The 277,446-nt window shown below is 34.0% G+C and overlaps 8 protein-coding genes and 4 long non-coding RNA genes across 17 annotated transcripts; 6 read left to right on the top strand and 6 right to left on the bottom strand.

The window, feature by feature from the left end:
• The first annotated feature begins 8,205 nt into the window (after positions 1-8,205).
• On the top strand, positions 8,206-31,525 carry Evi5 (ecotropic viral integration site 5). 3 transcript variants are annotated; one of them, XM_069053285.1, is made up of 11 exons: positions 8,206-8,404; positions 22,184-22,443; positions 22,494-22,720; positions 27,315-27,506; positions 27,625-27,984; positions 28,193-28,351; positions 28,403-28,639; positions 28,688-29,455; positions 29,507-29,608; positions 29,782-29,831; positions 30,334-30,538. In XM_069053285.1, the coding sequence occupies exons 1-11, from the start codon at positions 8,337-8,339 to the stop codon at positions 30,338-30,340; spliced, it is 2,430 nt and encodes an 809-aa protein (XP_068909386.1). In that variant the 5' UTR covers positions 8,206-8,336; the 3' UTR covers positions 30,341-30,538. The 3 variants fall into 3 exon arrangements, with proteins under 3 accessions (XP_068909386.1, XP_068909377.1, XP_068909369.1); XM_069053268.1 differs by lacking the exon at positions 29,782-29,831 and having other exon boundaries at positions 8,218-8,404; positions 30,334-31,525; XM_069053276.1 differs by lacking the exons at positions 27,315-27,506; positions 29,782-29,831 and having other exon boundaries at positions 8,214-8,404; positions 30,334-31,525.
• Positions 31,526-31,595: 70 nt separating this feature from the next.
• Positions 31,596-33,590, top strand: LOC138134841 (ecotropic viral integration site 5 ortholog-like). Its single transcript, XM_069053392.1, has 7 exons — positions 31,596-31,757; positions 31,814-32,050; positions 32,105-32,437; positions 32,491-32,646; positions 32,703-32,972; positions 33,308-33,388; positions 33,446-33,590. The coding sequence occupies exons 1-7, from the start codon at positions 31,716-31,718 to the stop codon at positions 33,527-33,529; spliced, it is 1,203 nt and encodes a 400-aa protein (XP_068909493.1). The 5' UTR covers positions 31,596-31,715; the 3' UTR covers positions 33,530-33,590.
• A 121-nt stretch (positions 33,591-33,711) lies between these two features.
• LOC138134902 (uncharacterized) lies at positions 33,712-35,021 on the bottom strand. The gene is made up of 2 exons (XR_011160839.1): positions 34,625-35,021; positions 33,712-34,031 (listed from the first exon to the last, which is right to left on the bottom strand). It is a non-coding gene; the product is annotated as an uncharacterized lncRNA (long non-coding RNA).
• Positions 35,022-47,749: 12,728 nt separating this feature from the next.
• On the top strand, positions 47,750-54,167 carry LOC138130074 (glutathione S-transferase 1-like). The gene is made up of 3 exons (XM_069046435.1): positions 47,750-49,510; positions 50,242-50,442; positions 50,498-54,167. Exons 1-3 carry the CDS (start codon positions 49,370-49,372, stop codon positions 50,801-50,803), a joined length of 648 nt encoding a protein of 215 aa, XP_068902536.1. The 5' UTR covers positions 47,750-49,369; the 3' UTR covers positions 50,804-54,167.
• Positions 54,168-55,221: 1,054 nt separating this feature from the next.
• On the top strand, positions 55,222-56,426 carry LOC138130083 (uncharacterized). Its single transcript, XR_011159494.1, has 2 exons — positions 55,222-55,560; positions 55,609-56,426. It is a non-coding gene; the product is annotated as an uncharacterized lncRNA (long non-coding RNA).
• Positions 56,427-63,460: 7,034 nt separating this feature from the next.
• On the bottom strand, positions 63,461-64,864 carry LOC138130856 (uncharacterized). The gene has a single exon (XM_069047551.1). It carries the CDS (start codon positions 64,844-64,846, stop codon positions 64,214-64,216), a length of 633 nt encoding a protein of 210 aa, XP_068903652.1. The 5' UTR covers positions 64,847-64,864; the 3' UTR covers positions 63,461-64,213.
• Positions 64,865-73,225: 8,361 nt separating this feature from the next.
• On the top strand, positions 73,226-77,604 carry su(r) (dihydropyrimidine dehydrogenase su(r)). The gene is made up of 14 exons (XM_069042322.1): positions 73,226-73,385; positions 73,478-73,588; positions 73,640-73,810; positions 73,865-74,211; positions 74,602-75,046; positions 75,099-75,309; positions 75,366-75,550; positions 75,607-75,813; positions 75,866-76,030; positions 76,079-76,231; positions 76,287-76,844; positions 76,902-77,138; positions 77,195-77,352; positions 77,408-77,604. The coding sequence occupies exons 1-14, from the start codon at positions 73,350-73,352 to the stop codon at positions 77,490-77,492; spliced, it is 3,069 nt and encodes a 1,022-aa protein (XP_068898423.1). The 5' UTR covers positions 73,226-73,349; the 3' UTR covers positions 77,493-77,604.
• A 5-nt stretch (positions 77,605-77,609) lies between these two features.
• Positions 77,610-79,632, bottom strand: LOC138126550 (uncharacterized). Its single transcript, XM_069042334.1, has 7 exons — positions 79,461-79,632; positions 79,358-79,406; positions 79,121-79,296; positions 78,954-79,071; positions 78,279-78,544; positions 78,030-78,227; positions 77,610-77,979 (listed from the first exon to the last, which is right to left on the bottom strand). The coding sequence occupies exons 1-7, from the start codon at positions 79,524-79,526 to the stop codon at positions 77,647-77,649; spliced, it is 1,206 nt and encodes a 401-aa protein (XP_068898435.1). The 5' UTR covers positions 79,527-79,632; the 3' UTR covers positions 77,610-77,646.
• An 86-nt stretch (positions 79,633-79,718) lies between these two features.
• On the bottom strand, positions 79,719-258,200 carry LOC138138891 (follistatin-related protein 5-like). 4 transcript variants are annotated; one of them, XM_069059371.1, is made up of 21 exons: positions 258,113-258,200; positions 185,673-185,768; positions 108,207-108,279; positions 103,919-104,134; positions 103,032-103,192; positions 101,746-101,889; positions 101,551-101,685; positions 100,724-100,856; positions 100,383-100,667; positions 100,232-100,329; positions 89,076-89,217; positions 88,966-89,019; positions 88,775-88,896; positions 82,002-82,139; positions 81,827-81,937; positions 81,661-81,768; positions 81,453-81,606; positions 81,203-81,403; positions 81,006-81,152; positions 80,710-80,799; positions 79,719-80,655 (listed from the first exon to the last, which is right to left on the bottom strand). In XM_069059371.1, the coding sequence occupies exons 2-21, from the start codon at positions 185,766-185,768 to the stop codon at positions 80,516-80,518; spliced, it is 2,748 nt and encodes a 915-aa protein (XP_068915472.1). In that variant the 5' UTR covers positions 258,113-258,200; the 3' UTR covers positions 79,719-80,515. The 4 variants fall into 4 exon arrangements, with proteins under 4 accessions (XP_068915472.1, XP_068917052.1, XP_068916226.1 ...); XM_069060951.1 differs by lacking the exons at positions 185,673-185,768; positions 258,113-258,200 and adding an exon at positions 110,791-110,906; XM_069060125.1 differs by lacking the exons at positions 185,673-185,768; positions 258,113-258,200 and adding an exon at positions 110,740-110,903.
• On the bottom strand, positions 149,862-150,790 carry LOC138134586 (uncharacterized). Its single transcript, XR_011160777.1, has 2 exons — positions 150,456-150,790; positions 149,862-150,413 (listed from the first exon to the last, which is right to left on the bottom strand). It is a non-coding gene; the product is annotated as an uncharacterized lncRNA (long non-coding RNA).
• Positions 225,060-226,415, top strand: LOC138130709 (prostaglandin reductase 1-like). Its single transcript, XM_069047337.1, has 5 exons — positions 225,060-225,288; positions 225,340-225,442; positions 225,490-225,672; positions 225,718-226,097; positions 226,147-226,415. The coding sequence occupies exons 1-5, from the start codon at positions 225,123-225,125 to the stop codon at positions 226,374-226,376; spliced, it is 1,062 nt and encodes a 353-aa protein (XP_068903438.1). The 5' UTR covers positions 225,060-225,122; the 3' UTR covers positions 226,377-226,415.
• LOC138130720 (uncharacterized) lies at positions 226,559-227,080 on the bottom strand. Its single transcript, XR_011159637.1, has 2 exons — positions 226,869-227,080; positions 226,559-226,819 (listed from the first exon to the last, which is right to left on the bottom strand). It is a non-coding gene; the product is annotated as an uncharacterized lncRNA (long non-coding RNA).
• Positions 258,201-277,446: the final 19,246 nt, after the last annotated feature.

Raw genomic sequence — 277,446 nt, 5'->3', positions numbered from 1 at the left:
AAAATTCTCACTAAATAAAATTACTTGGAATGTTTCAACACGTTAATGACATTTCGATCTTATTTTTTACGTTTCGAATTTTGAATTGTAAATGCATAATCATATTCACACAACAGGCTACTCTTAAATAATAATACAGTGAGCACCAAAAGTTTGGAATAATGTAAATATTTTCTTTTCTGTTGAGTGTTTCTAAAAGAACCGAAAAAGATCAACCTTACTTTTGTAAAAGCAACATTTTTCAATAATTTTTATTTTTTGGCGTTTTTCTGCACAACGACATCATCTGGTTTATTTCATGAACCATGTAGGTATGACCTTTAAACTTATAGTTCCTAGGATAACGATTTTTAAAGATGGTAGCGAAATTTCTGTTTTAGACCGAAATAATCACCAAAGTAATTCTGAAATCAACTAAGACAACATATTAAAATAAAATCCAAAATACAGATTTTTCGCCCACACTAAAGTTATTTTAACATTAAAATTCACCATTTACCATAGAAACATATTGTTGCAACAATCCATTAAAGTCACGTTAAGATAAAGTCGACTTTAAGTTTATTATGAAACTGGCCCTAATTATTTTTTATACATATCAGCCTCGATTCAATAAATTAATAATTGGATAATTATGTCCAATTTATTTTATAAGTAATAACAAAATACAGCTTACATAAAACGATAAAATAGCAATAACATCTTGGTCCAGTTTAGTGATCCTTTATTACTATTGTAGGTGGAGCAACAAATTTAAATTTATAATGGGTATGTTATAAATATTTGATACTTAACAGTTTTCCGAGTATTGCATAAAATTATTATTATTAAATACTTAGAGAGCCATTGTCATGTTTGACCATGTATTTTATTGATATCGAATATAGGAAGGCGACCCACTGGGAAATGAAAGTTGTAATATGATTAGTATCATTCAAAATAAGAAATGGAGCATGTTGATCAGTTTTCGAAATAAAATAACAATTTTGTTGGCGTAAACAATTTTCTCAATATCTTATTTATTCAACTGAGAGTTTGTTTTTTTGATTAAATTAGTAACAAAATTAATGAAAATGTTTTCATTGTTCTTAATTCGGAGATGAATTCTTGTTCACCATGCTGTATAAGGATTCTGTCGTACGTTGAACTTTATTTATTTTTATTTTATGCAGTTTGGCTGTAAGGAGATGTTAATTGTTAAAATATTCTTTTTTTAGATGTGCTTAATTGTCTGAAGAAAAAGTTGATGTCACATGTACTGTACTATCGCATTTAAAAATTACTTTCACATTAATCCGCGACCCAGTTGCACTTAAGTGCGAAGGTTGCATAATCCAATTCCTGTTTGCAAAAGTGTAACGCGATTAAGGAAGATTAGCAATAAATTCCTTTTTCATAACGAGGAAATTTCTCTTAAATCAGTTTTTGTGTACTTAACTTTAATTTAAAACTACATATGTAATTAGTTAATAAAGTATGAATCTGTATTAAATATTAAAGTCTTGTACATTGATTATTATTCTTCAGCCATAAATTTTACCACATTATCATATTTATGTAAAATGATTTTTGTTTGTTTAATTATATTCTCTACCTGAAAATATCTGACATTATGCAAATCTAAAAGTTAAAAGTAATTTCTCATTGTAGTTTTGCAAACATGTTTTCTGTAAATTTTCAAATTAGAATGAAGTTGTGTGTAACGCATAGAACATGTAAAAAAGGCGGTTCGTTATGGTGGACAGAATGCATTACAAATGTAGACAATAACACTCTTATCTTCCCACGGCACACAAATGAGCTATAATTAAAATGAGTCCTAACGGAGAAAGGTTTGAATAAATATTCAGTACCCTAATCTTTAACGGATGCGGTTCGCCCCTTTTTTAAATCAGGAAATATTTGCTCACAAGGTTTGTTTTTTTTTCGATATTGAACCATTTTTTCTGTTTTGTTTTAATTAGACAATTAACTTGTAAATGGGTCACATTTTCTCCAAGTTCAGACACATTTCTAATTGAAAGTCTCATCCACAACTGGTTTTGTTTTATGAAGACAACTTTCGTGGATATGTTGTGTAGCAATTAATTCTGCAAAAAATTAGTTAAAATGTTTTTTGAAAAAATCGACATGATTAATTATGTTGTAAACATGTTGGATTTTACGAATATTTGTAGATAATCACTATCTTCAAGCGATCGTGTATCTCTATAGAAACGGTTAATTTGGCTTTTTTTTTTGTAACCGGACTTGAAACACTTCAAATCCTAGGAGTTGAAATGTCCACAGGCGACTCGACCGAGTCAAATGTAAGGTCATTGAAAGCATTGAAAGCAGCATACATAATAATTGACTGCGGTTGATTTTTGTGAAAGGAAAATTCTATTTTCTCTTTCTGCCGAGAAGAAAAGATTTGATATGTATCCGTCAATTTGAAGCATATTTTCCACAACAGGAAGCTACAGAGAATACGATAATCGTCAAGGTGAAACTTGTTTGGAGGATGAAAAAGTAACAATTAAATGTGATTCGGCTCAAGGACGATGTTGTTGGTTTTTGAACTAGATCAATTTGTATTCCAGAAGTGATCACTTTCGATCGAGTTATAGGTTATTAATAATTTTGAACGGTCGAACCTTTGGGAATAGATTATGGTGCGTTGCAGGTTGTCAGCCTGGGATAAAAACTGGGATAAATGGCAAATCTCCAAAGTAAATGAGGCTTGATCTCTTCCGGACTGGACGTAAAATGGAAAATGAGCGGAATAGGACGTAACCCTTGATAATACATCGACCCACATGAAACGTTTATATGTGGCAAGCGTAACAAGATGGGTACAATATTTATGAAATATGTGAACGGTATGTGGTTAATTGTGGTAAATTACATAATAAATTAGTACATAGCAACATTTCGGGTCTTGGCTTGAAAGCAATCTCGGAAGACGCCCTAGATTGCCTTCAGCGTCTTGTTCATCCAACCACTTCCACTGTTAAATTGCTCCAATTTCATTTTAAGCGTAATAAATATGTTCGTACTCATTAAAATTGATTACCTTTTAACCGATACGAGAATCTATTCGTGGCGAATCTAGATAAAAAATTACCGTTGCTTGATGTAACTTTAATTTAATTAAGTGGAGTGATAAACGGGCAAAAAAACTGTGGGTTATCCTCTTCTAGGTATTTTTATTGTTCCACTGACAATTACGTTTCGACCACACCGACAAGGTTTGTTGGGGTGCCCGGGAGGGAAATTAATTAAAGTCAATTGATTAAATTTGGACATTTAGAAAAGGTGTATTTAACAGTTTAGTATCGCAAGCGTACTTCGTGTGTAGCCGCAATAATAAATCCTATTGTCGAAGCATCGATCTCTTTTTTCCAACATCCTCGACGGGATTTCTTCGACAAAATTTCATCTAACTTAATTCCGTGGTTAGTTAATAGTCAATTACCCTTTTAGGCCATAACCGGGATCGCGCTAATTACGTATTACTGGCAATTAACTCAGTCTTGCTCTGTTAGTCCATTTTAATAGGTTTCTACACCAACACCGTGTCTTTCCGATCGTTTATTTCTGCTGCCCCAATTATTTCGATTCGAGCAGCCCCGTATCATTAGTAATTCAAAGTTCATAAAACTTCTTTCCGGTAAAGTGTAACGCAAATTGGATACTTCAATAAAGGAAGTCGTTTTAATACCCGATCGTAATGTTTCGCATTGAAATTTAATGCATTTCTTCTCGATTCTCTCAAATTGTAAAACATCTAGAATGGCCGAGCACTCCGAAATGAACGTCATGAAAGCGTATTTACACCAACAGCAGGACTTTATTGCCAAAACAACATGGAACATGCGTTGTTTTCCGGATGAGCTTTTGCAAATTTCAAGTGCTGGCTTATTTTGTTGAAGAAAAAAAATCTTGACTTATTTTTCATTCACCTCACACACAAGTGAACGATAGTGCAGCGAACGCTTCATAAAATATTTCAGTCTAGGGGTGTAACGATACGTTTTAATTCACTTAAAAAGAGTTCATCTTAACGATAACACGTAGAAAATTGCAATACAAAATTCAGCCAACTCAACCGGTGGAGTAAAGCATTTGAAAAGTCGCTTGTTAGTTAAGTGCAGCTTAATTAAACTCTGTCTTTTACGGCACAGCAAAAGTTACGGAGTTTCTCCATTATTACGAGTGTCTCCAGTAATTATTTTTAATTAATAGTTCCTAGTTGCTGCATTAATGGCATATCACGTTTTGGTTAAAATTAGTGTTAAGCGAATAGTACGATATTCTGCCGTGTAGTAAATTAAAATGGGTTGTTTATTATTATTTTAATTAAATTAGAACAAAAAGTCGTCACCTGCTTCGTTTGCTAAAATTGTGTATTGTTAATTAAATTTTTCGTCGACTGTGAACTGTAAACAATAACAATATGTTCTCTGACACTGCGAAATAATTTCCAGTGTCCTCTTTCATGAGGAATGGTCACAGAAGGCAAATTTTTCCAAAAAACCGGACGATTAAAACAGCGTACTTCCTTCCACAACGATTAAATTGTGTAATGAGTTCATAGACATTTTATGTGCAATAAAACGTGAAAATTTTATACTGGGAGGTTCTTTGTTTGATGACGATGGGCGTTTTTATCAAAATGTTTAGATAATAAAACGAAAAGTTTGGTACATAATAAACTTGAAACTTCTCTTATAAAGTGCAACTTCTTTCATTAGGCACAAGTTCCGTGCCCGAAAACATTAATTTACATCTCGTTATGATATAAAACATCGGTTCAAAGCGAGGAGCGTCCTAACTACCGTCTAAAATTAGATATTTTCAGGAGAATAAGGTGGCGGCGTGTCTAATCGATTTTCAGTTTACTGCTAATATTACTCGGCGAAAAAAAAAATTCGATCAAAACTTTTTCAATTTTAATAAAATTCAACACCGAAGCGAGCGACTGTGATACACAAGAAAATGTAAGTTTATGAAAATAATGCCCTGATAAATAATGCTGCCGTAATTGAATAACAAACAGACCGGTTGGAACCGAGGCGATAACGTCAATAAAACATTATCTAAATGTGAAGGGTAGGCCGTTTGATTTTATTACGGCCATTGTCTCTTTCTGATTTTTTGCCTCTTGAACTATGGAACGTCGTTGATGGTAAAAGCAAAATTCGAGTCCGACGTACATTTCGGTTTGACATTTCATACGGAAGTCGGAGAACCCAGAGATGAAAATTATTTTGTTATGGTGTGTCATTTTGCGGCCAAGTTAGATAATTCTTTATCGTAGGATGATTTTATTTCCTTAAATTCCACCGTAATTGCCTCGAATCGCTGGAATAATTTCAGGAAAGTTGAGAAGTTGCTTGCGGAAGCATTAGAGGAAAGCGCGTATTGTTGGTTTCATTGTGTTGGGGCCCTTTATTTGTCGGATCCTATCAGGTTTCGCTCGGAATTCTCCGGGGAAGCTGACCGTCTCGTAAGTTTCGCGGCCTTAGAAAACGTTTCGCCAAAATTTATAAACAAGGCGGAATACGGTACGCAGAGGAGCACTGAATGTCAACCTTGAAAAATATGGTTTTCCGACACGTTTCTTTATGTATTTTTAAACATCAGCCGGAAAAAACGAAATAGCTTGTTATGCTTTATTTCGCTTCCCGTGGGGTGAACATTTATTTATATAAAGCTTTGTTATGAGAAATTATGATCCGTGTCAAAAACGGTTTTTGTGCGTTAAGTAAGATTTGCGAGGCCTTGTAAAATGCGCGAACAAGAGATTTTTTTTAAAGTCAGAGTGCAACATTATGTGTTGTATCATAGAAGGGGCTTATACATATAACCTACATCACGGTATATGTATTTAGTGAAGAAAGTAGCTACTTTAAATTTGAGATGAGGGCAATATTAAGCTTATTTTATTTTATGCGCTTAAATGCACATTATTTGTAAATGACACTAAACAACTTGTGTTTGGGTTAGCAGTTTTTACTAGAGCACTAATCACTGACGAAGGCGCTAAACTTGGTTATGTTTTTCCGTAAAGTTTATCGAAAATCAGATTTAAATAAATTATTGTATTTTGTGACAAACTATAATAATTAATCGTGGTAGACACATTAAGCTGCTGCAACAAATATTAAATTACGGTTATTATTTTTTGTTTTTATCTATTTCACCTTGCTAAAATGAAGCAAAATACGTAAAAAACCATTCGTAAAATGCGATTCTACAATTTATTGGGATAATTACACATTTTTATTCGTGTGCGTCGATTTTGATTATTTTGGAGAAGCTTTAAGCTTATCGTGAACGATGTTTGCAGGGAGGAGCAAATCCCTTGATTCATCATCGCAATGGTTTAATCTCATTGCGAGATCGCATCTGTTCGTTTAGCCCCTTTTTAGTAGGAACCTTTATAATTAGAGGGAATGAAGGTTATGCAACTAATAAAACACGTCTGGATCAACACTGGGCCCATTAATCGATTAATGGACGCGATTAGGAAAATCTGTGGGAGTAATACCCCGAATGAATAATTATGCAATTAGTTGGTCGATTTTTTTTATTCACGTGATCATCCAAAATGGGTTATTCGGAGGTTTCCAATGGATACGACGGATAACGTAATTTACATATTAAGTCCCACTAAACCTACCAATTCACCAATAAAGGATAGGGAAGGACGGCACTATAACAAAACGGGAAGTGGGTTAACGGCGTCGATTGCGAAAAAGTACATTATGAATCGAGCAATTGTTAATAAATAATGTAAACGATGCCGTCCGGCAGAAAGGACAGAATGGAACCTTTTTATGGTATTAATTTGCAATGATTCGCTCAGAAATTTAGAATGCTCTATTGATCGGGTCCTTTCGGAAACTGCCCGGAGTTTCCGATTCCGACCGAACGTTCCAGGATGAATGTAGATCCTTCGCAGTACACTTCCGCGAACGGTGGGATCCTCTGCCACTGTTTTGGCGGACTCGTGCCGACGAGTGGCGGTTTGTGTTTCACGAAGGGTATTTTTAAATCAAACGGAATCCACGCCAAAAAGGGCGCTCGAAGGGCCCTAATCAGTCGCTATTTTTTAAACAAATTAATGATTTACTTTTTTTGTTTGTTATTTAATGTCGCTGTATTTAGGTCTTTGTTGTTTTAAAATTTTATTTGTATAGTCATTGATGTAATTCGCACAGATTGGAAGTCGGTCAACGCCCCTCGAATTGCACATGGGAGATAATTCGGTTCCGGTGTAGCGAAATTTATTATAAATCGTGACGAACGAAAATGATGTTGCCGAGGCAGACGTACTGGGAATCCATTCCTAACTAGTTTATCGATGTTGTAACTGAATATTCTGCAAATTTCGATCATCTGTGATAACGAGCTCGTTTGTGCCGCTTGTTATCGCCGATAGCGACAAATCTGTTTGCTCTCTGCCAATGCCCGATCAGCATATCATTTCACAAAAATTGATCTCTCCTGCTAGTAACGCACCGTTCCGTTATTTATATTTAAGTCTGAGACAACGATCTTTTGGCACCGGTCGCTATAAACCGAACCATGTACGAAATCAATGTCTGCGGAATAGCGAAGTCTTCGATAGTTCAATCGGTTTATGAGATTAAATCGCATCCCGTCATTCCCTAGTGTTAGTTGTTATGTAGTCTGGCAAAGACCACGAGAGTTCGTAGAGTCTATTATCTGGTCCTTACGAAGGCCACACAATCTAGATTTATATCTCTTTCACAATTGATATAAATTTGTCTGTGGTGGCTCTTCTAAAACTTTGCCTAATTACCTACGTCTACACAAATTATTACGTTCTGGAAAACAACTTTTCAAGTCTTTGGTTTATTTAATGTAATTTCTCACCAAAAGATTCAATTTGTCAGAGGGGAAATAAATGACATTACGTAAATCTTTCTTTGTTGTGTAGCACTTAATGCGTCCTTTTGCGTTTAAATTGCAATCGGCTTACCGTTAGAACCGGCGCATCCACCATTTTTCAATTGTACCCTTCAACAATAGGATTCAATTGGTTTCAACGTTCTTGTTAAGAGTTTCCAAGTAAAGTAGAAATTACTTCTAATGGGTAATCAGATTAGACAGTTTTTTGATAGCATCTTTGGACTGACTACTTTTTGAACAAGAGCTTAATCGCAAAAAGTTTTGGTAAATAATCGGTGAAAAAGAATGAATCAATATTATCCCTGAATAAGCGCCAAATAAAGGCTCGGACGCGCATTCTCGTGTTTTTTACGGATCTAATTTAGAAAAGCAACGAATGAAAAGCATCGAAAATGGTTTGAGTAAACTGTTTCATGCACAGCATGGTTCTTCAAAAACTGGTATCTTCGAGGTACTGGTATACTAGGCGTCCCCGAAAGCGGTAAGTATACCTTCGGTAAAAATTATGTTGATATAGTCCATTAAGCGGATAAAAATTAATCATATTTGTTCTAAAGTTAAGGTTGTTGTAACACTTTAATAACTGGAATGATCAGAACCAGGGCGGGCTTTGAATTTTCGATTATGATATATTTTCAGTGGAAATATATCAGTTTGTCGGGTGGTGTAAGCAGTTGGGTTTAATGATGTCGCTTTTCATAATCCGCTCATTAATAGCCGTTCCTCTGAGCCTTAATTTAGGGTTAATGTGGAAACATAAGCCCGGCGTGAAAATTGGAATTAAACCGATTCGGGTTTCGGATTCGTTCGACCGTAGCGACTCCAAGAAGTTATAACCGCCCGAATGTTTAATTAAATTGTAGAAATTTGAGTTGTTGTAAATTTTCCACGGTAAAAGTCGGTTGGTTAATGTTGAGGGTAATGGACAAGGAACGGCTACTTACGGCTTTTATACCTACCTGCGTCATCCGTAGTCGAGTTTTACTACTGAAATCCTAGGAAGTAAACGACATGCTCTTTGCTAGGCTTTGTTGCTGTGAGGAGAAATGACCAAGAGAGAACGAAAGCAAAAAGGCACAAAACGATGAATAAGTAAAGCTTAGATGCGTGCAAAAGAACGCATATTTACTTATTTAGTGAAGCACACTGAAAATGCAAGCGCATGTGTACCGGTTTTAATTTTAGAAATCGAAATAAATATTTAGCGGTGTAATGTAAATTTGTAGCTAAAAGTCCTTAAGATTGTCGTATAAATTAAATCGTTCTAAACAGATGACAAACACTTTAGATGAGACTTATTTTAACGACCATCCAAAAGAAAAGTTGGCAGAATTTTGAAACAAAATATAAAATGAAATTGAAGTAATTCGCCAACACCAAACTCAATTCTAACTGCCATTATTTTCGGTCTCAAGATACCAACCCGCATCAAGACAAAAAATATATTATCCCAGTACCCAACTTAAGCCAAAACGCTTTTATTTTATTTTTAAAATCAGATACGAAGGGATTTGCTGTTAGAGACGTTTGCACAAATTGTATGTAGGTACTTTGTTCCATTAAAGTTTGTAACGGTACATTAAATACAACAACTATTAAGGCACAAAGATGCCAGCATAAATTTATTACTTGGTGGAATGCATCGTATGTCTTAAGATGTGGAAAATACGGTGCTTGTAAGGTTGAGTTATTAGGAATAGTCGCTTGGAATTTTGATACGAACTTTTCCAACATTTCTTATTGATGAATAATTGTACATATTTATTAAAGTAATCAACGATTGGAGGTAATACGCCGTAGGGTATTGCAAGCATGCTAGTTATAGTTTCATAAGTGTGTAATTATATTCATGTTGACCTTACAAAAGGTTACGTTGCCTTTGCAATTGTTTTATTATAAATTTGTTAGTTAATTCAGAAATTCCAAATGTAAAGTAAAATTAGGATGTATTACTATTAACAAAAAGTAGTTAAAAATTATTAGCACTTCTACATTTTAAATTCATCAAGTTCAATTTCACTTAATTTCATCCCGAACAAGACGCTTCTGGAAGCTTTCATAAATCGAAACATGAATAGCCGCAAAAACGCTTAAACACGGAGTCACAAAACCTTACTGTGAATTAAATAGCCCAAAAACACTTTAAATACACAGAACCGCAAAAACGTGTAAGAATTATTTATGAATGAAAACCAAAAACTTTTTGTACCTTTTTTTGCGTTGGACTCGATAACTTTTTAATCTTACTATCCTTCCTAACGTGATATCAGTGGCGTACTCAACTTATGCGGAGGTGTAGCGCAAAACTGAATGCACGTGATCATAAACGGTCTGAAGATCCTGAGGTTTTAATATTCTGATGTATATCGATTTCACCTATAATGAACCCTTTGGATTTTTTTGTAAAATGTGTCCAAATTAGACAATTTTGCCTTTTTGTACTACATAAATTCGAACGTGAGAAAAATAGCTTACGTTACATGGTTGTTAAGTGCTGAAAACAGGATCTCGGAAGGTGAAAAACTCGACTGCGTCTTGAAACCTTTCCTCGATTCTGTTATGTTGCGCTTACCAACTTAGTGTAATGCAGAGTGCTGTGGAAGTTCACGTAAAAAATTGAACTACCGCTGGAACTCGTCAAAATAAGCAACATCTTTATTTATAATTTTTACCGAAAATTCTTCTCAAATTTAAAATTAGAATCCTAAAACCCATACCCGCCTATGTGTTTACACGTCATTCATAATGAAGCACGAAAAAGTTAGGTAGTCGAGTAGAGAATTCGATTAAAAAACAATATAAAATGTCAACACCTAAAAAAAATATGTGCATCAACATCGTTTGCGTTAAGGTGGGTTAGTAATAAATTTATTGACTTGATCTGATAAAAAAAGCTGTAATAAATGCTAAAAATGTCCTCCTTCATTGTCGATGCAGGCGTGTACGTACAGCTCCTGTTAAAAAAGTTGGTTGGATTATCATTGGATTTTCACGAATAGTGACTGCCACTTGCATGAGTGGCAGTTCTTCGATGGTGTTAACCGAAGATGTCCGGATGTCTGTGTGATATGTCCCCACAAGACAAATGACACAAGAGTTAAATCCGCTGATCAAATTAGTCACGAAATGGGTTCGCAGCAACCCCCAACTTTCAAAATCAGACTGTATTAAACTCTTCTTAGTTAACTATGTTGATGTAATTTTTAGAAGAAACTTCACCTCGTTCTCTAAATTCCAAGGAATACAGCTTAACGAATCAATTTGAATTACTAATTGGGTAATTGCTGTACAGTTTAAACAACGTTTTCTAGAGATGTCAGCGTTTGTTGTCTTACTCTTTCTTGTCCTTATTGATATTCCCGTGAAAATTGCTTAAACCTGGTTGCCGTATAACGACCACCTTAATGCAACCCGAAGAAGATTTTTACCATCTCTGTTAAGGTAAATCACTTTTTTAACATGAATATGTACTCCAGTTCTTTGTCATGCTTTGATGTAAACATCTCAAGGTGGTGCTAATGGAAAGGTTTTTCACTATTAAATTTTCATCATCCTTTTTACTTTCTCAAGATGTTCTGGAGCTCGTCAACCTTTGCCATCATTTTTTTTGTGTATTTCGTTGTATAGGGTACCTTAAATTAAAAGAAAATGAAAAGTACCTACTAACATTACCTGACATTTTAAAGTCTCAGCTCAGTCAGGTTTAGAAGAAGTAGTTTGTAAATTGATGAAGCTCGAATCGTTTATAAAATATTCTATTCATGAATTTGAATAGAGTGTAAAGATACCGTGATTTATTCGGAAGCAGACAATAGATAATTTGTCAACGATATCGGTCTTGCCATGGCCTTATATCGACCAGACGACCCTATAGCCGTTATATTCTCACCTCTACTGACCTAAACATGAACAAGTGTTCAGGTGTTATATAAACAAAGGGTTGGTCGTTGAAGGTTGATAAACGCTCCTAATAATGTAAAAGCTGATAGTAATCAGCCTCGCCCTTCAACAGCCCCGATACAAATTGAAAGCAACAAACGTTGTGCCTGGTCCATTTCACTGATTTATCTGACACGGCAACAGCGAATTAGCAGTCTTAACTGGATTTAAAGAAAAAAAAAGGAATACGGCTGACAGAAAGAGGGATAAGAGTTTTTTCTCTTCAATAATTCTGGATGGAATTGAGGTTGCTTCGATTTTCGGTAAACAATGTCGGATGTGGATGAAAGTTTTATCCGTTCAGCTGAGAACAAAGGACAAGATTAAATTGGAATAGTGTCTAATTTATGTTTTAAGGATTGTTCTGGTCGTAGAGGGAGGGTCACAAGGCCACAGGGTCATTCCCGACGTCAAGCAGTCTGCCAATACGATCAATAGATTTTCTTAACCGGAAATGCTCCTGTTGCAATTCTCGTAGCCATCTATCATTCATGTCGAGAGTTTTTCCTGATATTTTCACGTCTAAGAAAGTTTCCGTTCCCCAAGAAATGCAAGCAAAGAGAGTGGAATCGAATATCTTTACATGTTGGTTTTGTGTTCTCTGTGTTTGTTTTTCATAAATCGGATATACGTAGTTTGTTTAAGACAGATTGAACATCATTATTATGTAATTATCAAATGTCAGAATTATTTCGTTATTTGATATTTAACTCAGTCTATTACTTAATATATAAAGTGTCTCTAAAAGAACGTATATTAAGAGTCCTGTGGAATTCGAATATATTTGACTCGATATTTGATTTTTGCCGCTCAATAGCATATGGTGGTACCAGATAGAAAAACAGAGGAAGGTTATGTAAGTCCATTAATGACAGGTTTTTAATAGACTGTTGTAAGATGAAAAGTAATTAGAATATAGAAAACCGGAAGAAAATCACAAGTAAAACAACTAAGACGTCGAATTCACAACTGACGCTAAGATTTAATAATTTAATATTTGACTATTGACATCTAATTTGACAGTTTCAACGGCTCGACATATACATTATACATTATACATACATTATAAATGATTGTCCCATCGCAGTTGGCGTTGAAAACCCACACAAATTTGGGATGTGCCGCTAGCTTCGCAACGTTAGACAAACTATACAATGTGTAACAGAAATAAGTACATTAATTTTAACTGGTAATAGAACTCGTCAAAAGGAACAACTTTTCTATCTACCATTTTGCCCAAAAACGATGTTTAATTCCAAAAAAAAAAATGGGAGAGATTTTTCACTAAAATAACCCTACGCCACTAAATACTGCAATGGCTAATTGAGATCAGTGCTAATATGAAAAAAACGTCCATTTTCATCCAGAAAACGTGTTTTAACGCAGAAATCGAAATTCAAAGAAATCTACCCGAATAGCAAAAAATCCACTTCGTAAGAATCTGGTTGTTTCACGTTTTTAGGTAGCTTAGTTTTGGAGATATGAACGGTTTTAGGAAAATCTTTCCTATTTTTTTAAGCCACTACGCAACGTTTTTCGCCAAAATGGCAGAGAGAAAAGTTGTTCCTTTTGATGAGTTCTATTACCAGTTAAAATTAATGTACTTATTTCAGAAACACCCTGTATAGTAGACAAATTTACACTACCGCCAGCAGCGCTACCTATCGGCGATGCTAGTCTCACTTATGTTATAGAGCTTGCGGCACATTCAACTACGTCACCAACGCCTACTGCGATTTATAATACGTTCTTTTTCACTTTGTATTTAACACTAATTCCATTTTCGAATTTCGGCTTTCTGAATCTCAAAATGATGTATACCGAAAGTCATATGATAGCTCTTGTTATATCTAGGTCATATTTTTGGCCTATAGACAAGCAATGACGACGATTGCCATTGTAGAACTTTTGCCAAATCAATGTTGCCAACTTCTAGGCAATCACTGCATATTAGAAACAAGAAACTCTACACCGAGGATAAAGCGCTATTAATTTTTCATATAATGTATTTTAGATTAACGATTTTATTTCAAATAAAACAAAACTTTACACTTCAAAACCAGCTCTTTATTCTTCGGCTGCGTGTTACAGAGTGTATCAAAAAGTCTAAAACTATAACATTTTATGCAAGAGCTCGATAATTAGATATGACATTTACGACCCAGCTGGGGCTCGATGCTTAATCCCCCAGCTGCTTGCTCTTGACCCTATCGGGGTTAAAACAAAAATCCCACGCCTTAACTTAAGTCCATAAAATGTTCGACAATAAATTATATCAAAACTAATAATTAACCACAGTAAATAAATTCTAAACATTAACAAAAAGGGTCCTTTTTGCCTCGGCTGATGCCGCCATCCGACGATATTGGTGGAAATGCTCACATGTATGTATTTTCAAAATCTCGGGAAGGTTTTTTTTTGTCACATATATTCCAGAATAATTTTAAACTTATCAAAAAGATCTTAAGACTATTTTTTAACCTTTTTTTTCGAAGGGTGTAGCATGGTTGTTATTATTTCACATATTTAAGCCAAATATTAGTGCACTTACACATACTAAAACGAAACTGGAATCAAAAAATAAATATAAGTAGACAATATATTTCTAGGATCGAAGGTTATTTTGGTCTGAATGTGTATTTATTCGTGTCACTAATAATTAAATGCTAAAAAGTAAACGTAATGTTAAAAAAAACATTTGTATGGATGCATTATATCTAATATTTTTTTACAATTAGTTATTCATACTAAATGTTCGAAACATTTGGGGCGCATAAAGGGCGGGGCTTTCGGGCTTTACTCTTAGCATAGAGTTTCTGTTAATGTCTGATGTGGCCATCTTGTAATACCCCATGAATATTTAGTAATTTAACTGTACCTGTGTAAACCATTGGGGAAATGTTTCCAGAATTAGGTCGACAAGTTTACGGCCTCTATTTGTTTATGACCACTCTGATGACAGGTACTGAAATTGGATCAGTTTTTCACCAGTTAACTTCTTTTTGAAAACCTACACGATAGGTGCATAAAAAATTGGCAATCCATAAAACTCACCGAAGGGAAGAATTTTATGTGTTTTGTTTGCGTACATCGACCCAATAAATTGACTTTAACTCTAAAATAACACCGATTTATAGTCTTGTCTGTATATCTTGACATAAAAATAAACATTGATTTACGTAATTAACTTTATAAATTACTTTTTCGAAAGGTTTTGATTATTTTTTTACAAACACTAGAATGGTGTCTGGAATTTCATCGGTTTACATGCAACTGTAAAACACACCCGGTATGTTCATTTCAACTAGAGCCACTTCGAAGAGGCAAACAGAGGAAGCTGAAGAGGAAAAAAGACTCCAGTGCAAATTAAACACGAGCGAAATCGTTATTAACGTTTGCTGTACGTGATTTTAGGAAATTTTTGTGCTAGTCGGTACAAAGGAAAATTAAAAGTCAAATTTTATTAAAAAGTCTAGACCGTTTCATTAGTGTCATTAATTGATTAATAAAAAAACTAAAGGTATATTTTTATACATACAGGGACGATAAAAAGTATGGATACAGCTAAATATTTTTAGAACTGTTTAGCAGAGCTCGTTGAAATTTGGCACACAGTTATTTGAAGATACCAGGCTAACTTGATTTGTTTTAAATGGCTCGGGGGGTCAATTTAAATATTTTTGAAGAGTTTTTTTTTGTGAATTCAGTGATGTAACAGTTCTTTGCCGTCTGTACTTTGACCAAAAAATAAATAAAAGTCAATAATAAATGTAAAAATTAAACATTTAAATGAAACAAAATACATTTTAATATCTATTAAAAAAAAAATAAAAAGTTTAAACGCGAAATACATACATAATTTTACGCTAAAAAGATTTTCAAGATGGCGACGATGTGGACATGTGTTACATAACTGAATTCACACAAAAAATACTCTTTTCAAAAATATTAAGTTTGACCCCGTGCCATTTAAAAAAAATCAAATAAACGATGTTAGAAAATTGAAAATAATCTCAGATGATAAAATTTAAATACTTCTAACTGTGTGCCAAATCAGCGATCTCTGCTAAACCGTTCTGAAAATATTTAGCTGTATCCATATTTTTTAGCAACCCTGTATAATATTATTTCTCATATGTGCCAATATTTATGTTTTTTAAGTAAGTATGCTTAAATATAAATTTTAATCTTTATACTTGAATGCTCCCTTAAGCTGATTTAATATGTTTATAAATTTTACATTTATTAACAATTGTTTTTTGATAAGCCTTTAGTTTGATAATAGATTGTAGTTATTTTAATCGTTTCTAGTACATATTGCTATTTACGATTATGCATTATGGTACATTTACAGAACATGGAATTTTAATGTGGTTTTTGTCATTGTTAACGCGCGCCACCCATGTTCAAATAAAATTGTTTTGTATGAGTGACTTTGTGGAATTAAAGTAGATGCTTTGCTTGTTATCGTCAATTTCATTAATTTTGTGGGAAAAATTACTCATTCTTAAAACACTATTATGCTCTTCATAAATAAAATTATTTATGACTTAACATTTTTTAAATGGGCCGGGTTCTATATACCTATAAATTTTTGTGTTATACGACGATTTAGTAGAGAAGCAAATAATCACTCTGTCTTAAAGACCTTGACTGCTGTTGACGAGAAGATCGTTTTCTGGGATTGCGTGCCCTGAGAACATGATTTACCATAGTAGAAAGACTCAAAGGCAATTTACAACGGTTCAATATGTTCAAATAAGTATTGAAATTATCGAAAACTTTTTGCATCACATACCTAATTTATGTATAAACCAGGATCAGTTTTGTTCCTTTGTTGATTGACTGCCAATATCTTTTCTTTTGAAATGGAAATCTTGCAGTAAAACAAAGTAAGAGTGCATTGATTAAAATTGAAAATTATTTAACCAGCAATAAATTACAGTAGCCGCTCGATTGTGTGAACACCTCTATTATGTGAACAGCCGTATAACGAAATTACATATTCAAGAGTGAGACAAGCTGATAATGATAAATAATTGTGGGTTATGTTTTGGTGTTAACTGTCGTAAATGGATATAACTTTTCAATGTTTGCAGATGCCAATTAAGTTTCTATATCTTTCATTCTAAACAAATATCCTATAAATCGGCGTAAAAGACACAAAAACAACTCAAAAACAGGGGTTGTTTTGTACGTCAGGTGCAAAAATAGGAAACTCAGTCTCTTGATTCTATCTACAGGGTATCTATAAATGGTTGTCGGGTCAAGCTAGCTTTGGAAAAAATATTATAGTGCCACCTTTTTTAAAACAGATGCTCAATTTTAATTCGTAATTAATTAACTGTCACTTCTAACTTTGGTGTTTTGTTCGCAAGTTTCAGTCCAGTTTTCTTCGTTCCAATAATTCGTTTTATTGCAGTTGATCAGTTAATAAACACCAAAAATCTGTATTTTTCAATACAAATTGTTAGGTTTTGATGTTTTGTGTTTTATTTTAGCTTTATTTGGTTGATGACGGTTTATCCTATTGAACAGAACATCTTCATTGTTTCTTACTTTCGAAGTGGAAGGTTTGTTAATGATGAATGGACCTATTCATTATCTGTTGGTAAAAATGAATTACAGGCAAAATATCCGGAAAATACTCGTATTCACGATGTTAACTCACATTAGACGAATTGTGAACAGGTTTTTAACAACCAGAACAAGGGTAAATCATCAGGATGGCCACCAGTATCTGATGAAATTGTCGAGGATTCGAGAGAAAGGGTGGAAGAGACTCCACAAATATCTGGTGCACAATCTGGGTTGTATGTTGGTAAAAAAATTAAAGATTTTATTGAAAAACCTGCAGGGCAATTTCTCATGAAAAACGCCGTTATTTATGTTGGAAGAAAAGATGGAGTCAGTACCATATTCGGCAGTCCAATCTATGTCGTACTTATCACTAGCATAAAACAAGAAATGCGAAAGCAGATAAAAAGGCAGTATTGTATAGTGGCAGACAGGGACAAGGTGTTCTCAACATTTATCTGTTAGGATTTGGTCTCAAACCAATTATTGAATATAGGTATACGGTGTGGCAGTGATTGGAGGATTACTGTTCCCCTGTTGATGGTGTTGATATTAAATACCTATATTAACGTTACCCGAAAACACAGTTGAAACTTGTCTCAGCTTAAAAACCAACAACAACTAGTATGTCTTTTGATACTTCTTGCTATCTTTTATAATGTTTATTTTTCGATGTCCTATTTTTCATGGTACGAAAATTGAAATATTCAAATTTTCATCTCGAATCTGGAGTACGTACTAAAATTCAAGGTACTCAAGGATTCCCGTGTAATATTCCCCAGCTCTAATAATAAAATGTATTTTTTTTTAACTACACAACATGAACTGCCTCGTAAAATACAGTCGAATGCAAAAAAAAGTAGACAAGAAGTTTTCGGCTGCTTGGTCCAGTCTTCCAGTTTTTCCATTTTGTTTGGCAGCTGACTACGACTGTATTCTTGATTGCCTAGCCGAATGCAAAAATAGTGAGGAGAAGTTGTCGGTATTAGAAAAGCCACATTTATAAAATAAAATAATAAATTTTTGTCTACTTTTTTTGCATACGACTGTACCTTGAGAACTTTTGATAAATCATGTCCTAAAACTTAACACTTATTTTTTTACGATTTTGATTCCCCTTGCCATGTAAAATTATAAGGATGAACTGCACCCCCAATTTCGGGTTGAAGATACCTATATAAACGAAAATAACGGTATTACATGTCTCCCTTGCAAATGTATTTGACTTGTCGGGCAGTTTTTCACAGATTGGCCCTGTTTCGTTTTTGGGGACCCAACTGTACCGTAACATTTCGACTTCCTTGGTTCCTCCTGATGAAACTTTCCTCCCTTATTTGGTGTATTGTTGGTTGCCGCATTCCCTCGGATGATATTTTTGCGGAAAAATACGAAACAAAAATAATGAGGAAAGAAATGTTTATGGATCCTGTGTTATGTTTATCATTTGGTTTAATTAGGTTCTACGAGAGGCCGTACCTTTCGGAGGATTTCAAAATGGAATTAAAACGATTGAGCACACTTCACGTAATTTTATTTAACAAATAGACGTGCATGGTGGTGTTTGGTCCCAACAAACGATGTAAATATTTGACTTTTGGCCCGCGAATTTAAAGATGACTAAATGAGTTAGCTGGGCATATACGTACAGAAGTTTATGGCGCGAACAGCATTAAAAGAGTTTGACTACGAACTATGTGATCCAGTTTAGATTTGCATTGTCTCCCCAATTAAATTGAACCCACCTGGTCTACTCCGGTGGTTGAAAATAAAAGGGAAAAGGTTCTAACAAGCCCAAAGGGTACCTCTCTTCACGTGTCAGCTGGCATAGTTTGGTCACTGTCCCACTTATGGGTGACACGGCTACTTTTGTGCTCTTACGCCGGACCACAGCTAATTGCGTGCGATGGACACTGGCGGTAGCTTCCCCAACTCGAGACCCCAAGGCACGAGTGATGAATCACAATGTTTTATAATAATTTTAACATAGCTCGCCTTGGCGAGAACGCGTTTCCCTAATCGATAAATGCAAGAACATCACATACTTCGCGATAAAGAGTTTAATTCAAGATTCTAAAGGGTCACGTGGTCACCAAATGCTCAAAGAAAATAATAAATCTTTACTGTAGCATGATAAAGGACTAATGCTATGTGAATAATTAAGCCGCGACTACAATGCAAGTACAAGAATTAGAAAAATAATTTACCTTGTAATTTCAAAGCACCGTGATCACAAAAATGGTTGTTGGAGGTACTCAACGTACACTTCCGGCTATTTTGGAGGTCAAATTTCAAACCCCGAGTGAATCAAAAAAGCCCTGTTTCCCGTTCCGCGTTTGGTTTTATCATTTTTCCAACACCCCACTTTCGCAACCCCTACTTGACCACAATGGCAATCAGCTCGGTTCTATTTTACTTGTTACTTTAGCCAATCGCGACATTTTTCGATATTTCTAGAACTTTCGATTTAACCGGTTCCGTATATGCTATTGTATGTAATAAGAATTAAGTCGAATATCAAAGATTTGAATTGTACGTAACTGGGGGTATGAGTAATGTAATTACAACATCTTTAAGTGGTACTCTAGATCTATATAAATGATATAATCATCTGCAATATTCACAATCAAATTTGAATCATTGAGTAAACTAGCAGATAATAAATTTTATCTTTTAGTTGCAACATTTGATTTTATCAATTACTGAACTTAACGTGGATGCTACTCTAAACATGTTTTATTTAGTACATACAATAAAAAAATAAGTTTAAAAATGTTAATTACTTAGGTATAAATTCTTGTAATATAACATTTCATTATTAAAGGCTATAAGTTTGACAAAATAAAGCTACAAAAAAGTAAATACATACTAGCCTGTAGAAATTATTTTCACTTGAATTTATAGCATATTACATATTTGTAATGTATTTTAACCATATGTCATGTATAGGCGTTAAAAGCAAATGCTAAGCGGGATCTCTGAAATGAACAGTTATATAAAAGAACATTAGACTCACATATTTTACAACTGTCTTTGCATAGTAATGAGCATTACGGCGATAACAAGAAAAAGTATGTTAGAATATTGTAAGTTAGTATAACAGTTGCATATACTTTATCTGCTATAGGAGGTCGATATCAAATTTTATAACTTTTTTTAATTGCCGCCTCAGGAAATTAGCTATTGTTCTGAGATATTAAACCGGCGCCCATGTTGAAACAATTGTTAATTCTGCCACTCGCAAACTTGAAATTATTAATGGTTATTGTATTGGAAACATGTTTCTTGAAGTTTAAACTTGAATTAATCCCAACACCATTCCGTTGATTTCTCATATTGGGAATGATGTCTAAATTATGCAAATTAATGGGACTGGAAATGTGTTCGATAAGACGTGAAACAATTACATTCAAGATGTACAACTTGTCAGATAGACAAATAACAATACTACACTGTGATGGTTGAAGTTGTTTCACAACAAATCATATTTTTGGTGGTTGGGTTTTGATGAACGTTCAAACTTTTCAAATAACTCGGTTGTGTAACTCTACTTTGTAATGATAATGTAATTACGATTTGTTTAGATGGTATTGGCAAGTTATTGTTGAGCTTTGTTGGAAATTTATGACGTACCGATAAAAACTTGTAATATTTTCTTTGATAAATACCACAGCCTGGTATGTTTCCGTGGAAGGAATTCTAAAAAGCAATGTGTTTTATCAACGTAGAATAGACGAAGTGGATAATTTTTAATTCCGATAAACCCTCGCCAACAACAAAACCGTGAAATCGGGCGTACGGTTTTTTTTTATCCTTTTCAAATGTTCTGCATCTGCTTGTGACATAACGAGGCGATTATGTCTTCTCAGCATCCGTGCATAGGTTGAGTCGTTATCGCAGGTTCTTTTCAGGTTGTTTTTACATTGTTGGCATTTATTGCCGTCTTGAATGTTTTCGCCAGGACATTCGCCAAACACTTCAAATGTCTTCTGATCTAATTCTGCGTATGTAAATTTTGCGTGTACCAAAAATGTGACATCTAAATGGCCGCCATAAACCCGCCGCCATCAACTTTATTGATACAGTAAACGTAAACGTTCGCCCCAGGGTGGAATATAAAAAATGCGGAAATAGAAAAATTCGGATGTGTAACGAAATGAAATTACTCGTCACTCGTTGAGAGCGACGTTCGGCTTTATGAGTACCGCAGAATATGAAAACTGCAACGGACGAAAGTGGTACCTACGTATTTCTATTATTTTTGTTGTCTGTTTACGAAAATTAGTCTACAATGTAAGGACCAGTCAGATTGATGACATGTTTCCTTTTTCAGGACTCTTTGATGTAATTCTGACATTTACATACTTATAGTTGGCTATTTGTGGACTTTATTTTGATAAAATGTTAAACAAATGGCCAAAAAAAAGTTTTGCAGGCAACGTTAGTGTGGCCACATTCAAAACAATTTTGTGATTTATAGCTTTTATACAACGTGAAGACGACTAAAACTGACTCTAGTTTATCTTGGTGAAATATGAGATATTCATTTTATTTTATCCATGCCTGAAAATGTTATACGGTTTCTTTTATGATTATTTTTCATCACATCAGTTGGCACGTTTGTTTGAAATTTAACTTGATGTTGGTGCTTCGGTGAGCGAAAATAACCAGGGTTTAAGAGAGCCGTTATTCAGATTAGAATCCAATTAGATTGATAGGCTATTTAAAAATATCCTCTCCGTTTCAGTAGTGGTGGATCGTTGAGCTGTCTCGTGGTCGAATCCGATGGGGGCTGTTACTCGGCGATGCCTCCGACAGCCATGAGGCTCGAGAGCCCTCCCTGCAACAACAATAATAACGCATCTGGTGCTGAACTTGAACTTCTTGCCAAGCTGGAGGAAGCCAACCGTCTCTACGAGTCCGACGCCAAATCCCTCAATTCTCTGAGCGGGGCGTCGGGCCACTCCCGGAAAAGCTCTGATACTTCGCAGATATCACTCACCTCCGGTAAGCCCGAGATTTTGTGTGCGAACGTGTGAGATGAACTCGATGTTCAGGTACGAGTTCCACGCAAGACCGACCTGAGGACTGTGGCGAGGAAGATCTTTGGACCACATGGGGCAGAATCGTCAACGATTGGGAAAACAATTGGAAGAAGCAGAATGCTCAAATCAAGGAATTGGTGCGGAAAGGGATTCCGTTACACTTCAGGGCTATTGTGTGGCAATTGCTGTGCAGTGCTGCCGAAGCCCCTGAAAAGAAATCGTATGCCGAATATATAAAGGTAGGTGTACCATTGAAAATTTTGGAACAATAAGTTGCGGTTAAATATTCAGGTGTGGCTGGCACTTAGCATTAACATTTAAAATGTTTTAACTTGTACATTTTCCAGTTCAAATGCAGGGTGTCCCAGAATGAACCAGCATAATTTTAACCACGAGCTACTGGCTTCATGTAGAAATCGAAAAAAATGTACACCAATGCGGTTTCCTTGTTTTAAAGCATATGTCTTAGTAGGTTACTTCACATTGGCGTACATTTTATAAAATATGATATACAAGGGTGTATTTTTTAAATGTGCCGAAATTTTATCTACAAGGTTGTTGGACAACGTTACCTCAAAAATTAATTGGCATTTAATTTTTTGACAGAATTATTTAAATGTTTTTTCCGATTTCTACAAATTATACTGGTTCATTCTGGGATATTCTGTATGTAACAAATATGTATTATTTTGATAAATTAACTATTTTTGGTAGTAATATCTTAAGTGCACGTCAAGTTGTCGATAATTGTAGCAGTTTGACATGCAGGAGGGATATTTTTGTAGACTATTTCCTGTAAAAAATTAAAACTCACAGAAATAGTATATCGTTCAACGGGCGTGTAATGTAATGTGTAATAAATAATGTATAATGCCTACGGCACGTGCCGTATTCAGATGCATAGTAGAGACTACGCATACATACAGTTGCGGCCACGGAACAGTTTACATTATTTTCCTATTGTAATTTTCTAAAAAATAATTGGCGTAGTGTTATCAATGAACCGAAGGTTGCAAAACGTTATTATAGTATTGCCGTTATAACTTTTTATCTGCTCCGCCCACTAAAATTGACCAATCAGAATCAAAGCCAGATTCAATCTGTACAACTTTTCATCACATTTGCCACGTAAAAAAGTTAAGGTTAGAATTTTGCTGTCAAGTCCACAATTATTGTTTTAGGTTCTAAAAAATAAAATGTCATTAAGACAATTCGAATGTCAGAAATTTTTACTGTGTAAATCAGATCGTCTTAACAACCTATGTATTTGATTGGTAACTAAGAAAATGAAATGGGCGGGGCAGATAAAATGTTACGTTGTCCTTAGTATAACAAGAGGTGTCCTACACCAAATATTAATTTGCAAAAAGTAATTCTTGAACCTATTTGTTAAATGGGTAAATAAAAACGCCTGCTCGTTAAACGTTAAACTGTTCTGTGGCCGCAACTGTACATATAAATACTATACCTACTATTTCTACGATGTGCAAATTTTCACTTATAATATCCCTAGTGCATTGATTATTTCCGGAAATTTTTTCGAATGCAGTTCTAAAACGTATTAATTAACCCGAGTGGAACACGAGGGCTAATTACGTTTTGGAAATGCATGAGAATAAAATTTCCGGATATTAATCAATGCACGAGGGCATATTCGGTAAGAAAATCGCAACGACACGGACATTATGCTTCTTCAATTATAAATTTTTAAATCGTACGACACTCATTAAAGACCAATAGAAAAATTAGTTCACGAGCCATAACCAAGACAACAACAAAATAAATGATTTTGATTGGCTGAAAAAATTTCCACTTATTAATCACAGTTAGGTTGGTCTACCTACAAAAAATTTCCAAGAATTTTTTTTGTTGCCATGGTTATGGCTCGTGAACTAATTTTTCTATTGGCCATTAATGAGTGTCGTACGATTTTCACTACAAAAATTTATTCATTCGTGGTTTTTATTATAAAAAAAAGTATAGACTCGCGAATGATGGCATTTCAAAATAATTATGATAGATCATGGTAACACGATAGTCTGTTCGATGTCATTATTTTATTTTCGCACCGGTTGCCATGACAGACTATAGCAACCAAACACAGAAGGTAATTTACTAACGAGTGATCAAATAAATGTGTCGTCAAGCAAGCCTTGGCTCTCTTTTCCAAACGTAGGTCGTTTTTTTTTATTTGACAAATCCGTCAGATCATTTGATGATGATTTTGATCATACCTTCATTTGTTGTGATAAATGACAAATTAAAGTTTCCGGTTCATTGTACCAAGATATCAAAAATTATCTTGGTCAAAGGTGGTCATGGATTGAAAAACGTTTGTCCCAACTTATTTCGTTTGACGATTTCTTCGTTATGAACGATTGGCCTTTCAGCCTTGTTTATGAGCCACAAAGCCAATTTCGCAAAACACACCAACACAATTTGTAAGGCATGCGCAAATATCCTTCGGCATTACTGCAAAGTGTGGGAAGTGCTCTCGAAAATTGATTTTGACTTTCAAAAAATGATTGACACAAAGTTTCGACAATTATTTGAAAATCCATGAGCACCTTTGACCAAGATAATTTTTGATATCCCGGTATATTATTTCTCCAATTGTTTTTGATGAAATCCGAATGATGGTCATTCACTTCCACTTTCTCGTTCTACACTTCTTCTTTCACGAAATATTTGACAGTGGATGAAGCTACGCCATACGTTAACGGAAACAAAAGCAAGCCAGCACCAGGCCACATTTTTTTTAACATATTATTATTACATTTTATGTTTGTTTAAGTGACATATTTCACGTTAGTCGTAGAAAATAGTAGATTATATCATTAAGAGTAGAGTCTTTTTGTGCTAAGCTCAGAGATTGAAGACCGAGACGTACCTTCTACTACTTTATCTTCAAGGATTAAAAAAAAATCGGCCATGAACTCATTTATTTTCTTTTGCTGCAGTTACAGTAAAATGACAATTTTCAAATTTTAAGGCACCAGTAATTAATTCCTAGTTCTCTTGTTACAACATTATTAGTTGGTACTTGGAGGTTCATTAATATTAGTAAAGTCTGCTAAAGTCTAAAATTTAGATACTGTTTAACGTTGAACAACCATGTTGCTTTTTTTGATTTTGACATCTGTCTTCCATGCACATGGGCGACTCGCGTTACACCACAGTGGCATCGGTTGAATATTGGGTAATAATTTCGTTATTTCGCTTTTTTAGAGGCTTTTTTTAATAGGGGTAATTATTAATAAATAAGTCGTGACAAATGCTTCAAATGACCTTAACATTTGACTTGGTCGAGCCGCCTGCGTACATTTCAACTCCTTGGATTTGAAGTGTTTCAAGTCCGCTTACAAAAAAGCCACTTCAACCGTTTCTATATAAATTTCATTTATGAATACGAAAATGTATTGTTTATAAACATTTTCTGCAATAATGTTTTTCATCTTTCTCTTTGGAAAAATTTAGTCCAATCAGTTCACCGCCAAATTTGAATTTCAGCCAGCTACAAACACGTACATTGAATATTGATGGACTGTACAATGTTCGATAATTGCATTAATGCATGAATATTCGCTGTCATTTGCTTGTCGTTGGCTGAAATTTAAATTTTGTAGCAATCTGATTGGATTCCATTTTTTGAAGAAAATAGCCACAAATACATTTTCAGAGGAGTAGAAAATTACCTGGGGGAGAATCATGGCTACCAGTATGATTACTTTATTCATTTAAAACTATTGGGTCGTATCACGACACCGTTATTAAAGTTGCCGTTAACTAAAGTCGTGATTAAAGCAAATAAAACGATATAGATTTATGCAATTATAACCTGCCAGAAAGAGATGAATTCGTCACCATGATGATTACAGTCATGATTAAATTTAATAAGGGTGTCGTGATACCGCCCAATGCGTTTTACACCACTTTTTTTTTGTAAATTAATGTTTGGTTTTTCCCCCGTGTGGCAAATTAAAATATATCAGTCTCACACACTGTACTGCAGGCCATATAAAATTATCCATGAGAAAAGCAATTTTTACGTAGGTCCAGATCCAGACCAGTGTATATTATTTCAGTGTTTACCCACAGAAAAAATAAATAAAATAGTTTAGTTTGTTTACGAAATCTGGAGTTAAAGAAATGCTTTAGTTGTTAGCACAAACCCCATCAAAATATGTTCAGCTGTTTTATTAGTTATAAGCGCCCAAGGGTTGCATACATGGATATAAAGTTTACCTTTCATAATGTCATGATGATTAAGATAAGATGTAATATTAAATCCATTGAATCATCTTATCAAAAGTTCTTAATGCTTTAGAAACATAAAATATTTATTTTCTGTTTGATATGTCGTAAAATTGATAAATTCTAATATGAACATTTGTTCATTTAAGGTTTTTTTCATTTATTTTTGAAATGGTCTAGATAGGAAATATGAAACTGAATTATTAATAAAGATCAAAGTTGTCAATTTATTTTAATCAAATATAACAGAAGTAGATTCCGGAAATATAAAAGTTTATTATTAATTTTGTTTTAAATTATTAATTGAAAAAACTAGAATGTTTTGTCAGAAACAATTGGTACTAAATTTTAAAAACTCATTGATTAAAAACGTAGCTTTTAAGATAAGACAGAATTAATGATATAATGCGCAATAGTTACACAATTAATTATTTGTATGTTCTTCAATTTTATTGCGTTTTTAAAATTAAGATAAACAAATGTACGAGTATTTAGGTAGTTAACTGAAATTTAATCTATTAAAGTAGTTTGCTATAATTGCATGTAGAAAAATCTTTCAATAAAACGAACTGATTTCAGACCAAATCTCCATGTGAAAAGGTCATACGTCGAGACATAGCCCGAACGTATCCGGAACACGACTTTTTCAAAGAGAAAGATGGTCTTGGTCAGGAATCTCTTTTCAACGTTATCAAAGCTTATTCTTTGCACGATCGAGAAGTCGGTTATTGCCAAGGATCAGGTTTTATTGTAGGACTGTTACTTATGCAAGTGAGTTTTTAGAACATTTTTAAAGCGTAATAAAACTGGAATTTTATGTGTTTTTTGACTTTAATAAAAGATTATAAAGTAACGATGGCACATTCATAAAATTTTTAATACCGTTTAGATGCCCGAAGAGGAAGCTTTCGCAGTTCTCGTCAAGATTATGCAAGACTACCGTATGCGTGATATGTTCAAACCGAGCATGGCGGAACTAGGCCTCTGCATGTACCAACTCGAAAATCTAGTCGCCGAATATTTGCCGGAACTCAACCAACACTTTCAGTCTCAGAATTTCCACACTTCGATGTACGCTTCCAGCTGGTTTCTGACGTTATTTACCACAGCTTTGTCTTTACCTCTGGCCTGCAGGATCATGGATGTCTTTCTTTCTGAAGGGATGGAAATTATTTTTAAAGTGGCTCTTGCCATGTTGACTTTGGGCAAAGATGAACTTATGTCTCTCGACATGGAAGGAATGTTAAAGGTAAACATTAAAAGAATATTTGGCAATACGTTTTCAGCCTAATTTTGTGATGTTTGTTTGTTTTTCATATCAGCTTATCTGATACACACTTGACGAACAAAATGATCAGTAATTTTTAACGTGACAATGGCGGTTGCTAAATATTTGGATACCGTTAAAGATGTAAGTTAGCAATAATTAATTGAGTTTATTTGTGATTTGGTTTCAGTTTTTTCAAAAAGAACTGCCGACGAGGGCGGAAGCTGATCCCGAAGGTCTCATGCAATCAGCTTACAGTATGAAATATAATTCGAAAAGGATGAAGAAGTTGGAGAAAGAATACAATGTGATAAAAACGAAAGAACAAGAAGAAATGGCGGAACTTAAAGTAAATGTTGTCATTAATTTCTGCCTCGTTTTCAATAAAGTAACGTTGTAGCGGTTAAGAACAGAAAATAAACAGTTGAGGCATCGATGCGAAATGTTGGAAGAAGAAAGCAAAGCGTTGGCCGACCGTTTGGTGCGAGGACAAGTGAGTCGAGCTGAAGAAGAGGAAACTACTTTTGTGGTACAAAGAGAACTGGATGTGTTGCGGCACACTCATTTGGAAACAACACACCAGCTTGCTTTAGCGAACGAAAAAATTAGGTCTTTGTCATTGATGATGGAAGAAACTGTAAGTTTTTCCTTGATATTTAATTAACATTCTAAAAATTTGTTTTAGCACACGTCAAGGCAGTCTTCCATTGACGAAATTTCTCTGAAGCAAGAACAATTGCAACAAAGAGAAGAAATGATCGAGTGTCTTCAAGAAGAGCTGGTGAAGGTGAGGTTGAGAGAAGCCGAGAACGACGCTCTCATTCGCGACTTAAGGGCGAGAATCCATGAATTAGAAGAAGATAAGAAGACTTTGCGCGAGATCACTCCCGATAACAGTGTTGCACATCTTCAGGAAGAGCTGATCGCCGTAAAATTGCGCGAAGCTGAGGCTAATCTCTCTTTGAAAGATCTTCGACAAAGAGTTTCAGAACTTAGCAATCAGTGGCAGAGGCACCTCCAGGAGCACAAACAAGAACCAACCTCATCGGGAGAGCTCCACAGTACTCCAAAAAAATTATTGTTTTGGGAAAATCGAAATAACGAAACGCAGAAATTAGAAGACGAGCTTATGACCACTAGGATAAGAGAAATGGAGACTCTGACCGAGGTCAAAGAGTTGAGACTTAAAGTGATGGAGCTGGAAACTCAGGTACAAGTGAGTACGAACCAGTTGAGACGGCAGGACGAAGAAATCAAGAAACAGAGAGACGAACTGGAAAAAGCCGAATTGAGGGATCGCGACGCCGCGGCTCGACTGCTCGAAGAACACAGACGCTACTCCGACTTGGAGAGCAAAATGCAAGACGAGTTGATGAAGGCTCGCATCAGTGATGCCGAAAAGACTCAAGCCATCGCCGAGCTTACGCAAAAAATTAGTCAACTAGAACTGAAGGTACTTCGCGTCTGTTATTGAGTCTAAGTGAAAAACGGTGTATTTTTTTAGAGCCAGGAAATTGCCACGGAAGGAGAGCTTAGAATTCAGTCGGTTGACGACAGCGACCGAGTTAGAGAATTGCAGGACAAAGTAGCTGATCTTCAGGCTGAGGTAACCGAAAGTAATTTTATTGATACAAACTGGGTGGTTTTATCACGTTTTACACAAAAGTTTCAAAAAAGCACTCGCTTTTGCTTCATACTGACGTGTCTTCCTGTACATAACATTGCTTAACCTTGAGACTAATATGAGATAGAGTGATTGTGCTAATGATATTTATTTAGTTTCCCACGCCTATCACCAGTCCGGATACTGAGCCTTGGAAATGGCTCGAGTAAGTGAATACTGATGTAGCTTTGGAGTAGTTTCTACATTTTCGAGTTGTTGCATGGTTGGTTGTAGCTGAGATGTTGTAATCTGCAAGATGTTGTCATATTATCCTAGCAAAAATACATCTTTGATGAAATAAGCGTAAATAAACTAAAATCACCAATTCCGATCTGTTGAGCTTTGCCCTTTGGAGATGAAACTCTAGACGACACGAAGACGTATTTTTGCTTATAAATGGTTCTAACATAATTGTATTGTTGTTAAATATTTCATACTCTGTGTGATTATTGGACACTTCACTTCTGTATTGCTTTAAACATTGAATACTTTTGGTAGCAAACTTTGAACAGCATACTTTTTAAGATGCGACATTCATTTACACATTTCGTTATGATTTCATGTAATTTGATGGTCTGCTACATGGTTTTCGAGTTATAATTTGTATTCCCCAGAAAACAAAACAACTTGATAGCCCGTCACTTTCTAGTGTTTGTTTTTAATGGCAGGTCATGAGATTGGAATCCTTCAAGAGACGGATAATCGCCGGGGGTGGTCGTTTGCCGTCGGAGAGGTCGTCATCCATCGACAGCACCGATGACGATACCAAGATCAGATTGGACGATCCTTCCCTCAGATTGAACATAGTCGAGTCTCCTACCTCCAAATCCGAGCTTAATTTTAGTGAATTATGTCACAACCCCAGTTTAAAAAGCGACGGCAAAACTGAACTTGATCCCAACATGAACACGCACACTACTTTAGATGCTCACGACGAAATGTGTGCTTCAAAGGTCTGACAACACGACTGAATTATTAGGAACTAGTTCAATGTAGGATAAGATTTTGTAGTACTTTTTGCCTATATACTTTTGAAAGGTCCTCAACATAACTGGATTTTGTAATTAACGTCTTCGAGTCCTCGCGATGGACGAGGAAACCGAATATATGGTGCATTTACATTGTGTAGATTTATAATTTATTATTTTCTTTTAAGGATAATATATTTTATTGTAATTCTTGGTTCATGTACTTAATCGATTTTATAGTGTGCAATTTTGTGTATTTTATGCATAACCTGTAGTAGGACTTTTTCTTGGAATATGTAACTAGAGATTAACTTATGAATTAGTGAGAAAATTAGAAGATGTTAGATTAGATTTTCTAATATTCTATCTGTGTTAAACTAGTAGTATTAAACTGAAATGGCTGTTCATAATAATTATATTTTGCTGCGCAAAACTCGTTGAAACAGTATTTTTTGAGTGCATAATTTGCAGACTGGTTTAAGCGAAAAAAACTGCTACCGACAGCGCCTCTTTCCCATTCATTACCTATTTATAGGTGCTATAATATAATTGGTTGCAATAATTTGTGTAATTTTAGCTAAAACATTCCACCGTTAAACATCGAAGTGTTTTATTTTTAGATATAAATTTAAAAAAATGATAAATACTCTAGAAAGGCATACTGCACATTTTTATTGGTGTGGATTAATTGTTTTTATTTTTGTAATATGTATATTTTCGATTTATGTTTGTTAAAAATTTTAACTTATTTTCAATAATGTATACTACAGCAATAAATAATTGATGTTGCAATATGTATAATTGTGGTTCTTTTGATATGTCTAAAGATTATTCTCTTTTTAGGTATTGTTTTTGCTTCTTTGTATTCTTTAAATATATTTGTATCAACAGATGTTTCAATGTTCATTTACGACCTGAATGAAATTACATCATCGCCGATATTGATGATTCATATCATAAATTTGCGTCATAATGCTTGGAGATATACACCTGTTGACCTGTTTCAAATACCTGATAAGAATTATTACGATAATAATTGTGTTATTGTTGCAACTCGTTTTTGAAACGATGTGTTCACAGAAATGTTCCTAAACAAAGTGCACGATCAAAAGGTAGAGTTAATGGTAAGCACATTTCCGAATTTTACTTTCAAACCATAAACACGTTAACCTACTTTCAGCGTGCCGTGTTTCGCAATATGTACCTGAAGGAAAAATGTGACTACTTGGACGGCGAGTGCAAAATGCTCGCGGAGCATATTATCTCGTGTCAGGTAACCAGAGCCGAAAAAGATGAAATAAACACAACTTTACGAAAGGATTTGAACACAATACGACAATTGAACGAACAAAAACTTCATGAACTGGCCTCGACCAACGAGCAAATCATGTCAGTGTCTCAAGTGTTAGAAAATTCGGTAGGTACCTGCGGGATGTGAGGGGTCGAACCAATTGATTGTGTATATTTATAGAACTCGGCCGTTTCGTGCTCGTTAAATGAAAATATGTCGATCGACGAGGAGCTGCAAGTGAAAAACGAAATGATAAAATGTTTACAAGACGAGTTGATCCACGTTCGCTTAGAGGCGGCGGAAAAGTGGGCCTTAATTCGAGAACTACGACAGATAAGAGACGAACTGGAAAAGGACAAAGAAATGTTGACCAAAACAAAGCCTGAAACTATTTCACGTCTACAGGAGAAACTGATTGGGGGGAAATTGTTAGAGAGTCAGTATACTTCCGAATTTGCTAATATTAAAAAACAATTGCAAGCGATGAAAGCAGAACTTCACACACGTAACCAGGTGAGGAGTTTGAGAATTATATTTTAGCTTTGTTGATGCATTTATTTTCACAGAATCAGAATAGTACAAACAAGTCACGAAAGGCAGAGGGAAGTGTTAAGTTATCTAAGATGGGAGTATTATGGTTGGGTAAGAATAAAAATCAAGATAATGAAATTGTAGAAGAAATTAAAAAATTAGAGAAGGAAAAGTTTTACCTAGAGAATAGGGTTTGTTACATTTTGCTTGATAATATTAGATGTGTTATTATTATTGTGAATTTTAGATGCCTGAATTAGAAAATAAGATTGATATATTAAATAAGCATATCAAGTTTAAAGAAGAAGAAAGATGTAAATTACAAGAAAAATTAGATAATGCAAGACTGAAACAACAAAGTATTGAAAATATAACAATAGAAAGAAGGAGACAATACGATCACCTTCAAAGCAGTGCATCCGAAAAAGTTGTTGGAATACGTAATAGTTGTAATAATAAGAAACAAAATATAGACGAACTATCAAGTAAATTCCAACAGATTGCTAATCGACGTCAGGTGAGTAAATTAGCAACATGCTTAACGTAGTCAAGTCATGTCTTATACCGTAAGGATTTTATTTCTCTGAACATGCGTTTCCATGTTGCTTGGATATGTTGTAATTACTTGTAATGCATTGACATGATTTTTTTTAAACTGAACATAGGGTTAATATAGTGTTGATGTTCAGCGAAATAAAATCCGCACTGTGTGTGTCGTCAAAGAAAATTATATTCAATGAAAGATAGGTAACGTCAATATAAAATAGGCACTTAGTTTAGTTTTGTTATCAAATTACATTTGATCTTGATCCGATAAAATTTATTAACATATATTTTTAATTTTTTTTACAGAGCTATACGAGCGCCTGTACAATAAAAGAACTAAACACCATACTCTCTCTGGAGGAAAACATTTCGATTTTAGAACAAAGAGTAAGTATAATGGCACTAAGTTTTTAATAATTAATTAAATAATTTTATATTTTTCAGATTAATCAACTAAATCATGAAACTACCAAACTGCAAGAGACTTGCAATGGAAGTGACGAAAACATATTTTGTAACGACGTTTAATTTAATTTTGATGCTTATCCCGAGTAAATTACTGTAAATAAAGTAAATGATAAATGAAAAACTGTTTATCAATGAATTTATTGACAAATAGTGAAATTTGGTTGGTGCTGCTTTTTGCATTTAAGAATTAGACGACTGTGCAATAAAATTTGTTTCTAATAGAATAGATTAAATGTAAGATATAATTCGTATCGGCATCTTTATTTTATGTGGTTAAGAAGTGGTCCAGAGATTCTGAATTTTGCAGAGAATCTTGTCAACATGACATCACATCACATGAGTGATTTTAACTGTTACATGGACAAAGCATAACAGAAGGGTGGGTAATTGTTTACTTTTCCTACTTCTGGAATTTTCGCGTTTTTTCTGGCTAGACAGCCTTAGGGCGTCCTCCTAGATAGTTTCCCACCATTGAAACCTTGTGCAAATGCCCTTTTTTCTCTCTTGTTGTGTTTCAAGGTCGCGTCAATGTCTTAGTATAACTAAAGGGCAAGGAAAATTTCTGGAGTGAAAATAAAATATAAATAGTATGTTACAAATTATATTTTGATCGCACAGTTTTAACTGACATTCACATTCAGCATAACAGACCAGACATTATTATTTTAAATAAACAACAAAAGCAAGCATATCTTTTAGATATAGCTGTTCCAAATTCACACAATATAACACAGACATATAATACAAAAATTAATAAATATTTAGAACTCTCCGTTGCTATGAGAAATCTTTGGTGTTTGGAAAAAATTTCGATTTTACCATTTATAATTTCAGCAACAGGAATAGTACCGCAATCTCTTTTTAAAAATTTAAAAATTTTGGACTTAGAGAACACATTGGTGGTTGAAATTCAAAAAGGTATATTATTATACTCATGTCACATCGTGAGGAAATTCCTTAACATTGACACAGAACATAAAACACAAAAAAGTCAAAATGTGGAGGCGAGACGCCGGTAATTATGTTGATAAGCACTGCACTATTACTTGATAGTATTATCCGTAATAGTGTATGTAATCCGGCAAAATTGCCGTGCCGCCGGGTGGAGGTGGGATACGAAAATGTTAACTAGGTATTTGAATTTGCTTGAATTACCTTCACAAATTTTGTGAAGCCCAGGTTGCCAACTCAAATCTAACTCTCAAACACTCCCCTAGGAACCACGATCGAGCCTACTTTCTCTTATACAGTGCCTTTTTTTAACGCTGGCAATAGGGATTTACATGACAAAAACTTTGGATCGTGTTAATATGCTTTATAGCAGGAATTTTTAAGTGAAATTTGGCAGAATATTAGATTATTTAGTATTTTATAAATCAATTTAAGTTTATTTTATACTACAGAATAAAATAATTACGGAATTAATTTAAAGAAAAATACTTTTAATTTATTACATTATTTCTTGCCCAGAAAGTTTTGTAATCGTTAGACAGTTACAAAATGTTCGACAATTTTTTTATGATCGTCTCGGTTAGTGTCTTGCAGACAGTTTGAACAATTTATGAAATGAAAATTCAAAAATAATTAAAATAGTTTCATATTGTTGAATTACCCAGTTTTATTTATTTTGATGCAATTATGATTTCCTATGTTTTATGTTTATGAAATAAAACTGCACATTTTTTAATTCAATCATTTCTTTATTGAAAAGGTGTCCATTGAAAATTATTACTGTCTGACGTTTGTTGAGTTTACATTACGTCAGCCTACTTGGCAAGCTACGTGGTAAATTTAATAAACCTATTTTTGCTCTAATTCCGTGATTGTTTTGTTTTGTACGATGGGCCGAACTGAAATTGATTTATAAAATACTAATCTTAGGGCCAGTTTACAGAAGCGAAATTAACTTAATCGCAATCAAATGCGAGATTAACTGAACACGTGACCAGATTGAACCAATCGAAGTTTCGGATTCATGGGTTAATCACGCATTAAAATTTAATTCGAATTAAATAATTAATTCTCTTTCTACAAACTGGTCGTAAATCTAATATCCTACCAAATTTCACTTAAAAATTCCTACTAAAAAGCTCATTAACAGACCTTAAACTTTTTAGCATGTAAATCCCTATGGCCAGCGTTAAAAAAACGGCATTGTATACCACCCTAGGCTAAACGTGTTAGAGATATTTTCATATTTGATGGCGGAAACAAAAGACTGAGAAATGTCACAAATTTGTATTGTCAGTGTCAAATTTCTCAAAGACGTTTGTGATTTCGACAGAAATGCAGCAAATTGGCAATAAGAATAGTATGTATTTTACAGTAGAAGTCCGTTAGGATAGCCTTTACTGCCGAGTCAGAGATTTTGTGAGACGAGCTCGCAGAACGAGTCGAATAATACTGGCGAGGCTGTAAAGGCCCTAACGGACGTGTATTGTACAATAGTTTTTGGTAATATCTCTACGATTCGTTCACAATTATCTTTTTGAAATACATTTTTTTCAACGCCATCGAAAAAACCGAATGATTAATAAGTGTGCGGAGGACGTCGTCATGTCAACCGTTGTTTGTGAAAAAAAATTGTTTCAATGTTGTTTGTCAGATTTGTTCAACGCTTAACTTTCCGTTGAAAATAAATGAATGAAATCAATAAAAAATCGCAATCAAGATATGCCCGATGTCCGGAAGTGCCTGCAAAATCGTGCTTGTGTTAGCCTTAAAATTGTGAAGCATCATCTTCGATCTTGTCTACATTTGCTGCTGTTTGTCAGATTTGTTCAACACTTAACTTTCCGTTGAAAATAAACGACTGAAATCAATAAAAAATCGCGATCAAGATATTCCCGATGTCCGGAGAGCAAGTGAGGTCATCGTTAAAAAATCAAAAAGTTATTAATCGTCGAACTAGAGACATAATTTGTAATACGTTTGAAGCACTGACAAAAATTGGTTTCCTTAGAATTTATTTTCTCAATCTATTTAACTAGCGAAAATTTAAATTTACCTAGACATTCCTGTTTACGGCGTTTATGAGAAATTTGACACTGACAATACAATTTTGTGACATTTCTCGGTCTTTTGTTTCCGCCACAAAATATGAAAATACCTTTATTAACTATAAACTCTGTCCACTCATAGATTGCTTGATATAAATGTTACTAAAAATGTTCACTCTACGCTACAACAAATAGATCCGTCGTGAAATTTAAAAAAATGGAAAGAGCAGGTTTACACGTGATGTTTTATTATTATTCTGCATGTTTGCACTTAGGAAAGATGAAAGAAAACTTCAGTACAGTAGGAGTAATATACCTATTAGGTTTTATTAATACAGGGTATTTCACGAGTAATAATGTGCCCGACGGAATAAAAAATGCAACCCACAATACATTTTCGAATTTCCGAAAAAGCTGGCTAATGAAATTAAAAGACCCAGCTTTTTTCGGAAATGGCTAAACAAAAGCAAGAGATTATTTAATATGTACTCCTATTTCATGCATGAACAAAAATTACCTCTGTATCATTTTCGATGTTTGTAATTAGATTCTTGAGGCACGAACTCACTTCACAAATTTTAAAAAATCTACAAAAAATCGCAACGGAACAGATCAAAACAGCAACAAGATCAAAACTAATAACTTTTAAAACCAGAGAATCGTGAAACAAAGCTCTAAAGATGAAAAATCGCAAATCTAAATGCTTAAACTACTTTGACAGAACTGACAATTTCAAATTTGAAATGTCATAGTATAATTTATTTTTCGCGTAGGTTTCATAACAACCAATGAGAATCAGTGGCGCGAATGCTTCAAGATGTTACCAACACAATCTATGATACTTTCTTAAATAATATTTTTAATGTTATGGTTTGGGGATTTTGTTATCTAAGGATATTTAAAAAATGCATTCTATCAGTGGACGTAGTCTACCTACACTATAAACTTTCTGATTTCCCAAAATCGTATGAATATGAAAATTTGTAGCCGACTATAATGGACTGCTCCAAGTTCAAATAAAATATTTTCAGATTGGCGATACTTCCGGAAATACCGGAAATCGACTCCATCTTGTTTTTTTTTAATAGAAAGGCCCCATTTTGATTTTAAATTTCGATTATACGTTAAATTTTGAGTTTAGAACGTCCTTTGTCAATACTTATCTGTCACCATTTTTGACCTATGCCATCTTTTTCGCAAAAACCGTGGTTGCAGGGTTTCATTATAGTATATTAAAAGACGAGTTTCATAAGACCAGTCTTGAAGCACGAATTCAAGATTAAAAAACGAGTGGCTTAGCCACGAGTTATTTTAAAGAATGAGTGCTTCAAGGTCTTATGAAACGAGTTTTTTATACTATTTTTTGTAATTTGCCCTTTTTAAGCCGTTTTTAAACAAAAATGTTTACTTTCTTCGATTTAGGGATTTTCGTGGCGGTTGGTAATGTCTTAATTTTAAAAGTGAAAATTTGATCAAGTCTTCAAAGTCGCCTTTTGTTTTATCCAAATTCTGTCACAAAACACGAATATGAAAGATAATCTTTCATGTACGCCCGCTGAAATACGTGAAATTCCCAAAAATACGGTCGCGAATTTGTTGCTTGATAAATCCTGATAAATAATTCTTTGCACATTTTGTAATTTAAACTGACACGCATGACGAATCAAGTTTTGCCAACCTAAAAATTTTCGTAAAATGTTCCGTGAAATAATGGCTATAAGGACATCCCAGATGATGACGTAGCGTTCGTTAATATGTCTATTAGAGAATCAAAATGGAGGCAAATTACAAAAAAAAATTTATAACTCCTGAACCATTGGAAATATGTCACTATTTTTTTTTCTATCGTTTGGTTTTTGCAACATTGTCACTATTTTTTTTTCTATCGTTTGGTTTTTGCAACATCAAGAAATCCATGGTTAGCAACGGACCTTTCTTTTTTTTTAATTTGTTATTCTAAAAAAATCTTGCCTGTCAGAAAACAGAGACGCTAACCTGTGCCGTATCTGAAGTGGTTATTTTGGACAAACTTTACCATTAGATTGGGATTTCCAAAGTACCATAGTCTTCAAGGGTCAAGGTATACCGTCTGTTTAGAATTACCGCGCCTTGTACCCTGCAGCTCCATTTGGAGGATCTTACGGATATAGGCATTAGAGGTATGTGTCTCTCGCATAAAATCACCGCGCCCTCACGATACTCTTTTAGGCATTGACCATCATCAGCAGTCTTGGGCACAATAGAGCGAATATTCTGGTTTTCCAGTCGATAACTACCCGTTAGGTATTTTCTCTGCCAAGAGGTATATGCGGATGATATTAGATATCGCCTCTTTACAGCAGATTTTTTTATTTTGTAGAATATCCCAACAACCTCAGCCCAACAACCTCAGCCCAACAACCAAGGGCGTAGCAAAGGGGGGGGGCAGGTGGGCCCGGCCCACCCCAGAATCCTTCTGGCCCACCCCAGAATAAAAGTAAAACACATTAAAAACAAGATACATCTGCAATATCTATCTATCATTTGTCTGTGGTTTAAAATCTGGCCCACCCCAGCAAAAAATCATTGCTACGCCCTTGCCAACAACCTCAGCCCAACAACCTCAGCCCAACAACCTCAGCCCCAACAACCTCAGTCCAACAAATTCCAACTATCTCAACAAGCCTAACAACCTCAGTCCAACAAATCCCGACTATCTCGACAATTCCAACAAATTCCAACAATCTCAATAATCTCGATCATCTTGCCGACTTACGAATCTCGCCACGACTTGCAGCAATCGCTATAACCGAGGAGCTAAGTTCACCTGCACTAGGAGGAACGGCAAGCAAATGATCAAACAATTCCCATAATTTCAACTTTGTCACTACCCTTTTTCCAACCGCTCCTTCAGAGCAACCTTACCGTAGCCTTTCATATTTTACTGACTAATCATTTCATTATACATACTAATAATTCTGTAAGAGCCTTGATAGCTATCAACCTCCGCGTTTAATCTATAATCATTAATTGTGCATATCAGTAATTTAACGCTTAGTAACAACTAATTCACTAATAAATCCAAGTTCGAGGACCCCCCTCTCCAACTACGTTGTTTATATTTTAACTTTATAGTAATTTAACATCATCTGGCCTAGTTTGAGTCCCTACCTGCGGAGGTACCTCATCGAACCCAGCTCTACCGCGGGTGGCGCCCTAACCACCACCAAACGAGCTAGCCAAATTATGCCCTTTTGGCCAGATTGTACCGTGGCAAATAAATAATTGTTTTTTTTTGTTGAATTCTTAAAGGCTTGGCCGATCTTTTGCGCAGCTATTGACATTTTTGTTATGTTTCTTACACCTACTGCAATTTTTCAAAATTGATCATTAAAAAATGTTGAAAACTTATTTTTTTCACTACTAGTCTTAGAAGGCGTCATTATTGAGTCTCGAATCGACCCCAGAAGTAGAATTTCTCTCCCTAGGTTAATAATTTTTTATTATTAAGCAGTAGTCAATAATGAACAGCCGTCACCTAGCAACGAAAGATTTTCTTTGATTTTATTGGTTAACGTAGACAGACGATTTTCAATTTTCATAGCAACCGTTGAAAAATGAGAACTCGGATCGTCGCATCGGACAAACAAATTTAATGAATAATTATTATTAGAAAGGGTTTTAACGTATCTAGTAGTGAAAAAAATAATATATACACCACGCTAGAGAAGACAATTTTAAGCCTCGCTTCTTTATTCCCCTCGGCTTAAAAAATGTCTTCTCTACCTTGGTGTATAATTACTATTTTTTTTAAATGGCAACTATCATTTCTGACACTAGATATAAATGTAAAATTTAATTTCAAGGCCACTTTTAGCTATGCCTATTTCCAGCCGTTTTGGCGTAATTTCAATTTTTTGAATAAAATATTCTTTTTTTTTATCAAGCAATTGTTTTATTTGAATTTTTATTTAAAAATCGCATCTCAATAAATAGTAGATAATATCTATTCACTTTGATTGTGACCACAACGAAAAACATAGTAGGCGCTGTTTAGCTGTGTGCTGCATACGTTTTACACTAAATATTTGTGTGGTGTGAACATGATATGAAAATGTCAGAATTGTCAAAACTTGACCTGACCAATATTAATAACGGAAATCAATATTTGAAGTAGGAGAAACTAAAAACGTCTGTCTGATTTTGTGATCACGTCTGTTGAAAAGTGGGGTTATATCCAGGTACAGATTATTTAACGTAAAAACTTCGAAATAACCTCATGCAATTCTCGATATTAATGAAGAACGAAGGAAATGGTCATTTGGCAGTAAGATAAGGGCGAAAAATGCCTGGGGATTACCTACTAAAAAAAAAAAAAAAACTTAATTAGCATTGATTAATACAAATATTTTCAGATAAAAACTAATCAGGCAGAAAGTTCAAAAAAATGATTTACAGGGGATGAAAAGGCAGAAGGTATCAAACTACAACACTTACTAGCCAAAATGTACAACAAAAAAGCACAAATAGAGTTAACTTTATTGGTGATGTTAGTCTTTGTGAGTTGTTTTCCCGTTGGCTTCAATAAATGTCTCGAAACAAGTCAATATTAACCGTTTAGTTCCTACTTTGAGAAGACGACGTGGCATTTTCTATTTGAATTCTAAAATTTTGTACCAAAACTCAATTTTATAGATATGCGCACAGTGTACAGTGGCGAGCACGGAATTTCGCACACATTGGACATTTCACTGACTTAATTTTATTAAAATGAGATACTGGCGGCAGTTTCGTGACAGTTTAGGTGAAACATCAGTCATGATCACATATATCATGCGTATGCCACCTCATTATTGATTATAATGACAATAAAGCTTAGACTAGATAGTTTTTTTTTAATGACGTACAAATTGGCGTGCGAAATTCCGTGCTCCCCACTGTACGTCGAAAAACGTTTGCGCAAGTCGTTCTCCGTTCTGTCTTCTGTGAGCGTGACGTTTCTGTCAAAATGGCGCCTCCGAGAGTTGCCAACTGCGACTGGATTTAGTGTTATCTAAAATTCCCTATCAACAACCTAGCAACTGAAAAGTTACTAGGGAGTGGTCACAATCAAAATGAATAGATTATACGTAACAACATAATAATAAAAAATAAGGGCGTGTAGGTACGTGGTGACCGGTAAAATCCAAATTTTTATGTGGAACGCAGGGAATGGTGATTTGGGCATCATTCCAGGCAAATTAAACGGCGCAAGTTGCATAACTAGTGTACTGCAGAACTTGACAGAACGGAAAATTATTTGAAGAAAAAAAAGAGTGTAATCAATTCAAATAGTTATTTAAACATTAAGCGAGATAACTAATATTTACCTGTCTGTGTTTGCGCCCGAGCGATAGCGATAGCGAGGGGTTAATTTGTCTATGGCGAGGACTAGCAATAGAGTTCGAGACTGACTGGTTAATATTTACGTCCCGAATTGTTTACTAACTTTTTTCCACTCTCAAAGTTAGTATGCCTGCCTGCCTGCTAAGGTTTTCATCACACAAAACGTGAATATTAAAGGCGTCGTGTCAAAAGTTTGTAAAATGAATTTGAACAAAAGTGAAAGAGAAATGGAAGTTGCTGAGGATGCAAACGTTGCATGTTCCTTCCTCCTGCCGAAGAAATCGAAGGAACGTTACCTGATGGCATATAAGTGTTTTGTTTGGTTTAATTTTTGTCAGTTACTTCCCCTAGGGAAGTAAGTGGTTACTTACATCCCGTCGTTAATAGTAACCAACACTAACACTAGGTCAAAAAAGTTGTACCTACATCGATCAAATCAATGTCATATAACAACGTACAGTCGGTGGACAAATAAAACTGGGACACTAAAAATTTAATCTATGTAAATCAGACCATTGAATTGTCAATAAATTTGTCAGTGTCTATATAATATGTCACACCAAAGTTAACCTATTTGTGATAAAGCCTGACAAGACCTTGAACACCAGCTTCAAAGGGCCTGGGATGGGATACCTCAACCGGACATTGATAACCTAATAAAAATTAAAAAGCATGCCACGACGTGTTAATGTCTGCATTAGAGCCAGAGGCGATATAAGTCATTATTAAATTTCATCATTTGTTTTTAGGTTTTCCTTATTTAAACCTTCATCAATTCATCTTTCGTGTACGAGATTCCTTCTACTAAAATTTCAGCTTTGTAAATTTCCGTCTTGCTGGTGGTGCAATAATTCTGAAAGTGAGTATATTTTTATGTTCAATAAGCAGTATTAGGTGTTGCTAGGAAGCGTACACGCAACAAAGCTTGTACTATTGGGAGCATGGAATTTCGGGCAGCAATTTAAATGTCATTAAAAAAAACCCAATGTAGTCTAAGCTCTATTGTCATAACAACATTCAAAATTTTTGTGACAGAAATTCAGTCACGCACAATAAAAATTGTAGTGACCCAGTTTAAAAGTTAAAATTTAATTCCCGGTACCGCCGCAATAGCGCGCCAAATGTGAAGGTACCAAAGCCAGTCGATTAATAAAGTACCGACACGATTTGACGTTTACATAAAAGACAACCGTAACGATATTTTCGCTGCAAGAGGCGCTGATATCGCTATTTTGACTGGCTTTGGTGAACATTTGTTCACCAAAGTCCATGGATTTATTAGTAATAATTAGTAATTTATTACTAATAAATCCATGCCAAAGCCAGTCAAAATAGCGATATCAGCGCCTCTTATAGCGAAAAAATCGTTACGGTTGCCTTTTATCTAAACGTCAAATCGTGTCGGTACTTTATTAATCGACTGGCTTTGGAAGGTACTAGCGGCTAGACTAGGAACTAAGGGATGGGGTTGGCAATCCTGGGGAGTTGGCAACTCGGAGAGCGGAAATATAGCGGGAGTGAAGCGGGCTCTCGCGCGGGTGGTCGAAGGGGTAGGTCACTCGAAGAGGGATATGGAAGGAGCACTCTTCAAAAAAGTGGTTACGACCGCGTTTTTCTGTAGACCTAACAAAAAGGTCTCCAGATGAGCCGAGAGAAACCGAAGTTAACGCAGATATTTCATCTTTCCACTGGCGTCCCTTTAACTTTTTTTCTGGGGACAATTTTTGTAGGAATTGTAGGAAGACGACGGTAAATATTTAGTTCAAAATAAAAACAGATCAAAGTTATACAACTGAAAAAATACAAAGACAAGTCACCAACCGGTTCACGTGTAAAAAACCAAATCCCAGTAAAATGACGGAACACCTACTGGCGGTCATTTTAAAAGGCGTCATAAAAGGTCTCCGCACAGGTCTCGCGACGTGCCGCTTTCTTTACTTGCCAGCATAGGCAGTGCTCCATCCATATCCCTCTACGAGGTCACTTTTGTTTAGTTTTTCGAAACGAATACGCCGTACGAAGAGCGATCCATATTCCAAAAATTTGTAAGTTAAGTCTAAATCAATTGCACTACCGTCCCGAGTAGACATTTTGTGTCCCCATGAGGAATCCGACGTTTTAATCCACCTGGGTAATTTATTCGACGTTCGTTGTCTTTTTGTTTTTTGGTGGTAAGGGGATGTTGTAGATTTCATTTTGTTGCATGCTATTTCTTTGAAAAACGCCCATTTGTTAATTTTAAGCGTTATCCCTAAGTTTCTCCCGGGAGGTTCATTTTTCGGACAAACTGTTACTTTCGAAAATTAGGAGCCGTCGTCCGAACCGCGTGCGTTCATTTTGTTTTTTTTTTCTTTCACCAACATTTTCTAACGGCACTCGACCCGCCATTTTTTTGTTTAACATTGCCAGCGATTATTGTATTCGTTATTTATGTTGCTGTATTCATATTGTTGTTTGTTCTTTGTAATGACCTCAGCTAGTTAATTTTCTTTACTTTGTTATACATACTTGCCCCCCGTTAATTTTGGATTTATTTCATTTGTTCGCCGAAAACCAACGTTATCACAGGCATTTTTCAATAAATAGTTATTTATGTATTAAGGGCGTAAAGTAGCCGTTTTTGGCCCGCGGAGTGAGATTAGAGCCCGAGGCGAAGCCAAGGGCTCTAACACGATAAGGGCCAAAAATGCCCTTTACGCCTGTCATACATACAAAATTTTTTGCACGAGACACTCCTAATACATTCCTAAATGAAAAAAGAAAATGCATTTGGGACGATACAATAGCACCCGGGCTCCGTCTTGGAGGGTCCTGTATATCCATAGTAATAAAACAATGGTTCTGTTATTTATAAATTTAAATGAAAACCACAATTAAAACGTGAAATTTTCAGTTTATTTGCGTAAATAACGCAGCTTAATTATGTTACAAGGAGAAGAAAATGATAGCTGCTGTACACCATCCGATGTGGCAAAAGCTGCAAATTCAGCAGCCTTGAACTTATTGCCTTTAATGTCAACGAAAATTTATAAAAAGGCATATGGCCCCAGGGCTGAAAACCGGCCCTAGGGCTGAAAAGTGCTATTTTACGCACCCTAACGGCGTCTTAAAATTCAATTTCACGCCCACTCGTGCAAAAAGGTATTTTGCGTCCCTCACATGTGTGTTTTATTTGAGGCACTCTTCCAACTGGAACCCTCACCGTTTGCATTCCGAACCTTTTCCGCCAAAAGAAAAACACAACGTAGGGCTCCTCCGCTTCGATGACGATCACGACCACATTTGTTACCGTTTTGCGCAGGTTCGAATATTTGGCGAAAAAAGTAATGATTCAGATCATTACAAAATGATTGACAAATTGACATCCATGTCAAAAATTCCAATGTGGGGTTAGAAATATATAAAACCTGTTTTACAGCTAATGTCACTTGAATGACAACGACTGACGAAATTCCGTGGCCGTGATTGTACTTACTACGGTGTGATCAAGAATTACTGAGTCTGTTGGTAACAGTGAATTTTGGTAAATTTGAAATTTACCATCAAAGGTTCATTTTTGTAATAACATAAACATAACCGGCATAACCAAAAATGTTTTTAATCTCGTCTCAAATTAAATAATTCAGTCAGTGCGAATTATGACTTATGAGACAAAAAACACCAGTATATACTTTTCAATTGTTTCATTGCCAACAGACCCAGTCATTGTTGAACACGCTGTATGTAGTGAGTGGAAAAAATACATTAGTTTTATTTTACAATATTTATTTCATCACTCGTTGAAACATAATCGTTTTGCTGTAGTAAACAATGGAAACCAGGTTTTATCGATGTCAAACTGACAAACATTTCTTGCCCACTTATTATACTGGGTGCCCCAAAATTCGCGGAACAACGTAATAGTACGTTGTTAAGTAGTCATTAAGAGATCAAGTAAAAATGTTTAAAAAAATCAATCTTCTTTTTTGTAGAAGATGTGGACCTATTCGTTACACTAAATGTGGCAACATTAATAGTTATTTATTTAACGAGTTCGTGTGTAATTTTGTTTTTTTTTGGCATGAGTGAACCAGTTTAAAACTCGAGTGAAACGAGAGTTTTAAAGGTCCACGAGTGCCGGAAAAAGTCCAAATTACACAAGAACGAGGTGAATACAACGTTTTTTTGTTCGATGAGCCCCTTAAGGGCTCCAAATCGCTAAAAATCTTTAAAATTAGCTTGACGTTTCGTTTTGACAAGTTGTCAAATTTATCAAAATCTGTTCACACAGGAGAAAATTCTCAAATTCTGACAGTGTCGAACAAAAAAAACATTTTTTAGTATACTGTGCTGGTAGTAGGTGTCTACTGCCTTGACGACGAGTCCGGTAGACACATGTTTATGGTCTAGTCCGTTTTACTTTCTACGGCGGCCGGTAGCAAATGTCAAATAATTTGTCAGATTAAATGTACAATTACTTATATCATTGAACATAAACAAATGTCATTCATGTCAAACGGCGGGAAATTCAAACTTTACACTGTTCTAAACGGTTTACTTTTTCCAACATCTACTCAGCCCAGGATTTCATTTGAACGCGCGATACTATTAAAATATTCACTGCAACCACTAGTGGAATAGTTATATTGGGTGATTCAAAATGATTGTGTTTAAATATGGCAACTATGTACGAAAATTTATGTGGCAACTGTGTGGGTGGGGTAGAATTGATATTTGTATGACATTTCATATGCGTGCATTTGATTTTTTTTATACAGGGTTATTATAAATGATTGTAGTCGAAGCAGGCCATGCCGGGCCATGCCCATGTTATGATATTTTTGCCGCTTTCATGTGAACTGTCAATTTTTGTCGCTGTCACTGTCACTTTTTAGGTGAAAAGTGCGGTGATGAGAGTTTTGTTTTATTTTTTTTAATTAACAAATGAAACAATATTAAGTTGTTTTGCGCTCAATTTAACTCCTGTGTGTGAACGGTGTGTACTCACTTACTCACATCATTTTGATGTTTTTTATATGGAGCAGCAACCATAAATTTTACATTTAGTTTTTACGTCTACTTGGACTACAATCATTTATAATAAGCCTGTACATTGTATCATTGCACATTGACTTGACAATTTTCAAAATTCCGCGACTATGAACTATAAAAGAAATGTCAACTCTATCCTACCCATACAGTTGCCACATAAATTTTCGTACATAGTTCCCAATCATTTTGAATCACCCAATATTTTCACTAGTGAAATATCCGCTGGAATTTGCTGTTGCTAGGGTACGAAAGTAAATATCTGCTATTTTATTGGTTAATATTTGAAAAATGACAGGTGATTTGAATAGTCAAAATAAAATTAAAAAACTAGCATACCTACTGGCAATGTATCTTTTTTTATCATAAACTTGAATAATCAAAATTTTTTTTTGTAATATCTAGTTGTTTAAGGTGGCTTTCCGGACTGTTTGTCACCATGTAAACAACCTCATAACGGCCGGAGTCCGTTAAGGGTGTCCGTTATGAGCGGGAGCGGCCGTTATGAATGACTAAATAACTATAGCAACGTAGATCTAAACTTTATTTTTCAACTTTTTTACAATTGGTACAATAATTAATGTTTAATGTTATGGGACACACCTTGAATTAATCGAAATCCGTATGCCACCAGCAGATGTAGACGAGATCGAAAATGATGCTTCAGACTTTTAACACCACAACACAAGAGCGATTTTGCAGGCAATAACGATACCTCACTTCCTGACATCGGGCATATCTTGATTGCGATTTTTTATTGATTTCATTCATTTATTTTCAACGTTGAACAAATCTGACAAACAACGTTGAAACAATTTTTTTTCACAAACAACAGTTGACATGACGACGTCCTCCGCACACTTATTAATTAATCATTCGGTTTTTTCGATGGCGTCGAAAAAAATGTATTTCAAAAAGATAATTGTGAACGAATCGTAGAGATATTACAAAAACTATTGTACAATACACGTCCGTTAGGGCCTTTACAGCCTCGCCAGTATTATTCGACTCGCTCTGCGAGCTCGTCTCACGAAATCTCTGGCTTGGCAGTAAAGGCTATCCTAACGGACTTCTACTGTAAAATACTAAAACAGAGGTCTCTTATACCAAAGAAATATTTAATATGTACTTAAAAGAATAAGCATGTTAGCAAATACAGGGTCTTTATTAGTATATAAATGATTGTCTCATCGCAGTAGGCGTTGGTGACGTAGTAAGACTAGTATTGCCGATAGGTGGCGATACTGGCGGTAGTGGAAATCTGTCTATATAGTAGTTTGTCTAACGTTACCAGGCTGGCGGCACATCCAAAATTTATGTGGATTTTCAACACCAACTACGATGGGAGAATAATTTATAATGACCCTGTATTATTAACAAAGTAGCTTAATCTAGGTAGTAATTTGACAATAACTGGTTTAAAATATTAAGGGGGTCATTCATGAAACTCAGATAATTTGCAAATCATTAACGAAACGGCAAATATTAGGGTGTCCAGAAAGTTCTGAGCGTTTTTTAGAAAAATAGATAAAAATAAATAAATATCTATTACTTAAAAAATTAAACAACAATTAAACTAAATATTCGCCGTTATTGTCAATGACTTCCAACCATCTTTGTCCCAAAAGCTCAATTCCACGACGATAGAAGATGGACTCTTTCGTCCCGAACGATTCTTATCTTTAAGACCTTCTTCCCCATTCAGAAATTTCGCAGACCATCGCCGACAAGTAGACTCCTTTACCGTCCCCGCACCTTCAATTCTGCATATATTTCTTGTGGCTGCTGCCGCTGAATGTCCACATTTAAACTCATATAACATTAAATTACGATTTCGTTCTTTTTTCATGTAAACAATCAATTACCAAAATGTAACCAATTGAAAATTATTTAACTGAGAAACGTCAAATTGTTTAGGGACAAGTGTACTTCATATTTTAAAAAACTAACAAAAATTACCAATTAATTTTACATTTATTTTATATCGTGAAACAGAATAACACAAAAACGCTCAAAACTTTCTGGACGCCCTAATACAATGCTTCAACAATATCAGTTGTCATGGTTTTGGATTTGCAATGTCTTATCGAGCCTTACCGGGTTTCGTGAATGATCCCCTTGCGGCCGTATTCACGAACGCCAGTTAACGTTAACTGTAGGTTAAAATTTTTCGTTACTTTAGTTACCTATTGTTATAACAATGTTTTCGTATATTTTAACCTACAGTTAACTTTAACTGGCGTTGGTGAATACGGGCCTAAGTAAGGAAAAGCTGAAATTGTTATCATTATGTATCTATATTAGTGAAGTACACCAAAAGGCTTTTATTATGGATTGTACCATATGACGGACATTTTAGAATTACAGGATTTGAAAAGGTATTTTTACATTAAAATGCACTTTCGGATAATCTTATCATTGTTGCTATATTACCAAAACGTAAAATTATTTATTAGTCAGTAACGTAAGTCTTGCAAGTTCGGTTTTTAAAAGCGTAGCCGCTATTAAAATGAGTTTAATTTTATACATGGCTAATTACAACCCTTCCAGTAGAGCTGTTCTAATAACTGCCGACTTGTTAAAAATTGATTTGGTGCTACGAAAAATTGATACGTTGAAAAAAGAAAATTATTCGGACGAATATTCTAAAGTAAGTTAGCAACCACATAAACAAGTACAAAGTAAAATGTAATCCAAATACTTGCTTTTATGACAGTTTTAAATTTTTATTAAGTACACCAGTGGAACGGCCCGTGCTTACGCACGGAGCAATAAAATATTTTATTATTATTATCTGAGTATCGACATCTCTTCACTCCTTCTTGTCTGTGACAAACGGCTTCTTTCTCTATGTATCTCTCTTTCGCTTTCACTTTGCTGATAATTTAATTTTCTACCCTCATTTTCGATATCTTTTTCTTCTTGGCTTCCTTGTTCTCGCTTACATCTTTGTCGTTCTCTATTTGCTGCTCTTTGTCGCTCAAGTTCGTCTAAATTATCCATTATTGTAATATTTTTTCTTATACAATTAATTTTGATGTTTTTTTATGTGGAGCGGGAACCATAAATTTTTTTGTTCGACATCTTAGAATTTGAGAAATTTCTCCTGTGTGAGCGGGTTTTGATAAATGTCACAATTTGTCAAAACGAAACGTCAAGCTAATTTTAAAGATTTTAAGCGATTTGGAGCCTTTAAGGGACTCGTTTCACTCGCGTTTTAAACTGGCCCACTCATGCCAAAAAAAGCCCAATTTGCACACGAACTCGTTAAATAAACTACTGTTACATTCAGTTTTCACGCCTACTTCGACTACAATCATTTAGAATAACCCTGTAGTATTAAAGATTAAAGACTAGTCATTTTTTCTTTCTTTTTTTTAGATCAACCCTTACAATTCGATTCCCACACTTGTTGACGGGAAATTGGTAATATGTGATAGTCACTCTATTAACATATATTTAATAAAAAAATATGGCAAAAATGATATGTTATATCCTCAAGATGTCGTCCAGTGCACTGTAATAAACGAAAGATTATTTTTTGAAAGCACATTTCTTTGTCCATATTTAAAAAAATTACTGGTAAGTGGTGAATTTAGTAAACTGTAGTACTGCTTCTCTAAATTTAAAATTTTAGAAAGGAAAAGTGTACAAACGAACCGATCTCAATTTCCGAGGTGTGGTAGAGGAAATTACACGAGCTTATTCTTATCTGGAAAATTTTCTTGAAAAGTACAAGTGGATGGCAGGTGGTTCTATTACTTTAGCTGATGTGACTTTGTTACCTGTTGTTGATTCACTTGATGTTATTGTCCCGATAGACGATGATAAATTTCCAAGACTCAAGGTTTGGATTAAGCGAGCTCAAGCTTTACCAGAGTTTAAAATGGACGACGAAGGGTTGCAAACGTTTAAATCCTTAGTTCTGACATTGTATAGTTAATTTTAGGTTTAGTTTTGCTTCACAATTAGTATGACAAAATGTTGTAGCGATGTTATGTAATATAAACCTACATTATACAGGGTGATTCTGAAATAAGTTTGGAAAAAAACCGGTAATTGGTGATGATGAGAAGAAGTCATAGACAACAAATTTTTGTTGTAAAAGTTTTTTCGTTTTCGAGATAGAAATTTGGTCAAAATTGCTAGTACGCTACTGAGTTAAAGGTGATTAGAGCTTGTGCCAACTGTGATCGATGACCATAACAAAAGCTGCGCGAAGGCGGAGCCCAATTTTGATAAGTGAAACGTAAAAACATGGGTCGTTTGGTTAGAATTTTCAGGTCTTTTGCAAAAGACTGTATGTAAACGTGGAATAGCAACAATGTAACGGAAATCAAAAAACAGGGTAGCAAACACAGAAAGAGCAGAAGTTAATCACCAAGATCGGACAACAACACAATGACAAAATGGTACCGATATTTTTAATTCGACTAGTACAGCCTCTTCGGTACGCATTTTGGTTTCTGCGTCATCGATCATGAGAGTTGGCACGAGCTCTACTTGATTATCCTGGATCCTGGTATATTCCGTTTCTGAGTTCGATGCCGGTAAGTCGTCAAACCGGGTTGTCATAAATCAATAATAATAATCACCGCTTAACACACGCACATGCAAATTTCTTTTTTCGGCCTCCGTCTAGAAAAACTGATTTTCCATTCGTCTAAATCGTCTGGAAAATACAGGGTCATCATAAATGATTGTCCCATCGCAGTTGGCGTTGAAAACCCACACAAATTTGGAATGTGCCGCTAGCTTTGCAACGTTAGACAAACTAGTAGACAAATTTCCACTACCGCCAACAGCGCTACCTATGGGCGATGCTAGTCTCACTCATCACTCATGTTATAAAGCTTGCGGCTCATTCAACTACGTCACCAACGCCTACTGCGATAAGATGAGACATGAGATTTATCATGACCCCGTCGTATTTCCTTGCCTAGGCAGGAATTTTTGATGAAAGATTTTAGGTTGGCAGCACAAAATGTCAATGTCATGTGGAATTTTTGTACAATTTTTCAAGTGTGAAATATTGATGTCAGGCAAATGTGTATCCTTTATCGCAAGCTGTACATTGTGTATAGCAGTAGATGCCGAGGGGAGTATCAAGCGATGGGTTAGGAACAACAGAAAGGACGACAACGGTTTTGAATATTTGAGTAATTGGTTGACTTTTGTCGTGACAGTCGTTTCTTGGATCCTTTATGTTGCCAATGGAAGAAAAATAAATTCCCTATCCGGTTGCTTTAAATAAATTGTCGACTGAAAAAGTTTTGTGTATTACACGGCTAAAATAGTTATTTATTTAACGAGTTCGTGTGTAATTTTGGCTTTTTTTGGCATGAGTGGACCAGTTTAAAACTCGAGTGAAACGAGAGTTTTAAAGGTCCACGAGTGCCAAAAAAGCCCAAATTACACAAGAACGAGTTGAATACAACGTTTTTTTGTTCGACGAGCCCCTTAAAGGCTCCAAATCGCTAAAAATCTTTAAAATTAGCTTGACGTTTCGTTTTGACAAGTTGTCAAATTTATCAAAATCCGTTCACACAGGCGAAAATTCTCAAATTCTGACAGTGTCGAACAAAAAAATGTTTTGCAAGTGCTCGCACTTGTGGCGTTTTGGCTGACGCCTCCGCTTCACAAACCGTGCTTACACTTGCAAAACGGCATTTTATAGCCTTGTGATACAAATAACTATTGTCTGGAAGATGCTTGCGCTCGGCTTACGTTAACAAATTGGCGATCCTCGTTCTGAAAGCTGTGTGCAGGCATAAGAGTGAGAAAACATGATGTTTGAAAGATGCCAGGTATAGTATTATAAGGGATAGTATGTACATATGTACGTACTTTAGTGCATGAAATCCAAAAAGTTGAATTGTAACATTTTAATACCAGTAGAATGGCCTAGGCTGCTTATAATTAATTATTCATGAAATGTTTTGCACACACTAGGATCTGTCAGCCTTTCGGTCGTTTTATGGTTTAGCGGCACCGGGCTCAGAAACAGAGTAGGTATAGTTTAGCAACAATTATAATCAATGATAAAAGGTGCCCGTCAGGCACAAACTTTAATATTTACCTATGACATTACTCCTTTCGATATTTCCATAGAAACATTCATAAAGCAGTGTGCTTGCACCTACGACTTTATTGTGAAGTTAATGTAACAATGGTTGCTAATGAAGTGGACAAATTAGGACAAATTTTTCCTTTTCATAGGCGTTGAAAATACAAGGATATTATGGGCTAATTTCCATCCTTTTGATTTCACCTCCAAAAGTCCTTTATGCAGAATTATTTAGTGTCAAGGATACTCCACATTTTTTTCCAAACTTATTTCAGAATCACCTGTAAAACTATATGATTTTGTCAATTTAATCACAGTTAAAAGTTTTTGTATTTATACTTAAGTATACGTATTGTATTTTGTATTTATACATAATGGAATCTAGTAAATTCATTTTTGTAATGAGTAACTAGCTGGAACTTTTTTTTTGTTAGATTTTTTTATAAAAAATAAATAAAAATTGTTGTTACACAGTCTAGGACTGGTTTACAAATCTATGAGGGGCATGATGACCAACTCAATAGACCGGGACCAATGGCTTAACGTGACTTCCGAATCACGATTATTGTCGCTGCCATAATGAATGAATTTCCAAAACGGAGTAGAGTATCTATCAAGAAGCAAGCAGACGAAGCAGCAACATTTTAAAGGCTTTCAACAAAATATGTAAAAGAAATCACTCATGGAGATATGGAAACGTAATGAAAAAGTACAAAATTGTAGAAGACGCGTGGAGGGAGAAAAGACTGGAGATGGCATTTCCTATGCTTCCCATGTTAAAAATCCGAACCCTCTAAAAGCACGTGCAACAACCTTTTATGCCCCAGTCCACAATGCGCTAGAATGCTAGATAAAGAAGCACAATGCGCCTGGAAGGAAGGCGAAGGAAGCCATTGGCCTAGCGTTTATATTCAGAAACCTTTTATGACTCTGTAGTTTTCGCGGGCCGGTACACTTATTTGAATTAGTGCCATCTCCAATCTTTTCTCCCTCCACGAGAAGACGTGACCCATAACCTAAGTTTTTAGAAGCCCAAATTCGCGGTAAAAAGGTGTGTTCAGGTTCACAAGGAAAAGGTTACTAAATTTAGTAACTCTAGTTGGTCATTACAAAAACGAATTTACTATAGGTGTTTCATACATTGTATCGAATGCATTTATTCTGAAAAGTTCAATTAATAATTGCATTGTTATTACATTCATTTACTTGTGTGTAACTAATAATATATTTATTTATTGTTTGTTGTCTAAAAGATTTTTTAACCGTTCACCACCCTGCGGCACGGCAATTTTATAAATTATTATAAAATTATTGTTACTTGTACAACAACTTGAATACAACATCACAATATAATTGATTAATGATTATACAGGGCCTTTCACAACTCGCACCCCAGGGAAAATGAGGAAACGCGAGAAAGTATTAGGATGTGTAATTTTAAAGAAAATAAAATCTAGCTTGAAAGGTAAAAGACAACTTACAGTTAACCAATCAGAGGCCCGCGCTCTCCTGGTGTGTGTGCCATATTTTTACATTACTAGGTTTAAATAAAAACTAAATAAAAATCAAATTTGACAAGTCAATGCGTAATTTGCACATACCTACTCGTAATCACCAGGATCTGCCATTTCTATTGAAACACCAGCTATTGATTTTTCCTAAAATTTAGCAACGTGTAACAGGTTCTGTTGATTGTCATATAAATCAATTATCATCTAACTACATATTTAGCAATTATTTATCTCGTCGACTCATCGTGCATTCTAAATACAGGGTGTTTTCGAAGTTGAGGCATTCCTTGTAACACGAGGTACTATATATTATTCTTAAGAATTTTAGCCTAAATATTCTCAGTAAAATATTTTTATTAACGGACATAATTCATTATATATTTTTGTAGTTTTCTAAAATTTTGAATCAGGTCCTCTCTATTTCTCCGCTGTACTAGATTAATAAACTGATATGTGGTCCAGCAATGTGTCTTTCCGGAAATCACTCTGCGTACTTTCTGAACATTAGCAACATCTCTGTCAGCTCCTTATTTTCGTAATGATAAGCCGACTAATTAGATGACAACTCTGACAGTATTTTTTAATAACGTCCTTTTTCAGATATGAGGCCGAAATTTGAAGCACGAGGCGGTAACTGAGTGTTTCAAACAGGCCGAATACCTGAAAAGTGACAGCGCACGAATATTGCATAACGTTTTTCGTGTTTTACGACGAGCATTTCTCTGATTTTTACATGTTATTGTCTCTCATGTCAGTTTTCACATTTGGTATGACTCAGTTTATTTACAAGCTCCGAAGAAGATAGCAGCATGGCTATTGAAACGTCAGCTACCCAGCAATCCAGACGACCGCGGCACAACTCGGAAAACAATAACCCTATTGACAACGGCCGTGAAAACCTGCATTCGATTAAAGTTCAACTTTATGGAGCACATATTCAATGTTGAAGCTCACGCTGAACATACGGGATGGCATTGGTGTTACGAAGTTTCTGAAATTGGTACCTTTTTTGAAAAAAAGTCAGTTGGTCATCAGGCGAAAAAGTGTAAGGTCAGGTCAGGTCAAGAGCAGATCAATTTATTTTTAGAAAAAGCTAGTGATGAAAATTATTTATTGTGGAAGGTAAATATTGTTCTGTTATGATAAGCTGTATAATCTGCCCTTTTTTAGGTCATTTTGATCATGGGAATATCAGGAGGCATGCGAAGAGAAGAACTAACCAAAATGTCTATCGATGACATAAAGGATGAACATTCTGTATTAATAGTGGCCGTTCCTGACACAAAAACTGGCATAAAACGAACTTTTACTGTCATCAATTCAGAATTTGTAAGATTATACCGCAAATATGCAGCTCTTGTTCCATGTACTCATCCAGAGTTAAAAAAATATTATAAATTGTGTAGTGTCGCATTTGAAACCTGAAAAATCGAAACAGCAATATAAAAAATGTTACAGTGACTTTGAGACTGATGTAACAAGAAGAATGTGAAAACCGTGTCGGATAATGTTGCATTGGCTTACCTATTTACTAGAATTTATTTATTGTGGCAGGTAAATGTTAAATTCTGTTATGATAAGTTGTATCATCTGCTCCCTTTTAGGTTATTTTAATCGTGGAAATATCAGATGCCGTGCGAAGAGACAAATAAACCAAAATGTCTGTTGATGCCATTCAGGATATGTTACTAGTTACTAGATATTTCCCTTTTTGACCGGTGAAAAATTAACCTATGTTACACGTGTCTGTTCTAGATCCATAATGGGGATCTTTTTTACCGATTCATCATTCATGAGGCGACCACTCCATTTTTAATTGGCGGGAATTTCAAACCGGATGAAAATTCTGTACTAATAGCGGCCGTTCCTGACACAAAAACTGGCATAAATCAAACTTTAACTGTACCCAATCCAGATTTTGTAAGATCACACCGCAAATATAGAGATAGATATGTTGTAATTGTGATAATAAATAAATATTAAAATGACTTTTACTTTTACGGCCGTCGTCAAGGCAACGGCTGCGAAATTCAATTTCGCGGCCTGCTCTACGCACGCGAAGTGCTCATTTCGCGTACGGTTGCACATAAATATATTTTTGTAAGTACTACTTACTAAAAGATGGTATGACATTATGAATATACAGGGTGTTTGGTGTTTAAGGTAACAAACTTTTCTGCGACGCACAGCTAGGTTAAATGAACTTTTCTTTGTGACATTTTTTTCAATTTGATTTTTTATTATGCTGTAGTAAACTGACTAAACTGTTTGAGAGCCACTGTTCGCATCTGTCATTATTAACACCAAGCTAATACAGATTTGTAAAGGAAAATGCCTTAGTTGCCGCCTGCCGCCTTTATAATTTAGAAATCCGGTGGATCTCAGACAGTAGTTCTTCAAATTGAAAAAATGCTTACTAGAAAATTATAACACATAAAGGGTATTTTTTAAAATTTGGCGTCGAAGTTGGCGTTGGAGTCGATTGAGAACACCACACCACTCGTGTAAAACCGTAAGATTTAAACAGCTGATCCCGTGATCTGTTATCCGTATAGTGCATTTACAATCGACTCTTTAACACCAACTTCGACGCCAAATTAAAAAAAAAATCGTTACTAAAAAATGTTACTAGAATAAAAGTTTTATTTTGTCTATTTCTTTACACAGGAGAAGTTTGTTACCTTATACCCCAAACCCCTGTATTTTTTATTCTTATTTTTATTAAATCGTTGATTCCAAAATATCTAATTTTCTAGTGAACTGATTTTGCTAATAGTTAATATTATGTTATGAGGAGCAAAAACATATAATTATGTACTCTTTTTTCTTCAAACGTTCATAACAAATTATTTAAGAAATGTTAAGAAACCATGTAGGAGATTGGGAAGACATAAATTATTAATATAGCTCGTTTTGCAAAGCGTTGCTATGACTATGAGTACTATGACTACTATTATAAACAACGCTGTGAACAAAATCCGAAACAATTATGCGTCTGTCAACCCGTTTTAATTTGGATAGATTTTGTAAGTACGTTTTGTAATAATGTACAAGTTTCTTGATTAAAGTGATTAATAGTAATTATACACTAAGGTAGAGAAGACATTTTTTTAAGCCGAGGTACCTAGTTTATAAAGAAGCGAGGCTTAAAATTGTCTTCTCTACCGTGGTGTATATATTATTTTTTTCACTACTAGATACGTTAAAACCCTTTCTAATAATAATTATTAATTAAATTATTTTGTTCGATGCGACGATCCGAGTTCTCATTTTTCAACGGTTGCTATGAAAATTGAAAATCGTCTGTCTACGTTAATCAATGAAATCAAAGAAAATCTTTCGTTGCTAGGTGACGGATGTATTAACAGTTAATACATATGCTGGTTCCATTGTTGACCTATTCTTTTGGTGTCCAAAACTAATTTAAAGAATACATATAAACATTCAAACTAGAGTTCTCTTTACAAAATTGTGTAAACATCACCCCAAATCTGCTATTGAAAGATTTAATTTACCACGCGAAAATGGTGGTAGGGGTTTTTCAAATCTAGAAATTCTACAACACAATCACATTGCTTCACTAAAAAATTATTTTCTCAATAGAGCTCGTGATAACACTTTTTTTAATGCTTTGGTTTCAGCGGATAAAGGTTACACACCTTTAAATTTAAGTGATAATATAATTTCAGATATTGTTGAGCCAAATATACCTGACACTATAGCAAATATAAAACAGAAGTCTCTACATGGGAGATATTTTAAAGAACTGAGGGTTTTATATTTGCAATACAAGATCGTGTTATCAATACAAGAAATTATAAAAAACACATATGCGGTTTACAATCGATCATCGATAAATGTAGGATTTGCGGAACTGAAGGGGAAACCATTGAACACATCATTTCTTCTTGCACCGTTTTGGCTCAAAGCGAATATAAGAAACGTCATGATATATTCGCTAAAATTATACACATGAATTTAGCATTTAAATTCAATTTATTAAAGGATACACAACCACATTACATTTATAAACCAGAAAGTTGTTTGGAAAATGACAATTACAAATCATATTTTGATCGCACAGTTTTAACTGACATTCACATTCAGCATAACAGATCAGACATTATTATTTTAAATAAACAACAAAAGCAAGCATATCTTTTAGATATAGCTGTTCCAAATTCCCATAATATAACACTGACATATAACACAAAAATTAATAAATATTTAGAGCTCTCCGTTGCTATGAGAAATCTTTGGAGTTTAGAAAAAAATTCTATTTTACCGCTTATAATTTCAGCAACGGGAATAGTACCGCAATCTCTTTTTAAAAATTTAAAAATTCTGGATTTAGGGAACACATTGGTAGTTGAAATTCAAAATAGTTATTTGTATCACTAGGCCAGAAACTGCACGTTTGCGAGCATGTGTACGGTTTGCAGTACGAGTCGACAGACGAGTATTGTAAGTACGAATGCTCGCAAAACAGTTTATGGACGTATGATACACAAAATTTTTCATGCCGACTTAAAGCACTTGTTTTAATAATTGGCATTAGGGACTTTTTTTGTGTTGGCAACACTTACTTTAAACATTTATTAAATTTAATTAATTTGTTTTGTTTTTGACATTTTCCTGAAACATTTGTTGTAATAAATACACCAGCCCATATTCAAGAAGTGGCTCGAAACGTAATTTTAATTAATTAATTTTAGTTAAATATTGCTTCTTTGTAGTTTGTACGTTGTTATAAATAGAAAAACATTTTTAACGAGCCATCCACGGAACAAACATTGATGTTTGATAGAATTCTGATAACAAATACCAACCGAAACCGATGACAACTCAAAATCCCTACGTTTTGCCGGACTAGGCCGGCAACGCATGTGTTTCTGGATGATTTCGAGATCTACAAACTACCGAATTCCGGCCGGAGGCACGAAAAGGTGTATTATTGTACTCATGTCATATCGTGAGGAAATTCCTTAACATTGACACAGAACATAATACACAACAAAGTCAAAATGCGGAGGCGAGACGCCGGTAATTATGTTGATAAGCAGTGCACTATTACTTGATAGTAATATCCGTAATAGTGTATGTACTCCGGCAAAATTGCCGTGCCGCCGGGTGGCGGAGGGATAGTTTACTAGTAGGAGAGAAATTCTACTTCTGGGTTCAGTTCGAGAGTCAATAATGACGCCTTCTAAGTCTAGTAGTGAAAAAACCTTATTTATTCACTTCAGCTTTCAATATCTCATATTCAGATATGAATTTGTTACAATTTGAGGTAGGAATTTCGAATGATTTAGCTAGTTTACTTCACAGCCGCTCATCAGCGCAGATAATAACTTCACGGACGCTCGTCAGCGGAGATAATAACTTTACGGACGCTGGTCAGCTCGTTAGATGTCATGATAATGAAGTGACACTTTAGCATTATCAATGCAGCAGTATAATGTCATAATTTGCGGACGTTTGAAGAAAATAGTAGGTATATTATATCTTTAAGAGTAGAAGTGATTCTTTTTGTGCCAAGCCCAGAGATTGAAGACCAAAACGCAGTTGAGGTCGACAACTGGACGAAGCACAAAAAGAGGTTCTACTCTGAACTATTCAGGATGGTCCCGATATAACCTGCCAAAAAAATTCTGGGTCATTAAAAGGATCTAACAAGTCCAAAAAACCCCTTTTCATTAGGTCCAAAATAATGGGAATAAATTAACCCCTATCCACACCCATTCGACGCTGCTGACCACAAAAATACCTACCTACTCAGGAATTAATTGTTGGTGTAAGGATGACAGTATTTAAGCTACATAGTACCTGAATCGTTTATGACAATTCTCAAATCTGACAAACTAAATCAAATTAATGACATTTATTGAAAACGCTGTACACTGTGTGCATTAATTTACCAGTTTATTTAGGTACAAAAGCTGATTTTGTAGACTGAGATGAATGAGTAATAAATAAAGTGGTGTTCCTCAATGTGTAAATAAATGTAGAGGTAGTGTGTGCAGAATTGTGGAAGAACTGTGTAATAAGAGTATGGTCTTAATTGTGGTTAAATAGCCAAAATAATGTATTGAATAAATTTATTTACACTTTACATATTCGTACTTTCAACTCTAACTGAAAATATCTACTAACTAATGAAAGGTAAACTAGACTAGAAAAATTCTTTTATTGTAAATGTTCTGTGTACCTTCCGTTGGCATTTATGCACATTTGAGTACGCCGGTACCAATTTTCATAAACAGAATTCAGCATTTCTGGGTTTTTACGAATCTGGTTCGCGGCGTCTGTTACGCGTTTCTGGAGTTGGCCTTTTGTATTTATTTCAACTTCCTAACCAAATATTTCGTGTGGCCCCAAAAATTAAAATCCAGAGGGGTTAAATGGAGGATCGGGGACGCCATCGTATTGGAATCAGTCAGAACCAAGCTCACATAAATGCAGATGTAGCTCCACAAAAGTACAACGGGAAGGAAGGACTCCTTCAGGAAAACGCTCGCCGTATGGTCGCCTTGCCGGTCTTGAATTACCACGTGTTTCGCCATAGAGTAAATGCAAATCGGCGTATTCTTGTATTGTGAATTTCATAACTTTTTGAAGGATTCGCAAATTTAAAATTAAACTTGACAAATGTCATAGGTGTTACAGGTACCGTTGCTAAAGAAATTACAGCCAAGTAACCAGAATTACCTTTTTAAAACCGATTAACTCATTAGCGTACAGGAAATTTTAACCAAATTTTCAATTATTTTTATCTCGAAAACGAAAAGACTTTTATTAGAAACATTTTTTGTGTATGAGTTGTACTCATTGTCACCCATTACTGAATTTCTTCTGGCAGGTTATATCGGGACCAGCCTGTATACTATTTTATCTTCAAGCGGGTCACAACAAAAACACTTATTTATTTTTCTTTTCCTGCAGTTACAAACTTCAAATTTTAAGGCACTAGTAATGTCTATTTCTCTTGTTATTGGTACTTGAAGTTTTGATAATATTAGTAAAGTCTACAGTTTTATTCATTCTGTACGATGTACTTTCTGCAAATTTCCACGTAAAACTTTCTCAAAATGGTGAATGATTCCGATTTGTAATTTTCAGTATCCTGAACTTTTACGTCGATAGCAGAGCCCAAATCGTCGATATCTCTCATTGTCAAATTGATGATTTCATTGCACTGAAAGGGGTCACACTTAGGCCCGGTTTATTCACTTTATTTGAACGGTAATTACCATGGAATACTTATACTACGTGTAATTCTTGTTACTTGTTACATTCGTACATAGTAGTAGTACTCTCGGTACTGACTTAATGTTTCGTACTATTACAATTATTACATGACTACTTATCTTACTGAATGAGATGAGAGTGTCGAGTCACAAGAGTCTCGCAACTTCCGCAACCCCCTTGAGAAGGTGGATAGCGGTACCGTCCGACAATTCCCGAGCGGTACCGACTAACGGGACCGAACACATTGAGTTGCCGCGATCGCGCGATCTGCATCAATTTTTGAGCCGTCGTTTTAACAGTACACACTTGGTACTTCAGATGTTCGCTAAATACAACAAACGTTATCAAAACGTAAATAGCAAACGATTACAACTTACAACTGTTTACATTGAATTGAAGGGCAATCTTGCGCTATTTTTGACATTTGTTTGACGTCTGATCTGACATCCATCATCCATCGGCAGTTGGACACGCCCAGCGCCCACAAGTCTCACAAAGGACGTCTTTAATCACAGTGAATCGATTAAATATTGGATAATAATTTTTAATTTCGTTATTTCGCTTTTTTACAGGGGATTATTTCCTTCATGTGTTTAGCAACCAATTGCGTGACAAATATTGACCAATCAAAACGAGAAAACAAAAAATAACCCCATAAAATTTCTCTAAAATACACATGTGCAATAATCTGATAAAAAATGTCGGTACTTAATTTTTTTTTTTTTTTTGTTAAATTATTTTGAATAAAAAGGATTGGAAATAATGCGTTTGGTTTCATTCTATTCAGAAAATAATCAGCCGTATACCTACCCCTGGTGCGAAATTTTAATATCGGCAATTTTTTTGCTAATGAACTCAAACATCCATAAATTATTCGGTCAGAAGACCAATTATTATCAAATAAAAGCCCTCGAATTAGTTTCGTGCTCCTCTCGGGACACTTCTACTCCTAGGACTTGAAGTACTTCTACTCCGCTCAGAAAAAAAAAGAAACTTTAACCGTCTCTATGGAGATACGCAAAGGCGCGATTTTCAACCGCTTGAAGATAATAGATATTTTTGTATTAAGGGCGTGAAGGAGGTGATTTTGGCCCGCGGCGGAATTATACGCACGAGGCCCGAAGTGCCGAGGGATTATAAGACGCCAAAGGGTCAAAATCGCTGTTCACGCCCGAAATGCAAACACTATTTTTTGTGAAATCATTTAAATCTACCTTAAAGCTTTGAAAAAATAAATTACATGATTCGTTCTCAAAAATCAAGAGTTATGATGTTGGTTGCCAATGTGATGCAACAAATAAAATAGCTATCACAATTAATTGTTGTTCTTTTAGGTCTTAGGGTGCAAAAGGCATTATTTACGCCCGCAAATTACTGTATAAATGACTTCATTTTGATACGATACGAGAGCATAAACATCGAGTAATGCCCGTGGTGCGTGGTGTATACAACGTTTTATGTTTCACTGCATTTGAATTTGTGAACATTTAAAAAAATTATAAATTGTGAACTTGATTTTGCTAAATTTCCTAGTTGTTCCTACAAAGTACTAAAGTAGTAAGTAAAACTACGTAACGACTGGACTATAGTACACATGTGTATGTATAAAGTGTTGTACATGTTTAACTGCATGTAACACAACACACAATGTAGGTATTGAAGTAAACATGATTATTATAAACTTCAAGGACCAAAGATTATTATTAATACAATTACTACTTTATACTACCTACTTTGAATCATGGTCTTTTGGAGCTCAAAAACAACTAAAACACCAAATTCAACATGCTTTATTTTTCGAAAAAAACGTTTTAAACACGAATTCAACTGATAACTACATTAGTGTATAAGTACTTTTTTATTATACCTGAATCATAATCCCTGTTTTTGACACTAAAATGCGTGCGACAAAGGGCTTTAAAACACTAAAGCTTTAAGGTTGCTTAGGTAACAACAAATTCACCTACATTTTTAACAATGATAAATAGACATTCATACACAATTTAACGCTACGCGTCGTGCTCTTAAAGTCGTCACGCGTGCTTTAAAGGCTTCCTTATAAACCTGTATCATAATATACTATTATTATGTCTGGAATATTCCTAATTGAGATTTTTTGTTTATTAAAAATACGGGGTCATTATAAATGTTTGTAACAACTAGTGGGCGTAGTGGTGCACCTAAAGCATAGCGCACAGCCACCTAGGATGGTACAATAATTTATAATGACCCCGTATATTTTTTCTCCCAATCATATCAAAATTGTATTTAGTTGTATTGATGCTTTTTATTTGATTACTAGAATAGACTGATATTAAAAATCAACAATGAATCAACAATAAATGCTAACATTGCTCAATTTTAAAAACATCATTTTTTAAAGTACATAGTTAAAAATGGAGAGGAAAAAATTAGACCATTTTTTGCAATAAACATTAGGTATATATTATCTTTGTAACTACATCTATAATAATATGTAAACCAAGCTTGAGTAATATATAGGTCTTAAAAATATTCCATAAATGAATCACCAATATTTTTCTAGTGACTTCACCAGATCCTTTGGATTGGTGCTAGGCCCATACCTCTCCACAGGTTGGCCATTTTTATCAATGATGAATTTTGTAAAATTCCACTTGATGAAGTCTCCCAATGTACCCCCTTTCTTGTGCTTCAGATACTTCCATAGAGGATGTGCATCATTGCCATTGACACTCACCTTTCCAAAAACATCAAATTTAACATTCTTACTTGCCACAAATTGGCAAATTTCTTCATTGCTGCCTGGTTCTTCATTAGCAAATTGGTTACATGGAAATGCTAGAATCCTCAAACCTTTGGTTTCTGCATATTCATTGTAGAGATCCACAAGCTCAGCATAGTTATTCTTGGTGTAACCACACTGAGAAGCAACATTTACAACAATACACACGTGATCTTTGTACTTTTCTAAAGATATCACATTTCCTTGTATATCTTTTGCACTGAATTCGTAAATTGATTTCGCGTCTTGGTATTTTTCTGGATTTGACATTGTGACAACTGGAGCGACTGCAGAAAACACTCTCAAAACTCTCTTTGCAATATTAAACAACTGAATACTGAAAGCCGGGTCACAACCTGTAAGCCGGGTGTCAACAAAACAACTGTTTTCGTACATCCATCATACTTGCGCTTGCGCTGCGCATTCATCCTACCTATTTCTAATATCAGGGCGCAAACGCATACGACAAATGGCAAATTAGAACGTAGAATAATTAGTCATTGGTCAATAACTACAGAGGTGTAAATTGTGTTGCATAAGCAGAAAGCCATTCTTTTCACAAAATTACAAACATTGAAAAAACACAAAGTTAGACTATAATTTTTGAAGAGAATCCACTTGATATCTTTTCATTTTGGTCCTGGGATCTTTTCTTTTATGAACTTCCACAAAGGATGGACATCTTTACCATTAACTTTAATCTATTCAAACAGTAAAATAACATTCCTTGATTCAGCAAATTTACATGTTTTCTCAGAATCACCAGGTTCTTAATCACCAAACTGATTGCATGAAAATGCCAAAATCCGAACGCCTTTAGGCACTTTATTGACGGAAATCAAATAGTGTCTCCAACGTTAAAAAAAATTATGGCCCCCCATTATGCCAAAACAACGTGAACGAAGTTTATTCACTTATTCACATAATTTTGATTATTTTCATCTGGAGCGGCGACCATAAATTTTACATTCAGTTTTTTCACCAACTTGGACTAGTTACAATCATTTATATTTATAATGAACCTGTAAATTTAATATCAACATCATCAACAGGGGAAAACTCATACCGCCATACAATGATGTTGTAACGATATAGAGTGGAACACTTTAAGAACAACATGTTGAGTCATCAATTGAGGTTGGAAAATATGCACTTCAGAGAGGTTATGTTGTGGGGGCTCCCTATTGTCGTATTGTCTCTATCTGAAGTCAAAAAGACAAAAAGCTACGCCGTAAATTACTGCAATACGATCGAATTTTGGTAAATATAAAATTGATCAATGACATCGAAGAACAAATATTGTTTCCAGGATGAAGATTATATTTATTACTAACTAGAACTAGCTCAAACATTGTGCAAAAGGGTTATAGATGAGGAGCTCCATTCGTATTCTTTATAAAAACTAGAGTAAACTTCGAAATGTCTGCCTTCAGCTTCCAAACATAATGTTACGCTTCATGTTTTCAAATGACCTTTGCAAAGTCGGGATCTGTACGATCTGCATTATGACTGCTGCGCTGTAACATCTCGGGAGACTTTGCTAACCTAAATTTGTTGGCAGTGACACGGACAGTGACAACTCTATCTAATCTGTCAGATCCTCAGACCTACAAAGCCGACAAGCAAACTGGTAATTTTTTGAAACCTGGCAACCACCTTTATTTTTAGAAATACCTGGTGCTGAACCTTTCGGGATTGGTGGATTTAAAAACCTATTAACTCTGTTATGCCTCTGTTGGCCCTATATAAAGTGTATGGAATAAATAACCTAACAAATACATACAGGGTGTCTCAAAATTCGCGAATTCCGAATTCAGAGCGTTGTAGGGATCACTTCAGTAGTCGAAATATGGAAATTAAAAAAAATCGGGACTCCCCCACAAAGATACATTGGTCTGAAGGTGCACTCTTTGAACTGTGTTTTCTTCAAATACAGGCTGAAAAGTTCAGTGTTTATTGTTATTTATAGTGTAGATGATTGTGGCAAATAATAACGTAATACAATTTTTTTGAAAAATAGCTTTATTTTGGAGTAAAAAAATCTTAAATTTTTGTAATTTTTCTTAAAAATGGAACAGCAACGTAGCTAGAATAGTATTTTGTCACTGTGGATATGAAGGCTACTATGTATTGAACAAAATCAAAGTGCTTATATCTTCTTCAGGAAGAGCGAATTTTTTTTTTTAAGTATTTTTCAAGCTCCACTGGGTCCTTCCCTACCACGCTCTGAATTCGGAATTCGCCAATTTTGAAACACCCTGTATAATGAAAAGTAGATAAAATTTAATTTGTTTAGAAAATAGTGTTTGTGGAATATTACAAAACTTCTGCCTCTCCTGTTATAATAGCAACTTGAGATAAAGCGCACCTTGAAATTTTATTTATCATTTAAGATTTTTGTTTTGTCAAGATCACCATAAATCATAAGATAAGATAAATTTTACTTAAATTAACTCTTCTTTGAAAAAATGATTTACGTTATGCACAACGATTTTCTGATTTTGTAGGTGGTATTTGCTCAGTGAAAATATGAATTGAATAACAGTTAGGGTTACTGACAATTATTCCTAAACCTGGACTTAATTGCTGAAGTGGTCAATTTATTAGATAAATTAAATGTAAAAATTAAACTATTGTTTAAATATGGTTAAAACGAACACTACCAAAAATTCAATAAGTACCAAATGAAAAAATATAATTAGTTAATGTTTTTTTTTTTAAATAAGCGACTTTTATGCTGAAAGAGGAAATAGTCCTGTACTACATACTTTTATCTTCGTTCAATATACAATATAATCAACAAAAAACGAGATAAGGGATGTCTATGGAAAACAATACTTCTGAAAACGTGTGGCATAGCTTCAGTCATAACAGTAGCGGTGATTAATGAATGTTTTACCAAAACTCCAATCTCCAATAAACAGGGGTGTGAATGGTAAACCAAATCATCGTTTTCTTCTTTTTCATTTCGAAAATACGATTATTTTATTAATATTGTCTATTGTCTAGTGAGAACTAATTTTAAATCAAATTTACGTTAAAAAAAAACAAAATTTCAAACTTGACAAGCAACAGTTTATTAAGTTAGGTAGGTATATCGGGTATATCGAACGTTTTCAGAAATTTTGTTTTCCATAGCCGGTCCTTTAGTCGTTTAGTATATGTAGTTTTAATTGAACGTTGGTACGATCGAGATCGATCTACGGATCAATATCTGTTCTCAAAAGTTCAACTATGTACCTGTGACCTGTTATGACTGTCACTGAATAGTTGTAGATTTTTAACATCTGATTTTGATGAAACAAACAACAACAAACAAGTTATTTATTGTGTTAATATTAAAAGACATATAATTTAAACTTGTCAGATACCTAGCATATAACAAGAGGAAAAGTAATCTTAATACTAATCACATACATAGGTACAAAAGATGTTATGTATATGGCTTGACTACATCGCGTAAGCAACCCGAAAATTTGTTTGAATATCAAAATGAAAGGCAGACACTTCAATTTTATTTATACGTGCTTTTTTGTAACGCTGGCCATAGGAATTTACATGCTAAAAAGTTTAGGATCTGTTAATAAGCTTTTTAGAAGACATTTTTAAGTGAAATTTGGCAGGATATTAGATTAGTATTTTATAAATCAATTTCAGTTTGGCCTATCGTACAAAACAAAATAATCACGGAATTAGAGCAAGTAGGCTGACATAATAATGTAAAGTCAACAAACGTCAAACAGTAATAATTTTCAATGGACACCTTTTCAAATAAAGAAATAATTGAATGGGATAGACTTTGAAAAATGTGCAGTTTTATTTCATAAACATAAAACATAGGAAATCATAATTGCATCAAAATAAACAAAATTCTACTTCAACAGTTTTAAACTACTTAAATTATTTTTTAATTTTCATTTCATAAATTGTCCAAACTGTCTTCCATAGGCTGCAAGACACCAACCAAGACGATCATAAAAATTTCGTCGAACATTTTGTAACTGTCTAACGGTTATAAAACCTTCTCAGCAAGAAATAATGTAATAAATTTAATGTATTTTTTTAAATTAGTTCCGTAATTATTTTTATTTTTTAGTAACACGATATTGTTTCTTTTCGTCATAGATACACATTATGAAAAACAACTCATAACTCCCTTGGGATATTTCAAATTTTTTCGCCCTCCACATTGTTTACACCGAACTCATGAGAACAAAACTATAGCAACCATATGTTCACGCAATCTTCCTTGCAAAATATTTTTAAGAAAGTTTCAACTTTTAAGTACAGACACTAAAAAATAAAATATTGTATGCACCACGGGAGATATTCATGTTTTTCCCCTCGGTTGACTTATAAACCTCGGGCCCAAAGTTCTCGGTGTATAACCACGTCAACCTCAGGGAAAAATCATGTTCATATCTCCCTTTTAATGCATAAATATCTATTTCGTGTTCGTTTTCTGGGGAAAGTGGTATACAGGGTCTATCAGAACTGGCGGACCAAAATAATACGGTGAATTCATCATCTTCTGGGAATAATGGGGAAAATGTTCTAAAAAATCTATCTTAAATAGTGATTAGGCAAGAAGCAATTTAAACTGACCAATCCTGTTGTTGATGTTAAGTTACCTATAAATTAGTTTTCCTGCTTTATTTGTAACTATGGACGCATTTCAAAAATGATGCATATGCATTGTTTTGTATCCGCATTGTTTGTGCAATGACGGACGTTTTTAGGTTATAGTATTTTTCAGGTTATAGTATTTCTGCTAGGATATTCCCTATTGGGAAAACGAACTGCGTACTCCTGAGCAGCAACTGAAGAAGTAAACATTAAGCGTTTTTAATGACTTTTGCATTTATTATGACATAATATTCAATTATTATGTCTTTGCAACAATCAAATTTGTTTCGATAGTTACTAATATAATTTTTTAAGGTAATTTTATATCTATACGCGATTGGTCAATTAACAACGTTCTTATTTTAAAATACAATAAGGTGGATTTTTTAAAATATTTTTCCTATTATTCCCAGAAGATGATGATTTCGCCGTATTATTTTGGTCCGCCAGTTTTGATAGACCCTGTATAACTAAATATATAAACTTTTCCGGTTATACATATATACAGCGTGTTTTCGAAGTTGAGGGGTTCCTTGTAACACGAGATACTATACATTATTCTTAAGAATTTTAGCTTAAATCTTTTTAGTAAAATGTTTGTATTAAGGGAGATAATTGATTGATTATTTTTATCGTTTTCTAAAATTTTGAGTCCGGTCCTGTCTATTTCTCCGCTGTCCTAGATTAATAACTGACATGGCCCAGGATGGTGTCTTTCTGGAAATCCCTCTGCGTACTCTCTGAACGCCGCAGCTGCATTCTGATAACGTGATAACATTGCCCATGCATTAGCAACATATCTGTGAGCTCATTATTTTCGTAATGATAAAGCCATTCCGACTAATTACTCTGACAGTATTTTTGATTAACGTCCATGCTCATTTGATTTTTTTTTTGTCAATTCTAATTTCTAACAAATCAGCGCAAATTTGAGCAGGACCGGTTTCAAAAATTTCAAAAAAAAATAACTTATTGTATCTTCATTGCCGTACACATTTTACTAAGGTGACTTTGGCTAAAACTCTTCAGAACAACGCATACTATCACAGGTTAAAAGGAACACCTCAACTTCGAAAACACCCTGTATATATATCTATCTTGACATCTGTCAAAGATAACTTCAAAATTTACAATAAATTAATGGTTTTTTTTCGTTGACCGCTTGTTAATTTCAATATTAATGAATTATTTTGTCTAAAATATAGTGTATTAATGGACCTCATTAATACACCATTTTTCATTAATCAAAGATTTTTGCGATTTTGACGTTTTGGTGAATTAGTTTTATGCGACACGATAAAATCGTTCACAGATCAGCGAAAATCGTTCACAGCACGACACGCCAAGCTAAAATCAAGGAAGTCGAGTTTTTTAGCGGAGCGAGCGAAAAACGATCAACTGTGCGTCATTTTTAAATTTTCATTGTACGTTGTGTTGTGACCTGACTGACCTCAGTGCAGAGCTGCAGGAATAACTGTATACAGGGTGTTTCCGAAGTTGAGGCGTTCCTTTTAACATGTGATAGTATGCGTTGTTCTAAAGAGTTTTAGCTAAAATCACCTTAGTAAAATGTGTACGGCAATGAAGATACAATAAGTTAATCTTTTTGAATTTTTTAAAACCGGTCCTGCATGGACGTTAATCAAAAATACTGTCAGAGTTGTCACCTAATTAGTCGGAATGGTCTTATCATTACCAAAATAGTGAACTCACAGATATGTTGCTAATGTATATGGGCAATGTTATCACGTTATCAGAATGCAGTTGCGGCGTCCAGAGAGTACGCACAGCGATTTCCAGAAAAACACCATCCTGGGCCACCTCAGTTATTAATCTTTAATCTAGTACAGCGGAGAAATAGACAGGACCGAACTCAAAATTTTAGAAAACAATAAAATAGCTATTTTCCTACAATCGATGTAGGAAGTAGGTCTTTGCGCTTGCATTTGACAACGCAAAGTTGACGTTTTCCGAGGACTGTCACTTTGTCGCTCACGCGCGAAAAAATGTACAAAACGCTCGCCATTCGAATTTTTTGTTAAAATCAGATGTCCAGTGATTATTGTGACTAGGTATTACATTGATTTGGTCCAAATAAAATAATATGTAGTAGTCATAGTTCCGATTATAGGAAAAATCTTGTGTGTGTTGCGAGCGCAAATGTACATTGTCGATTTCGAGAAAATCTCTCAATCGACAATGTATCACTTTGCGCTCTTAGTACACAAATAGCAGCGATATCTTTACGAATTTGGCTCGCCAGGTATCAGATATGACGGATAATCCGCTCGTGTATGGGGCGCTGTTAGTGGACATTTAAAAAGATTTAGTTCGTCCGAGCCGGATCTGTCGAGTCAAATCTCTACGTCTCTGGTCTGTCAGATCAGAATGTAAGTAGCTACATTAACACTTTGCCAAATAATTTTACAACACTTATGATGTTGTGACTAATCTGAAATTAGCCAACAGCCAAAGGTTTAACGTAACGTTGAAACTGCCATTTGTAAAAGAAACAATGAGCTATATTGCTGTCGTCTCCATATTTCCAAAATTCAATGAAAACTGAAACATTTTCTGATTGACTCCACAAATATTTTCACGACGCTTTGCTTTAAGCTAGCGACACATCTGACAGATAATGCACGACCAATGTTCTGTCGCGTATCGTCCTTTTGTCGTTCCAAATTGACCGTTACGTGAGGTATCATCGGCATGGTCTGGCTGGTTATATCAAAATGTTAGCACGGACGTAATACATATAAAGGATAATTGATCGCATGTGGCGCTAGCCTTAGGTCCTTGGCCAGAGCAACCCTGACTGCAGGAAGAATTTTTGCGAACTGTAGGCATTACTTCGCATATACACACACACAGCAACACAGCTCTTGTTTTCTATATGTTGTTCACGTTGAGTTGACAATTTCAAGGTCAAATAATTTTATTTTTTGGCTCTGTAATTATGTTTTGTAAATAGTGACAATAGTGACATGCAGGTAAACACCGTTCACGTTGGATTAAGCATTGCTAAATCGCACTATGTTGGTTAGCTGCAATGTCACTATTTACAAAACATAATTACAGATCCAAAAAATTAAATAATTTGACCTTGAAATGTTCAACTCAGCGTGAACAGGGTTTAGAACAGCTTAATTGACATATTGTTTATTTCTGAGTACAACTATCTTACATAACTCTAATTTTTAATATTTGCCAGATCGTTTATTAAATTTTAAAATTAAAAATATGTGGAAGCGTTTGCAGAATGAAGAATAATAATATTTTATTTAAGTTTGTTTATTTTATTGCGAAGGATTTCAACTCTCACTCTCTCAGTTTATTTTAATGGTCAACTAATTAATTTTTAAATGTCAGTGGGAAAATGGTTTTATTTATTTTTAAATCTCAGCAATAATAAAAAAATCAATGGAACTTTAGAGCATTTTTAGTAATAGTACCAGTGTGTATATAAAGCGAAAAGAGTTGATGCGAATTTAATTGGTCTCATACAAGTTTTTATTTTGTGTAACGTTGATAAAGGCTGCAATTTGTGAAGACTTCCTGACACTCCTGACAGTCCTGACACTTATTAGTTTTGGATTAATATTTAAATTACTTACCATTAAAGTTAATTAATTATTCTCTAGTTTTAAAGGCCGACTTCCGAAAATCAATTTTTATAAAGATAATTACGTTAACAATTTATTGATTTGCAGTTTCGTTTTTTATATATTTCCTGGTTCATTAATATTAATAGCCCAGATACAAATACAAAGTATAGTACATAAATCGTGATGATGATAATAATGAAAACAATAAAAGCAATTTATTCAAAATAGCAAACACATGATAAAAAACACAAGAGATTAAAATTTACTTATCTTTCAAAACCCAAACCAACTTATGTGTTATTATTTAATTTTTAATTATTAATTCAAAGCATGTTTGTTTCACTAAAAATAATCTTCCATAACGTCCTCACACGCACAGGCAATTATATGTAGTTAATTTTGCGTCAATTTTTTTTTTTGTAAACAGAAATTAATATTGATATCAACATTTTTATTCTTGATATAAAACGTATTAAATCAGTTAAATCACATTTGTGATGTGAGTTTTCTCCCACCTATTTCCAAACATCACGTGGCCGAAGATAAGTAATTGTACTTAGCCCCACGTTATGTTTTGATGTTTTGTGTACATTCAGTACTATCCCAGTAATACGATTGTTATTATTGGTTAGCTTTGCTGTGGTCGATAACCAGTGAGTTTCACCATGGCAAAAACTAGCGTTGATTTACCCGATATCGAAGTAAGTTTTTAACCTATTTTTGTGCATTCAAATGACATCAACTTGTAAATAATGAAATCAATTTATTTGTTGAAAATAATTTATTTCCACAGAACATACTCGCTTTGAATCCACGCGTTCGATCCCAGTCCACTTTATTACCGTCTGTTGCAACTAAAATAAATAAGAGACACTGGAAAAGAAATGCGGACAGAAAATGTCAAGTAGGTTTACAAATAAAATAGTAGATTCAGAATATTAGCAAATTGTTACAGACATGCCCAGACCTTGAAAATGATTTCGCTGACATTAAACCGACGACATTAAGCGAAAGAGGTGCATTAAGAGAAGCTGCGAGATGTCTAAAGTGTGCCGACGCTCCTTGTCAAAAGTCTTGCCCAACACAAATTGATATCAAGTCGTTTATCACCAGTATTGCCAACAAAGCAAGTGATATAAATACTGCCAAGATTATTTGTTGCCAATGCACATTTTTTTAGAATTATTATGGAGCTGCGAAAGCGATATTTTCTGACAATCCGTTGGGAATTACCTGCGGGATGGTATGCCCTACTAGCGACCTCTGTGTCGGAGGTTGCAATTTACACGCTTCCGAAGAAGGAGCTATTAATATTGGTGGATTACAACAATTCGCCACAGAGGTTTTTAGCAAAATGGGCGTTAAACAAATTAGGAACCCAAAAACACCGACACCGAAAAACTCTTCTCAAAAAATTGTTTTGATAGGTGCAGGACCGGCATCTCTGTCTTGCGCAACATTTTTGGGAAGATTGGGTTACACCAATATCACAATCTATGAAAAACAAGATTTCCTAGGAGGGCTAAGGTAAGTCCGATATCGTTTATCTGTTTTTCTTGAAATGTTCAAGAGGTTTACTTAAATGAGTTGAACTACATGATAAAAATTTTGACATTCTCACCAAAACTTGCTGATGATAATAAATATCTGCAAGTTATATAATAGATATTTATTATTTTTTACTTACATAATGAGGATTAGAGGTAAAACATTGCTTCATACATCTAACGTAAAAAAGTAATCCACTTACGAGTACATTAACCTTGACGTATTTTTTCAATTAAATATACTCGTATGTATGTATATAGGTATTTTAAAAAGAATAACAAGAGTAGGTATCTTAATTTTCTTAGTTTAAGGAACCTTGCCTTATGTTAATTTGACTAGTTTCAACATCTAAAAAAAATAATATTTTAGCTCTTCTGAAATTCCACAGTATCGATTGCCGATATCTGTTGTCGATTTTGAAATCCAGTTGGTAAAAGACTTGGGTGTTAAAATTGAAACTGGTCGAGCTCTGTCACAAAAGGACTTGACCCTGGGAAAAATTTTACAAGATACAAAGGCGGTTTTCATTGGAATCGGTCTTCCTCAACCTAAGCTGAATCCAGTTTTCAAAGGACTAAATTCCGATATGGGATTCTACACCTCTAAAGATTTTCTGCCGAAAGTAGCAAAAGCCAGCAAGCCTGGCATGTGTGCCTGCAAATCCAGTTTACCTAGCTTGAAAGGGACAGTCATCGTTTTGGGAGCAGGTGATACCGCTTTTGACTGTGCTACGTCCGCTCTAAGATGCGGTGCTAGAAAAGTGTTTGTCGTCTTCAGGAGAGGATTTACTAACATCAGAGCTGTTCCAGAAGAGGTGAACATACTTTTACAAAATTGTTAATAGTTAGCTAGTCTAAATCTTCTAGGTTAATGCCGCTGTGGAAGAAAAATGTGAATTAGTCGGATTTTTGTCTCCTCATAAAGTAAATATCAAAGATGGAAAAATTGTTTCGGTTACGTTCACTAGAAACGAACAGATTGAAGACGGCACATGGAAAGAAGATCCTGAACAACTGACTACCATCAAAACAGATTTTCTTATTTCTGCTTTTGGTTCAGGATTAGAAGATCCGGATGGTTAGTAAAGACCATTTATGTCGCGAAACATACATATTTTATAAGGAACATTTTAGTAATTGAAGCATTAAAACCTCTTAAATTTAACAAACAGAACCTGCCATGTGTTGATCTTAATTCAATGCAAACCTCTCATCCTTCCGTTTGGATTGGAGGTGACGTAGCAGGTGTGGCAGAAACTACTGTTGAAGCCGTCAATGATGGAAAAACTGCTGCCTGGTACATGCACTGTTCTCTTGAGGTGTTTACACACAAAAATTATGGAAATGATTTAAATTGTTTAAATTTTAATTGCAGGGTTTACCGAACATAACAGAACCAAAATTGCCTTTATTCTACACGGAAATAGACAATGTTGATCTTTCAGTAGAAATGTGTGGCCTCAAGTTCGAAAATCCTTTTGGACTGGCATCTGCACCACCTGCAACAAGTACTGCTATGGTAAGAAGAGGCTTCGAACAAGGATGGTCGTTTGTAGTCACCAAAACATTTTCATTGGACAAGGTTAGTGATGCATTTATAAACTGATTTTCAATATATTACTCTCAGTTAACAGGATTTAGTTACCAACGTTTCACCCAGAATTATAAGAGGTACAACTTCTGGTCACAATTATGGTCCTCAACAAGGCGCCTTCCTAAACATTGAATTAATTTCTGAGAAGTGCGCTGCTTATTGGCTGAAGGGTATACAAGAATTGAAAGCTGACTTTCCAACTAAGGTAACAGTTTTGATTTAGTGGTCACATAAAATTGAAAAATTTGTTTAGGTTGTCATCGCTAGCATAATGTGCTCCTACAACGAAGAAGACTGGAAGCAGTTGTCAAAAATGGCTGAAGATGCAGGAGCTGATGCTCTGGAATTAAATTTGAGTTGTCCACACGGTATGGGTGAATCTGGAATGGGTTTGGCCTGTGGTCAGGTAAATAACAGTACCAGTAGTTAATATGTAGATTCTAAAGTTGAAATAATTTCAGAAACCAGAATTGGTAAAAGGCATTTCAGAATGGGTGAGGGCCACCGTGAAAATCCCATTTTTCATTAAACTAACCCCAAACATAACTGATATCGTGGACATTGCCAAAGCTGCACATGAAGGAGGAGCAGACGGAGTCGCAGCTATTAATACCGTTTCAGGATTGATGGGCCTAAGTTCTAACGGCACTCCGTGGCCAGCCGTAGGCCTAGATAAACGCACCACTTATGGGGGTGTTAGTGGAAACGCTACGAGACCCATGGGACTGAGAGCAGTTTCGTCAGTCGCTAACGCTTTACCCGGTTTTGCAATTATGGGTATCGGTGGTATTGATTCTGCGGATGTAACGTTCCAATATTTACAAGCTGGCGCATCTGTAGTCCAAGTATGTAGCGCCATACAGAATCAAGATTTTACCCTAATTGAAGATTATTGCACCGGACTGAAAGCACTCTTGTATCTAGAGGGTCGTTTGCCTAGATGGGACGGACAAAGTCCTCCCACTTTTAAACATCAAAAAGGTAAACCCATTGCGAGCTTGCACGATCAAAACAATAAGGTAAAAAGTGGTAGAATTATTTGTGCGGTTGGAATTTGTAATAATTTGTAATGACAGGCCCTGCCACACTTTGGCCCGTTCCTTAAAGAAAGAGAAAGGCAAATGCGGCTCTTGAATCATGATGAGATTATTTTACACCACAATGGACGAGAAAATGGTTATCCAACGGCGGAAAATGGAAACACTCAAAACTGTATACCTAAGATTGCGGACATAATAGGCAGAGCTTTGCCGAAAATTGGAGCTTACAAGAAGTTGGACAATACGAAACAAGTAGTTGCGTTAATTGATGATGTAAGTTCTGTTCCGTTTTCTAAGGATTATTTTATTATGCACATTTTCATTTTTAGGACATGTGCATCAATTGTGGTAAATGTTATATGACCTGCAATGACTCTGGATACCAAGCGATCAGTTTCGATCCACAGACTCACATTCCCAATGTAAATGACGATTGTACAGGTTGTACTTTGTGTCTTTCCGTTTGTCCTATTATCGATTGCATTACGTAAGTAGAACACACGAGGATATTATTCTCGTAACTTTTTCCACTTTATTTTTAGCATGGTACCAAAAACGATACCTCATGTTATCAAAAGGGGACAACCAGTGAAACTTGTTCATGCTCTTGACACTGCGGCATGTTAATGAGAAACTTTAGATGTAGATTAAGGGGACAAGTAGTGCATTCATATTTTAATATTGTGTGTAAATGTAGAACTGAGAGTTTTTAAAAACTAATAAAGCTGCTCACACAATACGTCATTGCTTTTTAGACAAATTGAATATCGTTTTATTGAATTTATTCACAGTGACAAAGGTTTATTGTACTTCGACTGGTTTTGTATCTCGATTTTGATTCAGACTTGTCGTCCACGCTTCCGCTGACGTCAGTATCGTCAGCCGTACTGACAGCGTCAATATTTGAAAATGAAACTCGGATAGTCCTTGAGGACCTATCGAGCTCAGGATTGTTGGCCAAACATGCTTCATCCCCGCAATAACTGTACGGACAATTATCATCTCCACAATTGTCATCTATGGTACTTTTGCTCCTTGACCTGATGAAATGGCAACACCAATTTAAAAGACACACAGCTAGCAGCATTTTAGCAGCAACGGCGATAGCCAAAATCTGAAATGTTTACTGACAAAGTGTCCAATTTCGGAACCCAACAAACTCACAACTAAAACTAATATGGTCATTATTAACTTCTCCCTATTGGCTCGTTCCCAAGTGTTGAGCTCTACGTTGCACATGTGGTAGAGATTTAGCGTAGGATGGTAAACTCCCTCGGAGCACGTTGAAGAAGTCCAACCTTCATCGCAGAAACATTCGCCTGTTCTATTACTAAGAGTGCCGTGATGACATTGATAATTCACCTGCGTTTGATAGGTCATAAAAATAGTTTACGTGTTAGAGGCGATTGGTACCAAATTTGACACCGCGTGGCACTTTTCGATGTAACCATCTTCTATCATTTCTAAGTCAGATTTACATACGGGTTCGTGTATTTTTCTGCAAATGTTGCTTTTAGGGATGTAGACGGTGTTTGGGGGACATTCTGGAACCATCTGACAGATCTTCCGTTCTCTGTTGAAATAACTTCTTTTAGAAGAATATTTAATAACACAGTCAACAGGAGCACAGTCTTCTGCTACATCTTGATCGCACGAAGAACACCTCACTGACGATTCATCTTGAAAAAATAATTTTATAAATGTGTCGACTGTTTCAGTAAGTTATTTGTTTTTAAAGTGCAAATAGAGGTGTTGGATTTTCTCATGGGCTATGAGCCATATCTGCGCAAACGACGACTATCGATCTCAAGTAGGCGCTACAAACGAACAGGAAAACATTGTATTCGTTACGTTAGTGTCGTCTTTATCTCGTCTCTTTGCATGTAAAGTAGTCGACGTTTTCAGTTTTCATTTACAGATTTTTCCCTAGTTAATCGCTCTGCCTTCGTGCAGATATTTCCAAGGTCACAGTCCATGAGAGAATCCCACATCTCAACAGAGATGTAAGAAGTAAGCAGTTGCTGCATACAAGAGATAGATGTTGGTTATGTACTTCAAGAAGCTTTTGCAGATCTACGTAATTTATACCTTCTGCTATAAAAACCTTGTTCGATTCAAAATATATTTCTTTCCTAATTTCTTGGGTGGACTGATCTGTTTGGAAATGCACTGAGACTAGACATTTTCCCACTCTATTTCGTAAATACTAAAAATTTTGTCGGTTATAAAAAGAAATTCGTCTTTAGATGCAGTACCAAATTTGGATAAATCAGTGTGAGATTTTTCATACATTTTCTGTTTACGAAGCCCATATCACCCCCGACTAAATACATATGATCGGCTCCTTCGGCGTAAGGATCTCCTTCAATACATTCTATATTATTTACGGCCACATGAATTTCAAAATCGAAAGTGTTCTCTACGGTTAAATCTACAAAGAACGAAAATAACGATTTAAAAAAATAAAGTAAATAGTGTAAAGTGATTCTTACAAAAGATCATTGCTATGTCGTCACTTTTGATTTCGTATAAACCGGCGTTCTACGAATGATTGGAGGTAATGGACGAAGAAAGTGGCAAAAATTAAACACCTACCTGTACGATGATTGTGCTAAATGATAATTTCATATTTAATAAAAGGTAAAATAAAAATATAAACATGTAATGTAAGAGCACATGACACTGTCATTATTTTAGTGAAATGTTTTAAAACAGACCCTGCTTTGTTTTTGTATTTTGAAATCTACGTCAGTTTGGCACATGTTATAAAAGTGACTTTTATTTAAGTACCACTAGATTCGGCAGGTTAGTTTTTTAAGGGGTCGGCATTTGGTAGAATTTTAAAAAGAAATATACTTCAATGTTGTCAGTTTATTTCTGTATAAACAATATTGCACCATAATACCTATATTACAATAAGCCCAATTGTGATACAATAAACAACATTTTTAGAAGCTTATATAAAGGCGAGATATAGAGAGAGCAAGCCAGCAAAAACAAATAAAGGATACGTACTACATGAAAACTACCGAAATGTTAAGCTACAGAATGGTCGGAACAAACAATTCTGGTCGACTGCAGAAAGAAAGATCGAAGGTATAATACCATAATTGAACCACGAAACTCCCGCCAAATGTGTTCGCTTTTCTACATTTGCTGCATTAACATCTCTCAAAACTAGTTTAAAAAATATTATTATGTGCGTAATCTACCAGTAGAAAACTGAATGCATTTGGGGGCCGTGCCACTACAAAGCGTCCACAAGAAGTGTAGTTTTATGGACGATTTGTGCCTCAAATTCATGTTTTATAAAACTCCAAGTTATCACAAGACTACATTTACTAAAACAACGTTATTATTAAAATATTCAGTTCCAAAATCAGAGTCACCAAAAATTGGACAGATGCAGTGATCTCGATATTGATAATCGTAGACGTGGCTACAACGAGGTCTGACAAACTTCTTAAATACATTTTCTTATTAACAATTATTTCCTAATCGTCTTCGTGTCAAAATCATGGATGCGCGGCAAAAAAAATCAACAGGGAGAATGAGTTGGTGATGGTTTTGACACTCAGTTTTTTGATATTAGTATAAAAAGTATAATTTTTAAGTAATACGAAACGAGTTGATATTTGTTTGGCGGACCACTAATGGAATTTAAGGGTGGTCCAGACGACGGCGCTTGGGTGGTTCACTGCACCTATTTCACAATTTACTGTTCGCGACCGACCATTTATCACGAATAACGCCTCACTAGCAGGCGTCACCATATATTGCCCAAACAAACCTGTAAATAGAGGATTAACCGAAATTTATCGAGAAAATTTTTTCCCGCCCTCACCTGAACCGCTAATAGGTCTGTTAGGGTTGTTCCATTTGGTCAATTTCATGGAAACTGCCTTCCCGACTCCCGTTATTATTTCCACTTTCCCTAAAATTTGAATAAAACTAAAATTTCACCTAACTGATGTGGCCAATTTATTCGGAGCTTTACACTGAAAAAATAGCTACTGAAAAAGAAAATGCAAATGAAATTTTCAAATTATTGATTTTAATATTTTCCTTCTAGATTAAATCAATTCTATTTTTTCATGTGCGCTTCTCGATAAATGAGCCGTCATGTCTTGTCAAGCAAACCTGTCAGCAGATTGAGGAACAATATATCTTCTTTGTCTTGGGCACTTGCGTAAATATCATAACTGTGAGTGGTTTGACTAGGATAGAACGTGACATCCGATATATTGAGGGTCGTCTTCACATCAAAAGAAAACACCAGTCCATTTTCTGAAAGTACAAAATTCAGCAATATTTTATCTAAAAATAATAGGACCCACCTGTTATCTCTTGAACGATGAGGGTGGCTCCGTTGTTTGTCCGATCCAACGTAACGAGTTTTCTGGAATCTGGAGATATGTACGGGATTCCAGGCAAATTTGGTTTGGTTCCAATAACCGTATCCGTCAGATAATCCAGAATCAATTGACCCGTGGGTCTGTTAGTGACAGGCTCGAGGCATTGCATTATTACGAGACCGTCTGCAAAAATAAATTGCTAAATCTGAAGTGAGATACACAATTCGCTTACATAGTGCTGAAAATTGTACTTGAGTGGGAACGCAGTTGTAAGGAGTCAAGTCCACCGACCTCGTGTACCTCAAATTAACGAGGTCGAGCTTGTAAAGACCTCTTTGATTGGTGTGAGTTGCGTAACCATATTTGAAACTGTAATGTGAAAGCTCCTGAAATGTGCGTAAAGGTTTATTGTGAAACTTTATTTTGGTGGAATAAAGTACTTGGTCCGGCGACGGTATGAAAAGACCTTTTACTAAATCAAAGTGTCCATCGATTGGTTCGGGATGTACTGTGTGATGTTTTCTCTTTTGGCCGGCGTCTCTGATGACCTGGAAAAAGCCGAAATGAACTTATCTCACATTGAGAATTCCGCACAAAACACTAAACCTGGATCGTTTTAATGCCCGTGTTATTAGTAGACCTCCAGTTGAGTATCCACACTTGGTCTAAATGAGGAACGTGGAAAAGCTCAACGGGATATTTATCAGTACTAACAACCTAAATCGAGAGAAATAAATATCAATAAAATATTAGGAGCTGTAAAAAGAGAAAAATTACTTACGTCTACTACCACCATCTGGACTTTGGAAATGATTATTATTCTATCGCGTTCGGGCTGAGTGGCGTACACGTATCTGTTGGCAACATTTATGGCACGTCCCCAAGAACATTTTACACCCTTATCACCACACACGTATTCCTACAATGCAAATTATTTTTGTGATAGAAAATATTATTGACTCTTTCCTTCGAAACATTTAATCCAATCAGATTGCTGCCAGATGTGAATTTTCGGCCAACGACAAGCAATAAGTGACAGCGGCACAGCGGTTATTAGTGCACTAGTGCATTAATATTCATTTTAATGGGCTTAAAATGCAAATTTGACAGCGATCTGATCGGACATTTTTTTTTTAAAGAAACAGATGAAAAATATTACAGATATTTGCATAAATAGCCTGTAATAACATCATAAGAGTTTTGAGTTTATTGACTCATTTACGATAACTTGGATAACAACGAAAAGAGTGTCCATTGTTGTCAAATTTGTAAGACTTGAGTTGCTGTGCAACAAGTTTAAGTAAATTAATCGTTAATAATTTAAAGCACGACTGGCATTTGACTAGATTATTTTATATGTATAAACATACGATGGTAGGAAGGAAACTAAATGAATGTAGGTATTTAATTAAATATATTATATTATACGAGTACGTGTTGCTACAGTTGTTAGAACGCAATTGTCACGTTATTAAAAATGCGTTTGCTTGATAATGAGCCCGGAGCAATTGAAAATGCAACCCACAATACATTTCCAAAGTTAACGTGACTATTTTAAATATCGTATTGTTTTAAACTGAAATTATGAATCCATGATGGCTTTGCTTCCATTAATTTAATTTGTCATAACTCATAAGTCATAACTGACATTTACGAAAAAGTTAAAATGCGACGATTAAAATGTATTTGATGAGAAAACAGACATGATTCTGATTTATGGCGAATGTAATAAAAATGCCCCTGCCGTTCCGCGTTTATGCAGACAATAAACATTTTCCAAAAAACTTTTCGTTTTTTCACAATTTCATTTAACCAAGCGAATGACGTTTGTGTCAAAATTTATGAAACTGCACAGCTAACAATGTTTTATGTTTTTTAAATCAAAAAACAAATATCCACGTTAACTTTGGAAATGTATTGTGAGTTGCATTTTTAATTTCGTCGGACTCATTATCACTCGTGAAATACCTTGTATATCAAGTGGAATAATTCTCGTCGATGATATCAACGAGTGAGATTGAGCTGCAGATTTAGCGAGCCTGCAGAACGAGTTGAATTTGTTGCTCCGGTTTCACGAGTTATATCATCGATTTATTAGTCATATAAACAGCGATTAAATTAATTTATAATCGCGTTATCCGAATCCGAAATCGTATGTCGTTACTTGAACTCCACGTTCCAATCAACACAGCTGGAAACACAGGTTAGATCTCGCCATATCAATCGCAAAAGACATACGGATTCAAATCCATGGATGACTCGATTACAAATTAATTTGATCGCTCGATATTTAATGAAAGAATATAACGAATGTATAAATGAAAAACATTTAAATCCGTAAACAGACCCGCTGGGTTTGCTTTTTAATAAGAGTATTTTTTGGTAGCGACTAACTGATTGCTTCTTTTTAACAGCAACATCGTCCCAACGATTAGTGCACCTTTTCAGCTTATCATCGCGCAATTTGAAGAAACATTTATAGCTGTCAAATTTGATAAATAATACCGTTACGTTGCAAATGGACCAAAATAAGGTGTAAGGTAAGATTCTTCTTTTTCAATTTATCGTTGCGATATGCTCTTGCTCTACTACCCTATTTCAGCCAATTAAAATCGTAAAAATTGGATCACGTGACACATGAATTATATTCTCGCTGTAAATTTAGAGGTTACTCAAATGACCAATATTTATTGGCTATTTATGTTATAAGTACTATGGCGGACAAAAATTTTTGAACGACTTGTTATTCCTTTGACATATAAATGTAAAACTGGCTTTATGGTCAACTAACCTCATTTTTTATTTTTGCCTTTCTTGTCATGTCACCAGTGACAGATTAGTCAATTATAGATTAACACAAAAAATTTGGTGTGCCTATGTTGGCTCACGAATGGTGAACGTGGATGAATCTTAATCGTTTCGTCTTTGCCGTCGAAATTGCGAAAGTCGCCGCAGCCCCTAGGCTATCGAGTGGTGTAGAATGTAGATACGTACCTATCTAGTTCTTAGAGGTTTAGCATCAACACAAAATCAGGAATGTCTTCATCATAGATGAAATTCAAAGTAGAGATCAATTCACAATACTAACAAATTATAACATTTATTTATTAAACTTAAAATTAAAAGTTTAAAATAAAAAAAACTTTTTCTACTAGAGTTTGGAAAACTTCAACATTGTAATACTAATTTGAGTTAGGAAAAGTGAAAAATTTCCTACTATGGGCGGAAATAATATTTCAACACTAAAAGTTCAATATTGGTCGTCTCCTGGGATACGTAACGTAAAAACTGGTATTTAATTGAGACAAAAGCTTAAACGCCTTCACAATTTTTCATTAATAAATTGTTTCTCTATGGTAACGAAAGCAGAACAATTTTGATTTCGCTTTTTAATTTAGAAATAATTAATAGTATATTAAAAATATCCAAATTTTATGTATTTTCCAAACTCCAGTAGAAAAAATCATGTGTGCAATTCGTAGGAAAAGTGTTTTTTCCGTACTCGACGCGTTTTTAATCTCGACTTCGTCTCGATTAAAAATCCCGCATCTCGTAAGGAAAAAAATCACTTTTCCTAACTTATTGCACAGGCACAGATTTCGGTGATAGTTCGGGGGTGCCTCGTTCTGTTCCACGGAAGACACCCGCCTTCTTCCAGAACCTGGACGCCGAACAACCGTCCCAGTGTGTTGCCACTTCCGCATAATGGCATGGATAGTGCTCTTCGATAACCCTAAATTCGTCGAAATTTGCCCATACGACATACCCCGGTTACTATTTTGGTTTTAGTAAATTCAGATACGGCTGGCATTGTAGGTATCACTAAATTATTATTATAAACTTGATAGACGTTTACTTCAAAGCGTCAATTTTTCGATTTAATTTATAAACGTCATAATAACAGTAAAGGGCAGCTTACAATGACATTTTTTGATATGCCAAAATTTGTTCGTTCAAAATTTTTTGTCCGCCACAGTACCTACATAATATACAGGGTGTTTTCGAAGTTGAGGTGTTCCTTTTAACCTGTGATAGTATGCGTTGTTCTAAAGAGTTTTAGCCAAAGTCACCTTAGTAAAATGTGTACGGCAATGAAGATACAATAAATTAATTTTTTTGAAATTTCTGAAACCGGTTTATTTTTATTGACAGTGAAGGAAATTTTACTTGTTCATTTTCGGGTTGCACACAAAATGTTGTGTACACCTTGGCTACGAAATTCTTTGACGACCTCGAGATTGTCTTGTCTCGGTTCGTCAAAGTAGGATTTCGCAGCCTTGCTATACAAATAACTATTTTAGGCACCCTTAATAAAAACGGTAAATTTACGTACTCACAAGCGGACGAAAAGTAACTCTTTTTCGGACGATGACCGTGGCGCCATCTGGTGGTCTGTTTAGTAAGTTAGCAACGAACCCGACAAAACCGATAATTGTTCTGTCACCATAAATTATGTAAATAAGTAATTGTATTGCAAATGGTAAATGTCTAGTTTTAATGGCAAGCTGATAACAAATATGTACAAAAAAAATATATACAGGGTGTTTTCGAAGTTGAGGTGTTCCTTTTAACATGTGCTAGTATGCGTTGTTCTAAAGAGTTTTAGCCAAAATCACCTTAGTAAAATGTGTACGACAATGAAGATACAATAAGTTAATTTTTTTGAAAGTTTTGAAACCGGTCCTGCTCAAATTTGCGCTGATTTCTTAGAAATTAGAATTGACAAAAAAAAATCAAATGAGCATGGACGTTAATCAAAAATACTGTCAGAGTTGTCATCTAATTAGTCGGAATGGCTTTATCATTACGAAAATAATGACCTCACAGATATGTTGCTAATGCATGGGCAATGTTATCACGTTATCAGAATGCAGCTGCGGCGTCCAGAGAGTACGCAGAGCGATTTCCAGAAAGACACCATCCTGGGCCACGTAAGTTATTATTAATCTAGGACAGCGGAGAAATAGACATGGCCGGACTCAAAATTTTAGAAAACAATAAAAATATACAATCAATTATCTCCCTTAATACAAACATTTTACTAAGAAGATTTAGGCTAAAATTCTTAAGAATAATGTATAGTATCTCGTGTTACAAGGAACCCCTCAACTTCGAAAACACCCTGTATGTAGGTCTTTATGGACGAGCCCTATAGTTTATGACCGAGCGAACTTGCGAGCGATGCTATTAAATAAGACAAGTCCATAAACCATAATTACGTAAGAATTACATACAAAGCTTTATGTACGACTTCTGTTTATAAAAATATCGTCACGAACAATTACAATTAACAATTACTGTGGTAACTACTGGAGATTGGTCATCGGCCGATTTTCTACTTTCTTGTACTAGTGCATAATATGCCGTTTTATGTCCGCAAAGTGATCTGATGACATAAACTTGTCATGTGATGAGACAAAAAATTTTGGCCGTCACTTTCTTGACATCCAAGTAAGGTGTAAATAAACCTTTAGGAATCGTAACCCCACTTTCGATTCCTATCATTTTGACAATCAATTTAAAGTTTGAAGCTCAGATATTCCAAAAATCCGACATGAATAAACAAAATTAGAGCAATGGTACATAGATAACTTGAGGTAAACGTTCTGTGTAGTAGAAATGACAAAATAATTTTGAGTTTTGAAATTTACCACCCAAAAAATAATGTTCATAATCAAAACGGTAATCATGATGACAATAAAGTACGGATTACAAATTTTTTTTTTTTTAATTGACAGACAATGATGGCCAATGACGGCATAGTACTATGGCGGACAATAAATTTAGGCCGGCCTGTCATTGGCTTGACAATCTTGACATTAAAATGTGAAGCTGGCATTATGTTCAACTAACCTCATTTTCGATTTTTGTCATTCTTGTCATCGTGACAGCGATAATCAAAATTAAAATTGGGAAAAGAAGCGTGCACCAGAGAGAAGTGCTACTACAAATCAGTTATGCTAGTGCGTCGTGATCTGTAAGTTACGAAAACGGCGAAGGAAACGCTAAACAGCTGGAAAACCTTCAGTTTGACAAACTGACGCATCAGTCATAATGACAATAAATGGTCGCTTGCATTGACTTTTTTGAAATGTCAGAAATTTGCCGGCCTAAATTTATTGTCCGCCATAGTACATAAAATACCTAATTTACGGAAATATTATTACTGATTAAATGTATTAATTTATTTCGATTAATATTCAGAATTATTTCTAGGATAAAGGTTTTGTGTTAATCCTTAAAGTGTGCGGAATCGATTGTTCGAACGTACACAGTAAACAATTGTAGTTTATAGTTTGATAGTTTCTTTGTAGCTGTATTGATAAAAATCAAAATTGATGAGACTTCTGTTGAACAATTTATATGAGGACGTTCACGGAATCACTTGAGGTTAGAAGAAGTTATCATAAGTTCAAGTTAACCTAAAGGGGAACGATCACAGCAAAATAGGGCGAGATAGCAGATGCTTAGATCCAGGCCGCGGAAGAAAAACAATGGCTATTGTAGACCCGGATCGTTTCATTAATACTTACAGTGTTCTAATTTTCTCGTGAAGTTTTTGGAAGCAAAAACCCGTTATTAAGATAGAACCTTAACATGATGATATGAAACCCAATTTTCTAATCTTTCTCATATGGAACATGCGGAACTGACCGCTACCAAAGAGAAATCTTGTAATTTCCAACTTGTTTAATGTAACAAAATTTCACGAACGTTAATTTATTTTCCCTCTTCCGAACTTTATACGTGTTATTGATTTTAGACGTTTTAGGTAGATTTAAATTTTCTCCGAGTATTTGAAGTTTGTTGAAAGGTAGGTGTTAAAAACTTTCAAATTTGAATTGTTCATCATAACTAACTTTACTAAAATTTCACGTTTATAAAATTTAGATTTAATTCCTTTTTGTAACCACATGTAATATTATAAATATTACAAGTAAATGTAAACAAGTCCTAACTTAATGAAAGTTACAACATAAGATATTATTTTTTACAAAATTTAAAATTAACTTAAGTAAGTCATTTGAAATGTAAAAGTTGTTTTAAAACCAGAAACAATTCGCTAAAGAGATTTTTGCATCATGGCGTGGCTTCGGAATCTACATTTCGAAGCGTTTGACTGAATCTTCAGCAAACTTCGTCGACAATCAGATTTGAAATTTTCAGGCACGTTGTAACGTTCGAGTAATAATTCTGATAAAAACCTTATTTATGTATTTTTATTCTGACTTAAATTACGTCCACTACGTAAATTTTCAGAGATCACAGGTTTCGCCGAAACCCCCTTACTGAATAAATTAGGAGTATTTGAAATTTCACGGGCAAAATTCGATATTCCGTATTCGAACGCAGCGTTGCAAATGCTGTTTCGGGATTTTTATCTCTCCGCTGGTTCGTCGCGATTGTTATTCATTGTTCCACTAAATCTGTTTCTTTAATTTAAGCAGTCGTAAAGATCCGCTTGTTGAATTCGCTTTTACTTAGAAAATCAGTCGGAATAGGACTGAAAGGAGGTGGCGGGATGTTAAATAAAGTTCTACACTGAAAAATTACCTGAGTACCGGGAATGATGTCGGTAGATTGAATCCTGTGGTAAAGTCGGCAAGTCGATGGCTCATACACTGACACCCCCCAATCGTGAAATGCGAAAAAGCGACGCTCTTCGTTAGGCGAAGCTGAAATCAAATTTTCATCATTTACATACTTATTTATTACATTTGCTGAATCATTTTCGCTCTACTTACTGGGAGTCGGCTGTTCTTGCACGACTAAAGAACTTATGTCTCTGGTTAATCCACCTTCGAAAAAAAATTATCCTCAGGACGTGGAATATAAATGAGGCTGGCTTTATTACCTATACTAGTTGCTTGGCACATGTAAGCTCCCGTATCAGCGAAGGCGATGTTCCTTATTTTCAAGGCAGTCCCATTACCAACTACTTGGTATTTTCTTGGATTTTCCAGCCTCAGGGTCTCATCGTTTTTCAGCCACTCTACCTGAAATTAATTTCCGTAAACTATAAAACTTTACGCGAACATCTAACCGAGGGGATCACTTAGGGCGGGATACCAAGTTCTATTTTTATTAAATCAGAAGCTCGCTAAATCCCGTAACTTCACATAAAAGAATATTATAATTTCAGATTACCGAAAACTAAAAGGCCACATTATTTTGGCATTAATTAAATTTTTAGATACCTACTTTGGCACATATTTGGTTATTTTCTAAAAACAAAATAAAAATAAACAAGTGAGAACCGGTGAGAACTTATTTTCTTTGATTTTTTACCGTTATTTTTTTAAATTTGAATTATTAGACAAAAAGTTATGATTTCCCTGAAGAATTTGTAATTTTAATTAGAAAAGTATTTACCAAAAAATAAATGTTTGTTAAAGAAAGGTTAATTATGTTATGCGTGAAACCTAGTTGTAAGATGTTTTTTGATTTAAAGGGAATTTTTAATATTAGGGAACGAGGTCAAAAACTGATTGAATTTTTGCTTAAACGATGAGTTCTGGGACAGAGAGAATATACTCGTAGTTCGGTTATTGATAAGTTTTGATTCAGCATATTCATGTTCCATACATCAAACGAGAAATAAATTGATGGTTCACTCCGGCGGGACCACGTCTGTTTGAAATAACTACCAAATGAAAAGATATTTTCGTTTTTGTTTATGGTTTTGCGGTTTGCCATACATTAATAATTTTTAATAGTTATTTACGATAATTATTCGAGTATTGTAACGTGTTATAAATTATTACGATACCAGATGACCTACAATTTCGTTAGACAGTTCATCAAGTGTCATAATATGAAGTGACGGTGCGATTATCGTCCAAAGTTTTCTCTATTATCAATTATTATCATAAATATATAATTAGTAAATGAGAAAAAATAATAAAGTAGTAGACTGGAGATATTTTTTATTTCTCCTATGCTTTTGTCACCACTGCGAAAATATAGATGTTACAGACGACACAGACTAAGAAAGTATTTCCTCGGACATCGAGATTACGTCATAATGTCATAAAGTTTGAAATTATGTATTGAGATAGTAGATAAAAAGTGATACATTGTTTTTAACCTAATTTATTCTCGTTTGTTTTCAATCGATGATTAACATTTTGATTAGCTAATCATTACTTCTTGATTAATTTCAAATTAATCATGGATAGCGTTTTTCAAACCAAAATTCAATTATGATTAGCTAATTAAAAATTAACTGATAGTTTGTTACGTTGGTATTAACTTTTCTGTCAAATTTGACAACTTGGTGGTTTGTGATTTGTAACAATTTCAAATTTAGGTAATTGTTTACTTTAGCTACTCGTGGACACCCTTAGGGAGTCCTCCTACATCGTTTCCCACCACTCAAACCTTGTGCAAATGCCCTTGTTTTTCTTTCTTGTTGTGTTTCAAGGTCGCATCAATGATCATTGATCAATGTCTAAAGGGCAAGGAAAATTCATTTGCACAAGGTTTGAGTCTGGGAAACGATGTAGGAGAACGCCCTGCGGCTGTCTAGCCAGAAAAAACGCGAAAATTCCACAAATACCTAGGTAAAGTAAACAATGACCCAAATTTGTAATTTTGATTCATCCTAATTTCCGCATTTTCTCCACCTACTGATTGTATTTCTACAGTCTATGCCCCTATAATACAATTAGGAAATCTTGCTATGTTAAAGAGAAATAAGTGAGAACAGAGTCAATTGCTTTTATTGTGCCCTAACAGTTGGGTATCAATCTCTGACCATTTTACCAAGGATAATTACATCCATAAAGCAATTGACTCTGTTCTCGCTTATTTCTAGAAGTACTATAAAAAACTTTTGTTTACATTCGTTAATTTCATTTCGGTTTGGGGGGATTTTAATATAATTTGGACGCAACGCCGCTAGAGCTCTACGTGTGTACACCACAAGTCTCCAACCACGCTCCTATTGCATAAAATCGCAGACTAAAAAGCAACTGATTTTGAGGCGATAGACAGTCATTTCTGAAATTAAAAATTTGCTGGTATTTTAACCCCTGAATTTGATGCAGACTACTCCACAACACTCATCGGTTAGTTTGATAGGAAATAGCTTCTTTTATTTCTTCTAACAATCTTTCTACTGTTCGCGGAGACAAACGAAAGCGACTAAAAAAATCTTTTTGGTCCCATTCTTCGAAGTGATTGGGCCTAAAGCGTATAGTTTTTGGCCTTCGTGGCTCTTCATCACTACTATAAGCATTAACGTCATAAATATCATCATTATTCTTTGCTCATGGTTTTACTATTTTAATAATAAGTTAATCAAGAATTAACATGAACTTTTTTGTTAATCATAGGTTGAAAAACGGTAACATTGTGTTAATTACAAATTAAACCTTAATCAAAAATTAATCATCGATTGAAAAACCGGCCCTTAGGGCCAATTTATAGAAAGAGAATTAAATATTTAATTCGAATTAAATTTTAATGCGCGATTAACCCATGAATCCGAAACTTCGATTGGTTCAATCTGATCACGTGTTCAGTTAATCTCGCATTTTATTACGATTAACTTAATTCCGCTTCTATAAACTGGCCCTTAATTTAATGTCCAAAATTATTTTAATCACGGTCTTGCTAATAATATTAAATTTTAGTTAATTACAATTATTTTTAGAAATTACAGCCTATTAGATTAGTACACAAAAAATTAACAAGTTCTATTCTACAAGACCTGATTGTTTTTAAGAAAGTAAAATTAGGAAAGGGGTAATCAGCAAAAGAGCGGGTAATTGTTTACTTTACCTACTTGTGTAATTTTCGCGTTTTTTCTGACTAGACAGCCTTAGGGCGTCCTCCTACATCGTTTCCCACCACTTAAACCTTGTGCAAATGAATTTTCCTTGCCCTTTAGTTATGCTTACTAGACATTGATGCGACCTTGAAACACAACAGGAGAGAAAAACAAGGGCATTTGCACAAGGTTTTAGTGGTAGGAAACGATGTAGGAGGACGCCCTAAGGGTGTCTGGCCAGAAAAAACGGGAAAATTCCACAAGTAGCTAAAGTAAACAATTACCAAAGAGCGTGAGAAGAGAAGAAATGGAAGTGTGGATGTCCTCAGACGACATTTTAAATTCCAATATCGTCCGTTCATTTAAATGTATCCTCAAAGTTGGCGATGAAGACTCGATTGTGAACGCACTATATGGATAATGGATTACGAATCAGCTGTTTAAATCTTATGCTTTTACACGAGTGGTGCGTTCTCAATCGACTCTCCAGTGCCAATTTTGTGGATAAATTTAAATGGACGCACGATATTAGTAGAAATGAAAAAATATACAGGATTATTCATGTAAGATGACGAGCCTGAACAGGTAAAAATGCAACCCAAAATACGATTTATAAAGCTATCCCGATCCCCATTACCCCATCATAATGCACATAAAACATAGATAGCTTTAAACGTCAGCCTAATGAATGTCAAGTTCTGACAGAAAAATTCCTCTCTATTAAATACCTACCTATTAAAATCACAAAAGTAATGGGTAAGTAGGATAATGTCGGTTCTGTCATCGTTCGAAAACATTTTCAAATACTAAATATGAACGAAAAATGCCATTGCCATTGACAGATATACTTTTTAAACTAATAGAATACCTTCTTGGATTCTTGAGTTAATTTTTAAATACCAAAATACAATGTATGATCTGTAAAAATAAATGTAGTTTGGGTTGCATTTTTACCTGGTCAGTCTCGTCATCTGACGTGAATAACTCTGTATATTAAAAGAGATATAACTGAATCTCAACTTTAGATCACATTCCACGGAATGGAAGTCCACAAATAGCATTAATTACAGAAATGGTTAACGCTGTTTGAGAAGCGGAAATGACGAAAACAGAATATTATGCAAAGTGAAATGTAGGTTGCGAAAATATCTGTGGCGGTCGTGAAAAAGTAGGTAAGTCGAAAATGTTAATTTTTCAGGGCAACGATTCAAAATTCCACATCATTCCTAAAATCCTGTAATTAAATAGAAACTTCTTTCTACCTGTACTTGCTTTCAATATAAGTAAATTTTAAACTGTGAAAATCTGAATTATTTAACTCCATGATTTATTATTAAGGTGTAAACATCGTTAACTCATTTTTGAAATTATTTGACTTACCAACTTTTTCAGGACCGCCACAGATATATAGGTTACGCTTGCTCAACGATAATTTGAAACTTGGAGTTAATTTAGTGGTCAACTCCTCACGTCTTAAGAGAAAATGGAAGCTCAAATGTCCCCAACGGTGGACCATGGACATCAAGTAAAATTACGAGTATTTACAGATGAAAAATTTTCCTGTAAAAGCGAAAATACGTATCAAAGGTCGAGTGTGCTCTTCATCCTGCACCAATCGAGATTGTTGGAGTGTATTTTGAAGATGACATGACAGAACTTTATTGTTCCAAAAAGTAAGTGAAAACGTCGGCACTTGTATCAGAATTGTATCTTGTAAAAGTAAAACCGAAAATTGGCCATAAATGTTCTACATTCGATTGAAGACTGGTTTTTAGGACCTGGTTTCCTGACCTTACCTGACCTGACCTGCATTCTTTGGAACTACAAGGTGATCAACAAGAAAACAAATTAAGTTAAGAGTGGTGCCTCATCTTTTGTTTGATCGAAACGTCTTTCTTAGCTTGATCGTATACCTACATACGTATACTTGCTATACACAGTCGTTTTATTGGTCCCCTACCTTTCGAAACATCTATTATTAATTCACTTATTGTTAATAAATTAATGCTTTATCTTCAATGGTAAAACTCATTTTACTACTTATTCTGGGACAACTGTTGCTTACAATTACAGGAAATGTCCGTAAACTGCCTAAATCGAAAACTTTTTTCAAGGTTGTTTGGAAATTGACGATTGTTTGACATTTCAACGAAAAATAAAAAATCTGCTTATAGTCTATTTTGTACCCTTTTGCGATGACGTCATTATCTAGTAACTTTACGTATGTTTGAGCTAGGACCAGAAACAAATTTGAATAGATCATAAATAACTATAAATGTGTCAAATTTGTTGACAATTGCTTCGAAAGGTTATGTTTGTAATCAATGTAATAAGTAAAAGAAATTAAAAATTGTCAATTTGACAGGAGCATAAAATAACCTCAAAGTGACCATCAATAAATAAACGTGCCTTTTTTTTGTTTTTTTCTGTTTCTGTCGTTTCAATAAAGAGAAAGCGAGGAAGGAAATCGTGACGTCACCTCAAAAGGGTAAAAATTGGACTATACCAGTGGTGTCGCGTTTGACAATAAAGCTGATAAATTAAAAATTGCCCATTATTACCAATGTAAAATGTTACTCTTGTTTATTTTGAAAATTTATCCATTATCAGATAATAATAATAAAATGCACAATTATAATTATAATGTCTAAAATTTATGAGGTATGATTTATTATAAAGTACCGTTTGAGATCACAAATTGTCTACGCCCATACATTGAACGCTTATTTGTATAGAATTCCACTACGACATTACCGATAATAATTTGCAACGCCTGCTCTGATTTGTTTTCTTTTTGATCACTTTGTATAAACTGTGGTCAGTTCTGGAGCAGGTCGTTCATGGTATGTACCTCATATAAAAATATTGAGCATATCAGGCGAGATTTATTAAAATGTGTAGGGTCGATATCTCTTGATGTGCGTGTCTCGATAGATAAGTGGAAACGGCGTCTACAAGCTTGTATCAAAGTTAAAAGCTGACACTTCGAATGATGTGAAATTGTGACTGAAGTTAAAAGGTACGTTACGTTATCAAAAATAGCTATTTAAACCACAACATCGAGAAAGATTTTTAATATGACTACTTTATTCCGAAAATATTAAGTCCTCACATTCCAAATCGTTGATCCTGTTTTTTCTGACAGGAAAAGGATTTAATATCGAGGCAAAAATGATTCAAAAAATATGTAAACGTTTATATCGGGTGTGTCAAAAAGAATGGAGAGGGGTTTTAGTAGCGTAGCATAGCATAACGTAGACTTCGATTGTGTACCAAAAACTGTTCTGCAGCTTTCAGTTAAAGAAAATACTCTCAGAAAGTGAAAATGAAAATGGCAGCAGCGCAATAGGTAACTAAAAACTACCGTATGTACCTAGTTGTCATGGTTACATTTTTTTTTCTCAGTTGTTGGTCAAAACGCCTAGGTATTAACATTCACACTGGGATGCCTTCCGTTAGGAAAACGCAGGGTGCATGTTTGTGCAGCTAAATGCCGCGTTGTTTTCTGCGGCACCAAGAGCACATTCATTACAATAATCATCTGCGGTAAAACTCATTTTGAAAACAATTTGGAAACTGTCACAATTTAATTGACATTTATTTTATAAAGGTGTTTTTTTTTTCGTTGCTATGATATGTTAGCAATGTTGTAAATTTCATCATATTTAACACTGACGAAGAAATGGATTTCAAACGTATTCGCAAAAGGAATTTTTGGATATCTGTTAAGGGCACCTTTGAAAGTTGACACATACAATAATTATGTAAATACCCACATCAATAACAGGATCATTTAGTTTTATAGGTAGTTTCTAAAAGCTCTTTCGCGTTAACGAAAAAAAAATTCTTCAGGTTCCATGATTACCCTAAATTGTGTACCTTCATTTTGACACACCCCATATAAACACTTGAATTAGAAATTTTTAGCGAGCTGGGTCGGTTGTCAGGTCAGTTGTTATTAGCTATCGGGTGTTCATTTAAATTTCCGGCAAAATAGGCGTTGAAGATTCGATTGTGATCGCACTACGGATTACGGATCACGGATCAGCTGTTTAAATCTGGGTGTTGGTCAGTAGCGCGCCGCGGTCAGTTTACCCTTTGCTAGAAGTTTGACGGCCTCAAAAGGTACAGGACACTTGCGCGCAAATGAGAGATATTAAAATACAGCTATACCGTTAAACAGGTAGGACTACTTATTGCCCTTTGCACTGCACATGTTTCTTTTCATTTTGCTATTCTTAGTAAAATCTGTAGGTAAAGTCGGGTTGTTTTGTAGAATTCTGAAATTTGAGAAAATCTTCAGGGGGTGGATAAATACAATAAATAAAATTCGAGCCTATTCAAATTAAACGGGGGATTTATCAAGGAGATTCTTTAAGTCCTTTATGGTTTTGTCTAGCCATTAATCCTTTGACAAATCTATTAAATAGCACTGGATATGGTTTCAATATTAGACTTAATAATACCACACTATCCAAATTAAATCACCTTCTCTATATGGATGACATAAAACTTTATGCATCAAAAAAGAATCACATTTTATCTTTACTAACAATAACTGAAAATTTCTCAAATGATATTGGGATGAGTTTTGGTATTGATAAGTGTAAAATGCAATCAATATGTCGCGGTCATTACGAACATTTAGAATATATAACTCAAGAAGGAGAAATCATTAAAAATTTAAATAAAGGAGAATTTTATAAATATTTAGGTATTAATCAATCAAATCATATTCAACATTCAATTATAAAAGAAAATTTAGAAAAGCAATTTTATTTAAGAATTAAATCTATTTTAAAATCAAAATTAAATGGTAATAATTTAATTAAAGCAGTTAATACATATGCTGTTCCATTACTGACCTATTCTTTCGGTGTTATAAAATGGTCCAAAACTAATTTACAGAACATAAACATTAAAACTAGAGTTCTTTTTACCAAATTTAGTAAACACCATCCTAAATCTGCTATTGAAAGATTTAATTTACCACGCGAAAACGGTGGTAGGGGTTTTTCAAATCTAGAAATACTGCTAAAAAATCAAATTGCTTCACTAAAAAATTATTTCCTCAATAGAGCTCGTGATAACACCTTTTTCAATGCTTTGGTTTCAGCCGATAAAGGCTACACACCTTTAAATTTAAGTGATAATATAATTTCAGACATTGTTAAGCCAAATATACCTGACACAATAGCAAATATAAAACAGAAGTCTTTACATGGGAGATACTTTAAAGAACTGGAACAACCAGAAGTTAATATTCAGGCATCTCATGCATGGCTTAAGAAATCAAATATTCATCCTGAGACTGAGGGTTTTATATTTGCAATACAAGATCGTGTTATAAATACAAGAAATTATAAAAAACACATATGCGGTTTACAATCGATAATTGATAAATGTAGGATTTGCGGAACTGAAGGGGAAACAATTGAACACATTATTTCTTCTTGCACCGTTTTGGCTCAAAGCGAATATAAAAAACGACACGATATATTCGCTAAAATTATACACATGAATTTAGCTGTTAAATTCAATTTATTAAAGAATACACAACCACATTATAGTTATACACCAGAAAGTTGTTTGGAAAATGACAGTTACAAGTTATATTTTGATAGAACAATTTTAACTGACATTCATATTAAGCATAACAGACCAGACATTATTATTTTAAATAAACAACAAAAGCAGGCATATCTTTTAGATATAGCTGTTCCAAATTCACATAATAAAACACAGACATATAACACAAAAATTAATAAATATTTAGAGCTGTCCGTTGCTATGAGAAATCTTTGGTGTTTAGAAAAAATTTCGATTTTACCACTTGTAATTTCAGCAACGGGAATAGTACCGCAATCTCTTTTTAAAAATTTAAAAATTCTGGATTTAGATAACACATTGGTAGTTGAAATTCAAAAAGGTATATTATTATACTCATGTCACATCGTGAGGAAGTTCCTTAACATTGACACAGAACATAATACACAACAAAGTCAAAATGCGGAGGCAAGACGCCGGTAATTATGTTGATAAGCACTGCACTATTACTTGATAGTAATATCCGTAATAGTGTATGTACTCCGGCAAAATTGCCGTGCCGCCGGGTGGAGGTGGGATAGTTGAAATTCGAAATATGTATAGAAAGCGTTACAAATATGTAACCAATTTAATTAAGTTCTACATGTAAGAATAATGCTATCTACCGATTTGATTTTGTAAAAAGTGTTTGTTACCAATATAGCAAGAAATAATATAAATATTTCCCCTAACATTCAGTGTTTTATATAAATCTGTTACCTAGGTGGGATTCGCAGGTAAACTGACCGCCGCGCGCTACTGACCAAAAGCCTATTACTACTTGGCGCGCAACTGTCCTGTAGGATTAAGCCCACCCGTAGATTTTTCTGACCGCGGCGCGCAAGTGACCCATGCCCTTTAAATCTTACGTCTTTACACGAATGGTGCATTCATAATCAACTCTTCAACGCCAACTTTGACCGGAAATTTAAATGAACACCCGATCTTTAGAAACAAACAATAACAAACATCACAAATTTCCTCATACAAAATGTTTTTGAAATACACGTACACAAAAAAATTTGGCAATAATTAGTGACGATGGGTAGAAGGCATTTAAAAAAAATAAAAGTCTTCGTTTTAGAGATGAAAATATTTAAAAAATTGGTGGAAATTTCAAGTAGGTACGCTACTGAATTCAAGGTGATTGATAATGTAGTTCTGGTTGCTTAGCAACGATAATAAAAGGTGAATTTTATTTTTTCACCTGTCACGCATTGTCGCTCAAGTCTGAATTTTCTAAATTAAAATGGAATCTTACACAAATTATCGACATAAGGAACTAGGAACCTTTTACTTGGACACTTTTTTCCTTTTCCTCTTAAAATTTTAATTTTGACACCTGCATATGTTATTTATTGCAAAAAACGATATAAAATTAAAAAATTAATGTAGAAGCTGCAGAAATTGCATGTTTAGATCTCTTGCATACTAAGTCAAGAAAAAGTTATTCACGAAACGTTTAGTAAGTCCTCAAGACAAGAAGATGTTAGATATTTGAAAGGTGACGCTGACGTACATGCTGGCACAGTCAGAAAGACTGAAAGCATCAGCCACATCATAATGCCATTACTCTGTGTTAAAGCCGACCATCAACGTCAAAGAAAATGTAGATATAATATTTCTAAATTTCCAAAACTAATGGGTTATTTGAAAAGAAAAAAATTATAATATCGTCCCTAATAGTCTAAAACTCTTAACAGAAAAGATATTAGGCATACAATTTTTCACAGAAGTGATATCACTGATGATGGAAAATTCGTTACGGTAAAAATACCAGAAACCATAAACGACGCTGAATGTGTTTTTATAATTGAAAGAAGAAGTTATCAAGGATATGTAGACGTTTGGAAAATATTTTGAATCGAAAAATAACCAACATTTCTCGTTTCTGTTGAAGATACGGTTCGAAAAAATGTTGTAATCAGCCAGTTGACAATCGTGCACTTGTGGAATCCCAAAGATTCGATCAAGAACTGGAGTCTTTGAATTTATCAGAATTTGATTTATACACAGGCTGTTTCACCGCTTGTTAGCTAATTACTTTAGCACTTACGAGACATGGGGGCTGCAAGTCCTCGTCGATTGCAGAAAGTTACGTAGATGAATCTATCAGCAATAAACTAGAAAGTGGTAAGAAGATATTGTACAATAAAAATATAGGTTCAAATAACAGTGCTGCAATGTTGGCAACTGAACAAAAAGAAGTAAACGAAAATCACTCGCACTCTAATAAAAAAAGAATTCCATCAATACAAGTGGGAAGTGTGTTGTTCTCACTTCGTAAAGAAGAAACTAAGAAAACGAAATTTTGATCATAAAAAATTATCTTTTTCAATTGTAATTTTACCTTCAATGTTGCTAAAAACTGAAAGGTACCAATAGCTTTCAGTTGCTACAGATTCAAGGTTCATTTACGTTGTTGGTAACGGAAAAAGTTATTTACTAAGAGTTAATTTACTGCAACAATAACGAGTGTCGTAGAAGTTAATGAGTGTACAGCCTTGGTTTCTACAATTGTTTGTTTTGTGTTGCTTTTAATGGATTTTCTAACTCACTGATTCTATAATTTGTCTTTATTATTATCATTAAGTGTAATTTTTTGCATTATAAAGTAAAATTACGAATTAAAACGTAATTAGTAATATTACCTTTGGAAACGGTTCTCCGGCCACATGGCACAGCATCGTCGCATCTTCTCCGGGTCTTTTGGACTGAATCCTGGGTGTGACGTGCACTTCTGGCACAGCTATAAATTTCGGTCTATTAAACAATTCTAAAGACCAATTATTGTGCACTTACTATGAACAGTGAGGATGTGCGTCTGAACAACGTCTTTGTTCCTTTGAGCATGGCAGGTGTAATTTCCGGCGTGCTGGAGCTGTATCCTGGTTAAGTAGAGGCTGCCATCGCTGAACACACGTATTTCTTCTTCATTTAAAGTGGACAGATCCAGCTGATTGCGTCTCCAAACGATCGGCGGCACCGGCGAACCAGTAACGTCACACTTGATTTCCACGTTATCGCCCACCCTGGCACTGACGCGGTTGGTTTCCAGGGCCTTATCCAGGGATACGACCGATACACCTGTGTGACAAGGTGTCATTTTTTCCCGCTTCCCGAGACCAGTCAGTTTTACTTACTGTACAATTTGCTAAAAGCCACGTAGAATTCGTTTATGCTCAATTTGCCGTCGTGGTCTGTGTCGTCGTATTGGATCATGTTCGAAAGAGAACAGCCGGGGCTCAAGCTATCCAGACGCTCTTGGGCGGCGATCTGCAGCGAATCCTCGAAATGTTACAAGAAGTAGTTGAAATTTTTGAAAGGCAATAAATAGGAAAGCACTTGTAAAGTAAAACAGACAAATAACCTTCGTTTTCAGTTTTAGATCAAAAAATAAATAAAAGACTATTTGAATACGATTCTTGTACTAACTAACTGTAAAAGATTAGTTGCACATATTTTAGTGAACAAATTATGTTCTCCTTAAACTGTTATAGAATGTAAATTGACATTTTGCAAAAATCGTTCACTCAAGAAACGAAATTGTAGTGTTTACCAAATCTGAAGACAATTTGTGGTTCTAAAAGCAAAACGCTTGAAAATAATTTGGCCTCGTCCTTCTATTATTGCCTGTTCCTTGCAACTCTGACAAGTTTACGGTGGTGATGAACGATCCTTTATTTTCGTGTGTCTTTGATGTGGAATGTACCGCAGGTTTCCCAACAAGCTAATATAATTTTTGAATCTGTTAAGCCTCTAATTGAAATTTGTAATTTTCATGCTGTAACTCGCTTAATATATTCATACATTACATTGTGCGATGACGCCTTGAGAACTGCCGTATCTTAGGTGAGAATTTAATTAAAATTAGGCTAGAAGCGCGAATTAATCTCGAATGGATTTGCTCCCAACAAAATATATTACAAGATAATGATATTATCGTCGGAACTATTGTGCTATGCTGTACCTCGTTTAATTCGGTCGCCTCCAGGTTACCATTGTTGTTGCTGTCATAATGGGAAAACATAATGGAAACCAAGTAATCTTTGTTATGATTGCTCTGTGACGTCAGTCTGGCATGGTTGTACAGCAATAAATTATCCTAAAAACAATTTAGCTGTTGGTGAAAAAAGCCAGTATATTGTTTGACGGCAGGGCTTACTTTCATTATTTCGTACTCCTGCATGGAACAATCTTCTTTGTCGTAGAGCACCCCATCTTCCTTCTCTCTGCCGTAGTCGATTTCATTTTCCATGTAGCTCGAGTCTTCCGTCTTTGACGCGGAAGAAACAGATTCGGGAGTTGACTGAAAAGACGTTCGACATTCATCCTCGCTAACGGATCGTTATTGTCGTCGGTTTAAGTAAGAATGGATTTTTTTTTTAACTATCAATAAAGGGGAGTGTTTCTCAACCTATAGTCTGTTATTTAAAGTTTGGGGAAGGTCGCGTATAAGAAGGTATTTTTGAAAAGGTCGACTATTTTTAACGTTTTTAAAAATGAATTTACAGTGCTTTTTAAAGTCGCCAAACTTATAATATCCTCCACACAAATTGCTTTATCACCCACTAGCTTGTGATCTGAATATTTATGAGCGGTAGCGACTGCACCCACGCAATATTCCTCCTAAAATATTTTAAGCACTACATTAAACTGCTCCAGCGGTTTATATTAATGTTGGTGAATTTCTATTAATTATAACATCCCTTGTACTCGTAAAGTATTCCATCTCAATTTTTCCTCGATTTAAAAATTTAATTTAAAAATTCTGAGGTTTGAAAATTTAAAAACACAATCAATATAGGTAGAACGTTATAAAATATTTGTTTTTTAAAATTAGAATTCCGTTACAGCGCAAGAATTGAACATGTTTTTGTAAACATGGTAAGTAATTTACTTTCGTAGCTAGCAACCACACGCAAGATAGGTTTCACTTTCGAATACAAGTGTGTTGCTAGGACAGTAGATGAAACTTTCTAGATACGTAGTAGGAAAAATAAAATTATTGAAAGCAAAGCCAGCATGAATTCATAATTTCATTTTTAAACAATACGATATTTAAAATAACCACGTTCACTTTGGAAATGTATTGTGGGTTGCATTTTCAATTTCGCCGGGCTCATTATCACTCGTGATAATTATGATGGGTGAAAAAAAAGTCCTTATTTTTTGCTTGTTGACTTGATTTCATACAAATTTTCCATAAATGTACATTTTACAAGCAACAGTCTTAGATCCGTGAGGAAAAATTAAATTTTTAATTCCCTTTAGTTAGGATTTAAATTAAAATTAACCATATGAACGTTTCTAGCAACTTTTCTACTTACTTGAATTATTAAGGAAGTATAAACAGACCAGGTAAAAACTGTAGTAAAATTTAGAAATAAATCATAACCAGAAATATGAAAACCTTTAAAACCTTCAAAACCGAATTGGCGTTCAACTTACACCGAGGATGCTATCTTTGGTCGGTGTGACTTGCACGGCCTCCGGAATGCTTTGTGTATAAGTTCCCGTTGTGGCGTCGTGGGTTTCCTGTTCCGGGACTGCTGTGGCGAACTGATTGAAATATAAGTTTGTGTGCTGCACCGATGGAGCCCAACCCTTTCCTGTAAATTGTCCTATGTAGAGCATCGTAAGCGCCAGTTATCTACCACCCTTTAATCTACATGCATTATTATAAATTACTTTAACGAACGAAGGCTGGCGGCGGTTTCTAGGGCGATTAAATCATTTCGTGTTAACAGTGTTGTGTTAAGCTATAAACACGGCGTACTTCTAATGTGTTTTAGTTAACAATTAACAAAAAACTGAATAACGAGAATGTAGATGAACGTGCTAATTGGAAAGCTACAATCTGAGATTGCATTTTGTTTGTTTTGTTTCCATTTGAATATGTGTAATAAATACAGGGTTATTCACGAGAGGGGTATTTCTGAGTATCTTTTTGCCGCAACCCATTATACACATTGCAACAATATCTTGATTTCAGGAAGAAGGTTTATATTTACCTACAGCAGCAGCAAATCGTAGGAGACCTAACTGCTGCCATTAAAAATGCATGGAAACAATACCACATGATTTAGTGGACTCACTTTATAATTCAGAAGTAGGTACCTACAATTTTCTCAGCAATCGATAAGGGTGGATTCGTTTCGTCAAAAATTAAATATCTCAACCAGTGTTAGACGTAAAAAAACTCTAAAATATTCTTTCGTGTAACTTTTAATTTCACTCGCATTCCTTCGTTATTTTGTATGTTGTTGTTTTGATTGTTTTTTGTGCAGTGACAGAATAAACGTGATACAAAAAACTCCGTTTAGTTGATGAATTACCGTGTTTGATGCAGTGCACCCCTCTTTCCACAGTTATATCAGTGGCGGTCATGCAGGAAGCTCTGTGTAATTCACAGTGGTTGGGATAAACGTGGCCATCTGAACCACAGACCAACCTCCGATGTACGGCGCATTGCCGTTGACAGACGCACGTGGCTTCCCCATTTTCCACGACGCATTCCCGACCCTTCATACAATAATGCACCAGGCAGGGATCTGGAACAATATAATTATAACACTACCATCATGATTTATGTTGACACTATTCAAGCTGTAAAATTGATCACCGAGACAATAAAACCCGCTTATGACTTCTAAATCACTATTCTTGTCTATTTAACTGAGTAGTTTGAGTCATATCCCTTAAATAGATAGAGCCGAGTAACTGGAGTAGTCACGCAAGCTTTGATCAAATGGAAAAGAAGGGATTTTCTATTAATCCGGGGATCGTAAAGCGAGTATCGGTTCAAATCTCTCAAGATTTAAGTAGAAATATATAGAATATTATTATGGCTACGTGCTAAGTTATGAGTTGACTTGGCTCTTTACATTTTATTGAAACCGTTTCATCCATAAAATTTGCTGTTCTATAAGCGTAACACACAAGATTTATAAAAGAATTTTTCTCTTACAAGACAAATCTCTTGACAATTTTTTTTTGCATTATTTAACCAAGTATGTAAATGTGTTTTGAAAATGTATAATTTTTTAACGAAGCAGTATTCGTTTGTAACGAAAGTTAATTTATAGATAAAAAGTCTTGCACAAAACTATGGCAGTCTTGAGCACTGTAAAAAGAAGAAGATTGAATATAATGAATTCAACTGAATTCATTCTTAGCGACTCTGGGACAGACACTGAAGAATCAGTTCTGTTCAGCGTCGATTTAACATTGAAACTCATTTTTAAAAAATGAAAAAGCGTTGTTTTATGTTTTATGTATAACAACAAAACACCATTTACTCAAAAATATCAACCCTCTACGGTTCTTTTTATACTTATTTTCATTATATCATTGATTAGGTACCGTACGATCGAAAATAAAAAAAAATCGAGATGGCCATGATTAATACACTTCAGTTGGCAGCACGTAAAAATTTAGTTCATGTTCAATGTTCAATGTTCAATGTTATCAGATGTCATTAATTACAATAGTAACTGTCATCCCGGACTTTCAAGACACTTATCAACAACTTGCCTTGATACCTTGATACCTTCCATACCTGAAAAACAACGTCTTCAAAAACAGGCCTGGCACAATTCCCGAATTAGTGCAAGTAATTACTGATAACTGCAATTTAATTGATGTCCCCGGTCCCGACTTTGCGAAGGTCGTTTGAAAACATGAAGCGAAGAGAGTGGCATTATGTTTGGAAGCTGAAGGCAGATATTTCGAACATTTAGCTACTCTAGTTCGTAAATACGATTGGAGCTCCAAATGATTATTTTACAACCGACAGGTCACACATAATGCACACCTTTATGAAAATCAAGATTTCAACGTTCTCAAAATCACTAACCTAACGTTTAAGACAGACACTGATAATTGAAATTTTAATGAATTGCCAACTGAAATTCTTGGTCACAGCCAACTCTAATTTTTTTTTTTCGATCTCACGGTGTTAACTCAACAAGAATTGGTTGATCGCATGTGTTGGTAAAATAATTAATATAGTCCATTTTTTAATTATAGTCCGATGTATCAATTAAAAAGCAGAGCAACTGTCATATTGCTATCTCTTTTCAACATAATGTAAACAAACTATTGAATTCTTGTACGTATTGTATTAAGCGTGTCCCACTATGCATCTCGCTTTAGCATGTGCGATTAGAGCAAGACGCGAATTGTACGTTTATTCCACTAGCGACGTCAAATTTTTAGGTTACGTTTTAACCACGTTATTTGTGATAATTTTGTTTAATTTTGCTTGAAATGTCCTCCGTCTTTTGCCAACGAAAAGCATGTGGACAGATCCTTTTACCGAATTTGGAAACTTGCAAGACTGGAAGTTAACAGGTAAGGGGGTGAACTAATTCCTAGAGAGTTGTTTTGTGTTCATGGCGTTGCCGAAACAAAATCTAGGAAGAAAGAAAGACAGTCTAAACGTGGTTGTTTAGTGTTGTTTTCAACAATTTTTAATATATCTGACCTATTAGTTGATCAAAAGCGTTCTGAAGGGAGCGGTTTTTTGAAAAATAAAATTAAAACGGAGGAATGAATTTGCAGAAACACCAAGAAAGCACGAAAGAACACAATATCTGTCTCATGTTGCCTAAATAAATTTTCAAATATTGGTAGAACCATGCACTGCTGTCAAATGTCGAAAGCAGACGCAGGTCATGTCGACTTCTTGATTCGGACTAAGCTCATCGGACTATAATAAAAAAATGGACTATAGCAACGGCGTTTTTTAGACTATGGGCCGGTTGCACCAACGTGAGTTAAAGTTAACTACAGATTAAAATATACGAAAACATTGTTATAACAATAGGTAACTAAAGTAACGAATCATTTTAACCCACGGTTAACTTTAACTGGCGTTGGTGCAACCGGCCCTAAGATTTACATAACCTAACTTGGAATTTTGAATTACCGTGCTTTTTTTTGGACTGGATGTAATCGCGGCTCGGTCAAATATTGGTAACGATTACTCATTCATCTAGGAACCGTTCTTAAATCAAAACCATTTTTGATCTTCGTTCATGACCAATATCGTAACAATAACATTTATGGTAGGATTATTCAATTTAAACCAATGTTTTTAAATACATATGTAATTTTAAATTACATATTTTTCACATCCATTCTTTATCATATATTTTTTGAAACATACAGTATATGTTGCTGTATATTATTGATGAAAACGAATATTCTTTACTTAGATGTTTAAATTTTATAAATAGAGTAATATAATGAAATGATGTTGGTTATCATTTTTAAATTTAACTAATTTATCGTCACTGGCGGGGTATAAGTACCTACATTTTTTTTACTCGAGCAATCTACTAAACCAGAAGATTTTATTTAAAATTAGGTACTGTGTGTCAGATGTGTGTTTTAAATGGCTTGGAGTGAAAACCATTGCAATATCGAAAGTGATGTCATAAATGGGTAGGCGGCTTGAAATACGTATCTAGTAAAATACAAAAATTTTAGGCCTAATTCGGATTTTTCTTTTGTATTTTTCAGATGATCTACCTTCATTACAACACATTTCTTGTAGGGGTTAATTTACATTTCCATTCTGCATATTGCACTTTGGGGATCAAATTTCAAGTTCAAGAACGAGTAGTAGTTACCAAAGACCAAGACAAGCTTGTAAGTTGGATAATTTAGTTACCTGAGCCATAGTTTAGAATGAAACTTCTAAATGTTCATGGCTTGACTTACTTCATTAAGGAAGTGTAATAATCTCCGGTAATAGCAGTGTTAAGTATTAATCAGAACAATTTTCGCAGAATTTGGAAAAATCCTGAGCTTGATCTCCACTTAGGATTACAGTATCACTTTAGCTTTCTTGGGACGTAGTGAACCGGATGACGCCATAGGTGTGACAATTTCCCCGCGGGTAACTGAATACAATAACATTTTCTCGGCTTTTGCAAAGAGACAAAAGTTTGATGCGACATTTCCTTCATACTAAAAGCAACTTCGGCACTCAATTTGCATTGAACTATTCATGCGAAGATGTTCGTGTAGAATCTGCAATTCTTTGGTCTTCAACTGTCAGTGTTCCAATACAGTCACAGTACGCCCACAGTAGATTTTTTTTGGTAGAATTTGTATTCTTAAACGGAGTTGTTTTTGTGTGTTCCTGCATTGAAGATATGAAAGCAGGCAGTCGATTATAACATTTCCAAAATTTCTTCTATTGATCTCTTTTTACTGTATCTGTATTTATTAATAGATATTAACAATTTTTTAAATAGTATTTGTTATTAGCTTGCCAACAAAACTAGAAATTTACTATTTGCAATACGATTACTTATTTACATAATTTATGGTGACAGGATAATTATCGGTTTTGTCGGTTTCGTTGCTAACGTACTAAACAGACCAACAGATATGGCGCCACAGTCAGCGTCCGAAAAAGAGTTACTTTTCGTCCACTTGTGAGTACGTAAAATTGCCGTTTTCATTAAACGTGCCTAAAAAAATAATTGTGATTGATAATGTGTACAGAATCTTTGCATAGTACTTAATAATCAAGTTTTAAGCAACCAAAATTAAAATTTGAAACTTCTTAATTTAATCCCACAGATAAGCGTAATTAAATAAACAACTTACTTGTTTCCAGTAATGTGATATGTGTTGTTTGCGGGCTGTCAGATGTAACCGAGTCTCTGTGATGTCTTGATCTCTGCAAGAATAAAGAAAAAACCATAGTAATGTGTGACTACGAAAGATATCATAAAACAAAATTAATGACATAGTGACAGCCCAAAAACAAGAAATCTTGAGTGGTTGAAATGATTTAAAAGAGGGCTTTTAACGGGACAAGGATATATGATGTATGATAACTCTTTTAAGAACTAAAAATACCACTTTTATCGGGAAAGCAGATTCGTGTTGTTTACGTGACAAGGTATTTTTAAATTACTTTTACAATTTAAGTTTGATTAGGTACCGCGAATTTCATATCTTCTACAATAAAACTAACGAAACACTTTGAAATTCAATACAATTTTTGTGTAAGAGTCGGAGCAGCAGAAACGCAATTTCCTGTTCCTTTCCTTTTGCCGTACGATACCTATTTGGAGCCGAAAATATTTTTGACGAATGCAGTAATTTCGTTTTAATCTGCAAAGAATTAGAGATTTTATCCTTTTTACGAGTAATTTACGGCGCAATTTATTCCAAGTCCCTTTTAAAAATATCCTTTCAACGTTAAAGACAATGTTAATTAAGTTAGAAACTGCAGCCCGCTGGTCGGTTCTTATTCCAGCCGACATGGTTTCATCAATTTTACGGTTATTAGTGTTCACTTTCAATTCATAATGTTCCAAACTTTTTCACTTACACACGCTTTATTGAAAAGTAGAAGTTTCCAATCTTCGATCGAGCGCGATTAAAAAGAAAATACACTGCAATTCAGTCAAGTAACAGTCTGAATTACCAATAACGTGGATGGAATTCAGATTTACGGCAAGTTCGGAATATTGCGGTTATATTTCATGCGTAAAATTAAATTTTAATCAACAGCACTCAATCCGGCCAAATGAGATATTGCATCATAAATTACTTCTTGTATGCTGCTGGAACGGATTGTTCTAGTTTCTGTCCCACATTGGAAAATCATTGGGTAACTGCTCGTTCCGTGATGGATTGATCGGAAAGATCGAGCCAAGTTTCCGCTGTATGAAAAATGGCGTTTTGAACTTGCACAGCGCCGTTCTAGATGAAATTAGCAAGTCATAGAAGGAATTGATTACGAGTTGACGAGCGAATTTGGTTGAATGCCAATCTAGAACAGAACTCAAACTGTTAATCTAGACGAGGTGTAACTGCAGTGCCATCAGAGCTGGCAGGTAAACACATACAGTGCCACAACACCTCTGGGAATCTGAATCTAACATTGCAAACTTCGTCAGTTAATAGATTCTGAAATTAGAGCACAAATGAAGTGGTGAATGGAAGCATTCACGTGCCGAGGGTGGTGAGCGCCTCCCACCTGATTAAACTTAATAAAAGTCTGTGTTATTATTAACACAGAATTGAACTCTCATTAATAATTTATTAATTAAAACCGTCAGTGGAGTTTACAAGATGGATTATTAAATTCAGTATTCATTATTTGCGTTATCGAATTAATTTTATGGCTTACTTTCAACAAAAACTTGTTAATTTAAAATGATCCACGCAATTTGCTTTTGATTTCTCAAGTACAATTAAAATTTGCTGCTAATTGCTTTCAGTTCGGTTAGTCACGCAAATATTAGAGGTTTTTTTTTAAATTATTATTAATTGATATTTTCTTCAAATACATAACCTTACATTGATCATTTTAGTTATACATCCTTGACATTTTGCAAAGCAGAAATACATTATTAAATAAACACACTAATTGTTATAGATGTTCAATATCCACCCTTTATTTCAAAATATGGGATTCTGCGTTTTAAAGGACTAAAAACATAGGTACATAGGTATAACTTATTTAAAAATGATCGTAAAATTTCTGTCTGCTGCCGTATTTCGTGATGTTAAAGTGGCGAGTGTTTAGAACCATTCCCAGAACTGTAAACGTTATGGCAGATCAGCTTGGAGGAGCTTTTAAACTGCAGTAAGGATAAAGATGTAAATCCTTGTATATGGCACGTTTCTAGTGTGTCACCATTTTTTTTTCTATCGTTTGGTTTTTGCAACATCAAGAAATCCATGGTTAGCAACGGACCTTTCTTTTTTTAATTTGTGATTCTAAAAAAATCTTGCCTGTCAGAAAACAGAGACGCTAACCTGTGCCGTATCTGAAGTGGTTATTTTGGGCAAACTTTACCATTAGATTGGGATTTCCAAAGTACCATAGTCTTCAAGGGTCAAGGTATACCGTCTGTTTAGAATTACCGCGCCTTGTACCCTGCAGCTCCATTTGGAGGATCTTACGGATATAGGCATTAGAGGCATTGACCATCACCAGCAGTCTTGGGCACAATAGAGCGAATATTCTGGTTTCCCAGTCGATAACTACCCGTTGGATATTATCTCTGCCAAGAGAATATCCCAACAACCTCAGTCCAACAAATCCCGACTATCCCGACTATCTCGACAATTCCAACAAATTTCAACAATCTCAATAATCTCGATCATCTTGTCGACTTACGAATCTCGCCACGACCTGCAGCAATCGCTATAACCGAGGAGTTAAGTTCACCTGCACTAGGAGGAACGGCAAGCAAATGATCAAACAGTTCCCATAATTTCAACTTTGTCACTACCCTTTTTCCAACCGCTCCTTCAGAGCAACCTTACTAGCCTTTCATATTTTACTGACTAATCATTTCGTTATACATACTAATAATTCTGTAAGAGCCTTGATAGCTATCAACCTCCGCCTTTAATCTATAATCATTAATTGTGCATATCAGTAATATAACGCTTAGTAACAACTAATTCACTAATAAATCCAAGTTCGAGGACCCCCCTCTCCAACTACGTGGTTTATTTATTTTTTTAACTTTATAGTAATTTAACATCATCTGGCCTAGTTTGAGTCTCTACCTGCGGAGGTACCTGATCGAACCCAGCTCTACCGCGGGTGGCGCCCTAACCACCACCAAACGAACTAGCCAAATTATGCCCTTTTGGCCAGATTGTACCGTGGCAAGTGATACCTCCATTTGTTGTGACAAATGACTAATAATTGAAGTTTTCGGTTCAATCACTATTTTCTCTAACTCTTTCATATTGATGGTCTTCTACACTTTCTCCAAAATTTTTTGTTTCACAAAATAGTTTGGCACATCAATTTAGAGTTCCTTGAAATATGTAATTTGTCCTCAGAAAATTTCTGCTGATATTTTTGATTTTCCATACTTCGTTAATTTTTGTCCCACAATGAAATTTAAATTCCACCACAAAAATAATAAGAAAAAGATGAAGGCTGGAGTTGGTTAGTTAAAAACTGTTTCTTACTTTTGTCATTACATTAACGGAAACAAAAGCAGACACCAGGCCGCTTGACTACAAATTTTTTAAACGTTGAACACTACTAATTCTATGGGGTGTTCATTTAAATTTCTCCTCAAAGCTGGCCTTGAAGAGTCGATTGTGAACGCACCACGGATTAGGTTAGGATTACAGATCATGGATGAACTGTTTAAATCTAACCTCACTTTTTGCTTTGTTTGTGTTAAACGAACACCCGATATTTTTTCGACATAAATGAAATTTCCTAAGAGTTTTTTTAACGAAATGATCATAATTAATGTGTCATTATCGCGTTGATCACGCTGTTGTAGATAACACTAACCGAAACAAACAGTAGTTTTTATTTCATTACGCGTATCTAAATATATACATTTACGTCATACTTATAATATATTAGTGATTGTCATGTTACATAGGTATCATTTAAACTACTTAGAAGGTGATGATGAGAACACAGAGGGTAGTTGAATTACGAAGAGTGAAACCAGAGACGATGATAACACGTTCCAGCTTTGTTCTAAACCTTAACAAATGATACCAATTAGTAATTAGTAGCATTATTATGCCTCACTAGAGAATAGGTTAAGAGCCGGAGAAGTTTATTTTACATTACTCGTACAGCTATTAGTTTTCAACCGTACTTGGTAAATATAAAGATTTATAATTAACTATTTCTAAAATAATAATAATAACAGAGAAAATAAGTTACGTGATTTTTAGAGTAAAGTAAACTTCTAAGAGGGAAGCGGAAGTCTGTTATTTAAAACATTATTAACGTTATTAACTTGGAGTTTGAATTAAATGGAAATACCATTTGGGGTAAATCGATACAGTTAATTATCTGTATGTCAAAAAAAATTATTGTTAACACGCAAGGTGGAGAAAATATGTAGGTAGGTATCTATAACACTACTAAACCGTCGTTGACTAAGTTCAACAAAAATAGAATAAGATAAATTATAATAAAAAGTTTATAATTTAAGAAAATCTGTTTGGTAGAAGAGAATGTGAACGAATTAACTAAAATCTCGTAATCAAGTAAAAAGGTTAATTCCATTGGAATTGCACAGGGTTTTTGAAGCAATTATTTCCGGCAAGCTAGCTTTAGTACTTTAACGAAATACATTGTTTTGTTGTAGACTGTAATGAACACATTTTTATAGATCTAGTAATTAATTTACGTAAGTTTCGTGCTTGGCAAGAAGCAATTGCTATTTATTGCAATTTTTTTAATCGTTCAGGTGCTTATTTTTCTTCCCACGATGTGTACCTAATACTTTTCGGTAATTTTAAAAGTTTTGAATTTGTCAATACATATTTTAAAAATAGTGCTCTTCTATTTTTGTATCCCCAATAATAGAAGGTGTGTTAGCTATTTTTAAACAGTTACATTTTTATACAACATTTACATATAAATGAATATAAAATGAAATAAATATTCATACAATGCTTTTTCTCAAGTTGTGCATACGTGTCGAGTTACAAAACGTTTGTTAATGTATTGAGAATAAAGCAAATATGTAGTTGAATTACTTTCAAGACGAAATAAACGGCACTTGTTACGATATTTGCTTGTGATGCAACAGATACAACAATAAGGATGGCTAAGCATAGACTGTAAATTTCGGAGTTTATTACTTTTTATGTTGCACAACACGAAAACAACACATTTAACATCGTGACACATGTATGAATTAAAGAGTTTATCCAACTGGATGTTCCTACCAAAAGGTTGTATTCTGCTGTACTTCGCCATAATAAATTTGATAAAAATGAATTACAGAGTATTCCAGAGATACGAACATACAGGGTGGTCCCGATATAACCTGCCAGAAGAAATCCAGTAATAGGTGGCGATGAGTAGAACTCATACATAAAAAAAGTTTCTAATAAAAGTCTTTTCGTTTTCGAGATAAAAATAATTGAAAATTTGGTCGAAATTTGCTGTACGCTAATGAGTTAATCGGTTTTAAAAAGGTAATTCTGGTTACTTGGCTGCAATTTCTTTAGCAACGGTACCTGTAACACCTATGACATTTGTTAAGTTTAATTTTAAATTTGCGAATCCTTCAAAAAGTTATGAAATTCACAAAACAAGAATATGCGGATTTGCATTTACTCTATGGCGAAACACGTGGTAATTCAAGACCGGCAAGGCGACCATACGGCGAGCGTTTTCCTGAAGGAGTCCTTCCGTTCCGTTGTACTTTTGTGGAGCTACATCTGCATTTATGTGAGGTTGGTTCTGACTGATTCCAATACGATGGCGTCCCCGATCCTCCATTTAACCCCTCTGGATTTTAATTTTTGGGACCACACGAAAGATTTGGTATACGAAGTTGAAATAAATACAAAAGGCCAATTCCAGAAACACGTAACAGACGCCGCGAACCGGATTCGCAAAAACCCAGAAATGATGAATTCTGTTTATGAAAATTGGTACCGGCTCAAATATGCCAACGGAAGGCACACAGAACATTTATTATAAAATAATTTTTCTAGTCTAGTTTACCTTTCATTAGTTAGTAGATATTCTCAGTTAGAGTTGAAAGTACGAATATGTAAAGTGTAAATAAATTTATTCAATACATTATTTTGGCTATTTAACCACAATTAAGACGATACTCTTATTACATACACTGTTCTTCCACCATTTTGCACACACTACCTCTACATTTATTTACACATTGAGGAACACCACTTTATTTATTACTCATTCATCTCAGTCTACAAAATCAGCTTCTGTACCTAAATAAGCTGATGAATGAACGCACACATTGTACAGCGTTTTCAATAAATGTCATTAATTTGATTTAGTTTGTCAGATTTGAGATTTGTCATAAACGATTCAGGTACCTATGTTGCTTAGATACTGTCATCCTTACAAACACCAACAATTAATTCCTGAGTAGGTACGTATTTTTGTGGTCAGCAGCGTCGAATGGGTGTGGATAGGGGTTAATTTATCCCCATTATTTTGGACCTAACGAAAAGGGGTTTTTTGGTCTTGTTAGATCCTTCTAATGACCCAGAATTTTTTTGGCAGGTTATATCGGGACCACCCTGTATATTAATGAAAATTATTTGCGATGTACAAATATTTTATAATGTGCAAATGAACTGATCTTGTTGTGGTTCAAGTGTTTGAATTTTCGATGTTGAACTGATGCAATTTGAAATATTGATGAAATGGGTTGGTGCAACAAAATGAGCTTATAAGCATTTCAGTGGCGTCATTTTGTAATAAAGCTAGTAATCCCATTCGGATAATGTAATGCGCTTATGGCGTGAACGTTAATTAGTTACAATGTGTCTTCTATGAATGCATTAGTACAGATTGCTTTAAATTTCATGTTTAGTTCAACAACATTTTAATATCAACGTTTTTATCGGTGTTGACGTAAGTAGGTATCTATTTAAATAAAGAGTTACAGACATGATTTGAATGTACAAATTAAAGGTGAATGCATAACTGGGTAGTGTTCAATGGTGTTAGATATTTTGATATTTCCCTATATGTGTTTTAAATAAATCAATTATAATTTTTAGCACCTTCGAAAACATAACAGAGTTTGTCCTTTCAAATCAGTTTGTATAAATTCAGCTCTTGTATAAATAACATACATACTCTAACATGATTCAATCAAATATCGCCGAAAATATAATTCATGTGTTACATGATCCCTTTTCGACGATTTTATTTGGCAGGAATATGGTAGTAAAATGATGATATCACACATATAATATGAAACAAAATATTTAAAAACCTTATTTTGATCGGTGAAACAGGAGCAGCTCGATTTCACATAGATATCATTGATGATTACATTATAGCTGATAATAATGGACCGTAGAAAAATATGACCAAATTAAACTTGAACCGATGATTTGAATTCAACACACATTACTCAAATTTATAAACTAAAAAATAGAATTAAGAAAAAACTGTAAATATTTAACAGTTAAATGTGACTGTTTTGTATCGATACGGATAAAATTTAACTTTAAATAAAATTTGGGTAATTGTTCACTTTAACTACTTCTGGAATTTTCGCGTTTTTCTCTGGCTAGACAGCCTCAGGACGTCCTCCTACATCGTTTCCCACCAGTCAAACCTTGTGCAAATGAAAATTTTCCTTACCCTTTAGTTATACTAAGACTTGGCGCGACCTTGATGCGACCTTAAAACACAACAAGAGAGAAAAAAAGGCATTTGCACAAGGTTTGAATGGTGGGACTGGGACACGATCTAGGAGGACGCCCTGAGGCTGTCTAGCCAGAAAAACCGCGAAAATTCCAGAACTAGTTAAAGTGAACAATTACCAAAATTTGTGTGAAATAATGTTTAATGCTCAATTACATGATTTAGAATAGTAGGTTCTTCAATGAGTGTATCACGAAGAGGATGAAAATTCCAACACGAGCTGTAGGCGAGTGGTGGAATCATCCGAGTGAATAATAGCCATTATGCGCGAGTTGAAGACTTGAAGACTGTACATACTTTCTCCACGACTATACCAAGAAAAAACAATCTCTGAAAATTGAATTTCATTTGATTTTTAATATTTGACAATTAAAATTGTGTCATAATTCTCACAGCACTGTTTGGTATTGCATTTCTTACGTTGTTTAAATCTATTTACAACATTTTAAAATAATCTTTCGCTTCTTGACCAGTTGCTTTAATTGCAAGTTTAATTTTTTAGGTATACACTTCTTTCAGACACTTTTTATTTATTTTACCACATTAACCTTAACAACCGCCTGTTTTTACTTCTTTGTAACAACAAAATTTAGATTTTATGAAACTGGTGTTATACCTACTAGGTAATTATGTGACGCTTTATGCCTAACATTTATGAAAAGGAAAGGGAAATGGCGTTTGCAAAATTGTAATGTGTCATTTATAACACCCTTATCAAATAACGAGACGTAATAGATGGAACTATAATTGCCTAAAAATAATTAGGGGTGTGGTTTTCGTAGTAGACGCGTGCAATTTGACGAAAGTGGTTCGGCCTTTAGCTGCCAGGTGCAAAGTAGTCGACTCCAAATTCACTTAGGATTCAATTTAATTAGCTTGATGAATTTCGTCGTTAAATGAGCCCGAGCACTTTAGCCGACCTTTCATATCGGCGAAATGGCACTTTTTATTTTTGCAATTTTGCGAGATTCCCGATAAAATCTAACCATACAGCGAAAGAAATTAAATCAGGTCAAGATCTAATTAAAATTAGAGCGTTTCCTGTGAGATGTAAGGAAATTCCATTTAGGCGAAAAGAGCAGCCGTCTTGATCCATCCGTTCCTATTTGTAACCGGAAATTTAACTAATAAATTTCTTGGCTGAAGTGCATTATTCCCGCTTTTACCTTGTGAATATGTCCGACGGACTGAAATAAGAACTCTAACGCCGCTGGAAACCGGAGGCTCTATCAAGTTTTCAATTTATTGAGGGCAATTTTACTGCTGAATCCATGCACATACAGTGTTATGATTCTCGGGATAAATGCCGAACTTTTTTTACTGCCGCCGGCATATTTCACGCAAGACTGGACGCCTTAGAAATTTTTGAAACGCTTCCAGTTTTTTTACAATTAAACAGGTGAATATTTTTCGCATGAACGCACCTCTACTCTTTCGTCGTATGTAATAAAATACGAATTAACTCCAACTCTCTGCCACATTTAAGTCAATTTTACACCACCTAATTCTCGCTAACTATTCGGAATATAGAGAGAATATACGAATATTCCAGTCACACATCGCGAATTGTGAAGCCTCAATAAAGATAGGAGTGCGGCGTAAGCACCACTAGATTCAAATAATATGCAAGTTTGTGTATGAAGGCTCATAGGATGTATGCTAAAATCCTAGTCCAACACCTTTTGTACTTTAAAGTTGTAATCCTGCCACGTCGTTTTGCTTATCCACGTCTCGTATTAAAATCATAAAGTACGAGGCTTGCCATAAACATTTTAACGATTCACCTGGAGACGGATGATGCAAGATGTAGTTAAGTTTGAAGCCGTGAATCCATATCGGATTTGGAAGATTTTACTTTGTATCAGAAATATTCTACTGCACTTAGCAGACCATTAATGAAAGTATGATTGAAAAAAGGAGATCTGATTTGTATTGTATTAAAATTTGATTGATTTCGCTTTTAACAAATCGCCTTTTTCAATCTTATTGTATTCGAACATAAAGTAACAATATATTTTTCATCGATTAGATTTATCCCTTGGATTCAACCTACAATACTTATACAAAAAGGAAATACATATTTCATCATAATATCAAATTACCAAAACTTTTTTTCAACTGCGGTGAGATATTTATGAACCAAAAATGTCGTTCTTTTGAAGAAAAAATTCTAACAGTAATTTAGCCTTTTTATTGACTAACGTAACAAAAAATATCAATATCATTTAGCAATCAAATTAACATTAAATTAGCAATTGAAAACTGTTTTTACAACAGCCACATAATTAATTCTACCTAATAAACATCTACTGGTTTTTATACCTAAAATTTCAAATATCCATGTTTCTGCGTCGAATATGTTAACAAGCTTAACATTCTTCAGTCTGTTGAAGGTTTATAACGCTGTATGTAATACTAAAGTGTGATCGCTGAACAGATGGAGTAATAAAACCGCCCCCTAGTGCCCGCGTATTTTAAACAGCAGCTTCCAATTGGCTTATTCAAAACGTGCGCATATTTTTGAAAACCTGATGTACATTCACAAAAATTACTTGACGGCATTTCATTAATTTTAACCTCGCTTCGGCAGTTTGACCACGTGTTCATGTTTGGAGAAGATGTGCACGTCAATGAATGCAACATTTTTCTCAATCTATCAACTATATCATATACTTATGAGAATGACAAATGGCCAAGAACCTGCCTCATTGTGAAACAGGATTCGGCGTATATCGTTCTGCGCAACTAACGCCACATCCTTTTTTTTATTACTCCATCTGTTCAACGACCACACTTTAGCTGGATTTAAAAAATATTTAAAGTACGAATGTAAAGTCTGGAACTAATTCGATAAAAGAGAAATCATTAGATTTTTATAAAGAATGTTGAAATGGAGCAGTCTTATTATTTGACAGTGCATCTCCTCAGATCATTGCCATTTTTCGATCGCTGTTTGTTTTCACATTATAACGTGGCCGACAGTTTTCTTCAAACGTCATGATATTTCGTCTTATTTGAATAGAGAATCATGAATTCGGACATATAAGTATTTATGAAAGAAGCTTAACTGAAATTAACAGTTTTAGAGATATTAAAATATAAAGTAAAAACAAAAGCATATAAAAAGCTGAGATTGACGAAATGTTGAAAGTCGATTGGTTTGAAGCGATGTATACGTATTTGATAACATAACATAACATGAATGAACAATTAATAATAATTCAATTATGTAGTCAGTTTGCCAATCACTAACTATTCAAGCCAATATCTCACAACTTGGAGAACATTACGTAGGGGATCTGGCCTTCATGGAAATTCGATTTGTTTGCATTTGAAAACAACAATAATTAAATTAGCAGTATTCAATGATTATATGTGTTATTATTACAAAATTGTTCTTTCGGGAATATACAAGGTGATTCACGAGTGATTATGAACCGCGCGGAATTGAAAATGCAACCTACAATACTTTTGAAACGTAAAGCTGGATGTGGCCGCGGAAATATCCAGCTTTACGTTCCAAAGGTATTGTGAGTTGTATTTTCAACTCCGTCGGGCCCATTATTACTCGTGAATCACCAGAATCACCTTGTATAATTTCATTATGAATTCATTTTGCTACAAGAATCATATTTGGAAATTTTCTTAACTTAAATCATTTCTCAAATTATGAATATTCAAATCATAATAACTATTAATTATACAGGTAAAATCATTCTATTTAGATGGGAAATATGTGAAAATTGATGAATAATAATGGTAGTGACAAAAGGTCAATTTACTCATTGGGTCGAAATTAACCTATTAACACCCGTATCTGATCAATTATTACTGGTCGTACAGAAATGTTTATAGAAAACATTTAGTTCAAAATTTAATGGACTACAAAGTTGCTCTGTACAATTTTACCGTTGCAACACTTCTAAATGTGTTATTGTCAAGAGTACTTGACTCACCCTGTACTCTTTTTTGCACCTTCTCATCAATATAACATCAGCCGAGCAATTGGGATAGCAAAATTGATATGTTTATGTATATATTTAAGGCTTAAATCTCTCTGACGACTGGACAATAAGCAACAATACTTATTTGTCGAACTAGAGAGGAAAGTGGTTCTTTTTTCCACTCGACTTCGAAGTTTGACTCACGAGCGTAGCGAGCAAGGTATTCGATCCAGATTTTTAGAATAATTCTTGTGAAACTACATTCAATGGCAATCCAGCAACACTGCAATTTTTTCCTCTCTAGTCTCTAGTGAGGATAAACCAACTTTCTCCACGATTATTAAAGAATGAATGCATTCTTGTTGGATATTCGATGAAAGAATAATATCAATTTCACACCTCGTGTTAGAATATATTGGAATCCACGGCTGTCAGCCAATCACATCCCTGGTGTTTTCATTCTACACGGGCAGATCACCAATCGGGCGTCGCGCAGCAATCGCTTAACGAGGCATAATTTGAATTGTCAGATATTAAAAAAAAAATAAAATTCAATTTTCAGAGATTGGTTTTTTTTTGGCAATCGTGAACAAAGTATAGTCTTCTACTCGCGTATAATGGCTATTATTCAGTGGGATGATTCCATCACTCGCCTACGGCTCGTGTTACAATTTTCATCCTATTGAATAATAGCCATCATTATACGCTCTTCACTATTTTGCGAAAAGAAAGTTGCCGATTGAATACTGAAATCACAAGTGGTACGCCATTTTATTTAATACCATTCGTTGTGGTCTTGGCATTTGGCAAAAATTAACGCTGTATTTGGGAAAAGAACAGCGACAGAATGCACCAACTAATGTTGATTATTAATATTTCGTAATGGAGAGTAAAGCTCGGAAAAACAAGATCGTTAAAGTCATCATGAATTTCTTGACAATGACGTTTTGAAAATTATGATACAGACTGATTCTCGAAAAAAAAAACTGGAAGACATTAATACGAGCGACAAAAGATACTACTATAACTGTAAAAGACAGTTATAGTGCATAAATTGATGAAAAAACGGAGCAAGTTGTCACAAAGAACCATCCGAAAATTGAAACAGTTAAGGAATGAAACCTTACAGCATCCACCATACTTCCCCTATTTGTCACTCACCGTGTACTATTTTTTCAAATATCTGAATTGTGATAGTTCAGTAAATTTAAGGTTTAACTGTAACAGTATAACATTTGGCTGATATGCCGTTATACCTTTTTGATTTTTACTTTAATTTAACAATGCGTACAGTACAATTCTGACAATTGTTGAATATGGAATATGTGATATTCATCATGACTAGTGTTCGCCTTAACTGTTTGTTATTTTGTCTGGCGTCATTCCAGCTACGAAGATGTAGGGTGCTGGCCCTTTTTGGGAAACATTCGTACCAATAAATTCTCAAGACTGAAACAATTTGTGTGGAATTACAACAAAGATTTTCGCACTAATCCAAATTGCGCGAGTAAGTTGTAATGAATGGAAGTGGTTTGTCGTAAAATATACTACTTTATAAATTTATTTACAACAGCACTGCTGCTCCAAAAGAGAGTGGTGGGTCTAAGGAACAGTCCTTAACTTCCTTCAAGTTTAGATAATCCCCAAAATAATTGATGGTCTTCGAAAAGAACTGGAAATTTATCTTTTGTTATCATTCGTTGTGTTTATTGGAAACGTTCGGTGGATAAAGATTATCGTTCGGGGTGGCTTAACAAGTATATTATGACACCCCAATCTGACGTAAAAGTAATTGACCTGCATGCGAGTTAATTTCTTGGTATTGAATAGTGAAATAACCCTATTTATATTCCAATTTAGCTTCCAACTAATAATTAGATTTGTGTGTGACGCCGGAGGATTTGGTGTTAATTGCGTAGTTTAGCTTATCTGATTATCATTAATTATGGGAATCGATGTTGAATTATTGCTTAGATGGGTAACTGACAAGACCCAGTAACATTGTAATTCTGCGGCAACGTGTAGGAAATTATCTAATTCTGTGTTTGTGCCCCAGTATTGTCATTGTAAAATAATGCAATCTTCCCCATGAATATGTATGCGCAGACATTAAATTCGGGTGGAATTTTTTGTCTGTTGCGCTGCAATTTTAGTTTCTCTCGTTCCCTCTGAAAAAAATAAATTTTACAGCAGTCGCCACTAATACAAGCTCGTTAATTTTAAAAGGGCGCAACTTTATTTCTCCCGGTGCATTTTATTAAAACAAGACTACGAATTTGTCTCGTCGAGGTGGTGGTGTCATCTTAAGACCTCCCGACGCGTTATAGCTCTGAAGTTTTAAATACGTAAGAGTCGCTTTCGAAAAAAAATAACAAGCTCATAATTCATCCTACCCCTGAGAGGGAAGAAAATAATAGCGATCTGGAGGATTTTCCGCTAATACACTTTTCTGACGGTGGACGCCATTTCGGAGCATTGTTATCGGAAGCAAACAAGTTTTCGGACGGAAATGGCCAGCGCCATTACAAAAATCCTTTTAAAACTATCTCTTAAGATATTCGATTTAGAGTGGTAATAAAGGGTTCAGTCGAATTTAATTAAATCGCATCGTTATCGAAGGAGCAGCAGATTTAGTCAATGGCACTACTCTGGTGGTAGGACCGTACCTACCATTATATTTGTACGTGGAACACACCCTCGAGTGCATCGTAAACGAGGCATGGTGTTGTAGGGTGTTCTTACTACCGTCGGGCAATCCTTATTTTGTTCCTGCATTTCCTGCGTTCAATTAACCTCTCTTGATAACGCCAGATATTACAAAAGGGGGAAATGCCTCTCTCTGCTCGGTTTCATCCCTCGGGCCACACTCGTGTTTGTACCTACCCCTGTTCAGTACTGTCTTTCGGTTGCTGCGCTAATCATTATTAAAAATTCAGCATATTTGCTCTAATTCACTTAAAAATATTAATCGAACAATTTGTTTGTTTTTTAAATCGCTCTTGGCTTTATTATCATGACACAATGCGTCAGAAATTTTCAAATCCACTTCACATAAAAACGATGAACTTAATTGAATTCATGAATAATACATTCTCAGTTTAACTTACCTATCTACCTTTAATTTACCGTGATATTAAGTTTTTTAACATTAAGGTTTAATTTATTCATGTGTAGATGTGCCTATATACAACGTTGTATGTATTTATTATCACGAAGATATTTTTCTATAAAATTTGATACAATGATAGGCTACGCTCTTTCGTGACTTATTTACTCGCAGGAAATCAATGTGCAGGTTTTGGTTTTGACTTTTATAAGAATGATCTGTTAGTTTGTAACAAGATAGATTGGCAAATATACAGATGAGACAATCTTCACCGTAATGAAGTCCAACGATGATTCTGATATATTTTATTTTCAATGAGAAAAGTTTCTTACAAAGAAAAGGCCCTTTGCTAGAATACCATAAGAGATCACGGTTTAGATTGTAGCAAGGTAAGCAGTCATTGAAAGTTTGATAGAAGCAGCTTCTTCAATCTACGTAAGACAATCAGTGTCCATGATAATAATTTTCTCAGTAAGTATTCAATATGTGAGACTAGTTCTTTATTTACATCGTGGGGTACAAAACTAATTTGTTACATTTTAATATTATTTGGAGAACTAGTTCTTGATATATTTTTTTGTGTTTCTGATGTTGGCAATTTGAAGTTTGATACATACCTTCTTCAATATGAGAGAAGTGTCATTAGCACAGAAAACAGATTTCTATAGAACTGGAACTTTTGTAATTTACATCAACATATTGAAGTATCTGTTAAATAAGATTTGCTTAAAGCACTGCTATTTTTATTAAAACTATAACGCTTCAGTTTTTGCAACGGAATGTGATGAGGATGACTGATGGTGATGACTGATGGTGATGAACTGATGAGTGATGATCAATGCAGTTGAAAGCTTTTGTTAGATCAGTTATATCACACTTTTCTACAAAAAGAATATGTAATCACTGATAAGTGATAATATTTCTTGTATTTTCTATTGAAAATTGTCAAATTTATTTTTGAGTTTCATTTCAGTAAATATTTAGGTAATATTTCTAGTGTAATAAATGCTTCTTGTAATTAACTTTAAGACTTCGGTTAAAGGGTCATACATCATTCAGTTATAGTTGATATCGACGTTTAATCATCTCCAGGTACTGATGAATTGATGATGATGATGATAATTATCCTTATAATACCCGCTTCATTAGTAAAACGTATCGAGGGAGTTTATAATTAATTATTGAACAGGATTCAATCCTATTTGTTTAATTTAGGTTCATTCGAGTTAACAGCAAATTAATATTTATAAATCAGAGCACTACTATACTATATTCTACTATACACTACACTACTATACTAGATTCCAGTTTACAAAAAAATTGTTGTTGGGGTAAATGTAGTAACAGCATTTTGCAATGATCTAAACAGGTGTTAATGTAATAGGGAAGTTTTAGAAATATACAAAGAAGAAAACAGAACTTTAGGTATCGAAGTCTAACAACAACAACTGTCGTTCCACTCCACTCGCGTGAAGTTGGTCTTGCACTAGAGCAGAATCATTCCAAGAGGATATCGTCCTCGGCATTTTGATCGATAACTTCGGTTAACTTTGCTAAAATAACTATAAATAATGCCTTTGGCAACGATGTATTAAACTTCCGCTGACTACTTATCTAATCTACTGACTTGTGCACGTAGACATAGTTGTATGGCAAAGCAATCTAAGTTTAATAATAGTCATTAGTACATAATCATAATAAATTGGCATAAACTTTTTCAATAACATCATAATTTACAAAATTGTGTGGAAAATTAACCCGTTCTCGCTAATAAACTAGGAAAAAATGAATAGGGAATTTTTCCTTTTTTGAATTTTTTATAAATACCGTTTAAAATTTGTAATGAAATGTGTTACAAATATATTAATCTACACATTAAATGTAATATTTCAAGTACGTGTAACATTTTAAATTTATCTTGTGTTTAAGAATACGTGGGAGGATTGGGGCAATTATTTTGCTTTCCAAGAAAAATTGTGGAATTCCCTATTCATTTTTGCCTAGTTTACTATGTCAATATTCCATAATCATTTTTCTCCATTTCACCATACTTTTAATGATATTCATTGCTGTATATTCAAGTTGGATTGAAATTTTTCTGGAACGTATTACACAATTATAACTTGTTACAATAATTTCTTAAGGTGGACGTTTTAACTTTCTGTTATCTTCGTACCTTCTCAAGAGGAAAATACTTTTAATACCTTATTGGCTAAGTTTAAATAGAACTTTCCTTATAACTAAGTATTCTGTTTCTTACACACTTAATATATCTGACGAATTTTAAGTAGGTAAGAGAGAATCTTGGGTTCTTATCAAAAGACACTGTTTGATAAAAAGTTGTATTATACCTACTTTAACAAAATGATGTTCCTAAAATAACATAAATTAGAGATTGTAACAAAATTGTGTAAATTTGTTTAGATATATTTTTCCATTGTTTATGCATTACACATTAAGTTAATGATCACAAATACCACTAGTTCTTCTGAAGTGTTAGCTTTAGCTCCATAGTGCTTTGGTATTTTGATATCAAAACTGCATCTAAAATTCAAAAAGCATTTTCGAACGCAGTATAATATTTAAATATTTTCTAGAAAACACAGATATTAAAATTTCAAAAATTAAGAAAAACAAAAGAACCAAAGTGTAATTCCGTAGCACAAGAAAGTGAAAACTATCATAATTTGAATAAATAAATTTATTTGCCTTGTGTTAATTTAACTGAAACTGAAATAGAGTCATTGGATAAATATGTAATTTCATTTCCACCCCAATTACTTAATTTAGAAAAATTGTTACCATGAGTTTAGAAGCCACTTCAGTTAAAAAGTTGAAAAAAGTATTTTTCAGGCCATTACGACTGAGTATATTCCAAACAAAGTATCGAGATAAGTTGAATTTGTTGAGTAGTATGTAACACAAGTACTTGTTGTAAAAGAGAGTGGACACTCTACCCACTCGTAAATCTCTACTGCTCTATATCGCCTTTAGACTTATTTTAGAAGCGACAGAGCAGTAAATACTTTTTGTAGAAACTGCAGAGTGCCTTGAAAATGAAGTAATACATTTACTTAAAAGCATTTCACTATTTAAATTGAAATAAACTAGAGCTAAAATGGTGCAGATACGTGTTTGCCAGTTCTATTTATTGCAAATAATGTCATTCTGATTTATAGCTAACCTATTACCAGCAGACGCCGTTTATCGCTCGACTAAAATAATTTTCTTGAGAAGGAATATCATACACAGGAACGTGTTGAAGTCTTAATAAAAGTTGGCACTTTGCCGTTTTGATTTCTTAGGAGACAGATCATGAAAAGCGCTATTGGCCCTTCGGTACTTATTGATCGAATCAATAAGTAAATACAAAAAAGAGCAAACTGTGTCTAATACCACGGATAATAGTCGAGAAGTGAAACGCAATATCCTCTGTTTAAATATTTATCGGCGAAGATCCCTAGAAATGTTGCGGTGAGGCAAGCAAACGTTCAACCTCAAAGCAAGGCCGTGCTATTTGAAATTTAACCGCTGATCCTGTGTTGCAACTGGGCAATCTCCTACACCAAGGATATCATCAGGTTATTGATATCAGCAAATGAAATGACTCCTAATATTAGAAAGACTTTTTCCACAATATGTTTCTAAAGTAGATGCGTTTCAGAAGAAAATATATTAAACTCGGGGGAACTTTCACACAAAGTATAAACATAATAAGCATGATGAAGTGTCGAAAAATATGGACGACGTTATATTATATTATGTTATGTTACGAGTTGTATATGTATACGTTTTTTCTGGCAACATAGGATATGAGGTAAAGGAGACTCCCTTAGCACCATACATGTTTGTGCACCGTAAATTCAGACAATTTAAAGGCAAAATAAAAAAAGAGAAGTGTATAGATGAAAAGTTCTCCAAGTCTTGTTGGTGATATTACATCCGAGCCAAATATGTTGTAATATTTTGAATACGAAACGAACATAATTTAAAAATGCAAAGTTAAATTTCGAACGTGGATATGTTGCTGAAAAAAAGTTGTAAAATAAACTAGGCAAAAATGAATAGGGAATTCCACAATTTTTCTTGGAAAGCAAAATAATTGCTCCAATCCTCCCACGTATTCTTAAACACAAAAAAAAATGTAAAATGTTACAAGTACTTGAAACATTACATTTAATGTGTATATTAATATATTTGTAACACATTTCATTACAAATTTTAAACGGTATTTATAAAAAATCCAAAAAAGGAAAAATTCCCTATTCATTTTTGCCTAGTTTATTAATACGAATTGCTATTTGCATTAAAAGAAACCAATATTTTGTTTTCAAACTAAAGTACTCGTACATTTACTTTTTTATCAGTTAAAAAATGCATTTGTACGAACATTCAAAGGCACAAAATGTACCCTGTTGTGTGTTGTATTGTGTTGTGAAAATGAGTACGTTCAAATGAAAAATTAATTTGTAATACTACAATTGTTTACAGTTTCAATTTTTGTGGTGTATAAATTTATAATTGTCTCTAGCTCCCACGTCAGGAACAATAATTGAAGAAACAAACTGTATATGCAGAAATCTCAATGAATTAACAGACCTAATTGGACTTTTAATAGTATATTATGATACAAGTTTATAAGGAAGCCTTTAAAGCACGTGTGACGAATTTAAGAGCACGACGCGATAGCAGAGGGCCTTTAAGGTCGCTAGTGCTTTAAAGGCTTCCTGATATACTTGTATCATAATATACTATTAAAAGTCCAAATTAGGTATGTTAATTCATTGATACACGTGTATCATACCCTATTTTTTGTTATACCTGCACTACAATCTGAAAATTGTAACAAAAAAAGTAAATTGAAATACCTTTTTCGAAGTAATCTGTGTCATAATCGTTGATATAGAAATGGTCAATTGTTGTTGTTTCATTGCTATGTATATTTATTATACATTATGTATAAATGTGTATTTATCATTGTTCAAAATTTGTTGTTACCTAGGCAATTTTAAAGCCTTAGTACTTTAAAGACCCTATTTTGCAAGCTTTTTAGTGTCAAAAACAGAGATTATGGTTCAGGCATAGTAAAAAAAATACATATCCCAGATTTTTTGATCATTTCATTTGAAACATATTTTCCATATCGTAGAGAAGCCTATCGCTAATTAATTTAAATCTTAAATCCTTCAGTTTTATTTTAAACCCATTCATTTGTTTGAAAATCGTTCAGTTCTTACATGTCAGAAACATACTTAGAGCATCTAATTTTGTGAAATATGTATACATACAGTGTGGTGATAAAGTAAGGAACAAAATTTATAATTGCGTTACTTAATGTTTTCAAGCAAAACGCTCGGGCAGGTCAATTTTATTTTTTAATTAGCCACCTTATGATGACATAAAAATGTTATTTATGACGTCATGTATTTTTGCACAATGACGTCATCATTGGTTTTTTTCAATGACAACCCCCACTTTTTTCTTCTCTTTCTGACAGACCTTCGTACGACCTAAACAACGAGTGATACCTTACATAATATATTTTTTTGATTATTTCCTTTATGTGTCTAGCAACCAATTGCGTGACAAATATTGACCATCTAAACGAGAAAACAAAAAATAACCCGATAAAATTTCTCTAAATTTTATTCAGGAAATAATCAGCTATATACCCCTCGTGCAAAATTTTAATATCGGCAGATTTTTTGCTAATGAACTCAAACATCCATAAATTATTCGGTCAGAAGACCAATTATTATCAAATAAATAAAAGCCCTCGACTTCGTCTCGTGCTCTTATTTGATAATAATTGGTCTTCTGACCTCATTTATGGATGTTTTCGTTCATTAGCAAATAATTTTCCGATAAAAAAATTTTGTACTTGGGATATAATATGTGAGAAAATGACAAATTTTGCTTCAAAAATTTAATTTAATTTTTAATGTAAAAATTTGAATTGACCTCAAACAAAAACAAACATCTAAGGTTTACAATAAAATCGACACTCATGTACTATTGCGGGCAAAAAAAGTGGGACATCAACGTCATTGTCTTCACTTTTAATGTGAAATAACCCTTATCTGTTTCTAACCCTACTTTGAATTGATTGACGTTGTCATTAAGTATTGTAGGTTGTAGGGAATGAATGTAAGTAAGCACGTAGTGAATATTTATTTCATGCAATGCAAAGTTCCAATTAAAATCTACCTTTATCAAAAGAAGAGGGCATTTGGAAAAGGAAAATAGGAGTATAAAATAAATTTTTAAACTGTCAGCTGGAATAGTGTCAAAAAAAATGACAATAAAGCTTGAACTACATCGAATTTTTCAAAACTGACAGAAATTTGATGTCCCACTTTTTTTGTCCGCAATAGTACATTGCCTTCAATAATGTCAGGACTTTTGTTCCATTTCAGCATGAATTCTTTGCCGCAAATCTTCTAATTGTTTGATCTATTAAAATAAACCTTCGATTTTAACTAAACTAAAAAAATGTTAAAAATTGAATTAAATTTTTGAAATAAAAATTATCATTTTCTCAAAAAAATTATTATGTAACGTACCAGTTTTTTTACTCATCATTTAGGTCGTACGAAAGTCCATCAAAAAAAGAAGAAAAAGTGGGGGTTGTTATTGAAAAACCAATGATGACGTCATTGTGCAAAAATACATAACGTCATAAGTAAAATTTTTATGTCATCATAAGGTGGCCAATTAAAAAATAAAATTGACTTATCCGAGCGTTTTGCTTGAAAATATTAAATAACGCAATTATAAATTTTGTTCCTCACTCTATCACTACACTGTATAGTCGTCCAAGAAATTTAACGTTCTGTTGTTTTTGATCTGTCGTTCAAATGTGAATTAGCTGAACAAAGAACCCGGTAATGTTCAGATCATTAAATTTTATAAGCAGGTTCTGCATTTAAAAAGAGGTCGGAGGGTAAATACCGCACAGTCTCTGGTCCTTTTGTCAGTAGGGGTGTCAAATAATAATCGCCTGATATATGACATAAATTAAATTGCAATATACCGTCTTGAACGACTAGGTATAAAAGTTCACAAAGGATTTCCTCGTACTTATTCATCAAGGAGAAAAACCATATGAATTCATTTTTCATTGCACTCCGTAAGAGTAAGTGAAATTGTAGGGAAAAGATATTTTCGATAAATCAGTTATTCCCATGAAAATCGTACGACACTCATTAATGACCAATAGAAAAATTAGTTCACGAGCCATAACCATGGCAACAAAAAAATTTCTTGGAAATTTTTTGTAGGTAGACCAACCTAACTGTGATTAATAAGTGGAAATTTTTTCAGCCAATCAAAATCATTTATTTTGTTGTTGTCTTGGTTATGGCTCGTGAACTAATTTTTCTATTGGTCTTTAATGAGTGTCGTACGATTTAAAAATTTATAATTTAAGAAGCATAATGTCCGTGTCGTTGCGATTTTCTTACCGAATATGCCCTCGTGCATTGATTAATATCCGGAAATTTTATTCTCATGCATTTCCAAAACGTAATTAGCCCTCGTGTTCCACTCGGGCTAATTAATACGTTTTAGAAATGCATTCGAAAAAATTTCCGGAAATAATCAATGCACTAGGGATATTATAAGTGATAATAACAATTCCATACAGACGTCCTACATCCGGTTAGCTAAAGAATAATTTGATTTAGTTGTTTTTTAGAATGTAAACTTGTTTGTAACAACAAAAATTAAAAATTTTTTTTTACACAGTTCCAAATTTTTAGAATTAATATTTGCTAACAGACGTAACGAGTAAGGAATCTCAAAAGAATTCTCTAAGTTGGATATATTTTCATGTATGGGAATTCAGTCAGGGCGGAAAATCGGGGCAAAGCGATTTTTGCTTATGACATACTCGCATCGTTGGGCACTTTCAAATTTTAAGTGACTATTTGGACGTGGCGTTATTTTATTTGTACAATGGGGACTCATGTGAAACAGTAAGATTCTTGTGATCTATTCATGCTTTCTGATATCATGTGACATCCAATGAAGTGTAAATATATTCATGTCGAGATATTGACTTATTGAGAGTTCAGGGAAGTACAACACGTCACGACAACTCACTTATTTATATAACATATTTTTTCGAGAAAATCTTCCAAAAAAATATAGAGACAAAGAAAAACCACTCTCCAAGGTTTGGTTCCTAGACAACAGTAGATCTTAACTCTTTTAGGAGCGAAACGTTATGGTGTTGCAAGAACGCACAAATACATAATAATAAAATTTTGATTATACCTGAATCATAGTCCCTGTTAAAATGCGTGCGAAAAAAGGCCTTTAAAACACTAAAGCTTTAAGGCTTGCTTAGGTAACAACAAATTCACCTACATTTTGAACAATGATAAATACACATTTATACACAATTTATAATAAATATACATGGCAACGAAACAACAACAATTGACCATTTCTATATCAACGATTAACGATACAGATTACTTCGGAAAAGGTATTTCAATTTACTTTTGTTGTTATAATTTTGAGATTGTAATGCGGGTATAATAAAAAATAGCACGACGCGTAGCGGAGTGATTTTAACGTCGCAAGTGCTTTAAAAACCCTTATAAACTTGTGTTTATAAGGGCTTTTAAAGCAAGTGCTTTAAAAACCCTTATAAACTTGTGTTTATAAGGGCTTTTAAAGCACTTGTGACGTTAAAAGCACTCCGCCACGCGTCGTGCTCTTAAACTCGTCGCGCGTGCTTTAAAGGGTTCCTTATAAACTTGTATCATAATATCCTATTATATTAGTAACATGGGACTGCGGGAATACATTTTAAAAATTAAAGTTGTTAGCAACTAAAAGGGTTAGTCACTGTTATACAAGATAACGACCAGAACGGACTCGGAAAGTATTTATACAATATTTGGGAGAGTACGTCCTGTCTAATGTCAAGGCAAAACAATTTTCCTGACTTGCTGTACATATTTATTACACCTAGTAAAAAAATATTGAAATGTAAATCATAGTTTAAGAAATGGCACATTTAAAGTTAAAGTACGTTCATTTAAATTAACGTTACATTAAATCGGTGCAGAAAGGTATATAGATTTGACTTGACAAAGTGTACCTAATAAACTTATTTTGGCGTCGAGGCTTGTTTGTGTTTATGTTTCATAAAGAAAAGATTCGCAAATTCAACGGTTTTCCTAAATAAGAAAAAGAAATTAAGAAAAATATTTTCTTGTAATAATTCTGGAGTTTCAGTTTTACCACGGGAAAGATTTTAATTTCCGTTTGACGTCATTTAATTTGTTCTGTAAATATACTAAAAAGGTATTATTGCGGCAAGTAAATACGTAAATAGAACCAAGAAAAATTACTAGCGATGAGTTTCCTGAAAATAACGACAGAAATAAAAGTATTTATGATTATATTCGTCTCCAGTATTTACTATCTTCCACTAACTTTATTTCCAAATGGAAACTATAAAACTGAGATTATTATCCGTTACAAAAAACACCTGTAGCATAAATGAATTTTTGTAATTATAATTAATGGACATCTTTTTATTTGTTTGGTGAGCTTTTTACGTCATCTGAATAAGCTTAGTTAATTAAAAATGAGTTTATAAATGGGAATTTGCGAAGAATTTCGCCACAACTTAATGAATTTATATAAAGCATAAGGAGCTTAAAATAGCTGTTCGAATGTGGTGCAAATTTTTTAATAAGAGAATACCGTGGCACGAACCATCCTCCCGAGCATTAATTAAATCCCGTTTGGGGTGAGTGGTCGTTGAAAACGTGCCTCCCTAATTATGTATTGACAGGTAAATTAACTGCAGTTTGATAAAGTAATTGTACATCTACTAACATTTTTATTGATCACTGCGTACGCTATTTCGTCTGTTACCCTTTAATTTCTGTCATTTTAAACTAATGGCTATTATTCAGACTAATGTATGGGAAAATTTTGTTCGTTACAATATTTAAAATCAATTAATTAACTCCATTATTGTCCTATGATTGTTTTATTTAGATTTCCATTACAGATTACAGAGACAAATTGGTGAGCGCAAGGTCTACCAAACGAAAACCCGCGTCCGCACCTCGTTAATTTAAGAAATAAGTGCTTGAACGTTGTTAGAATCGGTGTTGTCTGAGGTGACCTCCGGCAATTTTGTGAAGATTTGTTTTAAAATACCCCACATGAATCTCCCAACATACAAACAGTTTCACTTTGATCTGTGATGACCTCTTGGCTTCTATACGGTTTATGAAAAAACTGTATACCTTCATCATATGAAGGTTTGTCTTTATGAGTGCCTCTCTCTCTCTCTCCCTCTCTCTCTCTCTCTCTCTCTCTCTCTCTCTCTCCTTCAAAAGACTTGTTTCCAGATAGAGCTCGCAAGAGTCAACATGAACATGTGCAATTAAATAACACATGCTATGACATTTGTCAAAGTAAACCTGTTTCTCAAGTGTTAATGTGAACAGTAGTTAGCATATCATTGGGGGTTGAAATTTTGGTAATTGTTCACTTTAACTACTTCTGGAATTTTCGCGTTTTTTCTGGCTAGACAGCCTCAGGACGTCCTCCTACATCGTTTCCCACCAGTCAAACCTTGTGCAAATGAAAATTTTCCTTACCCTTTAGTTATGCTAAGACTTGGCGCGACCTTGAAACACAACAAGAGAGAACAAAAAGGCATTTGCACAAGGTTTGAATGGTGGCACACGATCTAGGAGGACGCCCTGAAGCTGTCTAGCCAGAAAAAACGCGAAAATTCCCGAAGTAGTTAAAGTGAACAATTACCGAAATTTTTTGTTTGAGACTTGATATATTTATGTAGTGATTTTTGTTAACAGGGATTTGAAAAATTAGCATGTAAAACCCTATGACCAGTCTTAAAAAAACTCACTGTATAAATATCAACATTATAAATTCATAAACCATTAACATATTAAATTGCATATTTGAAGTAGGTTGATTGGCATGTCCTCTAGTGCAGAACATTAAATTGAGATTAATTTGCTTTATTAATAAATACAAAGCAGCGTGCTCTATAATGACTACCAATTTCGTTTTTAAAATATGCAATAAATACCTTGCAATAAATAGTTAATAGCGACAGATAAGCAGATACGTTAATAACTGCTCCTGTATTACATAAAGAAAAATTAATACATAGTTGTAACAGCAGTTGTTCGTCATACTTTTACACAAAATGTACAAATCTTTTAGTTCATATTATTCAAAATATTACCAATAAATATACATAATATAATGAGTAAACTGTAAATTTAAAATAATAAACTTAATATTTTTCATAATTTATAAAATCTTATTTCTAAAACCCCCTAACCTAAGAAATGAATCAAAACATGGTATGATGACAATAGCTTACATTTAAAAAAATGTAATTCACTAAATCACTAACGTTGCAGAGTTGGTATTTCCTGTTTCATTTTTTGTATAAATGGAGAAAAATGTGAAGGAGCGCGACAAAAATTTTTTGGTGGTTTGCTTTTGCTCTGAGGCTGCCTTAAGACGTTGATCCCGCTGATGCGTAGCGCCTGTCACATAACCACATTAGCCCGGAAAACTCTGGCGATTGCGAATGAGAATACGCTAGGAAAGTGTATCCTTGATAAAATATTTGAACGAAAAAAGTTGGAAGATGGAAAGCTCTTTAAATATACTTAAGCATTTAAACAAAAATTTATGAATCGAATAAAGCCAAGGCAAGTCACCGTGAAAAGTAGAACCGGCAGGTCGACTGGACATAACACTTTCCCTTTTTTATGAAAGAAGAAATTTACATTCTGACTCAGGTATGGATGGTGTCGCGTATCTCAATATCCAGACGGGGTGCATTTTATGGCGGGAGGCGGTTTTATTTATGAGTAGAAGGCTGCCTTCAGCGGACTATTTCGTAGATGTTTTATGGTTAGAGTTTTCCCCTGCGAGCCGTCTCTGGTCGTCACAATACTCTCTTTGCCCTTCGGCTATCACAGTATGCGAAGGGTAGAAAGATACAAACCGCATGCAGTCAATGCACAACCAGAATAGGGATAACTGAGCTTTCAAGATAAACTCGTAGATGAGTAAAGCTTATACGAGTACACATGCTGGACATGACGGTTTTATTGAAAGGTTAGCAAAATATCGATTAATTAATAATTTAAAACAAAAAGAGAAACCGTTAATAATATCGGGTTTTAAATTTCACCTCGTAGTAGGCGTTGGAGAGTCGAATGTGAACACACCACTCGTGTAAAACATAAGATTTAAACAGCTGATCCGTGATCCGTCACCTGTATAGTGCGTTCACAATCGACTCTTCAACGCCTACTGATGGGGTGGAATTAAAAAAAACACCCCCTATAATGCGTATTTAGATATTTGTTCTGATAATGGTCATTGTTTTGATGTCTTAAGGTTCTCTACGAGTATTAGTACCGAAAATGTATAGGAGAAGACAGCCATTTTTTGACGGTAAATAACATCTTTAATCTTCAATTCTAAAGGGAGATCGATATTTATACAGGATGACAAAGTTGTTTTCTATGTCGGAACAGGTTAATTATTTTTTAATTTTGATCCGAACACCTTAAAAAACACAATAATTGAAAAACTTTACATACATTTTTCTCCAAACCTATTTCTTTGCCAATCTTCAGACTTACACCAAAATGACGAGCATGTTGCGAACTAGGTCGGTATGCGTTTACTTTTTTAGTAAATGGAATCTAATTCTCTATTTACAAATAATGAAGTGCTCCTCTTCACACTAGGAGGTAACAAATACTAATCCCCTCATTATTAGCACTGCATGGTAGTGCCTGTCGTAAAACGGTCAACAGGTGCAGCATGGTTGGTTGTATAGTTACGAAAGAGATATTTTCGTTGGGTGATGGGCACTCTTAAGCTTTTTGAAAAAAATTAAGTTTAAGACAAAACCATATTTTCAGCGACAAAAAAAATGTTTGGAACTAAATTATTGTATTTGAATTTTTTTGACTTTGAACATAGTCCATACTTAGTCCTTATGTTCAATTTAAAAAAGCACAGGTTAATCCATCATATAACCAATGTTACGTCAAAATAGCTACTTACAAAAGTAAAGAAAAATAAAAGTACAAAATAATTTCTTGGTTAAAATTGCTTTATTTTATAAATTAGATTTTAAGTAAGGCTGCGTGTAACCGCCAAGGAGCTTTATGAAGTTTCAGGACAACGGTCTAAGCAGAGTAATCCCAGCTAACACACAAGATGCTATAATTATATATTACAAACTTGACTAGCTAAGCAACTGCAATCCTTATTGGGTTAAACAGTTAAATCCACTTCTTCTGGATTTAGTACTTACATTTTATGTGATCTCCCGGTGTTCAAAAGTCCATTAACTTACGTAGTAACATCATAAGAAACAATGTGAACATGTAGATTGTATTATACGGATGATTTTTTAAATTTCACATTAGACAGCTGAGTCCATTATAATATAATGTAATCATAGCTCGCGAAATGTGAAATTTTAAAAATCACCCGTTATAATTCTGTAAACATCAAAAATAATATAGATTAAAATTCTGACTCAGTTTCATCCAAAAACTAGAATACAAATTCATACTTCATTGTTTTTGTTCTACTTCTTAACTTCATTCATTCACCAACTATCGATAACAACAGATGCAGTACATACAGCGTGTCCCACCTAAGATTTTAGGTCTTATATCTCTATTATTTATGGACCGATTTTTATGAAATTTAACAGATATAGAAAAGTTTCGTCCTAGGCCGAAAAATATTTTTCGTCTGTTGTATTGTTAAGCAATGAATAACGTTCAACAATCTATAACAGTTAAATTGTCAATAACACCCTGGCATCACGATTCAGTTTTAAATAACTGCTTATCTTATTGTGAAATTTTCTTCGGACAATAGTCTTTCGTATATTCCTCGTGCAATCGACTAAAAAATAATGTATGATACATGGACGAAAACAATATTGCGGACTCATTGCTGTTGCTGGACTCGGCTTTGCCTCGTCCAGCAGTTTACAGCAAATCGTCCGAAATATTTTCTTATACCTAACATAAATAATTATTGTTTAGTTAGAGGAATGAAAGCAAAAAATAAAGTATTCAAAGTCTTAATATGGCAGAAAAATGTTTAATTACGCAAAGAAAATAAAACAAGATTTGCTTTTAAATTTCAAAACAATTAGATAATAAATGTCTTAACTTTTATCAAATTTAATGTTCAAAATGAACACCATTTAGGTATTATATTTAAACGAAAATTTTATGGCCTTTTTAATCGATTAAAATATTACATATATTTTTTTTTAATTTCAAAGTCAAACTTTCCTTTGTAGCTTTTTTATACAGACGCACTAAAAAAGATGTCTTCTTTCACGATCCGTCATTAAAAATGTAGAGTGCCTTTAAAAATTTTAAACAGGGGTGGCTGGAGGCAGCTGGTGACGGAATAATGACGTGACAACTGTAGCAAGTTACGTCCCCTATATGCTGAAACGTGCGGACACCCGGTATAATCTACAACACTTACTGCACAAAAACAAAACAAAAATGTAGTGATGTGATTTTAGCTCTTTTGATAATGCAATCGCAGTTGGTCGTCAACTCGTAAAACCCTTAGGAGTCCGCGAATCATCGTTGAAAACATACAAAATATTTCAAAAGGCAAAGTTTTATATCATGCAATAAAGTTCAACTTTTGACTTAAAATTTCTTTTTAGGTCAAATGAAGAAAGTATTATCTCTGTGTAGAACACAAGAATTTGTCCAAATATTTGGAGCGAAGGCAAAGTTGAAGAAGAAACTTTTGTTAGTTTTCATAAACGATACTGCACGTTTGCTGTACGGTGCAATGAGTAAATAATGGTACAGCTTTGGAACCGGATCTTATGAATTATTTATTATTGTGGCCGTGAAAGTTCCGACGAAATCACTTTCGTTAAAAACACAATAAGCAAGATTTGAAGCTTTAGTGAGACCGCTGAATCTCGGTCGGTAAATTAGTGGGAAACGGTTGATCATGTTGGGTACTTCATTATGAAGCAGATAAGCTCCGGACTCAGGATTCCGCATCGGAACAGAGCCGGAACATGATGGATGTCAGTCGACGTCCTGAAGATTCCGCGCGACAGGAATTAATGGAAGTGGAGTCGAGCAGGTTCTCTGATCGCGGCTTCGATTATCCTTTCAGAATGTTCTATCAACTGGGCTTTCCGGATCACGTCAGGTATAAAAGTATATTTCCGGCATGATGGCGGTCTCTTACCGAACGCGTACACACTTCGCCCAAGCGGTCCTCTATATTTTATATCGTTGAAAACGTTTTTACGCACTGCTTGTTTCACGCTTCCAGTCATTTTTTCCATTTCCGAGAATCACAATATTTCTATCTGTAAAATTTACAATACGTTGCGCCACTGGAAAAAAGACCTTCGGCTAGCTTTTACAACTCAAAATTTATACGCGTGTTAAAACGGAAAGCAACGCAAAAAGAGCAAGAGACTGCTTTTATAACGGAATTGTATGTACGAGAGAAAATGCACCGTTTGGCATTCCAGACAGACTGGCTTTTCTTTATTTAATAGCAGTCTTGTTGCGGTTTGTTATGCAAATGCCGGAAGAAATATTAACTCTTCGACAAGGTGTTTTTCTGCTACACGATAGCGTGTACGAATACAGCTTTCGACATTATCCTCCGGAGTGTAAGTCTGACTGACATCGTGCAGCTGAAAAGCCCGTCTGTCGTTCATTAATACATTTAATTAAAAGCATTTTACTCCAAATATCACATCTTTGAAGCACAAGGCAGTCGCGTTCGCTTCTTTTAATGAAAATGACGTTCCATCAAGTTGGATATGAAATGTTTCATGATTTTATTCTGGAATTGAACTAATTTCCTGTCGAAGTAAAATCTTCTTTTACCGCTTAAAATTACTTCATTTACATTTTGAAAATGTTAAAAATTCAGTCATCTCTAAATAATGTATTTAGCAACGTAAATGGAAAAGTAGAATGTAGTGGCATCAAAATGTAGTTTATTTATAATAGGTATGTTTTAAGTTCACAAACGGGTGTACTAAACACTAAAAAGGCTTTTAATTTTTTTCAACTCCCTACGTTAAATATTTGATGGAGGATAATGTTGGATATTAATTTATTGCTGGTCGTAAACATTTACTGGGCACTGATTGTTCTTTCATTGTGTCTCAATCATTATTAAAATCCAATAGACACTACATTTTTATCAGAATTATTACTGGAGAAAAATTAACAGATTGATCTAGAATCTGTTATTAAAATTTAATTTATTTACTTCTACTGTTTTCACGTAAACAATCCACAGTTGGATTAAACATTATCTGTTGTTAATTCATGTTGACGTTAGTTCATGTAACCCAAAGATGTTAGTTCTCTGCCTTGGCTTAACATTGATGTGTTTACAGTGTTGCAATGTTAACAATTAACATTTCATACAACTTTGCAAAACGAAAAAAATACATATTTGTTCAAATAGGCACCTTTGAATGAATAGTTAATTTATTACCAAACAGTGTAATGTCATCAATCATCATAATGAGTATTTATTTGTTATATTGCACAGTGCCTAAAACAATGATGCCAACAAATCTGTCAATTCATCAGTCTATCATTTATTTTATTAGTCTTTATGCAGGATGCATCGGCTGCCAAATTAAAAAAACTGTTTAGTCGTCAATGCTTGGCGGTAACTTACTTGTATAATCCAATTTTTACCCTTTTGATGTGACGTCACGATTTCCTTCCTCGCTTTCTATTTATTAAAACGACAGAAACAGGAAAAAACAAAAAAAAGGCACGTTTATTTATTGTTGCTCCTGTCAATTTGACAATTTTGAATTATTACATTGATTACAAACATAACCCTACGAAGCTATTGTCAACAAATTTGAAACATTATAGTTATTTATGATCAATTCAAATTTATTTTTGATCCTAGCTCAAACATACGTGAAGTTACTAGATAATGACGTCATCGCAAAAGGGTATGTGAAATTTGATTGGTGTTTCTTGACACTTTTAATAAATAGGTGGTAAATTGTTTGTTTTTAAAAATAGAAAAATTAAAAAATAGCCGAAATCGGAGCAATGATAAAATATCTCGGTTAAAATGTATCGCTTCAAAAAACTATAGTGTAGGGAAACTCGTAGTAGGACGGCCCCCCTAACATTTGCAAAATTATATAACTCGTATTAAAGTTTAAACGATATCGCTAAACTATAATTTATTAACTCATAATTTATATCGAGCGATCAAATTAATTTGTAATCGAGTCATCCATGGATTGGATTTCAAGCAGTATTATTTTATTGGAACGTGGTGTTCAAGTAACGACATACGACTTCGGATTCATGGATAACTCGATTACAAATTAATTTGATCGCTCTTTACATTATTATATACAGGGTGTATCAAAAATGCGTGTGTTAATTTTAACACGTAGCAGAGCTCGTTAAATGAAACTTTTTTTTTTACATATTTGAATTTTTTACGAAAAAGCGTCACGAATAAATTGATTTAAAATTTTGAATAAATTAGCCATCAAAATGCATACTCGCCTATGGGTAAGGACAAACATTTTCTGTCGTGATAGAAACGGTGCCTTTTCATGGTTACAAAAAAATAGAGACTACTTAATTAAACAAAACGACTCGTTTGGTATAAATTGGCGGGCAAAAAATCTTGAAAAACTTCTGCGAATTGTGCAAAATGTTATAGATAGAAAGGTTTCATAAATTAGCAAGTTCTTCCTCTGGTTAAAATTAACGCATGTATTTCAGATACCCCTGTATATATTATATTATCTTTTCAACAATAAAAGACAACATTTATATCTATGTAGGAATCCCTTGAGCACTTGTAACTCAAAAGCTCCCACTGAACGTATTTTAAAGGCGTTTTCAGTACTAGTTTCAGTGTTTCTTTAACTGTAGTCCTGGTAAAAACCACGTTATGGAGGCTGAGTAGAAGAAAGAAAGTTCTTGGTTCTTGTAACATCATGGCGAGAACCCCCTGAAGGAACTTAAACTGAAGCTCTCCTGGGTCAGAACCACAGCTGCATACGAACCTTACCTGACAGAAAGACATACCTACCACGTGCTGCTTTGCATCGTGCATTCTCCCCCAATACCTATTAAAATGATTCTGACCAAAAAATACGTTAAAAAGTACTTCCTCGAACTTTCAGTAAGTCGATATCTCGACTTGAATACATTTACATTTCATTGGATGACACATAACAGCATACAGAACATACGAAAATCACAAGAATATTGCCGTTTCCACTACAAAAACAAAACTAACGACACGTCTAAATATCCGAACATTTAAGTTACCTAAAAAATGGTAATTCTACATTGATAAGCAAACACCATTCGCCCTGATATGCCGCTTTACGCTAAGTTCCCATAAGTGTAAGTATTAGGCAGATCTACGGGACGATTACGAAGAACTGTTTGAGTTGGTATAATACTGAATTTAATTTTTAAATGGTACAACTGGAGTAACTTGTTGTCAGCTTGACACTGGCAGCCGCATCATTGACAAGTAACGTTTGACATTTCAAATTAAATTAAACATGCTGATGAATCTGCTCGAAAGCATAAAAAAGTGTTAATTTATGTTTAGAAAACATATCCGGTTGCAGTGTTGCAAATAGCCGAATAAAAAAATGTTCATAACTGTATTACCAACTCAAACAGTACCTACTTTTTCATCACCCCGTATAAAATGCATTCACGTTGTTTTGACAAAATGGGAGGCCATCGAAATTTTGCACTTAATTTGGTAGTAAAGTTGTCTGTTGAATTAGGTTATGTTTTTCTAAGTTTGAGGTTATAAATAGCGTGAATGTCTACTACATTCTTGTCAGCAATAGAAGAATACTCAGACTCGCGGGAAATTCAGCAACATGTTATGTTCATTTTGATAGGTCCGCATGTCAGGTACTTTAGTGACGGAGATCAAACAATGTGTTTAGCGTTAAAAAAATAAATCGTGGCTTTCCATTTTGCCAAAACAACAACGTGAACGGTGTTTATGTACTTTCATTTCAAGTGACTAAAAAATGGTCTAGCGATTTTAACATTCGCAAAAGGCTAGACAACACAAGACACAAGAAAATATTGATTAGGTCCAGAATATGGTGTGCAACAGGGAAATATCAAAGATTTTCTTGAAAGATTTGTTACGCCGAAATTTAGGTTCACCACTTTAATCTATAGTTAAAATCTTACGATATGAGGTGGATAAAAGCTGATAATCTCCTTTACTAAAATTTACAATCTTTTGAAATTTGGCAGAATACTTTCTGTTGTTACATATTTATAAAATAATGTATACTTAATTTGTTAAGTATACCACACTGTCAAGAAAGAAAGAATAAGAAAATTGAAACAAGCTATATTATTTTATCAGAACCACGCCAATAAGAGCTTTTAAAATTAAAAAAGCACTTCCGTGAATAAAGAGGCAGAGTAGTTCGAATTAAAAAATTTTTTTTTAAGTACATCATAATGAAGTTGACAATAAAATTGTTCGCATTTTTCTAGTCCTCTAGTCCTAAATCACTTACAATGAATAATGTATCGAATAATGTGACTTTGTCCTTCCACATGCGCTTTCTGACAGCTCTTCTTTATACTGAACATTCTAGATACATACATTTTCAATAACAGAACCATAAAGTAGTTATTTACATTAAAGTGCGGTAGGTGTATTTTACAGCGCGACAACTAGGTTGGAGCGATGTAAAATATATACCTACCGCACCGCATTCGTATTATTTTTTAGCTTGAATTGTATTTAGCTAATTAAAAAATATATTGTATTTTATTATGGTAAAGCAAACAATGAGAATAAATGGGTATGAAGTGAATGTACAGTATAAAAATGCCTGAAATTACTGCTACATTGATTGTATGGAATGCAAAATAAATTTAAAACATTCCAACCTTTTATTTTTGAGGTAAACAAATTACGAATATGTTATTTTGGATAGCATTCAATTAGGTAAATAATTTGAAGTCAATTAACGCAAAACTGTGGTAGTTATATCAATGTTTCCACAATATTTCAGTTGCGTTCATTACATTAAAAAATATACACTCTGAATACCCAGAAGCGTCATAAAATGTGAATGTAAACGGCCAGTTTCAATGAACATCCAAGGAACACAAAAAATAACTGTTTTTCTTGCCCCCAGAATACTTCAGTTTTGTAATTTAAGAAAACACAAAACAGCCGGATACCTTCTCAAGGGTCAAGGATCAAGGAATCTTCTTTTAAGAAAGTGAATTCGTAAATAAAGCAACGGGTAAGGTATTATTAGTTTAGCCTTTATCTAACAAATAAAGGTATAAATATTCATTCATTCATTCCATTCCTATTCTTGGAAAAATTGTGTAAAATAATCAAATATAATATTTGCCTATTTAAAAATCGTTTTGTGTCAGCTTACCAAAAGTTAATTGTTGTGGGTTGTAAGAGCTTTCAATAAACTTTGCAGCTGGTAGCTTGTTTAACCACGGTTTCAGCGTAGTGGAATTGTGGGAAAGTGCATCGAAAATAAACAGAGAAAACGCTACTACATTTACTGTGACGCTGCACTTAAATTATTCTGTGATTCTAACGTGATGGTATTTATTATAGTAATTAGTTTAGCAAAGAAATGCATATAACTGCAAATTCGGCAAATTACAAATAGTTACTTTACTGATTTAAATTAAATAAATTTACAAGAAGAAGAATTTATTAGCAATTTTAATAAGTTTCCAACAGAAAAAAATTACAAGTTCATTTAATGGGTAACTGGGCGATTATTTTATTATAAACACAAAGAGTTCACCGAAGGTTCATGTTGTTGTTATTATTAGTTGGTTTTTCTAGTTGTAATATTGGTATTCACCAAAGGTTTACGAGGGGATCTAAAGATCCTGATATTAATAATTATTAAAACAATTTGTTATTTAGAGAGTAATAATTCATCGCCGAAACACATGATTCACAAAGTTTATCGAAGATTCGCGAGTTGGCAGAGCCAAAGAGTGAATCCAGAGGCGGCGCCGATGACACTTTAATAAGATATCAATAATTCTATAATTTACCTGCTGATGATACATTAAATAAGGAAACACTTGATTTAATTAGTAAACCCAGATGTGGTGTCAACGATAATCCAACAACGTATAGAGTTCATAATAATAAATGGAATGAAAAAAATCTCTGGTGATATTTTTCATTAGCCGCAATATGTAAAAACACTTTTGATGGAAAAGGTAACGTTTTTGCATATGCTTTTTTCCAAATAATGATGAATGTCAAGGAATACATTGTGATAAATCAGAATATTGGAATTTTGGCATTACCAGCACAAGGCCTCATGGACAAACAAATTTTTATATAGTATTTCTTAACCCTCCACCACCCCGCGGCACGGCAATTTTGCCGCGGTACATACACTATTACGGATATTACTATCAAGTAATAGTGCACTGCTAGTCAACATAATTACCGGCGTCTCACCTCCACATTTTGACTTTGTTGTGTTTTATTATGTTCTGTGTCAATGTTAAGGAACTTCCTCACGATATGACATGAGTATAATAGTATACCTTTTTGAATTTCAACTACCAATGTGTTACCTAAATTCAGAATTTTTAAATTTTTAAAAAGAGGTTGCGGTACTATTCCCGTTGCTGAAATTACAAGTGGTAAAATCGAAATTTTTTCTAAACACCAAAGATTTCTCATAGCAACGGAGAGCTCTAAATATTTATTAATTTTTGTGTTATATGTCTGTGTTATATTATGTGAATTTGGAATAGCTATATCTAAAAGATATGCTTGCTTTTGTTGTTTATTTAAAATAATAATGTCTGGTCTGTTATGCTTAATATGAATGTCAGTTAAAACTGTTCAATCAAAATATAATTTGTAATTATCATTTTCCAAACAACTTTCTGGTGTATAACTATAATGTGGTTGTGTATTCTTTAATAAATTATTATTTATTACATGAGATTGGACATAGGTACTCGTACATTAGGTATAGAACATTCTGCTAATAATTATTAGGTATACTTATTTTTATTAGTTATTACAAAGGAGACATCTTTAAATTAACTCATGATGATATGTGTATATGACTATATGCAATTCAGTACATGGGTATATGGAATACCTGAACGGTTAAAATAGGAATTGATGCCAACATCGACAAAGGCTGACAGAGTCAGTTCAGAGTCAAAGTCGAAACCAATTATTAGAGACGAACCAACTATTATTGACTTTCACCAGACTTATGTTCAATAAACCATCCAAATAATCTATTAATAACTTTAAATTACCATTCGTATACACTATACAGGTGTCCCAGAACTGCCTCCCCAGAGAGAAAGGGGAGTATTTGGGTAAATGTGATAATCTCAATTTTAAAGAAAAAAAGTCCTATCTCAAGCGATAATCGAGAAAAGACATCATAAACTTGACCAAATAGAGTTGCGCACCATCAAGAGGATGACTGCAATTTTGCGTTGCCGGTGTTTCGATATTTCGAATTTTGTTGCGATATCAATATGTAATTAATTTTGCTATCTAGCAACCTGTCCGATTTTTTTGTTTCGATATCAATCATTATTTTTGCTGTCAAGCAACCTGCCTGTATATGTATCGGTGTTCATTTAAATTTATCCTCAAAGTAGGCGTTAAAAAGTCGATTGTGATCGCACCACGGACTACAGATCACGGATCAGCTGTTTAAATCTAATTCCACTTTTTGCGTTCTTTGTGTTTTTACTCTGCAGACTGCCGAGTGGTACGTTCACAATCGACTCTTCAACGCCAACTTTGATGAGCAATTTAAATGAATGATATCTGAATAATTATATTTATCGTTTGTAAAACAAATCGCTCACATCTATCAAGGACTATGTGGAGATTAATTATGGATGAAAATATTTGACTGAATTTTCTGGTTTTCAAATAAAGCAGTTTGGAAACATTCATGAATTGGGAGTGCTTAGTACCTACTAAAAAAATTCAAATAATACTTAATTCGTACACAGAATGTACTTTTAAATTTTATGTACCTACTTTGTGTTACTACTTGGCTCATTATTATATCGAAAACAGTTTAATAATGAACGAAAAATCCAATGACAGATATACCTTTCAAACTAATAAAATACCTACTTGGATTCCTTAAATACCAAAACACAATGAATGCTTTGTAAAATGTATTTTGGGTTCCATTTTTACCTGATCAGGCTCGTCATCTTACGTGAATAACCCTGTAGTAATGAAATCATGTGATTTTCGCCTGTTGTTTGGTATTGGACCAGACTAAACAGGTAAACAACGATAAAAGACGAGAGCGCATGCAAAGAAAGCTTATTAGATGCCAGCCAATGCGGTGCAATTAACTGCAACACATTTTTTGTTTAGTTGATTCAATTATACCCCGTTGAGGAACGACCACGGAAAAGTTAAGCAATTAATGAAAATAAGACAATTTCAGAATCATTTAAAGGCCGTTAAAGTCATTATATCCAAATCTTAATTATTGCAAATTGCAGAATATTATATGTTACTCTTCGGCAGTTGATCACGCAGGAACTTCGTGATGTGCACCTGACTCAAACATTGCTTAAATGAACTGACTATAGGCCTTAGTGAAACTTGGGTACACTGTGTTTGTTTGCATACACATCTACATGTTAAATTGATGATTGCTGGATCAAAGTAACACAGAAGAACTCTTTGAAAACCCAGTGAGGTTGCTGGTTAAAATAATATTAAGTCAATATCTTTAACAGACTATTTCAACCTTCTTTGCTTTAATATTCTTTGGCCCGGTTGCATAAAGCGATGTCAAGTCGTTGTTAAAGTTAACATAATGTCAAGCGATCTGATTGGAGGATATTTAACATTTTATTTTAATCGGACAGTCAAATGGGCGGATTTCCGACTTGACGCGTTGTTAGCTGACACGATGTTAACTAAGCTTTATACAACCGGGCCTTAATCTGTTATTTTTCTTTCTTTGACTCCCATCCTCATTTTATCCATTTGCATTGTCATATTAGTTGTAGTCGTATTAGTTGATTAATTCAATTAATAATTGAATAATAATTACGCTCAGCTAAACGTGAATGTCCTGAAAATTTTAAAACACATTTGGCCCACTTACAGCTCTCCAATAAGAATTCAAATTTAAAAGCTCAAAAAAGAGTTGTTGAAAAACTTACGCTAACGTTTTGCTGAATGAATAAAATTGGATTTATATTCTACAGTTTATTTTTCTCCAATAAAATTGATTTTCTCCGATTTACTTTTACTGATTCGTGATCACCACAGAAATTTTTTATAAAAGTCAGAAGTTGAAAGCGTGCTCCGAGATGCAAGTGCAAGTAGTGTTGATTGGAGGCAAACCTTTCCGATTTTCCATTTAATCCATATTTATAGGATGCTCTGTCAAAAAATGGGTATTATGATGGGTAATTAATTTTAATCTTTACACGAAAGGTCGTCCCTTTTAGTTCGAGCAACAACAAAATAAGGTGGCGCAATTCAAATTCCCGGTTTAATTAAAGTTACAAACAAAATAGTTGAGCTTAAGTAAAGGTCAAGTTCGCAATTCTGGTGACGAATAGGGTATTCTGGCGTCGCGATGTGTAAGCAAACCCTATACAAATTGCTTTGTCGCCCCTTACAGACGGGAATGTGTTGTTGGTGGATTGCAATTTTGAGGAAAGTATCGCCGCAAATCCGACGGTGTTTCGGGGATATTTCACCCTGCAGTAACCCCGTGCACGTGATCGCTGTGGCGAAATGCGGGGTGCAACGGCCGCTTTCCGTCGGGCGACGCCGAGACGCAACAGGAATTCCATTTACTTAATTATTCAAGCTGATACCGGAGCTATATATCACTCGCCTCTTAAACATTTACCTAATAGGATAAATTACGCACTACACTTTGTACTCATTTATTAAGGATTTGCTTCGATAAAAAATGAACCGGTATCATGTCGGCTAAGCACCAAATAATTAATTTTGTGCTAAGGACTCAGACGCCGAACGAATAAAAACCAGAAACGAATTTGTTGTCGGTAGATACGCCACAGTTCCAGGTTAAATCAACCAGTCCCATTATATCAGCCTGGATGACCGCAGAAAGATGAGTTAAATAATGTTTGTGCGCCCCGAAAGGTTGAAGTGACATTTGGAAGTTAAATAAAAATCGTCGACACTAGAAAGATAAAGTGGGGGTGACAAGCGTACTTTGACACAAAAAATTGCGTTTCAACAGTATTGTTATTGATTTTAGTGAACTAGAAAATGCTTGCTTCTATATTCCCAACAGACAACGACCAGTGAGAAAAAATTATTTATTTTACTCCTCCCTAGGTCGATTCGTATCGGAGAAATTTTTTGTACTGTCGCCATAAGGTTTTATTCTTATTGATTTGATTTATATTGTTCTCTTCTACGTGGATTTTTAAGCAGAGCTGTTAAGCTCTACGTGCTGAATAACGTAGCGAATAAAATGGTTAGTCTATTGAAGAATTAAAAAAAGACCAACAATTAATATAAAACTACTCTTTTGGGAAAGCTGTAACATCAGCGCGTTTTAATTGTGGCGTATATTCAATATGCCGATGAAAACATCCACTGGAAGTTTACATTTACTAAAAATAGGGTCTTTGTTTTGAGTGAAATTGATCTGCGCGCCTATCATTATTAATTCTCACAGCAAACTAAAGTCATCACCGAACACGGTACTGTTCCATTAATTCTGTCAACGTCGCTGTCTCTACATCTTCTCATTTTACAACTATTAAGGAAAATCGTCGATTTAGAATGACAGCGGTAGACGATAAATTGTACTTATTACATTCTACAATTTAGTAACTTTAAATGTGAAAGTGAAGATTTACTCTTGACTGGATTTTTTAAATAATTTAAGACCAAAAAGGTTGTGCCTTTAAAAAGGTGTTTATACATTTCTATCAATTTTTCCACTGGAATATTAATTATTCTTATAATAGGTATTTCTCGAGTGATAATAAGCCCGATGGAATTGAAAATGCAACCCACAATACATTTGTAAAATTAACATAGATATTTATTTTTTGATTTAAAAAACATTGAACATAGCAGTGTCGTAAATTTTGACATAAACGTCATTCGCTTGGTTAAATGAAATTGTGAAAAAAAGGAAGAGTTTTTGGGAAAATGTTCACTCTCTGCATAAACTTGCACGGTAGAAGTACTTTTATTACATCCGACATAAATCAGGATCATGTTTGTTTTCTTTCTCATCATTCGAATACATTTTAATCGTCGTATTTTAACTTTTTCGTAAATATCTGTTGTGACAAAGAAAATTATTGGAAGCAAAGCCATTGTAACTATATTTAAAATAGCAATACTATATTTAAAATAAGCATGTAACTTTGGAAATGTATTGTGGGTTGCATTTTCAATTCGGCCGGGCTCATTATCACTCATAAAATACCCTGTATTTTTTTATAAAACATAAATTTGGAGAGCCTTGAGAAAACCTTTCTAAAATGTGCCTTCCCTCTTATGTTATTGTTATTATTTGTGTTATCTAAGTGCAAAATTGTTTCTACAGTAAAAAAGAGGTGGTAGTTCACTCACTCAGAGCATTTTGTTTTATTAAAATATTCCGATGTTGCATCAAGCCCCTTTTGAACTGAATTCATGCTCTCCGAGAGAAATGTTCTCATAATAGGAACGATAATAGAACTTGATTAGACTGTCACATATTTTAGAGTTTATATGTATCATCGATAACATCACAAAGTTTCAGCTGAAATTTTGCAATTCTGAAAATGCGTGTTTGATCCAATTATGGCAGAATTCCACTCCATGCTGACTTGATGGAATTATCTAAGGAACAACGATTGGCTTCAGGGTAAGGAAATTTTCTGACAACAAAAACACACAAGACATTCTGAAACAAGCTTGTTATTCCATCCTATTGCAAGAATTCCGAAAACAAAAAGTAGTTTCTTATTATCTCCCTTAATCATAAACGAAAATACGACATTTTGTCACCGAGAAGTCAGCCAAATTTTTGCAGAAGGAGCTCTCGCAAAGTATAGAATCACACGCTCTCTACTAATGATGTGATTTATGGGAAACTTTGTCTAAAGTTCTCAAGGTGCAGCAGCGATGGCGCTAATTTAACGTAATTCGGTAATTCTTCTGTGCATTGTTTTTTACTACGACTGAATAAGAAAGACATTTAAAACGAACAATTCTGCGATTCGAAATAATTAGAGGCGTCTTAGAAGGGCTCCTTTGGTGAATTTGCTTCGTGTAATGACATTGTTCCTTTAAATGTAAAATGATTGTTGAGTTTATTTCCAAGTCAAGCAACAAGCCATAACATTAAGTACGATGGTTGATTTGTCTTTGTTTCAGTAATCTTGTTACTTTTGACTTCTATTGTGCTTCAAACTTGTTTTTAAGACGTTAAGCTGCACCTAAAATCTTATCTAAGAAAACCTTTTTTACTGTATTATTTCTAGAAGAGTTACTTTGAGCCAACCATCTGACAAGCGATCGTTTGTCTTTTGAATCATATTTTCTTGTGCACTCGACTGCCATCAATTTTCTTTCAGCATGTGAATGTATAGCTGAAAATAATTTGGTTTCTGAGACCAACCGCAGCACGACCCTATCCGACACTCCATCTACAAGAACAAATCTAATAGCACATGTTTTCCCCTGGATACACGTACGCGCTCGTAATGAAGGCACAAGTAATTTGTAAGCAACAAAAATCGCCTTAATGAACGTTTCCCGACCGGGAATTAATTAAATTAGATGTTTTAACTTTCGACAGAGATAAAATTGTTCGCACCATCCGATACGGAATCTCAAAAGGAAGAGCGTCAAAGCCAAATGTCATGGCACGCGGCTGTGCAAATACCCATTATCAGACCATTATGCGATAACCCGGACAATGGGAACGGATTTCACCGTTCCACGTTCAAAAAATCGAATGGAAAGTGTTGATCTTATATAAGCTCCCTCATAGAAAAATTTCCCGTAAGCCGCTCATGACAAAAGTTCTCGCTCTCGCTATTGAATAATGTTTCGCTATAATCACCTTCAAAAAACACCTGCTTTGTTTTGTGCAGTTATACCTATAAATAGAAGGTTATCGCGACGCTCAGGCCGCCAATATTTATCCGCGCCATGAATATCACTTATAGAATCCGCCTTTTTCCTTTTATGCTTCCCCGGGACACATTTATGAAAGGTAAATGTCACGTTCTTGACGATAAAGTCGTAATGCCGCAAGGAAGACGCTAGTTATTTCCAGAAAAGTTAGTTTTATTTCATCGCCACTGGTCATTGTTAACTTCATAAGAGTTCTCAACTTTATAGTTTGAAGCTGAGGGGAATTATATGCCAGTGATAAAATTTCCAACAACGTTTCTCTAAGAAGCCAGGGCAATTTCCTTTTTTTACTACGTAATACATTTAACAAAATGGTTCTTATCATCGAACGCAATGTTTTTCCCATCAAGCACTAAAACTCCGATTTTTATTCAAACATTGGAGTTGGGAATCTGACAGGCCAAATGAGATTCCGCCAACAGAGCAAAAACTTTTTTTATTTACTATTAAACAACACTCTAATTACAATATCAATGTAGCCGATATATGTATTTTTTATTTGCATTGTTTAACAGGTTCTCCATAACAGTAAACAAAATTAAATGACAATATTTCTCGTTTTTTTCTTTTTTATTTTGGTCGTACTAGCAACGGTGAAGACGTTATACATCAAACGAAAAAAAGTTTTATTTTTATACCGTTGTATTCTGTTTGTTAATAGCTTTTTGTGATGTACTACAAAGGTTTTGTTGCGATCTAAGATTTTAAGTGAGGATTGGTGGGCGAAGGACCACCAAAAAGCTCAGATCGTCATTGACAAGAGAGACCTCCCCATTGTATACATTTCAATTTTTTCTTTTTATCGTATCTCACACAATATTTTGACTATTTTTACTTAGTTAGAAATTTGAAATTATTGAATCCTAAAAGTTGAAATGAAATAAATTGTACAATTTTGAAATTAAGTTTTGAAATAAAGGTATACAGGGTGATTCACGAGGAATAATGAGCCTGACCAAATTTTCATTGCATTTTCGCAACTTACTTTGGGAAACTTAAAAAAAAATACAATTTGGATGCCTATCAATCATTGTCACTTTTTGACAAACGCTACAAATTTATTATAAACTACGCAAAATCTACACTTAGTCGAATGACGAGAAGACTGACATGATTTTAGTTTATGGAGAATGCATTTCTTGCTGCCCGTGTTTATGCCTAGCGATACCCCGAAAGAAGAGCGCCTTCTGACATGATTTTTAAAAGATTGGAGGGCCAGTTGAGATTGACATCCCGTTAAGTTATCAAAGCAAAGGGTAGCCACGGATGAGGAACATGAAATACCAGTCCTTTAAATTTTTGATGGGAACCACATGTGGGGCAACGCGAATCTTGGTCGAAGGGCTTAGAGAATCAGATTACCCTAAAAGACTGAATTTTTGTTGATTCGTTCGGGAACAAATCGTTTTAGATCAATTTTGTTTTTTTAATGTGCTTTTCAGTGATGAAGCATCTTTTAACAACAATGGGGGTATAAACAAACATGATTCGCCCAGATTAACCTTCGCTGGATTCGCGAAGAACACTTCCAGACGGTTTATTCTACAAATGTTTGGTGTGGAATATTTGGGGAACAAAATTGGAGGACCATATTTTTTTCGCGAAAGACTAAACGGTCTAGTGTATTTAAATTTTCTGCAAAACATTCAGCCATTTTTGTTGGAGGAGACAGATTTACACAGAAAACAAAACATGTGGATCCAACAGGATGGCGCTCCCCCTCATTTCCACAGAGATGTGAGACGCAATTTAGATACTATACATGCGAATAAGTGGATAGGTAGGGGTTTGATTAATCCTTGGCTCGCGAGAAGTCCTGACATAACTCCACTAGATAATTTGGGGAATGGTCAAAGAGCGTGCCTATCAAAAATCTATCAGCTTCGCTGTCAACTGTCGCTTGTAGATCTGTAGGTAGCAGCAGCGATGCTTATGACTGGAGAGTGAGATCTTTCCGGAACCACATTGGCGCATGTGAAAGAAGTGGTGGGCAGCATTTTGAATATCTCTTTAATTGATTCAGGGCCGGTTTCACCAACTCCAGTTACAGTTAACTGTAGGTTAAAATGCTTCGTCACTTTAGTTACCTATTGTTATAACAATGTTTTCGTATATTTTTATCTGCAGTTAAATTTAACTCACCTTGGTGAAACCGGCCCTTACTTAATTTTTATGTTCCGTTCGTTACTAAAACATCTTTCGCGTTGGTATTTCAATTACTTCGGTCTGTGTTAAAAAACGACAATGATAATGAAATTGTAATTTTTTTTAAGTCGCCGAATGCATCGAGAATTTAGTCAAGCTCACCGGGCACCAGTGCGAGAAAGGCTTCAAAATTTTGCCTTTTTTTTAGTTTTACGAACGTTCGGGCGTTTCCTTTCAGGGTAATGATGTGGGACTCGTGGTAACCACCCAGATTTTGTACGCCTTACTTTGTGATAGTAAACCTAAAATCCACAAATTTTTGACAATCTTCATTTAAACTAGATATGTAATGGTAAATGGCATCCTTATCTAATAATGAAAGCTTGCATCACAACAAACCATTTACTAAAGTTATCAGATTTACCCCCAATTTCATAATCAGCCTAAAGTTACTTTAACATTAAAGTTTACCATTTACCATAGAAACATATTGTTGCAACTGTAAGAGAATTTTAAAAACGCAACAGAAAAACTACCTCTTCCACCCAAACATGTGGCTCATAAATTATGTCCCACAGGCGAGACAGGGACAGTGTGGCTTTGGCAGCTGGAACCAACGGGCTGTCCACGGTACGTGTACGAGAGTGACGGCAGGTGAATAGTCTGTGACCCGGGAGTAGTGCAGTGAATTAGGCTTGTGCTAGCCGGTGATACAGTTACCAGGTGTGTCGGTAACTGGGTTACCAGGTTTGGGCAACCTGGGCTATGATGTCAGTACCACCAATGCGCTAAAACCTCTGGCAGATACCATGGTATAATTCCTGAGCACCGGATGTCCGGGTGAGGCATCTTTGACTCATGACACGGCGGGGCCGTTGACTGGGCGCGTCTTGTGGAGACGGCCGGTGGTGGCAACCAAATGCAACAGATCATACGTGCTTGATTAACGGTTGGGAGGTAACCTCGGCTCTCCTGTACTGAGGGAGCACAGTATCGTATGGAAGTGGGTTGTAGGCTCACACGCTGGCCGTGGCGGTCTTCTTCTGTGAAGACCGCGGGCGGGCCGTGCATCCCAAACTGCACACGGGGCTGTTACAGGTACTACCAGATCATCCAACGCAACCCCGGAACGAAGCGCTCTGAAGACGACGCCTGTGATTGGAGCCCCTCGTCGTGATCGGGCTAGGGGGAGGAATCCCCCGGGTGAGTCACTGTATGACCTTGATTAGTGACAGATGTGTCAGGTGTTTATCGTTTACATGTTTGTACCGTCCCATTGAGCAAACCCGAGTCCGGACCTGTGCTTTACCGTTTGAATGACTGAATGAGGTGGAGGTGAGTCCGACTGTAGATTATCGTACGACTGTAGCTGATATTGTCTAATTTCTAATTTAACGTGTACCGATGAGTCTGACCGAGTAATTATCAAATTGAGGGGATAACGCCCTTGGGCAAAAACCAAGTCTTACACAACAATCCATTAAAGTCACTTTAAGCTAAAGTCGACTTTAAGTTTATTATGAAACTGGCCCTTAGTTATTTAGGACAAAAAAAAACATTATATTTATCAAGTTTAAGGATTTCCTTTCTTTTGCTGCTACAATAATAAAATGTATCAACACAAAATCTGTGAAACCACAATTACTACGTATGTTATGAACATTGGAACGTAATTTTATCATTGTTGCTTGGTGAGTCTAATAATGTCAGTTACTGGGGTAATATACGCAAAATAATTTAATGTGTTAACTGGTGCTCATCGTTTATTTACGTTCTTGTTTGTTTGTCCGCTGCAGGCAACATCGTAACTGACGTGTGGCTGTAATTTTAGAATAATTCGTTCCAAATTGAGTTAAAAATGAATAGAATAAGGGTTCGCCTCAGCGGAATGCTTTAATAAATAAATGGGACAAACAAAAATTAAAAGCAGATTAAGCCAGTCAGACACATTTTATCTCGAACCAAATTAAATCTAGTGTGGGTTAACAACGTTGCAGGACTCAATGTAGCACAATGGCAACGTTGATATCATATTTTGCAGATTTAGAATTTCAACAAGAGATATAGGTACTGAGATATTTCCGTCTTAAGTTCATTTATTTTTGATGGACTATGAGGAAATCTGTTTCATCTGACAATTGTAAATTCTGATGCATGGATATGCATCGTAAGTCGACTTCCAATACGATATTTCAAACGAGATCAACTATCTTTAGTACAGACAATTTTCTTGTATGTAAACATGTTTTAAATATTTTGGTTAGATTTTCTCAAATACATTTATAATATCTGGATGTCTGAATTCGCTGTAAAATATTCAGGCTTAAATAATAATTGAAACTGTGTCACTGGAGAAACATGGTGGATGCAACGAGCGACTGCTGATGAGAACACGTAAACGAGAGCTCTCAAATGCACTTTACTGCTTTGATGACATTCCCCTTCTCAAAGACGCATAAAGCGCTTACAATTAATGGTACACCAAGAATAAATAATTTCACGTGTGCTGAACGTACCTGATGCTCTCATCCAGGCTCTCCAAGATAGCGGTTGCCCTAAATGCAATGTCTATTCACTATTCTCAAAAGTCTCGTTTATACCATTTATTGCCTCATCAAGTGTTTAAAAATCATCATTAAAATTATGATCAATGGCGGTTGATGGTGATGGACGGCAAGCGTCAGCAGTTATTCAAAATTCAAATCCAAATTTCAAATAACAGCATGAAAATGATTGTAATACAATGTAAAAAGTACATTTAAAATGAGTTGACATGCTTTTTTTTAATTAAGAGGATCCAACCACCTACACGAAATAATCCAACAGAGTCAGTGACGTCATTCAAACGGCTTAGCGGTAGCCATTGTTTTGAAACACATAAATGGATCACAACACAACTCTCACGTTCGTATCTTTACTATCCTGTGATCAAGCAAATTTGTAATCGAGTCAGCCTTGGGGATGAAACAGCATGTCTTCTTCTACTGAAATGCTTCATTGTGGCATATAAAGTTAGGTCATCCGAAAACTTTAATATACCTAATTATAATTAATATTTGTTGCTAAAAATTCTACATGCTTAAACACATACGAACCGGAACATTTGAAACTAGCTTTTGAGCATTTTGTTATACAGGGTTATTCTAAATGATTGTAGTCGAAGTAGGCGTGAAAACTGAATGTAAAATTTATGGTTGCCGCTCCACATAAAAAAATCATCAAAATGATGTGTTAAATTGGGTGCAAAACAACTCAATATTTTTAAAATTGATTGTAGAACAACTCAATATTTCTGGATTCAATCGTTAATTTAACAAAAATAAATAAAAATCTCATCACCGCATTTTTCACCCACAAAATGACAGTGACAGCGACACAACTGACAGTTCACATGAAAGCGGCAAAAACGTAATAACATGGGCATGGCCTACTTCGACTACAATAATTTAGAATAACCCTGTAGCTTGAATCACGACTGTACCCGTATTTACATGAAACCTCGATTCAGAATTTTTTAACCTTACATCCTGACACTCGTATTTTCTGAATATACTCGTAGTTGAGGCTGCAATTTAATAAAATAACGGTTTTTATATTGACATATTTTTAGTAATAAAACGATAATTAAAAATTTTCATCTTATCATTTTTTCACTATTAATTCTGATGTTTTATTATTTTAATTTCAGAGCAGAAGATCTTTTTGTGCTTCGCCCAGTTCAATCTCTGGGGTTAGCACAAAAAGACTCACTTCTACAATGAGTATTAAAAAATTGTAATATGTAGTTAGTTTAGGAGCCCTCCATATCTGTGGCGGTCGTGAAAAAGTAGGTAAGTCAAATAATTTCAAAAATGAGTTAACGATGTTTACACCTTAATAATAAATCATGGAATTAAATAATTCAGATTTTCACAGTTTAAAATTTACTTATATTGAAAGCAAGTACAGGTAGAAAGAAGTTTCTATTTAATTACAGGATTTTAGGAATGATGTGGAATTTTGAATCGTTGCCCTGAAAAATTAACATTTTCGACTTACCTACTTTTTCACGACCGCCACAGATATATTCTTTAAAATTTTTTGATAGTTAATCTAAGCATAAAACATTTTCATTTACTAGAGAGAGAGTAAAAGGATAATTTATTTAAATCAATTTAGTCCCACTATGCCGAATTTAATCTAAAACGGTAAGATACTTATCAGCCCTGACTACCGGTTGATCAGCTTATGATGTAATTTTTCACGTATGAATAGGGAGTTAGATGAGAGTGATCGGCTCAAAGGGCTGAATTTCGATTAGAATTCGCAAAGGAAGATATCGCCAGAGAAACCTTCTGAAGATTTATGGCAGATAGAGGACATTTCATTAATTGAGAGCTCGCGTTTATAATCCCTTAACCAGATTATTCGCGCTGCTTTGGAAAGCCGACGTGGTTTTAGAATCCCATCAATCAATGAGAGATTTAAAGGTGTACAGGGCCAAGTCCAAGTTTCTGCTCAACTTCTCAACAGCAGACTTACGGCTCTAGACTTAGTTTAAACTAAAGTCCATTTTTCTTCGAAGGGATAAAAATAAGTTATTTCTATTTGAAGCTACCAAGTTGTATTAATTACGCACACACCAAAAATAAACTTTCCATGAAAATTTTAATACAGCCTGGTTTGTGTAGGTTGACCAAACTTAATGAATATTTCAATTTGCTCTACTAAAATTCCGTGGTCAGTATTGATTTTAATAAAAAATATGATTTATTTACAGAGAGGAAATGCACAGCTGAATACAGCTGAATTACTTCCAGGAAACTAATGTATCATGTGTATTCATATTAAATATGATTTTCGTCAGTCACTTGTCTGTTTAAATTTTGATCCTTCATACCTTCCAAATATTTTATTTTGTAAAACGTTAATAAAAAACCTCCCCAGAAAATTCGGAAAATTAATGTCACTTTTGAAAACTTACAAAATGTTAACGAAGTAATTACACTCCGAAAGGGTTTGAATTTTTAACGTGCGTCGCATCCACCTTAATTATAGGGGAAACATTTTATTTAACTTTACCTATAAAAATGATATTATAGCTAAATTTATCCAAGCTTTCTCTGACAATTTAAAACACATTAAAAAGTTTTAATTAATAAAACCATCGATGTCAACAGAAGTAGATCTAATAAATGACCGGATTGATTGAGCGAGCCGGAGGAGTTTTTAAAATACTACAACATCCTTTGTTTGTGCGTTGCGTTCAGAACACATAAAATTTTCCCTTTCATTTGTCCACATCCTGGTGGCGTAATGGGGGACATTACAGCACTTCAGAAACAAATGTGAACGTCGACTTTTCTTAGTTTTCTTTCCTCTGGCGATAACTTCGATTTGAGTTAACGGTTCGGTATCGAAAATCAAGTTTAAGGAACTTTCTGAAACTTTCGCAATCTGCCTATCCGTCCCGCTGCTGATACAACCGAATGGGAAGCGATGATTTTGGTTCTAATTTTATGAACATTAAACTCGAATTATCTCGGGCATAATAAAGCCGGAGTATAATATAATTCAAAATTTTAATGATTTCTTATAATACAATTGAATGAACAGCGAATCATAAATTGGTCAATTATTTCTATTCACTGCTGCGTTATAAATAATCGATTTACGACAATTGTAAAGCACTTTAAGAAATTTTAATTGGAACTTCCCATGAATGGAACGGATCGAATAGTCGATTTGACGATTTAAGCAATTATAGCAATTAACTTTAAATCCCTTAATTTTAAATGATTTAAACACTGTTCTCTCCTTATCTCCAATAACAATCAGCGAATTCTGAAATTGCCAACAGACCCGTTCTCGTTAACTTTCAACAGCAAATGATTGTAGCAATAACAAATTTACGTATAATTTTTGTCAGTTTGATATGATTTTGAAATAATGCATTTTTTTGAACAACAATAATATTCCAGTTTATAGTCCGAAGTTTAATTTTGGGAGGGTGTTACTTACAATTAACGGGGATTTGCGTGAAGGTAGATCAATTTCTGATGTTTTTGAACAAAACATGGTCACTATTCGTAGAATGACTCCTCTATGCATGTAATTACTAATTACATTAACATTTTTTATACCTTCGTTATAATTGTTATTTCCTAATTATTTATGCCTCAAGAGTATAAAAAAAGCCGTTATTCCTCACAATGTTTTTTGGTGATTATGGCAACATGACCTAAAATGGACAAATTGGGTGTCGCTGGAAAGGTCTTGGCTTGAATTTCCTTCCCTTTTTGGGACTTTAGGTCACCCCTCGCTTCAGATTCAGTAGTTGCAATCACTCTTTGTCAGAAATAATACATATAATAAAATCTCATTAGAATCAACTTTTTCCTGCAAGGATTTTTTGCTATATTTAACACATTTTTTAGTGATAAATTTGACTTTTAGTAGAAAATAATAGAATAACCTCATAACACTTATATTAATTTAAATTAAATTCATTTGAATAGCGCATGCTAATAAAGTATAACAAATAAAATTTATAATTTTATTAAATTAAATAATAATATAAAGTATAATTAAATTATAATTAAACCAGTCCTAGACTGTGTAACAAATTTTTTTAAAGTATAATTATTATTATTTAAACAGAAAAGTTACAGAATAGGCCCGATAGTGAGTTATATTTTTAATCTTTAATTAGACAAGCAGCTACGAGTTTTATTCCAAAGATATTGGCTTAAAGTTGTGTCTTTTCGGAATTCCATGTGTCCCCGCTTCCAGTTCGCAAGCTATCAATCAGTGTTAGAATTTTTTCGACGCAAATACATATGTCCATATGGCTAAGTACTAATATGAATTTTTTTAAATAAATTTATTGCATGGTGTTATAATAAATGTTTGAATAAAAAGTTACTAAATTTACGGCTTTATTTAAGGTTCTATTTGTCGTGTATGCCTCAAGGCTCCATTTATGTATTTGTGATTTCTTTAGTCTGTACTGCCAGTGAAACTTTTACATTTATAAAATTATTTCAAATATATGCCTATCTAATTTTTCCGCCATTTATTAATTTATGCGCTGTTTCACGTACTGCTGGTTGCTAGTAAACAAGAAACAATAAACAAAAATTCCACTCTGTGAGTTAAAAGTCGAAATTTTATTTTAACAACTGCTTTCATTAAATGCCTAAATGGATTCATCAGGATTGTATATTTTTAAAAACAAAAAACATGCTTTTCCAAAAATAGGATTTGTTTCATTAAATTCCAGCAATGTTCAATACCACCCACGCATTATCGAGTTTTTAGTCAAAAAGCTAAGTTTCCATTCCCTATGATTTAATAAATTTAAAAATGAATTCAGTTTTCCCTACATTTTTTCCAACTTTTATAATATACAACAAAATAAAATAATTGTAAACCCAGTTGTTCATACGAAATACGAATTAGAGACAAAAATTCCAAGAAGCAATTATTTTAAGGATTTGTTTCGTTTTTGAAATGGACAAGACCTGTAAAGCAACGAATATCCAAATGGGGAAATAGACGCACACGTTTGAATAACCTATCAAGCTTAATGGTCTTGTCTTATATAAACCATGTACACTTTGAAACTTGGCATATGTACAACGTATTTTAGAGTTCTCCTAGAAGTGGATAGAGAAAGTGACGTCTCTTCAGGTAGAACAGCAGCAAGAAATCACAATCACATCACTACACGGGGTTTCGATCTTTCCGTCTCTGATTGGTGTCAGACCATCAAAATCAATTCATTAACACCCAATAACGCATTCGTATAAGTGAATATTTTGGGTGCACTTTATTACACAAATATAAAACAAGAAGCAGATTTTCTTCTGAGGAATCTTGAAGTGACATGACAAAATCATGAGCATGACACACATTTTAGCTAACAAACATCTCTTAGGGACTTGTCTTATTGTCTAATGCGGCGACCCAACTACTATGAAAGAACTATCATTACTCGATTATTCAATTAGTGAAGCAATGTTGGTAGTGGTCAGTGTTTGGATAGGTGGCCTCCGGAAGTATTGTTGTAACTTCAACACTTTGCGGATTCATTACTTAATTTCTGTATTGTCTGTAATCCGTAATGTAAGTATGAAAAAAATCCGACGTGGATTTCATCGGAAAAGTGGACGTATAGCAAAAAAATGATACTATCAAAAAATGTGCTTTCAAAGGAATTATCATTACTTGCCAGAAAAGAAATATCATAATGATGAATAAATCCGGCCTCGATACCACACCTCTTTTTTATCATTCATAATATTATTTTTATAAGCAGGACAACACTCGTATGTGAATTACATATTAGAAATGGTTGTGAAATAAATGTAAAAATTAAAACAAAAAATGAAATAGAAACGGATATCCCAAGTCTAAAGAATAAGACTTATTCTTTCGAAATATTTGATTCGTAAATTCATTTACGGTCAGATGTGTAAATTTGGCGTCGAACCACTCGTCGTAAAAATACAGATTTTTCAAATTGCAGATTAAAAACACAAACAACTGAAAAAGTGAGGTTACATTTAAACAGCTGATCAACCACTCGTCTTAAAAAGATGAAATTTTTAAAAACACGCAAAAACTTAGGTTAGATTTAAACAGATGATCAAAGTTGTAATCCGGTGGTGCGTTCACTGTTCACAATCGGCTCTTCAACGCCAACTTCGACGCCAAATTTAAAGAAACACCCCTTACTATAATATGATAATATGAGGAAGAACCAAACTGGCCACATCTGACTTAACTGAATTGACGAATCAAACATTTCGAAAGAATCAGTCTTACGTCTTACTTCAAAATCAGAACTAAGCAGAGTACCTCTTGCACCATGGTGCACTCTTTCATTTCTTCATTAAAAATGTTCGCTCCGACCTTTTGCATTCGTTTCTCGATTTGTCACGTCTGCTTGAGCCCAAACTGCCTCCGAGACATTTTTCCGTGAAAAAAAGACGCGAAAACTGTGTGAATTTCCGTAATAAACGACGCCCCGGAATGACAAACTGCACCCCGGAATGTTGCTATTACAGTATTTAATTAATAGCACGCCGTAATTTAAATCGTAGACTATTTGTAGCTTTGTAACAGTGTGTAGGATTCGGGGCACATTTTAGCTCTTATAAATCCACGTAATTATCTGGGTTGATAGTTGAGAGTGGTGGAGTGTCTATATGTGTATTCTTAGAAGCGATAAATCATCGAAGCGAGAAAGGGCCGTGAGCGTGTTCTTGGGCGTCTTTGTGCTCTAATCCGCTATACGATGTAATTATTATTCTCGGTCACGTCTATTTAACTAGAACGTGAAGGAGCATATTCCAGACAGAGCCTTGCTTCTTAGAAATATATTTGCACTAAGAACTTCAACGATTTCGCCTAAGCCACTATCATCCATAATTTATTGCCATCTGGTGGACGTGCGATGCAAAAACTGCACGCTCTCGCTCTGTGAATTTGACGTTTTATATCGGTCTAGAAATTGATGGGTCATTAATTATTTCGGAGGAGGTTTTGGAATAAAGTCATTTCTTGGTGGCATTCCCCCCTTTTAGCGTTGTATTAAATTATTTTTGAAATGGTTCAAATTGTTACATTACATCGCTTTCATTTATTTTTCTAGATAGTGTGTACAGTCACGGCCACGGAATTTTCTCAGTCGTTGTCATTCAACTGACGTTAACTGTAAAACAGGTTTTATATATTTCTAACCCCACATTGGAAATTTTGACATGGACATCAAAAACGTTAGGTACTGGTGGTATTTTGATTTTTATTGTGCGTGGCAAAATTTCTGTCTTAAAAATTTTGAATGTCAGTCATAATGACAATAAAGCTTAGGCTATACAAGACAGTAAAATAACTGACGAAATTCCTTGGCCGTAACTGTAAGACGTATCTGGAAATCATTAGGGATCTACATGTGTTGAGTCTTGATTACTGATTTGCGTGCCACCTTCTTAATTTAGTTACTCGGCTAATAACACTATACACGTATTCTCGGATCAACAAGATAAATAACTAAAAAATTACATCTCTATTTGATTCGTGAAATTTAGATTATGGCTATGTTATGGCTAACAACAATTTAAACCTTTATTTATTAGCTTCAAATTAATGTTAACTAGCTGACCCGGCGAACTTCGTACCGACTCAGAATCAATAAATGTTGTGTTAACTTATTAGCTGAATTGAATGAAGTTTTTTTATTAAGATAAAATGAATAATCAAAATGAATTGAAATTTAATGATTTAATGCATACACAAATTTAATGCTTACACATACTTAAATTTAATGCTAAGCACTACGCCCTCTGACGGAGATTATTGGTATTCACGTCACGTGATGTGCAAATGTGATTAACTCTCATGAATTTACGACAATTCATTGATGAGTACTGAAAAATTAAGTTTTTTCGGTAAATTCATTTGCAAGAAGTGAGAGTATAATGAGTAGTAGTAGTAGTCCCGAGTTGTAACTAACTATGCAGTGAATTTTTTATCAATGAACCATAGGGATTGACATGGTGTAAACTTTATTTCATGTCCGAAAAATAATTTTGAAATTAGCAATAGAAACACCATTGACGCGAAATAAAGTTTATACTTTATACCATGTAAATCTCTATGGTTCATTGATAAAAAAATTCACTGTATAAAAATAATCCGGAATTAACAATCACCATAAACGGATTGAATATTTTCAACATCTGACGGGAAGAAAATATGGAAAATTAAATTAAAAATTGGAAAGAGAATTACTAAGCATATGCGTGTTTGTTGGAAACATTTTGTAGATGAAGATTTTGTTCCACTGGTTTGTTGGTTTGATGGTTTGGACGCACTGTTCACTTGTTTTTGTTTGATAGTTTCGAGGTAGCATTACTTGGTGTAGCATTTAAATAATTACAGACAGTTGACGTACTTAAATGAATAATTAGTTAAATACAGGTGCGATACACTGAATAAGTGAATAAGCCCATTTCTAGCGTTAGCCATGACATAGCAGCGGGTATGTTCCTGCACGGATGTTGGCCTTGTAGGGTCCTTTGATGGTTGATATAAACGCGAGATTTCAAAAAAAAAACACAAACAAAATTGCAAGGGGACAAATCCGGCAAGCGGGCTCTCTACTACAAATTGCCCCTTACTGAGGTGAGACTCCAGTTCTTCGTCTTGTCGCACTCCCGGTTTGTCTGAAATCATGGTCTGAATGTAGTGACCCATGTAACAATTGATTTCTGGTTTGGGACACGACCCAATATTGAAGCAATTTCGGAAGGGTTGCGATCACAGAAAATCAGTTTGAAAAGTAGACCTCGACGGCAAACGCAGGCTTTCCACTCTTCCAACGCATGATGGCAGCTGACAGGGATAGGGAACAAATCTTTAAAACCACGGCTTCCGAATGAGACCACTCCCGTCCCATTACGACCCCTACAGTCTGAATAGCGCGCATTTCAAAAAAGGAAGTTATGTTGTCGCACCCTGTACAATGCAAAAGTAGGTGTTGTTGAACACCATTGATCACACTTGGTGTTAAACCTCAGCTGACGTTAAATCTCAATTAAGTTCAAATTGTCGATGCGCGCACAAATGACAGATTGTGACAGATGACATAAACTTTCAAAATGAATTTTCTTCATAATTTTTTTTCGTTAGTTATTCGATGTTTTAATAGTTATTCTGCTAATCGGGGCGGAGACAAATCCAACAATATAAAGATCATAAAAATCTGTCCAGCCGTTCTCGAGTTATAAATAGCGTAACTAACCCGACTTTGTTTTATATACAGTGGCGGCCAAAATAAAGTAGGACAAGTCTTATTAAGAAATTTAGCCAAAATTGAGTTGAGTAAACCGGGGTTACTATAATAAATAAATAAATATTTTCATAGTAACCATAGAAAGGGCAAGCAAATTTACATTAGCGAAAAAACATTGTCCTACTTTATTTTGGCCGCGCCTGTATATATAAGATTATGAGAATAATCTAAATACTTAGCAATAAATCAAAAAGGCAACAGTCTCATTATTTTAACAACAAAGTTATTCTGTGGAATGTACAACCTTCATAAAACTATTTTATAACAATTTTTCATTTAGGCAGATAAAAAAATTAAATATCAAAAACGTGGTGTCATTACTATTATTGTCATGAGTTTTATTTCAAAATCCACAGTACAGTACCCCAAACTTGATTCTGTACTTTCCATTAAACGAAAGACGTGAACATCATCGTCACCAGCGGGTTCTGGTGCAGTTTGCAGTACCGAAGCGCAGGTGTATTGTTCTAGGTTGGGTTCGCATGGAATGTGACGGAAAGTTTCGTCTTTCTCATCACATAGTGTGCAAAAGGAATGCTCTGTTACCTCAATCACGTTGAAGTGCTTCCTAAAACGACAGTGTCTTGTCTTCAGTTCTATTTTTGATCTGCTTAATTGCAATATTTCTTTCGTTTTCTTTTTAGCCAGTTCTCTATGAACCTCTGCGGCTGTTTCACTCCAGGGACTCTTGGTTCTATAGTCACTGAACTAATATGTAAAATGTTGTTACACAGTCTAGGACTGGTTTACAAATCTATGAGGGGCGTGATGACCAACTCAATAGACCGGGACCAATAGCTTAACGTGACTTTCCGAATCACGAGATAGAATATAGCCTTTTTTTTCCGCCCTGGGTCGGAATCGAACCCGCGACCCTCGCGTCCCTGAGCCGAAACGGACTCCCTTAGGCTATATTCTGCCTTATTACATTATTACATGAAACATAGACTATTTCTACAACATTTCAGTTTACTATAATCACTGAATGAGGAGATATTTCCTCATTCAACGTTGTAACAAATTCGATTTTCCTTCACGTCATCGTCATTTTAACCTATTAAAGTGTAATTTAAAATCTAGATGAATGCTAGACAAATGGTGTCTTTTTTCCCCACCAAAATATAATTTATCACAAAATAAATTCGCATTAGTGATGTTTAGTTTCCGCGAAATTCGACTTCATAGCAAATAAAAATTGATATTTGATCTGCAAGTTCTAAAACTTGACTCACATATATTTTTCCATTTTAGTATGTAGAAAATCCATCCTTTTAAAAATGTGAACATCTCAGCGGCCTGGGAAGTTTCCTTTGTTATGAAACTTGACGTTCCGTGGTGAGTTTGAATCCTGCGGTGCAGCTGCTCGTGATTGCTTTGATGTTAATGAAAGTATTATAGATTCTTTTATGCAAGTTTTAATGAAATGTAGTTTTCACGCCAACGACGAGGCACGTTTCATAGAAACTTAGGTTTACTTTTTGTACTTGAAACAGCGTCTCGTCAATTTTAAAAAACGTTGGCAACATCCTGCTTTGATCTAAGATATTATTTTCACAAAATATTCTGGAAAAAATTACGTTTTCATTAAACGCGTGTCGTATTTCGGTCGTTATTTCTTAACGGAAAGATGAGATCGAAAGGATACCCAAGCTTCATAATTAACGCTAAACTGCTGGAACAATAAAAGTGTTTTAAGGTTTGATTTTTGGGTTCACAAAAATCTTTTTTTTTTATCTTTTTCTTTTGATAATATAGAAAACGTATTTAAAGTAATTTGACTGCTATATTTCCACGGAGGACCGTATTTTTTAAATTGAATCTCGTAGGTAACAAAATCTAACTAAAAGTGCTAAATGAATAAATTACATTTGAAACAAGAGTAGGTACATTATGATGTTGATACTGATAAAATGTTTTGACGGGCGTGTATTCATACACTGGACATCCGTTGTCATGACAACTGTACGAAGCTAACTTCAAGTTATAGTTGTCAAGTCTTTAACTTTTAGTTATTAAAACGTGTTTGCATTGAATAAAAAAACTATAGTTAACGTTTTATTTTAAGCAACATAACCAATGGGATACATATCTACGATTCTCAGGTATTAAGTATGTACAATGAAATAAAATTTGTAGTATTTTTTTTTTGTAGCCCAACTCCAGCTACTATCTTTGGACATATTCCTTTAAAAACAAGTTGTACAGAGATATGTCATCATAATGAAGCTCAAAGTTTCAAAGTAAATTTTTCGTTTTTAATTTTTGCTTTAATTTGTGTAAATAAAAATTGCACACAATCTTCTTCCATAGCTAATTATTAATAATTTCTTGGGTTGATACTGCCAACACTAACATGGGCAAACAAATTATTGTTAACGGTCTCATAATCCTTTCTTCACATTTCGAGACAATTGTTATTTGTATATCAAGACCGCGAAATCATTCTTTAACGTACCGAGAGAAAAATTGTCGCCGAGGTATCAATCTCGAGAACGTTAAAGGATTTTGCAGCCAAGGTGTACCTACACAAAATTTTATGTGCAACCGAAAATTTGTAATTGCATATTATAAAACGAACAATCAAAATTTACTTCACTCTCAATAAATACATATAAATTCCGCTTACATATCACTGTGGAAATTACATAAATAAAACAATTCATTTTGTAAATAATCGTAAAATGTCGGAAGAGAATTGTAATGAAAGTGATGATGAGTGATGTTTCGGTTTCGTGTATTATAAATTCTGGGATTTTTAATTTCATACCCGAAAAATCTAAACGCCAGTCTTACGTGGAAACTCTGATTTGTATCAAATATTAAAATAACGTTTACTTTAACGGCCGTCGTTAAAGGCAACGACCGCTAAATTCGATTTCGCGGTTTGTTTTAGGAACGCGAAGTGCTCGTTTCGCGTACAGTTGCACAAAAATGATATTTTTGTCCAATCATACATATTAAACAAAAGGTAGAGACATTAAATTTTGGTCAACTTTGAATCTGACAATTTGGGTGTAGAATTGATGAGCGGTAGTTTCTATAATATTCCTTTTTGTCTAAATTACTGTAGAATTCACTGTGTTGTAGTGCTCTTGCACGGTTTTAATTTGAAAGTTTCGTGTAAGCTGAGTTTTATCACAGTTGTATAAACCATTTCAGAAATGAAATGCTGTTGAATGTGAAGGTATAAATATCAATTATTAATAAATATCAATTATTAATCCACATGTCGGACGATTATGATGACATCGAACATACCGTCTATTTCTCTGAAAGCAGCTTTCAATTTATAGATGTAATGTAATAAATCCTCAGTATTGGTAAAATAAATTCAGCAAGGAAAAAATCACTTTTATTTCCTGTTCTGTCACGTATCACCCTCGTAGCTCGTATATAGCATTCGATGGTATAAAAAGTGTGGAGTTTTTATCGAACCTGTAATGACTGTACAAAAAGCATCAGTTGTTGAAAAAATCGTCCGATGAATGATTCAAATCGTTCGAAAAGTTCATCATTGACATTTCTTTGGTGGCGTTGTTTTATAGTCCGTAAAAAATCCCAGTGCTGACCTCTCAATCCGCCCCTTCCGGAAAAAGCTCAGACCTTTGCGAAGCAAATTTCGCGGTCAAGCCTTAAATATGTCCGTAATTTATCAAGAAAATGTATTATGATGAGCGTCGAGTCGACAGGGTTGCCGGATTTGCCGATTTCCAGAACGGAACGGAAAAGCGAACCGAACGCCATTGTAGGTTTATCGGTTTATGGGTGTTATCACCCCGGCTTAGCACTCGTGATGGCACTCATTCATTTCGTCCAGTCCTTTGATCTGAACAGTTATCTTAAGCCGACAGTGTTCCTGGGTGATTGATCGTCGGATCTTGTAGGCATTCTTTTTGTATATTTTATTGTTATAGTTGGCAACGTCGCGGTCGTCAGTCAAAGGGGTGCAGCCGCTGGGGTGGTGATCTTTCGGTGACAGAGCGGGCATAGCAAGCACGCATCGCCCTCATCCGCACTTTTGGTGTGACTTGAGACCCCATTACTCTGCGGCTCACGTCTTCTGCTGCCCGCTCAGCGCAGATAAAAATGTAATATGAGTGGAAAGCCGTGACACTGCGATGGGAATTTTATTAGTTGTCGTCAATTGTTGACGACATAGCACTGTACTCGCCCCACGGTTACTCGCCACCGCCTACAACCCTCGTTTGCGACAAAGGGCCTGCCACGAAAAAGTGACGCGCAACACGCTTGCCGAAGGTTATTAAAAATTGATGTTCCCGATACTTGTCACGTCTCCCATGCAAAACGCACTTTGAACTCGACAACATGCAGGGAAATCTAATTTGGCTCGCTGACCCCTCTGCTGCACCCTCATAAAATACCATGACAATTTCCTACTAAATTTCTACCTTACGAATTATTTACAATTTCCCCCCTTTCAGGTGGAAAACAAACAAAACGTTTTACCATCGACTGATCGATACCCCACTTTACATGAGAAATAAACGACCTAATTTCATCTGAAGTGATGACAACTATGACCTGTACGTATGAGCGAATACGCGTTATTCTCGGAAAGCTCTGCTGTAGCTATAAATATTTTATTGATAAGGGTGCCATCATTGGATTTCACCTCTCCATTTTTTTCTCTGCATACCCGCTATTGATGTTTGATTTTTTTTTACAAAAGAGACTTTTGTATAGATACGCAAGCCAATATCAAACTGTTCACACTCAACCGAGCTGCTCTCTTGTGGACACAATTCATATATTCACTCAAATTTTTATCTCTCAATTCACCTACTTTGATAAATTTCACCATGATCACTTCATATTTTTTTGGGTCAACGGCTGCATGTGCTACAAAGATATCTACATATTACTGTTAATTCACTGGGCAATTTATCAATTTCATTTCAACGTTACAACAAATCTTGCAAACAAAAATTGCAAATTGCCCAGCTTCCTCCAGTTTTTGACTCTTACATTTTCTTTTTTCAATTTTTCAGTTGGATTTGCTGGTTCCCACATTGCCTCATACACTTTATTTCTGAGCTCTGCCCAAAAGTCCTTTATAAAACAAACCTTGGATGCATTACGATGATTCAAGTCTTCTATTTTGAGTTAACCACTCAATCACTTGTTTTGACATTCTTGTACCGTTTTAAACATTTTTGTCTTGAGAAATTGGCATCTAACTTTCTTTGTGGTCCGCTACTTGGTAACATTTCGCAAGGTTATCCTTCTTCGTAACACATTGTTATCTGACAAATAGTGCTCCAACCATAGTTTTCTTTCAGAAAATAGTTAACCATTTCATCAGGTTTAGCTCATTTTCCATCACCCTCGTGAACCTGATACCGAAGATGGATTTGTTCCGACATTTCTTTGCTCAAATCAATTAGAAAATATTAACAACTTTAGTTAAACAACATATGAAAAATTTTGTTAATAATTAGGTACTTAATATCATTCCAAGGACTTTTTGTACTCATAGCCTTGAAAGCAACGCTTCCAACATTCAACGCTCGCTCCGAAACGAGTGCTTCCCGGTCGACTCGAATGTAAAAATTGCAAAAAACACTGGCCCTTTGAGGCATTCAAAAAAAAATCTGTCTTGATAATAATAAAATTTAGGTCATAAAATACAACTTCCCTGGGTTTTCCTCCATTAAAAAATTACGGTAAGATTTATAATCGTTGAAAATTGTTCCTACAAAATTCACAAATTATTGCAAAAATTTAAATATCAAGTGAAGCAATTGTTTCCAACAACCAAAGATCACTGCCTACTTGGTTTTATGTTCGTTTATGTTTAATGTATTAAAACAAAAAAATTTAATTCAATTTTCGTACAAAAAATATTGTACGAACCACTTGCGTGAAGACATCTTCCGTTCATTCGCGCTTTAATTAAAGGCACTCGCTCCTTCGTCGCTCGTGCTTTAAAAAATGCGCTCATGCGGGAACATCGTCTTCCCGCACTTGGTTCGTAAATAACTATTTAACGGTTATCCAAATAGTGAATAATATTTAGGCTGTCTTCTTAAATAAAATAAAAGTGTAATGTTGTAATTTTAAGAAGTGTATTAAGTAATTGTGATTGTGTATAAAAATGTACGTGATGACTGATGACCAGTGTTAGGACAAAATAGTACCGGGCAGTCGACCTGTTATTTAAAATCATCCAGCTGAATCGTGTTTATAGGTGAGCGAGGTATTACGCAAAGTTGTACTGGTCGACTTGTCCGGGACTATTCTGTCCTAAGACTGCTGATGACGCATCATCATCAATTCATCACACTGTCATGTCGGTAAAATGTGGTCGATAGGATATAATGACAATTGAACAGCAGAATTCTAGGATGCAGCATGGCAGAACACAGAGACATTTGAACAGGAAGAACTTCATTTTTGGAAAAGGATTTTATTTTCGACCTAAAAGAATGTTTTGAAAATTGTCATAGTTGTAGAACGATATTATAGTTTGTCCAGCGAGAGATTGGTATATGAATGTATTCTAATGCATTTTGTAGTGTTGGGTTAATTTAATAAAATTTTAAATCTCTCACTGGACGAAGTTTACTACAATGGTTTTACAGATTTATACAAATGTAATAGGTAATATGTATCTCTCAGTAAATTAAATAATTCCACACTTAGTAGAACAAAGTTTTCACATTTCAGAAAACATGCATCAATTAGGGAAACGGGGGAAACGGGTAAAAAACTCTCATATGTAAAATTTTATGAAATATCAGTTATGTTGCGCAATTTGTTAAACGTACCCAGGAGATTTTCTCTGGAAATTGCCTTGATTCACGGAAAAAGCTACATTTAGAAAAATTAGATTACCTGTTTCAAATAAGCTCATGTTCTCAAAATATGGAACATCTCTTACAAATTACTGATACGTTTGATAATGTGTATTACCTATAAACTATCCTTGTCAAGCTAATAAAAATAAAATACAATTGAACGAAAATTTCGTTTACATGTTTTAAAAAATAATACTTTATACTTTAATATTTATTATATTATTTATTTATTATTTATTATTATACACACCGCACAACAATTATCGCATCACTTTCTTTCTTGAAATGATAATTGATTTTTGCACTACTTGTGTTAATTTTTGTTGACTGTATGCAAGACATTGCAGAACCGTCTCGTCTACCACAATACTTTAGAGCGAATTAATCAATAACTGTAACTCCTTATGCTGATATGTGCAATATGAATTTTATACAATTCCATTCTCGGAAGGATAACACAGAAAAAAAAAATAAGTGAAAGTTCAAATTTTACATGTATAAACATATGTTGTGCGATAATCGTTGTGGGGAGTGTATATTATTTATTTATTATATACTTTATTAAAAGAATATTAGAAATAATTAAAAAAAAATTTCTTCAAACGTCCGTAAATTTCGACATTATCCTGCGGCATTGATAATGCTAAAGTGTCACTTCATTGTCATGGCATCTAACGAGCTGACGAGCGGCAGATAAAGTTATTATCTCCGCTGATGAGCGGCTGTAAAGTAAACTAGCTAAATCATTTGAAATTCCTACCTGGTCTCTTAACATGTCTTAAATAATTTGTTATGAAGGTTTGAAGAAAAAATAGTATATGCTGTTCGGAGCAAAAATGGTTTTATGTGCTTTGGCTCACTGCATTCGGCAGCCAATCTACCAGCCGCAGCAGATAAAACATTTTTGCTCCTCATAACATAATATACTATTCTTATAGTAGTACTTTTTATTTTTTTACTCATATAAATTTTGAATTAAAATATGTATCTATTAATTCAATTGAATCAAGAAGAAGACAATGTTTTGAATAAAAAATTCAATTCAGTCCACTCGGTGGAAAAAAAACATTATTAACTTCGCAGAATAAATTTTGGTAGAGAAAGCAAAGCAATGTAATGAAAACGAAAACAAAACAGATAAGCATTATTAACAAAAAATTGCTAAAGATGTAATAACTAATAACGAAACGAAGTGTCTAGTAAGAGAATATACTTACATATAATTGTCCGTTTACTCTAAGGTTATATTGGGGCCGTAGAATTATCCCATTGTGTAAAAGTTGATTTTTCTACAATAGAAAACATTTTGTGATTGTAAACAGCAGGTAAACCCGGCTGGTTGTTTCATTCAGAGTGGGACTGAGGCAAATTTGTCGAAATATGAATTCCAATTTATAAATTTTCGTTTTTAGAGATTATGTTGAAAAATAAGCTATGAAGGTCTAGTCACAAGGGGGTGTTCTAATCCTATTAAAAAGACCAGTGAATTAACCAGGGTACCATATACTTCGGTTCAGAAAATAATAAAACTAAACATTCTCCCTTAAACCGGACCTTGTACATCCACCCAACAGCTTTTAAAATTTGATTTATTGCAGGGGCGCGTGGTTTCTGAAATCCACACAAAAGGGCAGCTTATTAGGAGGTAACTACTTTTACGGCCCCAATATAACCTTAGAGTAAACGGACAATTATACATTTTGTTATTAATCTTTCACTGTAGATAACATGTCTGATTTGTCTTGTACCCTTTGTGAATAGATGGAGCTTGTCCATGCGCTTGCCAAAGTGTCAATCGAATTAATAGCGACTTATTTTCACTTTTTCGAAATTTTCAACATCCAAATTGGAGAAATAGCATTTTGTAAACCAGATTTTATTATTATCAAGTCAAATTATTTTCAGAATGCTCAAAAAGGTAAATACTTTTTGGTGATTTTGAAGCACAAGTAAAGATTTTGAAGGTAGTGAGTGTAAAAAATATTTTACCGACACTGTCTAGATTATTTATTAAAATCGAATTTTATTTTTCTTCGAGATTTCGTAAAACAGCTGGCAAACCTTTTGATATTTACGATCATTTCTCCTATTGCAATAATATACAATAATATACGTGTAAATACTTAGTCTATGTTACATTTAATTTAAGATGCCAATTGCAGAAACATTAATTTTAAAACAGTAGTTTACATAACGAGTATGGTCAGTAACACACTTTGCACGTCTGGGGTTCATGTATATACAGTATTTTTCTTCTAATGGCTATTACCCACTCTGATGATTACAGTACTCGCAGAACCTCATGGGATGGTAATAGCCGTCATTACAGTACTTCTATACTACTTTTGGCGCATTACTCCGTAACAAAATTTTGCAAAGTTGTTTAAAGTTGTTGTTTATGTACATTTTTGCATTGTTTATCCTAAGTTAATGTTAACTGATTAGAAAAATACCACTAGTTCTTCTAAAGCGTAATGTTTTTATGAACTTATGCAAATATTGGTATAAAAATCTCGTAAAAGTTGCACCAGAAAACCAAAAAGCTTGTTTGAATGTAGTAGAATATTTCAAAGTGTTCCAGAAAATACTGAAATTAAAATTTCATAAAAAATAAGAAAGAATTATAAAGATGACAGTTATAACTAGCAGACACCCAGTATACTTCATGTCACACAAAGAAGTGCAAGTTTCCACAATTTGAACATAAAAAAAAGTTACACAATGCTATCTATTCAGTATGAAGAAAAATTTTTACTAGTTCAAATCATATGATGACAAATAATCTTTTATTGTTTTAATTACATATTACTCGTAGTAGTGGTTGTAACCAATGAAAACTTTACAGGGAATGATGACTTCAGTACGTATGTACTATGGCGGACACAAATTTTTGAACGACTTGTTATTCCTTTGACATATAAATGTAAAACTGGCTTTATGGTCAACTAACCTCATTTTTTATTTTTGCCTTTCTTGTCATGTCACCAGTGACAGATTAGTCAATCATAGATTAACAAAAAAATTTTGGTGTGCCTATGTCGGCTCACGAATGGTGAACGTGGATGAATTTTAATGGTTTCGTCTTTGCCTTCGAAATTGCGAAAGTCGCTGCAGCCCCTAGGCTATCGAGTGGTGTAGAATGTAGATACGGAAAGTCCTCGTCTAGAAATATGTAGTCAATTTTGACTTAAATTGTAAATCATTTTACAATAGGACAGCAAACCGTCTTATAACTACCATAATACTCTCTAACTTTATTGCCCCTTTGTTGTGCAGTGCCAACTCAAGGAAGAGCAAACATCAGGTATAAAGTAACAGCCCCTATTTATTTATGGAATTATTTATGGTAGTTATAAGACGATTTTCATATATTATACAACGAGAGGATTGAAAATTCTCGATTATACGAGACGTGTTGCCCGGAAACATCACGAGATCGTAGATCGAGTGGTGTTTCCGGCAACACGTCGAGTAATCGAGAATTTTCCATCCTCGAGTTGTATACGGGTAGACTATATCATGAATAAAGTAAATAAATAAATAAACAGGTTCCTGAAACCGACTGGGCGCCACAGACAATTAAACATAGTAAGACTGTCTAGATCTATTCAAATTTCAGCGACGCGCGATACTAGCGACGCGCTAACGTAGGGCCGAACTAGATGTATAATAAGTTGCATATTCCTCAATTATTGCAATCGAATGTATAATTAGTTGCATACGGACATATTTTTTTGTTTTTATTTACCTATTTTTCATATTATGGTTTTATTTATTAAAAAAAACAAAGACAAACAATTATCCAAACATTTTATTTCATTATTTTTAGAGTTTTCTTATAAAGTTTTTAATTTTGAAATTGTTTTTCGCTTATAACGATCCATGTAATAGATTATTATCTTTTCTCTGAGATTGAGTTCACAAATTTTGGTACGTTGAAAAACCTATAACACTTTGCCTGAGAATTTTGAGGAATGTGCACGTTCTGGGACAACTTCAGGATCAGGAATCACAACTTCTGTAATTTACAGTCACTAAAATCTTCGAATTGTCTGGAAAAACTGTTATTTTGTGACACTGTGAATTTGGAACGAAAAACTGATGGGAATGGCACAGCACACCTATAAAATCTAGTTTTTTGAGAACTAATTTTCTGAAAAGTGGTCTTGCCAAATGAGTGAATTTTGTAATTTTGAAGGAAGTATTCCAGAAGTATCTAAAACCTTTATCCACCTTTTTTCAATTCTGAAAATAAATTTTTTTTGTAATAACTTTTTTTTCGAAAGTATTACTTACCGAATACGAATTTTTTGGTCAAAAACTATTCAAACAAGTTAGTCAGGCTTTGACATCGCAGGTAGAAGAGGTTCGGGACAAGTACGAAAGTCGTTTTGGATTATTTTATAATTTTTATCATAACGAAATTGATTAGCAAATTTTTGACAATGATTAATACAAATTTTTGAAACGAACAAATTTGATTTTTTGAATAAATCAAATTTCCCGCTGTCAACGTAAATAGCCGATTCATCATCGACTAAATACGGTTATTTAGTTCGGCCCTACGCTAGGGTTGCGCTAGCATCGTCCACGTCTCCTAGGTTTTATATGGATTTTAACAGTCTTAATTCGTTATTGGTCTGTGCTGGGCGCATTCAGTAGCAGAGCGATTTAATGTGACGTTAGTGTGACGGCTAGCGCAAAAATTTTTGTAAGTTAAGGCGGCGAGCGAAAATACAAAGGTTGGTATATTCGAATATACAAAGGTTCGTATATTCGAAATCGCCCTGGTTACTACAATAATCGCTGTAATAGGTACATGGTAACTAAAGAAAATCAAAGATTCTTATTGGTTTATAAAGTAATGAATGATATAGTCTCTCCTATTGTAAAATGATTTACAATTTAAGTCAAAATTGACTATTTTTCGACGAGGACTTTACCTATCTAGCTCTTAGAGGTTTACCATCAACACAAAATCAGGAATGTCTTCATCATAGATGAAACCAAATTTAGTTCTCTTTGTGTCAAGACAGAACGACCCAACAGGTTGTATTTTGGTACGCAAATATCAAAAAATTCAAAGTGGAGATCAATCCACAGTACTAACAAATTATAACATTTATTTATTAAACTTAAAATTAAAAGTTTAAAATAAAAAAAACTTTACAAATAAAACTGAAGAAGTCAATATTTGATCATTACTCCATTTTGTTGTACAACCAAGAGCAATCTATTCCTCATGGACAGGCACAGATTTCGGTGATAGTTCGGGGGTGCCTCGTTCTGTTCCACGGAAGACACCCGCCTTCTTCCAGAACCTGGACGCCGGACCACCGTCCCAGTGTGTTGCCACTTCCGCATAATGGCATGGATAGTGCCCTTCGATAACCCTAAATTCGTCGAAATTTACCCATACGACATTATCTCTCTGGTGAAGGGTTACTATTTTGGCTTTAGTAAATTCAGATACGGCTAGCATTGTATCACTAAATTATTATTATAAACTTGATAGACCTTTACTTCAAACCGTCAATTTTTTGATTTAATTTATAAACGTCATAATAACAGTAAAGGGCAGCTTACAATGACATTTTTTGATATGCCAAAATTTGATCGTTCAAAATTTTTTGTCCGCCATAGTACTATGTACTTAATTTAAACTAGATTTAAAGATATTAACAAAATCTTACCTGTTATAAATAAAGATATTTTTTTCTGTAACATTGAGGCCCGGTTGCATAAAGCTTAGTTAACATCGTGTCAGCTAACAATGCGTCAAGTCGGAAATCCGTCCATTTGATTGGCTGATTCAAATTCAATGTTAAATATCCCCCAATCAGATCGCTTGATATGTTAACTTTATCAACGAATTGACATTATAGAACCGGGCCTTAGGTAGCTAACAAAGTAATAGTAATATGATTAAATTATTTCATTATAATTACAAATTAGGGTAAACCTGCATAAAAATTATTTAGTACAATTAACTTACCTAATTGAAGGCAACAAAGCAGCCGTGCGTAAATTACCATTTTATCTTTTATGTCTTCAGTAAAAATATTTTCTTTCTATTAGAATGATTATTTTATCGTACATTTCATTTTCATTTGAAGGTACAAAAATGGTATATTACATTTCGCATTTTTCAGTTTAATTAAGCCCACGGGTCTACGTGGGGTGTTGGCCGTAATTGTGCTTAACATTTTTCGAGATGCTATTTGATGGCAAGCATTTCCAGTAAACATGACGAAATGGAAATGGTGTTCGTGTTCTCGGGTTATACGAGCGATTCTTATGTTTATGTACCTTTATAATTACCTACTTTTCCTATTCCTTCATCATAAAAGTTTTCTCATTATCATGTATATTTACTTTAGGAACGTGGATAATACACGGCAGCTGTTATTTTTGTATTATGGCGGAATTATGAAGAATAATCGAGCTTTAGGAACTCGCTACAAATCAGTGGAGATTTCAAAATGAAACATATGCTGCTCTGGCGATTATGTGTATGTTAATCCGACAAGCTTTTCGCATCAGACCTCGCTAAATTCATTAATACAGAAACTGACTACAGGAAATTCGAATTCACTCTTTGCTATTCGAAACTTTCTATATAATTTCCTCAATTATTCTGATTTGTAAAAGTACGTAACTCCTCTGCCAACTTCGTAACGCTTTAACAGTGAACTCCTCAAATGATATTACGCGAGTTATCAGGTCGACAGATCAAAACAGTCCGTTAAAAAACTTTAATTTCGCTCATTGCAACACCGTTTTCCAATTTAATTTCTGATGAAAAAGTTGAATAATATTTAAATTCTTTCATCCGTGGGTTCATAAATTCCTTCAATCGACGCGGCTAGATTTATGGCATCAGAATCGATCTTTCCTAAAACTTGATCAATCTATTGAGTAGTACTTGCTAAGCAATATAAAATGACTCATTAATCTCCGCGCCCTGCCTGAACTCATTTCGTCGCCGTTATTAAACGGTTTTCAGGGCGGTGCTGTGCTATGAAAATCTAACGAAGACATAAATAATACTAGAAAGCGCCGCCTGAAAAGCATTTCTTTAATATAAATCGGAAAGTTAATTAGTCATTTGCTGTTTAGATTTACTAACAGCTCGAATTAGCAACTTACTTTTAATTGCACTTCTTCCAACAAAATCCACTTATCTAAACGTAAAGGCGGTTTCTTGTTCTGAAACTTTCAGAACACTTCGTTTACCCCGGCACTAATCCTGTATTGTATCCATTATAAGTATTAATGTCTTCCAACTTTGAAGATTTCATCCATGCTTTTATTATCCCAAGAAGTCGTCAATATATTTTTATTATTGTTCAATTTTTTTTTCTAGAAATATATAAAGTTCTTTGATGACGCACAAGTACTCCGCAAATGTACAAGCAATAAAATTAACTAACATTTTGTGTTTGAGAGAATATTAACATTGTTTGTTTCACAATTGTAATGAAAACAAGACATTTTGAGCGAAAAACATTATTTTTATGTCTAATGATAATCAACCTACTGTTATTCTGCGTAATTAGTAAAATGATATCTCGCAATAATCATTTGCTTAATATTACAAAATTAAAACGTTCTTGATGTTTAGAACCGCATATTATGTGAAATTTATTCTTCGATAAATTTATTCTGGGGTTAAATGATAACACGCCTGAAAACACTTTTGGTAAAACACAAAATAAGGAAATTTAAATATAAATTAGATTCCCTATTTGCAATAAGTTAATTACATTCAATTTGTTTTTTGATGCAAATGTGCGAAAACAACTTTGTGTTAATACATAAAGTAGCTATTTATGTAACTAGTTACCAAATGCCCTACTTTGTGTAACTAATGACTAATGGGGGCTCGTCGAACAAAAAAACGTATTCAACTCGTTCGTGTGTAAATTGCTATTTATTCATCACTGGTGTTGAAATAACTTTTTCACCCTAATAGTGACATTTTGTTCATTTCTTAACCAATTGCGAAAAGAGTGACGTTTTGACATTACATGTTAAAATTAGAAGAACATAATTTTAATGTAAAAAAGGTTATTACCTTTTAAACATTAGACTAAATAAATATTTTTCTAACATCGATTATGAAAATGATACTTTCATCACTCAATTTAGTGAGCAAAGTAGGCGTTTACATCACTAGTAAGGAAAATGGAGAAAGTAAACTCACTAGTGAGGAAAATTTATTTAACAATCTACTACATTAACAATCTACTACCTACTACTATCCCTCCGCCACCCGGCGGCACGGCAATTTTGCCGGAGTACATACACTATTACAGATATTACTATGTAGGTACTACCCAAGGATTGTATAAGAACATAGGATAGCTGGATGCCGGAATATTTTCGCCGAGCGTAGTGGGGGGCTGTGACGTCAGCGACGGACCAGAGACCGAATGAGTTCCGTATTACAATGATATATCTGTTGAGTGTCGCGTTATATTTTGTACTTTTCTGTAAAGTAATTCAATTATAATTTAATGTATCTATTACGCGATCGAAACAATATTTAGTTTTAATAGATACTTATATAAAAATAAATCTAAAACTCTTGTCTCAAGCCAAAATTAACGTACTATTAGGGACAAATTACTTTGGTCGTCAAAGTCAGTTGAGTGACATAAAGTTGTAAAGCAAATGTTAACTACCGAAAAATGGACCATTAATGAGAATTAATTAATAAATTAATAATAAATGCACTATTACTTGATAGTAATATCCGTAATAGTGTATGTACTCCGGCAAAATTGCCGTGCCGCCGGGTGGTGGAGGGAAATATATAAATGAGAAATTCCAAGGAGGAAAAATTGAAAAGATTTCCACAAGGCAATTTGGCCCATGGACAAAATTTTTGAACGGTGGAAGGTGCCATATTTTTGACAAGGGAAAGTCAATAATTTGAAATTGTCATCAACCTTGACTTGACGTTAATGTTTGGTTTACATTTTTTTTTTTTTGAAGTGGCGGAAAAATTATGACCAGGGTATTTTGTCCCCTGTAGTACAATAAAATTAAACACACCAAATATTTTATAGTTTAAACGGGACAACGAAATTTATAGTAAAAAATATTTATGTAAATCAGTATTTTTTTTTAGGAATGTCTAAATGCCGTGTCATTTAGACAACAATTCAAAAATGTTTTCAAATGTTAAATGTAATAGGACCGGTTTCATCAACGCCAGTTAAAGTTAACTGTAGGTTAAAATACACGAAAGCATTGTTATAGGTAACAATTGATAATTAAGTAACGAAGCATTTTAACCTACCGTCAATTTTAACTGGCGCTGGTGAAACCGGCCTTTATACAACTAAAATATTGCGAAAATTACGTCATGACTTGTGGTTAATTTTCTTGCACAGAAGTGTACAATGAATGGTAATGAAAAATGAAATATGTACATTTGATCCGTCATTGTCCTGCTATAATACACGTTTTTATTATCTTATTTATAGTTATACTGGGTGCCCCAAAATTCGCGGAACAGCTTATCAGTATGTTGTTAAGTAGTCAATAAAATATCAGGTAAAAATGTTTTAAAAAAATCAATCTTCTTTTTTGTAGAAGATATGGACCTATTCGTTACACTAAATGTGAACGCTGGCAACATTTAAAAACATTCTTTGTATCCCAATAGTCTACATTTCATTTTTGTTGTGTCCATGGAAATGAGAAAGAAAAATGAAAGCCATATTGCCATACGTTATTTGAGGTAAAACAGACATAAAATTACTACTTGCAAATGCTAGAAATAATGAAAAAAATAATTGCAAACCTGATCACAATCGTTCAGAATTATTATGCCACTGGGTAGTATAGGACAAATACATAGTCCAAATCTTTTTTAATATTTAAAGTAAACGAGATCAAAGTTGCACCTTTTGAACCCCGATATCTTCAAATCTAAGTGGTGTAGAATTGTTTTTATTTTTTTCTCGTTATTTTCTAACATGTGTTGACATTGCCCCATTGAGTTGTTCCGCGAATTTTGGGGCACCCAGTATATTATTATACAATTATTATTAGTTAGTACATTGAAAAAATAATTTTTTTATTCGACATTGTCAGAATTTGAGAATTTTCTCCTGTGTGAACTGATTTTGATAAATGTCACAACTTGTCAAAACGAAACGTCCAACTAATTTTACAGATTTTGAAGCGATTTGGAGCCTTTAAGGGATTTCACCCGCGTTTTAAACTGACCCACTCAATACAAAAAAAAGCCCAATTTACACACGAACTCGTTAAATAAACTACTATTTTATTGTACCTGAATCATAATCTCTGTTTTTGAACTCACTAACTTCAATATGACATTTCGCAAATGCAACAGTTAACCGCGAACGTAGATTTCGCACACTACTGCTTCAAAATCATCCAAAAAGCATTGGCCTTTTTGAGCATTCTGAAAATAATTTGACTTGATAATAATAAAAATAAAATCTGGCACATTCGCGCATTCCTTCGTCGCTGTGCCTCAAACAATGCGCTTATGTACGAAAAATGTCTTCTCCCACTCGGTTCATAACTAACTATTAATATATATTTTGACACTAAAATGCGTGCAAAATCGGCCCTTTAAAGCACTAAAGCTTAGGTCGCTTAGGTAACAACAAATTTACCTACATTTTAAACAATGATAAATACACATTTATTCACAATTCATAAAATATACGTATCAACGAAAAAAACAACAATTGACCATTTCTATATCAACAATTAATGACATAGATTAATTCGGAAAAGGTATTTCAATTTACTTTTTTTCTTATAAAAATAGCGTACGATGCACGTGTATAAGGGCCTTTAAAGCACTTGCCATGTTAAAAGCTACACGTTGTGTTCTTAAACTCGTCGCGCGTGCTTTAAGGCTTCCTTATAAATTTCACTGTTGGTGATTTTTGTACCGATTCGACTGTTATTACAGCCAAATAACGCACAACGACGTTCTAGTATTTTTGTCCCTAATTTATTAAATTTAAATTTAAAAATCTCAACCGTTTAACGTGCGTAAGTGGATGAAAGTACAAACTGGTCCGTCGCTGACGTCACGCGAGAGTGGGGACGCGGCTCGAAGCGGACAACATTGCAAGCATAGGGATCCAGCTATCCTATGTTCTTATACAATCCTTGGGTACTACCTACTTATTAATATAAAAATTTAAAACACTGTTATTTGCATTAATTGAAACTCCAGGTCCGGAAAATTCAAAAAATAGGGGAGCAAAATAATTATAAAGAAATTTAAAATCGAGACTCATTTTCATAAGCGATGTTCGAAAAAATAGTATACACAATTCGTGATCAAAGTGCGATTTTTCAACTCGCAATACTATCCTCACTCGCTGGCACTCGAGACTATATCATGTATTGCTCGTTGAAAAATCAGGCACTCTCATCACTTATAGTGTAATATACTATTTTCTATCATAGCTAGATAAATGGATATTTTATCTGGAACAACGGCGCGTCTCATTAAGGTGGAAATCAAAATGGAGGCTTACAAAATTAGCACAGGACATCTGCTAAGAGCAGCCCTGAAGAAAAATCACTGTTAGAACGCAAGATCTTGTTACGGCGGGGATGAAAAAATTTTGGCCATTCGGGGATTTTTTAATAAGGTGAGTGACTGTGTAAGTGTGTATGTCCAAATACTCGCGAAGCTGCTGACGTAATGCATGGGGGGGAAAAAGGTTGCCATTGCGCTTCTCACATGTTTTGGTGGGACCTCAGTTATAAGTGCAAATTAGAAGGGGATAAAAACTTCAGAAATAGTGTGTCAGGAAGACAGTTTAGAGAATATTCTAGGATCACAGAACGATACGTTATTCATGGAAATGCATTAGGTGTCACAGTAAAATTTGGCGGTCAATAAAGCCAGATTCAAGAATGGTTAATAAACAATGTTCTCGTGTTCATTATTGTCGACGAATAGCCGTTTGGCAATCTATATTTAAATCCTTTGGATTACAAACTGTGACACTGCTGGGATGGAGTTGTATGCCGCAAGAGACATACTAATATTCGAAGCTTAAAACATTCTCCAACAAAAATTGTGGACAGTTTTCTAAAGGAAGTCCTCGAGTCACCGTTGATGATTAGCTGAGGCTCCATTTTTAATTATCTATGTTTTATATGTGACATTTCTGTATACCTAATTTATAGGTATAGGAATAGTAAACGCACCTTATATTTTTATATTTCTCATTAAGAGAGGTTAAGAAAAACAATAATCTTAAATCATCCAACCAGAAATGCCATTATTATGATATTACAGTACTGAAATAAAGTAGGTACAGAGTGTTCAAAAAAAAAAAAAAACGTGATCAAGTGATATTGTGCTTGCTTTTGTTTCTGTTAACGTATGGCGTAGCTTCCCTAGCGGTCAAATTATATCTAGATGTCAAACGTTATTTATCAGCGAACTAAACAACGAAAGTGTTCGTGGTTTCGTGTTAAATGATATTTTTACTTTAAAATGGTGGTTTAATTTACAATAAAATAATAATCAAAATGAGGTTATATATTTGAAAAGAATGTTAAAGTACACCAACTAAAAAGGCTACCTGCGTTTGGAAGAAAGAGAGAAAATCACGTCCTACTTGACCAGAAATTTCTTTGAACAATCGTTACCAAAATCTCCTACAGATACATTAATTCATAGTGTATTTAGTTTTAAGTTTTAATAATTAAAGAATAAGCATGAATATTAATGTATTGTTTCAATTTCCATTAAGTTTTTCCATAACTTTCTAAATTTAATAAATTTCTTTTGTCTGCACTATTTGTAATTCACTACGATATTTTCACTTATAATATCCCTAGTGCATTGATTATTTACGGAAATTTTTTCGAATGCATTTCTAAAACGTATTAATTATGTTTTGGAAATGCATGAGAATAAAATTTCCGGATATTAATCAATGCACGAGGGCATATTCGGTAAGAAAATCGCAACGACACGGACATTATGCTTCTTAAATTATAAATTTTTAAATCGTACGACACTCATTAAAGACCAATAGAAAAATTAGTTCACGAGCCATAACCAAGACAACAACAAAATAAATGATTTTGATTGGCTGAAAAAATTTCCACTTATTAATTTCATGTTGGGTTAGCTAGGTGCAAAACATTTCCAGGAAATCTCAATATTGTTATAGAAACGACACCGAATTCTGTTTTTCTATTGGCTATTTTTAAGTGTCGTGCGATTTTCAGTAGAAATTGTTGGCTTTCTTCCCCGTTTATTTTATAGGGCGGTTCCTTCAACGCAATCGTAAGAATAAAAAAGCAAAACGAAGAAACTTTCCGTTGAAAGTTAAAATCATTCTTTCGCACTGACATGTACTATTTGAGAAAGTGCTTGCCCGAGAAAAGTAAGTTCATGTTTACTCTGCCTTCAGAACTTTACATGATTTATGCGTTAATATTAATCTATAAAAGAGTTTGTCTCTTCGAAAAATAGTTTCACGAAAATCTGAATATTTTTAACCCGCTGTAATTGTATTGATATAATTTTCTGCAATGTATACGTATCGTGTACATTGTTTTGAGAATACCGTTGTGCAAAATGCAATCATAGTATTCGAGGGGGTTGCCTTAGAAACGAAATTCTCTACATAATTTAGTTTTCAAGCAATAAACCCAGAATTATAACGACTAAAATTCATTACAAAACTTTATGTTTTTACGAAGTTATTAAAAGGGCAATATAAATGAATTACCTTAATGTGTGAGGTGTCAGCGATGGGATGCAGAGCCGCCGTTAGAAGTAAAGTCACCCATACCGAAGCTGTTCCGGTTTTGCCCCAACTTCCCATCTGAAATTTAATAAACACTGTTAATATTTCACTACTCCGTTAACATTTTCTAATTATTTCATTTTTACCAAACTAGATGCGAGATGAGATTTTAATTAATATTACGCCACATGAAATAAATTATTCCTGCCATTTAGTTGTACAAGAAAGGGTATGTCCACACACAATATAACGGGTAACTATTAAAATTTTCACTTGGCTTTGAACGAGTTTTTATTTTTTCTGTTACTTTATACACACGCAAGGACGAACGACAAATGTCAGTCAGTACAATTGAAACATAGTTTTGAAATGTCAAACTTGTCAGTGTCTAAGGTGCAACGGAAAACAAAGAATGATCCATAGCCAACCCTAAGTGAAAATTTTAATAGTCACCCGTTATAACTTTAACAAAATGATATGTCAGAATATTGCTTTTCTCTGTCTTACGGGAAACCAGAAATGAATTAAATTCGTACTATTAAGATTTTATGTATTGGTTAGTTTGATGTAAAATGAATAATTAGGTACATTTCCCATTTTAGGAAGAGATAAATCAAGTAAAAATTGCTGTTCAATCAGAACTACCATAAATTTCAAAAAACTTCTGGTCATGAAGAATAAAAACATTAAAAACGTATGGCTCACCTTGTCAAATAATATCTAATTGAACTGTTAGAAACGTCATTAATCGCCACAATAATTTTGTTCACAAAGTTTTATCTACAGGGTTATTCTAAATTATTGTAGTCCAAGTAGGTGTAAAAACTGAATGTAAAATTTATGGTTGCAGCTCCGTATAAAAAACATCAAAGTGATGTGAATAAGTGAGTACACACTGTTCACACACAGGAGTTAAATTGGGTGCAAAACAACTCAATATTATTAGAATATATGCAATATGCATTGAAGCTCAAGGCTACCAGTTTCAACACTTGCTTTAGAGTCTAGACTCTAGAGTAATTTAAAACACATTTTTGTTAATTGTTGTTTATTTATTTATTGTTATTACATTAACTTATTTTCATATATTGCGCGGATTTATTTGTTTTTGTTGATCTGGGTACATAACCTAACTTTAATCGACAAAATCTGGGACGCGATTCGTCCGCGGCAGTGCAGTATGAAATCCTGGCGCTAACCCCAATTCTCGTAGAATCGTAGAAAAAAAGAACCGTTCTTAAGCTTTTCCTGAAATTGTCATTTTATGACAGTTCGTTCAAAACAATTATAGTGATAAACACATTTACGCCTGAATTATTCAAGTTACGCCACACGTTTTTTTTTCATAGCCTACTTGACCAGAATTTTTTTGAAACATACGGTACTTTTCACCTCATAACAGTTGCGTTTTTCAGACTGTTATTCATAATGCCGTTCAAAATATGAGAGCAAACTATGTTGTTATTAGCTACATTTATTCTCCGTTGATTACTATTTATTCCCAGGACGCTATAGCGTCGTACTCTTAAATTCGTCGCACGTGCTTTAAAGGCTTCCTTATACACTTGTATCATAATACAGGGTGTTTTCGAAGTTGAGGTGTTCCTTGTAACACGAGATACTATACATTATTCTTAAGAATTTTAGCCTAAATCTTCTTAGTAAAATGTTTGTATTAACGGAGATAATTGATTGTATATTTTTATTGTTTTCTAAAATTTTGAGTACGGTCCTGTCTATTTCTCCGCTGTACTAGATTAATAACGGACGTGGCCCAGGATGGTGTCTTTCTGGAAATCGCTCTGCGTACTCTCTGGACGCCGCAGCTGCATTCTGATAACGTGATAACGTTGCCCATACATACAGCAACATATCTGTGAGCTCATTATTTTCGTAATGATAAAGCCATTCCGACTAATTAGATGACAACTCTGACAGTATTTTTGATTAACGTCCATGCTCATTTGATTTTTTTTTGTCAATTCTAATTTCTAACAAATCAGCGCAAATTTGAGCAGGACCGGTTTCAAAAATTTCATAAAAATTAACTTATTGTATCTTCATTGTCGTACACATTTTACTAAGGTGATTTTGGCTAAAACTCTTTAGAACAACGCATACTATCACATGTTAAAAGGAACATCTCAACTTCGAAAACACCCTGTATACTATTTAGTAATTTCATAATTCATTATTCATTTATTTTGAAACTACGAATCATTAAAAATTGCTGAAAATGTAAATGTAAATTTTGCGTTTAAACTTAATACATTAAATCGCAATTGGATTCTCAACAACTTTATCCGATAACTTCTTTGGATATCTCCAACGCGACGCAAAATATTGAGAATTGACCCTATTTGCCAGATCGCAATTGACTGGGTTTACAAGTTACAGTTTAGTTAAGTATCTGAAAGGATGCATCTCATGAAGTTCTACGAGTGTACAAAAATTCAAATCCCTACTTCCACATAAAATATCAGAAAATATCAAATATCTTCATCTTAAGTGTGGTACACTGTATTTGTTGCACCAATGTTATTAAAATATGTTTGCATTCAAAAGTATAAAAATAAAAAAACATAACATGACATGACATGAGTGATAAAAAAAATTCAAAGCAATTTTCTGGTTCTTTACAGCGAGGTATACTTATGTTTTATGTTCTAAGATGATACCGTCATAAGCAGGAAAAAACCATCTTGGGACTTTTTATTAACTCTCTATAGCACTAACAATATTTTTATCAGATAATCATCAACTCTATTTCTATTACTAACATTTTACATTTAAAAGAAGAAAATAGTTTTGTATAAAATAAATACAATTTAATTTATATCATTTTTAAACTTGTAAATAAGCAAATAAAGGAATTACCTTATAGTTTGGAGAACTACGTAGATGATTCCTCCAGAATATTTAAAGTTGTAATTTATAGTATTATTACTGTATAATCAGTGTTGCATAATTATTTAAACATTAACTTTATGTGTCAAGATTCTGCTCAATTTAATAAAGTTGCGCAAAAGAAATTCTGCTTTGCTACCGGAAACTAAACGGAATTGTTTGAGGAATGGAGATTATTCTTGGGCGAAATTAAAATAGATGGTTTAAATGTAAATTTAATTATCCAAGTCTTGTGGGGGTTAAATACTGATATGGATATGCATTTCGCATCCTGCTGATATTAATGGATGGTCTCATACGACAGCTGCGACGTAGGGGATCAGCCATAGTAGGACAGCTCGTATTACTAACTCAAGATAAATGATCTCTTTCGCGTAATTAAGCGGACATTAATTAACTTAATTACTTCGAATGTTTCTGAAGACTACATTATTATAAAGCCAAATATCGAACCCCAAGAGAAAAATTCGGACTGCTCTCCGCCCAAATGGCTCGACGTCGACTCGAAAACTCCGGATGCATTGCCAGATTTCGCCAACGATTTTTAATTGAATCAATAAACAAGTCACTTTTATATCTGCGCAATTTATTAAAATCGCCTTCATACTGAATAAATATTAAACAGCTCTTTGAGCATTAAAGTATAAAACGGAAATTCTTACTGGCAACCACCCTTAATTAACTTGAAAATGGAGCTAATTAGTAGATACGAAAGGCAAAGTGGACTAGTGGAGCTGCAAATAAAGTAAAAAAGTTCAATGCAAAATCTGCAGAAGCACATAACAAATGTAACGAATCTGTTTAGGGTGACGTTTAAATGTTAATTTAGTAACACCGGATGCCTCGTGTGAGCGTAAAATTTTGGTTATAAAGAATAATATTGCATTGGCTTTATTGTGTCCCACAGCTGGTATCCAAACTTGCTTCAATAAATTTTTAGGTAATTTGGCTTGGCCGGATTTGTCAGCTTGTTGGAAAATTATTTCTTAAGGTACCCAACATGCAAATTTGGCCTATTATACGATCTAAATTGTTTGTTTATAGTGTTAATTTTCAACCCTAACCCTAGAATATTAGTATTCACGTCGAAAATCTGTGGTCAATCCTTCCTGCTAATTAGGTAGCAAATGGAAGGTAAAACATATCTGACTGTGACATTTGCAAACACCCACACAAATTTACTGGAAACTTTTTTCACTCGCGAGAGCAACCTAACAACTGTCATTTTAGCTGAGTTACTTTATTATTTAAGTTCAAAGTTTTGATATAAGTCTCTTAGGAAAGTCATACCCAGCCTTAAATGTAAATTAGCAAGACATTAATGTACGCTAAATAATGGATAAAATGTGTTTGGCGAAAATGTTAAGCCCACATTGTGACATTTACGAAATAACATTGCGGCAAGCGGTTTACAGTTAATTAAAAACGGTTTCGTGTTGTGATACATGTAGCGAATTTTAAAAACAACACCGAGATCATATTCGTCCAGTTTTGCAATAGGATAATACAATTTTTTTATTATTCATCGATAAAAACAAAAAACACACACGATCCCAATTATGTATTTTCATTTGTAAAAGATGATTTTGTGAAAATATTTTTTTTATTTTCCCTTCCAATACATATAGGGTTTAGGAGGGTTATTATAAATATTTTCAACATCCAAGTATATTGCGGAAATTTGCCGCCTCCATTACATACTATGTCACTCTATAAAAAATGATGTGATTAATTGGTTGCATAACAACAGAAGGTTCTAGGTAACGTATTTCAAATTGGAAAAATTGTTCCAAACAGTGACCACATCTTGCACGAGCTAGTCTTGAAAAAGACTCTTTTGGCCGCCTTAATTAAGTCAGAGGACCTCAATTTACACTTTGAAAAATGATAAACGATCACAACCAAGTGACAAGTGCGAACTGTCAAAAATACAGAAGAAGCGGCAAATCTATACATATTATATAAATCACAACCCACCTAGGATGTTAATTATTATACAACGTGATCAAGAACGACTGAATCTGTTGGTAACAATGAAAATTTGAATGATTTTGGTACCACTGTAATCTAAACGCATTTCCGGTTGTCAGCTTTGACAGAATTGACAGATGAATTTGACGTTTACCATATAACGGTCATTTTTGTAATAGCATAAACATACCCGAGATAACCTAACTTTTTTTTAATGTCGTGTCAAGTTAAAACATCCGGTCAGTGCCAATTACGAAACAGAAAAACACCAATATTTTTCAATTGTTTCATTGCCAACAGACTCATTTTTGATCACGCTGTAATAAGCCGCTATTTTAAATATATGGGGTGATTCAAAATGATTGTGGATAAGTATGGCAACTATGGACGAAAATTTATGTGGCAACTGTGTGGGTGGAGTAGAGTTGACATTTGTATTACATTTCATAAGCGTGCATTTGATTTTTTTATGCCATTGCACATTGATTTGACAATTTTCAAAATTGCGCGACTATGAACTGTCATAGAAATGTCAACTCTATCTTACCCACACAGTTGCCACATAAATTTTCGTACATAGTTGCCATACTTATTCACAATCATTTTGAATCACCCAATAGATAAAGGAGTTATGAAGAAACTATTCTCAGTTCCTTAATAACTTTTTACATTATTGGAAGCTAAATAAAATATTTACTAATAAAATTGTTACGTAATTGCCTCAAACTGTCTATAAATACATATCTACTAAATTATAAATTTGATAAAGGAATAGCTTTTACAATTTTTTACGACAGAACTTCAACAGGACAGAACAGAGAGATATTTTGCTATCAAGTGCAGAAAATCTGTTGGAACCCTGTTTCGAAATGATAGACACTATAGACATTGTAAAAGCGATTTTCCAATCGTTCATCTTGTAAACTACTGCTGATGCCAATATATTATTGGAAAGGCACTTTAAGTAAGGTACTAAGATTTTAAATATCAAGTAAACGCGCCGTTAAACTTGCCTTACTTGACATAAAATAACGTTATGGGGCCACGTTTTAGCTATATTGAAATTTATTTTGAGCTATATCCTGCATCGGAGCTTATCAGATAAGTCTGCAATTTTCTGCAAGAAAGCTTTATCGACTATCGAGGCAAATTCTTTCTATACGAGGAATAATACAAATATTTCCCAATACTATCTACAATATTTTTAGTTATTTTTGCTTGACATTAAGTAAGGGTAAACTCTTGAGAACTTCGCACAATTAGATTAACCCAAATAGAATACGTGCAAGCTTGCTATGAGGATGTCTTAAAGGCGCGCGCACGTGAATTCATTACGTGCACTTCCGTGTAATAATCAGATCCAGTTTGTGGTTACAAATGAAGACTGTAAATTACTAACTTAAAGTAATCTGGCTGTTTGGTGGTAATGCAGATGTTGAAATGCTCACACAAACTGAAGATCTGGAAATGGTCTTCATGAACTTACAGTAGAGGGCATAAAAAATCGTCATAACCAATCATTTAGGAATTATCATTACGTGTAGGACTTGAAAAAATTGTAAGTTAAAACGCAAAGTGCGGTGAGTGCCAATAATTTGGAATAAGTAATACAAATTTTTACTTTCCCCGTTGCGCTTTAAGAAAAGAACTCAGACAGGTCAGTTTACTTTTTTTTAAACGAAGATTACAAATTTTCCACACAAAAATCTTTATTAAAAATATAACTCATATGGTTGAATTGATATTTTAAAAGCAACAAATTCAAAACGCCAAAATTTCACATTTCACAAAAAACATCTTTCTTCAATCTCCAATATAAACAAATAATCAAAGTAAATGTTTGCCATTATTTTGAAACTAAAAAAAACATTTTGGAAAAAAGTTCTCAATTCATCCCCGATACTTTTTTTTTCACTGGCTGGCTGACTGGAGGAAATAATTCTTACTACGGTAGAATCTTATAAATAATCAAAGTGGACAAGATCGAGAGATCATGCAGGCCACTCAATAAATTTCACTGTATCAATTCTTAATTATGTACTAATTTAGAAAAAAGTAAAAATGTTATTCCTTCGTGATGGAACATATGTATTTATGTGATGCTACATACCCACATTCTTCAATTTTCTGTAAAAATAGTAAGCAAGTAGGCTCGGCGAGTGTTTTATAGTATGGTGTGATCAAGAATGACTGAATCTGTTGGTAACAATGAAATTTGGCAAATTTGAAGTTTACCATCAAAGGCTCATTTTTGTAATAACATAAACATAACTGGCATAACCAAAAATGTTTTTAATGTCGTCTCAAGTTAAAAAATCCGCTCAGTGCCAATTACGAGACAAAAAACACCGGTACTTTTCAATTGCCAACAGACTCAGTCATTGTTGCTCACGCTGTAGATTACATACCGAGGTAGGACTAGGAAGGTGGGAGAACTAAAACAGTTTACCAAGGCGTCGCCGAGGTGAACTAATGCTCGAGACAGGAATGAAACACATTCCCACCGAGGTTTGTATACTATTTTATTCGGAATCATTACATTTTTAGCAAATATAAAATTAATTTGATAAAGTTTCATTTCTACTGTTTTTCGACTTTCAGTAAGTACGCCACTGGAAAAATCTTATAATAGGGCGGAAAGTGGCCCATTACTGAACAAGAGAGGGAAGTAAAGATAAAAAGGAATGGTTAACTTTCCGCGCTCGTATAAGTTTAGGAATGTGCATATTACAATACGATTCCGAATAAATTTTTTAAATTAAATTCATGTTTAGATAAAAATTGTTTTGCTGTCATGTAATGTCTTCTATCTTACCAATACAAATTATAATGTATTCAATATGGGCTGCGGAATATCATTATATTTTATCGACCCCTGCAATTATTGTGTAATGCCTTCAAAATTTTAAATCCATTAATTCTGGCCCCATCGTTTCACCTGCTCAATAGAATCATAACAACTGTTATCGCCTGACCATGATTAATGATGCATATGAGTATCCATGTGGGCGTGAGGAGTATTAGGGTCATTAATAATAAGTTATATATCCATAACGTTTAATCTTTGGAAAGCGGCTTATTTGAGATTTTAATATTAAGCCCGGTTGTTTAGTAACAAGCAATTCAAAAATGTGTAGGTTATAAAAGGCCAGTTTTGGCAGTATTGGTTTACACATATTGTTAGAAAAAAATCCAAGAATAAAGAACTAAAATTTAAAATAGTTCAAATTTTTGCGCAGATACATATCTACAAAAAAAATCTATTAGAAAATTATGTTGTACTATTCACAAAAATGTAATTTTGGTCCTTGAGGTAAATGATATTGAGTCTCTGATCACTAGTAATATTGACATGCACGAGAGGATATTTTGGCAGACTATTTCCGGAGAAAAATTTCCATGATAAGTAAGTACAAATAAACGTAATTCTGTGTTCAAAAATTGGTTATTCTTTAAATTTTTTTGTTCGAAAATTTGGCACTAGTGCAAATTATCGATAATTGCACTAGTGCAGGATTATCGCTGTAATTCGATTGCTATTGGCTAAAATTCAAATATTCGAGCTTTTTGACTGGCTTAAATTTTTCGAAGGAAATAGTCTAATATATTTATAATTAAGAAGTTAAACGAGCATCTCCGATCAATAGCTAGGTTCAAATTAATCCTAAGAATAATTAATACAAGTCGTAATTGGGTCAGATCATTCTATTGATTCGAAAAGTACTTAATAAAATTAATGTAATTCCTTAACACATTTCTGCGGGATGAAAAATAAAACATGAAAAGAATGTCGTTAAGATATTTACGACCGAGTTGCCAACTTTCGAAATAAAATCACCACCAAATATTATTAAATTTTAAATTTCTTATAGGGAATAAAATTAAATTAACGTCATTTCTTTTTTATTATTCAAACTTTTTTTAAATACAAAAACGTAAAAATATAATTGCATCTACTTTATTAAATTAGTCATGTTTATCTCCAAGCAAATTGGTTTGGAACACAAACACTTTATGATGTCATTACATCTCTTTGAGCTATTCTGTGAGCAATGCCGAAAAAAGTATTGATCAGTCCTGTATTCAGTCGGTGGTCGTTGGAAATTATTAAGTGTCTGTGAAAATTTAGAGCCATCGTTTTTAACACTGAGTGATAAAACATGAAATTGCTAATAAATACATAGTTAAAAATGTCAGTAAAAGTATGTACCTTAAGAAAACTTCATCTTTACGTGATATTGTTAAAATTTATATTTTTATATCTAAATGTAGACCCCTATTAAACGTGTTATTATCTAATTATTAAATTTTTTGATAAATAGATTAAAACCTATTAACTGTAATAACTTTTAACACGACACATTGCCATATTTCATTTTAATACACGACAAAGTAAAAACTTCAACAAACACGATTACGAATAGAAAATATGTACGTGTGTCAGAGATAACAGATCTATAAAAATAATTACACCGTCTAAGGTTTCATAACTTTATGTTTTTTTAAATTACCATTGCTGCTTTCTCGTTTATAGTTATAATATAAAAGTCAAATTCAAGTTTATCTTTGTAATTGATTTTACTACAACATTTAACATTTATTTCGGCAACTGTGGCAAATTGTTGGGGCGTGTACTTTAACCCTGTTTAAATATTTCTCCCCAAAAGTGAAAAATGACTTGGTCGAGCAAGCCTTTAAAATTTCCGCATGCAAATTAGACGTTAGTTCGGCCTTAATTAAAAACTTGAAAAATGATTACGTTTGCGTCGTACACATGAGTATTCCCCCCGGATCCTTAATTTTCCCAACATCCGAAAATACTTTTTTAAAGTTGCAAAACTATTTCAAGCACTTTGCATAAATCCTAATGTAGTATGTATTCGTGGCAGGCGAAAAATTATTACGGCGAGGACTTTATCTAACTCGGAAAAACGCAACTTGAGCTGCTTTCATTCTGTTGATTTAATTAATGAGCCCTGAATAACCATCGCCGCAAACATTTCACTAAATTCAAGGAAGAATGACCGCTCGACGTCCTGGATAGGGTTTCCCACTCCGCAAACAATAGAGGTAACAGTTTGCCAACATCGCCGACGACATATTTCAGGAAATTGCGCAGGCGAGTGGGCAGAATTTTGATTTTTTTATTCATTGGACGACGTTAAGGGCAGACACTCGTGTTACCGGATGGTGTTCCCGGGAAACAAACCTGTTTCCCTTTAAACCCGATTAATTTAATTTTTGACTCTCTTGAGCGTAACAATAAGAACAATTTCAGGAAACTTGAGGCACGTCTAACTGCTTGTTTTTACCAGATATCCGATTTCAAACCACACAAACTAAATATTATGAATTTTTGGTTCAGATGTTTCGGATAAGTTCCACGGTCGGAGATGGCAAAAATTGCGCGTTCACCGCAACCCGGCTTAATTCTTTTATGTTTGGTAAACACAGGTGAAATAGAAATGAAGCTCCGTAATCCCTTCGAAATCCATTTTGCAGGGTTATTATCTGATTTGCGGCCGGCCATTATTTCGATTCGTAGCAGTTGCAGAAGAGAGAAGTTTTATTTATTGAATGGGCTTTTAAAACTGTTAATCTGTAACTAAGCCACGCTTTACAATAGAGGAGTTACTGCTGGAGTGATTTATTTTTAGCGATCAATAGAGCCCGTCCGGCACCAACCAACACATATCTACTACAACAATGTTGTTGTGTTCGTAGATGTAGATTGTAATCGCTGGCAAAAGCCAGCTAAACCGGTACATAGAGCACAAAGCAGTCCTGTTTTGATGGCTGGAGTAATGCTGCAAGCGGTTTCCTCATGTGTATTTTATCTCATCTTGAGGAGCCTAATTTCGTAAGGCACTAAGTCGACACTGCCGCTTTTCCCTTTTCAAGAAATTGGCAGAAGCTTGTCAGACAAGAAAAATTGTGAGAACACACAGTTCCGCTTGCTTTTTTCTCGTACGTTCTTGATTGGATAAGAGCGAAAAGTCAAAATCCCCTAAAACGAAAAATGTTGTTCTTCGTCTTTCTTAAATAAGTAACTTGAAAAATGTATCATGTGATCAAATACATTTCAAATCAAGAATGCTCTGAAATGTCTTTATGTGTCAAATTACAGTCCAAAGCACTATTGATTTATGCTCTCAGTAAAAGTGACATCGCCATTTGACATTTCGCAGTTTAAGGTTATATTAGTATGTAATGTCATTTTAATGAATACAAAAAGTACTTGTAACTTTCATTCAGAATTACATTCTGTAAAAGTAATTCTGTCAAAACTATACATATAGGTATGCGGTGCCTTTTTTTAACACTGCCCATAGGGATTTACATGATAAAAACTTCGGATCGTGTTAATAAGTTTTTTAACAGGAATTTTTAAGTAAAATTTGGCAGAATATTAGAGTAATATTTAATTCTGGATTTAGATAACACATTGGTAGTTGAAATTCAAAAAGGTATATTATTATACTCATGTCACATCGTGAGGAAGTTCCTTAACATTGACACAGAACATAATAAAACACAACAAAGTCAAAATGTGGAGGCGAGACGCCGGTAATTATGTTGATAAGCACTGCACTATTACTTGATAGTATTATCCGTAATAGTGTATGTACTTCGGCAAAATTACCGTGCCGCCGGGTGGAGGTGGGATACGAATAAATCTTTATTTTATACTTAAATTTTAATTAAAATTATGACATGAAAAAATTTATGAAATGAAAATTCAAAAATAATTACGATTGTTTAATATTGTTGAAGTAGAATTTTATTTATTTTGATGTAATTCTGATTTCCTGTTTTATGTTTATGAAATAAAATTGCACATTTTTCAGTCTATCCCATTCAATCATTGAAAAGGTATCCATTGAAAATTATTAGTTTGACGTTTGTTGAGTTTATATTATGTCATAGCCTACTTGGCAAGCCACGTGGTAAATTTAATAAATTTATTTTTGCTCTAATTCCGTGATTATTTTGTTTTGTACGATCGGCCAAACTGAAATTGATTTATAAAATACTAATCTGATATTTTCCCAAATTTCGCTTGAAAATTCCTACTAAAAACCTTATTAACAGACCATAAACATTTTAACATGTAAATTCCTATGGCCAGCGTTAAAAAAGGCACTGTATATTATATATGTATAATCATGTCAAAAATAAATTATTCCCTAGGATTTAGGGATATTCGTTACTAGGTTGCCGTAAATTTGGTTAGGTTGGAGGCTATGTGGTTTCTGGTGACAAACAAAAGATATCGTAACTGTAAGGCAGCGAATTCCTTGTAACAGTTACATATGGCACTATTTCGCGGTAAGTAATAGATGTTTTTTCGTTTCACAATCAATTTTGGTTTCTGGCGCGTTATTTCCCTAAAAGTTTGAATTCTAGGGAGTAATTTATTTTTGACACGATTATATTAATTATCTTTACTCATCATTGTTAACTGTCAATTTCTTAAGCAACTTCAGTGACAATATTGATCACAACGTTTGAACAATGCAATCTTTTAGTTTTTTATAATTTCCTGCTAAGTTTTATTATAATAGCAACAAGAAGTTATCGTAACAACCAGTTGTTTCAAGATTTAGTTTTTATTTGGTACACTCGGAAAACATGTTGCCAACCTACATCTAAGTTTAAAATTAATGGCTTTCTAGAAAATACATTTTGTAGCGTCGTCACAGATAAGCTATGATTGACAAATTTTTCTTTCAAAATCAATAGTTGGGATCTCTGTTTATAATGCATTTTGTTTAATAAAATTCATCAGGTAACTTACATTGTATAAGAATAAGTAGTAGATATTTGTAAAATAAAGATTTAACAAAAGTTTTTATTTGTCGATTAAGAGAAAAAGTTTTCACAGTGTTTGCTGACAGTTTCTTATAAATCTTTCCACTGAAGTAGATACTGAAATGTTTGTATTGTCAATTCTCTATTTCCTATTGTGCATGACTGAATAAATAAATAATGTTTTAAGAGATTCAATTCTTTGACCTAGCTTGATTCAGTATTTGATGGTGTAGCTTAGTACTAAAAGTTGGCAGTAAATCATCAAATTTAGATGCGAAGATGGTCACAAGGTGTCACGTCCACGAACATTCTCTTTTCTTTTGTGGTCCATAAATAGCAATTACCTTTTAGGTTCACAGTTCTGACAATTTTTTAACAATTATAACATACTGTTCTTTAAAAATGCTTTTATAAACGAATAATAAAAGTTTCATAAGTTAGGTTGCTTTTTATGTAATTATTCAACTTATTTAACAGTGGTAATTATTTCTTCGAATTCACGTATGTACATGTAACACTTTTAGTGGTCACTCAAAACCCACAAATAGCGTATCGGGGTGAAACTTATTCTGCCCTGAAATGGCTCTCGATGAGCGATAATTATAGGAGATGCAACTCGAATAATGCACGACAACGCCGTTCATGCATACCCTGTGCTCAATTGCCATAATTTCACCAAATATATAACGGCGCTGAAACCACCACGCAATTACAGAAATTCTGTTGGGGTGCTGGTTTAAATTTCGTTGCGCCTACGTTGATTTATATGGTAAAACATTCATGTGCTACGAATTTACCACACACATCGTTGAATTGGAAGCTACAGGGCTCAGTTTCTGTTTTTACCACTTTTTCATATGGAAATTACATGGAAATATGTGTTTTATACGGGACACCCAAATAAATAAATCTGCGTCGGGTCGCAAATAGCTTTAAAAAAACCAATTAAATGAGAATAAAAAAATAAGTGTCTTATTGGGTTGCGTTTTGTGCACAACGTTCATTTTAATGGATTACCATTTTTCACTTCAATGCCCACAAATCGCATTTCCCGCACTAACTATTGAGTTATACAGGTCATTATAAATGATTGACGTTGAAAACCCACAACAATTTGGATGTGCCGCTAGCCTCGTTAGAGAAACTACTAGACAGATTTCCACTATCGCCAGTAGCGCCACCTATCGGCGATATTAATCTCACTCAAGTTATGAGGCTTGCGGCACATTCAACTACGTCACCAACGCCTACTGCGAAAATTGTTTATAATGACTCTGTATAACTTTACATGAAACATGATTTCTAAATTCAGCCTTGCGCAAATGTAACTGTTAAACTATTATACTGTTAAACTGCAACAAACTTCTTACATCTGTACACTTTCAAGTATGAGGAAATTTTTCGACTCAGATGTTAAATAGGTATAATATTTTTATAAGGTCATAATAAATCAGAGGACTTACATACCTACTGTTTTTCACGATAGGAAAAGTTTTATTAATTATGCATTTTTGCATGGTAGAATCTTTACTTTATCACTTTTATTAATTTTAAAGTAAAACGATATAATGTAAGATTTTTTTTTATAAATAATAATTGTCAGTGTCAAAATTAAATAAAAACCTAAAATGTCGCATATGGACCGCTGTATAGCAATTTTACCCCAAATCATAGTTGAGGTTATGTTCAGTTCACGACGCTCTTTCACTGGCAAATGTCAATGATCATTGTAAAAATGCAAATTTTCGGCTTAAGAAAATGTAATTGAAACTCGGAACAAATTTACATTATATTTGGAGCTCTAACAAAATTCATTGATGATTTTGAATGCACCTGTCGAACTAATCTAAAACAGGACTTTCAAGGAAATTCAATAATAGATAATATGAGTATGCAAGTTAAGAAATTTGGTTATAAAAGTTGTTTATGTATCAATCCACTAAGGTTTTGTTTCTTTATCATGAATGTGGAGATTATTTGCCTATTAATTTATTAATAATAATAATTAATTAATATTTAGGTAGGCTGTGCACACCCAAGATGGGCAACGCACATTGTGCACTTGCAAAGAGAAATAATAATCAATTAGTAACTACGTAAAAATTCATTGCCCGAATATGGTGATTTTGTGTTACTTTGCTGATCATTTCCCTTGCTTTAGTACCGATAAAAAAAAAGCATTTCAAATAGTGTAAAAGTTTGCAATAATGTTACCCGTCTGGCAGTATATTTTTCAAATAGACGACACATCTAAAATCGAACTGACGGAGAACTATCAAGTTATCTAACTGATACCTTCGTATTAACCAGAAATTGGTTAATAAAATAATAATAGTGACTCTTCAATTCACCTGTCATTTTTCAAATATTAACCAATAAAATAGCAGATATTTACTTTCGTAGCCTAGCAACAGCAAATTCCAGCGAATATTCCACTAGTGAAAACATACCTAACTGATTATTTTTTAAACAGTCCTGTCAGCCAATCGTAATGAGGAAAATTTTCAAATGGACCAATAGCATCAAAATTACACTGACTGTTTGCTAGTTTAGCTAATTAACGCGATAATTTTTTCGTTGTTAAGGTAGCGTAGCCATTTGTTTCAATATAAACAGTAAAAAATCAGCACCGTCGCCATTGTGGAGTACCATTCAGATTTCGCTTTTGAGATTTGACATAGTTTAAAAAATAATCACGCCGAATTACATTAGTGATGGTAATTTTTTTATAATTTTAACTAGAATAGCACTCATTAAGAAATCCCACTCGTGGACTTCGTCCACTCGTGAGATTTCTATAGCAACAAAGATTCGTGCATCTAGTTAAAATTATCAAAAAATTACCATCACTTATGTAATTACTGTTGAGTATTCCACTAGTGGTTGCAGTGAATATTTTAAACTAACTTAATTATTATTTTTATTCAAGGAAATTATTACTTTCTTACAAAGTTAACTGAGCAATGAAATCATGTGTAAGGCAGATTGGCGAACTAGCTTTGAAATATTTTATTTTAATGATTGATTTGGTTCATTGAATAGTCTGTTGAATACAATTCATAGTCAAAGATAGCAGAATATTTATCCGATGGTAAAGTCCTCGTCGAAAAATAGTCAATTTTACAATAGGAGAGAAAATCGTCTTATAACTACCATAAATAATTCCATTATATCCTCTAATGTTATTGCACCTTTGTTGTGCAGTGCTGACTCAAGGAAGGACAAACATCCGGTAAATTAACAACCCCTACTTATTTATGGTAGCTATAAGACGATTTTCTCTTCAAATGTAAAATGATTTACAATTTAAGTCAAAATTGACTATTTTTCGACGAGGACTTTATCACTCATGATCATTACGCTTGCGAACACCGTTCGTGCTGCGCACTCATGGTGTTCATAAAGTGAATGACCATTCGTGATACCACCACAAAAATATTCGACAATCTTTGACTACTCGTTGAATTCGAGATCCGAATTTTTCTGATATGACATAACAAAAAAGAGAAAATACAAAGATACTGGGTAAAAAGGAAATTGTAAAATTGCACTGAATTAATTTTTTGTTCGATTTCTAATACCTTTTCGAGGTATTGATACATATTAAAGATCTGGTTAAAACATAAAATAAAACCAGAATCCAGAGGATTAACAAAAGCTATACTAAATTATTTAAACTGCTTTTAAATAATCCGTGATTATTTCGTTTTTCTCCCTCTTTGGCAATTACGTATAATTATAATTATTCATATTGATTGTACGATGTAATCCTAATTGTCACTCTCGTACTGATTTCCGCTTACGATTTATAATAAATTGCAATTACATGTGTGCTCGAATGAAACCAGTTTTGGGTCTTCCAATCGAAATGCGAAATTATTCCCCACACATACTTCATATGCATCGTCGGACTCACGTTCGTAGTTAATAGAAAGTCAATGTTTTGAAAACCGATACAGTTTATGCGGCCCCTTTGATTTAAACTTATTGTCAATGTATGAATCGTTGCACGATTTAATTTAGTCGCTCCAATAAATTCTGAACACAAATCAGTGAAAAATGTCGATTAAACATGACGATAAATGCAATTATTCGGCGGACGCCACAAATTTATGTTGGCACGAAGAAGCGAAGAATTCAAGCCAAATTGCAAAACACATCAGTCGGAAACAAATATCCTCGTAATCCGGGCAAATCCCGCAAATTATGCCCTCAAACGACCCAACGAACACATTCCGTTTTGTAAAATAATAGAATTGTTTTAATAACTTCCTGATGGCGTTTGTTATGCAGAATGACGTGGCAGCTTGATGAACAAGTTTCGAGCGATCCAAATAGTTGAGAATTTTAGATCTTCAAGTCTGCTCAAATCTACTCTGTTTAGTTTACACAACAGACGTAACCGTGTCCTGCATAAGTCAACTTTCCACCACACTATTACACAAAATAAAGGAAAATATATACATACTTTAAATTCTTTGTGTCTGTTACAAAATGTTGACATAAAACATTTTTTTACATGTTTACAGGATAAATGATAGCTAAATCATGTGGAAAAATAAAAACCGGTTTATAAAAGTTTATGTTGTGAAAGAATTTTCCACATTTACCATTAAAAGGGTCACCTTGAAACCCATCATAAAATATTCCTGTGAAATATTTCAGAAGTAGCAGTAAAAGTCATCCTAAATCCATTCAGTACATTTGACGTCTGGGCTGTGTGCATTCATTGGAAAATTGTTCAAAACTAACGGCTCTCCTAAAATCATGAGCAATCTGCGAGCCGCGTCATCTTAAATCTCCGGATAGCCGGAATTTGTTGATAAGAAATGTGGAGCAGTTAGCAGATTTGAGTTTCGCCTTTGTTCCCTTATTTAAAGTGTATTAAATTAAGTCCGAGATACTATCCGGGAAAGTTTCCGCCGAAACGTTTTATTCTCGTAGATAAAATTAACTCTTATAATACGAGTAGTTGTTTTAATTTAAAAAACTAGAAGCTGCAGAATCTAACGGAGCTCGTCTGCTTGTTGAAAAAGGAAAAGCGAGACCCTCATTTCCGGCGGGAATGTCAAACTGAGTGGTGGTTCTTCCAAGATATTGTAATATAAGCGTTTATTGGTTTAATTGAATTTAGCAACTTTACGACAGATTAACTCTAATCCCTGCTTAGTATGGTTCAGTGGGCCGATGTTAATTAACTCCAGTACTAATTGAATTGCTCTATGTTTATGGATCAAACTGGGTTACACAAAATCATTTTTGTTTTACCACAAATTATTCTGACCTTAGCGATATTAAGCTCTGTATCAGTTTAATTTAATTGAAACATACATTCAGAATTAAATTAAAAGACATTAAAAGTATAGGATGCAAAAGTTAGAAATTAAATGAAAATATGTAATATTTGATCTGATTACCGGTTCAAAAATGTGGTGATCCAAATTTTAAAAAATGTCAATGTATCTAGTGTTTCACAAGTGGACACATTTTATTTATGTATTGTTAAACAATGACGAAACAAATTAATAACTTACTAATACCTAATATAAATTTAAAAAAAAACGTAAAAACTAGAGCGCAAAAATTGGTGGAGGCGCCGGGAAAATTTATAACCAACATTGTAATTAAGTCATCAAGCACATAAATAAATCTCTGATATAAAACAACTTTAAAAAAGTAATTAATTAGAAGTCGTCATGGAAGGGATATGTGTAAAAGTTGCAATGACCTTATGTTAACAAATTGCCCGTCAAAAAAGTCACTTTTAATCCGAATGACAGATACTATTTTTTCTCCAACAAAGTAAAGAACCCATATCATGTCGAGGGATGTAAGGAGCGAAGGCTATAAGGGACTTCTCCACCGTGGTTTATATACAATTTTTTTCACTACTAGATACGTTAAAACCCCTTCTAAGAATAATTATTAATTAAATTATTTTGTCCGATGCGACGAGTTCTCATTTTTCAACGGTTGCTATAAAAATTGAAAATCGTCTGTCTACGTTAACCAATGAAATCAACGAAAATCTTTCGTTGCTAGGTGACGGCTGTTCGTTATTAACCACTGATTAATAATGAAAATTTATTAACCAAGAGGAGAGAAATTCTACTTATGGGTTCAGTTCGAAAGTCAATAATGACGCCTTCTAAGACTAGTAGTGAAAAAAAGTACTTTTAATCATAGGAGGTAATAGTTATTTTCATATGAGTAACGCTGTCAGATCAATTTTCAGGTATGAGGCCGAAATTTGAAGCACGAGGCGTCAGCCAAGTGCTGCAAAACAGGCCGAATACCTGAAAACTGATAGCGCACGAATATTGAATAACATTTTTCGTGTTCGTTTAGGCAAAATCTTAAAAAACATTAATTTATTGTAAATTTTGAGGTTATCTTTCACAGATGTCAAGTTAGGTATATAACCGGGAAAGTTTATGTATTTAGTTATATACCACTTTCCGGGTTATGTATCTCAGGAAACGAACACGAAAAAGTATTGCCTTATGCCTTAGTAACACGTAACCTTTTTATACAATTACAAAAACATCAACTTTAGTGACAGAAAACGGTATTAAAAGTAACCTTTTTTAAGACGATTGGAAAAAAATGATATTTTGTGTATGAAGAAATTATCAATTTTATATAACCGGATGAAAACTCTGACTTTTATGCCTTTTTTAATAATCTAATAATTCCTTGTCTCAACTACGCGTGTACCGAGATTGAGTGGGTGTTAATTTTGATTATGCGGTATTTATATCGTAATGCCGAGTTAATCTATACTACAAGTTCGAGGATCAGCAATGTTTGTGAACGTGTAAAATTTTCCCGCTTTACCTTGCTCTAGTTTGCAACTTGTTTTAGCTTGCTCTAAGAAAGCTTTTATAATAAAGACGCGAAATAATAAGACACGCAAATTTAATATGAAATGAATAATAAAATAGATGCGAGAATGTGAATGTTATTTAATTACGATAAATTTCAGAGCTTTCAAATTACGCTGTCTGTTATAATATTACACAAACTCTTAAATTACATTACTGGCGTGGAAGCAAAATTTACGTTTACTTTCAAACTTTTCTGACCTAACTTCCGTTGAAAACACTTGAAGTAGCCTTCAGCAGCAATTAAGTAAACCACAACCCATAATTAAATGGAAACTTCTAACTCTAGAAACAATCTTGCTGAAAATGTGGCACAATTTGCCGCAGGACAATGATGTTGTTATTGAGACAGCTTAGACGTCTGCTGAAACAGCGAGGTATTTCAGTGGTAAAAGCGATTTTTAGAAATTACGGTAACGATAATACCTAATTTTCAGAGACACGAGGAAACATCAAAGATTATTTGAATTGTACTTGAGGGATAAAGTACGAGTACAGTTGTGCAAAATAAATATTTCTGAACTTTAAGTAAACAAGAGAATCGTAAATTGTTTAGCAGATTAATTTATTCCTGAAATGGTGTGTAAAGAATATTGTTAAGTGTAAAGTACAAACAAGCTGTTCAACTTTTATACTGGAATCTTACCATAAAATTAGCGTTAACTTGATTTTCATAAAGAAAAAGTTTTAGCTAAAAATACTTTCTGTCTATGAAATACACATAATATATAAAAAGATATTACTAAAGAGTTACTACAATCTCTCCAGTACATTATCAAAATTTATAGACGCAAGCGAAATCGTTTTTTTCCACACCATTTGTAACAAATTTGAAATAGTTACATAAAAATCTTCTAGTTTCAGTTATCTTATCTCAGATTTCCACACTGTCAGAGTACACCAGAAATCGCAAATTGGGCGGAACGGTATTAAATTATGGAACGTTTCGCTGCTACATTTAGTGTAAATGAGAAATAGAAATCGTATATCTGAAAAAATCTTTCCTTTATATACCATTTTTCCAAAGAAAAATGTTATAGTCAATGTGATTTTCAAAGAACAGAAAAATATGTTAACACTCAATTGGCGTCATCATAATTAGAATTAGAACATTTATTGTTGTTAAAAAAATTTAATTAGAAACGGAACACTTGTCGGACACTTTCTTGAATGCTGACAATTGGTTTTTAGTTTCTAACGTCCGTATTTCAGTCAATACAAAATCTAAATAAATAGACGAAGTTCAAGTCTAAGTAGTATTGCATCTACATTTCCACAAGAGCTTTCCTAGTTTCATTTTTATGATATATTGATTTTATCATCCGAATTCTGCAAACTTATTCAATTTTTATTTTCCTCTGCATTTCCAAATGGAGCTGTAATTCATATTTCTTCAAGTCACCGATATTGGGAAAATTGATTTTAATTAAATTTCTATCGGAACAAGATTTCGTAAGGAATCGTCTTTTTGATATTAAAATGCTACGTCTAATAAAGCGTTTTTCGATATTGATACGATCAATGGAACAGAAATAAATTGATCATGTATTTTTTAAATCTTTGAAATAATATTTAACGTAAGGGTGTGAAGGTATTTTACCATCTACTTTACCCCGACATACACTCAAATCTGTATTTAAGTAAAATCATAAAAATGAAAATTAGGTTCATGAATTTTTCATCGCAATTTTTGTGCCTAAAATATTACTTCTGGAAAGCGTTTTCCGAAATGAAAGAGGCAAAAGGGTCGTTTTATTGGTTATTCACCACACCATATGTGTATAACGTTGCATTATTATCCGCAATGTGTTATAACTGCTCGCTATGGGGTACAAATACTTCATACGTAGGTTCACTAACCCCGTATTGACTGATCAAAATCATACCAATTTATAATTCATCGATTCCTTCCTCCCTTGCCAAGGACCCTTAAAAAATCTCCGCTTAAAATGCTTTTAATGGCCAGGTTTTCCACCTCACCATATCGCCTAACTTGACGCTCGAACCCGACATATGAAAATATTGTCTTTAATTTTCTACGCTGGAAACGCTTGTCGCATCCTACCTGTTTAGCATATCTCGACACTTTTAAAAATATAAAACGGCTCCATGTAAATAAAAAAGACTCGAATTGCAGTTTTGAAACAGACAAATACCTAGAAAATAAACAGAATTTGCGACTAGAGGATGGAGACATTTGCAAGAGCGGTTTTGAGAGTTTTTAGCCGACATCCGCGATTTATTCTTTATTTAGATAATCGGCTGAGGATCCTGCAAAGTTGCGTTTTACTCTCAGAGAGTATTGCAGGCGGTGCATTCTGCACGAATTACTAAGTCTCCCAGAGGAAGTTACCCCACTATGTCGCCCCATCCTATTTATGTTACTCACGTACACATCAGGATTATCTGCTGCTACGAAATAAAGGAGATAATGGGTCTGAAGGCAAACAACTTATTATGGGATTTATGCCCCAAACAAGATTACACTTTTAAACACCGTCACAGTATTTTTTATTTTATTATCAGCCAAATGCACTAACAGAAACATTTTCATTCCAACAATCCAACCCACGTTACTGGAACAATTTCCACGAATTACGACTGTTTCAAAGTCTATTATCGTCGATTTATCGACAGTAAATCCGCCCATATAACAGATTCATAATATCTACATGCAATAAAAAATCTAACTTTTTGCTTTTAGTGTTACTCATTCTATTATTTGAATTTCTACGTTGCATTCACTAGAAATTTTATAACAAACGCGTTTGCATAGGCGTCATTAAGCTCAACATTTGCAATACAATGCGTCAAATTTTATCGCAATCGGAAAATTACACACAACCTATTAGGTAAATGTGATTAAAATCAACTTGTTAAAATCACAACTATAAAGGATATCTAGGTTTTGTAACTCATTTTACTTGACTACTCACCTGACCACCACTAAAAGATATTTTGTGGTCAAATATGAAATATAGCTCATGCAGTGAACACGGAAATGCTCTTAAATAATTTTAAACTGGATATTTCAGATATTGGTTGAAACCAGACGGGAAGCTAAAAGGAACAAAATAAATTCAATCACAAAGCTTTGTGTATTTTGTGAGTCAAGAAAAGAGAAAGCTGTAACGAATATTTTCCGATATTGTTGTATATAAAAAAATATAACGGGTCACTATTAACATTTTCACTTAGGGTTGGCTATGGATCATTCTTTGTTTTCCGTTGCACCTTAGACACTGACAAGTTTGACATTTCAATAAATGTTTTTTCTCTTAATTTGGTTATGTTTCAATTGTACTGACTGACATTATTTTGTCGTCCGTTCCTGCGTGTGTCCAAAGAAACAGAAAAAATAAAAACTCGTTCAAAGCCAACTCCAAGTGAAAATTTTAATAGTCATCCGTTATTAAATGTGCGATTGAAAATGTGCATATTACTTAGGTATTTATAGTTCTTATCTCGTAACCACTCTATTCAAATTATTTATATTATACATACAATTCAATCACGTCAAAATAGTATATTAAAAAATGAGTTTTATAAAACTGAATCCATATTAAGACACGAGTCAGTTTTATAAAACGGGTTTTTTTTTGCTGTTTTTTCTAATTTGTATACAAAATACATGTTTTTAACAAATAAAATAAATTTTGGTAATTTAGGAGGTACCTAACATTTAAAGTAAAATTTTAAATTTGAATCTAGACTAAACATAATTGTCATTTTTCGCAAGTGAAATTAAAATTAAAGATTAATTTTCCAGAAATACGACAAATAGCAGAGAATACCACAGTAAATTTGCTGGCGGCAATGTGTGTTACCAACTGATAAAAGTGTCTAGATTTCGGATGTGTTATTGGCTTATTAGCAGCTTTGTTAAAACAGCAAATTAGAAAAATAGTAACTATACACCAAGGTGGAGAAGTTCATGATTATAGCTAGAGCGCCAAGATTAGATCCCAAGGCTCGCCGAGGAATGTAAGGCGCGAAGGCTATAAGGGACTTCTCTACCGTGGTTTATATACTATTTTTTTCATTACTAGATACGTTAAAACCATTTCTGATAATAATTATTAATAAAATTATTTTTTGTAATTTGCCTCCATTTTGATTCTCTAATAGACATATTAACGAACGCGACGTCATCATCTGGGATGTCCTTATAGCCATTATTTCACGGAACATTTTACGAAAATTTTTAGCTTGGCAAAACTTGATTCGTCATGCGTGTCAGTTTAAATTACAAAATGTGCAAAGAATTATTTATCAGGATTTATCAAGCAACAAATTCGCGACCGTATTTTTGAGAATTTCACGTATTTCAGCGGGCGTACATGAAAGATTATCTTTCATATTCGTGTTTTGTGACAGAATTTGGATAAAACAAAAGGCGACTTTGAAGACTTGATCAAATTTTCGCTTTTAAAATTAAGACATTACCAACCGCCACGAAAATCCCTAAATAGAGGAAAGTAAACATTTTTGTTTAAAAACGGCTTAAAAAGGGCAAATGACAAAAAATAGTATAAAAAACTCGTTTCATAAGACCTTGAAGCACTCATTCTTTAAAATAACTCGTGGCTACGCCACTCGTTTTTTAATCTTAAATTCGTGCTTCAAGACTGGTCTTATGAAACTTGTCTTTTAATATACTATTGTCGGATGCGAGTTGTCATTTCTAAACGATTGCTATGAAAATCGTCTACGTTAACAAATGAAATGAATCACAATCTTTCGTTGCTAGGTGACGGTTGTTCATTATTAACCCTGGGTTAATAATGAAAACATTATTAACCGTGGGAAGGAAATTCTACTTCTGGGCTAGGTTCAGGAGTAAATTCCCAATGACGCTTTCTGAGACTAGTAGTGATTTTTTTTTTAACATTAACACCGTTCACGTTGTTTTGGCATAATGGGAGGCCATGATTTATTTTTTTAACGTGCCTGACATGCGGACCTATCAAAATGAACATAACATGCTACTGAATTTCCCGGGATGTCTTTGTATTCCTCTATTGCACACTAGTAAAACTGACAACAATACACTAGACATTGACGCTATTTATAACCTTATACTTAGAAAAACATGACCTAATTTAACACACACACACAGACAGCTTTACTGTCAAATGAAATGCAAAATTTCTATGGGCTCCCATCCTGCCAAAACAACGTGAATTCATTTTACATAGCTACACGTGAATGAGCCATTTACATTAATTATGCCTAAATATTCCATTTAACCAATGCATTAAATATATGTACGATAAATTACTTTTAATTTTGTGGTAACATTAACAATATATTATAATAAATAATAGAATGTATTTCCCCTCAAACAACAGATTCATTCACTGAACAATTGACAAGCACACAGAAAATTACACAAATTATTATTAGTTAATCTACAAAAACAAATAAAATTCATTGTGTATAAATACCTCAACAACAGTAAACAAAACAAGCTGTCTATCTGGATTAAATTCAAAAAATTTACCATCAACTATTGTTGATTAAAAATTATTTAATAAACTTTTTAGATTTTTTCAGTTTTACCACTAAACTGCACAACAAATAATCAAACTACAGATATAGAATGTATTCTAGTTGCTTATTCATCAAGAGAGCCAGCAAAAGCAAACATTTCGTCGTATTTAAGGATGTTTGTTCGTTCTCTTGAAATGTTCATCTTGTACCTATCTATACTATACCCTAAAAAATATGTACTTGCTCCCAGTTAATCCATCGTTTACAGGGAGCAGTGTAGTATAGCAGGCTATGTATCATACTAAACAACCACAAAACATGTTTTTCTTGGATATACCAGTATACCATCATCCATCTGATCTTCGAACACAAGGGAGGAAACGTTTGTTAATTCGCCAACTCATCACATACATGAAGATGCTCTCTCACGCTGATTCCTTCTTGCTCGCTCCTTTGGTGAATACGTAGCTTAAAGATGTAAATAAAATTTCTAATGTGATTTAGATTATAAAAGAAACTTTAAAAAATAAGTCCACTGCCTGATGTTTTCGTACTTCTTCCTTTGGCTTGTTAACCATAATTGCTAGTTAGTTAACAAAATTATTTGTAATTTGTATATACAGGACTAGTCACATAAGGCTTACTTCTGAACTTATTTTGTACGCAACCAAAAATGCTAATAACGTTGACCACTTGATACCGTTTATAATGTGATTTAATTTAGTAATCAACGTAGGTAACAAACAGAATAACAAAGCAGTATTTAAATAAAATAACCCAACAAATGTTCAAAGTGTCTTCCATTAACTTGAAGACATATTTCAACCCTATTTAGGAATTATTGCCGAACGCCTTATCCTGTTCTGATTAATGAAATCAAAAATTATTAAATTCATCAACTGTCATTTTGACATTTTTAGCCAAGTTACATACCTACGTTGATTACTAAATTAATTCACATTATAAACGGTATCAAGTGGTCAGCGTTATTAGTTTTTTTAGTTGCGTACAAAATAAATTCAGAAATAAGCCTTATGTGCCTAGCCCTGTATATTATATGTAAATTTTTGAAACTGACACATTACTAAACTTTTCGGATTTTTTTGTTCAAGTATCTGTTTTAACTTATCAACAAGCTGTTAAGTTCACATATTTTGCTACCATCAGATGCTCATAATACAGTCAACTGGCATTGGATTTAATTAATTTAGCTCCGGATTGCCTATGTATATGCAGGCTAGGTATAGTTAACGAGATCATTTATTTCCGCAAATGTAACAGAACAAAGGGTCTAATTTTGCTTCAAAATGTATTAAAGCCAAACATTACCTGGGGGTAGTTTGTTACTTTTTCAAATCTATAGAACCCCTACGTATATAAACTAAGGGAATAATATCTCTTGTGTTAGGAGTATTTCAGTTAATTAACATTATCAGGTTAAATAGAATTTATTATTACATATTTACAATCCTCCTACTCTGATCCCTATTTCTCCTAGCTCGTTGTTTTCCATTATTATAATTAGTAGACACAGTTATACAGGCTGGTCCCGATATAACCTGCCAAAAAAATTCTGGGTCATTAGAAGGATTTAACAAGTCCAAAAAACCCCTTTTCATTAGGCCCAAAATAATAGGGATAAATTAACCCCTATCCGCACCCATTCGACGCTGCTGACCACAAAAATACGTACCTACTCAGGAATTAATTGTTTGTGTTTGGAAGGATGGCAGTATCTAAGCAACATAGGTACCTGGAATCGTTTATGACAAATCTCAAATCTGACAAACTAAATCAAATTAATGACATTTATTGAAAACGCTGTACACTGTGTGCGTTAATTCACCAGCTTATTTAGGTACAAAAGCTGATTTTGTAGACTGAGATGAATAAGTAATAAATAAAATGGTGTTCCTCAATGTGTAAATAAATGTAGAGGTAGTGTGTGCAAAATTGTGGAAAAACTGTGTATAGTCTATTTTTTAATTATAGTCCGATGTATCAATTAAAAAGCAGAACAACTGTCATATTGCTATCTCTTTTCAACATAATGTAAACAAACTATTGAATTCTTGTACGTATTGTATTAAGCGTGTCCCACTATGCATCTCGCTTTAGCATGTGTGATTCGAGCAAGACACGAGTTGTACGTTTATCACATTAGCGACGTCAAATTTTTAGGTTACGTTTTGACCACATTATTTGTGATAGTTTTGTTTAATTTTGCTTGAAATGTCCTCCGTATGATGTCAACGAAAAGCATGTGGACAGATTCATTTACAGAATTTGTAAATTGCAAAAATAATATTGGACTTGCGCGGAACTGGAAGTTAACAGGTAAGTGGGTAAACTAATTCATGGCGTTGCCGAAACAAAATCTAGGAAGAAAGAAAGACAGTCTAAACGTGGTTGTTTAGTGCTGTTTTCAACAATTTTTAATATATCTGACCTATTAGTTGATACGTATGTAAATAATTATCAAAAGAGTTCTGAAGGGAGCGGTTTTTTGAAAGACAAAATTAAAACGGAGGAATGAATTTGCAGAAAAACCAACAAAGCACGAAACAACACAACTCAAAATCTTAAAAATTGAAATTTGTCATGATATCTGTCTCATGTTGCCTCATTCCACTTACTGCCTAACTAATGATAGCTTGCCTGTAATCAAGGGCGTAGCAATGATTTTTTGCTGGGGTGGGCCAGATTTTAAACCACAGACAGATGATACATAGATATTGCAGATGTATCTTGTTTTTAATGTGTTTTACTTTTATTCTGGGGTGGGCCAGAAGGATTCTGCCCCCCCCCCCCTTTGCTACGCCCTTGCCTGTAATTAGGTCATTACCTGTTGGCAAGCTTAACTAAATAATAATAATAATAATGGAGGTGGGATACAGAAGGATAATAATAATAAATAAATTTTCAAATATTGGTAGAACCATGCACTGCTGTCAAATGTCGAAAGCAGACGCAGGTCATGTCGACTTCTTGATTCGGACTAAGCTCATCGGACTATAATAAAAAAATGGACTATAATAAGAGTATCGTCTTAATTCTGGTTAAATAGCCAAAATAAAGTATTGAATAATAGTATATTTCAAACCAAGGTACGAAAGTGCTTTCTTGCAGACCGCAGGCAAAGATTATAAACCGAGCCGTATGCGAGGTTTGTAAGTGCCCAAGGTCTGCAAGTGCACTTTCTTAACAAGGTTTGAATACTATTTTTTCCCTACCGGCACAACTTCGTTGAAAACAGTCAAAAAAAGATGGTTGTATTCCTGATTAAAAGGAAAATTTTGAGAATTGAATAGTAGGCTGGGTTATTTGTTTAATTAACTTGTCATCGCATTTGAACATTTGACGTTTGTTCGAAAATTTGATATAAACAGAAATTGTAGTACCTACCTATACTCGAAATGTTTTGGATATGGATTGTCAAACTCAAGGTCGCTTAAAACTTATGATTGAATCTCACTAATGTACAAATCTGTCATAAATTCCTATAACCTTATTGGCGCGCCTAGTTACTTTTGCTGGTAGTACCAACTTAACGACAAGTCCCCTTTCCACATCCATAACGTTCCGACTGTAGCTTATTCTGTTTATTTTCCAGATTATATGATTTATCTACCAACTTGCTTTATTGAATTGGCTTTCATTTATCAATAACTTATTTCACTTTTGACACTTTTGACATTTGTATTGTGGTACAGTTTTACCATAAACATTTCATGATTAACTTTCTTACGACGCTTCAACGCCAATTTTGACGGGAAATTTAAATTAACACTCAATATTTGTAATACATGGAGTCTAAACCGACGTTTTTATGCCACAAGAAAATTGACATTTGCAAATGTTTTTTTATATTTTTATTGTTACTTTTTAATTAAACTGTTCCTTCCTTTTTTTGATTTATTGCAATATCCACACTATTAAACGTAGATGAAAATTTTACATTTTATCCAATTCATAATTTCTCGTATTCTACAATATTAAATTAAATATGTATTACAAAATGGAAGTGTTTAATTAGGTAGTTCTATTTTATGTAATTTAATTTATGTAAAGCTTTATATTTGATTTTGCTTTTTGAATTGTTATGAAACACATTTCATGTGACATTCTTTCCGTGTTGCCACTGGATGAAACGAATTTTCAGTTTTAATTTAAAATTAACATAACAACAGACTCATTGTTTATATTGTAATAATATATTTAATTAAAATTTTATAACACAGATGCTAAATTTCATAACTGAATGGGTCGTTTTAGAAACATCATGCATGAGTCACATTCTTGTCAAAGTTTTTCCTACTTTACAGATTCTTTTCACCGTCCTTCGTTTTTCAGCGTAAAGAGAACGAAAACAGCAATTTTTCCTTTGATTGTCGAGACGTTTGAAAAGCCCGGTCAGTTTATAAACATCATTCAATTCTACATCACGGAAACATAAAACGACCTTTCACAAAAATGTGCATATAATGTGAAGCATTAATTTCGACTTTAGAAATGAGTGAAAGCTGCCGTTTTGCACAAAATTAACAAATTTTATTGAAATGTAACATTTTCCGACAAAACCTTCATTTTTTTTACTTCCTACATTATAAGTTAAACAAATAAATTTCGCTGCAAAAGATTAATATTTAAACTGATATTCTCACATTTTCTTTTTTATTTTCATGTCACGTATTCAAAAGCGGGAAAGAAGTTTGCATTATTAAAATTATTTGGGAATAACACCTGCACCAAGTACTATAATAATGCTCACATCACTCAACCGTAAGTGACAGTAAAGAGAAATGTACCGATCAAATTCATAGAATGGAAAAATATTACACATCAAACGGTGAAGTTACGTAGTACAGTAGTACAGTATTGAATCTAAGATAATTTTTTATGTCTATATGCAAATAACTTAACTATCATCTTATCTAATTTTGTTAACGCTGCAGAATAAATAAATAGAATGAAGATCTACATGTTGATGGTAGATGGTCGAGTGGTGATAAAAAATTCTTGTGGTTGAAATTATAAATCCATTGGTTGCGTAAGTCACGCTACTATTAAGGAAACGTAATTTCACTAGTGCGCTAATACATCTTAAGGGCCTGTTTTAATTCAGAATTTCCCCAAGGAAAGAGAGACGGTTCAGAATTCGATTAAATTGTCAGAGGGGTTGTAAGGGAGGAGTCTTGTTTATAGTTATTTTAATTTCTTAATAAGAATGAAACATTGTGTAAAAAGTACATCAATATGCAGGCGGCGCTCTCGAACGATCTTCTTAAAGCGTTACGTGATAAAATTTTACGAGGATTAGGGTAGTGTGTGTCTGTTTCTGTTGCTAATTGTGTGTGCGATGCTGCTCTGCGCTGTTAATCTCCGATAACATTTTTCAGGAACACGTCGGAACTCGGCAGTCTGTCTGGCACATGTTCCTACGGGTTCCCGTTAGATTTATGCAATTTTCCAGGTTCGTGACTCGATGTAAATGTGCCAGTAAGGCAAGAAGCAGCTACGGAAAGATAGCTCCGAGGCTTCTTTGTAAACCGCACGAGAAAACTAAAACGATTATTGCGATCATAATTCGTCCAAGAAAAATACAGACAATGCAACTGGGAGAGCAAATCGGTTTAAATGAGCAATCGAGATCGGGCGGAATTGAGTCGAGGTTGTTCCGGTTCAATTATTCCAACTTGTGTACTTCCGCAGAGCGTTACATATTTCACAGCTATGAATCTCTAAATGTATTTCGTAGATGTACGAGCCGACAACATGCCGAAATCTCGTGTAGCTCTCCTCCTGCTAAACTTTTATCATCCGGTTAAGCCGTTCTGCATAGAGGGGTCGAAATTATACCACAATGTGCAAGTTCGTTCATAAATTCTCACAGAAATTCTACTGCACGCTGCATGTACTTACAGTTTTCTGCCAGAGAGACGTTTATAAATGCTTACAGACCTGACATCGCTACCACGTAACATATGTCACTTCGAACTAATACATTTAAACCTTCATGACATAATATATATTTCCTTTTCATTGTAAGAATACTCTTATTATTATTAATATGTATGTATATTAGTATTATTGTTTTCTTGCATTTATTTGACTATATTTAAAGCAATACAGTTGACCAGTTTTCAATCTTATTTGTTTCTTTTTGAAGTGAAAACTTCTTTAGGCGCACCACATACATTTTATTCTCGGGCAGTGAATTAGTTTCATGCGACACGCTAAAAACGTTCGCAACACGCTAAGAAGATCGTTCGCAACATGCAATCAATAACGGGCGTCATAGAAGTTTTCACTGCTGTCGTGCGGTATTAAGCACACACTCTTTTTTTTATCTACTGTTTTTTTTAACTCCAAAATCGTACGTAGAATACAATAAAATAAGCTTTCAAATAAGGGGTCATTTGATCACCCCGCCATTTATATTTTTTACCCACATGTTAAAATTTTAACATTTCAAGGTCAAAGTGTGTCATTCTGACGTCAATAAATATCACACCATTCATAAATTTCAAGGCTATATCTGACACAAAGTTATAAGGGGTCTTCACTGTACTGATCATTGATCAACAAGAAAACAAATCAAGAGTGCTCCTCATCTTTTGTTTTATCGAAGCGTCTGTCCTAGCTTAATCTTCTCGAAATATTTATTTTTACTATCCCACCTCCACCCGGCGGCACGGCAATTTTGCCGGAGTACATACACTATTACGGATATTACTATCAAGTAATAGTGCAGTGCTTATCAACATAATTACCGGCGTCTTGCCTCCGCATTTTGACTTTGTTGTGTATTATGTTCTGTGTCAATGTTAAGGAACTTCCTCACGATGTGACACGAGTATAATAATATACCTTTTTGAATTTCAACTACCAATGTGTTATCTAAATCCAGAATTTTTAAATTTTTAAAAAGAGATTGCGGTACTATTCCCGTTGCTGAAATTACAAGTGGTAAAATCGAAATTTTTTCTAAACACCACAGATTTCTCATAGCAACGGAGAGCTCTAAATATTTATTAATTTTTGTGTTATATGTCTGTGTTATATTATGTGAATTTGGAACAGCTATATCTAAAAGATATGCTTGCTTTTGTTGTTTATTTAAAATAATAATGTCTGGTCTGTTATGCTTAATATGAATGTCAGTTAAAATTGTTCTATCAAAATATAACTTGTAACTGTCATTTTCCAAACAACTTTCTGGTGTATAACTATAATGTGGTTGTGTATTCTTTAATAAATTGAATTTAACAGCTAAATTCATGTGTATAATTTTAGCGAATATATCGTGTCGTTTTTTATATTCGCTTTGAGCCAATTATAGAAAAAAATCTGTTATTAATTATTATTAATAATTAATGCTATATCTTCAATGGTAAAACCTATTTTTTTGTTCGACACTGTCAGAATTTGAGAATTTTCTCCTGTGTGAACGGATTTTGATGAATTTGACAACTTGTCAAAACGAAACGTCAAACTAATTTTAAAGATTTTCAGCCATTTGGAGCCTTTGGGGGGGCTCGTCGAACAAAAAAACGTTGTATTCAACTCGTTCTTGTGTAATTTGCGCTTTTTTGGCACTCGTGGACCTTTAAAACTCTCGTTTCACTCGAGTTTTAAACTGGCCCACTCATGCCAAAAAAAGCCCAAATTACACACGAACTCGTTAAATAAATAACTATTACCACTTGTTGCTTACAATTACAGGAAACCTCCGTAAACTTTGCCGAAATCGAAAACTGTTTTCAAGGTCAACATCAACACCGTTGCTTTAAAACTGACATTTCATCGAAAAATCTGCTTACCAGTGGCGTCGCTTTTGGCAATAATAAATTACCCATTCTTGCAAATGTAAAATATTGCTCTATGTTTATTTTATAAATTGTGTCCATTATCAGATAATAATAATAAAATGCACAATTATAATTCCAACGTCTGAAATTCATGAGATATAATTTATTATAAAGTAGCATTTGCATTTGAGACCACAAATTGCCTATGCCCATGCGTTGAACGCTTATTTGCACAGGATTCCGCTACAACGTGACCGATAATTTGCAACACCTGGTCTGATTTGTTTTCTTTTTGATCACTTTGTATAGTTCTCCATAAAACTATTAACAAAACTTTCATTGATAAATAGAACGTTTTTACTGAAAGTATTTTCTTATTTTAGTTTTTCCCATGTAAATGAAACTTTAGACTAAAGTGAGCCAACTTTTATATCTTCCTTTTTATTACCCTTTTTAATAAAAACAATAAACAATCTTATTTTATATGATTTCAGTTTAGGAATTCCAAGTACGACGTTCAAGATAAACTCAAGCCTGATTCTCGACAAGGGTAATTAACAAGTCGTCTCAAGAGAATATCTGTAGAAAAAAGTACTGACGTTTACAATCGTGGAGACGTTTATAGATCCGGACAACCAAATGGAAAAACAGTAGTAAATAAAAAACGTCATGCATATGCTCAGTTGAAAGCTCGTAAATTTCCCCTCACATAGACAATATTTAATTCTTCTGAAAATCGTACTTTAGGTTAGAGTTGACTTTTTATAATCTCTAAGGGGGTCATTCACGAAACTCAGATAACTTGCAAATCGTTAACGAAACGGCAAATTGTACAATACTTCAACAATATCAGTTGTCATGTTTTTGAATTTGCAATGTCTTATCGATCCTTACCGGGTTTCGTGAATGACTCCCTAAGTGATCAAATAATAATTAACGTGGGCAGTGACTGCAATACATATTTGAAAAAATATATACTCTTGATGAATTAAATTCATTTAAACATAATCAACAATATCACATATTACAAACTGAGCGTTCACGGTTCTACAAATAGCAATTTATGTAAAAGGCTAAAAACATAGTGTCAGCAATGGAATGATAAATATTATTTTGTTCCACCTGTTTGTCCTTTTAACTATGAAAATATTTCATCTATTGTGATAAAAAGCCTTTCAAAGCCGACTGAATCCCCTCACCAATAGAACAAATACGACAAAATGATTGCAATGGCCTGCTGTATGATAATTCTATAGTACCTACATACATATGTCTAAAAATGTCTCATTAAAGTCGCCTTTGGATTTATAGCGCCTCTCGGAGTGTTGGCAGCAACTTTTAACATTTTTATCATTTATTTAAACTACTACTGATACTGCATAAACAGAAATTTTGTTTGCTTGCAATACTTTGGATGACGCTTTTCAAATGTGTCTATCCTGCTAAATACTTTTGATAAAATACTGTAGCTATACAGGTTCTCTCAGAACTGGCGGACCAAAATAATACGTTGAATTCATCATCTTCTGGGAATAATAGGAAAAATGTTCAAAAAAATCTATCTTAAATAGTGATTAGGAAAGAAGCAATTTAAACTGACCAATCCTGTTGTTGATGTTAGGTAAGTTACCTATTAATTAGTTTTCCTGCTTTATTTGTAACTATGGATACATTTCAAATGATGCATATGCATTGTTGGGTATCCGCATTGTTTGTGCAATGACGGACGTTTTTAGGTTATAGTATTTTTCAGGTTATATTTCTGCTAGGATGTTCCCTATTGGGAAAACGAACTGCGTACTCCTGAGGAGCAACTGTGGCACTCTCATCACATTGTCCATATAAGACAAGCATATCAAAATATGTATTCTGAAGCGGTAAACATTACGCGTTTTTAATGACTTGTCAGAATTGTCAGAAATAATTTATTATGACATAATATTCAATTATAATGTCTTTGCAACAATCAAATTTGTTTCGATAGTTACCAATATAATTTTTTAAGGTAATTTTATATCTACACGCGATTGGTCAATTAAAAACGTTCTTATTTTAAAATCCAATGAGGATGGATTTTTTTAAATATTTTTCCTATTATTCCCAGAAGATAGTGATTTCACCGTGTTATTTTGGTCCGCCAGTTCTGGGAGACCCTGTATTTAGAGAAACTGGCAGCTTACAAAGCTGGTTGCTCATATGTGGATTTTTTTTCAAAAGGAGAATTCACGTTTTAAATGTACAAGTCTAAAGTAAAATGTTAACCTAAAAGTTAAAGGAATTTCTCAAAATTTGTGTTCCTGAAATAACACTATGTCATGTCACCATTTTCCCAATTTTTGCTAATTGATTAGTTAAACTGTACCCGTGGGATAATTACTATCCGTCCGCTCCCTAATGTAAATTTTACAAAATTAAGTGGTGTAAGTTGTGTTTTGGAAACAATTCTGTCGATGTCAAATATCAGAATCCTAAAAACAAAGATTAAAGCTGCCAACCATATAACAATAGTAAGTATCGGGTGTTCATTTAAATTTATCCTCAAAGTAGGCGTTGAAGAGTCGATCGTAAAAGAGTCGATTGTGACTAACTTACGTAAATTCTGTTTTTCTAGTCGCTACCACAATATGGTACAGAACGGCAAAAATTAAATATATTCCAATTCCACAGGACTCTTGATATATGTACGTTCTTTTATAGACATTTTGTAGAAACTACCAAAGGTAGCACTGTCAACCTTACTCTTTATCTAGTGGACGGATAGTAATGAACTCGACTTTAATGGTTACAAATTCAAAGGCGAGTTTGACGAGAATGTTTTTTGGCATACTGTATATTTATTTTACAAAAAATTGTTGTCAACCTGCCTAAATGTCTCGAATATCATAATATGCTTCGTGTAATTCAGTAGACATTTCATTGATATTCACAATTGCCGCTTTTGAAGAAATACAGAAATAAAAAGACACATAACACACGGAATATTTACGTCTAGATTTCTACATTTTAGCACATACCCGTTCAGGGACATATGTAGGCACTCAGCATACCAAAAATTTTTTTTATTATATCCTTCACATTGTGCGGAATGAAAGTGATCTTTATAAATTTTGAATTCATGGCTACGTAAACTTTCGGTAATTTGGACATTTACAAGCGAATCGTCAGCTTAGGCCCAGGCTGTTTCCCCAACGAGGCGTAAATGCATAGACGCGTACGTTACGTGATTCATGGAATTCAATCAAAGCGGAAAAAATATTGACACCCTACCCTCACTGGCTTTTGTAAATCACGTGATAGCAGTGGCTTTATAAATTCTCCATTTGCTGAAAAGCTGAAATTCACGGATGTTCTAATATATTAAATTCTTCGCATTACAGTCAGTAATATCTCATAATTTGTGTAGTCACACGTCAATCGTCGCATCAATCAAATTCCAAGTCGCATAGAGCACACGAGTCACATAACGTAAAGAAATCATTTTAAGGTTATTTTTAATGATATACGCATTAACTACGACGAAAGTATTTTTTAAATCTCCTGAAAACCTAAAATAAACTTAAATTTCATTTACTACAACAATCTTACTTTATCGACGTGAAACGCATTAAATATACCTTTAAATCTAAACTTTTAACATCCCTGCAGTTGATTTACTTGGTTAAAAATGAGTTGGACGAGCAACCCTCTTTTCAGCTTCACTTTGAAGCCGCATGGGTCTTGAATATTTCATTCCTTAAAGAAAGTAGTGAACACATTTAAAATTTCAGTGCGCTCAAACGGTTAGGTACTTTCAGGGTACTACCGCACAAGTAAATTCGTAATGCGACTTCTCTAACAGGAAACGTTGCAACCGATTGGCCAAAACGGCAACCATCTAACTTTATCACATCAGCGCTTTAACTGCGGACACAAGAAATCTGTTCCTTTAGGTTTCATTTAGAAGCACTCTGGACGGCCAAAACTATTTAGAAACTCGCCACATTTATTTGAAATTTCAGAATCAAGTTTTACACTCTTTTTCTTGTCAGCATTAAACGCAAAAACCTGAAAAAGCAAGAAAATTTGCATAAATGAGTTTTCCTTTCTAACAGAACCGGGATACCTATTTTTAGACAAGTCCGGAGTGTGTAACGTCTCAAGAGCATCATTTCAGTCACTTATTACCTCTGCACCATTACGCGTGTCTTCTAATTACAGTCATTGAGAGCCCAAAAATTTGCAATTCCACTTAAGGTGCCCTTTAACTTTGTAATAGACGTAGAAAAGCATTGGGTAAATTATACTCCCTTTTAGCAGAAAATGAGGTGTAAAACGTTATGACGGTATATTTTTGTAAAGATTTCGAGATAGCAAAATTTTACATTTTACCAACGCTTTAAACTGCAAACTTTAATCAGCGTTGTACTTTCCAATCATAATTACCCAAATGATTAAGTTTTTCAACTAACATTGAAAGCTGTGTGTTTTCGTCTGTTGCGAAAGTATTTGATTTAGAGAAAGTTTGTGAGCGGCCTAAACACTTTTCAAATAATTACATCCCTAAGCGTACATGTACAAAGTTGATACTTTCAAAGTCAAATATTTGCTGTAAGGAATCAAATACCTGATTTAAATTGCAAAATTGTCAAAAGTTTCCTTACCAAATTTATTCGTCGCGCAGCAATCCTTCTTAAAATTATTCCCACCAAAAAATTTCATAATTTTTGTACGAGGTCTCCCCTTATATGCATTATTAATAAAAACCTACAAAAATATCGCGACACGACGCCTACGATTTCATTTTGTTTGCAACGAACAAAGTGAAATTGGATGTTCAATGTTGAGAGAGGTGATGAGGGTAGCTGTGGTTTATCCAATTTTCCAGAATATATTTAAAATTTATTGCAAGCCAGGGGAGCAAATTTGTTGACAATTTCACCAAAACAGGTTAAACTACGACGCTAAAAAGCATTTTAAACTACACTCGAACAATGTTTGGACGTGCGGCTGTTAAAAAATTATTTCTATATTGTTCCAACTAAATCTATCCATTTTAATTAGTATTGCTTTGTTGTGTTAATTCTGAAGAACTCTCATGCCGACTATAAATTGTACCTTATCTTAACAACACTGTGAGTCGTTAGTTTTCTTAATTTACTGTTAATTAAAGGATTCTGCCAAAAAAGTCGAGTTGGCACTTGGCCCTCACCCTATAATTAATTGGTTTATACATCATTCATCACATTAATCAAATCAATATCTTCTGTCACTAAAATAATTCCTTTTGTGACTGATTCTGGTGGTGACATGTAAAGCTGCTTGACAGCAAACTCGGCCATCATTAGAACAACAACCCCCTTCAAATCGTAATGGACAGAATTAAGCTAGCTATGCTGAGAGTTGTTTTTTTTTTTTTGTTTAATTAAAACATATCCTCGCCACTTAATATGACGTTTGATTGATCCGGTAAATCAATTTAGCACAGATTAAAACGACTGTATTGTGCAAAGTGTTGATTTTTAGTCGTCGCGGTTGAAAGCTTAATGCCGATAATTAATTATCACAAGCGTTTGCGTATTGCCAATGACACGTGAAAAATACTCAAGTGCAAAAAAAATTACTCCAAATTGATGGTGTCTGTTTACACAAGCTGTGAAATTCAATTGGGAGCAAGGCTCTTCGAAATTTTGTGACAGGCAGTCGGCAAAAGTTAATTTACTTCTCAATCACGTTAACTCGAAACTTCTTGGTACATGACTCATTATACAAATTGGGATGCGAATTATAGCGCAATTTCATTTCGAGCAACACCTGATTACTGAAAATTATTAACCCTCATTTCCGTCTGAAATGAGATTTTTTTACTCGAAATTTAAACGGACAACTTCGTTCTTGCTAATTTTAGAGGCACGTCCGTACTCAAATATTTTTTGTGCTTCTGTTGTAAAGGTGCTAATTGGAAACCTGTCAGTAGTAACAACTTTTAGAAGTAGTTTTAACAGGTAAAATTTTAAATAATGATCTAAATGGGTTAAAGTGGTAACTCTTGTATGCGTGTTCTTTTTAATTTTATTTGCAATTTATTATACATTTTCCTTAACTTCCGGTAGCTTGCTTTAAGAACATAATGGTAGAATTAAAAGACATTTATATTACATAATTTTATTAGCAAAGAAATTTAAATTTTTCGTCTTTAGGATATTGTCGTGTATTTTGTAGAAAAATTCGTTGAAAAAAGTAGAAACTCATACTGAATGTCACGTTCATTCCTCATCCTCAAAGTTGGCGTTGAAGACTCGATTGTGAACGCCCATGTTCGTGGCATTTTCTTGTTTAACTGGTTCTGACGAAATAAAAATTTTCTGTGGCGCAGTAAATACACACACCTAATAATAACATGTTTTTGCATCAGCCTGCCACAATAATGACCAGCAGATCGTTATCGGCAAAGGGTACATTCTGGACCGTGCTGTGCAACAAAATGCACTTTATCACTCGGCTACTCCGATAAGGTGACTAATAATCTGACCTTGTGGGATCATTACCGCGGCACCAGTATAAATACACACACGTAGATGTTAAACGTTGCTCCTAGACGTTTATTGGGCGGGTGTGCTAACAACGTTCTGGACAAAATGGTCAAGGCGAAGAAATACGTGTTCGAGAAGCAATTCGTGGGTTTGCCCAAAGCGACCGACTTGAAGCTGGTCGAGGAGGAGTTGCCACCACTGAAGGACGGAGGTAAACCACCAAAACTCCATTTTAACGATGTCATTTGTTCTTGTTGTTTAGAATTCCTGTCGGAGGCGGTGTATCTGAGCGTCGACCCTTACATGCGATCCTACGCCCCTCGGCTGACTCTCGGCACGACTTTCATCGGTTCTCAAGTGGCCAAGTAAATATCCAGACTGGCACCAGTCGATTTTAATTTTGTCCATCAAGGGTCACCGAGAGCAAAAATCCCAAATTCCCGGTGGGCAAATACATCGTGGGTGAATTCGGCTGGCGCACCCACACCGTTTCCAACGGGCAACCCTTGCTCAGCGGGTTCCCGGTTGCTTGGCTGGTCCCAGATCTCGACGGACTACCCCAGTCGCTCCCTTTGGGAGTGTTGGGAATGCCGGGGTAAGCACTCGACCACCGATCCGACCAGATCTGACCTCTCTTTAGAAACACAGCCTACTTCGGGTTCCTCGAACTGTGCAAACCCAAAGCTGGGGAGACCGTGGCGGTGAGCGGAGCTGCCGGCGCGGTGGGAAGCCTCGTCGGTCAAATCGCCAAAATTAAAGGGTGCAAGGTGATCGGAATCGCCGGGTCTGACGAGAAGGGCAAGTGGTTGGTGGATGAGTTGAAATTCGACAAGTTCCTCAACTACAAGGACACAGACTTCGACAAGAAGCTGGCGGCGGCGGCGCCCAACGGCATCGACTGCTACTTCGACAACGTCGGAGGAGAGCTCAGCACCAAGATCCTCAACAAGATGAATCTGTTCGGGCGCATTTCCGTCTGCGGGGCCATCTCGGGGTACAACGACGCGTCTGCCGCCAGAGGTGATTTGTTCGCAGCAGATGAGATTTTTTTTAGCGAGATTGATTACAGTCAGTCCGGTACAACCCGCGCTCGTCTTCAAACAGTTGAAGATGGAAGGGTTCATCGTGCACAGGTGGCTGGACAGATGGTTCGAAGGGATCCAGCAGAACAAGCAGTGGATCAAGGAGGGCAAGTTGAAGTACAGGGAGACCGTCACTGAAGGGTTCGACAAGATGTTCGACGCGTTTGTCGACATGCTGCAAGGAGGCAACACCGGAAAAGCAATTATTAAAGTCTGATTTTTTTTTGTACTTTTGCCAAATATATTATGATATTTCTTTTGAATTTTGTTTCCCACTTTCCCACCAGGCGCAAAGATCACAACAGAAGACGATCAACACTCTGAATTTTCAACCGTTGCGTGTCAGACCAAGACTGTCCCGCTCGTGGTTTCTTACAACAAGAAATAAATCTACAAACATTTTGCTAGTTTTTTATTTAATCAACGAACAATAGACTGATCAGGCTTTGACAACTGCCTTGCCCACGTTGCCCCCTTTCAACATGTCAACAAACGCCTTGAACATGTTGTCGAATCCCTCCGTCATAGTCTCCCTGTATCTCATCTTTCCCTCTTTGATCTACTTCTTGTTCTGTTCGATACCTGGTCCGTTCATCTTCCTTACGACGAACCCCTCCATCTTCAATTGTTTGCCGACGACGAAGCGCTGAACCATACCGACTAAAAATGCAACAGAGGTCACTGCGACTCTCACCTCTTCTCCAATCACCTATAACATCGCCGCTGCTGTTGTACCCTGAAATGGCCCCGCAGACCGATATCCTACCATACTGGTTCATCCTCTCCATAGCCACATTACTTATCTCCCCTCCTACATTGTCAAAGTAACAATCGACGCCTTCTTTCAACTCCTTCTCGAAATCCTTGTCTTTGTAGTTGATGAAACGATCGAAATGCAACTCTTCGACCAACCATTTCCCTATTTCGGATAACGGATCACGGTTTTTAGTGGAGTAACGTTAGGTTCTTATTTCGGAAACGGTAGCAAGAGCTCGGATTTGAACGAAATTTTTTTAATGTGTTATAAATAAAACATATTAAAACCTTTATAGGTTAAAAATTGCCGCTCATTGTTTGTTTCATTAATTTATTGTTTATTTATAAGAACTGAAATTTTCCAGTTAGAAATCGTTATTTTCGCAAGAAAAATACTAGAGAACAATATAGAATGACTTTGGGAAGAGTATATTGTTATATTGAAACTTGTTTGGAATTAATTGTTTGTGGAAAAAGAAGAACAATAGGCAGATTTTCGGTAGCACGTTGTTGACCGGCTCAGATAGAAACACGTTCAGTTTGTCTTCTAGAGTCGCATAGTTAGCATTTTTTGAAGAAAATATATATGTAATTATTTTTAATGGTTTTTGACAAAAAAGTGTTTAGTAATAGACTACGTCCACTGATAGAATGCATTTTTTTAAATATCCTTAGATAACAAAATTCCCAAACCATAACATTAAAATATTAAGAATGTATCATAGATTGTGTTGGTAATATCTTGAAGCATTCCCGCCACTGATTCTCATTGGTTGTTATAAAACCCACGCGAAATAGTTATTTATGGTATAAGTGGGTTATTTAAGATATTACCCACGAGAGGTATTTGTAACCTACGAGGGCTTGCCCGAGTAGGTTATTACCTCGAGTGGGTAGTACTTAATAACCCACGTATGCCATACAACGTTTTATCCAATATTCCACAATTTTTAGATAATGACATTATTGATGAAATTCTGCTCCCGATGGGTTATGAACGTTAATAACCCACGGTGCTAATGGCAACGTGGGTTATGTATGTTATAACCCACGGTGCAAATGGCAACGTGGGTTAAAACAACAGACTAGTTATAGCCCAGTTTACTCAATTAAAACTAACTAGTAAAACACGATATTACTATTGAATGTTGGATAAAATAAATTACTTATATGACATTTCAAATTTGAAATTGTCAGTTTTGTCAAAGTGGTTTGAGCATTTAGATTTGCGATTTTTCATCTTTAGAGCTTTGTTTTGCGATTCTCTGGTTTTAAAAGTTATTAGTTTTGATCGTGTTGCTGTTTTGATCTGTTCCGTTGCGATTTTTTCTTGATTTTTTTTAAATTTGTGAAGTGAGTGCGTGCCTCAAGAATGTAATTACAAACATCGAAAATGATACAGAGGTAATTTTTGTTCATGCATTAAATAGGAGTACATATTAAATAATCTCTTGCTTGTGTTTAGCCATTTCCGAAAAAAGCTGGATATTTTAATTTCAGTAGCCAGCTTTTTTCGAAAATTCGAAAATGTATTGTGGGTTGCATTTTTTATTACGTCTGGCACATTATTACTCGTGAAATACCCTGTATTAATAAAACCTAATATATTACTCCTACTGTACTGAAGTTTTCTTTCGTCTTTCGTCTTTCCTAAGTGCAAACATGCAGAATAATAATAAGACATCACGTGTAAACCTGCGCTTTCCATTTTTTTAAATTTCGCGCTGGATCTATTTGTTGTGGCGTAGACTGAACATTTTTAGTAACATTTATGTCAAGCAATCTATGAGTGGACAGAGTTTACCATGCAATCGAAAATAAAAAAAATCCAAAGGTCCGTGAGTAATACGCTTCAGTTAGCAAATGTCATCAGATGTCATTACAATGGAGAACTGTCATTATTAATTATTGACTATTAAAATTGCTATTGCAATATGTTCACTTGAGAGCAAAAAATTTTCATTGTGCAGTGTTACTTCAGAAACGGCGAATCGTCCTATTCAACACCTCTAGTTTTCGAGGAATTTCAACAAAAGTTTCCGGACTTTCAAGGCACTTACAATGGAGAGTAAAAAAAAACAGACATAATTTTTGACATAACAGTCATAAGTGTGAAACCGCCCTTCCTACATTTAAACTTATTTAGACTGATTGTGACAGTTTAGTTAATAACTGTGCTACAATCGTGTCAAAAATAAATTACTCTCTAGGATTTAGGGATATTCGATACTAGGTTGCCATAAATTTGGTTAGGTTGGGGGCTATGTGGTTTCTGGTGGCAGACAAAAGATATCTCAAAAATGTAAGGCTGTGGCTAATTCCTTGTCACAGTTGCAAATTAATGACTAATGCCTCGCTAAGTGATAGATGATTTTTCGTTTCACAATCAATTTTGGTTTCTGTCGGCATATTTAATTGAACTTAATCCCCCAATTCATAGTAACCAACCTTAGCCATTCAAAATTGCTTCTGAAAATTCTAGTTACACAACATGAAAAACGTTATTTCTCTAAAAGTTCGAAATATAGGGAGTAATTTATTTTTGACAAGGTAGTAGGTACGTCTGATCAATTCTTCAAATGTTCCAGTTGTCATAAACTGTCACATTGACAATAAAGAATGGGTTATATTGAATTTTTGAAAATGTCACAATTTTGATGTCCGTTTTTTTTACTCCCAACTGTACCAACAACTTGCCTTGATTATTTTGTTTTTCCATTCCTGAAAAACAACGTGTTCAAAAATAGGCCGCTGTAATTGCCAACCATCAACAATTTTAGATGAAAATGACATAGAAGAGAATGAAACCGGGGTAAATATTTAATTTTAATGGAAAATGATAAAAGTTATTTTTTAGAAAAAATTTTTATGTTATAAAAAATTGTCAAAATTTGAACAGTATTTTGAATTAGTATCTCGTATTGTCAAATTAAAAATTTTAACACGTAAAACAATCGACAAAAACACAACATGGAAGTAGCGCAAACTTTTCAATAATTTATTTAAACAAAACAATTCGGTTGCCATGGTGACCATAGCACTCCCGATCTTTGAAAATATCCCAATTTAACTATTATAAAAAAAAATAAGCACAAATATAATTTCAAGATTATTTATTAAAGAAATCATAATGAGTCGCTTTTTGTGCCAGTGAGTGTATTTCCCACTATGAGCGTCAATTTTTAACGTATAAAGGATTTAGTATTTTGTATTCATGACATAAAATAAAATAAATTATTACAATCGGAACTCTTGCTACCGGTTCCGAAATAACGCCGTATTTTTGTCTATCGTTACTCCACTATTTACACGAGTGGTGCGTTCTCAATCGACTCTCTAACACCAACTTTGAGGATACATTTAAATGAACGCACGATATCATGTGATCAAGAAAACTCGTAATCGAGACAGCCTTGGAGATGAAATCGTATGTCTTCTCCGATTAATATGCTTAGTTATAGCATCATTGGCATCTAAAGTTACGTCATTTTGAAGACTTTAATCCAATCAATTTTCGTTGCTAAAAATTTGATATACATAGGACCAGTTTCGAATTCATGGATTAATCGCGCATTAAAATTAATTCTCTTTCTATAAACTGGCCCATAATGTTTTAAACAAATACGTTTTGACGTTAATTTAAATATTTCGTTAAATTCTTGACAAGAATTTTGTTGTAACTTGAACCACGCCTACACATATTGGGTGATTCAAAATGATTGTGGATAAGTGTAGCAACTATGTACGAAAATGTATGTGGATTTGACAATTTTCAAAATTGGGCGACTATGAAGCGTCAAAGTGTCAACTTTATCCTACCCACATAAATGTTCGAACATAGTTGCCATACTTATCCACAATCATTTTGAATCACCCAATATCTTTACACCAAACGTCAACAAACAACGTCTTAACCTTACTTTCTTACGTTTGTGTTGTCTGGCTTTCGTTTATGCAATAAATAAATACAATTTAAAATAAATGTCCCTATACTAAATTTTTCTGAAAATTCACCAATTTCTCTTTAAAAACTAAATTTGTTTCACAGTCTAGGACTGGTTTTTACAAATCTATGAGGGGCATGATGACCAACTCAGTAGAACGGGACCAATGGCTTAACGTGACTTCCGAATCACGAGATAGAATATAGCCTTTTTTTTTTAATTTCACCCTGGGTCGGAATCGAACCCGCGCCCCTCGCGTCCCTGAGTCGAAGCGGACTCCCTTAGGCTATATTCTGCCTTAAAAAATTTGTTGCACAGTCTAGGACTGACTTACAAATCTATGAGGGGCATGATGACCAACTCAATAGACCGGGACCAATGGCTTAACGTAACGTGACCGAATCACGAGATAGAATATAGCCTTTTTTTGCGCCCTGGGTCGGAATCGAACCCGCGACCCTCGCGTCCCTGAGCCGAAACGGACTTAGGCTATATTCTGCCTAAAATTTGTTTCACAGTCTAGGACTGGTTTACAAATCTATGAGGGGCATCATGACCAACTCAATACACCGGGACCAATGGCTTAACGTGACTTCCGAATCACGAGATAGAATATAGCCTTCTTTTTTTTAACTATTATTTTCGCTATTTTTTCTTTTATTTTTTTTAATTTTAATTGATAATTCTTATCAGATATAACCCTAGTGATTGAAAAATTCCTGATAATTATGTGTTGGTGATCACGAGTGTCTGCTATTGTAAAAATTCCCGAGTGCGTAGCAGGACGGAATTTAACAGTAGACACGAGTAGGTCACTAACAAAATTATTATTTGGAATTTTTTAATCAGGAGGGAAATTCGATATGAGTATTTACCGAATGATCGCACCTTAAATTTAAATTAGACCAAATTAATATTGTTAATACTTAATAATGGGTTTTCTTCAAATAAACGCTATAAAATATCTGATTTAACTGATATGTAAAAAATTAACAAAAAATCATCGACAATCTTTTTCAGTGAAAAATTATTATCGTATAATTCCAATTTGATTGGTTAAATTTTAAAAAATAGAGCATTTTCATAGACCAAATTTTTAAGGTAATTTTTGAGGTAAATACTCAGTGCAATTATTCAATTACGAAAATGTGGAAGAGTGACCCAATTACAAGTTTTCTTGATCGCACTATTTGTTGAATTGAAAACAAATATCCCAGCGAAATCGGTAGTAGAGCATGCGAAATTGTAGGTATTTTTTTTATAGGTATCTACATTGTTGTTTTCTAATTAAAACAACCTTTCTTCGTCTATCTCTTGCTTGCAATAAGGGTCTACTTTTGTCATTTGGTGTTTGCAAACTTTAAATTCGTTTGGTGCTTCTAAATTTTTTATATTTCAAAATGTTAAAATTCAACAAGCTGCAATACATTATTGCATAAGTACATTCACAAAATCTAAGCCTTTTTGTGTATCCTTTGAGTTGTACTTATACTGTCTTTATTTAAACAAATGTCAGAATAAAGGTAACGTTTAATGCAAACTCACCCTTATTTTAGGACACTAGATAAATAACCTCCATGTCCTTTGCCCTCTGACACGGAAGCTCATGCAACACATTACCGTCTAACTTCTACTGCTAATACTTATAATATTTAGATCATAAGATAGCTTAAAGTATTCTTCCCTTTAGTAGGCACGTAATATGTAATTTTCAACAGTATGAAACAACGTGGCATCCCAGGAGTGACATTTTAGATTCTTGTTACCTCAACACCATTAAGCTTCATTCATAATGGATTACATTAGGGTACACAATCTTAGTTTGTTGCTATTTGTTATTGTCGTATCCTACAGTATGTTTCTAGACGTCTACCATTTGCTAATCTTGGTAAATAAATTTCCTTAAGCACTCTCAAATACAAACATTTCAGGTGTATCTCTGAATAAAAATATACATATATTTTTTGTTAGACATATTTGTTTGATACAGACTTTATAAATATATCGTCACCATCATACACACGCTCGCATCCTTTCTCTAGGGTTATGTAAAAGATAGTGTAAGACATATCTATGAATGTCTCCCCTAGCAAGGCATTACAAAAGTCATAACGTTGATACCCGAGAAGAATATACAATGAAAATAAACCGTAGATATTTTTGAAACACGTTGCTGCAATATAAATTGAGAGGTAAGAAACAGAATCCATTAACAGGAATAACCGTAACGTTTCAAATCATGGGTAAAATTCACTATATATAATTATTTTTGTTATTACAGATGTTTAAATAATTTTTTATTTTAGATATCATAATATTCGGCTCGACCGCATAGGATTGGTTTCGTAAAGTAGTTACTTCAAAAAGCGGATACTGATTTTAAGATCTGCGTAGAAGATTTTTTGAGTGAAATTTAATTATGGGAAACAGAAGAAAGGCAAGTCCAGCATAAAAGTAACGACATTTTCTAGAAAACCAGTATGGAAACTAAATTGTTAAATCGATCTCCAACTAACCGATCCTCTCGAGGGAAATTTGTGCCATAATGACGTCCCTCAAAAATTGATTTAATTACGAATAAAATTAATTGGGAGCCTAAAATACTCTTAAAAGGTACAACGTACAAGTCTAGTGTGAAGGCGTCGGTTCTGCTTCATTAAGCGGATTATTCGCAGATTTTCCGAATATCTCGGCGAGTCCATTGTTTCTGAAAAGGCAAATTTTTATCGGCGAGAATTGTCGTAAACAGCAAACTCTATTGGAAAGTTAAAATAAATCACGGATAGCAACGCACTTTGCAGTCGACGGCAATTGAGGCAGCTGTAAGGGTGTGCGGCCGGGTATAAATGCTTCGTAGGCTGTTATTTTTGGGACTCCATTATACGAATAGCTCAACCCTAAACAATGTGTGTACAAACTTTCCCGGTTTCTCGTCGACGATTACTTCAAAGGGCACCTCGGCTTCATTAAATGGTTGAAATTGGCCTCTAGGAGTGAGCAGCATTGACTTCTAAGCCCTCCTCAACCGCGCCCTCTTCTCAATAATACGATTATTAAGATTTCTATATTCCGTATCGTTCGCTTTCACATCTTGTTCCCATCTTGTTTGCCATCTCATCAGACTTTATTAAAAATAGTGATGTCCCAAAGGATCCTTTTCAAAACCCAACATACATCCCAATGCGGCCGCCGGAATTAACTGTGCGCGAACTTTACCACTTGTTCAATTCTTTCCAAAGTTGCGAACCGAATTTTATTTACTTCAGATTTCCTAATAAGGCGACTCGGACAGCGAAAACTTTCTAGGTAATGGCGCTAATTAAAGAAGTTAACAAAGCTAACAACTACGAAATGCTAACATATTTCCCAAGAATCACTAAAACCTTAAAAACAACATTCTCACCTGTTCTATGTTCAACTAGACGATTTTGTGATAATTAGGAATTTTACTGACACTGTCACTGTGCAAGTGTGTAATTTGTCGTATCGATATTGGTAACCTTTTAAAATTAAATAAACACTGCGATTACTCAGTTTGCTGCTGTGTCAAAAATCAATGATCAATTAATTTTTCATTAAAATTTACAAATAAAACAACATTACAAAATACATGTTTTTGTTGTATAATACAGAATTATTCACGTAAGATGACGAGCCTGACCAGGTAAAAATGCAACCCAAAATACAATTTATAAAGCTATCTTGATCGCTGCGCTATTACATTATCATAATGGACATAAAACACAGATAGCTTTTAACGTCAGCCTAATGAATGTCAAGTTGTGGCAGAAAAATACCTGTCTCAACAAAGTACGATTTAATAACAATAATAAGCGATTAAAATCACAAAAGTAATGGATAAGTAGGATCATGTCGGTTCTGTCATGGTTCGAAAACATTTTCAAATACTAAATATGAACGAAAAATGCAACGACAGATATACCTTTCAAACTATAATCTATTTTTTCCTGGTAGGTGGTTGCGCGCGCCATTTACAAAATCTTGCAACGAAATACGACCTCCCTATTGGTTGCTGTATTCCACTAACCAATAGGGAGGTCGCATTTCGTTGCAGGATTTTGTAAATGGCGCGCGCAACCTGCTACCAGGAAAAAAATATACTATAATAGAATACCTACTTGGATACCTGATTTAATTTTTAAATACCAAAACACAATGTATACGTTGTAATTGTATTTTGGCTTGCATTTTTACCTGGTGAGGCTCGTCATCTTACATGAATAACCCTGTATAACAAATGGTATTTTCGAGTGACAATATAAATGAATAAGTGAAGAACATTTAAATCCACCAACGATTAGTACACCTCTTTTCAGCTTATAATGGCGCAATTTGAAGAAACATTTTTAGTTGTCAAATTTGACAAATGTCATTACCGTTATAAATGGACCAAAAGGTGATTCTTTTGTTTTATGTCATCGCTGTGATATCCTCTTACTAGCCCATTTCAGCCAACTAAAATCGCTGAAAAGGGATCAGGTGATACATGAATTATATTCTCGCAAATATCGGGAATTTTTCTTTAATTTCATCTCAAAATTAGCATTGAAGAGTCAATTGTGAACGCAATACGGATTGTAGATGATGGATCAGCTGCTTAAATTTTACGTTTTTACACGAGCGGTGGGTTCACAATCCACTCTTCAACGCCAACTTTGAGGTGCAATTTAAAAAAAAAAACACCCGATATAAAGTGCATTCACGTTGTTTTGGCATAATCGGAGGCCATGAAAATTGGGATTTAATTTGGTAGTAAAGGTGTTTTTCTAAGTTTGAGGTTAAAATAGCATCAATGTCTAGTGCATTGTTGTCACTTTTACTAGTTTGCAATAGAAGAATTCTCAGACATCGCGGGAAATTCACCAACATGTTATGTTCATTTTGATAGGTCCGCATGTCAGGCACTTTAGTGACCGAAATTAAACAGTCCAACGTTAAAAAAAGAAATCATGGCCTTCCTCCCATTATGCCAAAACAACGTGAACGGTGTTCACAGTAATATGCCGCAACTATATGTTTGTACATACTTCTATATATTTTAATTAAATTTATTAGTGCAAATGATGGTACCTAATTAAAAGTAACTACATACAGGGTCTCCCAGAACTGGCGGACCAAAATAACACGGTGAAATCATTATCTTCTGGCAATAATAGGAAAAATATTTAAAAAAATCCATCCTCATTGGATTTTAAAATAAGAACGTTTTTAATTGACCAATCGCGTGTAGATATAAAATTACCTTAAAAAATTATATTGGTAACTATCAAAACAAATTTGATTGTTGCAAAGACATTATAATTGAATATTATGTCATAATAAATTATTTCTGACAATTCTGACAAGTCATTAAAAACGCGTAATGTTTACCGCTTCAGAATATTTTAATATGCTTGTCTTATATGGACAGCGTGATGAGAGTGCCACAGTTGCTCCTCAGGAGTACGCAGTTCGTTTTCCCAATAGGGAACATCCTAGCAGAAATACTATAACCTGAAAAATACTATAACCTAAAAACGTCCGTCATTGCACAAACAATGCGGATACCCAACAATGCATATGCATCATTTGAAATGTATCCATAGTTACAAATAAAGCAGGAAAATTAATTAATAGGTAACTTAACATCAACAACAGCATTGGTCAGTTTAAATTGATTCTTTCCTAATCACTATTTAAGATAGATTTTTTTGAACATTTTTCCTATTATTCCCAGAAGTTGATGAATTCACCGTATTATTTTGGTCCGCCAGTTCTGGGAGACCCTGTACAATGTATGATACATAATTATTTTAGCCTTGTGAAAATATGTAAATTATTATTATTGCTAACTCCAATCTATCGTACGTTATTGTTGCTATTATTGTTGATGACGGCACAAAACAAATCCAATTAGGGTGCAGAAATAAAAGAACAAAGCTACAAAAAAGTGTAAATAAAAAGTACAGGACACTCATGGCTATGCTAACCAGTAACTATAAACTATTTTCTTAGTTAGCGCTTCAAAGATAATATTTTTCCCTTATGGAACCGGCTCATGTTTAATTTTTTACTTTAACTGAAATTGGTTTCTTAGTCCAGTTTCGTCTTGGTAGCATAATTGCGAAATACTAGAAACACAACTTACTAAATTTTGTATTTGACATTATTTAAGGGGAATGAAACAAAAAGTATCTAATTCTAGGTTTTGGCTCAGCTTCGAACGGATTTCTCTGAACTGTAAAGATAAAATATGGTGTATTTTCAGAGCAGCCAGAAATTTACCTGGGCGAAGCCGGAGCTACCCCTATTATTAATTAATTAGAAAGATTAAAAATAATGCGTTTCCTACCACTTTCATGTGAGGACTCCATTTTCGGTTGTCCATCCTGGAGCAAGTAAAAACCGATGGTCACCGTCGCTTACTCTACTACAGGCCAAATTGTGGTTATAACGCTGTCAAAGGGTATAAAATGTCAAAGACTTCAAACGATATTATATGTAAACACGAAATCAGAAATATTTGTATAAAATGTTAAGAGACGTTTTTGCGGCCGTTTTTAATTGGTGTGAATACACACAGACTAATTCATCTTAAACGGATAATAAAATTCAAGCTGTGGATGAAAGCAGCTATAATAAAAACATATGCATTAAAGTGACTTGAAAAGATAATGAAGCAAGCAATAGCAAAGTTTTAAAGTTAGTGCTAAGTTGTTAAAAAAAGTTAGGGGTGGTTGCGCACTTCCGGGAGAAGGTATCCAAAAACCACATACGCTAAAATGTGGGCAAGGAAAAACAAAATTCTTCCCGTTTCGGAATTTTTTACAAAAATGGCCTATGTCCAAGTTATGATTATGAATTTTATTCCAGTTAAAGTTTCCACACTGTATATCCGCTGTTGACACTTTTCATAGTAAATCTTCTTTTACAATGGAAAATAAAATCAATTACCATTATATTTTAAGCGGTTTTTATCTGTTGTGTTTCAAAATAAAACAAATTGAAACCTTTCACAATGTTTAGAAAAGATTTTCAAAGCAACGTTTTGAAAAGATTCGTTGGAATTCTACTTTAGTGGTGACTGCGTTAGATTAAATCAGTCCTGAAACGTAAGTAATGGAAACATTTCAAAACACAAAAGCAGTTCCCTTTATTATCTCCGTTACATGCACGTAAATATTCACCTCACGATCAATACATATTACTTTTTCATTTGTCATCCTTACGAGTTTCTAATTAGTAATTATTTGTCATCGTATACACAACTAGCTCATAAAGATCGTTCAAAATATTTACATTTTTTGTTCATATTTTGGTAGTATTTTTCTTCGAGAAAGTTATATTTTATGCCTATGCCTTTTATGTCCTTAAATAAAAGACAATTAAAACTGATCTAATATCTAATAAAAAAAAAGAAATGGTATAAATGTTTTCTTTGTGCTTCCAATGTTTTATCAGTTTTTTTATTACACCGCATGCAATCATAGCAGGTGACAATTCGTACGTTCGGTTTGGAAATATATTTTTCATTTTTTAATTCCCTCGTAGTTGCCAGTTCAAATAACCGCAATTACTCATTTGTGATAATGCACCGTGTGACAATCTAAACCAACCAAAAAAAAAAACTATAGTACTATCTCGTGAATACTGCTGCAAACGTTGATTGTGCTATGTCGCAGATAATTTGTAACCAAAATTTTGTTATACGAAACAACTGTCATAATTTGAGCTGAATACGTTAGTGTATCCATTAGTTATTTATAATATACCTGGGCAACGTAACGTCATTTTTAGATACGAAATGGAAAAATTGTTAATAATAATATCTATTTCATAAACCAAAGTAATCAGCGAAGTCACAATAATTTTAGTGTCAGTTTACTCTGCATTTTAATATAGTTACCACACTATTGCGATAAAGTGTCACTTCACACCTCGCATAAATGCTAATGCTTTCGTTGGCCTGAAGTTACAATTTGAAACTTATTTGAAAATTTTAGTTCTAATTATAAATTATAACAGATCATTATCCTGAATAATGAAATCTTCCATCCCTTTGTAGTAAAGATTTGTGAGGCGTTTTGACTTTTTCCAAATGCAATGTCTGCCCTACAAAGCTACAAGTGAGCAGTTGGTAACAAAAAGTCGAAGTTGTTCTAACGGCATATTTACTCGACAAGGCAAACTTTTCCGTTTACTTTTCAAACTCGAACGTTTACTTTTCATTGGAGGGCTCGCCAACGAGCACACACTCCTGAAATGGAAGCATCTTGTCCTATCGCAATTAGAAAGTGCGAGTTGCACAGCCCCTGATAACGCGATAAGGAGAACCCAGCCATTCGAGAAGGGTAGTTCTTGTTTTCCCGAGCTTCCATATCGATTTCATTTATCTGCTTTGCTGATTTCTTATTCAACTAATTTATGTTTGATGAGAATTGGTTATACCCTTATCAGTTTCTTTACGTACGTTCCTGAATTTCCAAGTCTTTTAAACAAATCTTCTACTGGAACTTGACTAAAGAAAATTTCTAATGTGCAATCAATCCAAGTGTCTGCAGAAAGGTAAAGCGTCCTTAAATTTGCAGGAATTAGATGGAAGCAATTCTGACAGGGATTTCACGTTTATGATCCCTTCACTGTCTTAACGGGTTAAATACAATGGGCAAACTAACATCGAACAGCTCAAAGATAATGAGAGCGATAAACTCCAAACCTTGTTCCGGAAAATCATACAATATTAGAGCTAACTACAATAATAATTGCGAATTAGACCTATACAAATAGTTGCTTAGCTTGATGTTTGTATGCTTGAATCATCCCATCATGGCGTTCATCGAATTGTCTGCGAGACACATTCTGAATTCAGAATTTATGTTAAACCATTCTACGGTTTATTATTGTTTCTAATTTCTTTGACTTCAAAATTTTATCATATGGTTTTTAATAAATGTACTTAAGTATATGTTTAAGCATTATATGTAATACGAAAACAAAAAGAATTTAATATGGAATACGAGGAGATATACCGGGTGTCCACGGTAAAAATTTGGTTTATTTCTGGTGTCTTTGACATTACACCCTTGCGATTTTAGGATTACTCAGCTCTTAGGTGGACATAACTTAGTATAGTTGTCACGTCATTACTCCGTTTCTAGCGGTCCCCAGTCACGTCATGTGAATTGATCATTATTACTTATTTATTATTTCCTTTACTAATAAATAATATTAAAGACTCAAGTTGTAACGGGTGAAGTCTCATAGTCGGATTTGATGTAAATTTACATTTTCCTAGTGTTACCGTACCACAGACCTTGACCTACTTAGGGAAACTTTTGGCTGAAAATAATTTGAACAAAAAGAGGTCCTCAAGGACTCGACTAACTAAAATCGACACGAAGCAAAATATTTTTCAATTCAACGGGAGTTTCTACCAATAGCATGAAAAGACGGCAATGGTCAAGTCATTATCTACTTTCATAGTTAACCTTATTATCATGAGCTGTCATGAAAAAAATTTATATTTTCGTACAGCTTTGCTAAGGTAAAATTTTCGCGATTTTCGAGACGAATTAATAGTTATTTAGTGGTTATTTACATTAGCGTACGGTAGGTGTATTTTCCAGGGCGACAACTAGGTTTCAGGCTCGAGGCGAAGCCGAGCTGCCTACCCGATATTTGTATTTTCTCTATTTGATTATGATTATTTATTAATCAATAAAAATTAAAGAAACACATTTATCGGAAAAATAATACATGTAAATATGTAAAAAGAGTAAATTAATCGTACATTTACCGTAGTCCCCCAGAAATTTACTACATCCGTCGGGAAATCGCAGCTACCTTAACCTAAAGTAAAAGGTAAAGGTGTGATTACTAGTTAGGGAAGCCGAAAAAGTATATTGAAAAGCACCAATTCACACATTATTATATTGATTATTTCTTTCACCTATCAAATTTTAATTTTTAACACATACAAACTTTGTTACTTCAAGCTTCAAACAACACTGGAACTAAGTGACATTAAAAGCCGTAGAACGGATTTTTTTTACCTTGCTGTTAGTTCGCATGTTGTTGCTAAGTAACAAAGCTCTTGTGTAAAATAAGAATGTATCGATAAAATTATGAAGTGTCAGGATGCTATCCTTGATAAGTGCTCTCTGCTCTATCTTTGCGATGCAAGAGGGCTTTTCCTCTTCTTGTTTTGTCATTTTATTTAAAAAATCATAGTAGCTTAACTGATAACAGGCAAAAGTAATTCTGTCACATTATTGTACATTTCGTGCAGTTTGCTTTGCATAATGGATACTTAAAAATGCTTTAGAAGTTGATCTAAACGAAACATGACTCTTTTGGTTGATAAAAGTACGCCCTTAAACACAGCAACAGTTTTTGTTGTTGTTTTTTTTTGTTTGGTTCAGGAAATACATAGTCCATTCAAATATCTGGCGACGTTTTAATTTTCTCTGAAAATTTTTATTTTATCATACAGTGTGTCCCCGGATAGGTGAAACGACTTGTAAAAGATAAAAAATTCTCGATTTAAATTTTCATTTTCTGGGGTTCAGCCCTGCTCGGTTAAAGACTAATTTCAAACATAATATTAGTTTCAAAAATCAAGTATGCCTTGGAAATTTTTTAAAAAACCTATTTCTCTGTAGAGTAAAGCGTCTTTTATGTAACAAATACGACAAAAAGTTATTAAGAAAAATTGTTTAAAATCAACATCTAGATACCTATACCAAATTTCAAAATACTAGGCCAACTATGGTTCTTCATTTTTTTAATGTTTATTTCACAAATGAAAGAATTTTATTTTTAACAGTTCTTTTATTATGATTAAAAAAACACACACTTAGATTATTACTACAGGTAACACTAATCACTTATAATTAAATAAAAGTAAGTTAAAACCTGGAAAAAAAAAGAAAAACTATGAAAAATTATACAGATTGAATCTGGCTTTGATTCTCATTGGTCAATTTATGTGGGCGGAGCAGATGCAAAGTTATAACGGCAACACTATAGTCTTTGCATCATTCTAATAATCGCAGGTTTGGTGAAATACGTGTCAAAAATTAATACAAGGTTAGTGTATTTTAGGAATTATATTAATTTTTTTTTTGCAGATCCGCAACAGGTTCCGATATCCAATAATATTAAAATGTTTAAAAAACTTCATTGTTTATATTTCCAGATTTATTCACTTATCTTACTAAGTCTAAATTGAACATTCAGATTACTAAGTCTAGGTTGCAAATTCAGTTTACTTTTTATTAAAACCTCGGATAGACGCTCGTTAAAGCTTTCTCTAACTCATAAGGGCTAACTTTAAAAGGTCTCTTTCTAACAAAAGACCTATTTTGGCTATTTTCCAGGGTTCGCTTTACCGAAACCACAGTGTTCTTCACGTTGAAACGTCCACTCCACTATCGCAAAATTGTAGCCTGAACGACAATTTTTCTTATTTTATTACTTTATTTTAAGTTGTCATTCTCCCATATCCTGTTTTAGGATTTATTTCAGTTTCAACAATAGACGAATAACCTCTATAATGTTCGTTTTTTTGAACGTTATTCATTTTTGTTTCCTAACGTATTTACTAACGCAAAGCTACAAACTTAACATCCTGCAATTTAAGAGACTTTATTATGAAAAAATAGGTAATAAAAAGAAGCATATAACCCCATCATGGTAAAAACAGGTTCCTGCTTTTAATGAAGAACGTAAGAAAGTAATCAACGTTAAAATAAGTTTATGCACTTTTAATTAAGGCAATTGAATTTTGACATTGAAAAAGTGTAAGTATCTAGCTTACATTAGGTACATACTTAGGTATAAAAACATGTATGATGATATCTAAAAGTATAACGTAGCAAGTTATCTGTTTAATATAATATTGAGTCAACTAAATATAAACTTATAACAAACATGTAAAACATACAGATCAACAAGAAACTACAAACATGTTGTGTGATATTTTTCCATTTAACTCATAGATTTAACAAACGAGATGAAAAAAAGGTGGAGTCATATCATATGGTAACATTAAATAAGTTGAACAAGTGCTAAGTCAACTAAAGAAGGTGTCAATTGGGCAACAACGCTTTTATTCAATGAAAATTGGTTGGCAGACGTGATACAATGTGTTAACCAAGCAGAATGACAAATATCAATAAAAAATGGGCAGTGGGCATAGATCAAATTTGTTTCCCGTAATCTTAGAACAGACCGCACACCGTGCCACAAATCAACATGTTATTGCTCGAAAGAAACGAAATTAAAATAGAATGTGAATTTATTCTTCTTTTTCCCATTTGCCACGAGCACAATTTATAACGTGAAAAGAAGGCACGTAAAATCGAACCACCGTGATCTTTCAAACGTTTCTACATATCTTGCATCTAAGAAAGGACATCTATATATAAATTGCCGGTATCAACTTCTACAGTTTAGATGACTCGGCTAAATTTGAAGGAAATTTCTGACCCGAATTCAGGTCTGATTTAAATTTGTCGCCCATACTTTAGCCCCATCTGGTAAATTTTTGCTCATTTAAATCGGCGAGTTCTGAAAAGTATCGGCTTTATTGCAAGCGGGGGCTGCGGGCACAGTTCAGTTCCTGAACAAAAGTTTTAATTCTTAGATTCCCCCATTTACAGTTGGGGCGCCTACAGGCCCAAGTGATAAATTGCTTTCAGAACAGTCTTTGTATGGAATATAAGTTTTCCAGGAGACGTAAGTGGCTTTATGTGTGGTGTATGCCGGAGTGACCTTAATTCAAGAAGAGATTATTTAGAATAGAAATATATCACCGTCTCACGAGTGTGGTGCTAAGTTTTTGCTCTACATTAAAATGAATGTGATATGAAAATTCCAGCCGCGCCATTCTTTTCTGACATGTGTAAGAAAGCTATCTCCAAGTTTCTCGCGGTTTTTCTTGCGGTTTTTGCTCGCGAGGCGTCGGGAAACTTCCAAGAGAGGTGACAGGATGTTATATTACGTCACGCAATTCTGCAAAGTGCATAAGCAAAGTTTTTAATAGTGCGGTGAACCGCTCCGCTGCAAAGCCAGAAGCTCCAATTCCTAGAGACATTTGGGAAATTTTCAGCAACCGAGGTTATTAGAATAACGCAATTCCCCACAGCTGCAGAACAAATTCAAAACAAATAAACAAGAAATAACCGACGAAGCCAATCGAGAAATGATCATCTATATTATGAAATCTAAATTAAAATTTTGCCGTCGAGATGATTTTTTTTTCATCTCCTTTTTCATATTTCATGCTGGTTGATGAAATCTTCCATAAAATTGCTTTCATAAAAGAACTTTTCAGGGGTACTTAATACGGTTTTTTCAAATCCTTAAAATAATTCTTACCGACAGAAAGAATATTAGGAGGATAAAAACGTAAACTCAAATATTCGCTTCCTTTCAAATCAACTTAAGCAGCTTAAATTAAATTGCAATTATGTCGTTGTGCTAAGCACGAGAAAAACACGTGTTGCTCAGTCTATATCGTTTTAGAAAAATGTAACGTTTAATTCCGCCCATGTTTTTATTGAAAATAAAATCAATAGCTGCAGATCAGGTATTTACAAAATCATAAAATTTTACAACACTTCTGAAAATTCTTTCATAAAATATTTCATTATCTGCGACTAAAACCAAGCGTTATTACCTCCATAAAAGCTGGAATTTTACACAGCCAGTTCATGCGAGCAATTTTTCCACAATTATATTTTTGGAGACACAACTACCTAGTCCGTAAAACAGGAAAGCTCGTACATTTCTATGATTTCTGTCTTTACACACCAATTCTATCTCAATGTTCTAACTGATCATTAAATTTTTTTAAACATTAATACTATCCCACCTCCACCCGGCGGCACGGCAATTTTGCCGGAGTACATACACTATTACGGATATTACTATCAAGTAATAGTGCAGTGCTTATCAACATAATTACCGGCGTCTCACCTCCGCATTTTGACTTTGTTGTGTATTATGTTCTGTGTCAATGTTAAGGAACTTCCTCACGATGTGACATGAGTATAATAATATACCTTTTTGAACTTCAACTACCAATGTGTTATCCAAATCCAGAATTTTTAAATTTTTAAAAAGAGATTGCGGTACTATTCCCGTTGCTGAAATTACAAGTGGTAAATACAAAAAAAAAAAAATTGTTACACAGTCTAGGACTGGTTTTACAAATCTATGAGGGGCATGATGACCAACTCAATAGACCGGGACCAATGGCTTAACGTGACTTCCGAATCACGAGACAGAATATAGCCTTTTTTTTTTTTTAAATTTTTTAATTTCGCCCTGGGTCGGAATCGAACCCGCGACCCTCGCGTCCCTGAGCCGAAACGTACTCCCTTAGGCTATATTCTATATCATTTTAAAAATATGCACAAATTTAAACTGTTAACGTCATAAATAGATATTTTGCACTGAGACAGACAGATTACTATATGGCTTCTCTTGAATTTATAATAATGTTATGTTAGGATTAAAATACCTCAAATAAAAACATGTCGACAACGTCTTTGAAGCTAATAAAAAAATTTGTATTACCTACTTACACATTCTGTGTAGTCTCTTTTTAAGAAAAATACACGGTAATATTATTCATGCCAAGTATACGGAAATGTTTTACAAAAGAATTCAAATATAATTAATTCTTAACTAAAAGAACTTATTTTGACAATTCAGTATTCAAATGACTTGATAATGAACGTCGTTTCCTTAATCAAATTTGTTCTAATTCTACAACGTAATATTCAAATCTACCTTATGGGTCCAATGAAATCAAATCAGTGCTTCATTAGTTAATTGGGCAATTAGGGGCCCCTTACGTCAATAACAATCTTATACGTACACAACGTCATGTATGTATCAAGTCTTGTAAATAGATAGAAGATCTCCTGTCTTGTTTGGTCAACACTTGTACAAGCTTACACTGGAAAATTGAGTTTGCGCCTTTCAACAAACATCATAATAATCATTTTCCAACATAAAGCAATTCCCTGGTTCGGAGAACAGGATTAATTGAAAGACTACTCCTTAAAACATGGCAATCACTGGAAACAAGCGCATCCGAAAATTAACCGCATTTCCTGCTGCATGTTATCCGACCATCTGGTAATTTATTGCAGACTAGATCGAACCTGATACCACGAACCCTATTGATCACCAACATTCGAATATGCAGAATTTAGAATTCTAATAATTCGAATGCCAAGCCGGATTAAACTGGAATTTCAACAGCTGAATACCGAGTAGGTACAACTTATTCAAATTATTAAGAGCGATAATAAGGGTTGTAAAAAATGACCTACCAAACATAAAAGTTCGTCGTAAAATAACTTTTTTATTTCATACATTCATTAGTTTGCCAGAGTATTGGACAACAATGTAAATTTACAAATTTTATGTGCCCACGTGATCCGTATTTCTTCACAATTTGTGAGGAACAAAAACTCTGAGTTCTCTTACTTTTCATACCTTCACCACTACAATGTTTTTTTTCTATAAATATATTTATATTTATATATTTAAGCTGATTCAAAAAATTTTAATATTAATTTAACCATTTACGATTGTTTCAAATTCGGAGTATCTATTTAAATTTGATATTTTAGTTGGCAGTATTGTGATTTGTCATAATAAATCTATTTTAGGTTATAATCGAACCGAACACTGCTGCCAGATTGGTACATTTTTTAAATAATTCAACGCATAAGGAACGATAATTTTACCGTGAAAATAATTATAGGAGGCTATGGCTTTAAAATTATATTGGCAACACCGCTGACACTTTGATTTGAATTGTCGCTTTAAAATTCAATACAAAATATGAAACGGCGAGTTAACAGTTTTATCCAAGCCAGGTGTTTAATACAACTGTTAACTCGCCGTTTCATATTCTGTATTGAATTTTGAAGCGCCACTTTGACAAACCAAATCAAGATGTCAGTGGTGTTGCCAATCTAATTTTAAAGTCATTGCCAACTTTAATTATAAACTTAAATGATCTCACGGTATTGAAACATACTTGAAATGAAACATACTGTCGCGAGCAATAAATTTTGGTCATCAATGTCATTTCAAAATTTGGTTAGATTGCCACAAATTTAAAAAATTTCCCTGCTTGATTATGCCCATGTCAACAAAGAGTCAAAAACATGATGTTAGGTTATGACATTTACGACTGTTTTACAATGGAGCATTTTCGATTGCGTCAAAGAATGACCTTGACGACCAAAATTTATTGCTCGCGACTGTACATATTTGTAGCGCAGTTCTCGTTGGAGAATATTCCTAATATATTAAAATAGGTAAATTATTATTAACTAAATAATTAATGACGCAATTGACAACAAGGCGAATATTTAAAAAAACTAAACGTCATATGACAGGACCTGACGTCAATCTAATCATCAAATATCTTGGACTGCTGCGTGTTTAAAGCAATTGTGAACGTAACATAATTATACAGTGTGAACATAAAGTTTGGAACAAAATTCATGTGAAATTTTTAACAAAATCGCTCAGACAGAACGCTTTTGTCGCTATTTTTTTTTAATGACAACCCCCCACTTTTTTCTTCTATTTCTGATAGACCTTCCTACTACCTAGACGAATCGGAAAAATTGGTACCTTACATAACAATTTTTTTGAAAAAATGACAAATTTTAATTCAAAAATTTAAATCTGTGATCAAGTGGCCCGATGCCTGCTTTTGTTTCCGCTACTGTATTATTTCTGTGGCGGTCGTGAAAAAGTAGGTAAGTCAATAATTTCAAAAATGAGTTAACGATGTTTACACCTTAATAATAAATCATGGAGTTAAAAAATTCAGATTTTCACAGTTTAAAATTTACTTATATTGAAAGCACGTACATGTAGAAAGAAGTTTCTATTTAATTACAGGATTTTAGGAATGATGTGGAATTTTGAATCGTTGCCCTGAAAAATTAACATTTTCGACTTACCTACTTTTTCACGACCGCCACAGATTTATTCTACGAAGGAGCAGCGGGTGTCACTTCTTTCTTTTGCAAAAACAATTCTTTTTAGAATGAACCAACTAGAATTTTCCTGTTTTTTTTAGTGTAACACGATGGTATTTACTTTAGGACAAAAATCTTTTATTATTATATTTCATTTTTCTAATTGGACAAAAAATTACGAAGTATGAAAACACTCATCACAGAGATGGTTGGAATAATACTTGTAGGGATTTGCAGAAAACGCGATTGACTACAAATTGTTTAGAATAACTATAGATCGATGTGTCAAATTATTTCGTGAAGCAGGAAATGTTGGACGAAAGAGTGGAAGTGGACGACCATCAATACATACTCCAGAAACTATTCAAACTGTTATGGAAATAATAGAAAATGAACCGAGGGAGGACTTCAATTTGTCATTTGTCACACCAAATGAAAGTATCTTTAGGAACAACGTGTCATGCAATATTACACAATGCAATATTACATCGTAATTGAGTTCAAGAACTACTTCTACTGATCTGCCACAACGTTTACAGTTCTGTGAATGAATCTTTAATACTTTACATAATGATGATAAAATGTTCTACTTTCTATACTTACTTCAATTTTTTACGGACGAAGGAATATTTTATAGAACAAGATGGTGCTAGAAACACTTACCGAGCTCTTACAATACTGGAAGAATTTTTTGATAATCATCTCATCAAGTCACAATACGGCAATTCCGCTTTCACTTGTTTTTTTGACTTTACTTTGATTTCTTTATTGGTTTTTTTCTATGATTGTTTGAACTTTGAACCGCCCTCAGCCAAGACAATTTTTATCTAAAGTAACATTTAAGTGAAGTGTGTTTCACGATTTATTTAATGATTCCTCTGACAGTACGGCTTCGAAGAACCTGTAGTTAGTAAGACAAGTTAGTTAGTTACTTTTTTTAATTTTCGAGATTTTTCAGTGTCTTATTCCTTTAGGTTCTATACAGGATATTTCACGACTGATAATGAGCCCGACAGAATTGAAAATACAACCCACAATACATTTGCAAAGCAAACCCGGATATTGACGCCGATAATGTCTAGGTTTACTTTGGAAACATATTGTAGGTTGCATTTTCAATTTCGTCGGGCTCATTATTACTCGTGTATATCCTTCATTTGTATTGACTTTTTTATTATAATCCCCTAAATTTTAACAAATTTCTTCGTGATACTCTGTATTATCTATTAAGCTCCTTATAGTTTCTCATTTTTCGCTACCTAAAATCAGTTTTTTTTTATAATCAATTATCAATGTCAAAATACTGTAAAAGACCAAACTGTATATTAAAAAATCACTGATATTCGATCCAGTTCTATCTCAGTTTCACCCTAGATTTCCCCCTAGATCATTACTGAGGTTATGTTGCACATGTTTATGAGTTTGAGACACGTGTTTAATTTAAATTTAAATTGTCAAATGTGACAATCGGTGACAATTTCAAAAATCAATGTTCCAAACGTGATTTATAAAATTCACTGTTTCGAATTTTCATAACAACAATAAACTTAATTTCAACTTAGCAAGCAAAATACTAAGTATTGACAGTAAAATCCAACCTAAAGACAAAACGTTGCCAACATAGCTGAAAGAAATCTCCAAAATAACAATTATTATTATTATTTGTTATGTAGGGTCTCGAACATCACGATTTTTATCATTTTAAATTTCCTCTGCCAGAAATATAAGTAAGTCGATGTCACTTTTCTGGTTAATTATTTAATTATTTCAGAGTAAGTGAGTTTGTATATTTTTGGGTGAAAACTGGTGACATTACTTTTTCTCTTGGACGGTAGGAAAAATACGTGTGCAGGAGTGGCGGAAAAATTCGTCGAGAACAAGCCAGTACAGCGTTTAATATGCATGTCGGGTGCTGTCAAACAGGGTGTCCCTGACCGCCCTCCAACTGTCATTCGGAGTCTGCACCATATGTGAATTGTTTGACCTCGACAAGCACTTGCGTAATCCAAGCGGAAGGGTCAACCAAATCTAATTCCAGGGGATGAACAACAAACACAGTGTTGTTTAAAAATTATTCAGGTAAATTAAATTGCGTTTTGTGGACCCGAAAGGAATAAAATGTTTCACATAGTATTAGACAAATGACGGGTGACGCAAATGCATATATTTATTCTTGCTTTTTGTTTACCATTACAACGTTCCTCGATTCCTTCGTAAACAAATTACTACCCGAGTTTAGTTCATTCTATACAAAATTTCACGAAAACAATGCGAAACTCTTGTTTTATTCAATCCGTACAAGTTCGTTCGCAATTAAATTCCTCTGCTACACGCCTATCAAAATTGCTAATTTATTAAACACAACAGTGAAACTTAGTTTAATTCGATCAAGCTCGTAAACACTCTAATTTTATAATAATTAACTGTTTACATAACACAAGGTTCGCACAGATTTGTTTCTTGCACATCATTAGAGCAGAAACATCAATGCTATGATAAAAAGTATGTTTAAAAAACTTTCCCCTTTAGTTTTATTGCAACAGAAACATTTTTTTAATTAAATATGTACTTAGGTATCTAATTTTTTTCTGTTTAATAAACAATAATAAGATAACCATTGCTTAAGGGTGAACTGGAGTAACATTGAAAAATGTCGAAAATTGCTTAAAATTGGTACAATAGTCCTTTCATCCATTCTAAAGTACTGTGCCAAATTTAAAAAAAATTGATCGAGGAATTTTAAAGTTATTACCTTTTAAAGTTGCGGGATATTTTACACGTGTTCTTATGAGAAATCGAGCAATGGTCGCATAAAAATTAATAAAAAAATCATATTTCAAAAAGGCCAATTTTTCTTAAATTTTTCACACATAAAGTATCGATATCGTAGAATTTTCTAATGAATTTACAAAAAAAGTTGGTCGAGGATTTTCCATGTAATCGCTAATTATATGTGGAACAACACGGTTTTTGAGGTTATGTATCTGTTTTAATTTCAAAAGTGAATAAAATGCATATAATTGACGTCGGTATGCAACATTACACTCATATCGCATGTTTTACTACAGTTACGTTAAGAACTTTAACAGAAATCAATGAAAATTCAAATTCAGTGTGCTTCTGTTTACTTTCACGTACAGTCTTACTCAAAAGATTGTAAAATCACAGGTAAGTAATTATCTAAATATCAAGAAAATAAACACAAAATTTGCTTGCAACTCACTACAATTCGTTTCCAAAAATTCAAAACTTTTTTTTCAAATACTGATATCTCGTAATAAACGTTTCATAGCATAATAAGAATTCCGCAACTTTTTGCTAAGATTGTTACTCCAGTTCATCCTTAAACAGCCGAATAAGTGCTACATTATTAAGGTACATAAGTAAAGTAATTGTTCAGTAACTTTTTTATAAATAGCAAATAAAGAGCACTATTTTTTCTACTTTCAAATATGAGTATATAGAAAAACTAGCAACCAACTATTTGACTGAAAAATCGGGCAAATCTACTAAAAACGCAAAAATTCAAAACGAATCGATTTAAAACAATATACCTAATGGATACAAAAGTGTAGTTGGCAATATGGACAATAGAAGATGGACAATAGAAGTTATATATCAGTGGGGAAAAATCTTCATCATTACAAAAAGGTCAAGTACCTATCTATGATCATGTATTCATGTAAGAACTAAACGGAGATCTTGAGGATTCTCCAACTATCGAAATTAAATAACACTGAAGATTCCGCAATTGCTGTTCGCTAATTCAAGCTTTCGAGCTGAATTCTGCTAATACTGAGTTGTAGTCTTTCTATTCTGACAACAGTTCAAGAAGCTTTCAGTTGTTAATGGTTCTTGGGTAAAATGACTAAAATGAGAGTGTTGGCAAATCTTACCAAAAGCTCCAAGTATGAATAACACCAACTGAATGGGCTAATAAAAATGAAGCAGATTAAAAATGATTTAGATAAACTGTATTTCCATTGATGTAGCATAGATGGTCTTTGTCACATAAGCTAAATCAAGAAAAATTGGTACAGGCCGATCAAAATAACTTTGACCTTCTATCGGTGAATCTTGCGTCCTTTAATCCACACCCGGAAAAATAAGTGAAATAAATAATCAACGAGTAATTTAACTGTTGTTTGGGTTTTATTACGTTTTCTCTCAAATTCTAAAATGTAAAATATCAATGATTAATCAGTGTTAAAGTGGTTGCTTCATTCCACGAAGTTTTCCGATAAGAAGGGTTTAAAAAAATGATGGCCATCTCCTCGGTCTTGCCGTACTTACCACTTATTATTGAGTGCACAGAAGTAGTGCCTGTTTGGTTTTTACGTAATTTGAAAAGTTTTTTCATATAAAACTTTAAGATTTTCATCAAAATTGATTTTCACCAACAACACCACCAGAAAATGTGTTTATATTGAAAACAAACCAACGAATTTGTTTCGACAAATCAAATGAAATCCAATTATAGATCAGCTGAAAACCAATTACTGAACGTTGATTATAAAAATTACAAAAAAACATACAGTTCCACAAAGTTTTCAAAAATTTCTACGTTTTCAGTTACCTCATACTTCAATTCAAGTAATAAATTCTAGTTAACATGAATATAGTGCAACTGTTTAAGGTCTGAAAATATTGCTGCTACATCTACAATTAGTTTGCATAATTTTAAAAAAATAACACACATCTTAAATTAACTATCTAATGGAAAACGTGAAAACCAGAAGGGTCTTAATACGCTGTTTTAAAGAAACGAAAAATGTTTATAAGTTATATGAACATATAGGTTGCACAGAAAATGTCTGCAAACTACTCGTATGATCATGAAATCTATACAATCAAACCATGAAACAATTGCTTGACATTTGGTATTTTAACAGTTGCAATTGGTTTTGATATATGCTTTTGTTCATTTTGTATTAATTTCTAAAAAAGTGTGAAAATTTATTTAACGAGAGAAAATGTTCATAACTATGATTCATTATAATTTTAAAAGTTCTACCATTCCTAATTCAGCATCAATTTAACTCATGTATTATTATGGTTGTTACTAATGTCATTGTTTGTCATTTTGCTCTGTAATTGGTTCTTCTAGAACTGTTGGGCAAATAAACATTGATATTTTTCAGGACATAGGATTTGAAAATATTCAGGAAACAAATAGTGCGTTGTATTCTTTGCGAAGTGGGCTTTCAAACCAGGTGTCACTTGGTATACCCTTCTATTTGAAAAAAAAATGTTAGGGGTGGTTGCGAGCTTTCGGGAGCAGATATGTAAAAACCATATGCGTCAAAATATGGGCAGGGAAAAACAAAAATCGACCTGTTTCGGGATTTTTTACAAAAATTACCTATGTCCAAGTTATGAATTTTATTCCAGTTAAAGTTTCCACACTGTATATCTACCAGAAGTTGCATTGCGTAACAGCGAACAAAACAATTCTTGAGATTAAACATTTTAGAACATTATCTTTACACTCCTAACTAAGGCTGTAGGATTTAACTGATTTAACCAGTTAACTTTGTTAAATAGTTAATGGGTAAACCGGCTAAAGAGCCAAATCGGCAAAAAAAGATTAACTGGATAATTATTTTAGGGTTTAACGTGGTTAAGTAATTGATCGCTAAACCCGTTGTTATAATAGTTAATTTGGTTTATTAGTTATTGGTCAGTTTAATTCAACAAGAATAATTTATTGACGTATGAAATTCTTTAACTGAACCCTTAATTGATTAATAAATTAATTTAATCAGCTAAATATATTAACCGGTTAATTCCGTTAGCCATTTTGGTTCTTTAGCTCTTTTAGATTTTTAAACAATTGAACCATCAGCTAATTAACCAAGTTACCTACTTGAAATGGTTAAACTAATTAAAACGTACTCTATTCTCTGATCTGTCATCCTGCGATTTCTTTCTGTTTTCTAGATTGAAAGATAAATACGTGATATTCGATTTTCAGGTGACGATTATGTCGTTGAAACTTTTAGAAGATGACTGAAAAAATGTGAAATTCATGTTATAAAAAAAAAAAGTTTCTTTGGATTTACTTTCTGTTTTATTCGACTATAAAAATATTCGTATATAGCAACTCTATCAAATTCTTTTTGAGTTCACTTTTCGACTTGCCCAACGTTCTTTGGTTTTTCTTGTACTATTTCCATAATATTTTTATATTGTCACATCACGTTAATAGTATATTATACACCAAGGTGGAGAAGTTCATGATTATAGCCAGAGCGCCAAGATTAGATCCCGAGGCTCGCCGAAGGATGTAAGGCGCGAAGGCTATAAGGGGCTACTCTACCGAGGTTTATATACTATTTTGTTCACTACTAGATACATTAAAACCCTTTCTGATAATAACTATTGATAAAATTATTTTGTTGGATGCGACGGATCCGAGTTGACATTTCTAGACTATTGCTATGAAAATCGTACGACACTCATTAATGACCAATAGAAAAATTAGTTCACGAGCCATAACCATGGCAACAAAAAAATTTCTTTTTGTAGGTAGACCAACCTAACTGTGATTAATAAGTGGAAATTTTTTCAGCCAATCAAAATAATTTATTTTGTTGTCTTGGTTATGGCTCGTGAACTAATTTTTCTATTGGTCTTTAATGAGTGTCGTACGATTTAAAAATTTATAATTTAAGAAGCATAATGTCCGTGTCGTTGCGATTTTCTTACCGAATATGCCCTCGTGCATTGATTAATATCCGGAAATAATCAATGCACAAGGGACATTATAAGTGAAAATCATCTACTTACGTTAACTAATGAAATGAACGACAATCTTTCGTTGCTAGGTGACGGTTGTTCATTATTAACACTGGGTTAATCGTGGGAGAGAACCGTGGGAGAGAAATTCTACTGCTGGGCTCGGTTCAGGAGTAAATAATGACGCCTTCTGAGACTAGTAGTGAAAAAAAAAACTTATTTTCGTTGGCAAAACAGGTAGTTATCTTTTTTATAATAATCCTGTTCAAACATCACGTATCAACTTATCAGCAGTATCTGTTCGGTGAGTGCAATATCAAGCTGAAAGTTTTATGAAATGGCATCAATTTCAAAGTTTGACATTTCAATTTTGATTGATTGATCTCCGACAGCTTCTTAATATGAACTGAACTAAACCTACATATTTGTTCAACGCTCAAGTTATGTGACGGCCAAATTCAAGGGGCAAACTGTAAACTTTTATGAACAATGCTGTTGGGGTACTAAATAAAAAAAAATCTTACGACTAGTTTTTGACTGATGATGATTTTTTTTTTTATTATATTACAGAGATTTTTTTTCTGAATACAAAAATGCAAAGAACTATACCCATACATTAAACAAAAGTCAAGAAATTAAGAAGTAAGAAGAAGTAAAACATTGGAAAATCAAATGACAAAAGTAATCAAGAGAAAAGTTTATTCATTTAGAGCATTTAGCTCGAAATGACTAAGTGAGCTTTGGATATTTGTCAGTCACGCCATTTATCAAAACAGTTTGTTAATAATAATAATCATATTGTTGTGGAAGAACATTTCCAAAGACGATTTAGTGTTAACGTATGGTGTGGCAATTTTGGAGATAGATTGGACTTTTTTATTCAGTCTTAATCAAGTAAAATATCATACTCTATTATTGAGGAAATAAGCAACTTTCTGGATGAAATACCATTCCGTTAGCAGTGTTGAACAGAGTCATGTTTCATCAGGACGGCGCCACACCACGTAATGCACGTATTAATATTGTATTTTAAAAAAATAAATAATCATTTTGGTAATCGGTGGATGGATACTTACAGGCCTATTCGATGGCCCCCCAGATTTGAACCCATTGGATTTCTTTCTATGGGGTCACATTCGAGACAATTTTTATTTGACCCACTTTAAGAAGAAAAATAGTACAAGTCTGTGAGAAAATACTCCCAAATTTTTTACTGAATGCAACGAAGAGCGTTTCTAGATGTCAACAGTGTCGCTAACAGCATGGAGGCAATTTTGAGCGACTAGAATAGATCGTTTATTGTTTATAACTTTATAAATTTGGTTACTTGATTTTTCAATTTTTTCAAATAAAATAAAAATTTTGTTTTTTTAATGTACGGATATTCAGAAGAAAATTCTCTGTAAGAACGAATAGAAAAATATTTACAGTGTAATTTGAAAAAAAAAATTGAATCAGACAATGTTGAAGTATTTTTCGAACTATTTCATTTGATGTATCATTTGTTTTTTTGCATATCGCAATGAAAGTGGCACTTTTTTACACGCAAAATCGTAGTGAAAGTAGCACTTTGTTACACGAAAAATCGTAGTGAAAGTAGTACTTTTTTTCATCATTTTATTTCATCTCATTGGAGATGATTGTCAAAGCATACCTATTTTGTTTTTTTTTTTGTAATTTTTCATAAATCCTTTTAGACCAAATTTCTCAACTTTTTTCGATATGCAAAAAAATAGTGTGTACGACACGTTATGAAAGTCTCATTTTTTCACTTATTTGCTTGGTTAACTCGGGCTACGCCCTCGTTAATCAATCTGCAAATTCGTGAAAAAAGTATGACTTTCATAACTAGTTACAAATAACTATAAATCAGGTAAAAAATAAGCAAGATACAGCGTCAAAGGTTTTTCGTCAGTCACCCGGTATAATTATACCCTTAATAAAATGTATCTAGTCAAATGGCAATAAATTGTATTAATTAATATTTTAATCACAACTGGCTACATTTAAAATAAAAACATTTCGTATTATAGGTCCCCATTTATATTTATAATAATCTCGAAAATAATTTGTCGACTGAAGGAAAACATAACCGTAAACGTAAAGTGTTAATTAAGATACAAAATTTCGTCTCCAACCGACGCTTCACAGCAAATGTTTTCATTTGACAGTGCATCAAACGAAAGGAATTATACAAATTAGTCTGCGCTAAAGGTAACAAAGTAGCTTATTGTGGAGGCATATTCCGTAATTTGAATGAATTCATGTAACATAATTGTAAGACGAATAAATATGTATTTTGGGAATACGTCTATTAATAACAATAAAGGAGACTGGAAACAAGTTTCATGAAGACAATACGAAGAGAGATGAAGGAGATAAATTTAAATAAGTATACTACAAACATCGACAGCTATACAAATGCTCGCTGAGTATTTTCCTGAATACGAAATCAATTTCCAGTTGAGCTGTGAAATGTATCGCACACGTTTTCTAGTCTATAAATGTGTCTCATTTTTTTCTGCGAACAACTCTTGCGTGAAAAATAGAAACTGCCTGATTGACACATAAATTTACCAAACAGAAATTTTACGTCAGAAATCGATTCTACACTTGGAACAATCTTGAGGAGGCCGCCGCCCCCGTCTATGTTGTCTATCGCTTATTCATTGCTATACACGTGGCAGCTTGCGTGCCGACAGCTATGAACTCCTAAATAGCACCCTGGTAAAAATATAAAGGGTTCAGCTCTGTTTGTATTTCTGATAAAATCTTTTCTTGGCAATTGCCGGCCACGTCTAATTTATGGGCGTGCCCGCTTAATTCTTTTCTGATCGAACATCATAGTTATTTAAGCTAGAAGAAAAAAACTTCACTTTCGTGCTGGAGGGAAACCTCTGAAATAAATCCAGATAACATCAAACACAGTTTAAAGTAAAACAGCGCGCTTTAAAAGCCTAATCTCGCCACGTCTCTCCTTCAAAGTGGTAATTAAACTTTCGAATTTCTGGCGGGTGCGCCGGGCAAATCAACAAAACAAGAAACCGACACTGCATTAAAGAAAGTTAAGAATCTTCAAATAACTTGTACGTAAATAATTACAAGCACCACAAGCAACAAACAACTCGGACAAAGAAGTGGGAAATTAAATTCTGACGCGGCACCGAGAGATGTTTTCGCGTAGAGAAATCAAAATGTTACGGCGAAGTAATTAGTTAAAGTGGTTGCGCCGCTAAATTATCATTTTCAGCTCATCTTTTTGAAGTTTTAATTATAATAATTGCAAATGTACGAATAAATAACTTCTGGTAATTTATTAAAGTCGGACGCATCGGACGGAATGTATGTGCAACTGAAAAAAAAATCTTGAAAAGTATTTCCAAAGGGACCGGTTTTATAATTTTCGTAAACAATTCATAAAGCAGTCGGTTTAAGTGTTGCGTCTCAATTAGGTACGGGGTGGCGCAAACAAGTTACGTAAACAAAGTACTTACGTTGTCGCTATTAGCAGCAAACACACACAATGTGTAAATTATGAGATCATATTACGAGTCACCAGCGTTCAGCGTCACGACGTAAACTGCCGTATAGAAGGGATGCGCGTCGTGACGACCCCCATGGTGGCGCATGCGCCCCTTGAATATCAATAATATGATTGTCATATAAATGCTGCTGAGTAATCTAATGTAATAGAATGAATTATCTTGTCGCTACTTTAGCTACATTTAAAAATACTTATTAAATTCCAATCTTCTTATCGGAAGGGGACGTTATCCAGACCGCGCGGGAATTTATTGGAAACCTGTTTCTGGCCCGATGTTGTGAAAAATTGCGCAAAACTTATTTTTTGGAAAAATAAACGTGTCCCTCGGGATTAATAATTTTCATTAAGAGTGCGCAACCATTTACGTTTCATTTTCTAGGACTTTTTCTCGTTCGTTCTCAATTAAGGATTTTCCGTCATCTAGGGAGTCTCGAAAAACTTCGCGATTATATCACTGAAAATGTTTCCTTTCTGACCTAATTAAGATCGCTGAAACCTTTAATGTTAAAGACAATTATTCGTACTCACTAATCGAATATTAATTCACAAAATAACTTCGAGCCTCAGCAACTAAATTGTGTTTAAATTAATGATTTATATTTCTGAAAAGCTATTTCATAGTAGGTGTGGAATCACTAGAAGTTATAATTGTAATTGTTATACAACTAGAAACGTAAATTTAAATAACCAATTCGGAAAGTTTGCACTTTAGTGTATTATTCCGTGTGTGAAATAATACACTATTCGGTAAAAGTTGCTAAATTGATTTGCATTTTAGATTCTGAGGTAGATTAGATACAAACTTTACTGATTTCAGACATATCATTAATACGTTGTTAAATATTCTGATGAGATCTTGACTCGACGTAACTGTAAGAGTGTAAAATGCGAAGATACATAATTCTATATTGTTGAAAGAAATTAGCTGTCAGTTAATGAATTAATTCTTGAATGCATTTAAAATATTTACAATCAAAAAACATAATATGTATAATACATATTATGTTTTATTACGGAAAAATCAAAGGAATTTCTTTTCGAGAAGATTTCCCTTGCCATTCAACGTGGAAACGTTGCAAGCATTCGGGGTACTTTCCCAGATTCCGCATTACTATCGGAAATTTTTGTATTGTAAAACAAATATACCTATTATGTACTTCATGCATTAATACCTAATAGATTTATTAAATCCTTAAAAAAAATGTATAATACACTGATCGAAAAAATTAGCGGAACACTATTTTGACGGTTTCTAATTTTTTAAATAGAACGCAGATTAAGTGCTTTATTATGGTGGGTTATTCTTGAGTATTGGATAAGTAAAATTACTTACTTATTTAATAATATTTTATGTATTTCTAAATTTTGACTGTGTCATAGTTTCTAAGAGATGAATTACAACGGCTTATATGCAAGTGTGGTTCATTGACCCTAGTGTAGAAAAAAAGTTACACAATGAGTCAGACTTAAAAAAAGTTAGCTGACCTATAGGTATCGGAAATGTTAACACCACCTCAGAAACGCAATCAATAACTGTCCTTTGAAGCAAATGAATCAGTCATTTGAGAAACATCATGCATGAGTCACATATTTATTCAATATCACCTTTTTTCTCAATTTCAGATGCTTTCCCTCTTCTGCGTTCGTTTAACGTAAAAAAATCCTAACTAATAATTTTTTCTTTGATTGGTGAGACCTTTAAAAATTCCGGTCAGTTTATAAATATCATCAGTCCAGAACTCGAGATGTTTCTCGAATGAACACGGCACTTTCTCGTAATTTTGCAGTGAGCATTGGCTAGTCAATATCTTCTTCATGTTTAACTATCAGTTAGTAGGTGATTTTGCCTTACAAAAGGTGGGGTAGTAATGATTTTGAAATATGTTGTTTGAGTATAAACCTTGATGAAAAATACAAGTTTTCGACCATGGTGAGCGCGAGCCACCATCTTGAATGAAAGGTGCGTAAAACATGTTTTCACAGAATAACTCGATAACGGTTCGTTATATGAGAAAAATGTTCAAATAAAAGTTATAAAGGATAAAATTTGGCAAATTTTTGAAGTGAAAACTTCTTTAGGGGCGCCACATACATTTTATTCCCGGGCAGTGAATTAGTTTCATGCGACACGGTAAAATCGTTCGCAGCATCGCAGCACAAGCTAAAATCGAAAAATCGTTCGCAGATCAGCGAAAATCGTTCGCAGCACGACACGGCAAGCTGAAATCAAGGGAGTCGAGTTTTTTAGCGGAGCGAGCGAAAAACAATCAACTGTGCGTCACTTGTCAATTTTAAATTTTCATTGTACGTTGTGTTGTGACCTGACTGACCTCAGTGCAGAGCTGCAGGAGTAACTGTATATATATACAGGATATTTCACGAGTGATAATAAGCCTGACGTAATTTAAAATGCAACCTACACTATATTTCCGAAAAAAGCTGACTACTGAAATTAAAATGTCCGACTTTTTTTGAAAATGTATTGTGAGTTGAATTTATTATTCCGTCAGGCTCATTATCACTCGTGAAATACCCTGTATAGTTATATACAACGTGTAACAGAAATAAGTACATTAATTTTAACTGATAATAAAACTCATCAAGAGCAACAACTTTTCTAAATAATTTTTTTTTGTAAACGTTCTTGTTAATGAGTTAAAATTGTTTAAAATTTTTCACAAATTTCGCTACCCGCCACTGGAGACCACGCTACCTGGTCGCTTTGCTTAGGCCCAGTATTTTAGTGCAGGGTTAACTTTTGGGTTTGCAAAACGCGGTTAAATTTTAACCCAATTATTAACCTTGTATGCGTATTTCAGTGCTTAGTTATGGGTTAAAGTATTTAACCAACTTTTTCTTAATGTTGGCAGTGCTTTCGGCAGACATATTCGAAAAGCTCGTAGCCAGTCGTAGCGGACAGGTGTAGAATGCTGCCGTTTGCTGTCAGCTGTGACAGTATTTAACCCACGTGTAGAGTTGTTTTGGTTAAAGAGTGAGGTGTTTTTATTCAAAAATACATACCTATTTTTTTATAATGGAATTTTACAACAGATACCGACTTTTGGATCAGATATGTATATTAAAAAACAAAATAATTATAAATATTAATGTAACAATAAAAAAAAAATTAATCTTCTAGCTCTTTTTAATTCGGGGAAAATCAGAATTTATATAAAAATTTATGAAACACAAGGTACGGGCATACTATTAAATAAAATAATCTTTTATTAACAAAAAATAATTCTTTTACAATACTGTAAACTATAATAAAAAAATATCTATTCAAGTAAAAATAAATAATACCTATTGTAAAATCAAATTAAATTGAGTTTCACAATTAACATTTTAATGTAAATACAATGCTTATATCAAACTCTAATTTTTGGATCTTCGACGACTGTCCATTTTCAAACTTTCATTTGGCGCCCCTTCAAAATGCGAAATAGCCGTTATAAGTGCTAATTTAATATTAAACTTGCCAAAACAGAAAAATAAATAATTCTGCACCACACGAGTAATGCGCATGTCTAACCGAGAAAAAGCAGGTTAACCCACCCCTATCCCCTCGGTTAACTTTCCAGTTAAATTTAACCTTGATTAGAACCAACCCGACACCGAAATACCCCTAACCAGGTAATTTAATAGTTAACCATTTTTATTTGGTTTAACCCACGACTGAAATACCGGGCCTTAGAAGGTTTACGTAAATGGCTGAACTCGTTAATTTATGGGGGGGGGGAAATGTTAAAAAAAATTGCCGATTTGGAAAAAGTGGTACATAGAAAAATTGTTCATCATAACGAGTTCTGTTACTGGTTAAAATTAATGTACTTATTTCTGTTACACGTTGTATAATATAAACGATAAAGACACGACAAATATTGTAAGTTTACAGATGAATGTAGGATTTAATACGTAATTCTCAATTATATGGCTTCAACAATTCATCTATTGGAAAAATTTGTGTAGCAAAATGTGAAGACGAAAATGGACAAATTATCATAATACAGGGTATAGCTATGAAAACTTGTGTTGTGTTCAATATCATCGTCAAGAAAATAAAACTTAAACATCCAAACCTAACCTCACAAATTTTGCCAGAGTATTTGCAGTTTCTATTGAAAAATACAGATTTTTGATGTTCAATTAAAAACAGCATTGGATTGAAATAATATTAATTATTTATGCCTTGCTCCTTATTCCTCCAAGTATACTCGAAATGTTTTGGATATGGATTGTCAAACTCAAGGTCGCTTAAAACTTATGATTGAACTGTACTATGGCGGACAATAAATTTAGGCCGGCAAATTTCTGACATTTCAAAAAAGTCAATGCAAGCGACCATTTATTGTCATTATGACTGATGTGTCAGTTTCTCAAACTGAAGATTTTCATGCTGTTTGGCGTTTCCTTTGCCTTTTTCGTAACTTACAGACCATGACGCACTAGCATAACTAATTTGTAGTAGCACTTCTCTCTGGTGCACGCTTCTTTTCCCAATTTTAATTTTGATTACGCTATCACGATGACAAGAATGACAAAAATCGAAAATGGGGTTAGTTGAACATAATGCCAGCTTCACATTTTGATGTCAACTCAATGACAGGCCGGCCTAAATTTATTGTCCGCCATAGTACTATTGCGGGCAAAAAAAGTGGGACATCAACGTCATTGTCTTGACTTTTAATGTGAAATAACCCTTATCTGATTCCAACCCTACTTTGAACTGATTGACGTTGTCATTAAGTATTGTGGGTTGTAGGGAATGATTGTAAGTAAGCACGTGGTGAATATTTATTTAATGCAAAGTTTCAATCAAAATCTACCTTTATCAAAAGAAGAGGGCATTTGGAAAAGGAAAATAGGAATATAAAATAAATTTTTAAACTGTCAGCTGAAATAGTGTCAAAAAAATGACAATAAAGCTTGAACTACATCGAATTTTTCAAAACTGACAGAAATTTGATGTCCCACTTTTTTTGCCCGCAATAGTACATTAGTGAGATCTGTCATAAATTACAATAACCTTATGGGCGCGCCTAGTTACTTTTGCTGGTAGTGCCAACTTAACGACAAGTCCCCAATCCACATCCATAACGTTCCGACTGTACTATCATCCATAATATACAGGGTTATTCTAAATGATTGTAGACCATGTCCATGTTATTACGTTTTTGCCGCTTTCATGTGAACTGTCAGTTGTGTCGCTGTCACTGTCATTTTTTAGGCGAAAAGTGCGGTGATGAGGATTTTATTTATTTTTGTTAAATTAACGATTGAATCCAGAAATTTTGAGTTGTTCTACAATCAATTTTAAAAATATCGAGTTGTTTTGCACCCAATTTAACACATCATTTTGATGATTTTTTATGTGGAGCGGCAACCATAAATTTTACATTCAGTTTTCACGCCTACTTCGACTACAATCATTTAGAATAACCCTGTATAATTTATAGAATACCGCGCTGCCTATACTGATAGCGCGGGCATAACAGGCTTCTGCCTCTGCCCGATCGCTGACTAATAATAATTTTTTTCATTTCCACCTTCTAAGTAAATGACACTTTACAGGTATTTGTGGTAACTAAGTAAATGGATAATTACAGGCAGAGCCCTGTAATATTTAACAGGCACGTAGAAGAGACTTGTAAAGACTTTACAAGGCTCATCAAAAAATAAATAATCAAAACTAATTAAATGATTTTTTAAAAAAGTTTATTACAAACACAAACAAATGTAACTATCAATTGTTGCAATTACATACGTTAATAATGCATTTTGATCCGTTTCGCAAGTTATTTTCATATCGCTCCTGGGATCGTTGGTAATTCCGTGGTTATTTTCTTGCATTTCAATAAAATCGCCTTCAAAGTCTTCATCGGGCATTAAAGCCATTCTTTCTTTACTTTCTTTTTGCAACAAATTTCACAAAACTTCTGACAGTATTTTTGTTGTTTATCTCAACACCATGACGACGTAGGTATAATTGCCCCACCGCCTTTCATTACAAATTTTTTATAAACATAAATAACAATTAAAAAACGAAATTTAAAGGCTGAAGGTGGAAATAAAAGTTTGTATGCACCTCGCTTAGCAATTAATCTTTACTGGGCTTACTGGCTTATGGAGACTCGTTCCTTACGTCACTCGTCCAACAAGTGCCAGCGCGCCCGTAAAGATTAATTTACTAAGCTCGTCACATAAATAACTATTATAATACATATTACTTAGGCCCGGTTTATTTATATTATATTATCTGGCCAGTAGTTGCTATGATTTAGAATCTGCTATTGGTAGATCCATGGTAATTACCGTTCAAATAAAGTTACTTGAAGGTGAATAAACCGGGCCTTAAAATCAGTAACGAGCATCATATGTAGAAGTTTTCACTTCTGTCGTGCGGTCTTAAGCACACACTCTTTTTTTTTGTATTTTTACTTTTCTTGTAAGTTTAATAGGGACTGAGATACAATCGACGAAAGATGCAATTTATCGAAAACTTTACTCCAAAAAAAGTCAAATTTTATTGTTAATAAATTCAAATCAAATATTTTGTGTAATAAATAACTATTAATAATTGAATTTATCAATAATATTAATAAATAATTAATTTATCAAACACAACAAAGTCAAAATGTGGAGGCGAGACGCCGGTAATTATGTTGATAAGCACTGCACTATTACTTGATAGTAATATCGGATAGTGTATGTATAATATTGATAGTGTATGTACTCCGGCAAAATTGCCGTGCCGCCGAGTGGTGGAGGGAAAGTTAGTACTAGCGTATATGAAAGTTTAATTGGAAAAGTGATAAGAGGATGAACGTCAAGTATTTTGATTTTTTTTAAATTATTAGTTCCTTCGGTGATTTTGAAACAGCCCGTATTTCTCCCACTAGTAAGTCATATATGTAACCGTAAAAAATATCGACTTAATTTAGCAGGGGCCGTGCTAGCGCCTTTACAAATTTATTACAAAGGTCCTGTTTGGCCAAAGCCTTTGTAAATTGTTTCATTAAACCAAGCTTCATGTGTAGCAGGATCAACAATTTTCTTTCTACTGTACGAAAGACCAAAGTTAGATGTAATTATAATATTTTTTGAGCAGGGAATCAGATCAGTTATTTTAGATCCAATGTAACCACATGTTCTGTTGTCCTAACTACTACAGGGTCATTATAAATGATTGTCCCATCGCAGTTGGCGTTGAAAACACACACAAATTTGGGATGTGCCGCTACCTTCGCAACGTTAAACAAAGTAGTAGACAAATTTACACTACCGCCAGCAGCGCTACCTATCGGCAATGGTAGTCTCACTCATGTTATAAAGCTTGCGGCACATTCAACTACGTCACCAAGGCCTACTGCGATGAGACAAGCATTTATAATGACCCCGTATTAGACAACCGATTAACATAGTTTCAACAAGATTTATCAAGTAAAAAATAAATACAAGATATTTATTTCTCCACTTCTGTGATAGCTTCAACAATTAAACACTTCAACTGTTAAACACACCCTTTACCTTTTAATTTAAATTAAGGTAGCTGCGATTTACCGACAGATGTTGTAAATTTCTGGGGGAGTGCAGTAACATGCACGGTTAATTTACTCTTTTTACAGACTTTAAAATTAAAGTGTTCATACGTTACTTTAGTTTAGTGTAAAAATTATTGTGTACATGTATTATTTTTCCGATAAATGTTTTTTTTTAAATTGACTAATAAAAAAACATAATCATAATAGGGAAAATACAGCCTATCGGGTGCAAAAGTGCATAATGAAACATTTGATCAGCCGAAAAGTCTAATACAAATGTCGTACGGTAGGTATTGTACAGCTCTCCAACTAATCGTGCCTGATGCCTGAAACATAGTTCTCGCGCTGTAAAATACCCCTACCGTACTCTAATGTAAATAACTATTTAAAACTGATACCAGTTAGTTTATTCCAAAACAGTACCTATAGGAAAAATATTACTATACAGCGTGGAAACTTTAACTGGAATAAAATTCGTAACTTGGAAATAGGCGACTTTTGTAAAAAAAATCCCGAAACAAGTCAATTATTAATTTTCCTTGTTCATATTTTGACAGATATGATTTTTATTTATTTGCTCCTGGAAGTGTGCAGCCACCCATAACTAATTATTTAATTTAATTTTAACATCTCTGTTACTGTGTGGTTTTAAAATTTGACACATTATTGTAGCATCTTTACAAAATTAACATACGAAATTAATTCTGCTGTCAGCCAGACTTCACGTGAATAATTTGTGTGCGAATTCGTACTACCTCGTTAATTTTAATCCACATTACAGGTGAGGCTGTTACACACATACCATTATCGACACCCGTCAGTCAAACTTGGAAACGGTCTTCAAATATTTTCGCTCAATTCCACAAACATTTCACCTTTCCCCGACACGTTACAGTGAAAATTGCAACAGACGGATATTTTTACAGTAACATTGCAAAAACATTATTATTACTGTAAGGTCGATTTCTCACACAGCGCTCAGAAGAAATGTCACATGTTTTAGACACATCTTACACCTACGAGAAAATATGGTGAATGCTGATTTCACTGGCACAAAATTCAATCATTCGTACAAATTTATGCAACGATATGATACAGCACGTTCAGTTTCTTTAACGTGTGTAATATTTTTGGCGAATACGCTTTGAAATGCTAAAGCCGCAAAAATGTCTTATGTATAAAAAATGTGTAGGAAGGCTATTTCCGATACAAGAAATATAGTTATCGAATATAACCCCGGCAATAATTCTATCGATAGTAATCAAATATCCCCAAATTGTTCGGTGTCAAAGATTCCACATTTATTCTGACATTCCCGTGATTGCTACAATCGTAAAAAAATTTGAAGATATTTCGCTTCGTATTATATGAAACCTGTCATATAAGAAATGGCAAATTACGCTTCTCAACCATATTATTTTACGATCTCATGATCCATTCGTTTATTTATTCTTGTGTAGCGTCAGAAAAGCAGAAGTTCTTTGGGTCAGAGAATTTTGGAGTAAAATGTGAATATAAATGCGGTATCAAAGCGCTCTACTGTAAAATTTATAAAAACACAGGCGAATAATTCTGAACATCTACATAAAACAAATCCTGGCTTTTTGTACCAACACCAATCGATACAATTATTATTCTCATTTAATACAAACAATTTTATCATTCTACACAGCATTACCTAAGGTAACTTTTAGAGATACTGTTTCCACGTTCTTACTTCATTCAAAATTACGTTATTCACAATCAATAATTATTCCTCAAATAAAACAGTCTTTTCCACCTACAACCGTGATTTACCACCCACGAAAAACATTTATTGTCGGTTTATTCAGTAAAGTGGAAAATTTACATGAAAATCGTTGATGGATTTTAATCTTTAACCCTCCGTTTCTTCTTCTTCTTCCCCTTCAGCCTCTCCTCCGGCTACACCTTCCTCGGCAGTTTCACCTGCCCCTTCAGCAGGTTTCTCTTCTTCGGGCTGCGGTTCAGGGTCGGCCGGTGCAGGCTCAGGTTCAGGTTCAGGTTCGGCTGGTTTGGGTTCAGGTTCTGGTGGTGGTTCTTGTTTTCGACTTTCTTGCTCTGATTCCATCCATTCGTCGATGTATTTAGCCGTAAAGTTAAAAAGCAAAAAGAGGTACCATAATGTAAACATACAAGGTGGATGTTGGTAATTTGTAAGGTCCAAAAAATCGAATTCCATTTTTAGATTGTTACACAAAAATTTTGATTTTTCTAAAATTAACTCAATGTCACTTATTTGAAGTTTGGTACAGGCATTAATGTCAAAAGTAAAACAATCAATGTTCAAAAATTGTCTACTTTCTAGAACAAATCAAATTAAAAATATCATTGAGAGGTATAATAGAAGTTGTGAATGGACCAAAAAAACTGTTAAATTGTTAAATCTTCAACTTCAGACATTTTGATTCATTGAAATAAATTTATCAGTGTTGCGTTAATTAATCTACAGATGCAATTCAGGGAAATGAAATCGCCCATAAAAACACGTAATACCGGGTGATCAAGAAGGACTGTTTAAGTTGGCAATACAATTAAGAAAATTTTTATTTATAACACTGTAACTGGATATGTTTTGTTGGTTTATTTGAGAAATATCTGATATAGGTATAGCATTAACAACGACAAGCTACCAACAACCGGAAGTTACTCCTGTTATACGATTTAAAATACGATTCAGTGTTACCAACTTAAACAGTCCTTATTGATCACCCCGTATATAAACCATTCACGATTATTTCAAATTCGGACTATCTATGAAAATCAGACATTTTAGTTGGCAGTATTGTGATTTGTCTTAATAAATCTATTTTACGTTATAATTCAACCGAACACTGCTCCCAAGTTGTTACATTTTTTAAATAATTGAACGCATTAGGAACAATAATCGTAAAATTGTAATTGAAATGAAACATACATATTTGTAGGGCAGTTCTGGGTAAATTCTTATTAACTAAATTAATGACGGAATTGACAACAATGCGAATATTTAAAAACGAAACGTCATATGACAGGACCTGACGCCAATCTAACAAAAAAATATCGCGGCCTCCTGCGTGTTTAAAATAATCGTGAACGGCATATACATACTAATTTAATTTATTACGCTAACTACGGCCTATGTAATGTACTATTGCGATCAAAAAATTTTCGACACTAATGTCATCGTGCTGTCATACATTCTAAAACGACCCTTATGTATTAATAACCTCAATTTTGATTGTGTCAATTTTGAAAATGTGAATGTCAGATTTACCGAGAAAATATTCAAAAAGTTGTAAAAATCAGACAAATGGAATAGAACGAGGTTTTAATTAATAAAAAATATAAAACAAATACCCAAATGTACTCGCATATTAAAAAAATTATATTTTAAACTGGTGTCAAATTGACAACAATTTCATCTTTCATGTGACAGTTTCAATAAAGCATGATTTAGAGTAATTTTTTTAATGTGACAGAAGTTTGATGTCCAAAATTTTATGATCGTAATAGTACCTAATAAATTAACATGGTAGCCGTACCCACTTTCCGCTAAAAGAAAAACTCAAACTTAAACTAGCAACTTCTAATCATGGCTTCGAAAGAACAGTTTACACTTAAAGTCATTTAGGTACTATTGCGGCCAAAAAATATCGTCCACCCTTTTCCTGTCATTTCACAAAAATTGGGTGTAGTTGAACCTTTATTGTCATTATGATTGACGTTTGCAAATTAAAGTTTGAAATTTATTAGTGTCACCCACCGCCGTCTTGATGATTGACATATTTCATTATACATCTGCCTGGGCGAAGCTTGAGTGCCTATGATCTCCACGGCGCCACTTTAGGGGGGAATGTCACTAAATAATCATAACCTCACAAACAAATGTAATGAATTCAGTGAAGTTGTCAAAGTGCAATGTCAAGAGTCTCACAGTTTAAAAGTAACTTTAATAACAAACATTTTATTAATTTAGTTGATGCTAGTTCTGTTTGGTGTTTCTGGTTTTTAGTATTTTGCTGTTAGCGTTTATGAACGGGCTTTTTTATCATTAGAACTGATATTGCGGTAAATGCAGCAACAAGTTCCGTTAGTTGTAAACCTATTTCTGGAATAATATTAAAATTATAATCTCAATCTTGGATTTGCAGTAGGTACATTATTTCCTAAGTGGATAATTTCAGATAAAGATGGGTCCATAACAAAACAATATATTTGCTTAGGTAATTAATCCGTGCCATTCTTGGTGGAAATGAGTGGAAAGTATACTTTAAGTTTTGTACAGTTTTGAATGTAATTACCTATATAATTTTGGACAAATTATTATTCTATGAATTTGCACTTGCCACTGACCAAGATATTTTCAAAAAACGCGGCGCCGAAACTTTGTCCCTTCCGCACAACCGAACCAGTGCGCAACATCTTGCTTCTGCCAATTTAGAATATCCAAACTGTAATTGCAATTAAAGTAAAGTATCATTTATCACTGGACAACTACGCATGACTGCATGCATCATGCAGATACATGTGTGTGGAGTGTGGACTGCATGTCTAAATTGTCACGATGCACATGACGTTGTCACACATTTGATAGCATGACAGTTAGTTGCTAACAGCAACCTCCGAAAACAACCCCAAATGTCAGAATCATAAGAACAATAGGATTTTTCGGCCTACGCCCAGGCCACTATAGACACTTTGACTATCTAGCAGGTCGTGGTGTCACCAATAAGAACATTGACACAATATGTCAACATGTGAAGTGAGGTTATTGGTTCCTAAAGGCTGCTTTAGAGCATACGTGAGTGGAATGACAGTTGTGGACGAAATTTTTTGTCCGCCATAGTACAGTTGCGGAATTAAAATTTCGGGCACTATTTTTCTGTCACTTCAACAAAATCTCTGTAAAGCACCTTCTACTGTCATCATGACTGACATTCAAAAATTAAACTTTTCTGTGTCAGTCACCCAATCAATTTTGAATTTTGAGATTTCAGTTAGTGGCACTGAGTGTAATTAAATCATCGTTTTGATAGGTTGCCTACCCGTTATTATGCCACAAATGACAATTTTTGAATGCCGAAAAGACAAAAACATGACAAGAGTAAAAAATAAGGTTGTTAACGTAAAGGTTGTTTTAGAACTTATATCATGACATTGACAATAGTGCTCGAAATTTTAATTCCGCAACTGTACATGTTGTTCGCTAGCACTTTAAACTGTGATTATGGGAGCATCAAATTTTCTAAAGTCCAGGAGTTCCCTATTTTTGATAACCTGGACATTGGCGAATTTACTCCATAGGATGTTCTATTGAACGGAATGACAAACGGACCTCTTGATCTTAAACTTGTACTATGCTGGCTAAAAAAATTGTAATCCGTACTTTATTGTCATCATGATTACCGTCTTGATTATGAACGTTATTTTTTGGGTGGTAAATTTCAAAACTCAAAATTATTTTATCATTCCTACTACACAGAACGTTTACCTCAGGTTATCTATGTACGATTGCTCTAATTTTGTTTATTCAGGTCGGATTTTTGGAATATCTGAGCTTCAAACAGTTTAAATTGATTGTCAAAATGACAAGAATCGAAAGTGGTGTTACGATTCCTTAAGGTTTATTTACACTTTACTTGAATGTCAAGAAAGTGACGGCCAACATTTTTTGGCCGCCATAGTACAATTTTCGTCAAGGCTAATTTTACTTCCTTTCAGGGCAGTCTATCAGACCATTCAACATCCCATGTAAAATGTTTTATTTGAACATTTCAACGCAAATATGCACAAATTATGCTAGGCTTTACGTGGTATATTTGATGAATTGGCCAACGTGTGTTGAACCTCTATGAATATATTGGTCCAGGAAGAGTACGCAGCTTGTCACCGCATTAATGAACATTCTAAAATATGGATGATCGGATGTTCAAGCTATACACGCTATAAATGCTAATTGCGATATATTTCCGTAATGGATGTGTGAGGAAACATCAAATTTCTGCGTCGGGACTAATCGACAATAATTTAAGCCACATTTAAAAACTATCGTGCTCGCTTTATTAATTATACATACTTATAATTATTAATGTTTATAGATAATAGTGGTTCTAGTTTATTGTTTTAAATTTTCTATTTAATAAATAATATTATAACGATTTAATACATCAACATATTTATCGTTTATCGAAATTTTCAAATAATGTTTGTGAGTACTGACATTTTTGTGCCTAACTGTCAGGGTGAATCTGGATTTCATTTATAAAACACAGAATTAATTAATTTATCGTTTATAAATTGTAAAGTATGGTCTTCTCTCGTGAATAACATCCTTATGTAGGTAAACTGATAATGTTTAGTAGGTATGTACTACTATACAGGGGTATTCAGGACTAATAATGGGCTTAACAACGTCCCGATGCAACCAAATAAACATATTTCTCAAACGAGTAGATAATAATTGATCTTTTTATTTTTTAATAAATCCAAGATTGCTTTTATTAAGACAATTTTCAGTTGTCATTAGGTGACATCTATCATGTATTTGTGTTTAAATAAAAATAAACTAAAAAGTTCACATTATTTAGAGTGGTACACGACCTGCTGTATTATAACCGGCCAGTTCAAAAGTGTAATTTGAGTGATCCCCGCAGAGCGCTAGTGTACGGGCGCTTTTTGGGGATTTTATTCATCTTAAGTTTTTGTCACCGAGAGTTTTTCTCGTTCAAATGACATTCGAATTTAAAATCAAAAGTACTGTTGGCTTTTGTAAATAATTAATTTTAGTTCTTTTCATTTTTGTTTGGTTTTGTTCGGTTTAGTTTTAGCGCGTAGTTTAAGTTAGCTTTAAAATTCAATACGAAAATAGTTGCACCCTCTGTCATTGGTTATTGCGCGTTAACTGATTCACAATTTCGTGCAAAATCGGGGTTGACGAAACCTCCCCCGCGAGTGAGGGATATTTTTGGAAGAAACAGAGACTTCGAATTTGACCGTCCTTGTGAACACACCTAGTTTTCGTACTCATCGTCTCGTGTCGTGAAACCCACTTAATTGAAGTGGCACCGAAGTCCAAAATTATCGTTGAATTCCACCCATGCTAATCGGTCCATGGTCTCTTCGCGGTCCGCAAAAAAAGGTAAGTCAATTTTGATTTAACGAATTGTGGATCACGGAGAAAATCGAACAAAGCTCTTCGTTTAGGTAGGCTTAAGTCAACTAAAACTGACTTAAGTGCCCTGGAGACAAACAAGTACAAAAATACAATTGTATTCAGTATTGTTTTAGAAAGAAAATATGAACTTACTGTACTCAATGTTAACTCTAAAATCATGTCTAAACATATTTTTCGGCATTTTTATTATCTAGAAGCGCCCGTACTGTGGCGCCCTCATCGGCGAAAATTGGCTCTTTCTCGGAAACATTTTCGCAATGCTTTTTTAATGAAATGAACAGGCCGGTTATTATACAGCAGGTCGTGGAGTGGTAGAGTGCCAACACTTTAAGGAGAACACACCAATAAAGTTGCGCGGCAGACGCAACTACGTTGGTCGAGTCCATTTTTCGATTTCTAGGGTGGGAAGATAGAACCGGCCATGCGGCGTCAGAGGCGTACGTTCATTCGTGATCTGCTTTGCCAGTGTTCGTTTCGTTGTTTCGTGATTTCAGGGTTGTTTTCTATTGCATTAAAATCAGTTCTTTTCAATACTAAATAATTTTTATTTCGTTATTTGAGCGAGGTTAGTACTGATAAAAGCGGTATCACAATCATTCAAATAAAAACGTATGCCCCCATTTCTGAACGCAAGTGATACGCCACTGGACAAAACTTCACGGACAGATTTGGATGACTCAACGTGTTCTCCTTAAAGTGTGCGGACTCTATATAAGAGAAAGTAGGCTCGATCCTGGTTCCTAGGGGAGTGTTTGAGTGTTAGATTTGAGTTGGCGGCCTGGTTTTCACAAAATTTGTGAAGTTAATGCAAGCAAATCTAAATAGTTAACATAATATTTATATTTTATTTTCACTCCAGAAAAATTTGGTAACTAGCAATTTTATTTAAACGCAGATAACGACAATTTTGACAATAAAAGTGCAGCCAATTGTCTGAATTATCAATCGAAAAACGCCCCTAGGAACCAGGATGGAGCCAACTCTCTTTAATATACTAATTTTAATTTAGATGTCAACTTCATGTCAAATTAAAAAAAAAAACACTAAAACCAACCATGTTTTTTAATACAGGTGATCCAAATTTTTTTTAATGCTCTAGCAACTTTATTTCTTATCCGATTTCAATAAGCGATATATGAAATGAAAAGGCGTTTAAGGGACTATAAACTGCCATATAATATTTATTTTTTAAAGAAGCAGTTTAAGTGGGGTGACTTTTAACTTCCTTATTTTAAATTGTGACATATGTTTTTCATTACTTATTTTTAAAGTCACTATTTTTCTAAACATTGCCGTATAAAAATATTATTTGTTTTTTGAAAAGTTTTGAAGAAATAAAAATGTTTAATAAATAATAATTGAGACATTTTAATGAAAAAGCGAATAAAATCATGTTGCTTTGTGAGACCTGTCAGCTAGAGCATTTGTTACGCAAAGAATTTGACAAGTTGTTAAAATTGCATCGTGAGTAAAAATGAATACCTTTGAAGAAATGACCGACATGCTACAAGCGTATTTTAAATGTGAAAAAAGTGCACAGGCCGCTATTCGTCTTTACCATCAGCGTTTTCCTAATCGGGCAGTTCCCTACCACAAAAAATTTGAACAGTTAGAGACAAATTTGCGCATTTATGGTGCGTTCAAAAAGCCAAAACAACAATATCCAGTTCCCAGACACGAAAACGTAGAACTGGCTGTTATGTTGAACATTGAAGAAAACCCTGACACTTCTATTCGTCAAATAGCGTCTGAACAAGGAACTTCTTATGGAACAGTTCAACGTATTTAAAAAAAACATAAAGTGAGACAAAAAGTTCATGCCATAGAGGCATAGAAGAAGGAGATCGAGCCAGAAGAGTTAGATTTTGTGAGTTTTATTTAAATCAACTACGACAAGATCCTGCCTTATACCTAAAAAAAAAATTATGGTCTTACGAATGCACTTTTTCAAATAATGGAGTATTTAATCGCCATAATCATCGACACTGGGCACGTGAAAACCCCCATATTACTATCCAAACCCATTTTCAAAGGCGCTTCCACATAAATGTATGGTGTGGTTTATTTGGAGATCAATTAGTTGGACCTTTTGTCATCGAAGGGAAGTTAAATGTCCAAAAATATCGTCAAATTTTGCTGTATGTAGAAAATTTTGTTGAAGAATTACCGCTGGCACAGTATAATAGGATGTATTTTCAACAAGATGGAGCTACGCCCCATAATGCAACTGTAAATGCAAATTTACTTGATACGATATTTGGTGACAGGTGGATTGGTACTTTGGGACCAATTCGATGGCCCGCGAGATCACCAGATCTTTAGATTTTTTTCTTTAGGGATATCTGCAGGATCTGGTATACATTACCCGCCCCAACAGTGTAGAATTTTGAGAGAGAGAATTGTTAACGCGTGTAGAGAAATACCAACGGATATTCTTTTGAACTCTGCACTGGAGGTTTCACGGCGATGCTAAGTGTGCATTGAACAACAAGGGATCGCTTTTGAGTAATATTTAGTATAAAATAATTAGTTCGAAAATTTTAACTTGTTCTGTTGTTTTTTGTTTGATAATTTTCACAATATAAAATTTTTTTCTATTTTGCGTTTAGAATATGTATATTCTAGCACCCAAATGACGTCATTTGAGTGCTTTAATAGGTCGTTGGCATATTAGAATAGTTTAGTAAAATTTACTGTATTGTATTGATGTTGGCAGCGTGAAGTGTCAACTGACAATGAATAAAACGTTTAATTTTCATTCTGGGATTTGAACTTCTCCGGCAGTAAATTTTCTAACGTCTTTTGTGCAATTTGCCTAATTTGCGCCGGCGTTAGTGATACACTTTCTTCACCATTCATTTTCAAACATCAAATGCGAAAGTAAAAAAAATATCCGCGATACTAGTCTCACTCATGTTGTGAGGCTTACGACATATTCAACTACGTCACCAACGCCAATTGCGATGGGACAATCATTTATAATGACCCTGTACATACAGTCGCGAACAGAAAAAAGTGGGACAAATCTTATTAAGAAATTTAGTTAAATTTGAGTTGAGTAAACCGGGCCTACTTTTGAAATTTGAATGATGACACTTCAAAAAAATTGTCAAAAAAGTCGTAAGACGATCATGATACGTATTATTGATGTAGCTAAAGTGGGGATCGTCACTAGAGCTGAGGACGGATGATTGCGCAGCTAAGGGACAACACTGACAAGAAAAAACGGAATTAATAATATGATACAAATATGCAACACAAATTACATAACAAACTATAAATACCGAGTGACTATAAATGATTGAAAGAAAATAGTGGATTGGCAACACTGATGCAGTTGGTAGTGCAAGTCTTCTCGTGCATCATCTGTCAGTCATTTCTATTTAGGTTAGGTTAAGTCACGAAGTACATTGTCGATTTAGACTTTTTTGACGTTTGTTTGAATTTCAAAAATTACGTGTGTCATGCCAACGATGTTGCCAACTAAAGATTTCAAATGTGTTACCAACATAACAAAATAATTTTCAATCATTTATAGTCACTCGGTATTTTAATAGTAGGTAACCATAGAAAGAGTAAAATTTTAACCAGACTTACATTAGCGAAAAAACATTGTCCTACTTTTTTCTGTCCGCGACTGTATGTATATGTAATATTTGAACTAGTTAGCGTAATTTATTTATTAATAAATACATGACAATAACAATTTACGATAGTAATTATTTTAATGACCAATCAAAACAAGACATTTTCTTACACAGATGATCCATCTTAAGTCTAGAAAATAAGGTCAAAAAAAATTGGCTGTAATTTAGAATCTGATATATTTTTTTTAGGCTCAACCTTTGAATATCTCGTCACTTAGGCCCGTATTCACCAACGCCAGTTAAAGTTAACTGTAGGTTAAAATATACGAAAACATTGTTATAACAATAGGTAACTAAAGTAACGAAGTATTTTAACCTACAGTTAACGTTAACTGGCGTTGGTGAATACGGCCGTCAACTGTTTAACTTTAAAGGATTATGTTAGACATTGTACACTCCAGAATAGTGTAATTGTATATTCAAATGTAATAAAAATAAAAAATAATGTCGCGATATAAATTTTCCTTGTAGGTACTTGATACAAAAGAGCAAAATTGTACTACCAGTACTAAATATCCTGTCTTCAAAACCAGAATTTGTCATTATTTTTTATTATTATATTGGCACTAATTTGCAAGAATAGCTTATTGCCTCCAGGAAACATTTTAGCTGTTGACCAGCATAGTAAAAAAAATCTAAATTAGTTACTTTGTACGAATACTTATTATTACAATGACCTCCCCATTATTTGTTAAAATAATATTAATAAAAGGGTAATTCACGAGTGATAATGGCCCGACGGAATTGAAAATGCAACCCACAATACATTTGCAAAGCGAAGCTGGATATAGACACGGACAATATCCAGGTTTGCTTTGCAAATGTATTGTGGTTTGCATTTTCAATTCCGTCGGGCCCATTATCACTCGTGAAATACTCTGTATATTTGCAACATAGGTACATTTTTTTTTTAATTTAACTA

Source organism: Tenebrio molitor, chromosome 1 (assembly GCF_963966145.1).
Source record: "Tenebrio molitor chromosome 1, icTenMoli1.1, whole genome shotgun sequence".
NCBI lineage: Eukaryota > Metazoa > Arthropoda > Insecta > Coleoptera > Tenebrionidae > Tenebrio > Tenebrio molitor.
Note: the sequence above shows the minus strand (reverse complement) of the source record. Positions and strands in the feature narration are given on the sequence as shown.

Coding starts and splice junctions, on each gene's coding strand:
- Evi5 (XM_069053268.1), top strand. CDS start 8,337: ATGCACAGCATGGTTCTTCAAAAACTGGTATCTTCGAGGTACTGGTAT. Junction 27,985..28,192: donor ACATGGAAGGAATGTTAAAG/GTAAACATTAAA, acceptor ATTTGGTTTCAG/TTTTTTCAAAAAGAACTGCC. Junction 28,640..28,687: donor CATTGATGATGGAAGAAACT/GTAAGTTTTTCC, acceptor AATTTGTTTTAG/CACACGTCAAGGCAGTCTTC.
- LOC138134841 (XM_069053392.1), top strand. CDS start 31,716: ATGTTCCTAAACAAAGTGCACGATCAAAAGGTAGAGTTAATG. Junction 32,438..32,490: donor AACTTCACACACGTAACCAG/GTGAGGAGTTTG, acceptor TTATTTTCACAG/AATCAGAATAGTACAAACAA. Junction 32,973..33,307: donor AGATTGCTAATCGACGTCAG/GTGAGTAAATTA, acceptor TTTTTTTTACAG/AGCTATACGAGCGCCTGTAC.
- LOC138130074 (XM_069046435.1), top strand. CDS start 49,370: ATGAGTTTAATTTTATACATGGCTAATTACAACCCTTCCAGTAGAGCT. Junction 49,511..50,241: donor ATTCGGACGAATATTCTAAA/GTAAGTTAGCAA, acceptor TCTTTTTTTTAG/ATCAACCCTTACAATTCGAT. Junction 50,443..50,497: donor CATATTTAAAAAAATTACTG/GTAAGTGGTGAA, acceptor TTAAAATTTTAG/AAAGGAAAAGTGTACAAACG.
- LOC138130856 (XM_069047551.1), bottom strand. CDS start 64,846: ATGTACGAAAACAGTTGTTTTGTTGACACCCGGCTTACAGGTTGTGAC.
- LOC138126550 (XM_069042334.1), bottom strand. CDS start 79,526: ATGTTTATATTTTTATTTTACCTTTTATTAAATATGAAATTATCATTT. Junction 78,545..78,953: donor CAAGGTTTTTATAGCAGAAG/GTATAAATTACG, acceptor TATTTTTTCAAG/ATGAATCGTCAGTGAGGTGT. Junction 77,980..78,029: donor TGACCATATTAGTTTTAGTT/GTGAGTTTGTTG, acceptor TAAACATTTCAG/ATTTTGGCTATCGCCGTTGC.
- LOC138138891 (XM_069059371.1), bottom strand. CDS start 185,768: ATGGGAAGTTGGGGCAAAACCGGAACAGCTTCGGTATGGGTGACTTTA. Junction 103,193..103,918: donor GGTGCACTGCATCAAACACG/GTAATTCATCAA, acceptor GACAATTTACAG/GAAAGGGTTGGGCTCCATCG. Junction 81,769..81,826: donor CGGGCATTAAAACGATCCAG/GTTTAGTGTTTT, acceptor GGCTTTTTCCAG/GTCATCAGAGACGCCGGCCA.
- LOC138130709 (XM_069047337.1), top strand. CDS start 225,123: ATGTTAAACGTTGCTCCTAGACGTTTATTGGGCGGGTGTGCTAACAAC. Junction 225,289..225,339: donor GCCACCACTGAAGGACGGAG/GTAAACCACCAA, acceptor CTTGTTGTTTAG/AATTCCTGTCGGAGGCGGTG. Junction 226,098..226,146: donor CGACGCGTCTGCCGCCAGAG/GTGATTTGTTCG, acceptor GATTGATTACAG/TCAGTCCGGTACAACCCGCG.